We start from the raw sequence: 227461 nt of genomic DNA, 5'->3' as shown, positions 1-227461 counted from the left end.
TGAATGATAGCTTTTGATGAGATAATGTATTAGAACTTGGTATTATACTGGGATATTATTGAGGCGGAGAGATGAGATCGAAGAGAAAGAGAGTAAATGAAAAAATACTTCTGTACAAGAATAATGACATGACTGACTGACGTAGATATTATAACATTTATAACGCTACGCACACATATAAGAGTGTCGACGTGCCAAACACCGTATAGTATACATATATTCATTCGCTATATTCGCGATACGTCGAGGACATTATAACCTTAACATCGACCATATTCAAGGCCGAGGGTCAACGTTTTTTTTTGTACGCCGCGTACCACATCCACATAGCATCTTTATATATCTACATCTACATGCAGTATAAGTATAGGTACTTACTTATAGAGGTAGAGGTATATTCGCACAAAGCGAAACCAGTTCTTTCGTAGAAATAGTACCTCTCTTCATCTTCCTTCTTGGTGTTTTTTTTGCGCCTATCTCGAACGTAGTTGTACGAGAATAGCCGAAATACAACATTGTATGTTGCAAGTATGTAGGATAGACCGACAACATCAACTACTACTAAATACATAGTAGAATCATGCAAAAAGTGGTGGCTGGAGGCCTCCCATTTTGCGATAGGGTACATGCTTCGATCATTACGAAAACCTGTAATTTGTATACCGGGTGTCCTGGCACGATTCGCGTCCAGCAGGAGGTGTGCAGTTGCGGTGTCTCAATTAATATCCAACACATTTGAATTTTCTCGAAGCTCTGTCTTGTGCTGAAATCGTCGAGGTGATTAGTAGTTGTCGATGGAAGATAGGATGGAGGAGTGATAGACGATAGCGCCTTTCTGCCAAAAATAGCCAAAAAAACTCACTATTTAAAAAATCCAAAAAGCATTCAATTTTTTCCTGAAAATTACCCCATAAGTTTCGATTTTTTACCGAAAAAAATTTCAAAAAGTGTCACTTTATTTTCAACCAAAAAATTGTCCATGCCTCCCATTTTCAACAAAGTTTGCAAAAAAATACTTATCATTTTTCTGCCAATAAAATTGACAAAAATTTGTGCTTTTTATTGCCAGTCCTGCTTTTTACCAAAAATTGTCGAAAATTCTCAATTTTTTGCAAAAAGTTCAAAACAGGTTTACTTGTTTTTTTTTTCAAAAAATGGCAAAAATTCCAGAATTTTAGAAATTGAAAAGTTTTGCTTTTGAATTTTGAAATTGTCAAAAATTTCAAAAAATGAAACGAAAAATTTTTCTAAAATTATCAAAGTTTTATTTTTTGTCAAGAAGTTACATTTTTTACTAAATAAGTAATTACAAAACTCGTTTCATTATAAAATTTGCTAAAAATTGTGATTTTCTTGGCAAAAAAAAAAGAATTCCAAACATTTTTTTTGTAAAAATTGCCCCATAAGTCTAGCTTTTGCATTTTTTGAAAAAAGTTGCAAAAAGACGTATAATTTTCAAACTTTTTTTTTCTAAAAAAATTTTTGCAAAAAAACTCTCGCTTTTTAAGCCAAAAATTTCAAAAAAAAAATGAAAAATTTTTCCCAAAATTATCAAAGTTTCATTTTTTGTCAAAAATTGACTTAAAGTTTCATTTCTCACTAAATAATTATAAAACTCGTTTCATTATAAAAATTGCTAAAAATTGTTTTTCTTTTGGCAAAAAAAAAGAATTTTGAACATTTTTTGTAAAAATTGCCCATAAGTCTAGTTTTGCTGCATTTTTTGAAAAAAGTTGCCAAAAAAATGTAGATATAAAAACTTTTTTTTTCTAAAAATTGCAAAAAATTCTCGCTTTTTAGCCAGAAATTGCCAAATATTCATTCCTTTTGTCAAAATTGATAGCTCGTTTTATTTTGATTTTTTTTGTCACAAATTGCCAAATTCTTGCTATGTTACCAAGAATTATTCAAAAGCCTCAATTTTTCATCCAAAATGTTTCAAGATGGTTCAACGTTTTAAAATTTAAAACCACAACATTTCAAATGCTTAATGTACGTTTTTTTATTGTGATTTTTTGTACATTAGAATGTATTGCTCGCGTTTTGCTATTTTTTTGGTTATTTTTTGGTTACTTTTTCAAGCTTTTTTGGCTACTGAAGTTATTTTTTTTTTTTAAGAAAAAATTGAATAGGAGCCCTGAAAAAAGTAAGCATCACTTCTTGCCAAAAATTAACAAAAATTCTCGCTTCTGATCAAATTGCCGAAAAATCTCGCTTTTTGCCGGAAAATTGCCTAAAAAACTCATATTTTGTGGAACATTGCTGAAAAGTTCCACTTTTTGGCAAATTTCCAAAAAAGCTCAGCCTTTTGCTAAAATTATCAAAATCTCGTTTTTTGCCAAAAATTGTCAAAAACTGTTGGCAAAATTGGAATCGTAACCGTAACGAACTATGTTCGGTAACTTTTAAGTTTTTATTTTTTATTAAAAATGAATTTCGGTTTCGCGATATATATATTGTTGGTTACGTATAAAATGGTTTTTTGTTCTTTTCGTAAAATCGCGTAAACTGTTGGCTGTTAAATTATCGTTGTTTTTTCGTTGTTTTCGTTAGTTAATAAGTTCGTTCGCGTTAATATTATTCTTGTCCTCGTAAAGTAAAGTCGTCGAGCATTTTGCTCAATTTCTTTTGTCTGGTTTATTGATCGTTAGGTCAATGACCGTTTAAAATAAATATTTATTTATTTTGTTGAAGTTTGTTTTCGATTTGTCGAATGTTTGGCAAGTTTAATATTATTGTCAGTCAGGAGTTATCGTTATTCTTCGATTCTCCGTACATGGTAGCGTGAGCGTAGTTGGTGAAACGCTCTGTAGTTCGACGACGTTTTGGTATCCTGTGTGGATTTGCTCGTTCAAGTATCCGGCTTGTGTAGCTGTTGAATTTTTGGTTCGTGGTGTTCGACGAAGTAAATGTCGACAGTCCTGTCCTACTTGCGGTCAGGAAAATCGGTCAACGTAGACGACGACGATAGTAGTTCAGATAAGCGTAAATCGAGCGCTGAGTTTCATGGTTTTTCTGAAAAGGAAAAACCAGAACAAAGTATACCGAAGTCGAAAGGTAAAAGTAAAGTAACGTTACTGCACGTATCTGAGTCATCCGGCAATTCGGAAGCTGGTCCAAGTTCAGCAGGTTTTGGTGATCCGATTTCCAACGATCCGTCGATCCCTGTTGATCCCGTTCCTCCTCCGTTTAATCCGTCATCCGGTCCTCCACCTCCTCCACCTCCTGGTCCATCCGACGACGAGTCCGAAGGAAGTGAAAGTAGCGACGACGAGTCCGACGACGTAGCTGTAGAATCCGATTCGAGTAGTTCGTCTGGTAGTATGTTCGGTGCCGGTGATAATCGTGCAATGGAGTCGATGGTCTTTCACGGTACGGGCTTCGTGTCCTGGAAAAGAAAAATCAAGGTTATTCTTGCGGCCAAAGGACTTCAAACCGCGATTCTCGAAGTAAATATGTTATCGCCGCGTAAAAAAGCGAAAGCTCTTGAAATTTTAATTAGGCACGTAGCTGAGAACGTTTTCCGGTTGGTCAAGGAGACAGAGGATCCGTACGTATTCTGGACGGAGCTCAACTCCTTGTACCAGGCGGAAAACCAAGCAGCAATTATCGACTGTCGAACTCGTATTTCGAAGATTGTCATCGATATGTACAAAGGTCCGAAAGAGTTCTTGGAGGCATTTTATACGTTAATCAACGATATGGAGAGTTTGGACGTGAAGTTGACTCCATCGGAGATCTATACGTATCTGATCAATGCGTTAGGCAATTCGCCGAAGTATGAATCAGTGCGTATGACTGCTCGAGGACTGGTTCACGTCACAGCTGGAGACCCAAATCCAAAGTTAATTTCATCGTTGCTTTTGAGTTTGGAAGATGCCTCGAAGAACTCCTCGACTTCAAAGAGTTCGACAAGTACCGGTTCAGCGATGGCCGCATCTGATCAATCCGGTAATAAAAATAATTGTAATAAAAATCGTAATAAGTCGCGTAATCGTAGTTCGAACTTGTCCGGTAATTTGTCAAACGGTAACGGTGATCGTAGTAGTAATAATGGCTTCGTACAAGCCAAAGATCGTACCTGCTATAAGTGTCATAAACGGGGCCACATGGCCAAGTCTTGTCGATCCGCCGGAGGGAATTATAGAAACGATACCAACCCTCGGGGAAGTATCGTTTGCTATCGTTGCAATCTGACTGGGCATATCGGTCGAAACTGCCCTCAGAACGGTGATTCGTCGCGTAATAATGGTGGTAACAGTTCGTCGAGTGGTACATCGGGTACGTCTGGTCCGTCAGGTTCGTCCGGTTCGTCAGGTCCTCGTCCGTCTATCGCGTTAGGTCTTTTTCCGTCGACATCTGGAAAAAAAGAAAATTTCTCGTTAGATGAAGGTCGTAGTCGTAATATCGTAGATGAATTCGTTAAAAATAGTGTCGGTCGTAGTAGTTTCGGTGACAGTGTTGCGATTTCTAATTTCGGAAATTCGCGTAACGTAAATATCGGGTCGAACTATTTTTTAGGTGACTCGACTGCTTTGAATCTCGGTGAAGAAAATGCATACGTCGAGACAAACGACGACGACGGCGTCGATTTTATCACGTTTGTCGTCGACAGTGGTGCGACTTCGCATTTTCTGAAACATCGTGGAGTCTTGCACGATGAGAGGAAAATAAACGAAAGTTTACAATCCGCTCATTGTGAAGTCTCTTTGATCAAAGAAGGAGTAGGTCGATTGAGAGTTCTAGCCGATGACGGAAACGTCTATTGGTTGAACGAGGTATATTATGTACCTAGTCTTTCGTTTAGTCTTCTGTCCGTGTCGAAAATTGTAGCGAATGGTTATCGTTTCTTCTTCGATGAAGATCCTCGTTTGGTCGATCCTGCGGGAAATTTAGTGTCAAAATTAGTACTTAATGATAATGGATTGTATACGATTCAATTTATGATAAATATACCTCCTATGTTGTACTCATGTTCCAATTATTCATCTGCGTTGGTTTCTAGTGATGTTAGCGACTCGAAAAATGTAGGTAATGGTTCGACGACGATAGGTAATACTTCTAGTAGTGTAAACTCGAACGTTTCAAGTGTAGGTATAGGAAATACCAGTACGTGCAGTGACAGTGATGTAAATCTGAAAAATAAAAAGAAAGTAAATAGGTTAAAAGGTGAAGGTGACATCTGGCATCGTAGGTTGGCTCATACGAGCAAAACGGTACTAGATAAGATTCCTGAGTTACGTGGATGTGATTGCCCACCTTTCAATCAGTGTCAAATTTGCTGTAAAGCAAAACAAAAGAAACATACCTACGATTCAAGTAGGTATAGGTATCCAAATCCGCTCGATCTCGTTCATATTGACGTAATGGGTCCTATTACAGAAGGACTAGAAGGCGAGCGATATTTGATTGGCTTCGTAGATGACTGTACGAGATGGGGAGTAACGTTCGGAATGAGAAGTAAAGCCGAAGTAGGTACCTACCTAAAAAAATTTGTAAATATTAGTGAAACGTTATGGAGTACGAAAGTGAAGCGTATCAGGTGCGATAACGCTAGTGAATTTATCGGAGGTACCTTTAAAGAGTTTGTCGACGAAAAAGGCATATCTATGCAGAACAGTGAGCCGTATGAGAAGCAGCATAATGGCACCGTCGAGCGTTTTTTCCGAACCATCCAAGAAAAAATGCGAGCTCTGTTATACAAAGGCGGTTTAACGAATAAATTCTGGCTTTACACTGCATACACGGCGAACTACGTGTACAATCGTTTACCGCATTCTGCCTTGAACGATCTGTCACCGTACGAGCTGTGGAATCGCCGAAAGCCGGATTTATCGAGAGTGAGATTGTTTGGAAGCGTTGCACGAGTTCTAGTACCGCCTGAAAAGAGAAAGAAAACTGATGAGAAGTCGATCGATATGGTTTTACTCGGTTTTACAGAGACAGGTTATGTATTGTACGATGTTTTACGAAATAAATTTACGAATTCGAGTTGCGTAGAAGTAGACGAAACGCGTAAGATACACGATGTTATTAACGATCATTTGTTAAAAACATCGGTATCAGTGAGTGTAAGCGATGTGAATATCGTACCTACGGTTACACCAGTAAGTAACGTTGATTCAGCTCCTGGTTGCTCCAATTGGATAAACCCAGATGAGCTGACTGAAGCCGAACGTAGCGGTGATAATTTAGTAGATCGTAGTTTAATCGATACATCATCTTCGGATGAACGTAGCGACGATTTTGCTTGCTTTGCACTCGCTGGGGTCGATGACCTTACGTATGAAGAAGCGTTAAACGGTCCTGAGTCGAAATTTTGGCGTGTAGCGATAGATGAAGAGTTAAAGGCGATGGAGATCAAAGACGTTTGGTATTCAGCATCTGAAAAAAGCGTAAATAAAGAGAATTATTCGAAAGTAGATAGTAAGTGGGTTCTAAAGAAAAAAATCAACTCGAATGGTGGGGTGAAATTTAAGGCTAGATTGGTGTTGCGTGGTTTCAAAGACAACCATTTTTATGAGTTGGATGAAATATACGCTCCAACACCTAATCAACCGATAATACGCTCGATGCTCAATCTAGCTATGGTCAACAAGTGGCAACTGCATTTCTCAATGGAGATATAAACCGAGGTATTATGTTCAACCCACCGAAAGGGACTAACGAAGAAAAAGGTGTCGTATATATTCTCAAACGTTCGTTATATGGGTTAAAAACGAGTCCCAAGTCGTGGAACGCAAAATTGAATGAGTATTTACTTTCGCTCGGTTTCGTAAGGAGCAAAGTTGATCCGTGTGTCTACTTCGATGCCGAAAATCCTCTACGTTGCGTGTTTGTCGTTTACGTAGACGATTTTCTAATTACAGGTTGCGATGATCGTCTAATTGAGTGGTTGGTCAAGCAATTGAATGAGCATTTTGGAATCAGAGACCTGGAACAATGCAAGAAGTTCATTGGAATGGAAATTAATCGTAGTAAAGAAAAGTTAGAAATACATCAAAATTCATATATCGAGCAGTTAGTTAATGATTACGGTTTATCTAATTCGAATAGTATCTCAACTCCAATCGAACCGGGCTTGAAGATTACCAATCTCAAGCTCGATAAAAGTTATGAAACCAAAGTGCGTGGTCTCTTAGGAAGTTTAAGTTACATAGCAAGGGGAACACGTCCCGATATCGCTTTTGCTGTAAACTTTCTAAGCAGATACCAGCACTTGGCAAACAAGGAGCTATTCGAATATAGTAAGCGTATTCTCAGGTATTTACGTAGTACGTTGAACGTGAAACTTACCTACGTAATACCTGAAGTCGTTGATAAATACTCTGTTAGAGTATACGTAGATTCGGACTTCGCTGGTGATTGTTTAGACAGAAAATCAACGTCTGGAATTTTCGTGTTACATTATGGCAACGTTATTGACTGGGTAGTCAAGAAACAAAATTGTGTAAGTCTTTCGTCGTGTGAAGCTGAATACGTTGCGTTAAGTACGTCTGGAAAGGAAGTCTTGGCTTGGCGAAATCTGTTTGTCGAATTAGAAGTTCGTATTGACACCGTACCGGTGTATTGCGATTCTAATGCAGCGATTGCCGTTGCGAATACGGTCGAATCGAAACGTACCAGACATATAGATGTCTGTTATCATCATATACGCGATTTAGTCACAAAACAGATCATTTACTTGCAAAAGATATCTTCGGCGGATCAACTTGCCGATATTTTAACCAAAGCCACGACACGTACCGTATTCGATAGACTCTGTGAGTCATTGTTTAATGCTTAAATTAAGTTTTCGAGTTGTTTTTTATGTAATTTAAGTATAATTTAACTGAAATTTTGCTGTAAAAATATTTTGTTTCAAAGTGTTTACTAACACCGGTATTGATAAGAAGCAACAAGTTTTACGTTTATTTAAGTGGTACGCGTGTTAGGGAAAATATTTTTATGGTGGGGTGTTGGCAAAATTGGAATCGTAACCGTAACGAACTATGTTCGGTAACTTTTAAGTTTTTATTTTTTATTAAAAATGAATTTCGGTTTCGCGATATATATATTGTTGGTTACGTATAAAATGGTTTTTTGTTCTTTTCGTAAAATCGCGTAAACTGTTGGCTGTTAAATTATCGTTGTTTTTTCGTTGTTTTCGTTAGTTAATAAGTTCGTTCGCGTTAATATTATTCTTGTCCTCGTAAAGTAAAGTCGTCGAGCATTTTGCTCAATTTCTTTTGTCTGGTTTATTGATCGTTAGGTCAATGACCGTTTAAAATAAATATTTATTTATTTTGTTGAAGTTTGTTTTCGATTTGTCGAATGTTTGGCAAGTTTAATATTATTGTCAGTCAGGAGTTATCGTTATTCTTCGATTCTCCGTACAAAAACTAGGTAGTTATGTCAAAAATTGTCCAGAAATTTCGTTTTAATGCAAAAAAGTTACGAAACAGCCTCACTTTTTCGATAAAAATTTAGAAAGAATAAATTTTTTTCCAGTAAACCTTTTTCATGAAATCTAAAATTTTTTGGCAAGATGAACCAATGTGAAAGATTTTTCAACGAAAGAGTTCTTAGGTACCAAAGTTTATTTTTGGTCTCTCCAGGGTAATTTGAAATTTGTGCAGAAAATTGCAAAAATTTGCTGGAGGCTCCAGAACCAGAATTACTTGAAACTTTGCAGTTGTTGGTGTGTGGAATTCAAAAAAATTTAAAAATTGTTCTTAAAATAATTTTTTTGAATTTTTAAAATTTTCAAAAATTCCAAAAATGAACTTAAGGATTTGAAATTTTGGAGTTTAGGGCATGCTCTTTCAATCTAGTTTGGGTTCATTCAAATCGTGCTGTGTCCTTTCACTTACCAACGTTTTTCAATTCGACCCTCATCGTGCCCCTAACGTTTTCATTTTACATCCTTCAATGAAACTAGGGGGTTGGAAGGAGTCGAATTGAAAAACTGAGGGCCATACTTGTTTTTAGTTTTCTAGAGCATTACTCCGCAATTGTAGGATGCACTGGAAGACGTGAAGGTGACCAAATCGAGAAAATGTAATCAAATTTCAAACCTTAATAAAATGAAGATAGCTCGAATCAGAAATCAACATTTTTTTCTCGGGGTCGTCGGGGACACTTTATGGGGGGAAAAATCGAAAATCACCTACCCAAACCATCGTTTTTGAAAGTTGCTCAACTAGAACTACATTGTTCAAGCTTGAAGATCAAGATCAAGGTTGCCAACATTGAGAGGGCAATGACTGCGACATGACATCTCGATTACGAAACTATTTTCAACAATCGCAACAATAATAGAAAAAATCCCTTTTCTACTCGTAGTCTTTGTCACATCTGTCTCTATAGGTATAGCTAATGTGCTGCGTAAATTCAAGTGCCTCTGTTTTCAAAAAAAGCTTCATCTTAATGTGCCCTTGAACCCTACTTTACGGTCGTCTACTCGGCCTTTTACGATTTTTTTTTTTTTTAGCATTCTTATTCAGTACGGTGGGTACTATTTAGGGTTAAACCTTCGCCTTCGGTGTCATTACCCTTTCGATAATGGTGTTTTCTCATTTTCCTGGCGTAAAGAAATCCAATAATAACAACAACAATGTATGTGTAATATAGTTTCTTTGAAATGATCCGACCACTACGCGATGGTTCAAGATGTTGAGGTGCTGTTGGGGTTGTCGAAAAAAATACCGATAGAAAAACCGAAATTTGATGGACAGATTTGAGATTAGAAACACAATAAGTTGTTGCAAACAATTGTGATGAAATAGAGCTGTAATATTTTATAGCGAATGAAAGGGGTTGATTGCAAAAAAATATTGTTACGCGGTTCGGATTATTTTTGTAAAAAAATTACGTAACGTGGAGGATTGAAATTTTGAAAAATGATACCCAATTTTCAAAAAATCGTGTAACAAAGTAAAATTAGAGATCTGCAAATTTGAGCTGAGTGTTTTGGGGACCCCTTCCAATAAATTATCTCTTCTCAAGTTATCTCTTGAAAGTTCAAAAATTTATGTATTATGTGAGAGTTCCTTTGGCTCATAATTAGCCCTTGTACTGACACATCTCCGCAGACGGTGCCTCAAATGCTGCGTTCGATGATTTGATGCAACTTTATGCAGTCTTATCGTGCAGATCAACGTCAATTTTTACAATTCCACAGTTCGCCAGTTTGTAAGTGTTCCTTAGGTATACCTTATGCCATCTCGAACACGCTTCAACGATTTTTGATTCAGGTAAAGCATCGGCGAGGGAGAGGAGAAACGAGAACCGAATTTAAGGCAATAAATCTTACAGAATTTAAATTCTATTGAACAAATATCACCTTTAAATCTTATAGTACACGTATCCCTCATATACCTGAGTTCACCTTCTTCGGACTCCGATGCAAGTTACGCACCAATTGTTCCCTTCTGAGACCCTTTTCACATACCTTCTTCACTCATAAAAAGGAAGCAAAAAATATGTACATGCATAAATATACGTCAGGGGTGGCGTGGCAGTCGTGTAATGGCGGTACCTCTTTCTACCTCAAGGTATCCGAGAATAGTTACGTTACGTGTATAATCTTACGGTCTGCGTGCGAAACTGCGAAAGCGAATTGACCAATTCTCGTGACAATTGTTGGCAGTCTGCTGATTTATGGTGTGTAGGTTACTGGTATCCAGACCTAGACCTAGCTTGTCTACATAATACAGTCACATAACGTGTGCGTCTACAAATACGAATTTGTATAGTACAATATCGGTGATTTAAGTTTTTGTACATTTAAGCTATAAATCTCGTATCTTTTGACACCGGTCGCGTCGTCTTTTTTCAATCACAAACATCGGTGACGAATGTTTTGTCAAAGGCTGGCCAATGTGACTGTGACTACCTCAACCCAGACAGAGAAGCTGTGAAAAATGAGCGTACATTTTTTGAGTAGGCAGTGAGTTTGGAGTCGTTGCTCGCGAATCTATGTAAACGAAAGCGAGAAGAATCGTAGTTCAGTCACCTAGGAGTTAATCGAGTCCGGCGGTGGTGTATTACTCGCATATATATTGTTGTAGTAGGTACAAATTCGCATCGTACACACACACTTACACAGCTCGAAAAATGTACGTAATTACTGGTCCGTCCACGTCTTCTCCGCGCGCTCACGCTCCATCCGGTCATCACCACCGTAAGCTTGATACAAAGATGCGACTATGGCGCGCGAACGAACTGGTTTAACAGAGTTATTTTTACTGTAACGGGGCTGGGGTCGGGAGGACACATTGAGGTAGGTATAATAGTGATGCATACAAGTCGTGTATTCTTTTTTTGCCCACGCGGATTCGTTGGTCAAGAATCCTTACATGTAGAAAGAGACTTGTTTATATCGGGTGTCCGAGCCGAGCTGAAGTTAATATGACCAAAGATGTCTGTTTGTACTGTTTTGGAACGATTTTGAGTATCATGAAGTTGTTGTGTTTATTCGTTCAAAATTGAAAAGGTTTTGAAACTTTTCGAGATTAAATATTGCAGCTATTTCAAATTTCGAAATTTGGACACTCGAATTATCCCAATGAGAACTTTGAAGATGGAAGAAGTCGGATCAGAAACGTAAGAAAAAAATTGACCCTAGCGAAGCACAAGCAAAAGTTTTTGAAAATTTGATTTCGAGATGCAGATGTACCTATTGACATCAATTTTCATCTTTCTCGATATTCTTCAATTTTGGGGGTCTCATAAAAGAGCACCACCATCATTTGGAGGACAACAGGGTGCTTTTCTTGAAAAAGTGGTTATCTAAAAGTACTCTGCTGAAACATTATCAAAAAATTTGTATAGATATGGATTTTTCATTTTTTTGTTGATTTTTGTCAACTTTGAGGTGCTTTATAGGTAACCAACATGATTTGGGAGACCGGGGGAAGGTTTTTCTTGAAAAAGTGCGTATTCAGAAAGATTCTGCACATAAGTAAATAAAAAATTACAAACGATTTCTACAGACATCAATTTTTAATATTTTTTCATTTTTCCCAAATTTGAGGGGCTCCATGCTAGTGAGCCAAAATCATTTGGGGGTCCAACAATGGGTTTTTCTTGAAAAGGGGATTATGTAGAACAATTCTAATGTGGAAATGAAATATTTTCAGCAAATTTTCCATAACTTTGATTTATTATCATTTTTTGTGATTTTTCCAACTTTGAGGGACTCCTTACTAAGAGACCAATATGGTTTGAAGGACCGGGGAAATTTTTTTCTTAAAAAGGGGATTATTTACATAGAAACATTCTGGGGAAAATAGAAAATAGGGAATTATTTTCTCATCTGAGGTCATGTTTTTGGGGGGGGGGGAGCTGCAAAATTCGAACTTTTCAAAATAAGGTACACCCTAGTATACATCAACACTTTGCTACGCTCATGCAGGGGGGGGGGAGGGTACTAAAAAAATTCTCTGACGATTGCTACATAGTATATACTTTGCTCACATTTCTCAAATATTAGGTCACTTTTTTCAAATTTTTGGTCACTTTTTTGCTATTTTTCAGTCACTAAAGTCACTAAAAAAAAAATAATAATGAGTTTCATGCCTGCAGACCCAAGCGAAGTGAGGGCGAAAACTTTTGAGAATTTGTATTTTGAGAGAACCAAAAACAATGATTTGTATGCGAGGAGTTTATTTTTTGGGTTTTAAAATTTTAGAATTTGAAAGAGTTTTTTTTTGGATGTTAATTTTGAAAAAGAGAAGAGAACAGACTCAAGTGAGTGCAAAAGCTTTTGAAAATGCGAAAAATTTATTTTTTCACTTTGAAACCTTAAAAAAAGTTGAATGATATATTTTTTAGAAATTTCAATTTTTAATAAGAAATAAAAAACAACTCAGACAAAGCGAGGTCAAAAGCTCTCAAAAACTTGCTTCTTGAAAAGTAAAAAAACGGGATTTTCTTTCATCGCAGACGCTTTTCTATTCTTTTGTCAGGCCCGAGGCAAACTGCCCCATTTCCCCCCCCCCCAAGAACCTCGCCTTCAAAAACATCCAAAATTTTGACTTCGAAATAGGTCTGAAGGTGTAGAAAGGGTTGAATCGAAAAATTGAGGTCATATTCGTCTTCAGAGTTTTCGAAAACATGTGTATTTATTTTTATGTTATCACACAATCTCAACATTATTTTTTTGCAATTTTGTTCTAAAACGAGGGGAAAGACTGCCCCTTCCATTGAGAATGTCAATTTTGAAAATAGTAGGTAGGTATACATATTTTAATCAGCATGAAAAGTTGAAAAAAATTGCACTAAATTCCTGACAATCATTATGCTGGACTTTTGAAAACTTGAAAAAAATAACCAATCTACGTATACGACTTTTTCTTGTATTAAAGTGGACTTTTAGCCTTTAGGTATCAAGTCCGACTTATGGGAACTCGTAACAAAATAACTAAATTGTTGAGAAGCCCGACCAGTAGACAGACGACCTTCGAGAGACCAGACAGACAGATGAATAACCTTGGAAGGACGGACAGGTCGACAGACGACCTTAGGAAGCCAGACAAGCACGGTCAGACATGGCAGACAGACAGCCATGAAAAGCTGGACAAGTTGTTGAGTGACCCCGAGAATCAAGACACATCGGTCAATGACCTTGAGAAGCCAGACAAGAAGACAGACGACCTTTAGAGCTCAGACAGACATGCGACAACCTCGAGATACCATGTAGAAGAACAAACAACTAGATCAGTGACCTTAAGAGGCGCAAAGACAGACAAACAGACGACCTTGGGAAACCATATTGACGGGTCAATGACCTTGAAAGGCCAGCCAGACAGACATACGACCTTGAGAAGCCCGGCAAACGGGTTAGTGACCTCATGAAGTCACAAGACAAGCAGACATACAACCTTGAACTGCCAGACAGGCATTCAAACGACCTCAAGTGGCCAGGTACACGGGTCAGTGACCTTGAGAGGCCAGACAGGCAGCCATACGACCTTGGAAAGACAGACAGACAGACGGGTCAATGACCTTGAGAAGCCAATGAAGTAGGCCAGTGATCTCAACAGGCTGAACAGACCGACGACCCTGTGAAGCCACGTTGACGAGTCAATGACCCTAAGAGGTCAGACAGACATTGGGAAGCCAAACAGGCGCGTAGACAACCTTGCGTTCGTGTAGACACATCTGCCCGAAGCCCGGTGTCAGGCTGCTAAAGATCTCAGCATAAAGCTCAGGCGTACTCAGGATCAGTCTGAAGACCTGGTCCGGATGATCATGTCATTCATGTCTGATCGAGCATGTAGTTGATCAAAAAACCTACCGGTCAGTCCATGATTTGTTTCCTTGAAAAGAGAAAACTTTACATGCATGTTTGGAAATTTTTGCCCCAATGGCCAATCGACCCAAGAATTCACAAAATGAAGAATTTTATGTATTGTGAATTTTTCATGTCAATTTTTCTCCGAGGTAAATGATGTAAAATCACTGAAAAAGTGAGGCAATTGCGAAAACGATTATTTTCAATGCGATTTGAAGTGTCTGAAAAAAATTGTAAATTTGATGGAGGCTCCAGAATAACCTAAAAGTTGGTAGTTTTCAAAATAATAGGATGGGGGGAGGGGGTGAAATGAAGCTTGTACCTAAGGAAAATTTCACTAGTATCCTAAATCATTTCTGAACCAACACACCATGAAAAAATTCCGTAAGTTGATAAAAAAAAAACTAAAAACAAAAAACAAAAAACAAAAAAACCGCAATAAAAGAAATTACCTCATGTATCACTTTTTACGGAAAAATTCGCGCGCACGTGATAATATACATATTGAGAATTCTAGCGTTATTTAGTGAGGGAGAAACTCCTATTTGTCAACTTCAAAATGATTTATTCGTTTTCCCTCTTTCCTCTATAGCCATAATTCGCCATAATTTTCCTTCGGTTCGTCACTGACATTGAGGCACACTTGATCCAGATAACGTCCATTCTTAATCCTCGATTCGTAGGTTAGGTACACTCTTCTTTTGTTTACATTCACACTCACATACCTTTCTTTTATAATGCGTAGAATTGAAGTCTCGAGAATCTGAAATGAAAGAGAGTGTGGAATGTGCGTTAAGAATGCGCGAGTCAGGTTTTATCGCATATAGGATATGTTTTGATATTATGGTCAATGACTCTACGTGCGTTTATTCTGGTGTAAGTATGTATAGGAATAGGAAAGAGAGAGAGAGAAAAGCAAAAACAGTATGTATTGGTACATAATGTGGCCGGCATTCTTCGCATAATTTCTTCTTTCTAACTGGTTCTCTTCTCGTGGTCGTAAGTGCTGCGTATGCAATGTACCGCTTTTAAATGCAGCGGCTGGACTGTGGTTATTGAAGATACGATGACGATGCTAGTACAGGAGGAGGTAGATGCGGTACTTGAGGATGAAGAGTATTGATTTGCGAGCTTAGATTCTATTTCCATGTACCCATATTGCATGTTTAGCTGGTATAAGATAGATATAGAGACGGATAAATAGATATTTCAAAGATGCTAGCGGCTGTAAAGTCGTCGTCGTTGTGAAAAAAGGATGCGAATTCTTGTTCTGTTCGTGTAACCAGAAGAAGTGAACAAGAGGAACTTGTAAAATAGCTCCTGTTATGCGAATAATATCTAATAATGAATTCAATACCTGCGAGTATTTATATGTATGTATTATTGATGGGTTGTGGGAACTGAGAACCGTGTGCATCATGTGTACTAACAATTACCTTGCTGGTAATTTTATTTATACGAGTACCTACTTAACCCTAAAGAGTTGCTATAATGGTACTTGTTTTGTGGTATGCTGTTTTTAGAAATAGGTTATCTATTTTGGACGATGGCACACGTCGCTAAGAATTTATTGCGGACAATTATCGTTTATACTACGAGTACTTAGGAGTATCTACGATAGTAAAAATAATTGCAGTTTGCATATTACATGAAGATACCTAATAATAGTAGCCAAAGAGGTGGTCAGCTGGTCACCGCGACCGCAGGTACCGTTGTCGTTGTACAGTAATTACTTACACATTAGCGACGAGAGGATGAACAAAGCACAAGAAAGGGTAATGTTACATACGGCACGATACAATGTACCTACTAATAAATGGGTACACTGGCTCGGCCATAATCGAGTAGTTGGAATAAGACGCCGGACAATGATGTCATTAGCGATAATTATTTACCTTAAAAATACACGTGATGATGTATTACTGTATTTAGTAGAATAGGTAGGTAGATAAGGTACCTACTGTAAATTCGTAAGTCATCATCGTATCGACGTAGTTGGTCTGTCGTCCCCCATCTCTACTTGTTTGTATCGACATCGGCGTCGTTTATTGTAATGAGTAAACCGATTCTGAGAATTGACAATTTTTCTGTACTTATTCCCATTCTTTATTTTGGGGAACTCGTGTACGTACTGCGCGCAAAGAGGTTGGTGCTTGGTGTATAGGGTATTTATAAACGTGGTCGATTAAATGAACAATCGAGCCGGTAAACTGAAAAAATACTCTTTATTTACATAAAATAGATGGCGAGGTATCGTCGTCGTCGCTCGGCTAATCTATCACGTCATAAATTATACCGCGTGGGTGTATATATTGAACAAACGAACACGTCATGCGTTGTTTTTAAACGTGCGGAGTCGTTAGGTATGTGTAGAGTGATTCAAATTGAGAAGTTGAAGTATGGGGGTGATGATAATCGATTCGAGGAAGGATCCGACTTCCGAGTGATTCAGTTGCGTGAAAAATAAGAAAAAATAACGTACCTAATTAACAATAAGTTTGTTTTTAATAATGAGTAATTGAGGAGGTGGATAGCAAAACGCAATAACTCCAAAATTACGAAAATTGAGTTTGATATCTATCCTTATGTAAAATTCAACGGTGAATCCATTCCCGGTGTCAGATTTTGTCCATCAGTTGAATATCATAGCGCAATCGAGGAAAACAAGACTGATTTTAGAGCTAAATGCACTGAAAAATGAGATTTTGTTTGCAAAACGCAATAACTCCACTACTTTTTATACATTTCAGTTGCGCAGATGTGGTAACACTGTTTTTTTTCATCGGGTGGGTACTGAAAATCGTTGGGTAAGAGTTACTTAAAAAAATGGTGCTTTCGTTGCCACTCTCTGAATGCCATATCACACACAGGAATTGTTTGAATTTCACATTCCAGTTTTTTAATTGTTTTTTATCGAAAATTCTCGATTAAACATCAATTTTTTCCAAATAAAAAATACGTTTTTTTGCAGAAAAACACCAAAAAAAAAATTTTGCGTTCAAAACGCAATAACTTTTTTTTCTTTTCTTCACTGTGCTTACCCAGGTGACCGAAATTTTGAAATTGAGTGGAAATTTTATTTGTGGCACCTTCCCCTTTCATTTGACACCAATTTCGGAACTCGACCCCCCACCCTTCCCCTCCTGACAATTTTTCCTAATTTCCCAAAAAAACCAAAAATGGAGTTATTGCGTTTTGCTATCCACCTCCTCAATTTTGGAACGGATTGTTTGAAATTTGGTATTTTGCTTAAGAACGACGATTTAGGTGCGATTTAGTTTACTGAATGAACAAATCGTTCGTGAATCGTGAACGAAATATTGAACTGAACAAATCGTTCGCGAACGAAATATCGAATGAATCGTTCGCGAGGAACGAAATATTGAATCGAACGAATCATTGGACTAAAAAACGAATCATGTTTTTTGAGCTGTTATCTGTAAAAAAAAAATTATTTGAACTCCGTAATGAATCCAGTTGAATCGTTCGCGAACGACTCAGAGTATAACAAGTCGTAAGTTTAGTGATTCATTTGATTTTGTCGTTCGCGAACGATTCTTTTAACGAGAATTGTTTGTTCGTTCTTTTGATTGTTCGCTCTCAAAATATCGCAAACAGACTGTTCAAAACTTCAAATTGGCCACAATGTTGCGAAGTCGTTCGCGAACGATTCGATATCAATTGAATTGCTTGAATGAGCTGCGAAGTTACAGAATTATTTGGCTAAAATTTGTTCGAAGAGAATCACTCGTTCTGTCGTTCGTTTGTGAATCATTTGTTTGTATTGATTATTTTGCTGCAAAAGTCATTCGTGAAAGACTCTGTATTCTGTTGAAAATAATGACTCGTTCATTTTTTATGATTTGACTCCTGCAAACAATTTGCTCACTTTTGTTTTGCTTTCAATCATCTGTCGAGTTGAAATTTTTGTTTGCAAACAATTCCAATTCGTTTAAAAATTGAAATAATTATTCGTTCGTTCGCGAATGATTTGTTTAAATTAACCCTATGCGGTTACAAAATCGTTCGTGAACAATTTTGTCAAAAGCAATGACTTGCTCGGTTTACGAAAGACTTGTTCTTTGATACATAATTCCTAGGATTCGACTCCAACACTATTCGAGTCGTTCGCGAACGATTCTATCTATTGGAATCACTCGTTCATTTACAGGTGCCTTTTCGTGATTGATAACTTACGTACAATTTTGTCTCCGCTGCAGACTTTTGAAATGGTTTTCGACGAGCGACTCGTTCATGATGAATCACTCGTTCGCTTTGTGAATGATTTTCAATCTTTGAATTGTTCACTCATCACAGTCATCACTCTTGGTTACAAAATCGTTCGTGAACGATTTCATTTCATCCCAAATTATAACTTTAGACTTTCTTGTAATGAAATTTTTATCATGTATGTATTTGACTCCAACATTGCCTAAGTCGTTCGCGAATGATTCTCTTGATCAAAATAATTCGTTCATTTGAATATAATTTGTTCGTGAATACATTTCTCTCCAGAACGACGAGCTCATAAACGAATGATCGTTCATTTGTGAATCAGTCGTTTAAATTAAATCTTAAAAATTGAGCACGTACCGTTGTAAAATCGTTCGCGAACGATTTCATCGAATGTTATGACTCGTCTCAGCATTATGAAATCATTCGATAAGAAAGATTTGTTCGTTCACAAATGATTTGCTTGAATCGACATTGAAATTGCAAAGTAGTTCGAGAACGATTTTTTCCATTAAAACTATTCGTTCCTTCGAGAGTATGTAACTGAGGGACTTCATTGAAAAGGGGCCTTAGTCTATTTTTTTTTTACTAATTTTTACAAGTTCAAATGGACTTAAAAAATTTTCTATGAGCAAATATTTTTCAATTTGTTTTTTAGTTGGGGAGCCCGCTTAAGGATCTATTGCATCCCCTCCGTTCCCCCCGTTGATCCTCCGGGACAACTTTTTTCTTAAAGGGGGAGTCCTAAGAAACATTTCTAGCCCTTGTACTCAAAAAAAAGTGGCCCTACTTACAAAATGGCGGCCATTATGATTGACAGGTCAGCTGAAATCGCAGATTTTGCGTTCCAACATAGGACTTGCACAACATTTTTCAAACCCTACAAAGGTAAATCGAAAGATCAGGCAAAAATTTATCACCTGTCAAAATTTCAAGTGCTAAAGTGAGTTTTTCGACTTTTGGTGAATTTTTGAAAATTAAATTTAGGCCAGAAATGAGGGAAAAAATCAAAATTTTACCAAATTGACGAATAAAGCTGAAATTTGGGATATACCCTATTTTCGACTTGCCAAATCAATTAGAAACGGTTTCAATCCGTTTTGAGCAGTTCTGGAGCCTCCAGAAGATTTTTAAAACTCGAAATTTCCACAAAATTTCATCAAATGGAGTTGGATGGTCGAAGTTTACTCTGAAAACTAATTTCAATACGCCACGAAGTCAACTGCAGGGGGATATTTCAAGTTGTTTTGGAGACTCCAGCGATTTTTTGAAAATTACTGGAGCCTCCAGTAGTTTAAGTTTTTTGAAACTCGAAATTTCCCCAGAATTTCATCAAACGAAGATGAAAAGTCGAAATTCATTCTGCAAACTAATTTTATTACGCTACGAAGTCGACTGCTGGTGAATTTCAAGTCGTTTTGGAGCCTCCAGCGACTTTTTGAAAGGTCGTATGGCGTTTTTTGGAAAATTGAAATTTCCAAAAAGTAGCTGGAAGCCTCAAAACCATTTGAAACCACGACGTAGTCGACTTCACATCGTATTGAAATTAGTTTGCAAAGTAAATTTCAACTTGCCAACTCTATTTGGTAAAATGTTCCGGGAATTTCAAGTTTCAAAAATCTACTGGAGGCTCCAGTAATTTTCAAAAAGTCCCTGGAGGTTCCAAAATGACTTGAACTCACCTGAAGTCGTCTTCAGAGGGTGTTAAAATTGGAGTGTAGAGTAAATTTCAACTTTCCATCTCCATTTGATGAAATTTTGTGAAAATTTAAAGTTTCCAAAATCTGCTGGTGGATTTAGGAATTTTCAAACAGTCGCTAGAGGCTCCAAAACGACTTGAAAACTCCCTGCAGTTGACTTCGTAGCGTATTGAAATTAGTTTTCAGAGTAAATTTCGACTATCCAACTCGATTTGATGAAATTTTGTGGAAATTTCAAGTTTCAAAAATCTTCTGGAGGCTCCAGAACTGCTCAAAACGGTTTGAAACCGTTTCCAATCGATTTGGCAGGTCGAAAATAACGTATATCGCAAATTTCAGTTTTCTTGGTCAATTTGGTAAAATTTTGATTTTTTTCCCTCATTTTTGTGCTAAATTTGATTTTCAAAAATTCACCAAAAATCGAAAAACTCACTTTAGCACTTGAAATTCTGACAGGTGATAAATTTTTGCCTGATCTTTCGATCTACCTTTGTAGGGTTTGAAAAATTTTGTGCAAGTCCTATGTTGGAACGCAAAATCTGCGATTTCAGCTGACCTGTCGATCATAATGGCCGCCATTTTGTAAGTAGGGCCACTTTTTTTTTAGTACAAGGGCTAGAAATGTTCCTTAGGATTCCCCCTTTAAGATAAAAGTTGTCCCGGATGATCGACGGGGAGGGGTGCAATAGACTCTTAAGCGGGCTCCCCGACTATTTTTTTTCATGGAAGAACGCCTCAATATCAGTGAATATGGGGGAATTGATAAAAAAAATTGACTAAGGCCCCTTTTCCACGGAACCCCTCAATTCGTTTGTGAATGTTTGATAGTGTTGGAAGAGACATGGCCATTCGTTGGTCAACGGATTAGTTGATAGAGGTCGATTCTGCATGGAATCAGGGAAGCTTGCAACACATATTATGACATTTTATTTATTGGAGGCAGGGAACTTTTTCCCTTTACTTTCCAAGCTGGAAGAGTGAAACAAAACCATCCTTTAAAATGATAGAATACCTATTTCTTCTTTTTGAAAGAGTTTTTCCTTTTTTTTCTAAATCGAGGGCTTCGAATAAAGTTATCCAAAGCACAAAAAAGAGTAGCAATTTCTTAGTTCTCCGAAATACTAATATCAAGGTGAAGTACCTAGAACTTTTTTTTTCATTTTTTCACCAAATCATTCCAGTTTTCTAAGTCTCCCCCCCCCCCACAAAAAAAAAGAAAGTCACGGCATCGGCCGTCAATTTGAAATTTTGTAATATTATCAAGTTGATTGTAGAATATTTTTTTCAACGTTCAGAATCCATTTTCGAATGTAATGGGGACTACTTCGCATTTTTAAACAAATGTTTCTAAATTGATCGCTCTTGTAGTATTCATCAACAAAGCTTTATTAACTAGTATGTATAGTTATAACGAGAACAATACTAATCAGTAATCACTAGTAAAATGAAAATAAAAAAATTGAAACAAAAAAAACACACTAAAATAAAAATACATCTAACATTTGAATTTACTTAGTACGCTAATCGGTAGGTAGGTAGGTACCACGTCATCTTCAGTACATGTAACAAAATTATTACTTTTGAGATCAAAATCGAATTAGGTATATTCGTAAGACAGTACTCTCTGTAATAATATGAAGTACGCAACGCAGAACGCTCTTAATATAAAACTAAATGCAATAAGGTATTAAAAAGTAAGATTTGTCTGCTTGCAATTTGTCTCGAACTCAATCGAGTAATAGTCTGATCATTTAGAGGTGATTTTTTTCTGCAGAAGTTGTTGAACTTCGGTGCGAAATTCGAGATTTGCGCGAGTATTCATTTGTTTCATAAACGGCAACAAACTCAGTAGAAATAATCTATCGTTGTCTTCGTTACAGGTGGCGCAAGAATCGGAAGTACTTCTAACCTGTGGCTGTGGAAACTGATAGCAAAAAATAGAATTACTAAATATCTCAATACGGAGCTTCAGAGCAGGAGCAAGGACGACGAAAAAAATGGTGAGTGATTTGTATGTACTTTGAAGTTGAAACTTACCCGTTGAGTTACTTTTTCGACTGTATCATTATCTGCTGATACGGAATTCTGCGTTGTACTTGTATCCACCTGACGCCATGATCTCTTCTTACGTTTAACGTTGCATTCACCATTATCACCGGTGTTCTCTTCACAATAACTGCTGACAGTGATCGTAGGAGCATCTTCGACGATATCGTCACTTCCCTGATGAGAATTTGAGTTCGATTCCGATCTCAAATCGATCACCAATCTTTGCTCGTCGTGAGGCTCTGCTGCCAAAGCCATATCAATTGAGATCTTCCTGTAATAAGAAAATAGCTTCAGACATAATGCACTTTTACATTATAATGAATGTGAGATATTTGGTTTACATTCTCGTAAAAGTATCTAATTGTTTGGTTTGCGGTTGCATCGTCGTCGTTAGTAAAAGTGCAGTAATTTGTAAGATCGAGTTACGAGATGGTGGTTAGGTAGGTAAATAGGTAGATGTTGTCATGTGGTGCACATTGATGAGTCATTCGAGTGTTGAAAATATCGATCTCTGATGTAGTTTCTCGATTGATCTTGATCAAATTGATTAGGTAATCAAAGTCAACTCCCGGAAGAAGTTAGATGGATGAATTTCAAAAATTTTTATGCGAGAAATTGGACTGAAAAATTACTTGAAGATTGTGATGCCCACTTGAAAAAAAAAAACGAATTGAATTTTAGTCATTATTCATTTTGAAAATTGAGGATTCCTTAGTAAGAGTTTGATGTGGATTTCGAAAGCCAAATTCAAAAATACAGATGTCAAATGATTCGTTTTGGTTGGATGTGAATCGTTCACGACCAATTGAATCAATTTCAGACAAATCTCATTAGAAAAATTGAGCAAATGGAAATGTACTTTCACTATGCTCCCCTAACAAACTGTGAGAAAAGTAAGAATGGAACATCGACGAAGTATTACAGAACAACGAATCACCATTCATCTTGTAATTTTACTTACTCAGCTTCTTCATCGACGATTGCCTTCTTCTTGGGTGACGGTGGCTTCATTTGTGTATTCTGCGGGTCGCCGTTCGTTAACCAATTAGGAACTATATCGCTGGCTCTGAAATTCTCGACCGTAGGACCAACCAAACTGATGAACATGGTGTCGGCTATCCCAGGCGTAGTAAACATGAGTGCGCATTTTATTGTTTTTCTAATGTTGTCGAAAGATTTACGGATGGATTCTTTGAAAGCATGATCGAAACCGTAGTTTATCTTCACTCTGGGAAACAAGAGAACTTGCCGACCCAACGTTTTCGCTATACTCGAATTGAGTCCAAACAACGTAGAATACTCGTCCAGTATGAAAGAGAGCACATTAGTCCGGAGGAATTCTTTGGTAACGTTGTATTTCAGCAAACTGTGAATCAACGCAACAATCGCCTCTTCGGAATTACGCGATGAAGCAGACAGCAGATCGAAAAACACGTAAGCGTCGTTAGGTCGCTGTTTATCGAATATTTGAACGTCGTGGAACTTGAGGTGCACACCTATCAACATTTTACCTCCATTCGTGAAACGGGTCTCGTGCATCACGATGGAAATTTTCTGATCGGTTCGAGAGAGCATTCGCTTAACCAAAGATTTACGCAATTCGGTAGCGATATGGTTCAAAATGGAACAAAAGAGCTTTTCTCGAGTCAACGACGTCGCGTTGAAGAAATTCTCCGATCCATCGAACGAGCACATCGACGAGAACCGATCGAAAGGCTGCTGGCATTTGACGACGTTGTAAGCCAGAGTGAATACGGTGAGCAAGCTTTTCGGGTCAAGTTGATTCTTGAATTTGATGAGTCGTTCTTGTACGGCGAATCGTTCCAATTGCTCTTCGGCGGCTATCGCTGTCATGTGGTAGGTGGAACGCTCGTGAACGGAGATTCGCCCACGGAGAGCTGCCTGATGAGTTGTATTCCTTTGAGCGTTTGACACTATTTGGCAAGTTCGCCAACCAATTGCAGATTTCCCTAGACCTGTGTAGAAAAAGAAGATAACGGCGTGTGAAAAATCTCTGAAAATAGGTCCCTTATCGACTATTTTATCCGGTTTTTTCTCCCATGGGGGTTTTGTAGGTCGATGAAATCGATTTTGGCGTTAATTTTACCCCTAACCTCAAAATGAGCCCTCGAAGGGGGAGGGGGTGGTTCAAAGTCAAATTTCAAAGAAAAATCCGTAAAATTTTGGATATGAGGATTTTTTAGGTCGCTGAAGTCGATTTTGGCATTTATTTTACCCCTAACCTCAAAATGAGCCCTCAAAGGGAGGAATGAGTGGTGAAAAACTTGAAATTTCGATAAATTCGTGATGGGTATTGAAATATGTTTTTTTTTGTCGCCAAAGTCAATTTTAGCATTCATATTCCCATAGTAATTTTCACTTGAAAATATTTTTTAAAAATACGAAAAACAGCACTTATGCAACTATGCTCTAAAATGTCCATATTTTGATATAAACCCATAAAGTTTTGAAACAATTAAAATTGACATGTTTTACAGCATTTTGAAATTACTTATTTGTTTTTTTTGATCATTTTGAGGTACCTTAATTTAATCATTTAGTAGACAAGCAAAATGATGGAAAAGTGTTTGAAATCACAAAAAGGAAAGTGAAATATAATGTAGAAAACCTCTACATATTCGTATTCAACTTTTAAGACTTTTCCAATCTGAGGATTTTTTGAATTTTGGCCGTTACTTCTCGATTATGGGCCACTGTGAAGCCCCTCACGTTCTCAGGGATCAAATTTAAGGAGAATTACTGCCAATTTTTTGTTGCTACATATTCAAAAGTATCACAAGTATTGTAAAAACGCATCGAATCAGATTATAATCTTGTAACCCGGTTCCCATTCCCTCCCCTCCCCTCATCCTCAGGCTTCAAATTATAGGAAAATAATTATCAATATTCTGCTGATACATACTCAAAAATATCACATTTCCAGATACCCACATTAAATATGATGAACAATTCGAATCAGATTCAACACTTTCAATTTGAAGTCTAGAAATCATTTTTTTTTTTTTTTTTTGAAATGCCATATATGAAATTCCTTACAGTGTTACGTTACCATTTCTCGATTTCTTTTTGCACCCCTCCCCCTTCACCGCTCCCTAGACAAACATTTTTGTATTTTAAGACAAAAGAGAAGAATGTGATTTGAATTTCCAACGAAAATCTGTTCTCAGGGAGCAGTCGCCCAGAAGTCCCATTTTCATCGATTTTCTGTACGTCTAATTTTGAGGGCTAAAATTCGATGTTAAGGCTTGTTTTGGCATTGTAGTGAAAAAGTTTGAGTGGGGATAACCTTGACTCAGGAATTCGCGGATGTCCAAATTTTTAGGAGAGGGTACAGTGGGTGAAAAAGCCCAGAAAAGTCAAACAAAAGGAATCAATCGATGAGAAATCAAAAGTTGCTCAACATATCCAAAAATTAGCTTTCCAGAACATTTGGAGGAGAAAAGACCCTCCCCCCATTTTTTCATGTATTTTTGATCTTGGAACTCTTTGCATACGCCTCCCACTCCTTTAAAGTAACCTTGGAGGCTTTTGGGGCTTTCGATTTTTGCTAACCCCTCCTCAACTACTTTCAGTTTTGGCTGCAAAAAACCGTTGATTTTTACCCATTTTTTGAGTAGTTTTTTGATTTTGTCCCATCACAATAAAAGCCACTCCAAATTGACCTGGCGGACTGTGATTTGCTGTGTGCGTTCAGAGGATGCCCTGCGATTTGTCAACCCCTCCACAACCATTTTCAGCTGAAAAATGTTGAACAGCTTTTGATTTTGCCTCATGGCTGAAGCCTTTTCAAATTGATCTTGGAAGCTGAGATTTGCTGTGTGCACCCAGAGGGTGTCCTAGATATCCCTTTTGGAGGTTGCGATTCCTCAACCCCTCCACAACCATTTTCAGCTGCAAAATTTTGAGCATTTTTGATTTTTTTCATGGCTGAAGGAACAAGGAAGCCTGAAGCCTCTCCTAACTGACCTAATGGGCTGTTTGGCGTGTACATCTGGAAAGTTCTCCTGATCTGCCTTTTGAGGGTTTTGACTTTTCAACCCATCTTCACCCTTCTCTAGCAATAAAAAAGTTTTGTAGTTTTGTACTGTTTTTTGGGGCACCCCAATCAAAAGTACTCAAGTTGTTTGATTCAATCTGCCATCTGCCCCTTTATTTGTATAGGGTGCTCATTCGAATCTAGATACATTTTAAGTAACTAATGATTTCAGCTGCTTATTTTGTTGATATGAACATCTGATTGGTTAAGTACACAATAACGTTTTCATTACTTAACTCCATAATTATGACGTGTTCAGATTCGAATGAGCATCCCGTATTTAGTACATACTCGTATTTACTCAATCAGTAAGTGGCAAACTTTCTCACGACGCTCTAAAGTAATCGCTCGAGGTATCAGAAAAATATGAAGACGTATTGTGAGTAAACAATCTTCAATCTTGCCTCAAGAAATTCGAAAGGCACGAAATAGCTCTTTCTCGCTTACCTTTCGTTAGATCTGCGTTATCATCCGCCTTTGCAAGCTCGATTTGGAACATCCTCATGCAAGGTCTACATCCCAGCTTACGATTCTTGATCACGAGCCATTTGTGGTGCATTCTGAAGTTTTCGCATTGGGTTTTGGTCCAGCAATGTGGTACATCGTCGTCGCTAAGTGTGCTGCCATCTGTGACGTTGACCACTAAAGGAGACTGTGCTGAGGCTTGAGCTACTGAATCGTCCTCAGATTCGTCTATAATTTCCACATCCGATTCATGTTCCGATAGCAGCACCTCTCGCTTGATATCGAAAAATTCGTCTATCTCGACGATATCCTCACCCCTGTCTTGGCCGGATTCGTTCATCGTTGTTGTGGGAATCTATATGGTAAAGCACATAAAATATGAGGAAACGCGACGCACTCCTTCGATATTTCTCTTTTAATTTTAACGTGCTGGTGATAAGAAGAAGAAACCAAAAACGTGGCAATTGGTAACGAAAACCGAACTGAACCAACGCACGAAGCGACTTTTTTGTGAAATGAAATGTTCGAAGGTCACGCTCTGCTCCGACTGCTCCGAGCTCTGGTGGCGGTTTGTGTTTTGTGTGTTTCTCTTTGTTCGAGTACACGCGGTACTTCAAAAATCGAGTGGTGGGGATGGTTTAGTTTGGTTTGGGTTTAGTCCACTCGTGGCTCGATACGCATGCGCATTGTTGGTGGTTGGACTGATGATGTGTTGTGCTCCTTTGCACGTGTGGTGGTGTGTCTTGCGTTGCGTACATCATACGAGCTGCACTTACCCTTATTTTTGCCTTTCCAAATCAGTGTTGCCGAATTCCGGAACTTGTTCCGGAATCCGGAACTTTTCAGAGCTGTCGGAACATTGACCGGAACTTTTCCTTTTGAGGAAGTTCTTGGGAACTTTTTCATTCACCGGAACTTTTTTTCGGAACTTAATTGACATAAAACATGCAAAAATGGACGTTTTTTTGTTGTTTGGACCCATTTTTTCTAAAAATTTTCGCTCTCGCTTCGCTCGAGCGATAATTTTGCCTTCATTTTCATATAATCACCACATATCACGACAACTTTCCAGAAAATTACTCTTAATTTCGATTTTTCATGCCTAAAAATTGCCCCCCTTGAGATAATCCTGGCTACGCTACTGATAGGTCACCCCTCTCATAGCAAAAAACATTGAAATTTTGCATAAAATCATGTTTTAAAAAACCGGAACTTTTTGTTGAATTTCGGAACATTTTTCGGAACTTCAGAAAAATTTTCTGTGGCAACACTGTCCAAATCCACAATTCCACATGCACCCTGTGAGAGTCCGCCAACTAAATTGTCCAGAATTCCAGATAGATCCGATCATACTTTAGGGCTACTGGCTAGAGGTACAGGAACTAAGTGTCTATTCAGGTATTATAATTGTCGTGTTCTGACATCTTGGTATTGTAAAAATAACAAAACATCGCTGAAAACCTGTAGCTCTTTATTGTGCTTGCATGCATTCGTCTCCCAAAATAAATACATTTTATCCTTAATTTCCGAACATAGTGTCGTGTCCTGGATTAAGATTGAGAATCGCTGGATCAGAAACTGGAAATTAAAATAAGAAGTAGGTTCGACTATATTATGGTGTTGTTTTTCATTCCTCTGTATACTGAAAGTGATACTAAAATGGTGGCGAATGATTTCATTTCACTAAAAGTGATGCTGGGAAACTAAAAAAATGATCGATGAGATCACGTTAATTGTGTCAGTGGTCAGTGCAGTGTGGTTGCATACATGTATACCTAAATAATTGAAGGATCTCATGTTTGGCATGATGTTACACTATCGTATCTAGGCGAATTACAGAACAGATCAAAATGTAGTGTGTGGTTGTCATGATCTAACTTATTGTGAATAAATATGGTACCTAAGAAACATTTTGGAAGTAAATACATGGAAATAGAACTACATATGTAGATGTAGATTGCGAGCATCATTTAAAAATGAACCCAACCATTTGGAAATGATTGTGGTATCTCTTGTAGAAATGTAGACTGGCAAACCACTTTACGATACTGCCATGATGATTAATTGATTACCATTAATCCATTATCTTTAAATGCTTATCGCAGGCATTTCCGTGTTGAAAAATGGTGGGATATATGATTTCATTTTTCACCTAGCTTCACTGGATATTGCGCAATTACTTTTTGTTTTATTTTAAATGATTTTCGCGTTTTAACAAATTTGTGAATTTTTAATTTTTTTAAAAACTCACGCCTTTTGGTGATATTTTGCCAATTTGTAACACAGCTTATGCCGTTTCCACTGATTCGGTAATCGTTTCAAACAACTTAGCTCGTGTTTGTGTAAATTTTCAAAATTTTGCGAGACTTTAAGTATTTGTTTTCCAATTTTTTTCATCCTTTTTACGATTTCGATTCGGTTTTTGCAATACTTTCTGGGTTTTAACTCGATTTTTAATAATTTTTTCTTAAAATTTACGATTTTTAAGGGCTTGTACTCGGTTTACTCAGGTTGCTAAAAATAACTTTTGGTCACTTTTTCAAAATTTTTGGTCACTTAAATTAAAAAATTTCAAAAATTAAATTTTCGCATATCTTAGTCTTACTTTTGAAAAACAATAAAAAAACAAAAAAAATTGTTGAGAAGTAATATCAACAATTCTCAACAAGTATCTGAATAATTTAAGAAAGTATTCACTTTTGTCTTCTTTTTCAATTCCTAACTCTTCCTTTTCAAAAGTCTCGTTTTCTGCCAAAAATAGCATGAAGTATCGCCTTTTGTCCGTATTGTCAAAAAATTGCTGAAAATTGTCGCTTATTTTGCAAAAGAAGTCGGACGTTTGTCTTTTTATTCCAAGAATTCCGCAAAAGTTTCGCTTTGTTGCCAAAAATTGCCAAAAGAAGTCTGGATTTCTGTCAACATTTTTAAAATTGTTACCAAAAATTTACAATTGTATCACTTTTTGCCAATTAACGTGTAATTTTTAAACAGTATTGTTTTTTGCTAAAGGTTGACAGAAAGTCTCGATTTGTTCAAATTACTTTTAAAAAATCTTGCTTTTTTACCAAAAATGCCGAACATTGCCGAAAAGCATCAGTTTTTTTTATCCATAAAAATTGTTGAAAAATTTCATTTTTTTGCCAATAATTCCGAAAAAGTCTCGCTTTTTTGTCAAAAATTGGTTTTAAAAAAAGTGTATTTTTGCTAAAATTGGAAAATTTTGCTTTTTTGCCTGAAATTATCAAAAATTTTCACTTTCATTTCAAAAAGTGGAAAAAAATCTTGCTTCAATAGATAAGTATGCCCAAGCCCAATAAGTGGCGAAACAGTCTCACTTTTCTGACAAAACTTGGCAAAAGTAGATCATTTTTTTTGCCAAAAATTGCCATAAAATCATTTTTTAATAAAATATGTTTTTTGCGATTTTTTTTTCTTCATTCAAAATTTGTGTTGCCTTCTTTTGAAAAAATTAAGTAAGGTACCTAGTACCTACGAGCCCTGATTTTTATTAAATTTTGGAAATTTTTTCGATATCTCACGCTATTTTCACGAGGTTTTTGATTATCAACCATTTTTAGATAGGTACCTTAATTCTACCTACTTTCTGATGCTTTTCTCGGAAAATTTCATTTTTATTTGTGTTAAAATCTCATTTTCCATCTCTTTCTCATTTAGAAGAATCACTGGTAACCATTTTCGAACCGTGGAACCAGTTTCTAAAATTTATCATCATTTAGTAAAGCCTCTAACGATAATAATACGTAGCCCTAGTATTGTTTTTTATTTGTTTTTTAAAGATAATTTCAGTATTTTTCTTCGCTCGGTTGTTTTCCATGGAGAGGAAAAACTTTGCTCAATTTTCAACTTTTCTTTTATTTGCTCGGCCGTACACTGAAAAAATAAATATTTGAATATTTTTTTCTATTGTGTAACGTTGTATGTAAAAGAGAGTGTAAGAAAAGGCTCTTTTGTTTTTCATTCGTTTAATTTTCCTTATTTTTCTTCTACATTTTTTTTTCTTCCAGGAAAATGTAATATGGGTAAGCTTTGGGGTTGATTTTTTTTTGCGAATCTCGTAATTCTTCGTTCCATGTTTGAAATTCTGATTGTATTCCGTCGTCGTCGTACAACATTTTGGATGAATTTTGTAAAAAATATTCTCAAATTCCAATTTTTTAATACATTTTTCGTTGAAGAACTGACTTGTGTAAACATCCCCCTCGTAAGTCCTTCTCCAGCATTACCTTCGAAATTATTTCATATCTTAATGAAGCGACATGGAAATCGATGTTCGATGAGAAGTGGGCGACAAAAAGAAAATAAGGTCGTTAATTTACGTAGGTATTAGGTTTTCCCTCTCTTTGGCTTATGATGAGTGGAATCTCTTAGATGGTTGTTTTTTCTTTGTCATTGTTTGTTTGTTTTTAACTTGTTTATTAGTATGTCTTATTTCTCGGTACCTATATTTCCGCGTAGAAAATAATTAATTAATTGAAAACTGAGCTCGATATTGTTTTCGTTTTTTTTTTTTTTTTCTAATTTACTCGAGCTTCTTGGGTACATATTTATGTAGAACTTTGTTTATTTATTCGTTTTCTTTTCAGTTGCTTATTTACTCGAGTTGTCTTGGTTCGGAATTAGATGTACTACGTAAATCAAGTCTTCTGGATAAATGTTGTCCTGATCCTGAAAGTAGTTATTAGCTTGATTGTGGTTTAAAGTCCAGCTTTGCGCCATTTTCGTCTTCGTTAACTAAACTTTCCCCTCCTTAGGTCAATTTAGCAGGTTATTTGAATGTCTCAAAGTTTGGTTGTCAAAGGACCAGCTGATTTTATTTAAAAAACTGCTTTCAAATTGAAATTATCAAAACTTAAGGTGATTTTTTTGATCATGAAATACATATTTTCTCCCTTGCTCCGATCCTGTCAAAAAAAGTGCATTCACAATGAACCGGTTCAGTCAACTATGATCATGCTCAATGCTCATTACGTGTTATGTATTAATGTATTATGCTTATGCATAAGGCAGACAACGAACCAGAGAAAGGAATAAAAATAGCCACCAGATTTCATCGCGATTTTTTTTCTTTCCCTTTTTTTTGGCAGTAATTAACGTACATATTGTTTTCGTGTATGCTGAACGAGGCCAGATGTAGTTTCGTTATTCGTTAATACCGTCATCGTCAGTGGTTTAATTGTTGCTGAGCTATGCGAACATCGGTTCATCGTGGTTTACAGGGAAAATATAAGTAAGGTTGACGTGGTCAGGAAGTAAACAAGTGTAATAGAGGGAATAATATTCGTGTAATGTTTGTGTGGTGTACGGTCGATGTACGTTCTATACACTGTACATATGTACTTTATTTAGGATGTGATGTACCTTACCTACCTACTTACTTGTGAAAGCTTGGATTTAGGAATTCTAATAGACTGAAATATGGCCACGTGATTCTCAACGGTTTGCCTTCGATTCGACGTATGGTCAGTTTGCGTGTTTCTCTCATGTAGTTGCTTCGTAAATTGGCCCATTTTTCGCGGCATAATGTGTCTGTAATGAGACAAGAAAAGGCGTGAGCATTATGAGCGATGCGTTTCAAGTTATTAATTAGAATAGGTAGTAATTATGGGTGAGACGAAGTGTGAGTCGTGGGTGTAAACAATCTGATGTTGATCTTTTAATTTTGACGAGGTGAGACTGTGAGAACTGGTAACATGATTTGACACCCCTTCACTTTCTTACTCTCTCTGAAAAATAAATTATTCTTACACTGATTCAAATCATAAATCTATGTTGATTGAATCAATTTAAACATGAACGTTCATGTGTTGAAAAAAAAATTAAATGATTTGTTCATTGATTTTTTGAAAATCTTGAAAATTTTGAGGTAAGGTAGGTACCTATAAATCATAAAAATTGTTGAAAAAATGAAAATTGAGGCGAACACTATTGAAATGAGGTGCTTCAGGGTATCTAACAGGTAGTGCAAGTAGTGAAAGTAGTGAAAAAGTAGTGATTTTTAAAATGGGTAGTGAAAGTAGTGAAAAAGTAGTGAATTTTGTTAAAAAGGTAGTGAAAAAATGAAAAAGTTCAAATTCGTTCTTTTTTCGCGATCTTTTTTCCGTAGAAAAGTGCTCATTTGTCGACTTTTTTAGAGTTTGAATTACACATTTTTGAGAGCTTTTGCCCTTGCTTCGCTCGGGCTATTTTCTCTTTTTCTACCTGAGACAGTTGATCCTCTCTGTATGACGAAAAGTTTTTTTCACTTCTCGAGAGATGAATTTTTGAAAACTTTTGCCCTCGCTTCGCTCGGGCTTGTTCGCTTTTTTTTCAATTTTAAATTTTTTATAAAAAAATCATTTGAATTTCAAAATTTTGAAGCAAAGTACCCTAGTAAACTTTTTATAATTAACTAACTCAGAATTTTCCAAAAATTCATATCAAAAATCTCTGAATAATTGAAGCTATCCCACTTTAAAAAATGCGGAGATTAGAAAAGTCGAATCCTTTCATTAATATTGACCTTGTTCCGTTTCATTTGAAATATTGGTATCTAAGTATATTTTCCCCCCAAATGTCGTTCAAATTTTCCTTTAAATTTTTGCACATTTTTAAAAAATTTGTTACGTTAAAAAAGTTTTTTATTCGCCCAATTTCATTACATTAGCTTGAACCTTTAAGATGAAAATAAAATCAAAAATTGAAATAATGAAATTATTTTTGACATCCACTTTTCTGAAAAAAAATCTTGGGGTGTTTGAAGACATTGGTGAAGCGAAAAATTCTAATGTGAAATCTTGCCTCCCCCGGCTCCCTTTTCTTATAAAATCTCTAGTGTTAAAAAAAATGTCCTGCTGAAGTCCTAATTTTTGAATCTGAAATTTTGTCAAGGCACCTTGTCTTATAACGTATGTAATGAGCTCATTTGTATTGTTTTTTTTTTTGAAAATAATTTTGATTGAAATAAAAAAAATGCTTTGTCTACAAATTTTCTTCCAATTTCAATTTTTTTGTATATGTGGGGGGGGGGAGGTCGAGTGGATAGCATTCTGAAAATTTGGTTGAAAAAAGATAGTGAAAAAAGTAGTGAAAAAGTAGTGATTTTTTCAAAAAAAAATCCGTTAGATACCATGTGCTTTGAAAATTCAAAATTTTATAGAATTTGTCTAATCCCCCCCCCCCAAATTATCTATGCGAATAGAAAAAAGAATTATTATTGAAAATTCTGTAAAAGTAGTTTGAAATATTATTTTTCAATCCTTTAAAAAACTTTTTCAAAAAAATTGAAAATTTCAACCAGAAAAAAATTTGAACTTGTTGCCTTCAAATCTGGTTGTAAAATTAGATCCAAAATTAGGTACTTATTCCTCCCCTCGCCTGTCCTCTCGGGTTTCTACCGGTCAACGAAGTCAAAAAAATTGAGAAAAACGTGGAAATTAAATTCTAGATGAAAATGCGAATCTGCTACGATTTCCTTTATTTGATGTTTTGATGATGCGCTCAAAAAATTACACAATAAGGATAAATGAAAAATTATACCTCGAAATGCCACATTCATTTTCGAACCGAACTAAAGGGAATCGAAGGAAGACCTCAAAATACACTACCAGCAAAAATTTCAGCTGCTGAAATTCATTTTTTGATTTTTGGTGGATTTTTAAAATTTCAAATTTAGCCAATTATTTCTTTGAAAGAAAAATTTTAATCATTATTTTCGACCTCACAAGACGATTGGTGGTGGTTTTAAAACGTTCTGGAGCCTCCAGCGAATTTTTTAATTCTCAAAAACACCTGATTTTTGCTGAAACTGTCAAAGTCTTGTTTTTTAACAAAAATTATCAAAATTTCTCTAAAATGGACAAAAATTTTAGTTTTTTTTTCAAAAAAATGGCCAATACTTTATTGCCCCTTTTTTTTGTTGAAAAATTCCAAAAGGTGTCATTTTTTCTCTGAAATTGTCCAAAAATCTCGATTTTTTAACAAAGATTTTATGAAAGTGTCATTTTTTGCCATAAAATTACCTATCAAAGGGTTCATGCTTATTTCTGAAAATTTAAGTCTTGCTTTTTGCAAAATAAGTATTGACAAAAAATCTTGCTTTTTAACAACATTGCTGAAAAATTCCACTTTTTCCCAAAAATTTCAAAGTCTTTCAAAACTTGTCCAGAAGTCTAGCTTTTTTGGCAGCAATTGGCAAATGGCACTGATCTCTGTGACGCTGAATTTTAAAAACTTGGAAGAATTCTTGAGTTATTATGCCAGACATTTAAGAATTTGTAAACAATTTTTGATTAATTTCACTTTGTCTCACTTTCAAGTTTTAAGAACGAAAAAAGTGATGATGAATTCTTGAGACTTTCGAAAAACTATGAAAAAGTTATCAAACAGCAACAAAATAATAATTGAAAAAAATTGTTCGACTTTTGGATATTATGTCAGAGCAAATTTCTTAAGGCTTTCCAAATTTTGTTCAACTTTTGAAAACAAAAAATTACAATTTCACAATATATCCTCAAAATTATGCCAGGCTTTCAAATTTGAAAAAAATTACCAATTTTTCCTTGCAGAGGAGATTTTACCCTCCTTTTTTTCTCAGATATTGCAAAAATTTTCTCTTTATTGCCAAGAATTGCCAAAAAGTCACGCGTTTTTGCCATATAAAGTTGTCAAATAATCCAACTTTTTAAAACTAAAAATGATCAGATTCAGTAAGAAATCGTGTTGTGTTTATTTTGGTTCTTTTTCTCTATTATTTTAAAATCTTTTACCAATGTTTTGTCATTCTAATGGTACTTTTTTCTTACTTTTTCGAGCTCTGTTGGTTAATCGAGTCACTTTTTTTTTTTTTTTTTTTTTTTTGAAAGAATCGAGTAATTCTCAATTTTTTGAAAAATGCATGAAAAAAATGTCGTATATATGAGGGGTGAAAATGAAATTCAGCCTTCATAAACTCGGATTTTCCATCTTCATGATCCTTTCAAAAAGATTTAATTTAGGCACATAATTATTTTAAAAATCTTTTTGTGTCTGCTCAGCTGTTCTTATCCAAAATTTTCTTCAGCAATTATTTCATATTTTAGTCGTACGTAAAATAAATTACGATAAAAATCGTTCAAAATTCATTGTCGTTTTTACTAATTCTCATTGTGTATTTTTTTTTGTTTCAGGTGAGTACGAATTTTCACTTGAAATTCAATATAATGTTAATCTCATCCAGTAAGTAGCTGTTTTCTGATTTATATCAAAACAATTTTGTCGTGATGATTGATGTATAAAAATGTACGAAATTGCTCGTATAAAAGATTTGTGTTCCGAGCAAATTTTTGGAATGAAAATTCCTAAAACAAATTCTGCGATGAACCCCCTTGAAAATTTAAAATAATCCTGTACCCACCCAGTACTTAATACGATTAGTATACAAAAGTCACAGTCTTCCAAAATGAAAAATTGTTCTGTTTTAGAAATTGCAATATTGCAATTTTCTATATTTGAGGGAGGGGGGGTGGCCAAATAGTAGGTTCAAATTTTCATAATCACCTATCTCAAATTTCAAAAAAAAAAAAATTAATGAAAATATTTGAAAATTCTGGACTTTATTTTTCCAAAAATTTTGAGCTGGAAGTCTTATGTAATTTTATTAGGTCCGTGGTGGGGGATTCTCTTCTACAAATATTGAACTGGAGCTTGAAAATGCCCTCGTCATGATTTCAGTCACCTCAGTTGACGCTTCGGAATCTACAGCTAGACGAAATTCGAGCTTAGTCGTAAAAACTCGATCACGATATTTTTCTTGGACATTTTTGTGTTCCAAATTATTGATTCTCGACTTACACGATGCTATCTCTTATATGTAGTTTAGATTCGGATTAAAGTTGTGGTCAATTTTGGCTTTTGGCTCCAGAGTTCTCGACTGGGGCTCATCTGTAAGATCAATTTTGGAATCTATGACTGGCATACTGGTTCTCGATGATAATCGAGCTGTGTGCGGTTTGAGGTGTGAATTCATTCCATAATAGTGTTTTCAAATAGTAGATTTATGAGTGCCTACGAGTACCTTTCCTTCTTGGCTTGATTTTAGATGAGCCTTTTTCGAAAACAAAAACAGCTTTAGGCTGATTTCTGTCTCCATATTAACCACATTTGCGATACGATTCCTTCGATTCGCGGAACCGTTATGGTAACGTTACCTGATACTTTGTATTTCGACGACTACAACGAACTACGACGATGGTTAGATACAATAGCGTATTGATTAACATTCGCTTAGCGACAATAATAAATAGAGTTGTTTTTCGAGCTGAATTTACGATATTTTTAAATTCGTAAACAATCGCGTATTCGGAATACGAAGCGATGTAAACAAAAAGCGATTTGTGTATAAATGCGCGAGTATGTGTGTTACAGATATTATGTAGGTATGATTTATTTGTGTTGTTGTTATTTTGGTGTAATATCCAGTACAAAGTATATAGTTCTACGTTGCTGAGTTTAAACGTCGACTGCGACGACGACGAAGACGAGGTAATGTTATTGTTTTTCATCACATTGCACGAGCGGCAATTAGACTGAAAAAATGAAAAAATAAAAACACCTGTAGTGTTGAAAGGTAGCATATTTTGTAAGATGTAGAGGAAGGCCGAATAACAACGAGAAGACGAGCAGGAAAGAGGAATCGTTTGAGAATTGAGTGATATGAACGTTGGACGTTTAAGGGTTAGATAGGTATACCAGTACTTAAATAGGAAAGAAAATACCTACCTATTTAAACGAGTAGGTATTATTGTAGCAGACTCGATGGAAATTTCATTTTGCAAAAGATTTCATTTATTTTGTCTCGTTCTCTCGAATCTCGATAACGAAACAAATATTTATCTGGACAGATCGTTCTCCAATTCTTCATATGCTACGTAAGCTTTCGTTATTTCTGTCACATACACCAACGACGACGACGACTACGTCGCCGAAAGGGACTGAATGAAATTCGCATTTATTCATTCGTATCAGATTGTATGGGTTTGAAAAGCTACCCGAGTTGTATAAGAGATCTGAATGGACGAATATACGATACGATATGTGTATTAAATTTTTAATCTGTTCGAAAATAGCTCGACTAGATACAGACAGATAGTAAGGTATGGTACAGCGAAAGTTACATATGGAAAAGAGAAAGAAAATCTGATGCGATTTAAATAAGTTCGTCGAGTACGACTCTCGCTCTCTCTCTCTCTGTCGGGTCTCTGGTTCGACTTCGATTTATCGTGTACGAGAATCGATGTAATTAAATGATAAATTGTTATTGCAGCGTGTATGCCTGTTTATGGTGTTATGAGAGATGGGTTAATTCGTGGCATACATTTTTATACGTACATAGTATTATTTTTTGACCGTGATAACGAAGCTATAATATTTTCTTGTTGCGATCACGTGGAGTTTCATAAGAGATGTCGATTAAGATCGTGTCCGAGAGAGTGAGTTTTCATTGTAGCGTAAGATTTCTTCCTTGGTTGGTGTGGAAGTGACGTTTTTCGATTGGATTCGACGAGTTTGTATATGACGATAGGAATTTACCATCCGCCAAAATTTCAAGTGCTTAAGTGCATTTTTCGATTTTTGGTGAATTTTTGAAAATTATAAATTTTGGCCAAAAATAATGGGGGGGGGGGGTAAATCAAAATTTCACCAAATTGACCTAGAAAGCTGGGAATACACCCTATTTTTGACCTGGAAAATCGATTGAAAGTTTTAGGCAGTTCTGGAGCCTCCAGCAGATTTTCGAAAGTCGAAATTTCCACAAAATTTTATCAAATAAAGTTGAACACACTCTAAAATTAATTTGAACAGATTCTGTGTCATCTTTTGAAAAACAGAAATTTCCAAAAAGACGCCGGAGGCTCCAAAATGGATTAAAACTGCCTGGAATCCAGCTTGGAATTAAGTTCAAAAATAGGGTGCAAACTAAAGTTCATGTTTCTACTTCAAACGGAGGCGAAAGGGTTATTTTTCAAATTTTCAAAAAATAAGCATGAAATCGATAGACAAAAATATGTTTCATATTGTAATACGCCGATTTTGAAAAAAATAACCGGTACCTTATCGACCATGATGATTTAAAAAGTAGCTGAAAGCTTCAAAACAACTTGAACCCACCTTCTTCAAGTTTCAAAAAATTGCTGAAGGCTCTAGGAAATTTCAAAAAGTTGCTGGGGGCTCCAAAATGACTCGAAGCTACCTGCTGACTCGATAGCGTGTTGAAATTGGAGTGCAGAGTAAATTTTGGATTTCGAGCTCTGTTTGGTAAAATTTTATGGAAATTTCGAGCATTGAAAAATCTATACCTACTGGAGGCTCCAAAAATTTCCAAAAAGTCACCGGAGGCTTCAAAGCTTCAAAACGACTTGAAATCTACCTGCATTCGACTTTATATCATTTTGAAATCAGTTTACAGAATGGATTTCGGCTTCCCATGCTGCATTTGATGAAATTTTGTTATTTTCAAAAATCTGCTGGTGGCTGCAGAACTGCTCAAAACGGTTTGAAACCGTTTCCAGCAATCGATTTGTTAGGTTGAAAATAATAGGGCATATCCCAAATTTCAACTTTCTAGATCAATTTGGTAAAATTTTGATTTTTTTTCTCATTTTTGGTTTATAATTTTAATTTTCAAAAGTTCACCAAAAATCGAAAAATGCACTTGAGAATTTCTACGAGAAAAAAAATCAAACAAAACTTGACTTATACATACGATATTTTGGCATCGTACATACCTAGGTCGTGTAGTATAATTTTATAATATTTATAATTGCCACTATCGTCGATATTTTTATTTCAAATCCAAGGCCGATGTTCGAAGATTAAATTAACAAAATAATTAACGCGATAATATTTTCCTTTTGTTTTTCATTAAACCTATATTACGTGAAGTTTTATTTTAATATATTTTTTCGTAATCATCAAAATTACGAATCCAAACAGGAAGAAGTGTGACCTCCGTAAGGCGTTGTTTGGAAATTTATGGTAGGGTGACGAAGTTTAATTTTTGTTGTTTTTTTTTTTTCATTAGGTAGGTAGTTATCTTCTTCATTTACGAAGCGTGATTATCGCGTGCACTATGTAAGGAAATGACTGGTCGTTTAACAGTTGTCTATTTTTCTTCAATTTTTCCCCTTCTTCTCCTTTTTCTTCTATGTGGTGAAAAAATCAACGAACGTAGAAAAAGTAACAAAAATATACCGGACACTTTAACGAAATTGAATATGAATGTGAAAATCTTTAGTTTTGATTTTTAATTAAAACTTGAAAGTGTTTTTTTGGCATGGAGGGGCAGGGGGGATTAATTTTGAATTGAGTGGTATCAAAAATGAGCGAAATTCATCTTTTCGAAAGTTGATGAATTTTTGATAAGTAGTTCTACCTAATTTATATTTCAAACAATCCAAAAGATTATAACCTATTCTGAGATGTTGTGATGTTCTAGTTTATACCTATTCCAAGAAGTCCAAAAACTTACTTCTGCTTCAATCTTAGAGAGAGAAGAGGGAATGAACAAAATCCACTTTGGTAAATTTCGATTTTCATATCGACTAGATCTGATTCTTTTAAATACGTTTTTTTGGAGGAGGAGAAGGTGGATGGGGTTTTTCATTTAGATATTGCAATGATGATTTGAATGGACCGAAGCAATTTCTGTTTATTTATTTTTTTGTGTCCTTTGATTTAAGAAATTAATATTTAATTTTGACCTTTTTGGTGACAATTATTTCCGAACTGAGAATCCAAAAATTTGCTGAAGTCTCCTGAATAGTTTTTCGTCAGCATTAGCTGGGTTCATGGTCATTTTCCATATTCGAGTTTTTAAAAACAAAATTTAATTTAGTTTCCAATTTTTTTTTAAATTTAAAACTGATGGTCAAATGACCTCAGAACCTCATCAAAACGTATAGAAAAAAAAAACGTAAAAATTTTTTATCGATTTCTAACCATTTCCTCTCTCCTTCCTGGTGCTGTGAGGGTCTAAAGTTTGTGAAATTTGAACATTTTTCATGTTTTGAAAGACGAAAAGCAGTTTTCAATTTTTTTTGCTTGAAAGAAAATTTTGAACTTTAGTTAATTGACTGAATTGCATTTTGAAATTTTTTTTCTGAATTCAAATTAGGAATCAAAAAATGGATTTAAACCAAATTTCAGTTATTTACCTCAATTTCATCAAATTCTGACTTTTTCGTGAAAGATAGTCCAAATTTGATTTCTTGCAAATTAGCCAAAAAGAAAACTTGAAAATAAAATTTGGCCTGTTGGTGTCTTTTTAGACACTCTTTCCACTTTTGTACGTCCGATCTCAAAAATTTCCTAGAAATTGAGATACCTCCCCTTGTTAAATTTGTTTTCTCAAATCAATTTTGAGAAATTCGAATTTTTGAAATTTTTCATTGAAGAGGCATGGGTGCATCCATAAAACTAGTATGTTCCTCTTTTTAATTTTTATGGATTGCCACCCCCCTTCCGTGATGGGTCAAATTTTTATCATGCAGTAAGGAGTATTTACACTTGAGGTTTTGTATTTTTCATTTATGTATAAGACCAATCCTCGAGTTTGGACTGCTAATTTGGTTTCCTCGCACAAAAAAAAAATTGTGAGAAAAAATTTGAAACAGATTTCTAAAATACCTATGTACATTTGAAAAATTTTGAATGTTATCCTTATGACTACGACCTATCACAAAAAGAACTTTGTCGGAAATGAAGGATTTTAGCTTTTTCAAAACTTTTATGTTCAGGAAGAAAAAATGTCAACTTCATGTAGAAAATGGCACGTTTTTTCTCTTCTCTTGACGCAAAAGGATCTATAAATCCGAGACAATGCACTTTTGAGGTGAAAAACAAAGTGTTGGAAAGAGACTGAGCCGAGTTGGCAAAAATGGAAGTTTTTAGGTTGAAAAAAAAATGAGAAAAAAAACTCGTTTCAATCTCAAAAATTTGATCTATCGTTTCCAGAATTTGGTAAAATTTCAATCAAAACCTACTTCTGAAAACGAACCATTAAATACTTTTTATTTGAATTTTAAAAAAATACAGTGTAATTTATCAATTGAAATAAGTAGGGTCACGGGTGGTTAGTTGTCAATAATTGTTAGTTGTCAAATTGCGTTTTTAAAAGGATACATGAACGCTATCTCCACGAAACCTTCATAATACCTTCATGCTATACCTACTAATGTTCCAACATGCAAAATTGGCTACATAGCTTTTTATTTGGGGATACAGTTTTGAAAAAAGTGATTTTACAGGTGTGAAGTTACACATGTTAAATTGGAACTTTTCGTTTTTAAACATCAAAAATATGTCAAAAGTAAATAAATTATACATCAATTTAAAGGAAATTTAATCACGGATTCAGTAATCACATGTTCAATTACAAAAAAATTCGAAATGAATAAAATTTTTTGGTACAAAGATGAAAAACGAGAAGTTGTTAGTTGTCAAAAAAGGGAATATTGTTAGTTGTCAATGAGATAGTTTACCAAAATATGCATCAAAGTGGGAAAATATTTTTAGAAAATTATCTATTGCATTATTGAATCACTTTTTTTCTGCCTTTCATTCTATAAAACGAATAAAAAGTTGCATTGATCGATTTACCTACGCAAAAAAAAATTCAAAGAAGGACCAGTCAATTTTTAAGTCGTTTATGGATATTTTTTCAAGTTTTTGGGTTTATCTAAAAGTTTAGTCCTTCTCACATGTTATCTTTTTGAAAATTTTCGAAAATTGAATTGTAAGTTTTTTTTAAATCAATAGTGAATGCGTGTTTGACAACTTACAACAGGGGTGGTTGTTAGTTGTCACAAAAAAGTATCTCACTAAATCCACCATTAACTATTCATCACATGAACCAAAATTCAATTTTAAAAAAAGAAAACATGCGCAAAGAATCAAGCTTTCAAATGAGCCCAAAACCGCAAAAAAATATTCATAAATGGTTTCAGAAACTTCAAAAAACTTTTTTTTTGACAATTAACCACCCGTGACCCTACATATTTGATCATTTTTGTAGAAATAAATGAGGCCCCAGTTTCACTTTGTTCATCATCCAGGAGGTGAAAGAACAGAACCATTAAATCGTGCTTTTCTCGTGAAAATAAACCAAATCCAAATACTAAAACGTGAAAACTGAGCAATTAGATTTTTTACAATTTTTTTGAGAGGGTCAATTCATTTTTTCTCAAGGTGGGGCAAGGGGTTCTGAATAATGGTTTTTGGTGGAAATTTGAAAATGTTGTTGAATTTTTTTTTCAGGAAGGGAGCAGATTTTACTTTTTTACTATCAATGATGGCATTGAGGGAGGGGGGGGGGGTAAAAACTATTAAACAGAGTTTTTAATCCAAAAACCTGAATGCAAATAAAAATGTAAAAATGTATTTTTTCAAATTTTTTACATTTATTGCAGGGGGAGGAGGAGAAGAAGTAAATCTCTTTTTTTTAGCTCGGGGGGGGGGGGAGTCAAAAACAATTAAACCGAGCCCATTAATCTAAAAACTTGAATGTGGATAAAAACGTAAAAAATATTTTTTTTTTTCAAATTTTTCATATATCTTGCAGGACGACGATGGATCAAATTTATTTTTTTTAGCATTAAGGTTGAGGGGAAGGGGTAAATAAAAATTATTGAATAGAGATTTTGGAGGGGGGGGGCACGAAAAAAGCACAAATTTAGCTTTCTGGATTTTAGTAGAGAATTATTTTAGCTAGTCTTCTTTTTTTTCAATGTATCATTTCAACTCTTGAAAATAGATAGATATACAAGCTTCGCATTTTTACGAACATCCTGTAGGTATATTTCGTATAATTAGACCGACAAGCCTGCGCGTACATTCAAAATAGTGTATTATATGCCGACACAAGGCGAGACGAGACGAGGCGAGATCGTTGCAGTATACATACAGTACTGAGTACACACACGCGCGTATAATTAAATACGGCATTTTAATTAATTTCGTCGCGTAATAAAATTAGATGGCAATTTTTAAACGTGGTCGTGGGTACTACATCTACTCATAAACTCGCCCAGCATATACGGTACATTTTCATTGTTGCTAAACTTTTTTTTAATCGTCGCAGCCGCCGCTGCCGCCACCGCAGTCGCTTTATATTATAGGAAAATAATCAACAAAACGCGTTACTCGGCGAATTAATAAGGAAATGTAGTACATAACGACGAAACGCTTTGCCGGCAGATTTACAATAGCGTAAAAAAAAAATTAAATCAAGGTAAAAAACAAAAAAAAATGATAATTATGGGGAAACCGAAGCAACGAGTACGGTACGATCAAAGTTTTATGCTTTTCGACTGTGTTTCTGATGTGCTCTTTGATTATCTATAAAAGCTCGGATGGGGGAAATTATACGATGGTGAAGATTAGCTTTGGCGTTGATATGAGGTAAGTATATACGTGGGTGTAATACGAAGAGTATACGTATTCGTCTAATCTGCGTGGTACGTTGTAGTGCTGATGGTGTAACGTCGGGGGGGGGGGGGTAGAAATGAAAATGGGGTAAAAAAATCTGGCTGAAAACTTACTGTATTTATTATGCATATAGTGCGAATTTTTCCTCCCACGTGTAGAAAAGATTTTAAGCTGATGGCATCAGCAATGCGGTTGGTTGCAAAAAAAAAAAAAGAGGCCTCTAAAAGATTATTATATACAGGAGTATGAATCTATAAAAAGGTACGTTACAGATAGCTATAGATAAATATAGGTATACGTATTGGTGAAAATGAACGCTTTTTCAATACCTGTGCTATGTAAGCCTTCGGCGATCTGTCGCCAAAGCTCGTTAACGTAGGCTCGATTCTTGTGCATTTCGTGTTTGGAATCGAACACAGCCGGATACTGTTTCACATGACGAATTAACGCTTCGTAATTGAATTTACGTATTGTCGGATCCATGAGCAGTGAGACCCGAAGAACAACGGATAGCACACGAACGGTGGTCCACGCGGAGCGCGACGGTGAGGGGGATGGTTGTCCTCGGGGGTGGCGATGGCGTTGAGACGACCGGCCGGGCTGGTGGAAATGCGAGAGGAAAAAAGCTCGTTCGCGAGACACGACCGACGCACAAATTTCAAGCCGATTGCTTTCAATCTTGTTTCGTGACTGGAGAAAGGTTAGAAAATCCGGGGACTTGACTGGGTTTTCTCTCTATGTATGGGGTACTTTCTCTGTCTCTGTCTCTCTGTCTCTCTCGCATCGAATTTGGCGTTGGCGCGAGCTCGCATTCGGAAACCGTTAACGGGCTCCGGATGGGGTTTTATACGGGAACGCGTCCGTCCCCCCGACCGAATCGACCTAAAATGCTATGTGCGTTTATATTGCTATAATATCGTATATTTGAACGATGCAATAAGCGATACCGATGCTGATTCGTGTATACTCGTAGCAGATTTGTTATTGCATGGTGGTGTTCGATAGAATATTGAAGTACGTAATACTTAGGTAGTGATTTGTGTTTGCTGTAAGGGATGAGTATAATGTAAAACAAGCGTCGCTGAGAAGGATGGGAAAAGGATTAGAATAATGCACTTGTTGCAAAATTATCCATTTTAGGGTATTTTCTGAACGAATTATCATCATGTAGGCTTATTCATACCCAATCATCGTTCAGTTGTTAATATCGACTGTTACCTATCATTATCAACATTTTTATGGGTTGTTTACAGGTTGTGGAATTTTTAGCCATCTGCCGATTTCCTGACACAGGTTAAAGCAGAATTGATTGCATTTTTTCATATTTTTTTTCCAAAAATTAATTCAAAAATTAGATAAAAGTTGAGAAAATTAATTCAAAATCTATGTTAGTGGTTAGAAACTTACATGGATAAAAAATTTGAAAAAATTTTGTTGAACAGAGTGACTTACTGTGGGCGTTTATTAATACATAGGGTATCGAATTTTATACCATTTGATTCAAAAATACTCAAAATTGAGCCGAAATTGTGAAAATTCGTGGAATTTTCAAATTGGTCAAAAAAACATTTTTTTTTCATTTCTTGAAAGTTTTTATTCCCCATATCCTTTTTTTTTTTTTTTTTTTTGAATTCGTGTTTGTACTTAGGAATGATTGAGTAATGGCTCAATTATTTGCCATTTCAGAATAATATCATTTTTCGAAATGACGTCGCGTCTGTCTCCCCCTCCCTCAGTTTTTCAGAAAACGTGTTTACTTTGAAATAGACAGAAATGTTTCAAAATTCGATTTAAACGTTCGAACAGATTCCGAAATCAGCCGAAGGTTGTTGAAAACGTGAAAGAAATAATTGTTGATCGTAAAAATGGTGTCCTAAAAATCTTGAAAATAGCTCCGAAAATGTTATTTTCAAAAATGACCAAAATTATTATTAAAGAAGATATAAAATTGGTTAAAATTTTACAAGAATGTTGAATATTTCCAAATTTATGTATTTCTGATTAAAGTTTATTTAAACAAAAAATTGTAGCAGGGCAAGACAGCGTTGTTGTAGGGGGGAGGGGGTGGGAAGGAGGGAAGGAGGGAGAGATAGAGAAAAGGTTGGCCTCGAAATGAAGGATTTTTACACTTTTATGTACTTACCTCGATCTTAGATATTTTCAATCAAAATGGTATAAATTTAAATTAATTTTCAGATCTTTTTTAGTTTCATTTTTGAGGCTCAACATCAATTTTGAAATTTTTATAATGAACCCCAAGTCGATGATAATTGGTTAAAGAGAATTGCAATATTTTTGCAAATATTTCTCATCATGATTAAAAGTTTTTTCTAATTGCCATATGTTAATTCAGCTAATCAAATTTCCCCAATTCACTTCTTTTTTTAAAAAATATGTATTAATTATTCCTTTTCCCACCCTAAAATCTGCTATTTTTAAAATAAAAAACCAAGTCCAAAAATCACTTTTTATGGAAAATTTAGCGAAATATGTAATCTTGAAAAGAGTGCATTTCAGAGCTATTCAATTCGTTCAATACAAATTCAAATTTTAAAAAAAGTTTCTGCGATTTCTTTCAAAAATTAAAAAAATTTAAATTTTTCGAGATTATTTATTCTGAAAATTTTTACGGTCTGCGAATACTTTACTTATACTTACATTTGTATCATTAAAAAAAAAAAAATTCGTCGTATTTTATTGTGTTTTGAAGACTTTGCAACTTTTTGAGTGATTTTTCCCCCAAAATTTTCAATACTTTTGTACATTTTATAGTCAAGTCGTGTTATTTTTATGCGGTTTTTTGTAATTTTTCAAAATAATGCGTACAATAATTCGATTAGGTACTAAATGAATAAATTTTATAATCAAATCAATCTGTATCATTATAAAAATATTTGAACCGAATCAGTGAAATAATTAATTATATTTTTATAATCAAGTAAATGTATGTAGTTATAGTTTTGAGGAAGTGAATAATTATATTCATCTGAATAATCTAAATGAAAACTCAATTATATATTCCAATTTCCTATTTAATTGTCGATTAATTTTTAATTCGTTCTATTTTTTTTATTTTTTCTAAATGAGATAAACATGATAATAATCAAAAGATATGTATGATCGATTAGAAAATGATGTAAGTTTTGAAACCCTTTCTAATAATTTGAACGTTTACCTATAATTTTTGCAGAGGCATGCCAATCGTGAGGTGTACCAACCCCCCCTCCCCTTCCTCAGGCAAAAAGTTGTTAATTTTTGAGGAAAATTGGGTGAGCTGGAAGAAGTTGGACTTTGGAAAACTTGAGAAGAAATAGTGTACTCGTAAGCAGGGAAAATCAAAAAATTACCGAAATCCATGGGTTTTTACTCCTCGAATGTTGTTTTACGTGGAATTTCTCCAAAATAAAAAATGTTTCTTCAATGCATTCCAGTCACAACTCAAACTGTCAGAGAAAGTCCCAACTTCTGGTGAAATAGGGTATCAAAAAATGCCCTATTCCCCCCCCCCCCCAAAAAAAAATTCGGAAACAATAATTTTTAATTTTTGACTAAATTGGTTGTTTTTGAAAAGAGATAAAAATTATGTCCTGGAAAAAAATGAAGAATTGTGAATTTTCGAGAACTTTTGCCCTCTCCTCGCTCGAGTCTCATTGATATTTTTGAAAATAATAATATAATTTCATGAGAACTGAAAATGCCAACGTTTCGAATTATCAATTTTTCACAGCTTTCGCGATCGTTTCGCTCGGTCCAGATCACTTTCCTTTTCTCTTCCTCAGACCAAAGTTGGAGGGTTGAAAAATTGACTACTCACTTCAAAAATGATGTTGTTTTACTTTTGAAAAATTATGAATAAGCTTGCTTCGTTCGGACCTTTGTTTTTTATTTTTTAAAATACTAATATGATTTCCTAAAAACTATTGTTGAAATTTACATATAAATGGGTCATTCCACGTCAATTGGACCAAGAAGTGGTAGGGGGGGGGGTGGGCGGTTTTTTTGACTTTTTCCCTGTGGAAAGAAATTTTGAAAGGATCACCAATGGCGTAAATCGTAGCCCTCTAGCCCATTTTTAAAGGCAGCCAGGGGGTGTCAAAGTTTTCAGTGAACCTAAAATATCATCCATTTCAGGAGTGGAATACTCGATAACCGCGATACCTACCAAAATGGAACATTTTACCATAGTTAGGGGTTTTGAAAAGCTTTTTGGTGATATCATAAAAATCAGTGTTGGCACTTTTTTTCGTTCAAAAAAATGCCGCAAAAAGTTTCGAAACGTAGCTTTCATATCGTTCCAACTCTCAAAAATTCTGAAAAAAAAATATTATGGACAACTTTTTATGCTGAACAACATATGTATTAAAAAATTGGGATGGTATCATGTTGCAAAGTTGATTTAAAAAAATTCAAAGTTTGCGAAAAAATGCGATTTTGTGATTTAAAACATGAAAAAAAAATTTCGATAGGTGAAGTTGACTCATTTGACACCTATTTTTACGTATCTGTTGTAAAAGTTGAAAAAACCCTTTCACTCGATGAAATGAACTCCTCGCAAGAAAATCAAAATTCGAAAAAATTCAATTTTCTATTTCAAACATCAAAAAAAGTTTAAATTTATTCAGTTGTCTTCTTTTAACCTCTTTCTGACGTATTTCATGAAAAAGTTGATGAAAATTATACTCACAACAAGAAAATAAAAATTTGTTCATTTTTTGAATATTTTCGAATTTTGATTTTTTTGTGAGGAGTTCATTTCATCGAGTGAAAGGGGGTTTTCAGCTTTTTCAACAGATACGTAAAAATAGGGGTCAAATGGGTCACCTTCACTTATCAAAACTTTTTTTCATGTTTTAAATCCAAAAATTGCATTTTTTCGCAAACATTAAATTTTTTAAAATCAACTTTACGACATGGTACCATCCCAGTTTTTTAATATGTTGTTGAGCATAAAATGTTGTCCATAATATATTTTTTCCAGAATTTTTGAGAGTTGGAACAATATGAAAACTACGTTTCGAAACTTTTCGAGCTAATTTTTTGTACGAAAAAAAAATGGCAACTTTGATTCATATGATATCACCTAAAAGCCTTTCAAAACCCCTAACTATGGGAAAATGTTCCATTTTGGTAGTTACCGCGGTTATCGAGTGATCCACTGCTGAACTGGATGATATTTCAAGTTCACTGAAAACTTTGACAACCCCTGGCTACCTTTAAAAATGGGCTAGAGGGCTGCGATTTACGCCATTGGTCATCCCTTCGGAAGGTCTTTCCACAGGAAAAGTTTCAAAAAAATCGCCGAACCACCCCCTCCCCCTACCACTTCTTGGTCCAATTGACGTGGAATGACCCAAATATTAAAGCCATGAAAATCAACTTTTTGCATCAGTTATTCTACTTTTCGAATTATCAAGGCCAAAGGGCTAAAAAAAACACGAAAAAATTGTGAATTCGTGATTTTGGATTAATTATGTATTTAACATTTTTGTTTCCAGCTTCCCCTTCCAAAATTTGTTCGAACTAAATCTGGCTAATTAGCATGAAAAACACTGTTGGAGGGGGGGCGTAAAAAGTTGAATAAATCTGGCGAAAAAAGTTGGAAAAATTTCAGTATCGATTGTCCCCCCCCCCACGACACTTCTTATTTTCTTTTAACATATTCTACGAGTATACCTGGTATATTTTGTTCTCGTTTTTTTTGTTTTTGTTTTTTTTTTTTTTGTTGACGGTGGGGACCCGTTATACTTCATACTCATTGACAATTTTTGAAAAAAAATTTCAGCGTGTTCGAAGACTTCTTACTGTGTAATTAGCTCTTATTTTCCACTCCTAAATCCGTTTAATTTTTTTTTTTTTTCAACGAAAGTGTTAACATTCTGTTCTATTTTTTTTTTTAGTACGCAATCAAACTTCTCAACTTTTTTGCCCTTCTGTGACTCTATGTAAAGAGTGGGTAACTTTCACACCACTGAATTACATGAATACTGATATGATAACCTATTCCGTTGTCGTAGGTGTCAAAAACGATACGACGACACGAGGAGTAGGTAGCAGGGAAGAGTTACTATGCAGTCATTCGGGCACCTATGCATATAATTTAGTATACATATGCATTTTATGCTGGTGCACATATTTCACTTACCCTAATATGTACAATTGATTATACTACTTTATCGATAATACATATGAGTATACAGAATAGCTGCAATGTATGGTGTACTGTATATGTGTATAGCATGTACCTAATTTATTACGAACGCCCTTGACTGAAATTCCGCACGTTTGCAACGACCATTTATCATCTCGCATAAAATGATTAATTAACCGAAAGAATCGAGTACCCGACTAAGTACCTATTTACTTATACATTATGTATGTACCTGTACTTTCTGCATGTGCAGTACATACATAGGTACATACTTAACTTACATATTATACTCGTATATATCGCACGAGATTGTAATAATCGGATAAAATTAACGGTTTATTTTATCGCATCTGGTCGTACGACAGTTCATGTACCTATGTACGTATGTTAGTCTATGTGTATGCCCTCACTTGTGCTCCCTTCTGATTCTCGTTTTCTCCAGTCCCATGTTTCTGTCAACTTACTAGTACTACCTTCATATCTTTCTAATGTACATACTTATGCATAGTACTACATATTTGAAATTTTACACCTGCGACAATAATGTATCAATGCCTATTGCCTACGTATGGTGTAAATATAGGTCGTTCTGTTTTTTGCAATTTTTCTCTCCGTTTTTCATTTTTTTCCAACACATATTTACGAGAATCAGGCGAATATACATGCGTATACATCACGTACAATGGATAACAGATGAGGTGAAAAACAAATGAAAATATGTGTGGAATAATACCATACCACCCAGTCGAGCCTACAAACACACACCTACGTATAATATAGACGAGTACCTACTTATGGAATGGGGATATGTACGAGTGTTAACGCTGTGTAAATAGTATGTTTACGACTAAAAAATATTCGTGTCGATATTTTTCTATACACAATGTGGTTTTAGGCCAACCGCCAGCCAACGTATAAGTAAAATTAACGAAATATAGGTCAGTACTTTTAAAATTAATTTTCGCAGCAACGAATGAATACTACATACGAAAATTCAAAACGAAAAAAAAAATCATTCAGATTTGATAACGTGTTGATAGTAATTAGGCATAGGGTACAATGTACATACAATTGTACATGTACACTGTACAGTACACTACGTTTGTACGTTAGGTTCGGGTTGGGTGGTTGGGCGGAGGTGACGAGGTGTACGCGTAGCATGCTATGCTTATCGATATTTACGGCACTAGGTTATGCAACAAGCGAACCCACGTTGGAAACTTGTACTTGCCAACGAAGCTGTGGCGAGAAGTTGAACTGACGTGATAGCGAATTACGACCGAATTCTATCAGGTCCTTGTGGCGCAGAGGATAGCGCGTTGGACTTCTAATCCAAAGGTCGTGGGTTCGATCCCCACCAAGGATGCAATTTTGTTTGATCGAATTTTTTTTTTGGTAATTTTTTCGACACGGAATGGTATTTTAAACGGGGTTTCGAGCGAAATTTACGCGTATATCGAGTTTTTTAGATACGGCTGGACGGTAATTTGATGTTTCGAAGTGAAATACGTAAGAAATTGTGTATTTTTAGTGGATTAAAAATTTTCTAGGTTGGTTTTGTATTTTTTTTTCGTGGTTTAGGTATTTTTTGAGGGAAGTGAGGACGAGAACTATTTTTTATAATGAATAATGATGGAAAGATTAATGAAAATTCGGTTGTGATGAGATATAAGTAATTTTTAAAAATTCACAAATTGTGTGAATTTTAATTTTTTTTTTTTTAAATATGAAAATTGAATAGAAAAATCATTATGAAATTTAAAGAGTGAAAAATGAAAATATTTTTTTCAAAATACTGTATTAATTTAATAAGAACGTGTATTGCGGAAATAATATCTATTTGAAAAATTCAAAAAAAAAATTCTGCGGTGAAAAAAATTGAAAATAGCGTATCTATTAGATTAAGTACGAGCAATTTTTAATGTCCAAATTGTTAGTTTGAGCAAAATTACCCCTTGGTAAAACCTAAAGATGCTATAAATCTGAAAAATGAAGAAACCTAAAATTACATCCAGGTTTTCGTTGTTCTGTTATATAAAAAAATTATATCAAATATTATAGAAGCGTTTTTAAAATTTATGAAAAAAACATATTTTATAAGAACAAAAATTTTTTATAGGTACCTACCAAGTAATTAATTACCTATGTAAATTTTGAAAATTGTCAAAAAAAATTTTGGGAAAAATTGTTGAGGTATGCCAGCGTTAAATGTATTGAAATACATATATGTAGTTCTCTAGTCTGTACCTATGTGTTAATGCTGTGACAAAATATCGAATACTTATATAAATTGAGAAATTCCTTAACAATGTTTATAATCGAATTAGTGTTACCCTCAAAAGCACTGATTATCCTAATTGATGGTCCAAATATTGAAAAATACAATTATTATCTCAATTTTTATGAAAACTAGTGAAAAAATAAAATAATAATATGTAATAAAGAGCACTTTTTTATTAAAAAAAAAAAAAAAAAAAAAGGAAACAAATTTGAGTCGGTTATTATTGAGTGAAGGATGTCCTTAAACTAATGTGAAAAGTACATACAAAAAATTAAAGGAAAAAAATGTACGAAAAAATAGTCCAATGCACTGAAAAAAATGACGATTTCCAAATTTTTAATTTTTTTTAGGGTGTTTATAATTGCAAGAGTATAGGAATGATCAGTTTTTCCTTTCGCAGTCAAACAAATTTTTTCTAGGACTTTGAGTTTTGTTTATTTTCAGTTTTTCAGTTTTTCAATTTTTATAAAATTCATTTTTTTCAGTATACGAAAAATTTTGAACCGAATTAATTTTATTATCAAATAGTAAATTTTAATTTCAATTTTGTTCTTTTAAATTTTCCCAAATATCAAAATTGGTCAAAGGAGTGCCAAAATATTTTCAAATATTCGACTCAGAAGTACTTTGTCATTTTCAAATGCGTTTTTTCTTCTGCAAAAATAGTATTGTAAAAATGTTTACATAAACGAAAAAAAATTTTAAAATATTTTTGAAAAAACTGAAAAAAAAACGACAACGAAAAATGTTTATTTTCAAATTAAGTAACCTTATTACTTTTTTTCCGACAACAACGTCTTTTTCTAAATTTTTGGTCATGTTTTACTCCAAAAATGGTTATTTTAATTTTTAAAATGCAAAGTGTGTTCTTAAAAATTATTTTAAAAAATGAATTTTTTGAAAATCTATTAAAAATTACTCAAAATTAAATTTTGATCGACTGATGTATGGTTATTGGAAAATTTTACAAAATACTCGACGAAAAAAATTGTTATACTTATTACTTTTCAGCGGAATTTTTTTCCATGTCCTGAAACAAAAACTATAACAAAACTCCCCCACTCTCAAATGTATTTGCAATACCTACTGTAATTTTTGGTGAGTGGGGAAAGGGGGTTATGGGTGAAAAATATCTTATTGAAAGTCCCAAGAATTCTGCAGAAATCCGAAATCGTGCAAGTTTTAATGTAGAAACTTTTTCAAAATCCTGAAAATTATGTTTTTTTTTTTTCTAATTTTGATCTCTTTATAATTTCTTGGGTTACATTTCTAGAGTGAAATACATAATTCTAAGGAGTAAGGATGAAAAATTGCCCATTGCAGGCATTGAAGTTACTGTTTCTATTGTGTCTGAATTTGAGTTGAAAAGTCCTATTATTCTGCAATTCGTGCTTTTGTCCTGATTTTTTTTTCCAATATCAGACTTCGAATTTTCAAGTTTATATCCGCCCCTTGCAGAATGTTTGAAATGATTTTATAGCGAAATCTTCAATTTGGCAACTTTTTAGAAATTTAAATTTTAGCACAAATTTTTCAAATTGATTTGCACAAATTTTTGAAAAACAAATACGCTGGAAAAGTATGATTTAAAACGTTTTAAAAATTGAAAAACGACAAATGGATACGGTAGGTAAATTGATTTTCAAAACCTTACTCCCCCTCTATCCCCCCTCAAAAACCCCCTTGAAATATTCTATAGCATTGAAAAAACGAGAAATAGACGTATAAAATGTTGTTTCCTCTCCCTCAAAAAAATAGTGACGTGTTTGAAAAATTTTTTCAATTTTTTTGATAATTCAAAAGTTTTTTTTTGGAAAAGACTGTTTGAATTTCAAATAAGGAGGCTTTCAATTTCATATTTTGTTCATTAATAAAAATGTAATATTGAGGCTTGTACATAATTTTTTCAAATCATAGTAATCAATTTAAGAGTGATAAAAACGTCTCAAATTACGTCATCGGAGGTGAAAAAATTCATAAATTCAACACGAGCGTAAAATTTTATGCATTAAATTTAAATTCCATAATTTTTATTTTTTCAAAATGCAAATCCAATTTATTTTACATTTTCCTGTACGTATTTTTTTCTGAATAATTCAAGGACAATATTAGGCTATACTTACTCGAACATAGCTACTTACCTACTTGCTTTTTTGTGATTTTCTCAATTTGTGAATGTATAAAATGAGGAATTGAGGATATTACTTGACTGCGATTGATGGTATTTTTTTCATCTCTCACCTGTATTCGTCTCTCGTTTCATCAGAAATTCGGCCTTTTCTATTTCACCCTGCTAGAGCTTTTTTTCACGTAGACGAAATGAATTTAGCTTAAGCTCAATATCGTAATTGACCTTAGATCACAATCACAACTCACAAGTGCACTATATCATTTGAAAATGGCTTCAAGCTAGAAGCCCGAGTAACAAAAAAACCTACATCTCGTATGATTTTTCGCAGGAATTTTCGCAATAATGTCAAAACCTCAACCAGATCCGGTCGTGCATTGGATCTGCGGATCGCCATTTTTGGCCATCGACGAGAAAATGAAATTAAACCTAAACGAATTCTACAAATCGGGCCTGAACGCTTCAGAAGGGGGCAACGCGAGCGAATGCGAATCATGCCTAGAAGATGGTCGAAGAACTTTGGAATTCGAGAAAAAAGGCCCTTACCCTTTCCGCTTGTACACACCGCCTGAAAACGAGCCCAAATGTCTAGCCATAGATGTACTCTTCAAAGACAGCGTTGTTTCTGTGGCTGAAATAAAATTCCAAAATTACTACACCGCTTATGTGACGGTTCTGATGAAGCTGGAAAATTCGCGAGGATGGAGGACGATGATCGATCATCATCAATTGATGCCTTATCCTCATTTCGAAACCGGATCCAGATCGTATTTTAAATTCTGTCCCACGTCACCGGATCAAGAGCCGTGGAGTAACGTAACCGAGATCAGATTCGTGCTCAGGCAACCGTCTCCGAATTGGAAACGTTTTTGTATTGAAAATTTGAGAATTTATAAAGATACCGGACGCAGAGGCGATCTAGCCGGCGAGGAAGCTGCGACCACTTCGCTGGACAAAAATTACCTAACCGGTTTGATTAGGAAAACAACGGAGGCGCTGAAAATGGAGCATAAAAACGATAAAAACAGTTCGACGATTCCGTTCCATATTGGAACGTACGGATATGAAATTGATAAATTAATTAGATTCTGAGAGCGTATAAAGTGTGTGTGTGTGTGTGTAGACTGTAATGTGTATTATGAGATCGCGTGTATGGTGTTGGTTTTTCTTTCCTATGTAGGTATTATTATTACTGCTGTCGATGCTAATGCTGCTGAGACGTTTGTTTGAATTGAAATGGCGAACGTTGGTTTGATATGCCTATCGTACCAAGTTTTTTTTTTTATGTGCGAAATCGAACGACGAATACGTAATATGAATACCGTATAGTGTACCTATAATAAAACTTTACGAGTTATGGTAGCTTTAAAGCTTCCTGCGTCTTGTGTATTTTATTGTGATTTTTTCCCTATTTTTATTTTTTATTTTACAGCTGTAGCCTGTGTATCGTGTACAATATACGAGATTGATGTTGGCCTAATTTGGAAAGTCGGTTAATAGAGTGGGATTTCGATGACTTCGACGTTGCTAGTGGTGAGTTCTTATTTCAAAAACTTCAATGGTGGTGGTGGTATCGATTCGTTGATGATGCGATTGATTTTTGTGACCAATTTCAATAATGAATGTGTATGTTAATGTACTATTTTGCAATTTTGAGCGACCCTGGTAACAAATGGTAACTTTTTATGATATATGGCATCGAGAAAGTAGAAGTCCTGGATCAATTTGTCCGAAATATGTGGCATTCTATCGCAATTTATTGAATTTCGACGGTTTTCTGGGCCTGTAAATTTTTTTTTCAAATGTTGTACCTACATCTTCCACGCTTCTTAAAGCAATATTTATGTTGGAGCTTAACGCAGAATTGGAATGAAAAAATTTCGAACTTTAAAAATGTTTGGAAGCTCGATACAAAGTTGTCCTAAAATGACCTAAAAAAATATGTCAAAAGTTGAAATTTTTCAGTCAATTCCTCCCTCCCATATTTCAAAACCTAAAATAATGTTTTTCAAAATTTTTTACTGGTCATATTTTAATATTTTGCAACCACCCCATGAATTTGGTAAAAAATTTTCCTTTTTGAATAGGGAAGGGTGGGGAGGGGGGTTGGTGGAATTTGAAATTTCATTCTTGTATCATTTTTTTTTTTCTAATTCTAAAAATACCTACTTAATTGAGAAAAATAATTTTTCAAGTAAAATATAAAAGGAGGTCCTTGGATGACATTTTTGCTCGATAAGTAATCTCATTTTTAGCAGATTTTCCATTCACTTTTTTTTTGAGCCATACGAAAATGAAAATAAAAAAAGTTACAGTAAGTTATGGAAGAGAGAAAATCGCCGGAACAAAGTCGATTCGATGAAAACCATCGTACTGTTGTCATAAAATATCGATTGAAATCTTGCGTAAAAAAAATTCTCTCTCATAATTTGAAGAAAAATTCTCAAAATATGGTAAAAATGAACGCGAATGGTCAGGTTGGAGGACGTGAGTCGTACTGATCTGTGTTCTTTGAGCTTTTTCAAGAGCTAAATAATTATGGTGAAGAAGTCATTGACCCAGAAAAAGAAAAAAATCTTTCTTAAAAAAATGTCACTTTTCACACAATTTTCGAAAGATGGTTAAAATGAACACGAATGACCATATTTTTTGGAGTGGGAGGGAGGGGGTGGAGATAGAAATTTTTGTACCGTTTCATTTTATAGAAGATATTTTTTCAAAATTTATAACCTCAGATGTTTCGAATTTTTGACTTTTTTCTGGAGTTTGAGCAAACAAAGTTGGACAAATATTGGGAGAAAATTTTTAAATTTTCAACACGTTTTTCAGGGTGGTTTTTTGCATTACTTTTTTGCTACGTTTAGTCAAATTTCACGCGAAAGAAGTCGTAAATCGATCCATTTTACTTTTAGTGGATGTTTTTTGTTCTAAAAAATGGCAGATGAGAAAATCATGTTTTTAATTCTTGAAAAGATTGAGCTGCAGGCAATATTCTAACGGACAGTTCAGCATTGTTTGGGCATTTCTGAAACCAAAAGTGGACAGCTATACATTATAATCATTTGAACAAAATACACGTTTCTCTTTTTTTAAAAAACCACTTTTAGTAAACACTCGTATGTATGTTCAAAAAATACACTGTTAAAAAGGTTGCTATGATACTCGCCACAAACTGAAAATGTTTCCAACTCAAAACCACAGATTTTTTTAAAATATTTTCTACAATTTAAATTTTTTTGACATTTTTTTTTTCAAAAAATTGAAAAAATGAGAAGATGGGGAGAGATGTGTGACAGAAATGGGGCGAAAGAAAGGGTCGTATGATTGAAGCTCACTCCGCCTCTTTTGAATTCTTGGAGCATTTTCCTTCGCCTTTCCCCTCCTTCTCATTCAAAAAAGCTTTAAAATTTTGATGCAGAGAAATTTGGGTAGTTCTGAAATGAGCTTAGAATATGTATACTTACTCTGAATACCCAAATCTATGTTTTTTTTTTGATAATCTTATCCTTATTGTGCTGGAGTTTATTTTAATGTTCGTTCTGATATTTCGTGTTCATTTCAGTGAAATGTTCTGAGAGAAGAATTTTTGAAATCAGGTGACTGAATCCCCCCTTCCCCTCCTCTCCGCTACAATTTTCTAAATCTTTGATATACTTTACTCGTCATTGAATCGATAACTTTTTGACAAACTAAAAATCGATAAATTGTTTGAATAATGTACGAGTAGGTACTTACTTGTGTTTTAATTTACTTTTTTTTTCGTTCTCGAAAATTGATCTTTGATTCATCTTTTTAGTGGTTCCCAGAAATATTCACTCAAAAAGTGTTGCCCAAAAAAACGTTTTATTGAATGCTTTATACTTACTACGAGTAGATATTCTCTCAAAATTTGGAGTGCTTATATTGCTCGCGAAAATTACGAAACAATTTTTCCATTCAAGTCCCGCATATTCAAGCTTCAGACCTAACTGATAGGTAGGTACACTTTTTGAATGATTTGCCATTTGAAAGACATAACAATTTTCATTCGTTAGTTGTTGCTCATTGATATAATACTAGGTTTAATAAAAATCTATCGATTAGGAATTTTGGGCTCCAATCTTCCCGTTTCAATTTCAATAAACTTGATGTTACTTTAAGCTCGAGTGTATGTCGAAAAAGTGATTTTCATATTTAGTTCTTTTCTTCGAAAACTTTCGCAATGAAAAATAAGTAGGTACTCGACTTGAAATTGTTAATTTCGAAAAAAAGAAAAAATAAGAAAAAACAATCCAGAATTGAGTGAGTTGGCGAGTATCAAAATTCATGATTCATGAATGATTTGAATTGTGTAAGAAGGTTTTGTTCAGTTTTATGAATGGATCGTTATAATGAATAAAAGTCTGAAAAGCAATGTTTGTTTGTACGTGGCTATGTACCTAGCCTAGCTACCTAGACCTACATACATACATCGTGCTACGTAATTGCCCTCGCGATTCAGATGCTTCATAATAATGTAGTAATCGCATAAGTATGGATGTAGATTAAGAAAATGAGGTTAAGAGGGCCAAGTGACTTTTCGAGAAAATCCAGCTTAAAGTTTGAATGTTTTTTGCGAGAATTTTTCTCATTTTTCGGGATAGCATTGTATATGTATGTATTGTATATGTACCTCGTACCTTCATGAAACTTGGAGGGAAAAATTCTGCATCCTTGCTGGTTTGAATGACGTATCTTGGAAGTCATTTCGACCATGTTATCTTAACCTCAGTCCTTCATTCAAAAATTGGTTGACTAGCGACGTGTATTATACTACGTATTTTCTTCAAATTAATTTTTAAGGGCAATGCAAGTCTCCTAAGAGTCTGAAATCACTCTCAATCGTTTTTTTTTTTCACTCTCGAAAATACCCAGAACCATCAATAACTCAAAATCAATTTAAGCCCAACCTCATTTTTTCTTATTCCACGTCACATATTGTTGTACGAGTAGGTAACTAGGTATGCATCGTCATCTCGTTAAAAAGGAAGTATTTAATTGGGTAGCAAAAATGAGAGTACGAGATGGTTTATAGGCCAAGTATTTTTTATTGATTAAAATTCTACTACCAAAAAATAAAAAAAAACAAAAAAAAATCTAAAAAAGAAAATGAGACTATACTACATACATACAGCAGACCTTTAGACAGGATCGCCTTGAACTACTCAGTTGAAAAAATTTTCTTTCTACGTGGTCGTAGTTGTAGATTAGATACATTTGTATTTTGAAAAGAATATCTCCTAAAAAAAAAAAAAAAAAAGGGAGAAAAAAGTCGTATCACGAAGCGTTGATAATTTATTAAGGCATTCATTCGAATCTAAAACGCTGGAAAAATCGAATTAAAACGGAACTTTACGTTGGTGTCGAGCCTATTCGTAAGTCTTGTATTGAATGAGTCGAATTTTAACGCGCTCACCTCTTGCGGGGCCCGTTTAACGCGATCATTTTAATTAGTCTGGACGGATTGGAATTTAATGGCGAAGAAGAAGTTGCCAGAAAATTTAAACGACGCGACGACGACGGTCGACGGTGTCGTTATTAAATTCGCACGTGAAATTAACCCAGAAATTAAACAAGCCAGGGGTGGGTAAAGTTTTACGTTGGGAGATCGTTTTGTTTTGGTTAGGTTTTATTTTCGTTGTAGCTTATGAATAATTATTGCTTTGAAAGTTAGTGGTAGAGTGAGCTTTAAATAAAGGGTTGGAATTGAGAAAATGATCTAACGATAAATCGATCAGATTCATTTTTGAACGATCAGAATAACTCAATTTTAATGCACCGAGAGAATGAGAAAATTGGTTCAATTGTGTATGTACTATGTAGTGAAATTGTGCAGTTGTCTTGCCAAATTACTCGGTTACCTCCTAATTAACTTGGTGAAGAATAGGGCGAGTAATTTTGATTCAAATGGAAAAATTTGCATAATTTCCAAATTATCACATCAAGCGCATATTATTCTATCATTTTTGTGCAACCAGTACAAAGAGCATAGCGAGTAAAAACGTGTTTCTTTTAGTGAATTTTAAAGATTGTTGTTTGCGGGAGATTATTAATTTAACTGAACTTTTGGAATCGATGATTGGTAACCGGATTTTAGCCACTGGAAAAAAAATTATTTTGATAGAAATTTTTGTTCCGCTTTACTTATCAAGCATAAATATAGGTTTTTGGATGCCGCTTATATCAGGCGATTTTCAAAACTGGTTCAGAGATTTCAAGCCAGTTTCTATCTATAAATAATAATCAAACATACTGCAAAAAAAAAAAGTTTTCAGCAATTATGTCAGGGTCAAAAGCTATAAAATCGAGCTTTTTCAGTTTGTAGGTATGTTTACATTTCCTTTTCCTTGATTAATGAAGTAATCTCATTCGCTATACAGGGTGTTCAGAGAGATCTGACGTGGTCAAGGCTTGAGAATTTCGACATCCTGTTACAGGGATTGGAGTGTCTGGTAAAGGTGAAATCCTTAGTGACTGCTTTGCTGCTGAGTCTGCCGTTTGTTTCCCAGAATTACATGTAAAGAATAAAAATCCATGGCATGAAAAGTTCCTAACCTCTTGAGGTATCACACTCCGATTTGAACGGGACTGCGATTTTTGGAAACAGCATGGTCTAAAACCCCTAAAACCAAATTTTCAGCTGCCCAAGTTCATTTTTCGATTTTTGGCGAATTTTTGAAAATTCAAAATTGACTGTTTTTGGCGATTTATGCTTATTTTTTAAAGGTACGTACTTGATCAGTAAAGATGGTCAAAATAAGTCCCAAAACTAATGTTAATTACCCAAATCCAAATTTTACCATTTCCAGCCATTTTGAAGCCTCCAGCGCGATTTTTCTATTTCTCCAGAATTTTGAATTTGCTCCAGAAGGCGTGAATATGAAGTTGGGCAGCTAAAAATGGAGTTGTGTATTATACGCGACCTGTTTAACGAGTTTATCTACATTTGAGCCGATTTTGGGAGTGACACCTCAAGAGTAGTTTTTTGACCACCTTTTTTCAAAATTAAAAAATCAAAAGATAACCGTTTTTGAGGAAATTTTTGAAATCAGTGCGAATAGCTGTATCTCTTCAAGAACTGACCCCCGGAGCGCAAATTCTACCATTTCCAGCCGTTTTGGAGCGAGAGTGACACCTCAAAAAACCACTCTTGAGAAGTCACTCTCAAAATCGGCTCAAATGTGGGTAAACTCGTCAAATAGGTTGAGTGTAATATACAACTCGATTTTTAGCTGCCCAACTTCATATTCACGCCTTCTGGAGCAAATTCAAAATTCTGGAGAAATTCAAAAATCGCGCCGGAGGCTCCAGAATGGCTGGAAATGGTAAAATTTGGGTTTGGGTAATTAATATTAGTTTTGGGACTTATTTTGACCATTTTTACTGATCAAGTACGTACTTTAAAAAAAACAGAAATCGCCAAAAACAGTCAATTTTGAATTTTTAAAAATTCGCCAAAAATTGAAAAATGAACTCGGGCAGCTGAAAATTTGGTTTTTGGGGTTTTAGACTATGCTATTTCCAAAAATCGCGGTCCCTTTCAAATCGGAGTGTGACATCTCAAGTGGTTCCCTTGTAAGATGCGTAAAAAATGCGGTAAAATGATGTAAAAGCACCCAAATAAGAATTAAAATCGCTGAAAATTACTAAATAAATGATTATTGATTAAATTTTAGTGAAATTGGCCAGAAATATCGAGTAAAATCGTTGAAAATTTCCAAAAAGTGAAACATTTTGGTAAAATTGAAGAAAAATGCATTTAAAAAATGTTAAGTAATGGAAAAATAATCAAAGAAACATTAAAATCGCTGAAAACGACTAAAACCCAATAATGATAATGTACTAAAATTACTCGAAAATGTGTAAAAAAAAATTTTAAAGATGTGTAGTTGTGCTTCCTTTCGATCAACCACATATCTGGATTGAAAATCCATCAGGACCCTGCTCTTCTTACAATTGTCTCGATGAAACTTGTACCCATTTATACTTTAGTATCCTGTTCAGTGTTCCTGTGTCATGTCATCCCAAAATAGGACATCTAAAAATTTGAGAGACGTACGTAATTTTATTAGTCCATAATATAACGATAATTTTCATTGGAAGTTTTTTTCACGATGTTTCGCTTGGAATTTGCGACCAATTGGGAACCACTGAATCGGTTTCGAAAATTAATGATGCGTCGAAATTGTTTTCAATGTAACCGACTAACCGTTCCGTTATTTTAAAAAAAAAGTATGACTTCTACATTTTAATTTTTTGAATATACATTGTACCTACACATCGTCGAGCTTGGCATTTTACCAAAGTTGAATTCATTTCGATGTCGTTATCAAGTCTGGATTTTTTAAAGTACCCACACGATGCGAAAAATTTGTAAGCAAATTTTTTTTTTGAGAATTTCGTGACCTCGAAGGTAGGTTAAAAATCACGTTGAAGGAGTGAAATTTTCATCACGTCTTTTCGAGTTCATTGACTGCTGGTAATTTTTCCCTCTCTGCTTTGACTCGCCTTATCCTCTTGTATCTTATTTTTCCTCATCGTCACTCATGCTGCATGTATGCTCATGGCTCATTTACGTGCTCATTAAGCTCCCCTCCTCTCCCCTCATTTACATCTATCTCTACGTACGCAGTTTCCTTTTGTGGTTCGGTATTCGGTATGTGTAGAATTTAGCTCATCTTGCTGTCGTCATCGTTACCTAATCTATGTACCCGTGGGGGAGGGGGGGGGTGTCAGTAATACATTGTAATGCATATGTCATTGTATTGCCTAGTCTTATCGTATAGGTATTATGTACCTTTTTCTTTAGCCGCGCATGTGTATAAAATACCGCCTAAAAAGTGCCATAATTTAGCTTCCAAGTGACACGAGGCGATAACACAGGTATAACTTATGATCTCCTGGAATCCTATAAAGTTAGACAAGAGACAACTGCATACGAATACGAGGTATGTAGAATGCATGTACCAAATGAACATTGGCACATAATGCATCGAGCAGGAGGAAGAAGAGGAGGAGGAGGAGGAAGCAAAGCGGGACTGCGAAGGTGGCTACATTAAAACATTAAAATGTCTACTCGTAATAATTATCGCACACTCACGAGAACTGAGAAGTCTGCCGCGAACACACGCGAACTGAACCCCGAACCCGTATCAAACTTTGACCTTTTTTGAACTTTTAAAATCTCTCAGACATAACGAAAACCGCCAATAATGTACTGCGAGACCGGTTCCTCAACCAGTGGCAGACATTTCAGGGTGTACTGTACTTGGCATTCGTATAATTATATGTATTTAAACTCTTAATCAAGCGTCGAGCAGCTGTTTTAAATTCGAATTAGCTAAACGTAGATAACCCTTCGTCCACGTGGTGTCGAAAATATTTTTCAAAAAAAACAATATCTGATATAAATACATATGTACTTGAAATAGTGTAAGTACCTACTCGAGTATACCTTGTGTTCCTTATACCTGTACCTATACGTCGTCGTACGCGTGATTTATTCATTGTCTTTCTTTCTCTCTCTGTCTACTTGCCTGCTTGCCTGCCTGCCTGCCTGTGTCATATTGTATGTTGTGTATGGTAGTCAAACACTTGACGTAATTATGGCGTGAAATGAAGAAAAAAAATATCGCGAAATGGAAAACAATTATGTGTACATACTCTATTATAAGGGGAAAAAATCTAAATAAAGTGAAAAACAATAAATTAATAAATCGGTTCGCAACATTTTACCTTGAAAATACGCGTGCTATAGTCGTAAACAGCCGTGTAAGGAATTAAAACGAAAGAAAAAACTGCGTAATAAGCGTTCTTCTTCCGGAGTTTGTAATAATACGAGAACGCGTAGAAAGGGCAGAAAATCTATAAAAGTGGGGACGAAGAGGGGAAGGCAGTAGAAAATATTGAATTTTAAAAATAGCGAAAAAAGACCCAAAATGTGCGAATTGAATAGGAAGTAAAAGGTGTAAAAAAATGCAAATTGATGGAGGTGAAGTTTCATACTTTTTTACAAGAGTGCAAACCTCAAACCAAAACTTGAATTTTATAGAAAAAATTTTATGGGCCAAAAATGAGATCTTTTTTGAGCAGACTGTTGAAAAGGCAGTAGCGAGAGGTGGTTGAAGGTAGGTGTATTGATCATTCACCCACTAGATTGAATTGTGATATGTGAAGAACTTGCTGGTATAGCTTTTTTAGCCTTCCATTCTCGCCTCTACCTTCTTCAAAGCTGTCAAAAAAAAAGTTTCTTGAAAATTTTTATTTTTGAAATTTTTGATATTGGAGTCTTGATATCATCAGTCTTTTCTTGAAGAAAACCTCTGATCTGAAAATGTTGCTTTTTCGCAGATTCACCAAAAAATAGGAATTTCTTCGATTTTACTCAGATTTTGATAAATTGAGCGGAGGTCCAAAATCCCCACAGCCCCCACAGGTAATCAAAATCTCGGATTCCCAATTTTTCAGTAATTCTGGAGCCTCCAGCGCAAAATACCTACCCGAGCAATATTTTTTTTTAAAAAGCATAAATCTCCGAAAATGGAAAATTGAATTCGCCAAACAGGCGAGGAAAAATAAATTTGGGCTGCTGAAATTTTGGTTGTGAGGGTTTCAGACCATGTCTTTCCCAAAAATCGCGGTCGGATTGAAATTGGAAGTGGAAATCTCGAGAAGTTCCCTTGCGAGCTTTCAAATTTTCGTTCGACTCAAAAACAAAATCACATTTCGCGAGTAGGAAATCTCATGTCTCACAATTTGTTTCATTTTCATTTTGTTTTTTTTTTCAAAAATACTTACTTATTGTCATTTTATGATTAAAACATTGAAAAAATTCAAATGTAGAAAATTTGAAAAAAATAATCGCTCAGCAAGGGGGTGAGTTTTATTTTATTTTGTTTCTCTGTCTTTTTTTTGTAGGCCCTCAATTTTTTTCAAAAATTGACTATTCGTAATTAAAAATTTTAAATGAATAAGAAAGTCAGTATCATTCATGAACGAATTGATCAATTTTTTGAAAGAACCATTCGCCAACAAATCCATCAATTCTTTAATTTATGAACCAATTCGTTCACGAAGAAGTCACTTATACAAATCAATTCGTTCGCGAATGAATCACAAAAAATGATTCAATTTGTTCGTGAATGATTCACCAAAAGTTGAGTAAATGAATCGATTCGTTCATGAACGAGTCACTCATACGAATCAATTGGTTCGCGAATGATTCACCAAAAATTGAGTAAATGAATCGATTCATTCGCGAACGAGTCACTTATACAAATCAATTTGTTCGCGAATGATTCGCCAAAAATTGAATAAATGAATCGATTCGTTTGCGAATGATTCACCGAAAATTATTCAATTCGTTCGTGAATGATTCACTATAAATTGAGTAAATGAATCGATTCGTTCGCGAATGAGTCACTTATACGAATCAATTCGTTCGCGAACGATTTACTTATACGAATCGATTCGTTCGCGGATGATTCATCAAAAATCGAGTAAATGAATCGATTCGTTCATGAACGAGTCACTCATACGAATCAATTCGTTCGCGAATGATTCACCAAAAATTGAGTAAATGAATCGATTCATTCGCGTACGAGTCACTTATACGAATCAATTTGTTCGCGAATGATTCACTAAAAAATTCAATTCATTTGCGAATGATTCATCTAGAAATCAATCAATTTGTTCAATCGCCAATCCGTTGTGAATGATTTGATTCGATTCGATTCGATTCGATTCACTTCGCTTGAAAAGAGATCAATTCCTATACAATAATTTCACAAAAACCGAATCAATCAAAAATTAATTGATTCGTTTTAGAATGATTCGATTCGATTGTAAACAGATCAATTATTGCTATACAAATGTTTCAAAAAAAGTGAATCAATTTATTCATAAAAGATCTTATTTGAAGAAAAGTCGGTCTTCTCAAGTTCTCACGCGAAACGCGTGAGTGTTTTTTGAAATTGAAGTTCAGCCCGAAAAACATGTGAAATTTTTAGTAAAAAATAAGTAATATGAAATTTTTAGTGAAAAATAAGTAATATGAAATTTTTAGTGAAAAATAAGTAATATGAAATTTTTAAAAAATAAAATGTTACGATTTTTAAATGAAAAATTTTTTACACTTTCTATTGAGAAGTTGTAAGAATTTTCAGCAAAAATGATGTTTTAGGATGGGAGGAGAGGGAGGGGAATGACCATTATTTTAAAAGTGTGGTAACTTTTAATGGAGACAAAATACAGCTGGTAAAAAAAAAATCTCAGTGAAAAAATGTGAAAACTTTTCATGAAAAAATATTACAATTTTTGGTGAAAAAATGCAAAATTTTGAGTGAAAAAATGTAACAATTTTTAATGAAAAAAATGGTTACAGTTTTTGGGGAAAAAATGCAGCAATCTTTGGCGAAAAAAATGTGATAATTTTTAGTGAGAAAAATGTGACAATATTTAGTGAAAAAAATGTGACAATTTTTAGTGAAAAAATGTGACAATATTTAGTGAAAAAAATGTGACAATTTTTAGTGAAAAAAGTGACAATTTTTAATGAAAAAATGTGACAATTTTTAATGAAAAAAGTGACAATTTTTGGTGGAAAAAAATGTGATAATTTTTAGTGAAAAAAAATGTGACAATTTTTAGTGAATAAAATGTGACAATTTTTAGTGAAGAAAATGTGACAATTTTTAGTGAAGAAAATGTGACAATTTTTAGTGAAAAAATGTGATAATTTTTAGTGAAAAAAACGTGACAATTTTCAGTGCAAAAAATGTGACAATTTTTTGTGAAAAAATGTGACAATTTTTAGTGAAGAAAATGTTAAAATCTTTACTGAAGAAATGTGTTATTTTTAGTGAAACAAATGTGACAATTTTTAGTGAAGAAAATGTGACAATTTTTAGTGAAAAAAAGTGGCAATTTTTGGTGAAAAAATGTGAAAATTTTTAGTGAAGAAAATGTGACAATTTTTAGTGAAGAAAATGTGACAATTTTTAGTGAAAAAAATGTGACAATTTTTAGTGACAAAAATGTGACACTTTTTAGTGAAAAAAATGTGACACTTTTTAGTGAAAAAGGTGGCAATTCGTAGTGGAAAAATGTGACTATTTTTAGCCTTGGATGGAATTATTTCACAAAAATTGAAGATGCAGGGAGAGGGGTCGAGAATTCTACGCCTAGATAGTCAATTAAATTAAATATTTGATGATCATCGTTAATATTGAGTTAGATGTTGTAATGAAGTTCAAAAAAGAGTTGAAAAAATAGAAAATATATGTATAATTTATTCAATCATGGAACTTGCTGTAAATGCTGTACCTCTACCTACCTCATGATACCAGGGAGGGACATAACAAAAACTCTGTGGAACCTGCAGTCCTTTTCTTATTTTTCGACAACCGTGTTCAAATCGCTTGCATTGATCATTTGAAAATGGATTTTAGGATTGTCTATGTCAAATGTGTTCAAAGTTACAATTTTACAATATTTAAGCGGGGAAGAAATCAGTTTCGGTATCAGATGGGCGTAATCTTTTACTGCTTGCTGTAAGCTATATTCTTCCACATCTTCCACCAAGTCCTGTTCGACATGCTTATGTTTTACGATAAGTACACGTCCTTCTTCGTCGTACCCCAACATGAAAATTTTGAAATCAAATTCTCGGGTCCCTGTCTCATCAGCGGCGAACTGCTGTTCCATGGGTACATTCAAAACATTGTCGTACTGTAATTTTACCAATACTTGAGCTATTATTCCTCGAGCTGCTGCTTCTTTGACATCATTGAACAGGTGATTAACATATTGGCCGTCTGGTTTTTGATTTTTATAGCTTTCGATCGCTGTTTTGAGTCTTCTCAATGAGCCAGTTTCGTTGAACATATCAGTGATCATCGTACTGAGCTGTTCGTCTGAACTGTCGTTGTCACTTTTGAAGTAATTGGTGAAAGCCAGCGTTGCATCGTTTATCACATTTTGAAGGCCACGAAAACAACTTGCGGAGGGTTCGTATTCTACGAATGATTTTACAAAAACGTCCTTGATTTCTTTACCAGGGAGTTTAATACTGAGAGAGCTCGCATTTGCTAGTTGTTTAGTGGCTGGAGTTAGATATCCGAATGATAGTAGGAAGCTAATGATGTGATTAATGCTTGGGTCGTCGAGTACGATAGCGAAATCTTTTGGCACTTCTTTGGCGAAATCTCCACATAATGCAGCAGCTGTGTTGTTCATTTCGCTGATGGGTATTCCTCGAGTCGATGAGACTGAAATCTCAACCGATTTACCGATTAATAATGACCCGAATAAATACATCATCTCTAAGTTCTTTGACAACTGAAGTAATATTTTTTTGAGAGTACCACGTTCGTCGCTCACCAACTTGTCCAAGTTCTTTGCCCACTCTATCTTTACTTTTCTGTACGCATTACCATCGTGTTCTGACCAAAAGCTTACCGGACCCTTGTGGTTTAAAAATTTGATCACAGATACAGGATTGAAAATATGCTCAGTTGGGAAACCGACATCTCTATAGCCATCGCATGTATTCATGAGTATGGATTTCATGCTAAGGTCTAGTTCTCGTAGAGTTGCCAATTGTTCGACTTCATTCGATGTAAATCCGTAGTAAGGGTAAATTCCCGAACTGCTCATACTCCATTCGATCGAATCATTCACGTTTGGAATGAAACCAAATCCAGATATGCGAGTAACTCCTGTCATTATGATTTTCAACTGGTTATCCATCTCGTATCCTGGGATCGATTCTGGTTTTCGACAAGTTTCCTTCAAGAAATTGAGTACGAAGGACGTGATCTTGGAGACGTCTTCGGAATCATAATGGAATCCCGGGGTGAAATAAATGTTCTCGAATAAAGAATCATAGTGATCGACGAGTACGAGGATTTTTCGATCGGGGAAACACAGTCGAATACATTGGTATAAAATTTGCATACTTCGTACAGCCAACGACTCGGTGATTTTTTCCTTTACAGTTATTTGAGACATTATATCAAACTCGTTTAAAATAGTTGCAATGTTGGCATCTTGGGCAACTCTGGGCTCCAATACGTACTTGACGTACCGATGATTTAAAAATAAAAGCGTTAAATTTTTCGCCATCGTTTGGAAAAATTTCTCGAAACTGGCGTCTGTATTATTTTCCGATATGTCTGAAATGCTGATACGAAAGTCCAACTGTATAACGCAGTATCGCCCTAAATGCTCATTGATTACGTTGCTTTTTTTCGATATCAGTAGTTTGCTAGAATACTTCTCGTAAGTGTCATTATTCCTGTAAGCTGCATCAGGGTATTCCCCGTTGTTGAAGATGTGATAAGAGCGGATAGTTTTGAAATCACGCATGGTGCCATTTGGATGAATACCCATGTTGGCGAACATTGATATCATGTTGAGATTTTTTGACTTACCCCAATTACGTGGGGCTGTGAGGAATATGTAATTGGGTGTCGAAGGATCGAAAATTTTTTCCAGGAGTAAACTTTTGTCGACGAATGGGCCCCTTTTTGTCATTTCGTAATAGGATCTACTAAGTGGCATGAACGTGCTATTGGTTATCATAGTATCGGTAGATTGTATTGCTAAGTGAACGATCTGAATATTTTGATCTTGTGAAATGATGCTGCTGTCTGGAGAGGGTGGAAGTGATGCTGTGATTGTTGATAGAATGTGAAAATAGATTAAATTGGTGCTATAGGAAGCCTGCAAACAGAAAGCAAACGAGAATAGTATTTTAATTTTAAGCTATGTAGCTCTGCCTACTCATATTGCCATAAACTTGCTGTACCTATTGATTTAAAATGCCGTAATGATTACTGAATTATAGTTCCTCAAGGACGGAGAACTTCACTGAGTCAGCAGATTTCAGATCAAATGATTTATTCCAAAAATACTGTACTTGGAACTAAATTTTCACTTTTCTGGTGACGATTTTGGGACCTAGGACAACCGAGAACATGTTAAAATGTCGCCAGTGGTCCAGGCATCAAGAAGAAGTGTCCCTCAGTAAGGTCAGATTTCACTGAGTCAGCAGTTTTTAGTTCAAATTCGATTCATTTCAAAAACAGTGTACTTTACATGGCACTAAATTTTCACTTCTCTGCTGACCATTTTGGGACCTGGGTCAACCGAGGACATGTTAACATGTTGCCAGAGGTTCAGACATTGAAAATAAGTGTCCCTCAAGGAGGTCACATTTCATTGAGTCAACAGTTTTCAGCTAAAATTCAATTTATTTCAAAAATACTGCCTTTTGCACTAAATTTTCACTTATCTGCTGGCCAATTTAGGACTTGGGTGAACTAGGGACATGATATCATGTCGCCTGTAGTTGAGTTATCAAAAAATAATGTCACTCAATGAGATGGGATTTCACTGAGTCAGCAGTTTTTAGTTGAAATTTGATTTCTTCAAAAATTCATTATTTGGAACTAAATTTTCACTTTTCTGCTGACCATTTTGGATCCTCAGTCAACTTGGTACATGTTAACAAGTTGCCTGTGGTTCAGTCATTGAAAAAAAGTGTCCCTCAAGGAGGTCACATTTTGCTGAGTCAGCAATTTTCAGCTAAAATTCAATTTCTTTCAAAAACGCTGTCTTTTGCACTAAATTTTCACTTATCTACTGACCAATTTAGGACTTGGGTCAACCAGGGACATGTTATAATGTCTCCAGTAGTCAACTAATCAAAAAGTAATGTCCCTCAACGAGATGAGTTTCACTGAGTCAGCAGTTTTCAGCTCAAAATCGATTTATTTCAAAAATACTGAATTTTGTACTAGATTTTCACTTATCTGCTGACCATTTTAGGTCAAGGGTAAACCGGGGACATGTTATCATGTTGCCTGTGGTTCAGTCATCAAAAATAAATGTCCCTCAACAAGAATGGCATTTCACTGAGTCAGCAGTTTTCAGCTCAAAATAGATTTATTTCAAAAATACTGAATTTTGCACTAAATTTTCACTTTTTTGCTGACCATTTTGGGACCTGGGTCAACCAGGGACATGTTTACATGTTGCCTGTGGTTCAGTTATTAAAAAGATATGTCCTCCAACGAGGTCACATTTCACTGAGTCAGCAGTTTTTAATTAAAATTTTTTTTCTTCAAAAATTCTTTATTTTACACTAAATTTTTGCGTATCTACTGTCCATTTTGGGACCTGAGTCAACTGGGTACATGTCAGCATGTTGCCTGTGGTTCAGTCATTGAAAAGAAGTGTCCCTAAAGGAGGTCACATTTTGCTGAGTCAGCAGTTTTCTGCTATAATAAAATTTATTTAAAAAATACTGTCTTTTGCACTAAATTTTCAATTATCTGCTGACCATTTCAGGACTTGGGTCCACCGGTGACATGTTATCATGTTTCCTGTGGTTCAGTCATCAAAAATATAGGTCCCTCAACGAGGTCGCATTTAACTGAGTCAGCAGTTTTTAGCTCAAGTCCTATTTATTTCAAAAATTCTGTAGTACTTATGTTGCACTGTTCTGCTGACCATTTTGGGACCTGAGTCAACCAGGGACATGTTAACATGTTTCCAGTGGTTCAGGCATCAAAGAGAAGTGTCCCTCAACCGGGTGGTATTTCACTGACTCAGCAGTATTTAGCTCAAACTGGATTTATTTCAAAAATACTGTATTTTGCACCGAATTTCTGCTTTTCTGATTATTTTAAGATCTGGGTCGACCGGGGATATGTTAACATGTTTCCAGCCAGGTGGTTCAGTCATAAAAAAGAAATGTTCCTTCGCCAGCTGGTATTTCTCTGAGTCTGCAGTCTTTAGCTCAAATTTTAATGCTATATCGGAGACTTATTGGAATGTTTTTTGTGTTGCAAATGCCATGATTGATTCCCCCTCATTTTTAATTTGCTAAAATATTATTCTGTTTATGGTACTTATTACTTACCAATGTTTTCTTCAAATTATGTACTGATATCATGTTGTGGCCGACTTTTTTGCACGTTTTGCTGCTAACGAAACTGCTCGTACATGTGAAGATCAAGATGTGGTGTCTGTTTTAAACCGCAGTACGGGAAATTAAATAACCCACAGTTTTTATTTATCGATGCGTTTAATATGTTAATGAACTAGAAAGATGATACCATGTATGATTTTATATATCATGGTTAATCAAATACATACCTAATATTTCAATTAGTCCCACAGGTATGCAAAGTTTCGCGTTTTGAAAAACTTACTTCACTTCTTTGCTGGTGTTTCATTTATGTAGGAAAGTAGTTCAAAAAACGATGCGAACATCATTCATTTTGTATATAACATTTTGTTTCTCCGCATTTTTTCATGAGATGCACTTACAATTTTTTTTTCTTCAAAAATCGATTACCTAGTTGTGATTGAAGAAAAACCAATGAGTCTTACAGAAAAATGCAATGACCAATATTGCACAGAGCAAAATTTCTCATTTTTAGAATAGTAACAATTTTTGAGGAATTTTTTTGACGACGTTTTGAGCAATCATTTTAGCGATTTTTTTTTTGGTTTTTGAACTTAAAAATTTTTAAACCCGCTAGAAAGGCACTACAATTCGGGAAAAAATACATTTCAATCAAAGGGTATGAAGAGGGGGATGTTCTCATTTTGTGACTTGTTTTTGCCTCGCTTGAAAAAACATCTGTCTATCTGAAAAATTTTAAAAAAATTCAAAACTTTCTGGAGGTTCCAAAAACTTTGAATTGTGAATTGGCTGATTTCCTCTTCACAGACCGATGAACAAAATCTCTGTGGAACCTGTCGCTCTTATGTCCTTTTTCGACCAATGTGTTCTAATCAAATTGCATTTATTACTTGAAAATTCATCTTTAGATCATTGCTGTTAAACGTGTTCAACGTTACAATTTTACAATATTTGAGTGGAGAAGAAATAATTTTTTGTATCAGATGGGCGTTATCTTTGACTGCTTGCTGTAAATCATATTCTTCGACCGAATCCTCTTCGACATGCTCATGTTTTATGATAATTACTCGCCCCTCTTCGTCATATCCCAGCATGCAAATTTTGAAATTGAACTCGTTGCTCTCCCTCTCCACAACCTGTTCTTCATCCATGGATACATTCAAAATACCATTGTACTGTAGTTTTACCAATACGTGAGCTAAGATTCCTCTAGCTGCTGATTCTTCGACATCATTAAACACCACATTCACAAATTCACCCTTTGGTTTTTCATTTTTATAACGTTCAATCGCTGTTTTGAAGTTTTTCAATGGGCCAGTTTTGTCGAACAAACGACTGATCGTAACTTTGAGCTGTTCGTTTGATTTGTCACTGCTGTCTTCGATATAATTGCCAAAAGCCAGAATTGTATCGTTGATCAGGTATTGATGATGATGGAGAAGACGTGCGGTAAGATGATTTTGTAAAAATGCTTTCATAGAAACGTCCTTAATTTCTTTACGAGAAAGTTTAGCATTGAAGAAGCTCGCGTTCGGTGGTTGTTTAGTGGCTAGGGTAAGATATTCGTATGATAATAGGAAACTAAAAATTTGATGAATGCTTCTATCGTCAAGCACTCTGACGAATTCCCCTCGTATTGCAGCAGCAATATTGTCTATTTTATCGATGGGTATTCCTTGATTAGCTGAGGCTGAAATCTTAATTGGTTTGCCGATCAGTAATAATCCGAATAAATACACCATCTCTAAATTTTTTGACAACTGGAATAATATTTCTCTGAGAGTATTGCCTTCATCCTTTGACCAAAAGCTAACTGGACCCCGATGGTTTAAAAATTCGATCACCGATACAGGATTGAAAAGGGGCTGATCTGGGCAACTGATATCTCGGTAGCCATCGTAAGTATTCTGAAGTAGTGACTTCATGTAATAGTAATCTACTGATCGTAAATTCGCTAGTTGCTCCACTTCATCCGATGTAAATCCATAATAAGGGTAAATTCCTGAATTCGTCATACTCCATTCGGTCGAATCATCCAAATCTGGAAAGAAATCAGATCCGGGTACGTGAGTGACCCCAGTAATTATCACTTTCAATTGTTTAACCATCCTGTAACCTGGGAATGATGCTGGTTTTTGACACGTTTTCTTCAAGAAATCACGAATGAACAATTTAATCTTTCGGGCATCTTCTGAATCATAATTGAACCCCGGAGAAAGGTAAATTTTTTCGAAAATCGAATCGTAGTTGTCAATGAGTACGAGTATTTTTCCATCGGGAAAACATAATCGAATACATCGGTACAGAATTTGCATACTTCGCAGAGCCATCGACTCGCTGACATCGTTGTTTGTGGATATTGATTCAAACTTCTCTAAAATTGTTCCTATGCTGGGATCTTGGACAGCCATTGACTCTAATTTGTACTTGATGTATCGATGACTCGTTCATAAGAATCTTAAATTTTTCGTCATCGTTTTGAAAAATTTCTGGAAACTGGCCTCCGTATTATTTTCCGATATGTCTGAAATGCTGAAATGAAGGTCCAACTTTAGAACGGAGTATTGTCCCAAATGCTGATTGATGATGTTGCCTTTTTTCGATATTAAAAGTTTATTAGAATACTTCTCGTAAGTGTTATTTTTTTTGTAAACTGATGTGGGGTATTTCCCATTGCTAAAGATGTGATACGATGGGATTTTTTTTAAATTTAGCATCGAACCGTTTGGATGAACAGCCATGTTGGCGAAAAATGATATCATATCGAGATTTATCGACTTACCCCAATTGTGTGGGGCGGTCACCAGTATGTAATTTGGTGCCAGAGGGTTGAAAATTTTTTCCAGCAGTAAACTTTTGTCGACAAATGGACCCGTTTTCGTCATCTCTGAATAGAATTCACAGCGTAGTATGAACGTGTGACGCATTCTCATTGTGGCCCTTGTTTCCACAGCTGCGGGGTAAACGATCTGTGTTTGTGGTTCTTGTGAAATTGCGATGGTGTCTGGAGGAAGTGGAAATGATGCTGTGATTGATGTTAGAATGTGGAAGTGGATTAAATTGATGTAATAGGAAGGCTGCGAACAGAAATCAAATAGAAAGAGTGTCAAATTTTCGTCATAATCGCTGCAGTGAGGTCAGGTTAGCGGGTCATTCAACGTCAATTCAACCAAGAAATAGTGGGGTGGCGATTTTTTGAAATTTTTCCTGTGGAAAGATCTTCCGAAGGGATGACCAATGGCGCAAATCGCAGCCCTCTAGCCTTTTTTAAAGGCTGCTAGGGGGTGTCAAAGTTTTCAGTGAACTTCAAATATCATTCAGTTCAGCAGTGGATTACCTACTCGACAACCGCGATACCTATCAAAAAATGGAAGTTTTTCTAATAGTTAAAGGTTTTGAGAGGCTTTTTGGCGATATCATAAAAATCAGTGTTGCCACTTTTTTTCGTACGAAAAATTAGCTAGAAAAGTTTCAAAACGTAGTTATCATATCGTTCCGACTCTCAAAAATTCTGAAAAAAATATATTATGGACAACTTTTTATGCTGAACAACGTTATTAAAAAATTGGGATGGCGTTATTTTGTAAAGTCGATTAAAAAAATTTAAGTTTGCGAAAAAAATGCAATTTTTCAATTTAAAACTTGAAAAAAAGTTTCAAGTGATGAAATTGACCCATTTTACCCCTATTTTTACGTATGTATTGAGAAAGCTGAAAAAACCCTTTTCACTCAATGAATAAACTCGTCTTAAAAAAATCAAAATTCGAAAAAATTCAATTTTCAATCACAAACATCAAAAAAAGTTTGAATCCAACTCGGCAATAAAATGTTCTCTTCTCGTTTTGAATTTACTTTTCAAAGATCAGAAACTGTAAAAGAGCTCTAAAAAACACGAAAAACAAAAAAAATGTGTAAATTTTTGATTTTGGAGCAACAATTATTCTGAGTTTAGAATGTTATTCATTTTATTTTTTTCATATTTCTTGAGAGTAAAAACCTAAGCTTCAGTTCATACATTTTTTTATGTGAGGTGGGAACTGTTAAATGTTGGTACATAGTTTCGAAACTTGCAAAAAAAATTGCAAAAAAAAGTAAACTAAACTTCATCGAATAAAGATAAGATGATTTTTTCATTTAAAAAATTGTGGAGGGGGGAAGGGGGTGGTAAAAAAAGTTGCAATAAAAGTTCGCTTGTGTACTCTACTCGTATTACTTACTAATGTTTTCTTCAAATTGTGAAGTGATATCATGTTGTGGTCGATTTTTCTGTATGTTGGACTCGAAACGAAACTACTGGCACGTAAGAAGTTTATTTCAAATGAACCTATGTTTTTATTGATCAATGTGTTTGATAAGCTTACGAATTAGAAAAATGATACTGATCGTGAGTTTAATTCTCGCGTATCGCTCTTATCGAATATGTAACTACCTAAAATTTCAATTTAGTCCTAAGAGATAGACGTTACTAAGCGTTTCAAAATATGTATAGGGTGCTTACAAAATAACCTTTTGAACTCGCACTTTCCGTTTTGAACGAAGTCAAGCTAGATCAAAAAAAAGTATGGTATGTCTTAAAAGCCTCATAACCAAAATTTCAGATACCAAAGTTCATTGTTGAATTTTTGGTAAATTTTTTAAAATGTATAAAATTTAAAAAAAAATTGTTTTGAGGGCATTTTTAAACTTTGATTCAACTCGGAGCCTCCAGCGATTACTTTGGAAAGCACAAAAATGAACTTTAGCACCTGTAACTTTGATGGGTGCTTAGTATGGACCCTTGACCATTTTAGATGGTTCTGGATACTGCTAAAGTCCGCAAGTGCCGGTTCAAAAATGGATTTTTGACCAGGTTGTACGTTCCAGAAAATGTCAACAAAATCATTAATTCACTTTTGAACTCAAACTTCTGAAATTTCGGGGTGACCTCCTGAAAGGGTCGAGAGGGTGCTAAATATGCAGCCACCAAAGTTACAGGTGCTAAAGTTTATTTTTGGACTTTTCAAAGTGATATGAACTTCCTGTAGAAAATTGAAAAAATCACTGGAACTCTCAAATGGTTCAAAAACTACGATTAGCAGTTTTTGATGCATTGAAGTTGAATTGATGAAATTATTCTCACTGATTCGCTATGTTCAAAAAAGTTCCATTTCATGAAAAAATTTAAAAACCATTCTACCTTATTTTTCAAAAATCCAAAAATAAACTTTTGCACTTGAAATTTTGGTCACGAGTGTTTTAGGACACAGAGATGAGTGCATAGTTCAGAAGGTTCCCTTGATAGATTGTTTTTAGGAGCTTCGATTACATATTTAGGGGAATTATGGAAAGAAAATTTCAATGTTCGACAAAAACAAAGGTACCTAGCTACATGAGATGGATCACAAAAAAAAAATTTTCTTGATCAAATTCAGCAAAAGCTTTAATTTTAAGTTAAAAATCTCTCGAAATAAATTTTAGCTCCAGAGGTGCTGGAAGGGAGATATGGGTCCTCAAAAAAGAAGCATTTTCGAAAAAAAAAAATGTGTTTTTTGCTCCAGTCTTTACCCAACCTTTTTTTTTTTTTTTGGGAAACATGGCCCAATTCCAAAGCATATAGAATTTTCGATTCTGGATCGATGACCTAGGCCATTGCCATCAAAATCCTAGACCACTTTTGGAGTTCTACTAAATGGTTGAAAATTTATATTGTTTTTTTTTTTTTTTTTGGATAAATTCGTATTTTGAAATAAAAATGTCTGAAATATGTACATAAAATTCTTCTAATTAATTAAGCCAAAACATTGAAAAGTATCATTTCTGAAACCGGGTAAATTTTTTTGGAATGGGGTAGTGCCAGTATTTTGGTAATTATTGCAAATTTTATAAAAGCAAAAAATAATTATTTAAGTACGAGTATAAACACCAAAAAAAAATATTAGGGTATTTTTCTCGATTTTTTGAAAAAAAATTGGCAGGCATTTTCTTTCTTGTGATCAATCCCTCTCCCCCTTTCTCGATTACGAAAAGACTTCTCAACTATAAACCACTTATTCGTTCAAAATGACAGCGTCTCGAGTTTACAATCTGGCATAATCTAGATAGTGTGTTGTGAGGAATTGTTTGTAGGGATAAATTAAAAACGCTTTTATGATTTTTTTCAGCTAAAAAATGTTGTGAATTTTTTGTAGGTGGATTATAGAGGTTCGTTCTTCGAATTCTTGCTCGCTTATTTATCCGTAGTAAACCTCTGAGAAATGTGTAAATCGCTATTAATCTCAGGAATGCGTATAAGTGCGCCAAAAATTCAGGAAGAATATTGGCGGTCACGTTTTTTCTACTATTTGACCTAGTTTAGACTTTGGAAATCCGCTGCTTCCCTACAAGTCGTAAATAGTCACCTATGTAGAATTTTTCGAAATGCTTTTTTGAAAAATCTCGGTCATCAAGGTCACGGTGGGTACCTATCGTATCGTATCGTATCGTATCGTATCCGGTAAGCATCCTATGTATTTTGATTATAAAAAAGCCGCAGAACCGCACCTCGATCTTTAAAGTACATCGATTGTCTGCCAGGAGCTTTCCTCTATTTTTGGATGAGCAGCTCTCTCAAGAGTGTTGGGAGACTAATGAATGAAATCACGCGCTCGCTATTCAGAAACGACCGCATATTTCGTAGGTGTGAAGTGTGTTTGACTATATAGTGCGTAATCTCTTCACTTCACAGTCTTTAACGACACATTATTACACGTTATTTTCTTGTTTTTTTTTTTGTTTTTTAAATACTTTCTGCCTCCGCGAAACAAAACCCGCGTCGAGATGTCCTCATCGGCGTCGTTGTGAACTTTCCACACAGATGAGTTATTATGTCTGGGTTTTAGAGAAACAGTGAAAAAGGGCAAGGGATAGGCAGGGTAAGGGAGAAAGCACCGCGACGCGGCGGTGATGTCAATTAACGCGTTATTTTATACGTACGAACGGTGCTTTGAACGAATAAAAAACAGTAAAGTGGTGAAAAATACCTACCGTCTACAGCTGTTGCGAAAATACATATTAGGGCAGAGAGAGCGAGGAAGGAAGAAATTGAAAAATATCTTTCGTACTCGGAGTTATTAATAAATCAGTGAAATACAAATATCTTTAAATAATACATACGTTTGACGTATAGGTGAGCAAGGTATATCTGCGTAAGTATATAATTCTGGGTACTATGACTCGTAAGTATATGTACGTTGTTTTTCTCTCGTCATTTATGAATTTTTTTATTTATAAATTGGTTTCATTTCTCAGTGTTTATTCGTCTGTCGTCGTCATATTAGTCATATTGTATCCGTATGTTTATTGAATTGGTGCTCAACGAAGTGCATATAATTTGTTTGTTTGTTTGGTTTTTTTTTTCGTTGAAAAATTTGATGAAGGAAGTTGCACAATGTTTGTAATTATTTCAGATTTTCACCAAAAAATAAAACGGTTGTGTGACTTCCTAAAGTTTTTTTTTTGGATAAATGCAACTGGCAAGTCATACCTAGGTCATATTTACTGGCTTCGAAATCATATTATCAATCGGAAGTGGAGAAAATTTCACATCTTTTGAACTCTTTATTTTCGAAAAATTAGTCAAAGCAAGCGAAATAAAGGTTTAGTGGTCATTTGAAAAATAGAAAAATAAAAAACATAATTTCACCAAATTGACCTGGAAAGCTGAAAGGTGTTGTAAAGTAAGTACATCATCAGTCCAAAATTTCAGGGGTCAAAGTGTATTTTTCGGTTTTTGGTGAATTTTTAAATATCAAATCTGGGGGCAAAAAGGAAAAAAAATCAAAATTTCACCGAATTGATCTAGAAAGTTGAAAATCGGTATATTTCTCATTTTCAACCCGCCGAACCGATTCCGGATCGTTTTGAGCAGTTCTGGAACCTCCAGCAAATGTTTGAGTATTGAAATTGAACGTGTCACTTCAAGAGGGACATAAGTTCACTTATGTCCTTTTTGGTGCGACAACGGATTCGTGTTCCCTGAAGCCTTGGCAACATAATGAGACCCCTCCCACTTTCCAAAATGATTTTCTCGCAGAGTAATGACGTTTTAAAACCACGAAGTCCCTAAAAATCACGATGTTTGACCATTTTGACATCACCGCATCGGCACCGTAGATATTTTTTTTAATTTTTGAGAAAAAATTTTGTCATTTTTTGGCGTACGATTTTTTCGTTCCAGGAGAAGGTAAATTTGAAAATTTTTATATGAAAATGTTCGTTGTTTCATCCTCTACAATTTTCGTCATGGAAATTTTTTTCGATACCCGCATACACAGAAGTACTGACGTCATTAATGCGAACCTGACAAAAATACAGTAAGTCACTTCAAAAAGGACATATAATAAGTAGAGGAGTTTTTCACTTTCAGTGCTTGACATAGTAAATGAATAAAGAATAACTTTTACGAAAAACACTGGGTATATTGTTAAGATTGTGACGGCCGTTTCGGTACAACGTACCATCATCAGACAAAGAATAATACACGAATGATTTGCGAAGTGCATACATGAAACAGAATAGGTAAAATTACGTCGAAAGTTAAATTATACAAAGTATTTAGAGTTTAGGGAAGGGGTAGGTGCGTTGTAGGTTGCGTAGGTGGTAAGATGCGTAGTACATTACGTTGTATGTTTGTTGGAGCTTTAATGACCTCGTTGAGAACATTGCACTTGTTTTCTATGTGTCTGCATATTTCAAAATCCTCAAGGGCATCTAGACGTTTTCCTTTTTTCTCCACGTGGAGGATTTTGAACTCAAAGTTGGAGGAATGGTTATTGGCGAGTAGGTGGTCTGCAAACGTAGATACTCCGAGTTTTTTATTCTTCCAAGCGCTGAGGTGTTCATTAATTCGAGCTTTGAAAGCTCTGCCCGTTTGCCCAATGTAGAACTTTGTCTGATGATGGTACGTTGTACCGAAACGGCCGTCACAATCTTAACAATATACCCAGTGTTTTTCGTAAAAGTTATTCTTTATTCATTTACTAAGGACATATAACTTGAAGTTTTAAAATTGCTCTGGAGAAAAGAGAAATTTATTTTGTGTGATGGGCGAGGTGTTTTCTTGTAGCGAAGACATGAAATTTTTAGAATACAAAACGTTTCCGGCTGAATTCTCAACGTAAATATGAAAAAAATTGCACTTAAAACCTCAAACTCGATTTCTCAAAATCGCCATTTTTCTTATATGTCCTTTTTGAAGTGACACGTTCAATTTCCTCAAAGTTTTACCTAAGGAAGTTGCAAAACTAAAATTCATATTTTTATACCATTAATTTTAACATGCTGAGTCGACTAGAGGTGGTTTCAAGCCGTTCTGGAGCTTCCAGCGATATTTTGGAAATTGCAGATTTTCATAGTTTTAGTGACTTACTCGTACTTTACAGATTGTCTACAGCATTTATCCAGAATCGGTTTCTGCCCCAGTTTGGAAACGCATATCTTTCTAGCGATTTAATTATTGAAAATCGAATAATAATACAGTAGTTCGTTATGAACTGACGAAAACCAATTTTGTATAAGAATGATGTGTATTGACAGGTATTGAACACATTCATAGGTGTTGAAGTTCATTTTTCGACAGATTTTATGACATTTTTTGGGGAACTGAAATTTCCAAAAAAATGGTGAAGGCTTTAAAATAGCCAAAAATGATCTTCAGTTGACTCGGTATGTCGAAATTATGGTACCTATAATGTAAACTTTAGCTTCGCAACTTCTTGTGATAAAATTTTGCGGAAAGTTGAACATTCAAAAATTCGCTGGAGACCCTCGAACTGCTGAAAACGGTTCGAAAATATTTCCACCCAATTCAGAGTGTCAAAAATAGGGTACATAGCATATTCCAACTTTCTACATCAATTTGGTGAAATTTTGATTTTTTTCTTTTTTTGAACACGATTTAATTTTGATTTTTAGAAATTCACCAAAAATCTGAGTCCCTAAAATGTTGGCTGATAATGTATGTTTGCATGCTCTTTCAATTTAACTTTGCTCGGTCCAAAACTTTTTCTGCTGGTTGGAATACCTCCACTTTTAGTTCTTTTTTTTCTTTATTCTTTTTTTTAAAATTTCCAAAATCCAATTTTTTCTTATATTGGCGTTACTTTATGAAGAAAATAAGAAAAAATGCCTCGCTTTTTGCCAAAGCAACGAATCTCTTTATTTTCAATATTGCCAAAAAACCTCGTATTTTGCTATCAAATTTCTAAAAATTGTATTTCCCGCACAATTTCAAAAAGTCTAAATTTTTTCCAACAAAATTCCGAAAGTTATACTTTTTTTTGGCAGGAATTGACAAAATTGCCAAAAATGGAAAACGTTTTTTTTTAAAACAGAAATATCACTTTTTTGCCAATAATTCCCAACAAATTTTGCCGTTTGTAAAAAATTGATAAAACATTTCGCTTTTTGGCAAAATTGCCGAAAAATCACAATTTTCTCCCAAAGTTGAGAATCCCTAAAATTGAGCTTTAATTGACAAAAATTGCAAAAAAAATACCACTTTTTTTAATTGTCAAAAAGTCTTGTTTTTTGCTAAAATTGTCAAAGTTTTTCTTTGGCAGAATTGCTATCCTAGTCTCGCTTTTTTGCCAAAAATTTTCAAGAAGTACCGTCTTTTGCAAATTTATTGTCAAAAATTCCCATTTTTTAGCAAAATTACCAAAAATTGCTAAAAAGTCTTCCTCCTGCCGAAATTTTTGCCCTGTCAAAAATAGTAAAAAGTATGGCTTTTTGTCAAAATTGCCAATATGAGTCAAATTTTTTACCCAAAATTGCTAAAAGTTGTGTTTTTTTTGCAAGAAATTCCAAAAAGTCTTACTCTTTTCCAGAAATTTGTTCTAAATTCCTAATGTATCGCTTCTTTAGTAGAAATTGTTGAAAAGTCCTTTCTTCTGCTGAAATTGAATTTACAGTCCAAAATTCTTCTTTTTGAACAAAACTGCCAAAAATTGCTAAAATGTCTTCCTCGTGCTAAAATTACTCGTTTTCTGTCAAAAGTAGCAAAAAGTATCGCCCTTTGCCAAAATTGCAAAAAAATCTCATTTTTCACCAAAAATTGCTGAAAGTTGTGTTTTCTTGCAAGAAATTCCAAAAAGTCTTGAAATTTCTAATGAACTGTTTTTTTTCTTTTTTAACCAGAATTTACTGAAAATTCCTTTCACCTGCTGATATTGTCAAAATTATGGGCCACCCTGTATTTGTAGTCATTTTTAGCTGAAAATTGTCGTTTTTTTCAAAAATTTTCGAAAAGGCTCATTTTTTTAAACTGAAAATTATCCAAGTTTCGTTTTTTATGAAAAATGTCATTAAAAAACCTGTCTTTATTAGGTACCTATTCTTTTTATTTCAAAAAAAAAGTTGAAACCCAATTTCAAATTTGTGTTTTTTTGTTCTGGATTAAAGAACATTTCAGTCAAATGAGCTGCCCCCCTGCCATCTTTCTTGATCAAAGAAATGTGTTTTTTTTTTGTTTTTTTTGGGGTGTTTATAATTGCAGGATTGTTACACCCGTGGATAGAAGGGTTTAGATTTGGTTTATTAGGTTGGTGTTTTTTAGTAGGGTTATAAATTTTTGGATTTCAGAAGTGTTATCTGGGATGGTCATTGAATTTGGGTCTATTTAGAGAGATAGTCTTGTTTGCTGTAATTTAGGACAGGTGAATAGTAAATGTTGGATGGATGTAGGTTCATTTTCACAGGATTGACGGGGGGGGGGGGTTTGGAATTTTTTGATAGAGATGGTTGTGTGTGATTTTAAAGTGACCTATTCTTAGACGGGTTATAATTATTTCTTTTGTTTAGGTGATCAAGGTTCTTCCAGGGGTAGATTGTTTTTTTGTGTTGAAAGAGTTTGTTTGATGTCTGTGATGACCAGAAATTTTGCCATTTAGAGTGAGTATTTTGTTTAAAGAAGGATTTTATATCGTCAGGGGTGAAAATGGTGAAAGTTGGGGGGTTAGTGGCTGATTTTGCATAGGTGTCAACAATTTCATTTCCTTCAATGCCGACATGACTAGGAGTATACATAAGGTGGATGGTGTGGGGTGTGGTTTGAATTTTGGAGATCTAGCAGAATTTTGTGAATATTTTGGACAATAGGGTGATCTGAAAAAATGTTTTGTATGGATATCAAGAAGCTACGAGTAAGAGAGTCACTTTGTATTAAAAAGTTTTTGTTTTCAAGCTGTGTGGTGGAAATGTTCAGAAGACAATGGTGAATTGCAAGAAGTTCGTCAGTTTATATTGAAGAGACCTCATGAATTTTAAAATTGAAAATTTTTTCATTTATGGAGAAAGCATATCCTGTATGTAGGTTAGAGATTTTGGAACCATCAGTAAAGCATAAATTGAATTCTGTATAGTTTGATATGAGTTCAAGATAGTGGCTTTTGATTTCTAATAGGGAACGGATGTCTTTTTGGATAATTTCTCAGTTGAAAATCAATTTGTAGAGGTTTTAATAGCCAAGGAGGGTGGGTTATGGGTTTTTGAATGAGATTTTTGAGATCAATTTCAAGGTTTTTTATTTCAGAGATGAAGTTTACAAGTGGGTTGTCATTTTGTTGGAAATGATGTAAGCTGAAGATTGAGATAAGATTTTGGAGGGGATGTGATGGATTAGCTGAGGCTGATGTAATGAATTTATTTGTTACTAGTGGTTTTCTGAAATTTGAGGGTAGTTCTGCAGCTTCACAGTAGATACTATCAATGGGTGAGGAGTAAAGAGCTCCAATACTTACGAGCATAGTAATTTGTTACAAATCTGGCCCCAATGGGGTGAAATTACCCCCCTCCCCCATCCTCTCCCCTCTCTCTCTCTCCCATACCTTGAAATTCTAATCGAATTACGCGTTCGTTTTTGAAATCTATCTCAAAATTTTCCTATATACTTACTTCCTCTCTCTCTCCTCTTCTGCTGTCGTCGTACATGTGTACGTACGTTTCATTCATTCATATTCATTTATCGATACTTTCTCGGTGGTTGTTTTAATTACGTTTGAAAATGGTACGTGACGATTTCACGCTCTTAGAATTTTTGAATAAAACTCGAGTTGACACCGTTGTTGTTGATGAAAATTTATCATCGTGACGATAATTTGGATGACGACTAACACGTTGTCAGAAGAACATCGACTGCAATTATCACGCTGTGTTTTAACACTACGGTGACGTCATTGCGCCATAATTTTACGATTTGTTATTATCCTACCTGTATAGACAAATATATTACAAATGTATGAATGTAGAATAAGTAGATATATGTTCCATACAGTAAGACGTATGCATAAAGTAGGTACTACGTAGACGCGAACGTATACGTATAAAGAGAAAAAAATTATTATTCCTGGAAAGAAAAAAGAAAAAAAATACAGGTAGTGTACGAGACTAATTAGAACCTGTCATTTTACCTAGATATGTCTTTGATTTTACTGTTTGTTTTTCCACCAGCACCAGGCAGCGACGACGACGACGTCGAAGGTGTGTGGGGACAAAAAGAAGTGTAATTAATCGTTGTTTGCGTATTTTTTCTTTTTTTTTTCGCCATCGTATATTTTATTATTTTTTAGTAGGTACATACGCGCGGTGTTCGCGTCCACGAGGCGCTTTCGTGCCACTTTACGACCCTTTTGAAAATAAAACAACCGCCTACGAGTTTATTCGCGCGTGCACTTATTGCTTCGCGGGAAAATTTTACTATTTTTCGCCGCATACGTGGCCCATGGCCGCGCGAATCGGCGACAATGCTCTATGACTAAGCGTAAACGGCAAATAAACCCATCGAGATAGTCGGATTTTCTACGAAATTCTCGCCACGCCGATATTTTTTGCAATTTTTTCTTCACTTGTTTTCGACAATAAAAATATGTCGGTGGCGATTTGTCCTTAATGTATTCGAACATTCCGCTTAATAGCGATTAGACATATACTCGTGTACGAGAAATTAGTGGTAAACAGGCATCGTATTAGCACGTTTTAATCATGGTAAAAGCTCGTGTACTCGTACTTGATGCATATACCCTCTTAATGTTATGGACCATGGCTATTGTTACGTGGAAATCTGACAATATTAGAGTCGAATCCGATTCCGAGTATTAGCCGAAAAACACGACTCGCGGTGTCATTCACCCGGGTGTGATTTCAAATACAGTATCGAGGGTTTTTGAAACAACGTGCTTTATTCTGTTCAAAAGCTCGTAAAGTACCTGCAACCGCCATATATCGATACGGTAATTCGATAACAGCGAGAGATATACGCGAAAGGATTTGAGAAAAAGGACCAGCACCGCGGTATACGACTAATCGCATTTAAAAAATGCTATTAGGATTTCATGCGAACCCTGGTTTGGTATACGTTGACAAGTGGTATGGTGTGTTTGGTCAACTTTTACGGAATCTTTTGGCTCTAATTTGCTATTTCCTATACGATGATATGGGTTCGAATAATCGCGACTTCGCGAGGGAGCTGGTGACATGGGAATCTCCGATTAATGTAGCGAAACTAGGATACTCAGGTCGAAAGATGACCTAAAAAAAGCGTTTGGCGATTTTCAGGTGATCTAACAGGTAGTGAAAGTAGTGAAAAAGTAGTGAATTTAGTCAAAAATGTAGTATAAAAGGAAAAAATTCACAATTTTCTTCCTATTTTAATTTTTTCGAAACATTTTCTGTGAAAAATGTGACTTTTTTAATTGTTTTGAGTGTGTGTGTGAGGGGGGGGGGTCGTTGAAAGGACAGTTTTCTGAAAATTTGATTGAAAAAAGGTGGTGAAAAAAGCAGTGATTTAAAAAAAAAAAAATCGTTACTAGATACCACGATCAACTTCTGGTAATTTCAATTATGTATTGAGGTGGGGGGGGGGTCAATTTGACAAATTTTATGACACTTTCTGCAGTTTTGACAAATTCATCATTCAATTTTGAGAATTTCCGATTAATTCTTGGTATTTTTCAATAATCTAAGCAGTCTGTGCAAAATTTTACCCAAATGAGACATTTTCTCAAATTTTTGTCGTTTTCTGATGGTTCATCAATTTTTGATATTTTTGAGTGATTTTTCACAATCAATTTTACAATTTTTATGATACTTACTTTATATTTTGTGAATATTCAATATTCATTTCTTGCTCTTCATTGAACACGGAGGTGGTGAGAAATTTTACTTCGGCCTTCGACCATTATTATTTCATATTGGTAATGTTGGTTGATCAATAATTTTATAACCAACTAATCCACCTTAATTTTTCTTTGTTTCAGGTGAGTACAAACTTCCTTCCAAGAATGATAGAATATGAAGTCGTTTATGAGCATAGGTAAGTAACACCTGGTGACCTTTTATTTTCAATGGCAAATGAAAAAAAAAATTCTAAAATCGCGGAATTTGAAAATTAGCTGAAATAATTGCCCATCGGGGTCGAATCGAGGTGATCTGATCTTCCAAATACGAATTTGTAAACAGTTGATCAAATTTTTGAGTTAACGAACGATTTTGATTTTTATTGAATTTTTGAAAAACCAAACTTGGGTCAAAAATGGAAAAAAATCATAATTTTACAAAATAGACCAAGAGAGTTGAAATTTGGTGTGTGCCCGGGTTTTGACCCTCCAAATCGATTGGAAATGGTTTCGAAGCATTTTAAGTGGTAGTTCTGGAGCACCCTATATCAGATTTTTGACGATTTAAATTTCCACGTCTTACCCAATTGAGTTGTTGAAATTAAATTTACATAGAATCTCATTTTTAATACCAGCTGAGTCGATTAGAGGTGGTTTCAGGCTATGCTGGAGTCTTCAGGTAAATTTTGGAAATCTCAGATTTTCTAAAAAGTGGTCTAAAACCCGCCTAAATGAACTTAGACGTGATTTTTTCAACAGACAGTGAAAGTAGTGAAAAAGTCGTCCTAGTCGTCGTAGTTGTAGTCGCGCTCCTTTACAGGAGATAGCGTATACTTCCATCTATATCAGCTGGTTTCTAGCGTATCTGATAGTTTCTTTCAGGGTCTTACAGGGAGAGTTGGCCGGTGATTTTGTTGTTAACATCTCTGATCGTTTCCTCCCTCTTGTAGTTCTTCCTTGAATTTTCCCCTGTACCACATAGCATGAAAATACCGTTTTCTCGTATTTTATGTGCTAAATACTTTAGCTTTCTATTCTTTATATCTTCTACTAGGACTTTCCGCTCCTCTCCTAATCTTGCTAATACTTCCTGGTTGGTGATGAAGTCCTTCCATGAGATCCGTAGTAGCCTCCAATAGCACCACATCTCAAAAGCAGATATTTTCTTCTCACATTCTGTACGCATGGTCCATGTTTCACAGGAATACTTCAGAACAGTCCATAAGTAGCATCGCATAATTCTCTTTCTCAGAGCTAGACTCATTGTGCGATTTCCCAGCACATTGGCTAGGTTGTTAAAGGCGCTTTTTGCCATTCCAATCCGTGATTTAATTTCTTTATGATCTCTACCATCATTATTTATCAGTGCTCCAAGGTATCTGAATTGATTTACATTTTCAATTTCTTGAGTTCCAATGTTGATTTTGACCTCCTTGAAGTCTCCTTTTGTAAATCTCATCACCTTGGTCTCGCTTGCATTTATTTTCATTCCATATTTTAATCCAGCACTGTTGATTTGGTTGATCATTTTCTGCATCTGCGCTTCTGTTTCAGCAAGGATCACTTTGTCGTCTGCGTAACTTATTTCATTTATTCTCTTGCCATTGATCTTGAATCCCATTTGTTTGATTCGCGCTTCTCTCATTATTTCTTCTGCGTACATGTTGAACAGTCTAGGTGAGAGGTGGCATCCTTGTCTCACACCTCTCTTTATACCACCCAAGCTGACATTTTGCCTCACTGAGGCACTTTTTTTGCCTATATTCGTGATTTGAGATGATTTTCTCACATATATGAGACTAATGACAAAAATATGCAAATTAGGTCGTAGGTACATATTTGATTTTTTCAAGTACCTTACGCAAGTGTTAAATGGCGCCCTATTGAAAATGAAAGACACAATTCATCTTTACAGTGTAAAAAGGAACCTAAATTAAATAATTTCTAAAATTGATTTTGAGGATCGGAAAAAGATGAATTGAAGAGCTCTATTCCAAAGTGGGTTAAGTCAAATTTTTTCATTTTTCATAAAACGCATTTGAAATTTTTGATGTAGAATTTGTTCTGTTCCTGAAGTGGCACCAATTGTAGAAGGTTGATACATCCTTCCTCTCTTTGGACAAAAAAAATCGATCGTAGAAAAAGTTATTTTTTCGGCCATTTTGCACCACTGAAGTTGAAAAATCAATGACTTAACCCACTTTGGAAATAAGAATCGCCGTAAGAATGAAATCCGCCGTTTTGAACCCTACAAACTGCACATTTCGTGTTTTTTTCTTCTGAAATTGGTCAAGTCTTCCTTTCACAACTTTGGACTGTCAAATATGAAGTTGAAACATCAATGACTTAACCCACTTTGGAAATAAGAATCGCCGCACAGTGGGCCACAGACCCCCAAAAACGGCGATAATTCGGTTTCAACCCTCATTGATGTGATAGGTCGAATAATACATTTTCGAGGTCGTAGAATTCGAATCTGCACTTATTTTTTTTGTAGGGGTGGGGGGTGAGGCGTGGGGAGCGGGAAAATTTGAAATGTTGCTTATATTATCGTGTAATATATCGATTAATATGTTTTCGAGGTCGTAGAGTTCGAATATGGAGTTATTTTTTTGGTAGGAGTGGGGGGTGAGGCGCGGGGAGGAAGGAATTTCAAATTTTGCTTATATTATTGTGTAATATGTCGATTGATATGTTTTCGAAGTCGTAGAACTTGAATCTGCACTTATTTTGTTTGAAGGGGTGAGGGGTGAGGCGTGGGGGAGTGAAAAATTCCAAATTTACTTTTTGATGTTTTCTTATACCACTGATTTTTAAAGTTTGCAGTTTTTTACACAAAATCACAACACATTTTGGAACAAAACTCATATAATCGCGCAATATCGTGTGTTCTCTTCTGCATAGTGATGTGTATTTAGGAGTAGTGTATATTATGTTTTAGCGATTTTTTGCCCGAAATTGCCCCATTGCTTTGCAGGTTCCTTTTTCTAATAAAAACACATCAATTTTCTTCAGAATTGCGGATATACCTATCGCAATTTTAAGATCGAAACATGATATACTCGATTCAATTTTGATTGAAATACATTATTTGAGTTAAAAAAAACCTCAAAAACATGACAAACGGCATATTAAACGACACAATGAGCAAAATTCACCTCTCCACGCCTCACTTTTAATCCCTACCAAAAAAATAACTCCATATTCGAACGCTACGACCTCGAAAACATATTAATCGATATATTACACAATAATATAAGCAAAATTTGAAATTTTCTTGCTCCCCACGCCTCACCCCCTACCCCTACAAAAAAAGTAAGTGCAGATTCGAATTCTACGACCTCGAAAACATATCAATCGACATATTACACAATAATATAAGCGAAATTTGAAATTCCTTCCTCCCCGCGCCTCACCCCCCACCCCTACCAAAAAAATAACTCCATATTCGAACTCTACGACCTCGAAAACATATTAATCGATATATTACACGATAATATAAGCAACATTTCAAATTTTCCCGCTCCCCACGCCTCACCCCCCACCCCTACAAAAAAAATAAGTGCAGATTCGAATTCTACGACCTCGAAAATGTATTATTCGACGTATTGCACATCAATGAGAGTTGAATCCGAATTAGCTGAATCTCACGCAGTGTTGACTTAACCCATTTTGGAAACCAAAAGTAATTTGACTTAACCCACTTTGGAAAAATGTGAATTTTTAAAGGGCTGGCAACACTGATATGAGGTAGGTATGAAAGTTCTGATACCTATGTTTTGTAAGTACCTCTCTGAACTATTAGATGGCGGTGCTAACTCAATTTTTTTAAAATTTGACTTAACCCACTTTGGAATAGAGCTCTTCAATTGGGTTCGTTGGATATTAGGAGGTCAAAAAAATATTATTTTGAGTCAAAAAACGTCAAGTTTGATGCTTCATTCGCCAAATTAAAAAAATTTTAATTTCTTCTCATTTTCATCCCTAAAAATCAAGTGTTTAGTTTGAGATAAAATTAAAAATAACCCTAGAAATGGAAACAGCAGATTTTTTATTGCTTTTTTAAATTTCATCAGGCTTATTCCCCTAATGAATAGGAAAATTTAAAATTACAATTTTCTGACATTCTGACTTAAAAAAACTCGAAGGAATTAGATAGGTAACACAAATTTCAAAGCTCCATCATTTTTTTGAAGATTTGTGTGCAATTTTAATTTTCAAGTGGAACTGTTGCCCATTTTTTTCACTTTTTTGGGACTAAATTTTGAAAAAACTTTGTTTTTGACTCAAAAAACAGTCGTTTTTCACAAATAGGTAACTAATTCCTAATAAACATATCACATGCTGCTAAAACACATCTCAAAAAAATTGAAAAATTATTCCCTCCAAACACATATGTTTGGAAGGATAAATTACTCAAAATTGATGGAAAAAAATTACTTCCCTGAAGGAGGCTCGATTGCCATTTATGCATAATTTAAGACCTATTTTTAAACCTGCAGTGGGCTGCTGCAGTGGTGGTGTACTCCTTTAAAAGTAGTTGACAAACATCCCTTACCTATTAATACCAGTTATGTGGGGTAGGAGGAGATAACGTTGCTATGCAAATACAACATACCATACCACCTAGACAGATACCCCAGACATTCATCTTCCTGTTTAAATCATTATTTTGTAGTTCTGTCTTTTCTGTCACAAAGGAATCTTTTCTTTTGTTAGGCTAGATGGTCCAGCTATCAGCATTCACTGCATTTCACCTCCGTTCTGTATAAGGCAAAGGCATAATTTTTAGTTTTGCTAATAGATGGCGCTTGATTTTCAGGCTAATTCACCACAATTCTTGCCTCATATAGGTGACTTTTTTGTCTCAAAATAAACATATAGGGACCCTATATGAGGCAAAACAATGTTAGCTCGGGCACATCCATTCTCCGAGTACTCAGTTCCAAATTTAATGTTTGCGCTCTGCTCCCAGTACAAGTTCTTGATTATCCGCAGGTCTTTGTCATCAATATTGTATTTCTTCAGGATCTCCAGCATCCTCTCATGGTTGACATGATCAAATGCTTTCTCATAATCGACGAAGCAAGCAATAATTTCCCTGTTTGCATTCAGTGCTCTTTGGATGATCACTTTCAGCAGGCCAATTGCGTCTCTCGTTCCTTTTTTTGCTACCAAGCCATATTGTGTTTCGCATAGATTTTCATCTATCTTCTTTTCAATTCTGGCATTTATGATGGATAGTAGTAGCTTTAGAGCATGGCTCATTAATGCGATGGTTCTATATTCAGAGCATTTTTGCGAGTTGTTCTTCTTTGGTATTGGTACAAAATTTACTGCTTTGAAGTCCTTAGGCAGCATGCCTTCATCATATATTTCATTTATAATCTTCAGCAGCTCCTCTTTGTACTCAGGTGTTAGATGTTTAATCAAGTCTACTGGTATGAGATCTTCTCCCACTGCTTTGTGGTTTCCGGCTCTCTTCAACGCGTTTCTCAGCTCCCACATTTCGATTCGTGGTGCCTCCTCTGTGGATGAAACTTCCATTTGAGCTGGACGTATGTCATCTCCATACAGTTCTTGTATGTAGCTGATCCAGACCTCTTCTGTTTCTTGATTGTTAACACAATACTTTCCGTCTTTTCTTCGCATGTATGCTATTCCACTTCTCCTTTTCTTATGGGCAGCCATCATCTGCTTCACTTTGGTATGCATTTCTCTAGAGTTGTGTCTTTTCTCCAGTTCTTCTATTTCTCGACACTTCTCCTCATACCATTCATTTTTGGCCATTCTGCACATTCCCATGATCTTGTGATTTAGTAGTGATTTTAAAAATGTGTAGTGAGATGCCTCGCCTAACCCTCCCCTCATCCTTCCCACCCGCCAGTCTTGAAAAATTCTAAATGTTTAAAAGATGTTTTGCTATAAAAGTTCTGCAGAAGTCTTGCTTTTTTATTTTGAAATTTTGTTAGACACCCTGTTTTTTTTTCAAAAAAAACCGCAATTTCTAAAAATACTTGAAAAAAGTTTCGATAGAATTTTACGATTTTCTCCTGAAACATTGTACCCACCTGCATGGAAGCACTTTCTTCAAAAATCCCAAAAATTGTGACCCAAGTTTGTACTCAAAATTCTTCAAAAAAGTTTTGATAATATTTCTTGATTTCCTGGAGAATTTTGAACATATTTTGAGAAATCACAATGACACCTTCATCATAAATCTCGATAATCATGACCATATTTTGAGCTCAAAATTCTTTAAAAATGCTCGAAAAAAAATTTTCGGTAAAATATTGAATTTTTCGCGCAATTTTGATCCATTTTGATAGATCGAGTCGCGTGACACTTTTTCAAAAATCGTAAAAATCACGACCCAAATTTTGAGTTTGAAATTTTTTGATGAATGTACAAAAACTTTTTCGTCGAAATATTTGAATTTTTCATGAAATTTCGATTCATTTTGTCAGGACGTATTACAGCTTTTTTTCCTCTCAAAAATCCCCAATTTTGGAGATATGTAATTTTTCAAAAATATTCTAGAATAATTTTGATGGAAATTTTAACCTAATTTGATAGGTTGGCATTGCAAAAATCACGACCCAATTGTCGACTTGGGCTCAAAATCCATCAAAAACGTTCGAATAACATTTTTTAACTCATTGAAACATTTTGGATTTTTTCAAAAGTTTCAACAGTTTTTATTGGGTCAATTGAAATATTATTTTTTTTCTAAAATCCTAGAAATTGACCCAGGTTTGGGCTTAAAATTTGCAAAAGTGCTCAAAAAAGTTTCGATAGTCATTTTTGATCATCTGTCGATATTTCAATCCATTTTGATTAATCGTGGGACACTTTTTTCTGAAATCTCGGAAATCATGATCTAATTTTGGACTCCAAAAACTTCCGAAATCTAAATATTAAGATTTCTCGCGAAATGTCGACCAATTTATCACGTTTCAAAGTTATACTTTTGAATAATTCTACAGCAATTTATTTGTACTCGAAATTGAAAAGGGGTACGACTTCTGAAATACTTGAAAAATTTAATATCTAGAGAACTTTTTGTCATCCGCTTTTGTCATCCGCATTCTGAACCAGAAAGGGAAGCAATTGAAAAAAATAATTAACCGTGTTGAAATCGAGAATTTTAAACATTCAGTAGTTCGGTCAGTTCTCGTCCACGTGTAGAGGATAAATCTGACTTCACTGATGAAAATTATTTACGACACGAAGGATTGCCCGTTCTTTTCCCAACGGCGAGTGTATTATTTGCGTACGTTCTAGGGCAGTTTCTTTTGTTGGTATCGAGAATGATTATTCATTCAATGACCCCGTGCCTGCTGTCGGCTGCGTCCACCGAATAAGTATACAATTAAAAATAGCCCGAATGTTGAAAAGAAGCACGAAACTGAGGAAAACGAATACGTAGAAGGGAAAAAGATAGGGTATCGTCCCACGATGGATCGCGACGCGTGCGGACGCATTTCTGCGTATATTCTCGCAACATATGGCGAATAGCCAAACTGTCTGGTGTGGAAAACGTCTGCGACTTGTACGTAACGTACGTCCTGAAAATCCGCTGCTGTTTGCTCCCTGTCTTCCTCAGCGTATTCTACGCAGACGTATGTTGTATTTGCATCGTAGTACTATCGGGATCAAAAAACGTACAGTACGTAATTTTTGTTTTACGAGAGATGAAAATGGCAATGGCGATGGCGACTCGTGTACACATCGCAAAATGAACTAGCAGAGATGACGAGAGTGAGTTAGCGACAACGGACTGTAATAATATCAAACGTAGGTACCGCGTAGACTCCCAAGAGAAAGTTCATGCGACCGGTAAAAGCTTTCTCGATGGGATGAAAGGCCACCATAGAGCGAAAGAGTGCAAAACCCACTTTACTTTAACGTACCTATAAATGGTACAAAGGTGAACACCTCTCATTGTATCGTAGTTACTCCTTCTACACCTTCGCCTCCTCGTCGTCGCGATAATCTTTTTAAAAAGCTAATGCCACGTGTACATACACGTGTCTACGAGTAAATCGTGAAAAGCTGCTCGTGTGGCTTTGTGGCTTGATGTTGGCTTTTTGATGTGCACTATGCGGAGTAATTTCAAAGCAGATCACACAACAACAGTCTGTTATTTGTTATTACTTGCGCTGTAGTACGCTCCACACTAAAAATATGGAAACTTCAGCTATACGTAAGTACGTATACACGAGAGAGAGCTTTTTTTGTCACGTGTTTGTACAAAGCTGTCTGTAATAAAAGTCTCAGTGTTGACGATTAGAGCGGTAAAAGCTCCTCGTGTCGACGCGATACAATCGAATTAAAAGGTGAAAAGTTCTCGATATACGCGAGGGTACCTTTGAAAGGTGTACGACTACTCGTAAATGGCACACAAGCGAGATGAAACAGTATGGAAGAGCGAGACGGACGCGGACGATGGATGGGTTCATGAAAGATGTAAATAGCGAACTCGTGTTGTGAACTTATTTGGAGAACGTTTTCTCGATTTTCCAAGCCATGTGTTTCGCAAAAGAATCAAAATACGGGTAATTGGATTCCAAAAGGGAATGGAGGTTTTGAATGTGGCGTTTTATATCGACGAGGTGTTTTTCGCTTTGCAGATTTTCTTTGAAGCTAATTTTAAATACCATATTTATTGCATATTTACTTGAGTGTGATATTGTTGCCGGCCTTCATTTGGTATGGCAGTGCAGGAGGGGGGGAGGGTTGTCAATCGAAATACTGCGTTATAAGTAGAAATCCGATTTTATATTTTGATGAACCCCTCATCTTGAAAGTGACTGTTTTTCCATATCCAGGGGCACGCTCGTGCCCCACCCCGCCCTCCCGAAACACGAATACCAACGAGAACGAACGAACGAAAACAACGTATAAAAACAAGATGAGCGTGACACTGATATTCTGAACCCAACTCGCCTTTGATAGCGCGCATGCCGCCAACTCATTTTGCTATGAAAGTATGCATTAAATTAAAAAATTTCCAAGAAGCAAATTTTCTAATTTTTCACGCGCTTTCATTTGAGACTAAAACGAAGTTTGTACGATGAAAATTCACAAAACTACAATTTGGCTCTATTTCGTCATTTTTGTAAAATTCCTCGCCATCTTCAAACACTATACAGAGAAAACGGCTGAATGGATTTTTGCGAAATTTTGGAATTGGGTTCTTTTTATCAACCATTACGGACTAGTGAAGTCAAATTTCGAAAATTTTGAAATTTGACCTTTTGCCCCCCCATTTGGGGCCCCAAAATTTTGAAAAAATTGAATTTTATTTCAAAAATATATTTTTTGAGTTCGAAAAAACCTGTATGCCAATTCTGTGCGAAATCGAACATCAACTGAAAGCTCCATGAGCTTTCAAAGTTGCAATAATTTTGAGATTTCGCCTATTTTTAAATGGATAATACAAAAAAAAGAGAACTCATTTCAAAATGCAAATAGGAAAGGAAATCCTTCTCATGTTTGAAGAACCCATGTACAAAATTTCAACGTACTTCGTTTCCAAAAAAGCTCTGTAGCTTTGATTAAAGTTTTACAAAAAGAAAGGACCGTTACATTTGAATCCATGCGTATTCCCGTGCACGTTTTGCTATCTAGCGCAGCAATAATGTGCTGTAGTGACCCAATTTCACAGCAGCTGCGTGGCTGCATGCATTATGTGTCGGATCGCCACGCGTAGGGTCTATGGATCGAATCCCACTCGATTCTACTTTTTTTTTCATTTTTTTTAAAGCCAATTTTCTTGGCGTAATTTTTTTATTGTCATCTGATCTCTGGAAAGTGAGTACCTGGTGTTTGAAACATATTTTTAGAGAAAAACATGTTTCATTAATGTTTACTAAGTTTTTGAAAATTAAAAAAAAAAAATCATCTTTTCGCCATTATGCTACGAATAATGTTTTTAATGTATTTTTTTCACATAGAACACGAATTTGCAATGCTCTGAACTTGTGAAGTCATGCCCTCTTTGATATCGCGAAAAAATGTTTTGAAATTTCATTGTTTTTTTTTTAAACCAGTAAAATAAAATTTACTTATCAACTATTTGTGAGGTCTTGCGTTATATTGACACACATGTGCGATCATTTTGCTCTAGATGCGAGCCATATGTCTATGTACCTATTAATGCATTGAAAAATGAATTTTTGCCATTCATTTTCATTATATTTTCTTTTTTCAATATACTTACCCTTGAAAGCTTTGAAAATTTTTTCTGTTTTTTTTTTTTTTTTTTTTTTTTTTGAATTGAAAATAAAAACGAATGCTTTTTAAACTTTTTCCGTTTTTGATTGTTTTTTTAAATACCTACCTACATCATGGAACACATTGAAAGTACAATGATGACATTTTTTCAGCAAAATGAAACTATGAAAAATCGTGTCATGTCAGTAAAAATGAAAAAAAAACAACACCAACAACGAGTAGGTACTCAAAAGCAAAAAATTATTTTATTGTGTATCTAAAAAAACGATCAAAAATAGAAAAGGTTGAAAGGGTAACCAATTTCATTTTAAATGGGGGAAAAAAATTGAAAATTTCCAAAGCATTAAGAATACTTCAAGTTGAAACTCTTATTGAGAAAAGAAAATGCATTGAAACGACAAAAGTTAATTTTTCAATATATGTACTTCGAAACTGAAAATAAGGAACCCTGTAATATGAACTTTCAGTTCTCAATTCCTTTTTTTACACCATTCTGAATTCAATTAGCTGAAGACAAGGTGAAGTGATAGTAACCAAAAGAACCGAACTATGGACCCAACGTTCTGACAAGATGTGTCTGTATAACACACCTCAATTTTTGTTACCCCATGCAGTCTTCAACTTGAAAATGTCATACAAAAATTTCATGTCGAAAAAATTGTAGAGAATTTCATTCTCTTTCAGTTTACTGCCATCCGATTTTTGCTAGAACGTACAGTTTATCTGGGAAATGCTGAAAATTAAAAAAATAAAAATTTTCTCATGTTTAGTCCAGTGAGCTTTTGGAAAACTGAAGCAAGAAACCAAAACATAATACAGAGAAATAATAAAAAAAAATTTAAAAATTAAAATGTAAAAGTTTCATTATTTTTGATTTTTTTGAAATGTTTTGTGAAAAGACTACGTAATAAAAACCATCTGATATCCCCTAAAAAATTCTCCAAAAAAGAATTCAGACCCCCGCCCTCGACGGATACAATACAAACGTAAATTCTCTTGTTCAAACAAAAAATAGAAATTCTGCAGGTACCTACTTTTGAACGTGATCATTGTACACAACATAATTGACAGAAATTTTGTTTAAAAATTTCACTGATAAAAGTAATGATATCAGGTGGAAAGCCGCCCTTTTTCAATCAAATTCTCTGAGTTCTCCTTAAAAGTCAATATCATAAATGGATTTTGAGACACCTTTCTCATAAATTTTCAATACTTACACTGAAAAAAATTGTAAAAAAAATTGGGGCGGACACAGGGCTTTTGAAGAAACATGGTCGGCTAATTTAGCATGAACCTTAAACCTATGTCCGCTCCAATTTTTTTTACAATTTTTTTCAGTGTAAGTATTGAAAATTTATGAGAAAGGTGTCTCAAAATCCATTTATGATATTGACTTTTAAGGAGAACTCAGAGAATTTGATTGAAAAAGGGCGGCTTTCCACCTGATATCATTACTTTTATCAGTGAAATTTTTAAACAAAATTTCTGTCAATTATGTTGTGTACAATGATCACGTTCAAAAGTAGGTACCTGCAGAATTTCTATTTTTTGTTTGAACAAGAGAATTTACGTTTGTATTGTATCCGTCGAGGGCGGGGGTCTGAATTCTTTTTTGGAGAATTTTTTAGGGGATTTTTAGGTTCTAAACTTGGAGAACGAATCTTAATACCTCTTTTGTGTCTGTGTTGAAGAAAATTTGTTACTTACTTCACTTGAAAAATCGCTGAGAATGGAATAAAAATCAGTTTGTTACGAGCGATGCCTTTTTAAAAATTGAGTATTTTTTCACGTTTATGGCACAAAATGTGAGAAAATTATGGAAAAATTTGCGATTCTAAATAAATTGTACATCTTTTTCACTATTTTATCAACCAACTTTTGGAATTTAATATTTTTTTCGAATTCAACAGTTGGTTTCTATTCGTCCAAAATTGCGAATTTTTCCTGGTTTTCTCAAATTTTTGGTAATGGTTCAAGAAAATACAGACATTTTTTTTTTGAAATCTCAAGTTTTCTTTTGGCCTCGGCTTCGCTGGGGCCACTTGGTTTTTTTTCAAATTTTCTGAAAAAAATGATTGTTCAAAAAAAAAAATGAGTTGCTTTACAAAATCTTGAGTAAGGAAAGAAACAAAAATTTTGCTAGTCATTGCATCGAATTTTTTTTGATTCAAAAAAACACTCCAAAAATCACAAAAATCAAAAATGACTCGACTCCGGATTTTAATGAATTGTGCGAACAATTGTTAGAAGTTGCGTTAACTTTTTTTGAAAATTTTCTCTTTTTGAATAAAACGCTGAAATAGGCGGGGAAGGGCGGGGAGAAGAGGGGTAATCTTGAAATTTTACGTGCCTTCGTGGAAAAAAAATACGTACCAAAAAAAGGCTCCTATAGAATGATGATTCGTATTTAAAAAATCTGGGGACACCTGGAAGACTTCATTTTTAGGTGGGGGGGGGGGGGGTAATGATGGGTAGATCTGACGACATTGATACGGACGAAATTTCATTTTTGGAGTATGAAAAAGGCACGAAAAAAGCACGAATTTAGCTTTCTAGATTTTAGTAGACACCCTGGTTTTTCGAATGAATGTGGAGGGGGGAGTGGGCAACTCGCCCTATCAGTTTGAAAAAATGAAAAAATTGACCTTCCAGGAAACTACGTCAGACCTTAATCGGAAAATCTTTCAGGAATTATGATTTTGGCTTTTCTTTTGAAAAAGAAGGTAGGTACATGAAAAAAAAATTGAGAAAAATCTGAGTCGTTGTTTTTGAATTTTTGGAAATGCTGAAATTTTTAAAATACGTAATTCGAAAAATTGGGAAATGGATTTTTTGAAAAAATGAACTGAATCAATTAATATAAAACCAACCCTCCGAATCGAAATTTCATAATTTTGAGTCATTCTGGAGCCTCCAGCAAAATTTCCGATTTCTCCAGAATTTAAAAAAATTTTTCATAAGGCGTAAAAATTAATTTGAACAGCTAAAAATTGAGTTTCTACTCGTCACTTTTTCTTATTTTTTCAAAACCTTTTGAAAGAAGTCAGAAATCTATATCAAAACTTTTTTTGAGCATTTTTGAAGGAGGGATTTTTTTGATTGCGAATTACCTATTTTAAAGATGATCTCCATTTTTGGAAATGTTTTGGTGCTCCCATTATTTTTTCTTCCTTCCGCCGCGTCGGTAGTTTCCAAAAATCAACGTGCAAATTCAAAGCTGTACCTTTTTAAATTTTTTAAATTGTCCTCGAAGTTTTATCCTTCAAATATCTCCAAAATCATGACCATTTTTAGGCTCAAAATTCTTCGAAAAATATCAAACAACATTTTTGTCGAAACTGCAAACATTCGAATCAGATTTCTAGGTCATCCCCACTTCTCTTAAGGAGGAAAAAATCGAAAATAGGGGTAAAATGAGGGGGTTTCCACCTTAATTCCGCCTTAAATGGGGTGGGGATGACCTATAGGAAGCTGAAATTTGGATATGTTGATCACAATGAGAGTGCTGACCAATGATATGATTTTGGACCATTTTCATCCATTTGGGACCATATTATTTATGCCCCTTCAAAACAAAATGACCTTTCCATAATTTTCAAATTTGACCCTCCCCACTCTAGGGGTTGGCTTTAGGTCCCGAAATAATCTCATTACCCAAGTTTAACTCTATTTGATCGATTAGAACTGGTTCCAAGTCCCAAAGTCATTAAATGTAAACTTATTAAAATCAGATCACTTTGAGGGGTCGTAGCGCCACCCCCTTTGGGGCTAGGGAGTTGGTTGATAGCTCATTTGATGTGTATTTGAGAGGAGATTAAATGACCCATTTTACTCAAAAGTAGAATTTGTTGATAAAAAACTGATGGGGGGGGGCTTTATCCACTGTGGGAGGATTAGCTCTAGGGGCGGGGGCGGGGGCTATTAGTATGTTGTTTACCACACCATCTTAGACAATATTCGCAACAAAAAAACCTTTGGTCGCAATTATGTCTGGGTTCACCCATTTTTCCGCTATTTGACTGGGCTATACTAAGTCATGACCCGATCATATGACACTTTTTTTCAAAAATCCCAAAAATCATCTCCCAATTTTGAGATGAAAATTTTTCATAGATGTTCTAAAAACATGTTCGTCGAAATATTTGAATTTTTCGCGAAATTCCATCAGTAGGTACAACTCATTTTGACAGGTTGCAAGATATTTTTTCAAAAATTTCAAAAATCATGACCCAATTTAAAAAAATTTTAAAATCATTTTGATAAAAATTTTTGGTTTTTTGGGCAAACTTTAAAATTTTGAGCCCAAAATTGCGTCATGATTTTTGTAGTTTTCGTAAAAAAAAAAACAAACAATGTTTTGTCGGCCTATCAAAAGGATGTGAAATTTTGCAATATAGAATTTAATTTCGGCAAAAATATTTTTTCATATTTTTGAAAAATTTTGATCTCAAAATTGGGCGATGATTTTTGAGATTTTTGCCTAAAAATAAGGCCTACTTCCAGTCGCGTAGCCAAGGTGGGCCACTGCCTACTTCCTCACTTGATAATTTCATAGCTTGAGTTCCAATGAGTTTAATTTCGAGAATTTTGCCAACATTAAGAACCCTTGGATCGTATGTACTTACTTATAAAGTTATAAACTGTCTGTGCTTTTATAATTGAATTATACATACCTACCTACTCATGTATTTACCTGCTAAATTATGTGCGCGCTGTAAAAGTCATTGTCAAGGCACTAATCAATATTTCATATTTATTTTCTGTTTCAGGTGAGTTCAAATTCTATTTGTCATCCCATAAAAGTCAGTGAAAGAGATAGTAAGTTAATTTGTTTAATGATTTATGCGAAAATCTAATATGTAGTACATAAACATTTATACCTAATTCATAAATTGAAACACGACAATTGGATTTCCCCCTCCCCCTCCCCTTGGAAATGACAGATTTTCATGTCATTTCACCTCTTCAAATTCATGCTCCAATCCAATGTCTTAATAGCTCGTTATTTAGCCGAATAAAAAACACGATAATTGTTTCCAAATTTTTTCAAATGTGCTTCCTCATCTCATAAACATTTTATAGTCCATGTCTTCGAATATTTTCAGTAAATTTGATTTATTTTGAGGTAGCTAGCCCCTTCGCCCTTGCCCATTCAAAATCTTTATTGCTCCAGTACTAGTCCAGTCATTTTAGCAATATTTTTAGTCGAACCTCGAAAAATTGGAGGAAAGCTGAATTTCACAATATTTGTTCAGATTGGTCTCTAAAACAACCCATCAAAAGTTGCACCCCGCAACTTGATCACTACCCCCGCAAGAGGTCATTAACCTTTGCCGATAGACGTTTTTCGGCTGTATCACCGAAATGAAGGGTCCGAGAGGGAAAATGTTGAAACAAAAATAATTGTTCTACACAAAATTTCCTATCAGCATGATTAATTCAGCTGAAATATATTTTTCAATTTTTGGTAAATTTTTGAAAATCAAAAGGTCAAAAATGAGGAAAAAAATCAAAATTTTACCAAATTGAGCTACACAGCTAAAATTTGGATATACTGAATATTTCCGACCTGCCAAATCGATTGGAAACGATTTCAACCAGTTTTGAGCAGTTCTGGAGCCTCCAGCACATTTTTGAAACTTGAAATTCTCACCAAATATCATCAAATGAAGTTGGAAAACGGAAGTTCGCGCTGCAATCCAATTTAAACACGCCATTAAGTCGACTGCTGGTAGGTTGAGTCATTTTGTTGCCACCAGCAACTTTTTGAAAATTCTTGGAGCCTCCAGTAGATTATTAAAACCTGAAATTCCTACAAAATTTCATCAAATGGAGTTGAAAAGTCGAAATTCATTCTGTAAACTAATTTTAATATCCTATGATCGACTGTAAGTAGATTTCAAGTCGTTTTGTGGTCTTCAGCGAGTTTTTGGAAATTACTGGAGCCTCCAATAAATTTTTGAAACTTGCAATTTCTACAAAATTCCATCAAATGGAGTTGGGAAGTCGAAAGTTGATTCGGATATTTTGTGAAATTTTTTGAAAAACAGAAGTTTCTAAAAATCTACTGGAGGCTCCAAAACGGATTGAAACTGCCTGCGATCCACCTCATGAGTAATGTCAAAAATGGGGTGTCTCTGTTTGGTAAATTTTTATGGAAATTTCGAGCATCGAAATATCTGCTGGAGGCTCTGGTGATTACCAAAAAGTCGCTGGAGGCTCCAAAACCACTTGAAATCTATGAATAGTCAACTTCATAGCGCATAGAAATTAGTTTACAGAGTAAATTTTAGCTTTGTAACTGTTTTTTTTATGAAACTTTAAAATTCTAAAATCTGTTGGAGGCTCTACAGGAATTTTTGAAAAGTCTCTGGAGGCTCCAAAATGACTTGAACCAACCTGCAGTCGACTTGATAGCGCATTGAAATTGGAGTACGGGGTAAATTTTGGATTTTCAACTCTGTTTGGTAAATTTTTATGGAAATTTCGAGCATTTTGCTTTGGATAAAATGTTGTGGGAATTTCAAGTTTCAAAAATCTGCTGGAGGCTCCAAATCTGCTCAAGATGGTTGTAAATAGTTTCTAATCGATTTGGCAGGTCGAAAATAGGATATATCCCAAATTTCAACCTTCTTAATCAATTTGGTAAAATTTTGATTTTTTTCCTCATTTTTGGCCTAAATTTGATTTTTAAAAATTTACCAAAAAAAGAAAAATACAGTTTTGCACTTGAAATTTTGGTTGCTGATGAATTTTCTGACAATTTCGTTCGAGTCTTATGTTGGAAAGCAAAATCTGTGCTGGATTTTTTTTGTAGATATGTAAGTAAGAATCTTGGAATGAATGAGAAAAGGTGTAGTGACCCCTTTCATGGGGATGGAGTGAAGCTAGGAGGAAAACGATGTGTGAAATTAGCTTCCATAAATCAGTAATTACGTACATACGTGCTGATGTAGTTCATTTTCCCTTCCTTCCACGTCCACCTAATACGTCCCTATGTAGATTCAGCGGTATCTCTACTGGTAAAATGCATTTCTCAGTGGAGCGAATCAACTTAGGCGATCAGCGAAGTGTGAAAATATATTGCAACTTTGCAAAGTGTACGGAAGAGGAGATTTTGTGTGACCCAGTGAGGCGGTTGACTGATTGTGGCGATGCAATGCAATGCAATGCAGTGCAACATTGTTGCAATAGCTGAGGACAAGCCCCTTCTGTAGTTGGCTGGAGTGCTGATCGTGTAGGTACGATTGATGAATCGAGACGTCCGTCCGTCGGTTGGTTGGTCGACTCGACGCAGCGGTGTTAGCCAATAATGCAACGCAACTTGCAAAACATCAACAACAACAACAACAACGTTACCATTCCATTCCTTTCCAATTCGGAATCTCTCATACTTTGTCGATCCCAAGGTAAACCTGGCATAGGTATGTGGTATGCGGATATTAATGCACGACGACGACGACGTCGGCTCAAAGAGTAGAGGTTGACTAAGTATAGAAAGAGAATGGACGATTGACGATGACGGAGGATGTATGGAAGGAAAAAGGGCAGGTAGGCAGGTAGCCAGCAGCAGCGAGCGGAGGCGAATTCCATTCAAGAACGACCTTTCGCGTATCGTCTGCCCCATTCGAGCGGCCAAAGAAGTGCCTCACTACCACCACTCTCCAGTCTTCTCTACATAGTACATACGACAGGCGATTGAGCTTAGCAGCCAAGACGGCGGCTTGTTTGGCAAGGCAACTGGCAAGTTGCGCATAGTTACGCTGCCATGCCATGGTACCCCGATCGCCTCCGTGCTATTTAGCACTGGTTTGTGCCCCGCCGGTCGACAGAGAAACCAGTTATAACGGAACTTTCGCCGAGAAAGAAGATACGATTAGATAACTGTTTCGATCTATTTTTATTCACATTGCCATGCGCCATCCAGCCAGATCCACTGCTGCCTTGAATAGCCAAACTGACCGCGTGCGCAGACTGTTTTTTTTTGGGAGGGAAGGACGATTCGTTGATGGTTTTTTAAAATACTTGTAAATTCGTGGATTTGAAGTTGAGATATACAGATGTAGGTAGGTACGACTACGTAGTAAGAGGAGATGGGTTTTCTTGGCTTTTTGTACAGATATCGGATTACCCTTTCGGTGTCCTGCCCTGCCTTGGTACTTTAACTCCCTTCTAGCCCATGCAATGCAGGAGATACCAGCACACTTATCCGAATGAAGAGATGTTTACGCTTTCGCGCGAGCCACCGATTATATAATCTGACCTCGTAAGCTACGCTGAGAATGCGCATGTATATGTGAGGAGGATGCGGTGTGGTGAGGTGTGGTGTTTAACAAACAGATATTATATTATTATCGCGGTTAAATTTAGCAGTTCATGTCGAAAACAGCTGGTACTCGTATAGTTGCGGAGGGATTACGTTTACCTGAATAAACGCCGATCTTGTTTACTAAAAGCATAACCTGGTCGGGATTGGGATTACACCGCTATAGCCTGATTCGATGATCGATTCAAAAATCTTCACGGTATGAAGGTTGTTTCGACCTTTAGAGAGGTTTGTTCATTCATGTTTTTCCCCCTCAAGTTTTAAGAAGATTTTACATGGATTTTACTACAGTATTTCGTTGTTTATATTTTTTAAAGAGAGAATACTTTTCTGTTTTTAGCCCAAAGGATTTTTCGAAGGGGGGAGGTGAAGATTTTGCTACGTGGTCTCAGAAGTACATTTTAGCAATTTTTAGACTCTATTGATTTTTCAATTTTTTCCCCCTTATAATAATTATAAACACAAATTTCGATCAGATGAACAATATTCACCCAAATTCGGTGTTTTGATTTAGTTTGATGGCAATTGTGACGGATCGAAGGGGTTCGAGTGTGGATGACATAGCATCTAAAATTCATTCATGTTCGGATTTTTAGAGGGTGTTGGGGAAAGGAACCTTCGGAACTAGCACTTTTCAATGTAATAAAACTAACTTAGATCTAGCTGTTTTAGGGCAATTTTTGAGATTTTTCTTGAAAATATAAATAGCAAAGTAAACGATGTGAATAATTCCTTCAATATTTAATCGTCACACATCAACAACTATCAGTTTCAGAACGTTCTGGAGTCTCCAGCAATTTTTCAATATTTTCCAGAAAGAATCTTCAAATCACACTGGAAAGGCTGAACATGAACGTCGTCCCGATTTTCGGTCCAAAACTGCAGAACGTCTCGCCTTCATAGTCAAAGTTGTCAGGCAGTCTCGTTTTATGCCAAAAACTGTTTAAAATTTCCGCATTTTATTAAAAATTCCGAAAAATCAATCCAAAATTCGCCTGGAAGGCTCGGTTTTTACCTCAGAAATTACCAATGAGACCTGACTTTTGTGAAAATTGTTAAAGTTTGCTTTTTACCAAAAAGTCTCGTTTTTTGTCTAAAAATTTCAAAAAGATCTCTCTGGCAAAAAATTTTTAAAGTCTCACTTTTTTCCAATAATTTCCTTAATAATGACAAGTTTTTGCTAAAATTTTCAAAGTGTTGCTGTTTGCATAAAAATGTAGAAATCTTTCTTACCAAAATCTGCAAGAAAATTTCGATTTTTTGCAGAAAATGTTTTCAAAAAGTGGATTTTTATTCCAAAATTGCTCAAAAGTCTTGTTTGTGTACCAGAAGTCGCCAAACAGTCTAGATTTTTACAAAAAGTGTCGAACTCTTGCTTTTGTCAAAAAGTAACGTGTTTTTTTTCAAAACTAGGTAATTGTCAAAATTTTTTATTTTAACGCCAAAAGTTTCTGAAAAGTGTCGTTTCTTACCTAAAAATAAGATTTATAAAGCTTTGCTATTTTGCCTGAAAATGAGGAAATTTGCTGTTTACCAATAATTTCCAATAGCTGAGCCTTAAGTATTTGTTAGCTAAGAATTGTTAAAAGATTTTGTTTTTGCCAAAAATTGCAAGTTTTTTTATACTTTAGCGTAAAATTTTCAAAATTTTCGAAAAAAAACTTGCTTTTATTTCTGAATTAATCAAAAGTTTCGTTTGTTTGCCAAAAGTCGCTAAAAGCCTGACGTTTTGTTAAAATTGACAAAATCTTACTTTTGATAAAAATTGCTTTTAAAAATTTCTCAAAATGTTTTGTTTTTTGCCGAAATTCCCAAAAAGTCTCATTTTTTCCAAATTTTATGAAAATTTCCGATTTTAGCGTCAAAAATTGCCAAAAAAATTCGTTTCTTACTAAAAAAGTTTCATAAAGATCTCTTTTGGACAAAAATGTCGAAAGTACCATTTTTTTCAAATAATTTCCTTAAATATTTTCCAGCTTTTTTCTAACATTTTTGAAATCTTGCCTTCTGCCTAAAATTGTAAAAAAATTTCATTTATTAAGAAAAATTTCCAAAAAGCCTCACCTCTTTGCTAAACATTGCTAAAAGACCTTTGTTTTTGTCGAAAAATTGCATAAAATTTTGCTTTTTTGCAAAAAATTTCAATGTTTTGAACAGTTGCACTTTTCCTCCAGAATCAGTCAAAAGGCTCGTTTGTTTACCAAAAATCGCCAAAAAAATCATGTTTTTTTGGTAGAATTTTAAATAACTTGCTTTTGTCGAAAATTGCCACAAAAAATTTCCAGAAAAGTTTCGGTTTTTGGTAAATCTTTTTCTTGAAGCCAAAAATCACTAAAAGTTTTCCCCTTTTCACGAAAAAACTGCTAATAAACCTCACTTTTTTGCTAAAAATTGCCATAAGTTTCACTTTTGCAACAAAAAATTGCTGAAATTCGTACTTTTTGCTGATTGTACAATCAGTCGAAAATCTCTTCTGATTGCCAAAACAAAAGTTGCCAAAAGTCCCATTTTACCGACTTTGCCGTGAAACGGAAAAGTAAGGTATTGTATTTGTCATGATGGTTGAGGATTTGGGTGGGGGTGGGTTTTCTTGACGTTTTGGAGTGTGCTGATCACGATAAGACATATGGCTCAAAACGAGATAAGTTTACATATATATTTATTTATTTATTTATATATTTATTTATATATAGCCGCATACAGGTAAACTCATAACGTTTTGTATAAAATACAAACTCACGTCCCATCTGTAACTTCGTTGCTGTGCATGCGCTCGACGCGTAACCCCATAGGCCTGATAGTACTCGATGTTAGGCCGCGTTATATTCGTTAACTTGATTTTTGGGGGCCCTGTGGAAAAGTTGCTCATTGCCGAAACATCAATTTTTCAGGAAAGCTTTTTTTTTCAAGTCCTATGCATCCATGTTTTTCGCAAATACTTTTTGAACAAAGCGTCGTACAAAAAAATAACCAGCTCTGAGCAGAAAGGAAATTTTATGCTCTACAATTTCCTTCATTGCATTTTTTTCATAGGATGCATACTTTCCTCGCAAAATCAATGTTAACGTTGAAAAACACGAAAATTCGGACCTGTATAATCAACTTTAAATTGAAATTGAGCAGTCAAAAATTCATTTTAGACGATTTTTGACCACGCCATGTGAAAGAGGAGACCTTCAACCACCAGAATCACCAAACAGAACGTAAAAAATGAATAAAATGATTCTTGGCAATAAGCTCCTTTTTCTCATGTCCTCGTAGATAATAATTAGGCTATGCACTCATTTGAAAATTGAGTCAAATGAGAAAGTGTATAAACAGCAATCTCACGTCCCTGCTCAAACTTTGCCAGTAGACTCCCCACACCTTGTAGATTCATATGGCACCTCATCGAAAAGTCACGTCCTAAAAAGGTTACGAGTTTGTCAAAACGTTATGAGTTTGCTGGTTAATCTATAAAAAAGTTACGAGTTTACCCCCTAGAATATTTATATATTTATTTATATATCAATTTATGTATAAATTTGTGTCACGCTGAACTCAAAAGCTCCGAACTTTAAGTCGAAACTGATGATGGCAAAATATTGCTTTGATACTGAACTAGAGAAATTTTTAATTTGGTCGAAATCGATTCAGCCGTTTACGAGATATGAACGTTTAAGTGTGTTTCAACGTTATGGATAAGCAGAAATTTGTGTAAACCCTTATATCTCGCAAACGGCTCACCCCCAATAAACAGATGGGGTGGTAGGGTGTGTAGGTTGCAGATTGGTGCGCCGGAGGTCGGGTGTTCGAATCCCACGCGAGTCAAGAGGAGAAAATTTTTTGTCGATTTTTTTGTTAATTTTTTTGTTAATTTTATCCGTCCAAAATTTTTTTGCCATAAAAAATCAAAATTTTTCAAAAATTTCTAGTGTAATTTTTGTTTTAACAAAAAACATTACGTTTTTGGTAAATAGCCAGTAAATTTTGATAATTTTTTTTTTGTTAATTAATAATAATTTTTAGTAAATAAAATGATTAGTTATTTTTGGTGAATTACTCGTAATTAAAGTTGGTCGAAAATTTTGGTAAATTGCTTGGGTAATTTTTGTTTCGGAAAATTAATGGCGTAATTTTTATTGGTAAATTGGTATTCCAATTGGTAAATTTTCATAAATTGCTGGGGTTATTTTTGGTAAATTGGTAAAGTTTGGTAAATTGGTAAAAACCTTTGGCAGTTGGCGTAATTTTCATTGGTAAATTGGTATTCCAATTTTTAAATTTTCGTAAATTGACGGGGTTATTTTTGGTAAATTGGTAAAGTTTGATAAATTGGTAAAAACCTTTGGCAGTAATACTGGGGTAATTAAAAAAAAGTCGGTAAAAAATTGGTAAATTAGTGAGGAAATGTCTGGTAAATTACTGAGGTAAATGTTGGTTAATTGCTGGGGTAATTTTTGGTAAATTGGAAAATTGGTAAATTAGTGGGTAATGTCTGGTAAATTACTGAGGTAAATGTTAGTAAATTGCTAGGGTAATTTTTGGTAAATTCGTAAATGTTGGTAAATTGGTAAATTTTGGTAAATTGAATAAATTTTGGTAAATTGGTAAATTTCGATAAATCGGTAAATGTTGGTAAATTGGTAAATTTTGGTAAATTGGTAAATTTTGGTAAATTGGTAAATTTTGGTAAATTGGTAAATTTTGGTAAATCGGTAAATTTTGGTAAATTGGTAAATTTCGGTAAATTTGTAAATAGCTAAATTTCGGTAAATGGATAAATTTTGGTAAATCGGTAAATTTTGGTAAATTGGTAAATTTTGGTAAATTTGTAAATTTTGGTAAATTTGTAAATTTTGGTAAATTTGTAAATTTTGGTAAATTTGTAAATTTTGGTAAATTTGTAAATTTTGGTAAATTTGTAAATTTTGGTAAATAGCTAAATTTTGGTAAATAGCTAAATTTTGGTAAATTGGTAAATTTTTGTAAATCCGTAAATTTTGGTAAATTGGTAAATTTCAGTATTTGTTTTGTAAATTAGACGCCTCAAATTGTTTAATTGTTTGTTTATTTTCCTGTATAACAGAGCAAAGTCGGTTAATCTTGCCTACTGCGCAAGATGTTTTTTTTTGCTAAAATGTTCAATATCCTGCTTTTGTTGAAATTTGGTAGTACTTTGTTGCCCTTCCCCTTAGAGTTCTAAAAATCTCTACTCTCTAAATTTTATTTGAAACAGTGAAATTTGACTGCTAAGCAGTGAAATTTCACTGTTTCAAATTTAGAGAGTATGCAATGAGACAGACATGGTTGTTTATTTCATTTAAAACTTTTTTTGTTTTTTTATTTTTATCGAGATCGGAAGAAGAACATGTGTAGATACAAATGTTCCGTCATATTTCGTAATTATACTTATCATGAATTAAAGTCGGTAAAAAATTTTTTAAAAGACATAATTACAAATAATAGGGTATAGCTTATCACAAAATTTGTAAATTACCTCCTATTCATCAGCTCTTACGAATATCCATCAGATGTCAGTCACTTTGCAGCTCGTCGAGAATAGAAGATGCACTATATGGATTAAACTAGCTAGTTGGTTTGTATGGTAAAAATATACATAACCGAAGACGATTCAATCATTGTTGAGAAGTCAGCTAGTTCACTTGTAGTCCGGCATATGACAATAGGAGTAATTGCACCCCCCCCCCCGCCACCAATCCCCCAGGACAACTTTTTTCTTGAAGGGGACATCCTAAGGAACATTTTAAAGTAAATTAATATAAAATACTTGCAGATATTTTATAATTTAGAAGGAGACACCTCCAACTAGACGACACACGTTAATGAATCAAGCATTAATTAAAATGATATTTAAGGGCCTGTTATATTTAAATCGATGTAATTAAATTCCCTAGTTTAGACACATATCTTCAACATGGGCTATTAGGGCTCACGTGTCAGGTAGGTGTTCTCAATTAACTACGATGAAATTGCAATTAATTATCCATTGAGCCTTTCGACTCAGGTATGTGCCATTTCATCACTTACCCACACTGTTCACATTTTCTGCCTCTCCTGTGATCTACTCATGCTAAGATCGGCGACAGACTTGGGTTATAATATTTACATATTATTCAATGGCCGGCAGGATCGAATAATATCTTGAATGTAGCGCGATTGATTAAATTTGTCAATAACACATTATTTTAATACAAATTATCCACATAGTAGTGGGCAAAAACTAGGAATTCGGGGAAGAGGTTAGAACTCTTCTGCTTATTTAATTGAGAAAATACACGTAAAGGTGACATTAGCTCCGACGAGCTCAAGATATCGATGCTAAGTGAAGTTGGGAGCTCGCAGCGAGTACCACAATGGTACCTAGCTCGCTGTTATAAGGGAGGGTATTTATAGTTCCCACGTTCCCAGTACTTCCAGTACACATAAATCACCCACGCCTAGATGTACATAAATCTTGTACATCTTTAAAGAGGGATTACATTACGAATCGCTTATACGATTAAGGCATATAGGTATCACTCTCTCAATTAAGTACATACATGTGTCCAGTCTTGCTTTTTACCAAAAATTGCCAAAATTTTTCACTCTTTTTCGAAAAATTGCCTTTAAAAAATTTATTGCCAAAAATTGCTAAAAGTCATAGCTTTTGGCAAAATTATCAACGTCTAGGTAGTTTTCTGTCAAAAATCAAATTTTTACCTAAATTCGGCTAAAAAATACTGATTTTTGCTCAAATTACTGGAGGGTTCAAAAATTGCCCATAATTCTTACTTTTCTGCTAAAAATAGTCAAAAAGCCACACTTTTTTTTACCAAAAAGTTGCAGAATAACCCAACTTTTTTTGACAAGAATTGAGCAAAAGAGTCACTTCATTGTCAATTATTTCCTTAGATTGCTGCTTTTTTATTAAAATTGTTGATGCTTCGAACTTTCGATCAAATTTTTTCGGTGGATTTTTTTCTGCGTTAAAATATTTTGCTCGCGTTTTGTAACTTTTTTGATTACTTTTTAGCTCCTGTCATGGCTCAAAATATTTACCAGTAATCGAAGAAAATCTTGCCCATTTTTCCAATGATCTACCAGTCTTTTTCTAAAACAATGCATTCATCTCGTTGATAAATGACTGCTCATGTACATATATGCAGCGTTCCACTACTCGATTTCATACTATTTTCTAGTCAATTACTTACTTATCATTCCAGCAGCTAATTTCACATGACCGCAACGGGCAACGGGCAACGCTATGATTTATAGCTAATTTACAGCATTCGCTGCTACTACTCTACGTATGTACCATTACAGATGTTCGAATTCTCATACTCATCTCATCATATCAACTCGTATGATTAACGTAGAAATGTACATCGCGGAATCTGAGCGATGAAAAATTTCACATCGTAAAGTTGCCCGAAACGACAACCGAGCTAACAAAGCAATAGAGCAAAGAGGTCGATCGGTCGACGAAGTCGAAACGAACCGTTTAAAAATTCCAGCACATTATACCTATAGCTACTCGTCGTCATCGCTCGTAAGCGATTAATTAATTACCATCGAGGAGTAAGAAGCATATTTTATCCGCTTATCTCTGGTTACATTTTCACTTTTGTAGCGTTTCTCTACACATGTACAAAACGTACGTAGTACGTACGTCTGCTATAATCTGCACATTAAAATATGCTTATCTATGCGTTTTCTCACCATTTTTCTTCGGTGTTCCCAGCATTGCTCGTTCCAGCAGCGAAAAAAAGTTAACTAAGCGGCTAGACTAAAACTACTATCGTTGGTATTACTTCTATATTACTGACTCTTGTTTAATTCATCGTAATAAGTTGTGGTGGCAAAATTAAATAATTAGAAGCGCCCGACAATGAATCATTCCAACATTTCCAACGCTCTCTAAGGACGAGCATAAAATTTGGCACGGGTGCGGGTGGGCTGGGTATTGACGCAAATATGTGTATTAAGCTGCAGTGGTTTGTTCGTTTGTTGGTTAAGTTATTATGTCATCGTTTTAAACGAGCAATTAGTACATGGAAATAATTTGGCCAAACGTACGTCATTCATACGTATCCAACTATACATATCAACTAAGTAAATTATACAATTATCCATGAGTAAGTTTGGGTTATATGTATCTAGCCGCGTGTAATTGAGGTTGATTAAAGCTTCCGTGGGTCTGTGATTGTTTGGTTGAAAATGAGTACTAATTTTGTTACGTATTGATTAATTTCAAAATTCATCGATCGAAGTTCCATTTTTTTTTTTTTTTTTGCAAAAACACTCTTCAAGTTCTTTAATTATTCTATCTTTCCATACTGCATATTTTCTGATTACGTAAGTTCGTTATTTATTCAAGTGAGGAGTTGATGTGGTTATTAAAATTACGATTTTTATTGCAACATTTGTGTTATTCTCGTCTTTCAGAGTTTCCTATTCGTTTTAATGAGAATTGAAAAGGAATCCCTCGAAATTTCAACTCTTCTCTCATCCACTCGGCCACTGATCCTCTCAAAACGAAATCATAACTTCTCCTTCTTCTTCTGATCAAGAATTTAAAAATTAAGAATTTTTCAATATTTCAACTCATCATTTTAGTCTCACTTTTTTCCCCAAAAATTGTGTACTCAAAATTTTAGATTTTTGGCCGAAAATCACCTAAACGTCCCAGTTTTTCTTGAAAAGTTGCAAAATACATAATAGGTAATTACCAAACAGTTTTGCTTTTTGCTAAAATTTTCAAAGTTTTTCTTTTTATCAAAAATTCTCGCTTCTTGGTAAAATTGTTTCTGAGTCACAATTTTTTTCAAAAATTACCCAAAAAGTCTCACTTTTTTGCCAAAAATTACCAATTCTTATTTTTTTGACAAAAATTCCTGAAAAGTCCTGCTTTTTGCAAAAATCGTAAAAATCTTACCTACATTTTGCCAATTTCTTGTCAAAAATTTTCGTTTTTTAGCAAAATCGCTTAAAAATATTGCTTTTTTGCCCCAATCGCTGTTTTTTTCTCAACTCATTTTCAATCAAAAACAGCAAAAAGTCTCACATTTTTGTCTAAATTGCCGAAAAGTCTCATCAATATTTTCCAAAAATTAAATTAATAAATAAGTCTTTTTTTTACCAGAAATTTTTGAAAAAAAAAATTGTGCTGAAACCGTCAAAAGTCTTGTTTTTTGCCAGAAATGCGAAAATTCTCACTTCAGTTGCCAAAAATGCGTTTTTAAATTTTACTTGATCAAAAACGAAAGTGCTGTTTTTTTGTCCAAATTTTGTCGTTTTTTAAATAGTTTTTTTTTTGTAAAATTGTAAAAAATGAATACGAGTCCTGAAACTTTTTAAATTTTAGACATGGTAATTTTATGAAAGAAATGGTAAGTACTAAACGCCTTCTAAAACAATATTTTTTTACTTTCAAAAACGTTACCTCCCTCTTAATAATTTTTATAGGGATTTGACAAGACAACTGTCGCGCTCTAGGAAATTGTAGTAAAAAACACCGGAACTAACGAAAGGTCCCGTTCTTATCAGCAATTTTCAACAATTTTCCTTCAATTTTCACAACAATACATTCCAATGTTTATTCGGGGACTTTTCATCAGCCAATCAGAAACAAGGCGACACTAGCGCGGCGCACCTCTGTCAAGTTCCTATACTTATTGAAAAAAAAAGGTCCTATTAACTATTTTTATAATTTTTGACGAATTTAAACAGAATAAAATTGGTATTTTCTTGTTCAAAAATATCATATTCCCAAAAGTAAAAATTGATATTCTCAAAATGAAACGTCAATCCGATCAGAAGAATTTACGTATGTAGATTGTAGATGCTACTATAAAAAATGCAGTCTCTTAATTTAATTAATATCAATTCTCGATCCTTAAAAACCGAATTTCGCCATTCTCAGCTACTCCGAACCCTGCATTGAGATTTTAAATGATTTTCAGTTTGGCTGTTTGTCTAAAAAGCAGATTTTCAGGTTAAACCATTCGAAAATCTGCAATGACTAAATTTTCAGTTACTCCTCGATTTTGAAAAAAAAATTGAAAATACTCAAGTACCGGTTGAAAAACCTAAATGTTTTGTCAACGATTTATGAGTGATGGAACATGATCTTATTGGTCAAGTATATTTTCTTTGGTGGTGAGAGGGAAGGAATGGTATACTTATCATCGAGATGAGAAAAGCAATCTTGCAAAATTGCAAAAATATCAGTTACAAATAAGTACCTACCTACTTGGAAAGTACTGGTTTTTGAAAACAACTGTGCTTTTACATTTAAAAAAATGACCATTTCTCATGAAAAGAATTACTAGATTACTAGATTATGATTTTTCAACGTACAAAAAATTTACCAAAAACCGAAGAATTGGTTTAGCAATAAATTTCAAACCTGTAATGGCAATTTACGGTGAATTATCGCAGTATTTTTGTCATTTATGGTAAAGTGCCATGAATTACGGTTGCATCTAAATAATTTATAGCAAATTATCGTCACAAATATGATTTTTGACATTTCTAACAACTTATCACAAACCAAACAATTTGTGAAGCAGTAAATTACAAACTGGAACTGGAAATTGACGCTAAATTTCCGTCATATTGTTGTAATACCTATAGCCTATACCTACTTGAAGTGGTAATTTACGATGAATTATCGTAAAATTTATGTAATGTATGGTAAATTACCGTCATATTTATGTAATTTACGGTAAATTACCGTCATATTTCCGTAATTCACAGTAAATTACCGTCACATTTCCGTAATTCACAATAAATTACCGTCATATTACTGTAATTTATGGTAAATTACTGTCATATTTCTGTGATTTACATTGAATTACTGTCACTTTTTCGTAATCTTCGGTAAATTACCATCATATTTTTGTGATTTGCGGTAAAATTGCCGTCATATTTCTGTAATTTACGTTAAAATACCGTTATATTTTTGTAATTTATAGTAAATTACCGTCATTTTTCCGTAATTTACAGTAAATTACCATCATATTTTTGTGATTTGCGGTAAATTGCCGTCATATTTCTGTAATTTACGTTAAATTACCGTCATATTTCTGTAATTTACGGTAAATTACCGTCATAGTTCTGTAATTTTCGGTAAATTACCGTCATATTTCTGTAATTTTTGGTAAATTACCGTCATATTTCTGTGATTAATGGTAAATTATTGTCATATTTCTGTGATTTACGTTGAATTACCGTCTTTTTTTGTAATTTTTGGTAAATTACCGTCATATTTTTGTGATTCACGGTAAATTACCGTCATATTTCTGTAATTTACGTTAAATTACCGTCATATTTCTGTAATTTACGGTAAATTACCGTCATAGTTCTGTAATTTTCGGTAAATTACCGTCATATTTCTGTAATTTTTGGTAAATTACCGTCATATTTCTGTGATTAATGGTAAATTACCGTCATATTTCCGTAATTCACAGTAAATTACCGTCACATTTCCGTAATTCACAATAAATTACCGTCATATTACTGTAATTTATGGTAAATTACTGTCATATTTCTGTGATTTACATTGAATTACTGTCACTTTTTCGTAATCTTCGGTAAATTACCATCATATTTTTGTGATTTGCGGTAAAATTGCCGTCATATTTCTGTAATTTACGTTAAAATACCGTTATATTTTTGTAATTTATAGTAAATTACCGTCATTTTTCCGTAATTTACAGTAAATTACCATCATATTTTTGTGATTTGCGGTAAATTGCCGTCATATTTCTGTAATTTACGTTAAATTACCGTCATATTTCTGTAATTTACGGTAAATTACCGTCATAGTTCTGTAATTTTCGGTAAATTACCGTCATATTTCTGTAATTTTTGGTAAATTACCGTCATATTTCTGTGATTAATGGTAAATTATTGTCATATTTCTGTGATTTACGTTGAATTACCGTCTTTTTTTGTAATTTTTGGTAAATTACCGTCATATTTTTGTGATTCACGGTAAATTACCGTCATATTTCTGTAATTTACGTTAAATTACCGTCATATTTCTGTAATTTACGGTAAATTACCGTCATAGTTCTGTAATTTTCGGTAAATTACCGTCATATTTCTGTAATTTTTGGTAAATTACCGTCATATTTCTGTGATTAATGGTAAATTATTGTCATATTTCTGTGATTTACGTTGAATTACCGTCTTTTTTTGTAATTTTTGGTAAATTACCGTCATATTTTTGTGATTCACGGTAAATTACCGTCATATTTCTGTAATTTACGTTAAATTACCGTCATATTTCTGTAATTTTCTCGTAAATTACCGTCATATTTCTGTAATTTACGTTAAATTACCGTCATATTTCTGTAATTTACGGTAAATTACCGCCATAGTTCTGTAATTTTCGGTAAATTACCGTCAAATTTCTGTAATTTACGGTAAATTACCGTCATATTTCTGTAATTTACGGTGAATTACCGTCATATTTCTGTAATTTACGGTAAATTACCGTCATATTTCTGTAATTTACGGTAAATTACCATCATATTTCCGTAATTTACACCAAGTTACCACAATGTTTTCGTAATTTACCGTATGTTATCAATACTTTTTGTAATGTACTGTAAATTATTGTCATATTTCTGTAATTTACATTGATTTACGGTAACTTTGAGTAATTTAGGGTGAATCACTGACTTTCTGCATTTTATGCTCAAATTACCTACCTAATTGATTACACAATTAATGATAAATTACCATCTAATAGTAAGGTTACCTGTGTAATTACAACCAAAATCACGTAATTTACGGTAAATTACAGGTAAAATCTCGTAATTTACGGTAATTTACGAGTAAAATTGTTTAATTTACGTGAATTACAAGGGGACGTGAAATTACGAGGTAAATCTAGGGCAGAATTGTGTAATTTGCCGATTTGGTTTCTTCTGAGTGACTTCTGATGCATATGGAAAGCGTATACTCGAGTGGGTTATTTTGTTTGTTTATCTTTTTAGTGCTACTGTAACTGTACATTCTCGACGACGACGACGCAAACAGTTTTCCCCATTTCCTTTTTTCGAAGTACTCGCCATCGTCATCGTTACGTGCGGAATAAAGTATGTAGGAAAAAACAAATACGATACGTAATTAGCTTTAATAATAATAACAACAACAAAATGCATAAACAGAAAGTGCATTCGCCGTATAAGATGTCACACGTTTCTTTTTTATATCGCGAACGCGAAACGAAAATAAAAACCAACGCAGGAGGAACGTGTGTAAGTAAGTGAGTGAAATAAGTACGAGTTTAATGATAATGGGTATTTTCGAGATTACAGTTGGGAGATTTGTTTACACGGTCGACCTTCGTAGATACGTTATCCTCGGCTCAATTTTCGCGGAATTTCTGGCCGGCGATTTAAAAATAATTCTGTACTAAGTATCGAATCATTACGTATGTATTACTCGTATACTTACATATGCATACTACATGATTGTGATACGCGGAAAAGACCGCGAGCATTGAGCAGCGTAGCCCGTAGCGCCCATTTCCCCGCCGTCTATGCACGCGCCCGCGTGTGGGTATTAATAAAGATTAAAAATACCAACAATAACAAATTAGCGTCGTCGGAAATAATCGTAATTATCGTAGGCGAATAGTAAATTACTCTCGGTCGATGGATGGCATTGTCATGTTACAGAGAGTAGTGCATATTTTGAGAATGCATCGTAGCGTCGCGTCGTCGTTAAAGGTATTTTCAGATTCATCGGTGTGTTTTTCCGCCAAAAATAACAAATTTTCCCAGGGTACCAATACTGAGGTGTAGCTGGCAGAAAATTATGAACGTATATCGCCTCAAGTAGGTACCTACCTACCTAGCTAGCTGTCGTAATCGTGGGATAATTTGAGAACAATATTGTCGCTGTATTTGCAAAATGAAAATGGAATTCGTCTACGAGCACCGAGCAGCCAGCAACGACGACGACGTTCATACGATGGTAATTTTCAGTCGAGATGTAAATTGCATACGTGTAAAATTCCTGAAGAGCTATGTGTACGTATATGAGACAGATTGGGAACAGCTAGAGGACTTATACGAGGGATGGTCGTACAACGATGATTTTCTTTTCCTGATGTCGAAGCAAAGATAACACTGGATGGGGTAAAGGTGATGAAGGTAGATTCGACGAATGGCAAAATTGCAATACATTCTGCTTTATTCGAGGTACTGTTCGTGTACAATTTCTCTGTCGAATAAGCTGAACGCTGAACAAACATCGAGTACTCGAGCTCGACAACGACGATGGAAACTTTTATATTAAAGACTACTACTGCGAAGACAGCGAGATATATGCAGCGTAAAAGATGCTGATATGTGTAAGTTATTTGAAAATTGCACTGTCTGTGTTTTACATACTCGTACGTATAGAAGAATTTCAAAATGCTTCGAGCTCTCGAGACAACGTCGACCACGACTAATACGATGTAAGCGAGCAAATTGAACAAATTTTCCATTCGAGAAAATGTGCATTTCGTGTCTGGCTGTCTTTTCTGTTTTCCTTGTTCCGCGTCGCGTATACTAATGAGCGAGTTGTTGAAATCAAACTAGGATGTAAATATTTTTCTTCGTATCGAATAAGTTGAAAATGGTTGATAAGAAAGAGCTCACGTGTGTTGTTGACCGTTTGGCTGGCTCTGACTGATGGGGAAAAAAAGGTGGTAAATACCTACCAAATACAGCAGACGATATGGTAATGGTTGGGTGCGAGTGCGAGAAGTATAGACAGACGCGAGACGAGTTTTAATTATGCTGTTTATGAGAAAAGTTCACGTTAAATTTACGTATTTTACTCCGAATAAACGTAGGTACCTCTATCGGTATTCGTGTGTATATTAATCGATTCTTCGTCTGATAATTGCCACTTCTACTCGTAGATAGAGATTCGATGGAGTGAGATGAAGCAATAGCAGTGAGTTATTGACCTCACGCGAGAGATGGTTTGTTTATGGCATCGAGGACGACGGATGTTTTGAAAGAAATTCGTCGTTTTTCAAGTGCCATTCCAGTCGTCACACTATAGGTATTTTCGAACGCCTTTTATTTTATGTACCTATTTTGTTTTTTTAATACAATTTCCATTATATTAATTAAAGAACCTACTCGTCGGCTGAAATCTAAAGTGGTTGATTGTTGGAAATTTTACGTCCCAGGTGTGATACCTACCGTCTCTCCTCTCTTCCCTCGTTTACCGTTTCGACGTCATTGGGATCATTATTTTTGTAGAACGTACCTACGAGGAGTACGTTGGCACTGTTGTCGACGAAATTCGCCATTTCCATTTTGTTTTTCCTTCGTGTTTAGAAATTCTCTCTCTAATTGTTTTCATTATTTTTGTTTTTCCAATTTATGTTAATTTTTTTGCTTCTTCGTTTTCCTTGTTTTTCGTGAAGTATGAAAAGCGAAATAAGATTACGTAATTTTCCCTAACTCTTTTTGCGAGGTGAAAGTATCTCTGAATTAATTAATCGGCTCTTGAATGAAATTTAATATGTTATGGGTATCTGAATGACTTGATTTAAAAGCATTGATATTGGGTATCTGTAATTGTTTTTTTAAAATCTATTTCCTTTCAGATCTTTGCGACAGAACTCTTTTTTTACTGTCGTATGATTTAAACGCGAAGCTAAATGGAAACAACATTATTCAAAATCGTCCCCATCTAAATTTTAAATGTTAAAGCTTATTTTTGGATTTTTGACCAATTTTTAATATTATCCCTGCTTTTTAGCCAAATTTTTGTAAAAAATGATGGCTATTGCGGTAGGCCCAAATTTGGATAAAAAGGTCGGGGGTCAAAAATTTTGATAGTTCTCGACGTTTTGAGCTCAAACTAGACGATTCCCGGTATGTCAGTTTTTATATATATATTTATAGATTGCCCCCATACATTACGCAGCCCATGATATTTCACTGACTATTTGCGGACAGACTTAGGTTTGCACTAGCAGAGGCGCGCTCCATTTCTTCCACCTGTTCTCATTAGCAGCTTACTGCTGGGCCATGAGAAGAAGGTATATACTCCACCAGGTTGGAAAAAGACTTATATTTAGGCTTGTAATTCGATTTTCGATTTTTGAGGAAAGCTCCCCACTCAAGTGTATGTTTTTTAGATATTCCCCAGACTTTTTCCGCCATCAAAAAAATGTTTTCATCGACTTCGTGAGAGGTGAGGAGCTCGATTCGCTCGTGCATGTATTGCCAAATTGATGAAATTGGATAATGCAGGTCTTTAGTGGTGTTTTGCCTTATGTACACACTGCGTTGGCTTGTTTTTGAATGTCTGTAGTAGGAGAAAACAGAACAGACTTTTTGCAGCCCAGTTGATGGGCTGCAAAAAGTCTGAGGTTTATCTAGTATGGGCTGCGTAATACCACTTTTCATGTGTAGATATAATATACTTATTTTATTTATTTATTTATTTATTTATTTATAAGTTTCAGCACGATTGGGATTTTTACATTTTATGACCTGGAACCTGCTCTAATTATTGTTCAAATCAACCCAAACTTAGGGAATAAGGTTCTTTTAGGACCTAAAATTGAGCCCCGCAGTTTGAAGGGTCAAAGTTGTAAATTACAGAAAGGTCATTTTTTTGAAGGGGCATACTATGACCCCAAATAGATGAAAAAGGTCCAAAATCATACCATTGGTCAGTACTCCCATTGTGATCAACATATCCAAATTTCAGCTTCCTAGGTCATCCCCACCCCGTTTAAGGTGGGAAAAACCACATTTGACCCCAATTTTTGACCCCCCCCCCCCCTCACCCCTAAAATTGATCAAGAACGTCCAAATTTTCAGAATACAATGGGAAGGTGCCCCATGAGTGATTATTGCCGGTTTCAACCTTCCAACTCTGTTTGACCTCTCTCCAGGGTCAAAAGGTGGATTTTTGGTCTATTTTATTTGTGTCTTTCAATTTTTCAGACAGCCTACAGCCTCTTCAAATTGACCTAGATGGTCCAAATTCTCACAGTACAATGGGAGGATATACCTGAAGTGCCTTTTGCATGTTTCAACCTTCCAACCCCATTTTTACAGAAAGGTCATTTTTTCAAAGGGCATAATATGACCCCAAATGAATGAATGAAAAGGGTCCAAAATCATACCACTGATCAGCACCCTCATTGTGATCAACATATCCAAATTTCAGCTACCTAGGTCATGGTGAAGTCCGAGGGGTGCAGGGGGACGGAGTCCTCTTGCGAATACAAGAAGGAAACCGCGGAAAGAGAAAGTTGGACAAAGCCCGAGGGGGGATTCAAGGGGGACAAAGTCCACCCCAAATGCAGGCGATGCACAGGAGCGAAGCGAGGGTGAGAGTAGTTCAAGAGCCCTCAATGTTTCTGGCACAAAAATTTGGCTCTTACGTAGCGGCAGACTGCTACGACTTTTTTTCTGTTTTGACTATTCATTTAAAAAATTGATCGTTCGCTAACGACGGTGGTAATTTTTTTCGAATTGTTCATAGCTTTTTTCGTTTTTAATTTTAACGAGTAATTGATAATTATCTCATCGTATCGCGAAGTGTGCTTTGGAATTTACTCCTGTGATTCTGTGAATTGCTACAATCTCCCCTTCACACCATGCTGTTTAGGCGCGTCTCCTCGACATCCGATGATCTGTTTTCCAAAAATAGTGACCATCCGATATCTCCTGCGATGTTCCTGGAAAATCCGTCTCAACTGGGTAGATGACGATTTTTCGAACGAACGAAGCTGCTAATCCTATTTTTTGATACTTTTTAGACTCATGTACGTACCTCTATACCTATGTACATTTTGTACAGGTACGCTTACCTCGCCTGCCTATGGATTGTTGTTTATTTTTCATGGCATGGCGGGAACTAGCGCTCGCACACGATTAACCCCATTATTATCTCATTAGCTCGTTAATTTATTGTTATTCGACGATGTCGGCACCTCGTTCACGTTGCATTGTTTACCAAAACATTGCAGACTGAAGGGGAGAAGTAGTGGGACGAAGACAGGTAGCGGCGCAATGATGATTCATGATCGAGTTTTTTTTTCGTCAGTTTTTCCTCTCGCTCTTCTACAGCTGACACATTACCTTATTGGTGTTGGTTGTTGGTATTTGGAGGAAAATACAACAACAACGAATAATTATTCGGGAAGCGAATCCAAATCGAGTAGACGCGATGGACCAAGCAGCGTCGCGGAAAAATCATCGAGCGTGAAATGACTCGACGCGATGCCATAATATAATGTACAAATAGGTAGAGACAGAGAGGTACCTTGATGTGGATGCCTAATACGACTACTACGAGTACGACCAGAATAACCATAGCGAAATTGTAGTAAAAATACAGCCAACACCACCGCCGCGCCGCGCCTATGCTAGATTTGCATTTTCATTTTTCCTCGTATCATTATAGTGCATTTTATATAATATGTATAGTAGGTTAATTAAAATGGGAATTGAGTTGTGTACGATGGTAAAGGAACACTGAGGCGAGAGGCAGGGGTTACGGATGAGACCCTGGCGGCCGTTAGTGTGCTGTCGACTGTGTAAAATGCTAATAAATTGAAAAAAATGTAGAGATAGCTGGTTTTTTTTTTGAACTTTACGATTTAATGCATGTACGTGTAATTATGTAGTGTGTGCGTCAGTTGCGGCGTCGTCGTCGTCGTGCAATATGTCGGACTACATAGGTGTATCTGTATTATATAATAGGGTTCAATTATAGGAAAAATTTTCACGCTACAGTGGTTTAGAGTCGACCCTGGCGACCACCCCCTCCCCCTCACCCGGTAGCAATTCGCAAAACATCGTGTCAGCCTACCACGGAAAGGCTGAAGAAGCGAAATGCGAAATATAATAATTTATACGATGGCAACATGCATGCCATGCGTTACTTTCATGGTTTCTTTTCACGAAGTGTGTTTGACCAATTCCTCCCCCTCCCCCCTCCCCCTCCTTCCCCTCGCCATCCCTTGGAACGTTTCTTTTTTGTGTGAAATTGAGAAATTATCATCAGGCACTGTTTCTCGAACAATCTTCCTCAATACCACAGTTTGTGATCAGTTAGCTTGGTTCTATTCTCATTGTCGTACTCTTTTCATGGAGGTCTATCAGTAATTTCATTTTGAACTGAACAAGTTAATTTTTCAGTTTTTTTTTTGTGGATTTTTGAATGCGAAGAAAGGTGCAAGAGGAGAGTTGTTGACTTGTAATTTGTTGACCGAAAACCATACCTTTTCGCTACTTTTTCACCACCTTTCAAAATACATATTATTAACGCCCCCCCCCCGATCGATTTTTTTCTTTTTTTTTTTTTGGTTTGGTGACGGGTTTTGGGGCTCATGTTTGGGGCTTAGTTTTCAGAGAAAAAGCTCCCGGGCTTTGGGCCAGGTCTTTGCAGGTTACAGTTTTTAAGGTTTTGTGGCTTGGACATTCGGGCTTCAAGGAAAGTATTGGGACTTTTTCAGGTTTCGGGTCCCGGTTCTAGGCTCTGCCTCATCCCTGCTCTACCATCATTACTTATCAGCCCTCCAACTTCCAAGGTATCTAAACTGATTTACGCTTTCAATTTCTTGTGTTCCAAATGTTGATTTTCACCTCTTTATCTTCTCTGTTGGTGAATTTCATAATGTTGGTCTTGCCTGCATTCATCTTCATTCATCATTCCATATTTTAATCCAGCAGTCCAGTACTGTTTATTCAGTTGATCATTACCTGTATTTGCGCTTCAGTTCCAGCAAGAATCACTTTGACATCTGCATAACTTATTTCATTGATTCTTTTGCCATTGATCTCAAGTCCCATTCTCTCAATTCTTGTGTCTCTCAGAATTTCCTCTGCATACGAGGTCTGGCAACTAAGTTTAGGGAAGCCATTCTGAGAGGTAGAAGATGCAACACTGGAGTGTTCGCGAACACGTTGTCCAGTAGATTGGACTTTCCTTTAGTAATGTTCAGAGTTTCAAAGCCGTAGGTTGTTCCGTTTTTTTTTGCGTATTTTTTGAACTTAAGTTTTGGTAACAACTTCGTGAAAAGGAGGGTTGCAAATTACTTCTTGTAGGAATGGTCACCTCCTCAAGACATCTTAGTGTCTCCTCACTGTTTCTACACCCCAGCCAGATTTGATTCCTAGGGACCTCTACTTCATTCTCAGTTGGTTTTTACCTGAGAATCAACACCCATTGCATTTTTGAGGAGGACTCAAAAACCTCCTCTCAAATTTTGAAGAATAATTCACCTCTGAGGGACGCAAAACAGTTTTCTAAATGGAAGCATTGAGTAAAAATATGATGCTTTGAGTTGAAGGAAGACTACAATAACGACTTATGAGGTCAATCTCCTTTGAAAATTATTTTTTACTCACCTCAGAGGACATTTCCTCACAGCCACTTTGCAACAAGAATATCATGGCCTACTTTTTGTGAGGTTTTGATCACCTGATCTTCCTCAAACATTTTCCTTAATTTTTTTTAACATTGCGTTTGACCTTTCAAGACATTCACCTCTCCCCCAACTCAAAGTCTGATCTCCCTGACTCAAGGATCCTCCTCAAGTCACTCCTTGAAGTTTTAAGACGCGACCTTAAAAGTTGTTCACTTTAAACAGCTATAAATCCCGCAAAATTTACCCGATCAACTTGAAACTTATAACAGTATTAAAGGAAGGTCTAATCTACACAACAACGTGTTTGCGAGCACACCAGTGTTGTATCTTCTACCTCTCAGAAACACTTCCCAGAACTTAGTTGCCAGACCTCGTACAAGATGAACAGCCTAGGTGATAGGAGGCATCCCTGCCTCACACCCCTTTTTGTAGCACATCCATTCTCCAAGTACGAGTAAGTACACATTTCCAATTTTGATGTTTGCACTCTGTTCCCAGTACAGATTCCCTATTCCAGTTATTCCCATTCAACAATGACCATGCTAATTTCGATGTAAATGTCGATCCATCCACATCCGTCACTTTTGGATGCCCCATGTGGATGTGAATTTCGTTCGACCCTATTTTGATCCAGTTGTCGATGTAATTGTTGACCAATGTTGATCAACATTCATGTTGACAATTGGTCCGACATAGGTTCGAAATTTGCATTGACATGTGAGATCCAAATGTGACGGATGTGGATGGATCGACATTTGCATCGACTTGTTCGTCAATACCCTGCTATGAAAAAGTTCAAAAACTAATTTCAAAAATGGAAATTTTTTCCAAAAATGATTTTCTCAAAGGTGGCCATTGCTCCTGATGAAAGCAGCATCAATGCAGAGGCCACCTCCGAGAGGTACAGATGGAAAGTCTGTACAAAATAAGAAGTTGAACATGAACTCCTTATATTGAAGAGGTGCAATACTTTATCTAAGAGTACTGAACTAATAAATATTTTCATGTCGACAACATGTCCATGTTAATGTTGATGTGAAATTTGACACCAACAAATACATACATCCACAATATCAACGTCATTTTCAAAGTTTGAAAAATCTTTGAAAATTTGGTCGAAGTTGGTGTTGATGTATTTGTGGACCATCAACTTTTGCATCAACATTATCAACAACAATTCCAAACTATGAAAAAATGAATAATTTTGTAAATGCCATCAAAAATTTATTCTTCTCTTCAAACAAGATGATATTTTAAAATGTTTACTGAACTTTTAAACGCTTAAACAAAATTTTAATTCTGAAAAATTGGTCGACATAGTGTTGTGGATGTATATTTTGAGCATCGAATCTTACATCAACATGTCGACATCACATATCAAGGTATCAGAAATAATAAGAAAATTTCAAAAATGTGTACTAACCTGGCTTATTTACAGGCAGAAAATTCCTAATAAATAACTAATTGATCACTTGTCTTTTCTATCATTATACTGAAAAAAAAAAAATGGTTCGATTCAAATGTCAACTTCCACAATTATTGTTGTGAGGGTTATTTGCAGGTCTTTGTCATCAACGTTGTACTTCTTTAGGATCTTCAACATCCTCTCATGGTTAAGACGATCAAATGCGTTTTCATAAATGATACAACATGCAATTATCTCCCTGTTAGCATTCATTGATCTCTGAATGATCACTTTCAGTAGGGCTAGTGCATTTCTTGTCCCTTTCTTTGCATTTATGATGGTAAGTAACAGCTTTAATGTGCTGCTCATTAATGCGATGGTTCTGTACTCTGAGCATTTTTGCAAGTTACTCTTTTTTGGTATTGGTACGAAGTTCACTGCTTTGACGTCCTTTGCGGTAGCACACCTTCATCATATATTTCATTTATTATCTTCAAAAGCTCCTTTTCATACTGTGGTGTTATGTGTTTGATCAGGTCTGCTGGTATGAGGTCTTGTCTCTCTCTTGACTGCATTCCTCAGCTCCCATATTTCTAATCGTGGTGCCTCCTCAGTGGATGTAACTTCAATTTGAGCTGGTTGTGTATCATCTCCATATAGTTCTTGTATGTAATCTATCCAGACCTCTTCCATTTTTCTTGATTATTGACGCAGTATTTTTCATCTTTTCCCCGCATAGTTGAATTTTGATTTTTGTGGTAGCAACCTAATTTGATATGGTTTAAAAAATTGTCAATACCTAATTGAAAAATCAAGTTTAATGTCCAAAATATTTGTTTATGGGTTTTCGAACTATGGTTGACAAAAGTCCCGAATTAACTGATGACTTTCTTAAATTTTTTGTCTGCGAGGTTGAAAAACTTCTGAAAAGATAAATTTTGAAAACAAATTCAAGATCTTTCACTGAAAAATGCTGCAGATGGGTGCAGCATCAATCAACTAACTATTCAAGGTACACTGATAGAAAAAATTCGTAATGATTACTGGATTTTTACGTAAAAGTTGGACAAGGGTCAGATTTTGTACCTATTATAGTTTTGTTCTGAAATGATTCCTTTGAATGGCAAGTATGCTTCACGAAAAACAACAATACCATTTGCCATTCATATAGTAACAGTTACTTACCTTTACCTACACCACTTTTCAGTAAAAAAAACCGGTTTTTAGGACGTTTGTTGCAGGATACATCTAGGAGCCAGCACTTTTATTTTTCATCTTACATTAGCAATCGCGAAGGAAATAACATTTGCAATATTTAAAAATCTGAATTTTAAAAATTAAAAATGAAGGGAAGATATGCACATTTTCAATTTATTTCTTCAGATACATTGACACCTCTTTATGTTGAATTTTTCCTACCTATAATATGCTACTAAAATTCCTACACCTATCTGGGGTTTGAACCTGGGACCTCTTGTTCCTAACACCCTACACCTAACCCTACGACTATCAGTACCTCATGGAGTTTAGGGAATAAAATAAATACTTTTGATTTGCTTGTAAGCGAATGTTGCTGAATGCTTATCTATTTGAAAAATTTTATTCTATTCGAATTGAAATTATTTTTTTAGATTTATTGAATAAATTTGCAAATTGAGTTTTGTATTCCTATCAATTTGGAAACAAATTTATTTTGTAAAATGAAATTTACAAAATTTCTGAACTTACAAGGGAACCTCTTGAGGTGTCCACCTCCGATTTGAACGGGACCGAGATTTTTGGACAGAGCATGTTCTAAAAGCCCAAATCCAAATTTTCAGCTGTCCAAGATCATTTTTCGATTTTTGGTGAATTTTTGAAAATCCAAAATTGACTATTTTGGTGATTTTATGCGTTTTTTTTAAAAGTACGTACTTGATCAGTAAAAATGTTCAAAATAAGTCCTAAAACTGATATTAACCCCCCCTAATCCAAATTTCGCCATTTCCAGCCATTCTGGAGCCTCCAGTGCGATTTGTCAATTTCTCCAGAATTTTGAATTTGCTTCAGAAGGCGTGAATATGAAGCTGTGCAGCAAAAAATCGAGTTGTGTGTTATACTCGACCTGTTTAACGAGTTTATCCACATTGAGTCGATTTTGGGAGGGACACCTCAAGAGTGGTTTTTTGACCAGCTTTTTTTCAAAATAAAAACATTCAAAAATCAAAAATTTCCCCTTTTGCGGGAAAATTTTCAAAATTTGCGCGAATCGCAGTATTTCGTCATGAACGAACCCTACGAGGGCGAATTTCGCCATTTCCAGCTATTCTGGAGGCTCCAGCGCGATTTTTCAATTTCTCCAGAATTTTTAATTTGCTTCAGAAGGTGTGAATATGAAGCTGTGCAGCGAAAAATCGAGTTGTATATTATACTCGAACTGTCGAAAATGTCCTCGCAAACGGTAAAATTTTGTTTTTTTTTTGGATTTCTTATTATGAAAAAAGCTGGTCAAAAAACCACTCTTAAGGTGTCCGCTCCAGAATCGGCTCAGATGTGGATAAATTCGTTAAACAGGTCGAGTATAACACGCAACTCGATTTTTAGCTGCCCAACTTCATATTCACGCCTTCTGAAGCAAATTGAAAATTCTGGAGAAATTGACAAATCGCACTGGAGGCTCCAGAATGGCTGGAAATGGTGAAACTTGGCCTCAGGGGGTTTGTTGTGTTCGAAATACAGCGATTCGCGCAAATTTCAAAAATTTCCTCGCAAACGGTAAAATTTTGATTTTTTTGGATTTGTTATTATGAAAAAAACTGGTCAAAAAAACACTCTTGAGGTGTCCCTCCCAAAATCGACTCAAATGTGGATAAACACGTTGAACAGATCGAGTATAACACACAACTCGATTTTTAGCTGCCCAACTTGATACTCACGCCTTCTGCAGCAAATTCAAAATTCTGGAGAAATTGAAGTGAACACACGGGCATTTCAAAAAACCAAAATATTCAGAATTTTTTTCTCTACAACATTCATGGGTTTTAATTGAAATTCACTGCTAAAAAATGGGAATTTGGTACCTCGTAAGTAAATGATGTAAAAAAAAAAAAAATACGGAAAAACAAGTAAACCTAGAAAAAAATGTTGCATAAATTTATTACTTTGTGTTGAAAGTTGAACAGATACTAATTTTCCAAGTGATCATCATTCTAGAGAGAGGATTTAATACTGTGATTGAAGTAAGGAAAACTTGGGGAAAACGTAATGTTTCAGTAAAAGTATACTGAATTGATTGCTGTGTGAACACTGAAACAGTTACGCGATGTTTTACTTAATTCTTACGGTACTCAACGGCTTTTATACGTTTTGTAGGATAAGTGTTCCTTATTTGCAACAATAAAAGTTACAATTCTCATTTCTGTAGTTGTTACTGTGATTGATAAGGTGATGCTGGACAATTTTCACAGTAACTATACCTAAAATACTGAGTTACTGTTTCTTTAAATTATGGTGCAACTATTGTTTTTCCCTACCTTACAACTGTTACTTTAGAATTCAGTTCTACTTGCTCTGAAATTCAGTATAAATTACTTGAAATTTTACGTAATTATTCCGTCAAGTAATCATTCCCCAGTTTATCTCAATGGTTACACAAAACTTCTTCTTGAATACGGAAAATTATGAAATAAATACCAAACAAAAGGTGTTTTACCATTTTTTCCGTGATTTTTCGTAATATTTACTGTAAAAAGGCAACACTTGCCAAAAATATTGTAAGTGGTGCCAAATTTACAGTAACTCTTATGAAAAATTTCTATCAGTGTAGAGGAGAGAAGGCACATTTTCCTACATCACTTTCCATATGAGTGGACATGTTACCACGGACTTGGAAAAAAATACTGGTACACAGATGCTCACCACTTATATGACCATACTTAAATGAATTTTAATTTGTCTCAATCGAGTGAAAATATTTGTTTACTTTTGTAATTTGACTAATGACTATATACCCGCCTACTCGAGTGTATTTTACATACTCGTAGGTGGAAAGGTGGTCTAAATAGTCGCAAGGTGAAGGTGTTCGCATAGATCGATAACGTTCAGATTAGGCATCATGACTCCACATTAAGTAGATATACGTCTTACAGTCGTATGTAATGTATATATTCCACCATATCTACACGCACATAAATAATGTAACGAGAAATTAGCAGATGGTCGAGAGTCTCGGAGCAAAAAGAGAACGCATGCACCATCGAGGACGACGACTGTATACGGTAAATTTTTAATTCGTAATTTCTTGTGTCAGTGCACAACTTACCGGTCGTAAAGTCATTTCCGTCTTGACGAGTCGAGTTTTTTTTTTTTTTTTTTTTTTTAACGGGGCGTTATACCTTCAGTACCAACTATATAGGTACTATACATACATGTGGGCTTTACAATGATCTTCCATAAAGAAGTTACATTTTATATCTGCGTATATATCGCGAAACCAACCGACGACTAGCGACGTTAATGAGAACGAGAAATGAGTCGATGGTACTGAATTGAATGATGGCGAGCGATGCGATGGCCATGCAGGACTCGCTCGCGAATAACGTTGGAAACCACGTGAGAAAAACCTAGGACGATGACCCGAATGGTTTATTCTTCGTGGTGGATTTTGATTGGTTGAAAATTCAAGTAACGTGTAAGATGGGATATTGGTACTTTTTTTGGAAGGAATTTCTCAAGATTAGGGGTGGGGTGATAAGGCAATTTTTTATTAAATCAATCATTGAACATGAACACCCCACTGGTGATCTTTTTTAGTCCCTGTTGTTTAGAATTTTGAATGAAATTACGATTCGTTCTTCTCAAAAGCCATTCTACTACTTAGATATCTACATCAACAGAAACAGCTTCCAGGGATGGAACTGCGCAATATGCAAACACCCTCCAGCCCTCTAACCGAGCGAACAGTTCAACAATACTATTCATTACTGGTACACGAGTAGATACAATTCGAACGACAAACTATGTATAGTTTAAATACTGTATAAATGTACGTGTCAGAGATCATATTATTCATACGTACAACGACGTCGTCGTGATGTCGTCGTTACTCGTCATGTAAGACAAACGTCATACGTACATATATTTACAGCGAAAAGAACACACAATTGAACCAACAACGGAGCTGTTTTCATTATGAAAAAATTCATCGTGTTTTTCATCTCATTGAAGAGCGAGAATTTTCCACGAAAAACATCACATTACGAGTACTTTTCGTGAAAAAAGTATCAACAGGAAACGTACTCGACTCAAGCTATGGCAACGTACACGATGATGTAGCTTTTTTCATAAAGTGTACGTTTTTATGACGATAATGACGACGACGACGAGCGACGTACAAAAAGTACAAACACGTTTCCTCGTAGTCTTTTACCTACCCTCTCTGACGAAGTAATATTTTTCACATTCGACTTTGTTGAGGAAAAGTATACAGGGTGGTGGTGGTGGTGGCTACGATGTGTGCAATTTCCTTTACACAAACGACCATCAACGTGGTTCGTTTGAATTAGGCGAAAAAAGAGAGTGGCTTCTTCGATGATGGGGTATCGGTGGTAGCTTTGGCTAGGCCTACTATAAAATGTACGTATACCAAAGGTACCACGAGTAGCCTGCTATGGCTACCGAGTAATTCAATTAACCAGCGTGATGCGGGCTAAGGCAACGGCGGTGATTTCTTTTGATAAAGCTTTTCTGCGTGTGAGGCCTATGAACGTGCACGTTTGTAATTCCATCGACGAGCCACGACGCCCTACTACGAGTATATGTATCTCACATGTACGAGTAGGTACAATACTTTGTCATATTATAGCCTTTGGTTTCTTTTCACCGCGTTTCTCTATATGTATACGGTGCTCATTCGCTGCTTGGTTGATACGATACTTTACTTAGTACATCATATCTGTAGTACGTGTGTGCAAAGAACACACCATAAATAAGATTAATTCGACGCACGAAGGAGTAATTTTTTGTGAAAATTCGACGACTAGGCGACAGTGAGAAGAGGAGGGTAGGACGTGGTGTCACCGACAGATGCATCACGTCAGCTTTTAGGTCTTTGAAAATGATGATTACTACGAGAATATAACGAGGTGGAGGCGATGGCGGTGAAGATTTTCCCCATCAACACGTTTCCCTTTCGGGTGTGATGTGCTTTTGATGTAATTTTCAAAGACAGAAACATACTGCGTTGAGATGAAAATGATAAAGAGTGTTGTGTCGACGAGAAGGATGTTTTTTGAATTGTGTGTGGTGTTTTTATATTAATAATATGGCAGATGGGTGGGTTATCTTTGTTTATGGAATTGGTTTTATGCGTTTGTTTGTGGTTTAGACTCAACGTTCTAGGTTAAAGATTGCCTTCTTTTTTGGCAGAAAATTCCAAGAAATCCCATTTTCCCCAAAAATTGTCCAAACGTAGACGTTTTTTCGACAAAGATTAATTTTGAGAAAGTGTCATTTTTCGCCAGTATATTATTACCTTGACAAATATTCTCGTTTTCTTGCAGCATTGCTAAAAAATTTCAGCTTTTTCTTAAAATTCCAAAAAGTCATACCCTTTTTGCGAAAATTGCTCAAAAGTCTAGCTTTTTTGCCAAAAATTGGCTAAAATTGTCCCTTCTGTTAAAATTGTAAAAGACTTGTATTTTGGCAAAAATTGTCAAAAACTCTCATTTTTCCAAAATTTGACATAATTTTTTTTTTCAAAATTGCTAAAAATTACTCTCTTTGGGGAAAAAATTGAGTATGAGCCCTGAAATTTATCAGGGTGTCTAACAGGTACTGCAGGTACTGCAAGTACTGTAAAAGTACTGCATTGAAATCCTCGGTACTGCAAGTACTGCAAAGTACTGCATTTTGCCTGAAAAGTACTGTATTTTTTCTCAGAATCATTCATTTAAAATTTTTCAAAAACCTCAAAATGAATTAATTGGTGAAAATTTAAAAAAAAAAATGTTCATTTTGTACCTTAAAAGATGGCAACACTTGTTAAATTAATACTTGAAAAAATTTTATCGACAAATTCCAACCGGTTCAAAAATATTTTTTTTTCTTGGGGGGGGGGGGGGTAGAGGTCTCAATTTTTCGACAAAAATTATTTTATTACAAATGATCGCCAAAAAGCAAAAAGTTCTCTTTTTTATTACAAAAAAAAATTTGTTTACTAGAGTCCTGATTATTGGTAACATTTTGAAAGTTTTGTTTTTCAGCCTTTGCAAAAGAGTTACGAGTCTCACTTTTTATCCAAAAATTATCCAAAAGTTTTGCTTTTTTGCCAGAAATTAGTTCAAAAAATAGTTTAAAAGATGAAAAGACCAAAAGACGAACAAAGACAAAAAGACGAACAAAGTCAAAATGACGCACAAAGACAAAAAGACGAACAAAGACAGAAAGTCAAACAAAGATGAACAAAAGATGAGACGACGAACAAAAGATGAAAAGATGAACAAAAGACAAAAAGACGAACAAAGACAAGAAGACAAACAAAAGATGAAAAGATGAACAAAAGATGAAAAGATGAACAAAAGACGAGAAGACGAACAAAAGATGAAAAGATGAACAAAAAATGAAAATATGAACAAGAGGCAAAAAGAAGAACAAATGACCAAAAGACGAACAAAGACAAGAAGACAAACAAAAGATGAAAAGATGAACAAAAGATGAAGAGATGAACAAAAGATGAAAAGATGAACAAAAGACGAGAAGAAGAACAAATGACAAAAAGACGAACAAAAGATGAAAAGATGAACAAAAGATGAAAAGATGAACAAAAGACGAGAAGACGAACAAAATATGAAAAGATGAACAAAAGACAAAAAGAAGAACAAAGACAAGAGGACAAACAAAATATGAAAAGATGAACAAAAGATGAAAAGATGGAGAAAAGATGAAAAGACTAACAAAGACAAAAAGACGAACTAAGACCAAAAGACAAACAAAGACGAAAAGACGAACAAAGACAAAATGTAAAACAAAAGATGAGAAGATGAACAGAAGACGAAAAGACAAACAAAAGACAAAAAGAAGAACAAAGATGAAAAGACTAACAAAGACATGAAGACGAACAAAAGACGAAAAGGCGAACAAAAGATGAAAAGACAAAAAGACAAACAGATGGAAAGGTGGAAATTCGAGTACATAAAAGTACTGATAGTTTCAAAGAACCAATAGATATTTTAGTCATACTTAAGACTGGATAAAATAAAATAAAATAAAATAAAATAAAATAAAATTTCAGTATTCAGTTCAGTATTCTGTCCAGTTCATCATTTTGTTTCAATTTCCATTAAAAGATGTTTGAGGGTTCAAATGAATATTTTAAAAAGTTTTTGAAAAATGATGTAGGTACTAGGTACCTATGCGAAGAGTTAATACAATTTTTGTTCTTTTAACAGAACGACTCTCTTTTTAAAAATTTTAGTACCATCGATTGAGCTCAACACGTTAAAATCTTGATTTTTCCCACTAAAAAACCAAAAAAAATTTTCCCACCAAGTTCAAATAAGGGTACTCTATTGAGCACACAGTCATGCTTGGAAAAAAAGAGCACAACTGTAGATGTATTAACGATATTTGGAGCTCATGATGTTTGAAAAAATTTGAACCCCCCCCCCCCCACCCATCTGATCGCATGTGTAGTTCATTTTTCAAGAATCTGGAAAATTGGAGACATTTTTCTGGAAAACCTGGAAAAGTCGAGGAAAATTATTTCCAAAAATGAGTGGAAACCATGTAAAAAAGTTCGGCCTTTTTCTAAAAAATTACAGAAAATCTCATGTTTCAGAAAAATTGAAGTGTTGATGTTTTTCCAAAAATAACCAAAAAGAAGTAGTCACTCGTTTTTTTATCAAAAATTTTGCCAAATATCTTCCTTCTTGACAAAACTTCCGAAAAAATACTTTGTTTGTCAACACTCAATTGCTATATAAAACTCTTGCTTATCAGCAAAATTGCTCAAGAATTTCCCTTTGCACTTTTTTTTTGCCAAAATTGTAAAAAATTCTTGTTTTTCAAAAATTGACCAAAAATTTCGTTTTTTGGCAAAAGTATACTAGATTTTGTCGTTTTTTTGCAAAAAATATAATCTCACTTCATTTTTAACAAAAATTGTCCAGAAGTCACGCTTATCCCCTCTTGTTGCTTTGGTTCAAGTCTTGCTCTTTTATCAAAACATCTGTAATACATCCTTCCTTGTCTGTTTTTTTGTAATTTTTTCATTAAAATGCTCTGCTCATGTTTTGGTTATTTTATTCAAATTTTTTGCTTGGTTACCAAAGTTACTTTTTTTGGAAAAAATTGACCCTGTAAAAGAAACTCTGATTTCGAATTTATTTACCTCAAAAACCATAGGTTTATTGGGTACCTACTTGAGGCACCCACGATCTAAAAATACATTATGTATGAAGGTACATACTTTACTTACTAATGAGTACAGAGATCGAGTATACGCGTAATAAATCATTTACACACTTACTTGAAGAAATATTGCTGCTCGATTATTAATTGATTTACAAAATACATTATAAATGTACAATAATGTAATGTCGTACTAGTTGCTCATAATGTGTATAATGATAAAACTCAATCGGCACATTGATGTATGAAATTATACATATTATACGGGTATGCAAGTAATTTGCATGTGTAAATTACGAGCTGTTTGTGTACTTTATGAACTAGGTCGCTACAAGTAAACATACAGGTTCACTAAACCTTTCGCTCACTGGGGTCGAATAAAGCGCAAAACCATAATAAGTATTAGAGGTATACTTAACCTATCGCAAACTTTATAAACATACCATACAATCATTTAAGTAAATACAACGAGTGCCTTATTGCTACCCAATGGTACCCATAACCCATACTGACAGTGATATTGCCTTAAAAAATGTCTCTGGTTAGTGGTTTGTTTATTTATTCATTTTTCATTTTTTTTGGTGCCTTATTTGCCTTGTTTGCCCCTCCCCCCCTCCATCCTGGAACTTGAAGATGTTTACATACTGTATATTACAATAAGTGGATGGATTGACCAGGCTATATACATACGTGTTACTAGGTATTATTGTTATTGTTTTTCTTTCCAAATTCTGGTTCTTTCTTTATTTATGTAGGTACTTTCTTTTTTATTCCTATGACGATATTTATGTTTGTGACCTCGAGTATCTATACGTGCACTTGCGTGTGACTGGTGTTTTGATGTCAGTTTTCTAGCTCATCATCGTCGTATTTCTTACGCTTATATGAAGATGTGCCCAAGTACATATTATAGGTACCTACTACCTACATATGTGATGACAAAATACTCACGTATAGGAAGTATCTGTGTAGTTGTAGTAGACTCGAAAGTATGAGTATAAATTACAAAAATAAACATGAAACGCCGTCATATGAGTTATTACACGTGTGTCTGTGGCCCAGAAGGTATTATGAGTATGGTATACTTACTTTACCTTTTTTATACTGTTATGTAATATTTGCTTATACACTTTTCTCTGAATGTCATTTACTTTTTTAAACTGGAAAGTGAGGTCATTCTGACAAAAATCCATCTATACTTTGTATATCTAGGAAAAGTTTCTTGTGAAGAATCTGACCGATGGTCTAGACTGGAAAGTTCAATTGTAAGGTTCTTTTTGTAATACTCCCAACCTATATACTAGTTACTTGATAATAAAATTCCATATCGACAGGTCAATGACCTTTAAAAAGGAGCCAGACAGACAATACTGACGGATCAATGACACCTTAAGAGGCCGGACTGCCAAACACACGATCGTGGGAAGATAGACAGGGAGGTCAGTGACCTTGAAAGGTCGGATACATGGGTCAGTGACCAGAAGCCAGATAGAAATTAATACGACCTTGAGAGAACAAACAGGCAGACAGGTCAATGACCTTAAGAGTCCAGACAACCTTAAGAGGCCAGACAGACGAACTTAAACAAACAAACAGACAATCTTAGGAAGCCATAAACAGACGGATCCAGGATTGCAGAGCGGAATTAAACCAGTGAAATACTTCATTTTTGGAAAATTTTTGTAAAATGAAATGGAACCAGAAGCAATTTTACAAAAAATTTACAGGAGCGAAACCAGAACTGAACTAAATTAAAAATGTGGGTTTTTAACGCTCCAACCTCACAAAATTGTTTAACCTGAGCAATCCTGGCTAGAACAGGACTATTTGACAATTTCGGCAAATTTTTTGGAAAATGTTGACAAAATTGGACAATTTTTAGCAATTGTGCCAAAAATGGGCACTTCTTGACTACTTTACCAAAAAATGACCCTTTTTGACATTTTGTCTCCAAAGTTGACTTTTTTTGACAACTTTTCCAAAAATTAACCTTTTTGGACTTGGGCAGATTTGACAAAAAAAAAAAAAACCAAAATCTTGTAAGTAAATTTGGCAAAAAAAAACAGGACTTTTGTTTGACAAGTTTGGAACAAAAAGAACTTTTTGAACGTGATAATAAATTACAAAACGGGTCAATGACCTTCTGAAATCCAGACATAGGAGTCAATGACCTTATGAAGTCAGCCAAGCAGACAGACAACCTTGGACCGTCAGACAGGCACTCAAACAACCTTGAGTAGACAGGCTGACTGGTCAACGACCTTGAAAACTCATAAAGGTAGACAGATAGGTCAATGACCTTAAGAAGTCGACTAGTCAGCCAGACGACCTTTAGAGGCTAGACAGACGAGTCAATGACCTTAAGAAGTCGACTAGTCAGCCAGACGACCTTTAGAGGCTAGACAGACGAGTCAATGACCTCATAAAGTTAGACAGACTGACCGACGACAATGAGAGGTTAGACAGGTAGGTCAGTGACCTTGAGAGACCTTCAACTGACTGAATGAAACAAAAATCAATTAACTAGAGCGAAGCGAGGGCAAATGTGTTGCAAATTTCTTAACCCAAGGGCTAAAAAACTTAATTTTTGATGTGAACGTTTTTTTTCCGGATTGAATATTTTTCGGATTTGAATAAAACGAATTCTGACAAAGAAAATATACCAAGTGAAGCGAGGGCAAAATCTTTTAAATTTTTTTAATCAAAGGTTATAAAAAAAATCATTTTTCATGTTGAATACATATTATGTAGCATTGCAGGCAAGTTTTTTTTTTTTCTGAAATCGCTCAATGCATAAGTTCGATATCACCCAAGACCAAGTAAAAGTTCCGGAAACCCTCCTGCTCCTCGAATCTCCAAAAGTGGTTTCAATCGATTCTGAAGGGGAGCCTAAGAATCTCGACTTATGATTTTGAAAAATTTAACATTTTTGCAAAGTGTTTCTTGAATTTCTATTTCTTGGATGCTTCTCGTGCATAAAATTCAACCCGATAATTTTTGGTCATGAACATCTCTAATCTTAAAAATCCATCCATTGAGATATTCGGGATTCCCAATTCCAAGGTGTGAATGAGTGATCGGATTATGAGGGAAATATAATACCTGTTTACATAAATACAGAATTTCTTCGAAGTGGAGACGAAATTCCACGATGCTTTACTGAGGTATCTACATCTATACCCAGTAATTTCACCTTGCATCTTCTCTAAAAAGTAAAATCTTCTTTTAATTCGCGAACTGTCGACTGTGGTATTTCCGGAGCTAGTTTTCTGTTGCATTCGTGTTCGCAGTTCGCGATACTTTGAAATACTTATCCTCACTTTTTATCTAATCGTGACATCATTCTTGCGTAATCGCCGTGATAATTTGATTTATACACAGATAAACTCGACTCGACGAAGAGAAATGGAAATTGCACAGACTCATTCATGCTGCGACAGTATTTATCGCGTTTGAAAAAATATATTAATTTTATAATCATTTAAGTTTAACAATATACTCGTATTTCTACGAAATAGATACCCATACGAAGGGAAAGTCGGAAACGGGATCTAAAATGGTATACAAATAATCATACATTGACACATTGTAGATAACTTGCAAGTGTAAATTTTGAGTAATATGATTTTAAAAACGGTGGAAAATCCAAATTGCTCGAAAAATTATTCATTTTTTAAAAGCGAGGGAGAAAGTTCTGCTGAATATTATTCATTTCTATGAATTTTCCCGATTATCATTTCCTCTCTATGATAACGTACCTATACTTTAAGTACGATCATTTCAACAGATGGTATTGCCGATGGGTGATTTTTCACTTAAAGGTGACATTTGAAAACCAATAAAACACGGTTATTTCCATTCTATATTTACAATGCAAATTGCCAATGGCGAGATAAACAATTCGAACGGTTATTTTGTCTCAACTTCGCAGCAGACGTTTTCAAAATACAAAAAAAAAAAAAAAAAAAAAAAAAAAAACGCAGCTTGAAAAAGGAAAACCGACCATCGGCGTCGTCTCAGCATCATAAGACGACGGGTCATTAATTTTACTCGTAGAAACACAGTCGAATTTCCTAGAAAACGAAAAAGTTTTCGTAAACAAGTTTTCACATAGTGCTTATAATACACTTACTTTGAGTCCATCAAAACAAAACAAAAAGTGAAAAAAAAAATGTCTCCCATGGTATTGGTATTGGTATCGGTATTTTTACTTTAACAAAGCTAATAATGCGCGTTACGGTTAAAATATTCATTTTCTAATAAATGATCTCATTTAAAAACACTACCTAAGTAGTAAGTATAGATTTTCCCAAGAAACAATAAAATTCAAAAATAGTGTCTCACAAGCCAAGGTAAGCAACGACCAAGGGGCAGTATAGAGTCAGACGAGGTGTAAACTTTTCAAAGAATTACTCATGTCTCGAGTAAATCACCCGAGTCTATAGGTCGGAGACGTTTCCCTCTGCGACTACCATTTATACATTGTTTCTATTCTGGGTGTATAATTTTTAAAATAGGTATTCAAATAACTGGTTTAAAATTAAAACGAATGGTTAATTTTTAAAAATAATTCTACCTGCATTCGTGCGCGAGCTTATTCCCACGAATTCGACTTTTAATGGTACATAGTAATTTTAGAATAGACTGCACCTTATATCCATTACCCACAGCTAAGTAGCTATACCTACCTAATTGTTTTCTATCTGAATTGTTCGCTAGATATCACAGAATAAATAAAATGTAAATTTTAAACGTGACAACGCCAACGGTAGCGTTATCGGAAAAAATTGACGTTAAAATTAGATGACCCGACCTATGAGATTTTTAAGTGTATGGTCGAAAAAGCGAAATTTCAATGGGGTTAAAATTACCCCTGATTTATAAATAGGTAGGTGGAACAATACAAATCAAGGCGGATGAGTTAATTTATCCGCTAAGTTGGTTATTGTGCAGGTACATACATACGAGTAGTTATTTTTGGTAAAGAACATACCTACCTTGACAATGGCATGATTTCGACGAATGTTTCTTTTGTTCGAGATTGCATCTTTGACCGTGGACAATTTTCACATCAAATTATCAATCGTTAACATTTTTGTACATAGTATCGCTTTTTTGGTAAAATCTGGTCGATTGTTAGTCCACACTGATTACTTGCCTTAGACCTTCTAAGTAATCATTATAAACGGGATCGAAAAAAAAATCATAGTGTTCGATTTCGCTGAAATTTAATTGAGGTACATTACATTACCTATGTTGGAGATTTTGGTTGAAATGACCCAAAATAAAATTCAGCTCCCCCAAGTAGGGTAGGGTCATTTTGGAAAAAAACGCTTTTTTTTCAAATTTAAAAGCGCCAGTTCCCATATATCCCGAAAACTGGTACCAGTCAAAAAAAACTGTTTGGAAATTGTTTGCAAAAAAATCTGCATTTTTAACAGAAATTAAAATTTTTAGCAACTTTGTTGAAAGAACAAAAATTTATAGCCAATTTTTAAATAAATTGGAATTTTTGACACTTTTTGCCAAAATGCAAGGACTGATGATTTTAGCGAAAATCCGCAATTTTTAGGAATCTTTGGCAAAGAAGTAGTAATTTACCAAAAATTACAGATAATACCCAAAAATGCCCAACTAGGTATATTGGTATGGCTATAGGTGGATAAGTATGGCGAATTTGCCCCCGAGAGTTTAACCCCCCGTTTTTGATAAACCCCCCTGTTCTGAAATTACAATAGAAACTTTGTTCTCAGCCCCATGTGAATCGATTTCTTAAATTTTTTGGTATGATTTAAACATCCATCAGAGGTTTCCCCACAAAAATTGTCACCCCCCTCCCCCCATATTTTCCCTCCAAAATCACGTTTTTTAGCTTTGTTTGCCCGTTTTAGCCATGATCATGATTCTGCACAAAAATGGGAATAGCATTTTTAAATGTGTTTTCGACCCCCAAAAAACATATATTTTTTTTCGAAAAAAAAATTGTGGTGGGCCGTGGTCAAAAATTGAAAAAACTTACAGAGGGGGTAAAAATGGATTCTGGTGTAAATTATTGTTTTTGGTAAACGAGGTGTCGTTTCCACATGACTCGAACCCCCCGAACACGAATATGAAGTCAACTTTTATGCTACCCTCTACCACACCTCTCCAGTGCCTCTGTCCCCCCTCAATTTTTACTGTATTAAAAAATGAACCATTTTCATAATATTAGTGTCGTTTCCACATGAATCGAACCCCCCGAACACGAATATGCCGTCCAATTTTATGCTACCCTCATCCACACCCCTCCGGTGCCTCTACCCCCCTCAATTTTTACTGTATTAAAAAATGAGCTATTTGCTATTTTTATAATATTGGTGTCGTTTTCATATGAATCAGACACCCCTAACACGAATATGAAGTCCAATTTACGTCTACCCTCATCTATCACCTTCCAGGCTACAGCCAGCTCCTCAATTTTTACTATTTAAAACGCGTAAAACTATGTTCATAATGTTGGTGTCATTTGATACGAATGGAAACCTCGATACTTGAATGTTAAAGTTTGAACCTTACGATGGTCATTTTTTCACTTCTTTTCAGTAATTTTTGCACGGCGTAAAATTGGACGTCATATTCGTGTTCGGAGGGTTCGATTCATATGGAAACGACACTAATATTATGAAAATAGCTCATTTTTTAATACAGTAAAAATTGAGGGTGGTAGAGGCACCGGAGGGATGTGAATGAGGGTAGCATAAAAGTTGACTTCATATTCGTGTTCGGGGTGTTCGATTCATATCAGAACGACACCAATATTATTATATGTATAGCTCAACTTTTGATATAATAGTAAAAATTGAGGTGGGGCAGAGGCACTGGAGGGGTGTGAATGAGGATAGCATAAAATTGGACGTCATATTCGTGGTCGGGGGGTTCGATTCATGTGGAAACGACACCTCGTTTACCAAAAACAATAATTTACACCAGAATCCATTTTTACCCCCTCTGTAAGTTTTTTCAATTTTTGACCACGGCCCACCACAAATTTTTTTTCGAAAAAATATATGTTTTTTAGGAGTCAAAAAAACACTTGAAAATGCTATTCGCATGTTTGTGCCGAATCATGGTCATCGCTAAAGCAGGCAAACAAAGCTAAAAAAACGCCATTTTGAGGGGAAAATATGGTGGAGAGGGTTGAAATTTTTTGTGGGGATACCTCTGATGGATGTTTACTAAAAAAATCGGTTCACATGGGGCTGAGAAACAAATTTCTATTGTAATTTCAGAAAAGGGGGGTTTCTCAAAAACGAGGGGGTTTGGCGGTCTGCAACTTTCGTGACGGAAGGTGCTCAAGGGTACCCACCTTCCATGCAAATATCAACCTTGAAGCTCTCGGGGGCAAACTCGCCAGATTCTTAAAAATCTCCCAGAATCGCACCTTTTGACTGGTATCATCCGTTTTCGAAAAAAAAGGGGGGGCTGGTGCTTTTAAATTCAAAAAACAGCGTTTTCTCCTCAATATGACCCTAGTCGGAGGAGGGCACCGTTCCACCACAGGGGCACGTCGCGTGGGGTGCTGAAAATTTTTTGGGTCATTCCAACTAAAGTACCTATCTAACGTTACACGTTGCTTCAATTTTAGCAAAATCGAAGAATAATATGAATTTTTTCCAATCCACTCTACTCATCATCTTCTTTCAGCAAACAGATTGTCAAAAAAATATAAAAGATAATTCAGACCTCTTTTAAAAGATTATAGTGACCTTTTAAGGCTGATAAAAACGTATGGTTTTCGAAATATTATACGTAAATCCATCGTTAACACGCAGCTCGTAAGCTGTATTTGTTACAAAAGTGGTATCTATACTCAAGTTAGGTACGTGTATAAATGGCAAAAGCTTTGGCAATTTGTTCGAACATACAGACAGATACCTCTTCTGGCTCTTCTGGCTCTTCTGGCTCTTCTACGTAAAATAAACAACTCGCGAACTTTTCAATTGCATCGAATCGATGTTACTGCATCTGAACGTCGTACAATGTACGTTTACGTTGTTTACAGTCTCGTTCTCGAGAACGAAGGTATGTACTTCATCATTCGATGTCATATTTGTCGACTATTACAACGTAATTATCCACTCGACAGATAGAGAATCGTAAAAAAAAGTGAAGTGTTAGGGGAGCGTTGTCGTATTTTAACGATATTACCATCATTGATGTTGCGAATTGCATTTTGTATATTCGAAATTGGTTAACGTGCTCGTAGTAGTACGTCGAAGACGAGTCCTTTGCTCCTTTCTACCACCTCTCTGCCTCTTTCTCTCTCTCTCTTTCGTCTGTATGTATTTACACGCTTTCTGCTTTTCATCAACGACCATTTTTCCAGCCATGCAGCCATCCCAAACACGGGGGCACTTTATCGTATCACTATGCATACAGTGGAGATGATGCTGCGACGAGGTCGAGGGAGACGTCTAGACACGCTATAAAATCTCTCAAAGAGGTTCTCCCTCGGCCTCGTCCTCTCTAGCAACGTGCGGTGGCATGGCAGTCTTTCCCAGTTTCCCTTCACGAATCGCGCCATCCCATCGCCGCCGTCTTCGCAATAACAATCGTACTACCTACTACAAAGATCCCTCATCCCGTAGAAGAAAATACCTACCCTACAGAAGGAGTGAAGCAGAATGAAAAATAGCAGCGTGTTCGACGAGACACGTGGAATAACGCGATTTCGTCGAACTCGACGCGAAAACGATTTCCCAACGTGAGGTATATCATACGACAATGATGGGGAAAAGTACATACTAGGGGAGGGTCTCTTTTACCAACAGTAACCTAAGACGTACCATTGTCTGGGTTTCCTCAGTCCTCACCCTATCTATAGTTTCTACTTTGAATACGTTTACGTTTGCACAGATGTGGATTGAGAAGTAAAACAGTAAAACTGCTCGCAAGTCGAAATACACGAATACCAATTGATTTTCAATCTTCGATTTCACGAATAAGATCTCTGAAAAGTACCCTGTGAACACGTGTACTGTACTCGTACGTGGTCATCGGTTCGAAAAATACACTCTTCCCGTCCTCAAACATTATCCCTTCTCATCATCATGGAAGGATGTTATTGCAAAACTTCTCGAGTTTGTGTTTGATTGATTTTGAAGTTGGATTCTAAAATTTTTTTGCTTCAGAAGTGAAGCGGATCTGTTCATTTTTGGCATCACTCATTCGGTGTTTTTTTTGCATAATTTTTAATGTTTTTTTTTTAAAAATTTCCTGACATGACGCTACTCATGATTAGGTATTATAAGTAATTATATGTTCATAACTTTTATGTAATTTTAATACATTTTTAAGTAATTTTATCAATTTAATCATTAATGTCATTTTAAAATGGCTTTAATTCAACAAATTCCAAAAAATCCCTTTTCTGTTGGAAATCGCTACAAATTGTAATTTTTTTTTTCAAAAAATTCTCAAAGCCACTTTTTTTCAAAAATTACAAAAAGTTAGATAGGTATTGCATGTTTTCAAAAAATTTAAAATTTTTATATTTTATTCAATTTTTCCAAAATACGAGTACCTAATTTACCAACAATTACCAGGAATTTCCACAAATTTTCAATCATTAGTAATTTAACATTCACGTTAGCATAATTTCAAAATAAAAAAATCAGCACTTTGGCAAGACTTTTCACAGGACATCTTACAAACACTTTACGATTTCTTCATTGGTGGTGGAGAAGAGGGGGGGGGGGGTCAATGTTTGTTTTCATTCTACGTATTATTTTTTCTGAGGGAGGAAATGTCAAAAATACATTTAATAGCATTTCAATTTTTCACAGATTGAGGCATTCTGCAAACACTTCACAACTTTTTTTCGAGAAGGGTGAGAGGGATTAAAATTTTACACACAAATTTTTCACTCATTTATAGTGTTATGGGGTGTTCCAATTTTTTTCCCGGAGAGGGGAGGGGAAGGGGTGAAGGTAGATAAAGGAACGAAAGTAAAGGAATGCGTTTCCGCCCGAGAGCAGCGAAGCTGATATATTTTTTGAATTTTTTTTCTCAAGTAATTAGATAAAAAAGCCAACGAATCAAACAGGTGGTATGTCAACTTGATTTTGATTGAAAATTCGATCAAATTGTTTTTGTGTGTGATTAGTGAACCTTCAATGTGAAAGTTGAAGTTTTCAGGATGAATATCAAATTTGAAAAAATTCGCAATGAAGACCTTTCCTTACCTACTTTTGTAATGGGGGGAGGGGGGAGGACGAGATGCCATAAGAAGCTCGAGTTTGAACAAAACTTTAAAAATGATACGTTGCATCGATATGGTTGGTGATTTGAAGAGACCGAGTTCTAATATCTTAACCCTTAAAGGCCTAGACCAAACTGGAAGTGATTCAAAAAAATGCTTTCACTTTTTTGAATGGGACTTACATGAATATCACTTTAATATGTTGTAAGCCCCCCTGTCCCCCAAAACTATTTCGTAAATGAGGGGTCAACTTTTTCATTTTTTTGTAAATTATAAAAATGCAAAATACTCAATTGGCCCAAATTTGAGGTAATCTTATATACCTAATCTCATTCCACACACCTGATTATTGAAAGCAAATCCTTGATGAGTCTCATCCCATTTTTAGTGGGGCATAAATAGGAAAAAGTTGAGGTAAAATACGCCCCAGTATGCTCCATTTTTAATTTTATGAATTTGTTAATATGCTTTCATAAAATATAATCACAAAGGTTATACGCAGGGGGGGGGGGTACAGGGCGATTTTGTAATTTTTTTTATTAACTGGTTTCGTAAAAGTGGCTAAAATATGAGACACAAGTACATCAATTACAGCATAAATGAGAACACACTTTACTTGAAGTAAAAAGTACGAAAATTATAAAGTGTGCCCTATTGACAAAATTATGCTGAAAAGCATGCATAACAGTGCGTGATTTTGGACTGGTGTAAAAACGTGCATTGTCGCGTTAAAAATGTACATTTTCGCATGCTAAACAGAAGCAATCTAGCAACCAAGTATTTTCTAAAATGCATCAGTGAGTAAAAATTTTTCTAAGTCCAAAAATTGATAACATTTATGCAAATAACCTCTAATCTACTAAGTACTAAGCTGCGAGGTGGCCGAGTGAGTTAAGCAGGCGCACATCGCAGGAACCTGGGATTGAACCCCGCACATGCCGGAAATTTTTTATTTTTTTTTCAATTTTTAAAAAAAAATTATTTATTAGAATGTCTTAAAATTCACAATTAATCGGTAGATAGTATTACCTGTGAGTTTGAGCAATTTTTCTGTCGTAATTTCCGCACTTTTTGTACATACATTTGGTTTACTTTTAAGCATGCTATTCACTGGCTGAATAGCATGCGATTTTTTGAAGAAGTCCAAATTCACGCATGCGTGTGATATGCAAAAAAGCATGCATTTCAGCATGTTGTACGCACAATTTTGTCAATAGGGTGTATACAAGCATGCCTCAGCTTTTTCAGGACTTTTCACTTTCAGTTGCACAAATATCTAAAGCTCATCAGAATAAATTTCACACATCATTCGTAATTTGGGTGAAGTGAAATTTTTGTACGATGATGCAGGTTACTCGATTGGAATCATGATGAGTTACGAAAAATAATAACTACATATACAAGAATGCCTGAGCTTTTTCAGAACTTTCAGCTGTCAGCTTCTCATACCTCTAAAGCACAAATGAATAAATTTCACACTTCATTTGCAATCAATTTGGATAGCGTGTAATTGTGGTATAATGATGCCATTTACTTGATGAAGACATTGGGCCAGTCGAAAGGGAATCATGATTAGTTACGAAAAATAATAACTATATACAAGAATGCCTGAGTTTTTTCAGAACTTCAAGCTGTCAGCTACTCATACCTCTAAAGCACATCTGTATAAATTTTACATATCATTCATAACTAATTTGGATAGTAAAATCTCTGTATGATGATGCAGCTTCCTCCACTACAAGATTGGGCACAACATAAAGGAATCATGATTAGTTACGATAATTATAAACTATAAATACAAGAATGCCTGAGCTTTTTCAGAACTTTTAGCTGCCAGCTACTCTCACCTCTAAAGCACATCTGTATAAATTTTACATATCATTCGTAACTAATTTGGATAGTGAAATTTCTGTACGAGAATGTTGTGCCCAATCTTGTAGAAGAAAAAGCTGCATTCTCATACAGAACTATTAGAATATCAATTTATTTTTTGAGTGTCCATCGCCTCACCCCCTCCCCCCCTCAGTGCCTCTTCAACCCAACAAATTATTTTATTTTCCGTCTAACAACTTTTTGAAAATTACTCGAATTCCTGTCAGAGTCAAAATAAGATAGACTACATGTATGGATGTATGGACTGTTGAATGGTGAAAATTCAACACGTAAGTAGTTTAACGAGATTATACGAGAGCGAAGATTTGTTGATTTCGAAGCAAATCAACAGCGCTCAAGCCAGCAAAAACCCACCGATTCGAGTAATTTCGCGAATCGCTGCTTAATTAAACCAGGTCTACTATTGCGAATTGCGTATACGAAGGTGGTACGTTACGTAGTAGGTATTATCCATTCTGCGGATTAATTTAATGCCAACACAACGTACGTTTATGGCGCTATTGTTGGAAGTCACTGCGCTTATATTTTTGTTGATCGTTTATTGTTTCGTTTTTTCTGTGTTTTTTTTTTATTGTTTGGCGACCGACTACAGCGAGAATGAGATTAAAAGACTCGATTCGTGGTGCGATAAAATCCTCAGCAATGTAGTCTGAGGCGAAGGCGCAATATACGAATACGTGCGAGGGGGCGAAGGAAGTTGGGAAAAGGGCGTAAGGGAGAGGGGGGCCAGAATTTAGCATGGGGTCTATGTACTATTTTGAATGGAATAGTACGCACGTCGCCGCCGGCCACCGTCGTCATTTTGCGGTACCATTCGTCGTCGTTGGCCCGTCAAAACGTCTGTCTGGTGCTGGTCTTATATTATAGGGTGGCGTACAAAAATCAGTCCCAGTCGTATACGAAGTTTGCAAAGAGGGTGCCCAGTCCACCTTTCATCCCCTTGCGATCTGCGAGTCGAGACCGATTAATACGTACAGTACGTCGAACCCTATAGCACGAGGAAGAGGAGATTTCCACCCCAGCCAGACTATAAGAATTGCGATGCGTAATTCCACTCCACACTTCTGCTCGCCTTTTGCAGAATATTTCACATGTGCTCGAGTCGAGCTCCGTCTGCGTGGCTGTTGCAGACCTTCTACCCTTCCTCTTAGTCCTTCAAGGCACATGGCACGCGTGTCATCTAAGTCGATCGAGATACGTATGGAGAATTTCTGTGAAAATCGTCTGGTTATTTGCTGAATTCGCCATTTCCATGGGTAATTAATTAGCAGCTATAGCAGCTACCATAACGAGCATCGAATAGATCTATGCAGATTGTACATACGTACATATGTATGATTTTTGCTAAATGAGTGATTCGTATCGCACATAGAAAAGCAGATGAAGCAGACGAAAGGGCAACACATTTCAATTCAACCATTCGAATATCTCACGCTGATCAGATGATGACGTAATAATGGCTATCGTTCCAATTCTATCACATCTGGGAACCGGTTGAACGCGTTGACTAGTGCAAAAATACGCTTAATAAGAGCATCAAAATATGACGCTCTCAGTTCACCCTCGCTTGCCAATTACCCACCATTCATATACCCACGATTACTATTCGTAATATTCGTAAACGAGTATAAATGATTTTTTTCCACCTATTTATACAACTTTGAAGTGAAAGTGAACCACATTTAACTATAAGATATGATAATATACGAAGACGACACCACCTTCATCGTCACTTCTACAAGCATATTACATACGTATACTTTTGGAATATTCGTAAAATTCGTCTTATGTGTGGTACTTACTACTTACACTCACACACTCGCACACTTTTTTAGACGGTTTGGCCTCTATTTTATACACGTGTACTAAACCGGTTACGATTCTTTGAAATTGTCAAGCCGAAAAATTAAGCCGGTTGGTGGTTTTACCTTGGCGAGCTATTGGTTTTCGAATGCTTTATTTTTTCATCTTTCTTTCTCTCTTCGTTCGGTTCGTTTTTAAGGGTCAAGGTAGCGGCGCGAAACTACCACGGTCACCGTTGCTTACGAGAGAGATATCAAGATCAACGTAGGTATCCGACCTTCTTTCTCACTCATTCCCTTGTCGTTTTTCATTAATAATTCTTCCTCACAATGCGAGATCTCGTTTTCTTCGTTGTAAAAAGGCGAATCGAAATTAAATTCGCAAAATATGATAAATTAACCCCCTCCCCCCCGGCCATTTCTCTCATTCATTTGACAATGTTCTGTTTGTTGAAAGAAGAAGATGAGTAGAATGGATTGGAAAATATTCATAGTCTTCGATTTTGCTGGAATTGAAGTAACGTTATTAGATACATTCAGTTGGAATGATCCAAAAAATTTCAGCACCCCACGTGCCCCTGTGGTGGAACACGGTGCCCGCCTCCGAGCAGGGTCATTTTGAGGAGAAAACGCTGTTTTTTGAATTTAAAAGCACCAGTCCCCATTTGCGATTCTGGGAGAATTTCAAGAATAGAGTTGACTTATTCAGTAAATTACCAATAGTTGGGCATTTTTGGGTATTATCTATTAATTTTTGGTAAATTACTCATATTTTGGTAATTTTTGGTAAATTACTAGGTAGTAATCTTTGGTAAGTTTTTAGTGACTTTTATTGAATCTGGTACTGGAAATTTTTAGTAAATTGTAAATTAGCAATTATGTCGGACTTGAGATTTCATTAAAAAAAATTATCAAACATTAAAATTGATCATTTTTTTGGAAATTCGAACGGTCACTTTATTGGCTTATATGAAAAATTACTCCTAACATGCCAAAAACTGTACATGAAAGAAGCCTTCCAGAAATTTGATGAAGTTATTGATCCCCTTGATACGAGTAGGGGAGAGGGAGGATGTTTTGGACAGTTGCTGGTTTGAGGCGTTGGTTTGCTTTTTTTTGACGGGGTTTTCGCTATTATGTGGCAATGTTGTACCACCACTGATATTTGACAACATTTACCGGAAACCAACTCGTGTGATAAAAATATTTCAGCTTTTGTTTTGAAGTGCTGTTTTTGGAAAAAATTTTCGTCTCACATTTTGAGCTCCTGAAAAATAACCACGAGGAATGTCGTCAAGAGCCCAAGTGAAATGAAATCTCTGATTCCTTCTCGTGAATAATCACTAATCACATTTTCATGAAAAGCTGATAACTTTTTCCCCACACCCAGTTGAAGTAGAAATGGCGTAGGTAGTGGGGATGTTTTGGACAATGCGATAAATTCGTGTCAATTTGTTATGTTTGGGTGTAAGAATGCCTCAGTTTTATCCGACAAATCCAGAAAAGACTTTTAATGAGTCTGGAATGATAAAATGCTAATCAAGAACGTTTGAAGTTGCCTCCTGAAAATATGTCAATTTGAGCAGGCCAGCACTGGCTGAAAAATGTGGCATAAAAAAGTCGACTCTTAATATTGCATCACTAATGTTAAAAACAATCTGAGTCAACTGAAATTGTGGACAGATACTGACAATTGATTCCTAATGGATTGAAATTTGAGTTTTCCAAAAATAAGCATTCAAAAAAACACCATTTCTCAGCATGTTCAAAACATCCACCTATCATGTCCAAAACATCCCACTACTGTCCAACACATCCACCCAAAGTGGTGTTTTTTCAAAGTCCAATGGTTTATTCAATTTGCAACTTAAAAATTTTTTAGAGTAGGTCAAAATGTGCACATTGAGATCCTCTTTCAAATGAGACCAACCCCACCTTTCTAGGCGTTTCATATCGCTCACAATTTCAAATCAAAGAAAAGTGTCCAAAACATCCTCCCTCTTCCCAACAATTTTTGTTAAACTATTAGACGGATTTCCAGAATGCCTGGAAGAAAATTTAAAAGAAGAATCTTTGGTTGCTCAGCAACATACTATTTATTCTTACATGCAATCGATAAAAATTTCAATGTTGAAAAATTGGTAGATAATTGACAAAGAAATGACTTTTTCATTTTCATCAGCAAGTCGCTGATGAGTAGAAATTCTTAAACTGAAAACTGATGCTAAAAGCCCTGAAGAATTGAGTAAAAAGTGAATGCTTGAAAAAATTTGTGTAATAGTGAAAAGACAAAAAGACAGAAAGACAGAAAGACTGGATGAAAGAATGAATTAATAAGAACATAAAATAAAATAAAATTTCAGTATTGAAATGAAATAAAATTTTGGTATTCACTTCAGTTCAGTAAGTATTTAGTTCAGCATTCAGTTCAGTAGGTATTCTGTCCAGTTCAGCATTCATTTCAAGTTTCAATGAAAGATGTTTGAGGGTCCCCTGTGAAGGGACGGGTCGAGAATATTCCTATGGCCCTATTGACAAAAATTATGCGCTAGCATGCTAAAATGCATGCTTTTATGCATAGCACAAGCAATGCGTGAACTTGGACTTCTTTCAAAAAAAGCATGCAATTCAGCCTTCGAATAGCATGAGTAAAAGTAAGTAATGTTAAAGAATATAAAATGAAAAAACAATTTGAAAAATGTTGCCCTAGCTAGGTGGGAATCAAACCTGGGACACATGGTTTCTACTTTTCTGCTTCACCTAAACCACTCAGCCACTTCGTTGCTTGCAAAGAGTGGAGTTATTTCCACATAAATGTTTGCACTTTTTGGACTTTGGAGAACAATTTAAAAATTTAATAAGTTCACAAAGCACAAACATTTATGCAGAAATAACTCCACTCATGGCAAGCAGCGAAGTGGCCAAGTGGGTTAGGCAACGAGGAAAAATAGAAACTGAGTGTCTCGGGTTCGATCCCCACCTAGGGCAAAACTTTTCAATTTTTCTGTTATTTTACATTCTGTAACATTACTTTTACGCATGCTATTCGCAGGCTGAATCACATCTTTTTTCTTGAAAAAAAGTCCAAAATTCACATATATGCATCTACACGCCTGTTTTTATGCATAATTTTGTCAATAGGGGGTACACCCGGGGCTGCCGTAAGAGGTGACTAAAAGAGGACCAGGCAAGCACCGGATGCCTAGATAGCAGCCATATCACCGTGATATATCTGGTATGTCTGGTAACCAAGTCAGATGAAAATCAACCTTACTCAAAATACGCAAACAACAGGAAACAGATGGAACAATGGGATCCCAGGCAATGGACCCCTGGTTAAAATAAAAACGCACGCAAATGAAAGAAAATACAAATTTGGAAACTGGAATGTAAGAGGATATGCAGCAAAGGAAGCAGAAATAAACGAAATCCTAAGAAGCAGAAATATAGACTTTATCGTGTTGAAAGGATGGAGGAAACAAGATTACCGAAACAGGCCAACAGACCTACCGCCTATAAGAAAACAACGATGATGTTTGAGGGTTCAAATAAAAATTTTAAAAAGTTATTGAAAAATGCAGTTCTTCCATTGTGTCTATGCTTGAATGCAAAATTGTCAACACAATTTTTATTCTTTTAACAGAACACCTCCCTTTTTAAAAATTTTGATACCATCGATTGAGTTCAGAACGTTAAATCGTGATTTTTCCCACCGAAAAACCAAAAAAAAATTTCCCACCAGGTTTAAATAAGGGCCACCCTATTGAGCACATAGTCATGCTTGGAAAAAAAGGGCACAACTGTAGATCTATGTATGTATTAACAATATTTGGAGTTGAAGCTCATGATGTTTGAAAAAATTTGGCACCCACCCCCCACCTGATCGCATGTGTAATTCATTTTTCAAGAATCTGGGAAATTTGAGAAATTGTTCTTGAAAACCGGGAAAAGTCAGGGAAAATCATTTCCAGAAATGAGTACCTAGGTAGTATTTGAAAAAGAAAATGGAAGATTGATTTATTACTAATTTTATACTTTTTGAATTGTTCTATTTCTAATAGCCTGATAATTTATTTTTCTATGTATTTTGTAAGCTCGTTGACTTTATGTTTGGTTAATACTTAATATTATGTATTTGCAAAAAAAAAAAAATGCAACATAATGTACAAAAAATGAACAAAATTAAAAAATCGATGGGTGGGGGGGGGGGTTAAAAATACTTTGAAAGGTAGTGATTTTTTTTTTCGAAAAGTAGTGAAATCAAAATCAAACAATTTTTTCTGTACTAATTTATCAATTTTTTTGATATTTCTGATGATTTTTGTGTCAATTTTATGACATTTTTGGGTTTATTTCGTGTACATAAATTTGCAATATTTTACAAAATCGTATCATTTTGAAATCATTTTTGTACCTACTTTTTGAGTGTTCTTTTGACATTTTACCCGACAGCTTCTACTAGCTGTTTGAAATAATTTATATTGTGTGTTTGATAACTTTTCTCTCTATTTTGAGTTTTTTTAATTTTTTTTACCTAATTTTGAGTGGTTCTCTTAAAATTTCAGTCAGGTTTTGATTTCATTTTGAATAATTTTTTTCTGCTACGTTTATATTTTTACTTTTGAGCCATTTTTTTGCCAAGTTCAAGCGATTTTGACGATTTTTCTAAAAACCTACGCAATTTCATGTGCCCAATCGGGATCAATTTGGGAGCCAAACGAGCTGGAAAGAGAATACTGGAGGTTCGAAACAAATTGCCTCTCGATTTGCCCCTGGTTCTCTACATCTTCGATGCTGGATATAGCCTTACAATGGAGTTTTTGTCAAGCTGAGTGATGTTTTTGCGATGTACGCTTCAACTCTTCTCATCGTCAGTAAAGTTTCTCGAAGACCCCAATCGGTACCTCTGGTAAATGACACCAATGCCAAGGCTCACCATAAACAATATAATACTAGATAACCCGTTTTTCGCGCATACTGCGCTCCTCTTCTAGATGTGAATTGTTCATTTTGAAAATTTTGAAAGTATCTTTTTTCGCCTATAATTCCCAAAAAGTCTTGCTTTTTGCTAGCATTGTTATTGTTGATTTTTGCCGGAAATTGTGAAAGTTTATGGCTGTTTTAATAATTGACAGGAAAAAAGTTTTTTCAAAGCAAAAATTCCAATAATTGTTACTTTTTCATCAAAAATAACTGAAAGCGTAAATTGTTCTCTAAAATATCCTGAAAAGCATCACTCTGTCATCGCTTTATCGTTCATTAAAATAATGTCCTACTTTTCTACAAAAATTGAAAAAAAGTATCAGCTTTCTTATAACAATTGCAATTGCCTGAAAAGTCATGGTTTCATTTAAAGTTGGCAAAAATAAGTTTTAGGCAAAATTGCGAATTAGGATACCTACTTATCACTTTTTTTTTAGTAGAAGTTGCTGAAAAATTCCAAAAATACTTGTTTTTTTTCCTACAGTTGAAATGAAACTAACACATCGGATTGGATCTAATACCACATAACTGAAAATTTCAAAGTTTCACTTAACTTTGACCTGGAACTTTTTTAAGCTTTCTTCAAAACTGCGAATGTGTCAAAATGTATTTTATGGTAAGCTTTTTCTAAGCAGACTATGAGTACTCTAAATATTGGTTCGGTACTGGAGAATACTTCAATAAAATACTTACTTGACACAATTTTAGAAATATTCCAAGATTTCAGAGTCAAAAATGCAATTAGGAATTTCCTTAAAACGTGATTCTAATTTTGTCAAGGACTCACAAAAAAAATTCAACCCCTCAGTTGAAAAATCTAAACTCCTACATATAACAGTAGAGATTTTCCCAAATAGTCCGAAACTTGCATAAGTTGATGAAAAAGTGAGATGCTAGATATAACCACTCCAGAACTCAAAAAAATGAAACCATGGTTCCAGGATTAATTTTGATTCCCAATGTGATAAAAATAGCACTTTTTCATGTGTACATCAACACCGTTGTTTTCCTGTTTTGAGCTATTTAAAAACTTTTTAAAGCTCCCTTCAGAAACTTTTCAACTTTTGATAAAAACCATCACAACTAAAGTTTAAAAGCTATTTTCAAATTAAAATATTATTGAGTAGTAGAGAATACTGATTGTATGAAGCTTTTTCATGTTTTTTAAGCTTTAGGATTTCATTTAAGCTTTCTTCAAAACTGCGAATGTGTCAAAATGTATTTTATGGCAAGCCTTTTCTAAGTAGACTATGAGTACTCTAAATTGGTTTGGTACTGGAGAATACTAATTTTTTATGTCATATCTGAAGCTTTCTAAAAAATTTTCAGCTTTAAGCTTTCTTCAAAATTTCACGAATATGGTCAAAAAGTATTTTTTGCCAAGCTCGATATAGGTAGACTATACATCCTTTAAAATATTCATTGGGCACTGGAGTATTCTAATTTTTACATCATATCTGAAGCTTTTTGAACTTTTTTCAGCTTTAAGCTTCCTTCAGAATTTTGCGAATATGGTCAAAAAGTATTTTTTGGGGAGCTCTTTTTAGGGAGACTATTATACATACTTAAAATATTCATTGGACACTGGAGAATTTTAATTGTTCTTATGAAGTATGACGCTTTTTGAACTTTATAAAGCTTTAAGCTCCTCCATGACTCACCCCACAACCTCACCAAAAAAATAACTCCAGATTCGAACTCTACGACCTCGAAAACATATCAATCGACATATCACACAATAATATAAGAAACATTTGACATTTGAGCTTTTTTGAGCTTTAAGCTTTTTTCAAAACTTTACGAATATGGTCAAAAAGTATTTTTGGCAAGCACATTCTAGGTAGGCCATACATACATTAAAATAGTTATTGGGTACTGAAAAATTCTAATTGTTTATGTCATGTATAACGTTTTTTGAACTTTTTCGAGCTTTGAACTTTTTCCAAAATTCTACAAATATGGTCAAAAAACATTTTTTGGCAAGCTCTTTCTAGGTACAGTATACGTACTGGCGCGTATACATCGACACAGTCATTTATACTGCCTTGAACTTTTTGAGCTTTTTGAAGCTTTTCAAAGCTTTAATCAGAACTTTCCAAAGTTTTGATACCACAACCCCACCAAAAAACTGACTCCAGATTCGAACTCTACGACCTCGAAAACATATCAATCGACATATTACACAATATAATATAAGGAAAATATTACATTTGAGCTTTTTGGAGCTTTAAGCTTTTTTCAAAACTTTACGAATATGGCCACAAAGTAGTTTTTGGCAAGCACTTTCTGGGTAGACCTCTTACGTAATTTAAAATGTTTATGGGGTATTGAAGAATTCTAATTGTTTTCGTCATGTACAAAGCTTTTTAAACTTTTTCGAGCTTTAAGCTTTTTATAAAACTTAACAAATATGGTCAAAAAGTATTTTTTGGCAAGCTCTTTCTAGGTGGACCATACGTACTTTCGCGTATACATCGTCACGCTTGTTTATACTGTATCAATTTTTGAGCTTTTTGAATCTTTTGAAAGCTTTTTTCAAAACTTTTTGAACTTTTGACCAAAACCTGCACATCTACGGGTCAAAAGCTTTTTTTTTGAGACATCGTCTAACAAAATCGGTTTGGCAGTTCTTCCAAACGAACGATCACAAAAAAAAATGTACGTATACTGTGAATACGTGACATATGCTACATATAGGCTAAAATCAATTATTGAGCTTTTTTGAGCTTTATGGCACAACTTTTTTGTAAACTTTTTTTTTGACATTGGACTTCTTTCGATGCTCTTTCAAGGTATAATATACATATTTCTCTATATATGTCGAATGCACTACGTATAGGCTAAAATCAATTATTGAGCTTTTTTGAGCTTTATGGCACAACTTTTTTGTAAACTTTTTTTTTGACATTGGACTTCTTTCGATGCTCTTTCAAGGTATAATATACATATTTCTCTATATATGTCGAATGCACTACGTATAGGCTAAAATCAATTATTGAGCTTTTTTGAGCTTTAAGGCACAACTTTTTTGTGAACTTTTTTCTTCAACATTTGACTTTTTTAGATGCTCTTTCAAGGTATAATATACGTACTACTGTGTATACGTCGAATGCGCTACGTATGGACAAAAATCAATTATTGAGCTTTTTTGAGCTTTACGGCGCAACTTTTTGAACTTTTGATTAAAACCTGCATATCTACGGGTTAAAAGCTTTTTTTTGAGACTTCGTCGATCAAAATCGGTTCAGCCGTTCCTGAGATCTTGCTGTCACACGAATCCGGTCATAATCTTAATATATAGAAGATATAGAATCAATTGTTGAGCTTTTCTGAGCTTATGACAAAAAATTTTTGTAAGCTTTTTCTTTGACATTCAACTTTTTTTTATGCTCTTTCAAGGATAATATATGTACTACTGTGTATACATCGAATGCGCTACGTATAGGCAAAAATCAATTATTGAGCTTTTTTGAGCTTTATGGCGCAACTTTTTTATGAACTTTTTTCTTCGACATTTGACTTCTTTTGATGCTCTTTCAAGGTATAATATACGTATTTCTCTGTATACCTCAAGTTGGCTACGTATAGACAAAAATCAATTATTGAGCTTTTTTGAGCTTTAAGGCACAACTTTTTTGTGAACTTTTTTCTTCAACATTTGACTTTTTTAGATGCTCTTTCAAGGTATAATATACGTACTACTGTGTATACGTCGAATGCGCTACGTATGGACAAAAATCAATTATTGAGCTTTTTTGAGCTTTACGGCGCAACTTTTTGAACTTTTGATTAAAACCTGCATATCTACGGGTTAAAAGCTTTTTTTTGAGACTTCGTCGATCAAAATCGGTTCAGCCGTTCCTGAGATCTTGCTGTCACACGAATCCGGTCATAATCTTAATATATAGAAGATATAGAATCAATTGTTGAGCTTTTCTGAGCTTATGACAAAAAATTTTTGTAAGCTTTTTCTTTGACATTCAACTTTTTTTTATGCTCTTTCAAGGATAATATATGTACTACTGTGTATACATCGAATGCGCTACGTATAGGCAAAAATCAATTATTGAGCTTTTTTGAGCTTTATGGCGCAACTTTTTTATGAACTTTTTTCTTCGACATTTGACTTCTTTTGATGCTCTTTCAAGGTATAATATACGTACTTCTCTGTATACCTCAAGTTGGCTACGTATAGACAAAAATCAATTATTGAGCTTTTTTGAGCTTTAAGGCACAACTTTTTTGTGAACTTTTTTCTTCAACATTTGACTTTTTTAGATGCTCTTTCAAGGTATAATATACGTACTACTGTGTATACGTCGAATGCGCTACGTATGGACAAAAATCAATTATTGAGCTTTTTTGAGCTTTACGGCGCAACTTTTTGAACTTTTGATTAAAACCTGCACATCTACGGGTCAAAAGCTTTTTTTTGAGACTTCGTCGATCAAAATCGGTTCAGCCGTTCCTGAGATCTCGCTGTCACAAGAATCCGGTCATAATTTTAATATATAGATTTTTTTCGAACCGATAACCATAAATTCCATCATCGTTTATTGCCCTTACGAAGGCGCCTTGCAAATGAACTAGTCAATTACCATCAACGTATATTAAATGAAACATCAACGACGAATAAATACTGAATACGCAATTGTAAGTTGTGCTCGCGTCTTTGAAAAAAATTAACAATAATGTTACACGCTGAAGATGGAAATCGACGAAGAGAAAACACATCGAATTTCATCAACCATAATTATTGAAAAATTTCATCAACAGCGTTGATCAATGAACTCGACTCGAGCCTGGTGAAAATAGAAGAATAGGGGAAGGGGAGGGTCTAACGACGCGCAAAAAAGAACCTTGAACAAATACACGTAAATTTTCGCGCAAATTAAGGTTACACGGTTACACAGTCGTCGTTAAACTAAACAGAAACACTATTAACAGGCAACCGGATTATGCATTCAAATGGTTTCCTATTCTTATAGGTATACCTTTAACTCGAAGGAGGTGTTTTTTTTTCGCAGAACAAATCAAAATTTATATAGTGTGAAAAAATAAAAGAATATGATTTACTATACCGCCAGTATCGCCGTCGTCGCCTGATCAATTTGCAATCCCAGTTTAGGGTCATAACCGTGAACTATCCCAATATTTTAATCGTCGTCGCTAGTAGGTACTTATGTACGTAGTAAACGTTCTACGCGCTACCAAAAAATACAATTACGCGTTATGAATCGCCATTTGCCTTGTCATCTCACAGTGACGCAATAAGGTTCCAAAATGAACTCATTTTTCGGATGCTGTTGCGACAAAGGAGGCAGACAATGCGACGCAGATCGCGATGGCGATGGGATTACGTTAATGCACGTAATCGCAAGTGTTTCTTGCGTGGATTTAATCCGCTGCTTTCTTTTTTCGTGGTGGTGTTTGTTGTTGTTGTTGGTTTTTTTTTTGGCAAATTTGCCTCTCAAACAGGAAGATTTGTTCGCCATCCGGTGGACTTGTTTGGTTAAACGCGTGGTACGAGTATATAGGAGATGAATCTATGCGTGTGTCTGTGTCTGTAACTGTAGTTCTGTACTACTACATTTGTACGAGAGACACGTGAGAAGTCGATTTGTTTGCAATTTCTTTCTTTGTGCAGCTCGAAACAGACGAAATATGTATTTCGCAGACTAATTTATTACACGGCTTTTTGCGCCGTGGCCAAAAGTCTAATAGACTAGTTTGCCAATTAGTGTAATCTGCGATCGAGCGAGGATGCTGGTTCGCTCTGACGACAGAGACAGGGAGAAAGTTGGAGAGCAGATTACCGAATCAGACAGTACGGAGGTACGAGTAAATTATGGCTTTGTTTTGGCCTTCCTTTCTGCGCGATATTGCGTGAAAATTTTCCATTGATTTCAAAGATGTTGAAGAAACCAAAAAAGGAATCCATGTAAGGGATACCTACTCACCTGCTAGGTTCAATTTTGTGGAGAATTTTTTGAAAAGTCAAAAATTGTCGTTTTTGTTTTGAAAATGTTTTTTCAACGAAAGTGTCACATACCTACTTACATATTTGGAAATGAGTAATTTTGCTAATTTTTAAATTTACGCATATCTATGTTAATTTATTTTGGAGAAATTTTCCAAAAATGAACTGTAAGTTTAATAGTTTTTAGGAAGAAATAACTCTTGCTTCTCAGTTTTTACTATTTATTAGTGCAAAGCTTTTCAAACACCAAGTGTTCATCATCAGGCTTAAATCACTATTGAACAAAATAACCAAGTCTACAAGCTTATATACTAGTGTACAAGGGTGTGGTAGTTTAACAGTACAAGGGTGTGGCAGTACAAGGGTGTGGTCATGTGGAAGAGGGTGTGGTTGTAGGTGAGGATGTGGTAGGAGTCATGTCTTCAAGTTTGGTTTTAATAACAGAAAGTAGGATATTTTCTAAGGGTTTTAAGTCATTATTTAGTAAATTTGTTTTGTTTTTCTTCATGGCTATTGCTTCCCTAATGTTTAATTGAGATGGTTTATCTATTTTTTGTATGAGGTTCAGGTTTTCAAAGGAAGTAGTGTGGTTGGTGGCAATGAGATGATCTGAGAGAGCAGACTTATTTTCATATTTGTATTTAGCATAATAAAGATGTTCCTTGAACCTCTTTTTGATGTTTCTTTTGGTTTGACCTATATAAATTCCTTGGCAATCTTTACATTTGATTTTGTAGATGCCACTACAGTCTTCAGGTTTGTCTTTGTCTTTAGTGTTACCAAGAAGGTTTTTAATTTTGTTATCATTGGTGAAAATGGGTTGTATGTTGTGTTTTCTGAAGACTGTTTTCATTTTATTTGTGAGAGGGGGATAGTAACTGATCCTAACTCTTTTGACATCATCTTTTTCAGCAATAAAAGTTGTGGCATCTCTGATTAGTTTTTTGTTTTCATGTTTTCTTATAAGTTTTTGGATAGATGTTTTTGTGTAGCCAAGGTTGGAAGCAATAGACATGATGTTTTTTATTTCTTTATTTTGGTTATTTTTATTTAGGGGGAGATTTAAACACCTGTGTATCATGCTGTTGAAAGCAGCAAATTTTTGGTTCCAAGGCTGGAAAGAGTCTGAAGGAATGTAGTTATTGGTGTGGGTGGGTTTTCTATAGATATCAAATTCAAGATGGTCAGAATGTCTAATGATTAACATGTCCAGAAAAGGGAGTTTGTTTTGTTGTTCAAGCTCATAAGTGAATTTGATGGTAGGATAGAGACTATTTAAAGCATTGAGGAATTCCTCAATGTTGAAGTCTTCAGGAATGATACACAGGATGTCATCAACATATCTAAACCATGCTTTGGGAAAGTTTTTATTGTTCTTTTTGAATTTTGTCTCAAGGTGGCTCATGAAAAAATTTGCCAAAAAGGGAGATAAGGGGTTGCCCATAGCTGTGCCTCCTGTTTGTTTGTAGTAAGTTCCATTTATTTGGAAAATGTTTTGGGAAGTGCATAATTTTATAGTATTCATATAATGGGTTATTTCTTTTTTGTTGATATTTTGTTCTTTTAGCCAGTTTTCTATCATTTCTAAAGTCTCAGGAATAGGCACACTGGGGAAAAGATTTTGTACATCAAAAGATATGAGCCTGTCTGTGTCATTAATAGTAATCCCTTGCAGTTTTTCTGCAAGTTCATAATTATTTTTAACTTGAAGAGTTTCAGGAAAAGGAAGGTTTTGGAGGTTACAAAGGAGTTTTTTGGCAATGTTATAGGAAGGAGAGTTGATATTGGCCACAATTGGTCTCATAGGATAGTTAGGTTTATGGATCTTGGGAAGACAGTACATTTTAGGAACTTTAGGATTGGAAGGAAAAGGAGTGTTATTAAGGAAGGGAGTAGTTTTCACCAAACTTTTCACTTCTTTCACCATTTTATCCACAGGATCACTTTTTAACTTCTCATAAGGTCCTTCATTAAGAAGGGTTTCACACTTTTCCAAGTATTCATCTTTCTTCATTATCACTACGGTGTTTCCCTTGTCTGCTTTCATATAGTAGACACCTTTCTGTCTCAAGCTTTTGATGGTGTTGTTGTGGGGATGAAATGGAATTCTTGTTGGTTTATGGGTTTTGATGATGTCTACCACTTCTTTCTTTATGCTGATTTTTGTTTCTGAGGTCTCTCTCCACAATGAAGCATCCACATCAGAAATAATATCTTCAATAGGAGGCCTCATGGGTGGTAAAGAGAATTTTAGACCCTTGTTTAGAAGATCCAATTCTTCTTTGGAGAACACCACATCAGTTAGGTTTTTCATATACACAGTAGTCTCATTAACACCATTACTGTCACTGCCACTGACACTAACAACATTGCTAACACCACTATGGTTACTTTTTTCTTTTAACAGATTTTTCAACTTTTTGTTTTGTGAATTTCTTTTCTTTCTCTTTTTCTCCTCAATTGATCTGAACATCTTTCTTTCCATTTCATCCCACTGCAGTTTTGGTATGGTCTGGCTTAGTTTTTTGTGAAGTGCATATAGTTCCACTTCTATGCTGGATCTTTTTGCATACAGGCTGTGAAGCTCAGAGCTTAACCAATAGGTTTTGGCTTTCTCTAGAGCCCTTTTTGTGGAAGGAGTTTTCACTTTACTGTTAAACACCACACACTTAGGGAAAACATTGTGTACCCTACACTGTTTAAGAAAACTAATATCAAGAGGTATCAACTTCACCTTAGTTTTAAGACTTTGGTATCTGTTGAATAATGAATTAGGTTCATTAGGCTCGAATGCCATAATGTCAAAGGTAAAAAGAACCTTTTAGCGAGAAGTTTGTTAGATTAGGAAGAAATAACTCTTGCTTCTCAGTTTTTACTATTTATTAGTGCAAAGCTTTTCAAACACCAAGTGTTCATCATCAGGCTTAAATCACTATTGAACAAAATAACCAAGTCTACAAGCTTATATACTAGTGTACAAGGGTGTGGTAGTTTAACAGTACAAGGGTGTGGCAGTACAAGGGTGTGGTCATGTGGAAGAGGGTGTGGTTGTAGGTGAGGATGTGGTAGGAGTCATGTCTTCAAGTTTGGTTTTAATAACAGAAAGTAGGATATTTTCTAAGGGTTTTAAGTCATTATTTAGTAAATTTGTTTTGTTTTTCTTCATGGCTATTGCTTCCCTAATGTTTAATTGAGATGGTTTATCTATTTTTTGTATGAGGTTCAGGTTTTCAAAGGAAGTAGTGTGGTTGGTGGCAATGAGATTTTGCACTAATAAATAGTAAAAACTGAGAAGCAAGAGTTATTTCTTCCTAATCTAACAAACTTCTCGCTAAAAGGTTCTTTTTACCTTTGACATTATGGCATTCGAGCCTAATGAACCTAATTCATTATTCAACAGATACCAAAGTCTTAAAACTAAGGTGAAGTTGATACCTCTTGATATTAGTTTTCTTAAACAGTGTAGGGTACACAATGTTTTCCCTAAGTGTGTGGTGTTTAACAGTAAAGTGAAAACTCCTTCCACAAAAAGGGCTCTAGAGAAAGCCAAAACCTATTGGTTAAGCTCTGAGCTTCACAGCCTGTATGCAAAAAGATCCAGCATAGAAGTGGAACTATATGCACTTCACAAAAAACTAAGCCAGACCATACCAAAACTGCAGTGGGATGAAATGGAAAGAAAGATGTTCAGATCAATTGAGGAGAAAAAGAGAAAGAAAAGAAATTCACAAAACAAAAAGTTGAAAAATCTGTTAAAAGAAAAAAGTAACCATAGTGGTGTTAGCAATGTTGTTAGTGTCAGTGGCAGTGACAGTAATGGTGTTAATGAGACTACTGTGTATATGAAAAACCTAACTGATGTGGTGTTCTCCAAAGAAGAATTGGATCTTCTAAACAAGGGTCTAAAATTCTCTTTACCACCCATGAGGCCTCCTATTGAAGATATTATTTCTGATGTGGATGCTTCATTGTGGAGAGAGACCTCAGAAACAAAAATCAGCATAAAGAAAGAAGTGGTAGACATCATCAAAACCCATAAACCAACAAGAATTCCATTTCATCCCCACAACAACACCATCAAAAGCTTGAGACAGAAAGGTGTCTACTATATGAAAGCAGACAAGGGAAACACCGTAGTGATAATGAAGAAAGATGAATACTTGGAAAAGTGTGAAACCCTTCTTAATGAAGGACCTTATGAGAAGTTAAAAAGTGATCCTGTGGATAAAATGGTGAAAGAAGTGAAAAGTTTGGTGAAAACTACTCCCTTCCTTAATAACACTCCTTTTCCTTCCAATCCTAAAGTTCCTAAAATGTACTGTCTTCCCAAGATCCATAAACCTAACTATCCTATGAGACCAATTGTGGCCAATATCAACTCTCCTTCCTATAACATTGCCAAAAAACTCCTTTGTAACCTCCAAAACCTTCCTTTTCCTGAAACTCTTCAAGTTAAAAATAATTATGAACTTGCAGAAAAACTGCAAGGGATTACTATTAATGACACAGACAGGCTCATATCTTTTGATGTACAAAATCTTTTCCCCAGTGTGCCTATTCCTGAGACTTTAGAAATGATAGAAAACTGGCTAAAAGAACAAAATATCAACAAAAAAGAAATAACCCATTATATGAATACTATAAAATTATGCACTTCCTAAAACATTTTCCAAATAAATGGAACTTACTACAAACAAACAGGAGGCACAGCTATGGGCAACCCCTTATCTCCCTTTTTGGCAAATTTTTTCATGAGCCACCTTGAGACAAAATTCAAAAAGAACAATAAAAACTTTCCCAAAGCATGGTTTAGATATGTTGATGACATCCTGTGTATCATTCCTGAAGACTTCAACATTGAGGAATTCCTCAATGCTTTAAATAGTCTCTATCCTACCATCAAATTCACTTATGAGCTTGAACAACAAAACAAACTCCCTTTTCTGGACATGTTAATCATTAGACATTCTGACCATCTTGAATTTGATATCTATAGAAAACCCACCCACACCAATAACTACATTCCTTCAGACTCTTTCCAGCCTTGGAACCAAAAATTTGCTGCTTTCAACAGCATGATACACAGGTGTTTAAATCTCCCCCTAAATAAAAATAACCAAAATAAAGAAATAAAAAACATCATGTCTATTGCTTCCAACCTTGGCTACACAAAAACATCTATCCAAAAACTTATAAGAAAACATGAAAACAAAAAACTAATCAGAGATGCCACAACTTTTATTGCTGAAAAAGATGATGTCAAAAGAGTTAGGATCAGTTACTATCCCCCTCTCACAAATAAAATGAAAACAGTCTTCAGAAAACACAACATACAACCCATTTTCACCAATGATAACAAAATTAAAAACCTTCTTGGTAACACTAAAGACAAAGACAAACCTGAAGACTGTAGTGGCATCTACAAAATCAAATGTAAAGATTGCCAAGGAATTTATATAGGTCAAACCAAAAGAAACATCAAAAAGAGGTTCAAGGAACATCTTTATTATGCTAAATACAAATATGAAAATAAGTCTGCTCTCTCAGATCATCTCATTGCCACCAACCACACTACTTCCTTTGAAAACCTGAACCTCATACAAAAAATAGATAAACCATCTCAATTAAACATTAGGGAAGCAATAGCCATGAAGAAAAACAAAACAAATTTACTAAATAATGACTTAAAACCCTTAGAAAATATCCTACTTTCTGTTATTAAAACCAAACTTGAAGACATGACTCCTACCACATCCTCACCTACAACCACACCCTCTTCCACATGACCACACCCTTGTACTGCCACACCCTTGTACTGTTAAACTACCACACCCTTGTACACTAGTATATAAGCTTGTAGACTTGGTTATTTTGTTCAATAGTGATTTAAGCCTGATGATGAACACTTGGTGTTTGAAAAGCTTTGCACTAATAAATAGTAAAAACTGAGAAGCAAGAGTTATTTCTTCCTAATCTAACAAACTTCTCGCTAAAAGGTTCTTTTTACCTTTAATAGTTTTTGTTTTTCTGTTTCAGGTTATTCGTTGTCTTCTTCAGCCACTGATTGGTAAGTTGAGAGCTTTTTTGCCTAAAAGGATAATCATAAGAAAGAGAGTAAAGAAATTTTGAATTTTATTAAGCTGAGACATGGCTACAATTGGATAAATATTTCATTTCTGCCCTCCCGAATTGGTTGAGGGTGGTTTAAAGCTATTCTAGAGCCTCCAGTAGATTTTTGGCTTTTTTAGTTTTGGAAAAATTCTATAAGGAGGTTCCAAATAAGATTCTGAATCAACGAACTTGGATTTCATGCCCATTTTCAACTTCCGAATCAATATGATCGATGATTTCGACTCGTTTTGAAGTCTCCAGTAAATTTCCAGATTTTTCTGATTTCTAAAAGAAAATCTTGTGAGAAGGGTCGATTCAGACTTGAATTCTCTAAATAATTGTTCTCTGAGGATTCAAATCCAAAGTTTTCTAATCGATTTGAAAAGTTGAAAATGAAGCGAATTATTTCTTAAATTTTGAATTCTCTGTAAAAATGTGCTTTGATCTGAAAAAAAATTTGAAAAAAGTGATAAGAGGTTGGAATGTTTATAATTACAGAATCGAATTTGAATTCCGGCCCAGCGCCTTTAAAAATTTGATAAATTATGTGTCAGATGTCACACGGCAATATCATTTTTTCCATCTTCAGACCGAATCAGGATGTTTGCAGTGATGGTGGGGGAACTCCCAACAAACTATATGTTTTAACACCTGATTGGGGTGCAGGGTCAAAACCAAGTCGAAATTCAGATTTAGCATCCCCACAAACCTCACAAATGATTTCAGCTTCAATCAAAATTCTCTCCTCTGTCCATTCTTAGAATTAGGGGGCAAAATTTCATGTATTTTTCTCAACGCTGTTTCAATTTTAATGCAGATTAAAGTTGGTACAACTGTCGAATAATGATGATTCTGCATCACTTTTTTTGACAATTTGAGAAATTTTCTAATGGCAATATTTTTTTAAATAAGTGATTTCTTCACTTCCTTCTTCATTCCCCTCCCCCTCGTCCTATGACAACTTGAAGAAAAATTTAGCGATAAAAAATGCCACGTTTTTCTTTTGGAAGCATTTTTTTTTTTTGTTGCTCTAATTCAATCATGAAACTTCAAGTAATTTTTCAATTTTCTCCAGGTGTGCTTCAAACCACCCTAGAAAAGTCAAAAATGAAATTCAGTATCTATAATTTTGGCTGATACTTATTGAGCACCCTTTCGACCGTTGATTCTGTTTTATTTTTTCACATTCTCTGAAATTTACAAATTAGTTAAAAATTGACTTTTGAACTGGCATTCTCGGAATTTCGCAGAAAAAGGTATTTATAAGCCCTCCTTTCCGTCGAAAAAATCTTAAAATGTCCAAAGACATTGGAAAAGCTTAAAATGTTGAACCCCCCTCCCCCCTCTGCCTCATACACAAGTGTCCTGCAAAAAGTCCTGCTGAAACTCTGCTTTTTCATTTTGAAATTTTGTTAGATACCTTGTTTTTGGCCCTTCCAGAACGATTTGAAATTTCTGGTCAAATTCGCAAACTCGCCGGAGGCTCCAAAGAGGTCGAATTGCAATTTTTTCGAGACGAGTACCTAATCGTGTAGACAAACACTGGAAGCTATCTTACCAAAAATACCATTCTTTATAATGCTTTCAATAATTTTTTTTTTCAACTTTTTTGAAATTGAGAAATTGATCAAAATTTCTTTTTTGAACTGTGCTGGGAGCGCAATGTTGCTGAAAAAATTCACAAAATATGATGGTAGCCAACACGAATCTGTCGATAGTTTTTGTAGTTTTTGCCAGATTTCTTCGCTCCTTTCTTTACCCTTCACCCAGTCACGAACTGGGTTGGTGGGGAGGGGATGGGGCCCTAAATTTTACCCCCTTTCCTTATAATATTTCTTCTCCTGTTTTTCTCTCAGGTTCAGATACTTGAATGCGATTTGTCCAATTGATTTTTTTGATTTTTCATACAATGTTATTTCGCGAAAATACGAGTAAGTCATCCCAACAAGAGAAAAACCGTAGGTTTTTTGAGGGGGGAGGGGTGGTGACTGAAAATTTACTGACTGGTATGAAAAAATAATATCAATTTTTCCGAATAAGAAGACGAGTTTTTAAAATAAAATACAAATGAAAGATGAAATGACAATTTTGTTTTTAAAAATTTGGGTTTCGAGAGGTAAAAATAATTTTTAAAAATTTGTTTATTTTTTGTATCCAATTTTTTTTTATTTGAATGATGAGTTTTTTAAAATTTTATTTTGAAAATGAAAAGCAAACAGGCCAGAGTTAAACGAGAGCAACAGCTTGATTCGAGAAGTAGAAAAGAACATTTTCTTCAGGTAAAAAGTGCATTTTTTGGCTTGAACAAAAGTTCAATTTGAAAAAAAATAGGTGCCCAAGCTAAGCGAGAGCAAAACCTTGATTCGAGAAGTAGAAAAAAAAATTTTAGATGAAAAGTGAATTTTTTATTTTTTGGCTTGAACATTTCTTAAAATTTGAATGATATTATAGTTTTTTAAAGTTCAAATTTGAAAATGATGAAAAATAATGTTTTTTCATGAATCATAATTATATTTTTGACACCATTATTTTAGAATTTGAATATTGAATGATTCGAAATTTCAAGTTTGAAAACAAATGAAAGAAACGCAAATAGACCCGAGCGAAGCCAGGGCAAAAGCTTGCAAAATTTCATGTGTAAAGACGAGAGTGAAAATACAAGTACATATATTTTTATTCCAGTAAACATCATAAGCCGACCGCCTCTAGCTGCTTCTCCCGTTGTACAAGAAGGTGAAATTTTTTTAATTTCGCAGCGTTTTTTTTATTATGATTACCAAAAAAGAACAGCAAATGAAGACTACTTTCATGTTTCTCACAATCAGTAACGTAGCCAGGATTTTCTCAGAAGGGGGGGGGGGGGGGAAGGGCAAAACCAGATTTTTGGACATGAAAAATCGAAATTAGGGGTAATTTTCTGAAAACTTTTCGCGATATGTGATGATTTTATTTATAAAAACGAAGGTTAAACTACTGCTCGAGCCAGCGAAGCGAGTGCGAAAATTTTTGAAAAAATGGATCCCAAAAAACGAAAAAATATCCATTTTTGCATGTTTTTAATTTTAAATTTCCGCTCTCAAAGGGGGCAATGTGACCCCCTTCGTCCCCCCGTGGTTATGCTACTGACGTTTCTGGATTGTGGACTGCTTTAATACGATAAATCAACGTAAAAATTCATTGATTCGAAGATAACACATTAACCAAACTTGCATTTTTTTACAAATTCGAATTCCATTTTTTGCTAATGAATATCTCTTATCCTGTCCTCTGCCTTGTGACATTCATAAATTTATATTTTTCCAACGCCCATTTTGGTTCCGCCTTCGTATCGAATCTCGACCATAAAATATCGAAAAGTTTTACAAATGGCTCGTCGCTTTTAAAATCGAACTGTAAATATTGGAAATCCAGGAGCTATAAAATACTCTCGTCGAGATAGACGTCGGTATGGAAAAAGAAAATCTCGCCGTCGTCTCGCTCCTTCTGCCTTTATTTTTTTTTTATTTTTAAACTTTTATAAAAAAACTTAACACACGCGAAATAACGCCTCGTGATGGCTCACGTTGTATTATCAAGGTCACTGTGGCATTTAGTGACATAGTAACGCGTGTTGCGTCGTCGTCGCAACTCGCCAGCCAGCCAGCCAGGTAGGCTCGCCTGCAAAAGCTCGAAGGGCAATTCGAGGTTGTTAGGGTATCCTCGAATCAAATCCCAGTCGGGCCTTTCGTTTCTAAATACCTATTACCCTGACCGAAGTAGAGACCCACTTTTAAGCCATGCTCCAATGTACCACAGGTAGATATGAGCTCTTTAGAAATACCAAGTTCTCGTTGATCGATGTGTTCGTCGTTATTGAAGGAGAGAAAATCGTCTTTGTCGCAGGGTGACTGAAGAATAGGTGAACACCGAACTCGAACCGCGAAATCCTTCAGAAAGTCTGGGTACACGTGTAGTTGATTGGTGTTCATGTGTGCGCGTGTCTTTGTAACGTGTATAGTATAAAAGTCTGCAACCTCTACCTACACTACATGTACATGTGTATAGGTATACGTTCGAAGTTGTTGTAAGTAGATGGTTAATGAACTTGAACCTTGGAATTGGAATCGGAATGGTAGCTCGGACCGAAGGCGAAGGGAAGTCGAGAAGGAAAAAAGAGAAACCATCGTCGAGGACGAAATGGTGCAAAAACATCTGCCTATAGAACATCGGCAGCATCAACAACAACAACGACGACGACAATAATAGTAATATGGTGGATTAACTAAATTTCGACATGGTCTATCCGCGGATAAATGAACTTTGGTGGTGCGGTGTCCTACAGTGAGACTTCCTCGCCTGCCTTGCTCCTGCTCGTGTTAGCAAGAGAAGAAGGTGACAGCGACCCCGGCTAAGACGATATGGATAATGTGCTCGCTGCTGTCTTCTCCTCAACAACAGTGAGAGGGGGAAAGGGGGGCAATATACGCGAGACCATACAAACATTGTACTGTACGGAAACAAGGACAAAATTAGGTACCCTCGTGGTATATGAGTTTACTATACTGTACTCTGTACCTACGTAATGCTAGGTAATTCCCCCTCCCCCTGGCCACCTCTTGGTCTTCGTACTCTTGGTGTTCGCGGCGCTGCAGGGTATCCAAAAAACTGCGACGACGACGGAGGATGAAAGGGCAAGTTGAAGTCGCAAGTGCGAGAAAGAAAGAAGAAAACACGTAAGTAAGGATAAAATGCTTCGGATTCGGGCACGTGGAGCCATCTAGCACTAGCAGGCGACGAAGCCCCCCTCCCCTGCACCCTGTCGCGATCCCAGCGGTACGGTATATAGCCGCGTCGGGTGTTAAGGACGAACGGAACGGAACGATTGGTGAAGCGAGAGGGGTCCGGGGGGTCTGGAGGCGAAAAAACCACCTCATCGTCGCGTATACTGTACTACTACTACAACCACTACCACTACCAAATACCAAGCATCATGGTATATGTAGAGGTGAAGATAGTATACGATATTGTATCGTAGAAATATCCTACTATAATATCGTACCCGAAGGCTGAAGCTGAACCACCGAGTCGAGCCCCCTGCGTGTCGCCTCATCGCGAGTTGAAAAAGCGCGCGAAGGAGCAAGTAGCAGAAGATGAAACCGAAGGAGTAGGAGAAGGAGAAGGACGAATGGTAGAGTAACGGTGAAAGCGGCGTGAAACGCGCGGGGAAAGATGTTGAATTAACTGCGCGATGGATGGCGGAGGGTGCGCGGAGGGACGCTTGTGCGTTTTGGCGCGAAACTCGACGACGAGCGTTCTTTTATAAAAAGGGGAGACGGTCATCGAACTTGGACCGTGATATAATGGGTGCGTGTCCTTGGGACGTGCGAGTGCGTGCGCGTCGCGTCGCAGCAGCGGCCGCCGCGTCAGTGCGTGAGGAAGAGCAGAAGGGCAGAGGGGGGAAGAGCATGCCTTTCTCACCGCGGCGGCTTACTTACTCGTATATGCGTATGGATGGGTAGGCTCCTTGAGTGTGTATAGTATGTTCATGTAAGTGAAGAGTAAATTGGTGTCGAAAAAGAAGCTCGATAATGTAATTTTTCTCTATTATTTTTCATAATATCGAATTGTGGTCGAAAGCTTGACGGTACAGGAGAGGAAAGAGGGCAGGGGGCAGGGGAATTGGAAAGGGTTTAGTACGTCGTTTCGCCGATATTTTTCTCTATTCTTAGATGTGGCCAAAATAGCGACGAAGGCGAATTTTCCGTCGACCTCTTGGGAATTAAGATTGACGTGTGGTGGCGGACACGTGTAGTATGTCTGCTGATTTTTTTTTTTTAGCTCAAGCTCAGCTCGGATGACCTCCTTTGTTTGGGTGACGATCGTTTCTTAAAATTGGTAGTAAAATTTTCTTAATTGGCTGAGGATGTTTGTCCTGTATTTTTTCAAAGGACCGCTTGACCTGACGTAAGATAAGATCAATAAATCTGACTATGGTAGGATGAAACTGTATTATTATGTCTGGAAACCTACACATTCCAAATTATCAAACAAGTGTTCTAAAATAGGAATTAGGAATTTTCAAAAATTCATTGAAGCCAACCTTCAAACCCAAAGTGAATGAATTTAATATCTGTCTGACGAATTTCAGAATTCTGGTTAAAAGTAGAGATGTAGAAATAGGTACCTACTGAAGCGTTTCGGGATTAAAATTGAGATTAATTGAGGAATAAGGAAGCTGAACTGAGAGAGTTGCAAAAGTTCTCGAGATTAACGTTTGATTCGACTTTCATCATATTATAATGCTTAATATGTTGTTAATGTACTCATTTTATCAAATCATTATTTTTAATTGGTGTTTTAACGTATTTTCGAGTGCGGATATTTTTTATATCCAAGATCAAAGGTGCCTAATACAATATTGTAGGTTCTAGATATCAATGTGTGGGTTTAATTTACGAAATAAATATTTAAATATTTATTAGTTAGGTACCAGGAAACTTATCCAGTCTAATAACAAAGGTCCGTCGTATTTTTCTGAAAATTAATGAGCCATATTTCTAGGTTGTGAGATAATAACTTAATAAGATCATGTTTTAAGAAGATGATGTCCAGTTATGAAATGTTTATTTTTGGTAACATCGCACTAAATTATCGGGAACGAGAATTTTTTTTGAATATTTGTGATGCCTTCGTTTGGTTCTATTCCCAGAAGCAATTTTGAGATCATTTTTCAGTGTTTGATAAAGTTGGCTTTTCAGATAAGCTTATGTCCATTTTTTTTTGCATGGTTGATCAGATTTTTACCGGAATTTTGGATGCTCCTATTGCTCCTGTTGTATTTTGGAAGTGATTATTCAATTTTCGAGTTATTTTTCTATGTTGAGCAGATGAGATATCAGTTAATTTTTTGAGCATTTCGAATCAATCTAGATGATGTTCTTTAAATTTCATCCAATTTGAAAACAGGTTTCTGAATTTTATTATTTGAATGTGGTAAAATTATTTGATTTTGAATAAATTTTCAGCTAATAATAGGAGCAAGAGAATAACTACCTCCTGACATTTTTGGAGTTGACAAAAGCTGGCAGTTTTGAGAGCTCGTTCAATGAATTTGCACTTTTGAGACTTCGAGCTGAAAACTTGATTGAAAGTGAAACGACTTGACTGCTCTTCTGTCATGTTTCAATTTGGGTGAGGGGGGGGGGTCTGTTGTAGAAGCAATCTTGCTCTTGGTCCATTGGAGTGAATTTTGCTAGAGCTAGATACGTAAAAAACATTTCCATTGTTTTACGAACAAAATAATTATTGAAGGTTTTTTAGCGTTGTATTTCTTGTATGATTTAGTGTGTTATTTTCAAATAAGTAGGTATCTAAGAATTCCAAAATATCAACGTTGGATTGATTTGAGACATTTTTGAAAATTCACTCGTAAATTTTTGTTGATGAAATTCAAGTTGGCCCAAACGAAACGAAGATGAAAAAGCGTTGGAAAATTCATAATTGTTCAAAAGTATTATTTTTGATGGGTGATTTTTTTTTTTATGAAATGTTTTTTAAAGAAAAAAAATTTTTCAGACATTTTTTATTTGGAAAAGGAAAAGAAAAAGAAAATTATTGCCTGGTGAAGTGGTGAAGTGGGGGCAAAAGCTTTTGAAAATTCACCATAATCATTCGAAAAGTAAACAAAATTATTTTTGATGCGAGTGAATTTTTTCATCCTTGAAATATTTGAAAATTCGATTAAGTATATTTGCCCAGCAGAAAAAAAACAACAAAAAACAAAAAATGTTGGAATGAAACAACGGCAAAAACTATTGATACTTTTGAACTTGTGATTAAAAAAGTGACAATAAATTGTTTTTAATTTGACGAGAAATGGAGAAATTTACAAAAACTTCAAAAAAAAAAAAATGTTGTTTACTTTTTGATCTAATTTACCATTTCTATAGTTGAAGAGTGATATTCCAAAACTCGCTTTGTCCATTTTTATCAAAGTTGGGTTTTCAATGGTACCTGGTAGATGAAGTATTAACTCACATTCCTACATCATCAACTTACCAAAATGAGGTGTTAAACTCACCTAAATAGCCAATTCACTAAAAATTAAAAAAAAAATAATGTTCCAAAACGCGCTTTGTCCATTTTTATTGAAATTTTTTTCAGCAGTATTTAGTGGATGAAATGTATACCTACACTCCTACCTCATAAATCCACCCAAATAAAGTGCTAAACTCGCCTAAAAAGCCAATTTACCCGTTTAAAGGGAAACAGTTTTTCCTCTCTCCTGAAAAGTTATGAAAATGGACAAAGCGAGTTTTGGAATATCACTCTTCAGTTGCATTTTTAATGCTAAATTTGGAAATTTAATGAAATTTTCACGATTAAAACTGGAAAAAAATCAGGAATACAGCGTTTAATTAGAAAAATTCTTTCGTTTGCAATAATTTGGAAGTTCCCATTCGTCCGAATTTCTTTTTAAATTATTCATTTTCCCAAATTCTCTTGTGTTTTCTAAAAATTTCTCCAACTTTGGCTCAGTGCGGAGGAGGGGGTCTGCCCCCTGCACCCCTCCTTAGCTTCGTACCTGCCCCCAAAACAATTTTTATACAGAAAATACAAGTTAATTACGAAGAATTGAGAGAATAGCAGTCATAGTGATTTGTGATTGGTTCGAATACGATAAGATGTCGAATATTATCGCACCAATCGCAAGTTTTTATTTTACGTTCGCAGCGTTTATTTTTAGCAAAAAAATTGCAGATAATTGAAAAAATAAAGCTGCCATCTTATAGGAAATTCAATTTCCTACAAAAAAGGACCTTATCATTTTTTGGCCATCTTCAATAGGTTTGACGATATCGAAGAAAATTCAAAAAATTTCGAACTAAAAAACGGCGTAAATTTCTTCGTTTTATTTGTTTCAATTTTGTGTATCTCTTTTAGTTTTGAAGATAGCTTAAATGGGCAGAGGACCTTTTTTGTAGAGAATTGAATTTCCTATAAGGTAAGTGTTTTGCACGGTTGAGGTATTTTCAAAATTGAAAAAGCCGAACTGATTTTTTAAAAAAAACCTATTCAAAAAGTGCCCATTTATTATAGCAGGGTGTTTACAGGTAGTGAAAGTAGTGAAAGTTGTGAAAAAGTAGTGATTTTGAAAGTCGGTATAGTGAAAGTAGTGAAAAAGTTGTGATTTTCAGCAACTATTTCGCTTGAAAGGTAGTGAAAAATGAAAAAAAGTGGAAAATCCAGTTGATTGATAGTCTGAAAAATGTGCCAAAATTTATTTGAACACTTCTTAGTAAAATTTTTTGGAAAACTGGAATTTCCAAAAAAAAATTCTGGGGGCTTCTAATTGGCTTAAAACCATTCCTAGTCGACTCGTGTTCCTGAAAATGTCCCCGAATGTACTTTCACAGATGATAAATTCTTGAATTGCCATTTTTCCGAATAATAAATTTCACGAATAAAAAACTTCTCAAAAAATCGACGACTCTTCCCCCTCTTCCTTCCTCTGAGAAGCCTATTTGCCAAAATTGACGAGAAAATCTTAGTTTTTTTTTGGTAAAAATTGCCAAAAATGTCTATTTTTTTCAAAATTTTCAAAAATTTCTGTTATGCAGGTCGAAATTTATAAAAGTTTTGAATTTTTACCAAAATTAAGTCCAAAGAAAAATGCTGGTTTTTTTGGCCAAAATTACCCTCAAGCCTCACTTTTTTTGTCAAAATCGTCAAAAAGATCCTCCCTTTTTTTGCCGATTTGTCATTGTATTTTTTAATGGTTCTACGGATTTTTGTTTTTTTTATTTTTCGAGTTCGATTCAACTTCATTTTGTATTTTTAATACGTATAGGTAGAGGTACATCACAATATGTTTATGAGAAATTATAACTTCTCGAATAAATTTAGAGATCGTTTTATAATCATTAAATTCATTTCAAATTGATGAAAACGTTCTACTCTAATGTGAAAAATTACGAAATCCAAATTTAAAAAAATCGATCTGAAAGGAGGGGGGGGGGGGGTTAAAAATATTTTGGAAGGTTGTGTTTTTTTTTGAAACTGTAGACACCTTGATTAGGCATCATGACCAATTGAAAAAAATTTTAAAAAATTGACAAGTTTTTGGCTACTTTTCTGTTTTTTTTTTCGAAGTTGGCGATCGTTAGCAAAAAATTGGCACCACTGTAATCTAAAATGTTCCTCTTTTTTTCAAAAACAATAAGGGATGTTTCGATGTCTTGGCAAAATTAACGCGAAATAATTATTTAAAAAGAAAAAATTCTCAAAACACAAATTGGCTCAAAAATACGCGATTTTCAAATTTTCAATCGCTCAGAAAAACTCCTAAGTGGTCTGTGATTTTTTCGAAAATTCCCCTCCTTGTTGAGGACCTTCCTCTCTCCTCCAGGTATACATCTCTGGAGCTAAAAAAATTCTAGGTTATCCACTTTCAACTCGAAATGAAGGTCTACACAGTTTTTTGTCATAAAATCTCTGATCAGGCCCTTTTTCAAGCAATTTTGTGTCGATTGACGAACCTATTCATTTTGAAATAATATTTCAATTCATTGTAGATTTTTAAACAGTTTTGGAGAAATTTTTTTCTCAATTTTTAATCAAGTTTCAGATTATTTTGAAGCATTTTTTCGATTTTTTTTGAGTATTAGATGAGTTTGATCGTTATTTTCGAGCACCTTTGTGATCATTTTTTGGTGTTTTATTTATGTTTTTGTAATTTTGATAATTTTTTTCCATTTCAACGATATTTTGTAATTTACTTGATTAATTTTTCAACGACTTTGAAGTAATTTTTTGATTTTTAAAATTCAATTCTCAAATAACCTCAGATGGGTGATTATCAATTAGATACTTTTGAGAGGATTCTTTGATTTTGGACTTTGAAACGATTTTACTGCAAATTCGGAAAAAAATTGCCGACTATTTTGAAATCATTCCCACTTGATTTTCTGAATGAATTGTTGAACCTCATTCTCAAAATTTTGGGATCACTGAGTAAATAATTATCGTTTTTATTGCACCTATAAGTAACTAAAGTGTATCAATCACATCGCACTATTATACTCGTACTTAGGTAACTTAACTTGATTTCCGTACTTCCCTGCTCCCATTTCCTGGCAGACTCGAATCAACTCTCGATAACCCAAACAATATTTGGTTTGATAACCTTGTTATGGCATTGCCCCCAAACGTTGCTGAGTTGACGTGAGACGATTAGTCGATAAGCTTTTTACGTCGTCGTCACCTGCTTATACCTACCTACCTACCTACGCTGCTCCACAGTTGACATTTTGATGAAAAATTTGCCCTCAGTCATTGCCGTACGTATTCGTATATGTATCGTTTATAGCTTACGTATTTAGTTTACAACTTCCACATATGTATGCACGTACCTTATAAAATGTACTTAACCGGTTGATGACGTTGGTTTGATCGAAGATCGCCGGTGATCATTTTGACAGAACGTACAGACGTGAAAAATTACTCGTATAAAATGCTTTCCCAAGGTACGTAGAAAGAGTGAAACAGGGGCAGGTAGATCGAGGAGATATGAAAAATACACCCGTTCGAGCGAACCGTTTGTTTGGTTACTCGTACATTATCGTATAGGTAGTGTATTTTTGTACCAACGAAATTGGGCTTCTTATTGTCGTCAGTGCATAATTCGCAAATGGCCACGATGATTTACGACTCATCGCCATCGTCGTCGAGAAACGTAAAAACTTCAAGCTGGTTGACTCTGCAGTCTCCGCCATCGTTTCGTGTGCCCCCTCGCTCCCCTTTGATTCCTTTCCTCAATGGGATGAAAATGTTATATAGGAACACGAATCGAAATATGGAAAATAATCGCGCCTCGCGAAAGGGGATCGACGACGACGATGACGACGTTTGCGGTACGCGAAGCGCACAGAGAGAAAACTTGGAGTGGCGACGGTCGCGGAGGGCGTGCCGGCTGAAAAGTATTTAAGGTCAATGCACTTCTTATAGTATATGTACGTTTATATGTACATAAAGCGTATAGTTGAATATACTACGAGGCGACGACCAGCGCAACCAGAGAGTGTCATACCGAAAAAATAGGGGGAAAGCAGGATGAGTCGCGGCAGCTGCAGGGATAGGATGCGGTCTGGCTCTGGGGACGCTCACGCTCATCCTTACTACGAGTACGTACGTGTGCCTGTATTATTCGTATAGTACGCCAATTTTCATCGTATTCGTTAATTTGGTCCAAATTCAAAGTATCCATGATACGATGTATTTGTACTAAAATTCGTGGCAGCCTCTGCCAATGGCCCCTGCCATGCCCCTGTCTCAGCATCCGCGGATGCAGAGGCTACAGTAGTATAATACGTTTCGTATACATAATAATATCTTCTATGTATAGTACTCTTTCAGAGGCGTTAAATTTTGCACTAGCTTGGCAGGCAGGCTCGAGAGGTATGCGAGAACCATGCGCCCCCCGCCTGCATCGCGCCACCATCGCCATCGCCACCGCCACCTTTGCTGCATCCTCGACGTCGTCGGCGGTCTCACAGTACACTCAACTCAAAGCGTATAGCGTTGCCCGGGCCTACGTTATCGATTAGGAAAATTGTCGTAGTTGGAAAAATTGCTAGTACCACTAAAAGGCCTATGCCTATATACACACATTTGAACGTTAACGTGCCCCACAAACGCTCAGCGGTGGAAGTAATATTCTTCGTTGTACGCGAAGTGAAGAGAGGAGTGCTGGTTGCATTGACCTGTGTTAGATTCTCCATTGGGATGGACTTTTCCGGATACGTACCACGCCTTCTTCTTACATCGATTTAGGCTTTTTGCTGTGTTTGTAGAAAGGATGAGAAATGTTAGATGTGGATTTTGTTGGTGAAATTTTTTCAGAAAATGAGTAATATCTGCTTGATTTTTTGGTTCATTGAGTTGATAAATCTTTAGCTTTTCCTCCATCAAAACTAAAGAATACTCGGGAAAAAAATTTATAGAATGGTGGATCACATATCACATCCGTATTTTTATGATTTCTCTGAAAAACATTTTTTGTGAGAAGTCGTGGGAGGACTCCCCTCCAAAGGAAAGTTCGAAAGTATCAAAAAATTCTCATAAAAGTTGCCTCATTGAAATTTTTGAATTATGGAACATTACTACTTGAAGAGCAAAAAAAAAAGGCGATCAAAATTTTTTATTTCAAAAAGGTTCAAAATGACGAAATTTTGATGAAAGTTTGAAAATTGATCTAAATCTAAAATTTAGCATTTCACTTTGTACCTTACCTAGTATGTACTTATTTTGTGCTTAAATTGAAACGAAAGTTATTTTTTTAAACAATAAAAAATGGGTACCTACTTAAGTACTTTGATTCTTTTCTTAAAACACGTGGCAAGGGGTGATAATTTGAGGACTTGCAACTTCAATGTAGCCTCCCCCGAGGAAGGAAATACAAGAAAAGGTCTGCTTATGCCTGTATGTAAAAAAATAGAGAAAACTGTGGAAAAGTTGGAAAATTAAGGCAATGTTTTTCATTTTTAATGGAGCTTCTTGGAATTGATTGTCTTATTTTGCAATGTTGGAATTTTCCAACTTCCACTTCCAAAGTTGTAACTTAATTTCCTCCTATCTGTAAAAAAGTTCCTTGTAAGTAGTTGGTAAAAAATGAAAAAAAAATGAAAATTCTTTGTTTTTGCGTCAGAATTTAAAAAAAATGATCCCCTTTCCAAGAAAAAACGTTCCCTGGTCTTTTAAACCATATTGGCCCCCTAGTAAGGAGTCCCTCAAAGTTGAAAAAATCATAAAAAATGAGAATAAATCAAAATCAGGGAAATTTTTTTGAAAATATCTCATTCCCACATTAGAATTATTTTACATATAAATAAATAAATTTTTTAATTGACTTGTTGACAAAGTAATATCAAAAGCAAAGGAAACAATACAAAGTTATACAAAATACTAAAGCAATATCTGATTTTTTAAAAGGATTTTCTAGTAAGTTAGGGCCAAATCCTGAGCAAAGGACTCTTTCAACCGGGCCATTCGGTCTGGTTTTCAATTTCAAAACTTTTCAATGAAAAAAAAAAATTTGACAAAAAAGTGTAAATTTTAGCGACTTTGACAATTTTAACAGAAGAAAAGGCTTTTGATGAATTTTTGGCCTGAGAAGACAGACTTTTGGTTTTTTCTTTTTGGTTCCCCGGAGACACAAGGTGCCCGGGGGTTTCTCAAATGAACATATTTATTTACATCTTAAATCTAAGACTAAATCTAAACAAAATGTAATATCTTAATTTATCCCTAATCCTAGATCTAAGATGCGGTGGGGAGGGGGAAAGACAGGTTATCCACGACAACCCATACCTCCTAGGCAGTTGCCAAGGGCCCCATCACCCTACCAGGCTTCGTTATTCATGCATGCCCATCAGGTAATCCCCCAAGGCCCCAACCCATCTTGGGAAAAGGATTTTAGGGAGGAGAATTTGGTGCCTAGGGGGGGGGGGCAGCAAGTGTTGGTCTCCCCTTTGCATTATACGAGTTTTGGATATGGAGGGGACTTTTGCAAGGAGACCAGTGCACTTGCTAAAAGCTTCACACCAGCCTCTCACATTGGACTTAGGAGTACAATACTAGATATGACTAATTAATTTAAGCTGAAAAATTTAAGAAAATCAGAGTTGGCGCGATTCCTCAGTTTGTCAGAATCGGATTCCTGAATTACGATTCTTGTACATAGGAGAATCACGATTCTCCCGTCTCGATTCTTTCACAAAGTGAATACAGTTCTGAATCCGATTCTTTAGCGGTTCTCGATTCCCTCCGATTCCGATTCCCAAATACTAATTTTTTTCAACTTCAGGACTGAACAAATGAATTTGAAATGAAATGAGTAATTTCCCCAACTAGGTACAATGTGATCATTTTGAATATTCTTATTCTTTCGTTTGTTGCTGTGAGCAGGGAATCGCAGGGAATCGCGAAGGCGCGATTCTCCATAAATGAGGATCTGATTCTTACATTGCGCGATTCTTTCACTGCATAGAATCACTGATTCCTGATATTTTCACACAACAGCCAACCTTTAAAAAAATGTCATCAGTCCCTAACTTCAAAATGCAAATACATCACTAAAAGCCATTAAAAACAGTGCATTTTACTGTTATAACATGTGAATAACATCTGCAAGGAATCACAGGGAATTGAGAAGATGCGATTCTCTATAAAAGGGAATCAGATTTCTGCATTTCCTGATTCTTTTGACTTGGGGAACTGCGATTCGAATCCGATTCAAATCGTGAGAATCGGATTCTTTCTCGATTCTCTCACGTGATTCGACTTGCACCAACTCTGAGGGAAATAGGTATGACTACAATTAGTTAACTTGGTCTATTTTGCAAATATGTACAGCATTATGATACAAGAAAGAAGCCCACACTAAATTTATTTAAGCTTCGGGTTTTGAGAAAAATATATTTTTAAGTAGGGCATGCATAGCTAGGTATTGAAAAATCTAACTGTAGTTATTTACAGCTTGAGGTAATGCATCTTGAAGGGTTATTTACAGGACTTCTTCAGGTCGATGTTTGGTTGGTAGATCAGGATTGAAGCTGTTCCCCCATCGGGGTGCATACTCTGACAGTAACTGAGTGGTCCTTGAAGCATTTGATGATGGATTGTTTCACTGTTGGCCACTCCAGTTTATCCAGACCATGCCCTAGTCTTGGTACCACTATCTTTTTGCTCTTGAGTTGGTCGCATTTGGCAGCAAGTGCTTTCATCGTTGTTGTTACACAGTCCTTGATTGACGGCTTATCATTGTACTGTTCTTTGGTGATGACGTAAAGGATGTAATTTCCATATTTTTTGAGTTCAACTACTTCACCAACCTTAGCACCCCTTAACCGACGAGTGTCCTGGTTGCCTAAGGCTCGTTTGAACAGGAGCACAATGCCCTTGGACAGACTTTTTGTTAATCTTTTAAATAAGGTGAGACTTTCAGAACTTTTTTTTTTGAAAAAAAAAACAATTTTTGACAATTTGCTAATATTTTTTTGCAATTTTCGCAGAAAGCAAGACTTTGACAATAACAGCAAGAAGGAGGATTTTTTGGTTAGATATTATTGGCAAAAAGCGAGGCTTTTAGAAGTTTTGGATCATTTTAGAAAAAAAAGGTGAAAATCATTAGTAATTTTGCTAAAGTTTGAGAATTTTTCCAAAAAGCATGAAAATTTGACAATTTTAGCAAAAATTGAAAAATTACTGTGCAAAGAAATGACATTTTTCTCACAATTTTTTTTGAAAAGTGAGACCTTTCTTGTTGCATTTTTAGGGGGAAAAACTGTATCTCTTTGTAATTTTTAGCAACTTTAGGGAGAAAATGGAACTTTTTGATTTAATTGCTAAACAGCCAGATTTTTCATTCATTTTTAGCGAAAAATATTATTGTACAATTTTTGGAAAAAAGCAAAGACTTTTTGAAGCTTTTTCGCAAAGAACCGAAAAGTTTCGTCAGTTTTTGGCAAAAAGCAGGACTGACAATTTCAGCAAAGAGTGGAAGTTTTTAGCGAATTTTCGACAAAAAATTATGTGTACTTATCAATTTTACTAAAATTTCGTCGATTATTAGCAATTTTCATTCATTTTCATGCCTTTTCAACGAGTTTTTCTGATATTTCATCAAATTTTTGCCAATTTTTTTTTCCACGTTGTTATTTGGTCAATTTTATTAGCTTGGTTACGTTTTATACTCGTAATCTACACTTTCACGAAATTTTGCTCACATTTTAAGATACCTATTTGAATTTCTGGTCATTTTTAATTTTTTTTTCATGTAAATCAAACAAATTTTGATGTTTTTTTGAGCATTTTTATTTGCTAAACTTGTAAAAATTTCATTAATTTTTCGAATATTTTCACACCTTTTTAGCTAATTTTAACAGTTTTTTTGTGGTACTAAAATTTTTGCAAAATCATCAAAATTGTCAGTGTTCTAACTTGAAAAATCGTTTTTCAAAGTCCAAAATCTGAGAATCCAGTCAGAAATATCTAATTAGTAATCAACTATCTGAAGTTGTTCAAAAATCCAATCTTGGTTCGAAAATTAATCAAATTTTGAAAAATGGAAAATAAAAACTCATCTTGGTTAAAAATCAAAAAATGCATACAAAGCTGTTTAAAAATCCATATGAATTTAAAATCATTTTGAAAATCAATACAAGTATTCGGATTACAAAAAAAAAAAAAAAAAAAAAAAAAAAAATGTCGAAGGATTTTGAGTTTGACCAAATTCAGAGGAGAACATCATTTTGGAAAATTTTTTACATCTGGAAGTGCCCCTGGATGGGAAGATATGGGTCCTCGAGGATGAGGCACCTTTCGAAAAAATATCGGGGTTTTCGCTCTAGATCCTACTCAACCTGTTTTGAGAAAAATGCCCCAGTTCCAAAACATATCTATAGTATGTATTTGAGATTCTGTGTGTCGGATCAGGTTATCGCCGTTAATGTCCAAGACAGCTTTTAGGATTCTTCGTCTTGGTCTGATTGGTCAGCAACACAATCAGCTTAATTCATACGAATAATTTGACAGTATGTACAAATATAAATAAAAGATTAATTGTGGGGGGGGGGTTGAACGAAGAGAACACGTAAGTGCGTCAAAAAAGTAAGCTGCATCCGCGATCCGCCTCTCACACGTCAGAGGGCAACGCACCCAAAACCAGGAACATTTAACGGCGAGCTCGCAAATGAAAATGAAAATTCTATAGAATATAATTTATCAAGTCGACGTTTCTGCTTCATCCCATGGGTTTGAACACTATAATATAAAGTAATTTCCACCGACAACACTCGACGGTACGTAATCTCGGATCGACTCTTATTAAAAAATATCCGACATCTTTCTCGCCCAAATTCTCATCTCGCGTTTAGGAAATCGAATTATGTTTCGTTCGCGTTCGATTTCGGCGAATAAACCGACTTGGAGCAGAATAAATTGTCGACGATGTTGTGCGACAAAAGGTACCAAACATCGATATCCTATACACGTAAGGTAAGATTGCTGCTGAACAATGAGTAAATTTCTCATTAGTGAGATGAGTTTCTCTTCCTCGTCTTTGTGGCGTTTTTGTTGTTGCGTTGAGAGAGCATCTCGGACTCGATCTCGATGAAAGATGACATTTTATAATCGTGTAGTGAAAAGTGTCATTTATTAAAACGGCTATGATGATGACGATTGCGTTAATTTCATTCGAATAAATCGTCTTCATGTGTTTGTCACGTGGTGATGTGAACGACTTGTTCATCTTGTGTGTGGTTTTTGATTTAGGTGTGATGAGAGAACCTTGTGATTGATTTAATCTCTAGCTTACGGAGGGCAAAGGCAAGAGATAAAAGCTACATCGATATTGACTTTTTTAAAATGGTTTTTTACGTTTATTTATTGGACCCAGTCGATCCAGATGAGCTGCTGCGAGTTTGCCTTTGATCTGTCTGTTTTTTGATTCCAAAAATTAATAGGTACTTTGCTATTCATTGTGATCTTGATCCTTATTTTCAATCAATTTCGAAAATTGTATCCAAATCCAGAGCCATTACGCAGGGGAAAGGATATTTTGTCTGAAACACCAAAGACTTGATTTCAAATCGTTTTACGACCACTCGATCTCTCGTAAAACTGCAGATGCACCGATATGGCGATAACCGCAACATACCAAGACCAACTGCCTGCCATAAGCATACCTCGTACACCAGCACCACCAGGTCTGTTTGCCTTCGCCTTCGCCTTCGCGCCTTCACGCGTCTCTTAACTAACCAATAAAACCATATACAATTCGAAACTCAGCTCTAAAGGGAAGTTTATTTTGACTGCGTACTAAGCACACCCTGGCTCTGGTAACCCTACACACTCGCCCCATATTACACATTCGCAACCCTTATAGTACACCACTTCGCTTCGTACACTTCTTATTAGTCATCGTGTGCTCGTTATTACGATAAAAAGCAGGCAAGACAGGGCAGAGCGACGACGACTACGACGACGCTAAGGTCAATGCACTTCCGTCTCAGTGTATATACGCGTCTGCTGCAGCCGTTTCCGCTGTCGCTGCTCTCTATCCTCAATGCAAAAGGGGAGACGCTCGTTACTTGCACCGAGCCCAGCCCGAGCCTATATACGAGTACGCCGCGGAGACTGAGGTGTAATATTTCTCAATTTTTATATGTTCGCTATAGGCATCAGCTTCGGCACCTTCTTCTATGTATATAACGACAAATAACGTATCCGACAGCCAAGACGAGGACGAAGAATCGCTAAATCGAATCTATGGGTAGCATCGGGTCGCTTTTAGCAGTTCGGTTTCATTTCGTTTTGTTTTCAAAGGCAGCATAGGGAGGCTCGAAGATTCGGATCTCGTTTTCTTATGGGTTTTCCAACCCTCATCATCGTTCGTTGCCGAATACAAAATACACACACAATGCACGTACGCTGAATAATGAAGGTGATAGGAGGGGGTGGGGGGAGGGTGCGACCTAGTATTTGGAGCGAATAGAACGCGTATATTGTAACCGATATGGTAATAAATAATGATTAATTTCGTTTATTCGAGGTCCACGAACCCTGCGATACGATGCAAAAGAAGGTATACGAGTATATAAAGCTGCACCGGCTGTGAAAGTACACACGTGAAAAAAATAGCATGAATGAGAAGACGAGGAACGAGTGCGAGGAGGGGTAAGGCAACGTGAGTTGTGTTTTTTCTGTTTCCAATCATTGTGATTGTCCCTGCCTTGTGAGCCTTTGTTATGAGGTGACTTTTGAATATATTGAAAGCCGACGTCATGATTTTGATGTTGATAAATTTACTGCCAACTTGAAAAAAATCGCTCGAAAAAATTTTCCAAGTTTTTTAAGCTACATTTTTCTTGATTTTTTGAAATTGGAAAAAAATTGGCACCGCGTATTCCAAAAATATTACTGCAGTTTCAGAAATGATATCTTTCAATATTTTTGCTAAAGTAATGTAAAATATTTGCGGGAAAAAAATCCAAAACACGGATTCATCCAATAAATTGATTTACAAATTTTCAACCACCCATGCCATAGAATCGTAAAAGTGGACTTGAATTTTGATGAAAATGGTTCGCATGAATGAATTTATAAAAAAAAAAGGACTTTAGGGACCATTATTCACCAAAAAAATGAACCAAAAAGGGCCTTAAAATGACTTGATTTCTATTACATGAAGAATAGGGTACAATCTGATTAATTAAGGGGACTGAGAAAAATTGGGCATTCATTTGGGTTAAGCTGACTTTTGAAAAATATTGTTGACTTTCTGACATTACGCCGGATTTTGAAAAACTTGGTAGAAAACCGATCAATCCTGGGAAAAAACCTGTTGACTTTTTGACATTAATTCAGGCTTTAAAAAATGGGAGAAAACTCGTCGTGTTTTTGATATTGATTCAGACTTTTTGTTGCTTGAAATTCTAAGGAAAATCGAAGTGAACAAACAAATAGTACGCTTAATTGAAGAAATATAGGTACACTGATAATGTAATAATAAGAGTAAGATCTGGAAACATGTCAGAAGCAAAGAAGATAGGAAGAGGAGTAAGACAGAGATGCCCAATGTCATGTAGCTTGTTCAACATTTACTTTGACCACATGATTAAAGAATAGCTGAAAACCAAGCCAAAAGGACTAGGTAGACATCAATGACACCGATGTCAATACCCTGCTATTCACTGTTGGTCAGGTGGTCTTTGCTGACAACAAAAGTGACTTGCAGAGAGCGATGTACAACCTTCAGAAAGTAGCAGATAAATACAGAATGAGAGTCTCATTGTCAAAAACAAAAGTGATGGCCTTTTAGTGGATAGAGCCAATACACAGTAAAATTGTTGTAAATGGACTGCAGGGCTTGAAAACCGGATAGATATCACTCTCGGTTTTGGTTTTGGTTTTATGTTTTTTGAAAAAATAAAGGTTTTGGTTTCAGTTTTGGTTTAGGTTTTTAAAAATAATATCTCTCTCGTTCCAGTTTTGATGTCAAAGGAATCGGTTTCAGTTTCGGTTTTGGTTTCAGTTTTTTCCTTTTTTCTCAATTTTTTAGAGGGAAGAAGGCCAAGAAAGTGATCACTTTTTCAAATACTTTGTGTATGTGACTAGAAAGAGGCACTTTGGCAGTGCCAAATTTGTCAACTTTTTTAGTTTTCAGGCCTTTTTGCCTTTAGCCTCAGTTTTTACTTCATTTTTACCAAAAATGCAGTATTAATTAACTTAATTACCTGAAAAATTCCAAAACCAAAACCAATTTGGTTTTGAATTGGTTACGCTCTCGGTTTCAGTTTTGAATTTGAGAAAATAACGCTCCCAGTTTTGGTTTTAGTTGTGGGAAAATAACGCTCCTGGATTCAGTTTTGGTTTCAGTTTGCAAGCACTGATTAAGTGATTATTGGACTGCCAGTAGAACAAGTCAGAAGCTTTAAATACCTCAGGTGTGAGCTATCTTATGAAGGAGAGGTTGACTCACAACTTAAAATCAACCAATTCCTGAGAGTAAGTGGGGCAATAAACCGAGCCATCCCTCCTAGAAAAGTCAGAGCTGAGACTCGAATAAGAATCTACAAGGGGTGTTTCATAAGTCATCGCCACGCTCTGTGGCTCAGCTCCTATGAAAGCTACAGAAACGACTGACCGCTCGTTGGATTCAGCAGGATTTTCTAAGTTGTAATACATAATTTCCCATGCAGAAAAATAGTACTACTAAAGTAATACTAAAAGCAGTACTACTTTCAGTAGTACTAAATTGAGCAATTCAGTTTTACTGGCAGTACTACTAAGAAGTATTATTGTAGTACTACTGAGAAAGTATTACTGCAGTACTACTAGGACATATTACTGTAGTACTACTCAAAAGAACTGTACCTAGTACTACATTTTAACATTTTTAAATTAATTTTTAAAAATATTGAGTACATTTGGCACAATTTCTGTTATCAGTAATCGTTTTACTTTTTATCTATCGAATCATTAATCCATATACCATCCAATTCCATTAACGAAAATTTCCTACCTAACCTGAGATTCGAACCTGCAACCCTACGTTCCTAACTACCTAACCTTAACCACTAGACTATGGGGACTTCAATGGATATAGCACATTTTGAACAATATAAGCATATTATCCTTGTTATTCTGAAATATTTCCTTTTTTTTTTTAAATTGCAGTACATTATTAGTATTTTTTTTAAAATTGCAGTACATTATTAGTAAGGCAATTGTTTTAATGATATTGTATATTTTTTTGCTGCACCAAATACCGCAGATAGTAATTTTCTTTACGTTTTGTCAGTTTCATGCAATTTTGAGACAAATTATGACACTTTATAGCGCATTTTTTCGCATATTTTTGGAATAAATAAATGCAAATGCTTATTTTAGTTTTAAAAAAACGTTGATTTTGAAGTTTTTTCAGGTCGTTACAGCTTTTTTGTGGGAGAAAAACAGCAAAAATCAGTTTGAAAAATGGGAAAAAACAAAAATTTTGAAATTGTCAATTCAAAAAACTGAATGTTTATTTTTTTTTAATAGCCTATATGAAAATTAAAAACGATGATCGATGCATTTGTGTTTTAAAATAAATTAATGTTTGACGTTTTTTAGGTTTTCTGATAGCTCATTGAAAATACATACCTACATTTTGATACCTACCCATGATGGAGCAGTTTTATAGCACTTATTTCTGCAGTCTTTGGTTTCTTAGCACAATAATATTAATGTAATGCGTTTTTTTTTTTTTTTTTTTTTTTTTTTTAGATTGTATAATCACTTACTAGGGGGCTTCGCCCCCTAGGTCGCTCCGCGACCTCGACCCCCAGCTCGCGCACTCGCTTCGCTCGTGCTGCTCGCCCTGGACCTCGCTTCGCTCAGGCCTCTCGCCCCTTCGGGGCTCGCTTTTTTGACAACTCAACTCATGCCCCTGCTCCTAAATGCAAATCAGTTGAAATGTGTCAATAGCAAATTCTACTCTGGTTCTAAAGTACAATGTTTAAAAAATTCAAGTTTGAACAATATTTTTATCAATTTCTATACAATGAATTAAGGACATTTTTTTTTCTCAAAAAACTTACATCTATTCACTTCAGATTTATACCTTGAGGTGTTGAATTACTCCGGTATACTTACTGACTTGATAATTATCATCATTTTTTAGGAGTAAATTTTCTGAAATTCTACATATGTAAAATTGGGTAAAAAAAATGTTTGAAATTCTTGTAAAATGATGGCATAAAATGAGTAGGTAGTGAGTATGCTGGAGTAATTCAATTCTATTAAATGAAAATCTGAAGTAGGATAGTCAAATTTGTATCCCAAGTATAGAAAGCTTACCAGTGGTAGCTTAGCTAAGGAAGGGACGTGACTTGAGCCACCCCCCCCCGAGAGTGAAAATTAGAAAAAAAAATGCACGCAATAATGAACCGTTTTTTCGTTTTTCGACCCATTTTTTTCAACAAATTTTCGCTCTCAATTCACTTGAGCAGTAATTGCACCTTCATGTCCATACAAATTATCATACATTACGAAGGGTTTCCATTACATTACCTCTAATTTCGATTTTTCATACCCAAAAATCTGGTTTTGCCCTCTCTTTGAGAAAATTCTGGCTACACTGTACTGAACCCTTCTCCATCTTCACATTAACTTTTTTACAAACAATGTTCCACTAAACATTTAAATTTGTGTGTTGAAATAGAATCCTAACCCAAAAATGATCTCAAGTGTAGAACCTCCTCTCCTTATTATTTTAACAGACACCACAATATTCCAGTTTTAAAAAAATAAAATACTATAGCAATGAATGTAACTCGCAACACAACAACATCATTCCCTCCTCAACACCCCTACGCTGTAAACACGCCCACATAGCAACGTTCTGAGTGTATTGTTGTCAGAGTGTATTGTTGTCGGTGTGCATTGTAATACGTGCATTTCTACACAATAGAGAAAGTGTTTTTTCAATTTTTTCGACCCTTAATTTGAAAAATTCCGATTTTTTTTTCTTGATGACATATCTACACGTCGAAAGGAACGTTTGAAAAAAAAAATTGTCGAAATCGGTTCGATAGAAAAGGCTGGCGAACTCTATCAAGGTTTCTACTCGAAATTCTATTGTTTAAACACAATAGAAAACGTGTTTTTTCAATTTTTTCGGCCCTTAATTTCAAAATTTTCGATTTTTTTTTCTTGATGACATATCTACACGTCAAAAGGAACGTTTTAAAAAAAAATTTGTTGAAATCGGTTCAGTAGAAAAGGCTGGCGGACTCTATCAAGGTTTTCCTTCAAACATCTTTTAATATCACTTATTATGAGCGTTTTTTTTTTTGCTGTTTTTCGAGCATATAGAAATAATTGCCGTATTTATTAGCTAGGTACTTAATTTTTTAAATTTCAGAAAAAACATGTGCTGGGCAGGTATAATTGAAATTCAAACTCACATACCTATTTTTAACAAATAAGTTTAAGCTTGAACATAGACCATAAAATGAGAAATTTTTCTAAAGTAGTATTCAGAATGGTACTATAGTACTACTTGATACCACAATACCGAAGTAGTACTGAATAGTCTTACCTAAAGTAGTACTGGAATAGTACTATCGCATTACTTGGTATCCCAATACTGAAGTACTACTGAATAGTTATACAGAAGTAGTACTAAAGTAATACTAAGTACTACTTAGTTCTACAGTACTGAATTAGTACTCAATAGTTTTACAGAAATAGTACTGAAATAGTACTATAGTACTACTCATCTATGATTTTCTTGCATGGGTTTGTGTCACTAGGTACATTTTTATGTGTTTTGCATTCATTTGAAATGGAAAGTCCGTTGTTTTGCCTTTTGGCTCGGTTTATGTCAAGTATTTGCTCTCTTCCCACTTTAAATCATTGAATAAAAATAAAAAATCACATTTACAAAAAACACTGGATATATTGTTATAATTGCAACGGCCGTTTCGGTAAGACGTACCATATCATCAGACAAAGAGTAAAACACAAGTGATTTGCAGTGCATATACATGAAACGGAATAGGTAAAATTACGTCGAATATTAAATTGTACAAGAATTTAGGGAAGGGGTAGGTGCGTTGTTGGTTGCATAGATGGAAAGCTGCGTAGTATGTTACATTGTATGTTTGATGGAGCTTTCATGACCTCATTGAGAACATTGTATTTGTTTTCTACGTGTCTGAATATTTCAAAATAGTGATCACGACGAATGTTCCAATATCAGATTTCTTCCATCAAACATTTCTGTTTAGCAAATTTCATAGCTTTTTACCCAACTATATAACCATACGAACGCGTGTCAATACTATAGTAGCCCAAAAAGCTATGCAATTTGCTAAACAGAAATGGTTGATGGAAGAAATCCGATATTGGAACATTCGTCGTGATCACTATCTTGAAATATTCAGACATGTAGAAAACAAATAACAAATACAATGTTCTCAATGAGGTCATAAAAGCTCCATCAAACATACAATGTAACATACTACACAGCTTTCCATCTATGCAACCAACAACGCACCTACCCCTTCCCTAAATTCTTGTACAATTTAATATTCGACGTAATTTTACCTATTCCGTTTCATGTATGCACTCTCTGCAAATCACTTGTGTTTTACTCTTTGTCTGATGATGGTACGTCGTACCGAAACGGCCGTTGCAATTATAACAATATATCCAGTGTTTTTTGTAAATGTGATTTTTTATTTTTATTTTTATTCAATTATGTCAAGCACTGAAAGTGAAAAACTCCTTTCCTTATCACTTTAAATCATTCTTCACTGGCTCTTAACTCTTCAAAATGGCATGGCACGCTCTAATCAAATAGTGCTTTGCAATTACCCCACTCTACCTTATATAAGACGTTCAAAAATTACTTTTCAATTTATTGTAAGATTTTTATTTGTATTTGAAATTAAGTCAACTTCAGCAAAAAACATATCCATGATTTGAAACTTCCCCTAGAGACGAGACCTTTGACTTTTGAGAAAATTCAGATGAATTCTTAACTTTGCGTCAGACTTTTAAAACACTTGGGAAAAAGTCACAAATTTTTGAAATTTCTACTTCAAAGGTTTCTAAGTGTCAAGTTTGACTTTTAAGGATTTGGAAAAAAGTCATTGAATTGTAGAAATCATCTTTTAATTTCGGATATTTTGTCAGACTTTTCGTTTCATTTGGTTTTGATTTATTCGTCACTTGAAGATCGGATCTGATCAGATTACATGTACCTGCTACCTGAACAGGTCTGATCAAATTGGTTTGGATCGGCTTCATTGATAATTTATTCAGATTTGTGTGATCTGATCGGATTAGATTAGATTAGATCAGAGTAGGTCAGTAGATATTAACATTCTCCATATATTTGATTAGATTTGTTTAATCGGATCAGATCTATTTTTTTTTTCAAATTCTTCAGCAAAGTCGAACGAAATGTTGTAAAATCAAATATGTAAGTACCTACCTATATTCTAGAAAATATTGAAAAATGACCAAATTTTTTACCAACTTAATGAAGAATTCAACAGTTTTTTTTCTTCAAGTTTTCAAAATTCGGCGTCTGACAGATCCGAGTATTCAAAAATCACCCTTCAGCACAAAATACATATGTAGATATCAATGCCAAAAATATGCCAAATTTGGTACTTTCTGCCAATAAGAACATTATCTCCACACAGCATGCCATAAGTCGTATTATCACGTACATTCTTTTGTATACTTACCATACCACAGAAAACAATATCGTGAAAAGTTTTTTGAAATTTTGCCAAATTTCCAAACCTCGAATCACGACTCGATAGGTTTTAAATTTTTCGTTAAATTACTCACGAATGTGTTCGAGCACATTGGCTAGCTTAGTTCCAAAGCATTTTCTAGTCTCAGCCTCGTATGCGTAGTTTCGTTGTTCGTTCTCAATAATTCGATTCCTCTCTGCTCATTTCCCGAAGTACTTTACACACACATATGTAAAAAAAAAAGTACATCTGAAGTGCAGCAAAAATTACAACTTTTACCATTTATATATACCTTCCAGTACGAACATCAACACGGAAGTTGCCTTCGACTTACATCCGTTATTGTAGGTATGGGTATCGATCGCGTGAAACTTTACCCTCATCTTACGATGTACTATGTATACGGTATAGTATACGGTATAGTATACAGCATACGACAATACAACCTCATACATACATATATCTACCTCTACTCTATTCGTACACCATACACGACTATACGGAGCTTTTACTCGAACCGCAGCATTAGATATGTGTATAAGAGTATTCGTATCTACCTACTACGTCCATATAGTCGTAACTCATATAGGTACACCATCCACCACATACGATATAAACAACTCTCCGGTAGTACGAGTACATCAGCCTCCTTTTTACCCCTTTCTGTTGCCCCCTTCGTTGGTTGCACGCCATTCCATCTCGTACGTAGTAATACGTCAACGGCCATAACGTCTTTTGAAAAAGCTGCATTATACGTGCGGCGAGCTTTTAAGTAATTGCTCGATAGGATCCCCCGCATGATGGACGGGTTGCAGTGGCTGTGTGGCCCCGGCTGGCTGGTTGGCTTTTCCTCCTTGCTTGGAATTCTCCATCTACAACCACGTCGATAATATCTTCTCATATAATATACTCTGCGCCACACATATAATGGGAGAGTAAATCGAGTCGACGTACAAGGGCTGGAGCAGTATACGTATTACTCGTATGTAATATAATTCAACTCCATCCTCGTTCGTCATCTATAATATCTCGCTAGCCAGTAGGTGCATTAATGCTGGTAATTTTCCTTCGTAGTTTTCGTGCGGGGTCGTGGCCCTGGGCCTAAAGCGACTGACTGCAGCAGCATAAAATCCCATTAACGCCCTACTATGTATGTACTTTGTAGTTGGAGTATTTTTAGGTTATAAGTTGAGTTTGCAACTGGTATTTTATGAGAGAGATGCGTACTATAGGACGCTTTATAATTGCAGTTCTACGATTCCGTTAAGTTGAGAGTTCCAATTCCCCATAATACTATCTATGGATTATAATGCTCATAAAATATATAGTTTCTCTGGTACATGTACTGGTAGTAACGAGCTGGAGATCGTTGTAATTTGCATAATTTACTTTTTTTTCATTTCTCAGCTCCCCCAATTGTTCCACGAGAGTATGGGTTTAATATACCAACGACTTGAATTAGGCAGTAGAGCTTGCACTTCTTGGTTTGTGTGAGCTTAGACTTATTGTATTTGATTTGGTTGCCTAACTTGTGAGCCTTTGAAACAATAAAGAGGGGAGGGGTGTGTAAAAAGGCCATAAAAATAGTAGTAAATAGTACAACAAAAACTAAATTTATCGATGTAATCAAATACATGATTCAAATTTCAAACGATCATCCTACCATTGATATCCTCACCTGCCAAAATATCTTCATCAAAATGTACAATTTTTCTAAGATCCTTTCAGAAACTCCTGCAGGATCTTCTTCAGTACAATGTTTTTCAGATTCAAAATTCCCCTCAAAAATGCATTCCCAATGTGGAGTATTTTCAAAATTTCCCTCCTCTTTTCTAAAAAATACCTACGTTCTGAATAATTGAAAATTTTTTCAAATTTTTCACTCCATTGCTGCCAACCGAAGTTATGCTTAGATACGTAATAAAGTTTTTCCCCGTTTTTGATGAACGCTTCATTAATTAGTTGAATATTAAACCAATTGACGTACATATAGATAGGTAGGTAATCTATAGTCTGAGTGAGAGCGAAGGCCTTTTATAATAAGCAGATAGTTTTATGGACTTTTTTGTTACATGTAGCCTAATTATGGATTCCTTGACGAAATGATTTCCAATCAACTAATCCACTTTATTGTTTTGGTTTTTTTTTTTGTTCCAGGTGAGTGAACATTTTCATCATTAATAGGGTTAACTAAAGAATACAATAATAAGTAAGTGGAATATTGATGATTTATTTGTATTTAAGAATTTAATTAGTTAGGTATTTATTGTTGAAATATGATTATCCAAATATTTATCTTACCTCGTAAAATAGGACGCCATGTCATACCTTTGTACCTTTTAAATTATTTCTCATTTCTGAGTTGATTTTAACTACATATAATAGAAGCGGACTCGTATAGATAAATGCCAGAAAGGTATTCCAAGTTTCTAAAAAACATTTTTTTTTCTAATGTTCCCACTCTTTTGGTCTCTCACTTGAAAATTTTAAAATATTTTTATTCCTACTGCTTGTAACCGAAACCTGTCACGTTTTTCGAGATTCCCTTTAATTACGAGAATCGTAATTGCAGATTAAAACCTTCATTAGAAACGACTGTAAATTAAAATACGTAATTCGAAACGAAACGAATCCATCGCATCGTAGAGTCGTATATCGAAGTGAAAATTACAGCACGTATAAATAGTTGGAAAATAGTTAGTATATAGTTTTAAAACATAGTCGAAATACTTTTCATAAATAAATAAGAAAAGTGTAAAAGTTTTATACACGAATGACAAGAATTAGATGTCTTTTCGCCGTCTTTCTTTCAACTACCGGTATTGTTCTCGCATTCTCATTTCTCGTTGATAAAGTTTTTCCAAAAGTTTATACGAGGTCGTCGCTGGTGTAGACGAGTCGTCGAGTCGAGTATACCTCTATATCTAGGTATAAGCTTTTATTTAGTAAATTGTACGGTGTAGGTGTTCGTATTGTGTGGCATTTGACGTCGTCGATAAATGATTTAATATTCCGTATAAATAATTCGCTGGCGATGATAAACAGTACCTACGTTAAAGTTTGCAAGTTTGATTAGTTGTTACGTCTTGAAGGAGTTTAATTTTTAATACAGAAAATAACGAAGAGGAAAATGAATGAATGATACGCTCTTTATTTTGACGATGCAGACGATGATGACGGTTTTCTCTTTGGTAAAAGCAAGAGAACTTTAAGGTTGTTTAATGGTTTCCATTGTTTTCAGTTTATTTCTGGTATCGTAGATTTATTCTCGTGTACCTAAATTAGAGTTTGGAATGTTTTGCTCAATTTTATACGTATACTGGAAAAACAGGTACTTACTCTGTTTTCGAAGAGATGTACATATATGAAAAATCTGAGTAAATTTTTTTAAAAAGGGAGTGTTATTCACATCATGAAACGGGATAAAGGATTTGGGCAGTTTTTTCTACGAACTATGCATGTGCTCTATTCATTCTCATGCATCACAATTTTTCTTCATTTTCTTTTACAGGGTGCTTAACGGTCCTATAAGTCCTGCAAGTCCTGTTTTTTTTTTTTTTTTAACCAGACTTCAAATTTTCAACTTACGAGTAGTTCTCCCTTTTTTTGGAATTTCGAAAAAATTTTGTTGAAAAGTGCTCATTTGTCGGTCTTTTGTACAACTTGAATTACACATTTTTGAGAACCGTTACCTTTGCTTTGTTCGGACTATTTTTTGTTCTTCTTTTCCATAATGAAGACCTTAATATTGTTCCTATTCAATTTAGTTTTGCATAGTACTTTTGATATTGCACAGTGCTTTCGATTTCACGCTGAGCTTTCAAGCTTTAGGTTTCAGGTTTCACATAGTGCTTTCAATACTGCATTGTGCTTTTGAGCTTTCAGTTTTGCGTTGAGAGTACATTTAAGCTTTCGATTTAGCATTAGTGCTTTGATATTGCGTAGTACATACTTTTGATATACGAAGCTTTCAATTTCATGTGGTGCTTTTGATATCACATTGTGCTTTGGAACTTTCAGTTTTGCATTGTGCTTTCAATTGTAGGTAAGAATAGGCTTTTCAAAGTAAGCTACACACAGTGTTACAATATACAGCTGTGCGTAAGTTTTTCGTTGAGTTCTAAAAGTTTTCAAAAAATTTGGAGTGGGTTGTTCAAGTCATTTATTTAGAAGGAAAAAGATCCCCCCCAGTCATTATTTTGGACTAATTTTACTCATAATTGAAGTAACTTTTGCAAAACTCTTGAGATGGAAATTTAAAAAAATTGATCATTTATGAAAGCTGATCACCTCCAGCAACTGACTCTGAAGGCTGCTGTAATCAACTTTGAAAGCTGAAAATTTAATCCTATTATATGTCTGTAAATTCTACATTCTGAATCAATTAACGTTTAAAAGAATCACCAACAAGAGATGACAGGTTGAATAAATTACCCCAGATCGAGAGAGTTACAAGAGGTAAATACTTAGCGCTATACTGAACCATTTTTCGCAAAAAAACTCAATTTTAGGACAGCCCTCTCCCCAAATGTGGACTTGGAGGAGTCCAATAGTGAGTCTAACTTCATATTTGTGTTCAGGAGGTTCAATTCATACCTATGAAAATGATATGGTACCTGTACCGTAATGGTACATATGAAATTGGAAATGAGAAGAGCTGATAACAACCAAAAATAATAAACAATTCTGGTAACTAGAATGAGCAGCCGTGTATTTCTTACAGAGAGCCGCTACATAACTCCCCTTCCAGTGGAGGAGCTGCGATTTCAAAAAACAGTGAGACAGAATGAGTTGATTTTGAATTGGTTAGTCGATGACTGATGTTGAAATTTGTTGATTCTGAAGAAAAAATGCTGATTCAGGATAATTGAGGTTGCATCTATGAGAATGTCTGAATTGTCTGACCAGATTGCGAATTGTGAACTACTGGAGACTAACAGTTGAATCGTTGACATTTGCATTGAGATTGTATGTTGAATCGTCTGATTGAGGCGAGTGAATTCTGACAAAGCATATGGGGCTCACTGCTCACTACCGCCACATTTGGCAAAGTCTCCAGCGCCCATCATTAATGAGGGCAATTTTGCATGAGACGGTATCTTCCTTATATACTAATTGTCAACATACTGTATCTGCGAGAAGTAAAAATGGTATACTTAGTTTGAGGCAGAAATGTCACTGTAATATCTTTTAGTGATGTCTATGTGATATCATCAAAGTTATATTTTTGAGACATTGCGGCCAAATATTTCTTTTTCCATTCCAAAGCAATGTCGCAAAAATGTCACAGGAATATTACTTTGTAATGTCCTATACACATCACAAAATTACATCACTGTGATATTAATGTCACAGCATGCTTACTGGGAAATCTCAACTGCAACTCCAAACTTCAGGACTTGAGAGAAGAGAATATTTTTGAAGAAATCTATACTATAAAGCTGCAAGAAAAATAAATACCCAAAAAATACCCAAAAAATTCCCAGCCCGATCTATGGCACCTAGAGAGCTAATTTTATTTTAAACCGACAGCTTAACTTCTCCAGAATATAGGAAAAATACGCGAGGGCAAAATTTTTGGAATTAAAGGGCCCAAATTTTGAGTTTAAATGGGCTGTTTTTGCCTTTTTTCGATTATTCTCAAATTTATCAAGAACGAAAAAAGGTAGAAAGGCGGTCAATATCTCATTTTGAAGAGGATTAAATACTGAACATTTCCCTCGATTACATTACCACTCTAGGGTTTTTAGTTTTTGAGCTATTTTGAATCCAAATTTGAATTAAATTATCTCGAAAACTAAAAACGCTAGATGGGTACTGTCAACGAGGGAAATGTTTGAAATTTCATGCTCTGTAAGCTGGTGAAAACAGATTAGAAAAAAGTTGCTCAGATCGTGCGATTTTGATCGTTTTTTATGGAATCTTGAAACAAAAAACCGTTAAGATGATGCGTGTACTTATACACCCACACAAGTATACACACAACCACCAACGTACAACGCGATGCCATGTCGTTGTTATTCCAGACAGGATCACGCGACATGCGCGCGCATACAAACCTCCCACTCCTCCAACAACGGATTTCTTACAGCAATGCGAGGATTATGATTTATGGCTTATGCAATGCAAATCGATGAAGCGTGAAATTGCCATTGTCAACAGAAACAGATATTATTGCTAAGATGTTATAATGTTAAACCATTTATCTTTGGTGCTTTGCTTTCGCGTCTATCATCCATCATTTTGATCAAAGGGAGCAAACCTCTTCTGAGAGTGAGCGAAGGGGGGTTTGGGGGCGCAGCCCCCAAGAGCGAGTTCCGAGGGCGAAGCCCGAGGAACGAGTATGGGGGTTGGGCCGCGAAGCGGCCAGGGGGCGTAGCCCCCTAGTACATTATACATATTATTATTTGAGGAGGTGGATAGCAGAACGCAATAACTCCATTTTTGTTTTTTTTGGGAAATTAGGAAAAATGGTCAGGAGGGGAAGGGTGGGGGGTTGAGTTCCAAAGTTGGTGTCAAATGAAAGGGGGGGGTGCCATAAATAAAATTTCCACTCAATTTCAAAATTTTGGTCACCTGGGTAAGCACAGAGAGGAAAAGAAAAAAAAGTTATTGCGTTTTGAAAGCAAATTTTTTTTTTTGGTGTTTTTCTGCAAAAAATACGTATTTTTTATTTGAAAAAATTGAAAAATTATAGAAAAAAAGTATGTTTAATCGAAAATTTTCAATAAAAAACTGGAATGCGAAATTCAAACAATTCCTGTGTGTGATATAGCGTTCAGAGAGTGGGAACGAAAGCACAATTTTTTTCAGTAACTCCTACCCAATGAGTTTCAGTATCTACCCGATGAAAAAAAAACAGTGTTACCACATCTGCACAACTGAAATGTATAAAAAGTAGTGGACTTATTGCGTTTTGCAAACAAAATCTCATTTTTTAATGCATTTAGCTCTAAAATCAGACTTTTTTCCCTCGATTGCGCTATGATATTCAACTGATGGACAAAATCTGACACTGGGAATGGATTCCCCGTTGAATTTTACATAAGGATAGATATCTAACTCAATTTTCGTAATTTTGGAGTTATTGCGTTCTGCTATCCACCTCCTCATTTATTACATCACTCTCAATTTGCTGAACTAAAAGGTATCCTATCACTTTATGATTTTAATTTTTTTTTCAAATATTTCAGTGTAATATTTATGTGACATTGCCAAAATGTCCCTACATTGGTGTGAGTGATGTCTTGGTGACCATTTTGCTGGGTACATTTTACATATATCACCAGTAAGTCACAAAGACATCACAATGCAATATTACATATCTCCTCTGTGATATTGCATGATGTTATAGTGACATTGCAATGCTTACTGGGCATGACCCAAAAAAATCACATTTTTGAGTTTTTTGAGTTTTTGAAAATAGCTCAACCCTACCAGCAACACTGTGAAAAGACCAAAATGAAAGTGTCAGCAAGAACAAGAACAAACCTGATCTGAAAGTTGATAGGTGGCAGATGGGGAGCTAAACCACAGGTCCTGCATAAGTCAACACTAGCACTGTGTTATTCATTCGCAGAATATGCATGCCCAGTATGGGTAGGGAAGTATGGGGACAATCAGCCCATACTAAAAAAAGTAAATGTGACTCTAAATGAAGCCTGTTGATTGGTGTTAGAGCGCCTCAAACCTACTCCACTCACTGCTCTGCATCGTCTCACAGGGATTGCACTGCCAGAGGTATGTACTGGAGGTGGCTGCCAGAGCAGAAAAAACTAAAACAACACACAACCCCTTACACCCCATGTATAGCTACAACGAATTACCAGAGAGCAGACTAAAATCCAGACACCATTTCCTGAGAACAGTAAATGAATTAGGTGCTCATGCCGCGAAGTTGAGCGCTGTTAAATCTGGAATACAGCATCAAGAAGCAATAATACTATGAGCGAATTGTTGCCTCGAGGCAGCCAACTGAAATAGGTACCTCCTGGAAAACGCTGAGTAGACTGAGAAGTGGAACAACATGCTCAAAATCCAACCTATATGTACAGATGGCACTTGGCACTTGGCTGATGATGATCTATGGGTATTTGATGAGATACCAAAACGATAGACACCTTTTCAAGTGTCGATTAGACAGTGACTTTGACGTGGATAAACTGGACCAGACAATTGACGACAAGGGGATGAAGTTCCTCGAATGCTGGGACAAGAAGGGAATTTAGACAGAGACAAAAGAATAAAAGATGGAAAAATTTTCAAAAATGTTCAAAAATTGTGCCTACTCATCTAAAAACATATTTTCAGAAGAAAAAAAAATTTTGCATGACCAGAATCAAGTTTGAAGATATATCGGTTTCAAATTTTCTTTGATCAATATCTCCTCCCTAGGGAGCCAAAAAATTTGAAAAAATTTACTTGGTAAGACTCTCGTCACTTTCTATACCTAGATTTTGGGTGATATAAAAATTTTTCATTCATAACTCGTTGAAGTACCGAATTTTTTCCTTGAAAAAAAAGTTTCTTCGTTGTTGTGGGCAAGGGGGCGGAGTGGTGGAAATTCCACCATAGGTTCTCAATGGATCCTCCGTAGTCTGCACCTTCGAAGCTTCAATACCCGATTTTTCGATTGTGTGTGTGAGGGGGGGGGGTTGCCTTAACACTGATCTTGAGTCCACTTCCAAGTACTCGTAAGTAACGTTGTGGGTGATAAAAAACGACTGGTTTTCAACATTTGTACTCGTATTTATTTTACGATTCGTAATATTCTGGAAGTATTGTTCAATTGGCGTGACCACAAGTAGATTGCATTGAGATCTTACTTGTCATTTGCGCATTATCGCGAAAACAATCGCTAGTTGTACCTTTACAGGTACCTATGTACAATACGATACAGGCGCATGCAACATTCAGAATACACATTTACGATCCAATACGATCGCAATCAAGCCGACGACGATTAATCAGTCGATCGAACGCCTTGAAAACAACAATGAAAATTGCCGCAAAAAACATTGACACGCCGACCAACTTCGCAGATGCGATGACGTGCTTTCGTATGCGCCAATCTGAAAACAGGGCGAAGAGATACGTACGAGTAAATCGTAAGTTCAACTTGAAACTTGCATCACCTGTTAAGGACAACTTTTTCAGAGATGCATATCGTCCTCGAGAGCCGATGCAGGGGGACTGAAGTGTGAAGTGCAAAGGTGTGAGAGATCAAAGAGGGAAAAATTCACGTAATTATTACGTAGCTAGGTCGTACATGTTGCTCAGAGGCAAGTGTAAGTGTACGTAGTTGTCGTCAAGGTGAAATTATCGCGTACCCGTGAATTACGTAACATATAGCGGTGTCATGTCATGGTCGTGGGCTGGCGGAAATGCACAACGGAGAGGTCTCCCAAGCCTACTATGAATTCTGAGAAGAACTACAAATGATGTAAGTGAGGCTGGTTCCGTACTTTTTTTGAGTTTTTCGCTGCCTTTTGTAAATTCGATCCGACGAATACGAGTATCCGTAAGTAAAAAGATATATGTGGACTTCAAAGATGGACAGCAACGCCTAGACCTCGTCTTCACGAACGATACCGATACCTCGCGATTTGATTCCTCACTTCCTAGTTTTTTACACGATGTTAAGTCGACGATGACGGTATACTTAGTATCAAAATGAATGTTCAAAGCTCGGCATTCGATTGCCAAAGCAGCGCCAGCACTCATGCAGTAGCAGTATGGAGTACGATACGATACGATGGCGTTGTTTTCTCTCTTCTCAATCATTATGTAATTTGACCCATATTCGCTCGAGTCGACGATATAGTATAGTAGATGCAACCTCGTCCTTTACGTTTTGCTTTTTACTACCGCGAGTTGAGCTCTCGTACGTACACCTCGTCATGTCAGCTCCATTCATTGAAAAGAGACGCGAACGGTGAACGATACGATACGATGAGATGCTGCAAGTACGACTACGCACGCTTCCCCATTGTGAACTCGACGCTCAGTGTATAGATTTTTCCGTTCTATTACCGTTTTTGCTGCTGGTGAGTGGCGATGGTCGAGCTCGAGGTGGTGGTACTTTCAAGTGTTTCTGTCCTACTGTACGAGTACGTAGTATATCCGAAGGGAGGTTCATAAAAGCCCCAAGTCATAGAGAAAGAGAGAAGACGAGACGAGAAAAGGATAGAAAGAAAAACCCATTTCCGCATTTCGTCGTATTTTTTTTCCTTCTTCTCCTCAATTGTACGAGTAGTCCAGAGTACCTGCTACGTAGGTACTCCATAACCACACCCTATAAACGCTGTAGTCAAGGTTTAAGGTGTGTCTTTTTCACTCTACACGATTCAGGATCAGGACTGACTGACTATAAGTTTTCAGCCAAGTTTATGCAGCGTTAATTTGGGTTTTGAAGTTGGAGAATTGGAGAGGTGTAATGGGTGTTGATTATTCAGCCCCCTTTTATACATACGAGCGGTTTTATGCCACACGAAACGAATTCACCCAGTGAGGTATATCTAGTTAGGCTATATTGATGACCTGGTTTGTTACTGAGGTCAGAATCAGGTCAAATTTAATAACCGAGGTCGGGCATTTCGAGGTACGAGCAGAATCTCGATGCGTATTATGAATTTTCTTCTTTAATATACGTAAGATTTTTCCTAAGGACAATAGTCGTCAAATTTTCCAATTGTTTGTTTGAAAATGAGCAATATAACTTCATCAAGAAAATTTTAATTTTTTTCACAATTTAAAATATTTGTTTCGAGTTTTTATAATTTTTTCGTTTTTTTTTTTTGCCAAAATTGTTGTAACATTTTTTTTGCAACCATTTTAATTTTCCAATTTTTTGTAAAAAAATTGATATTAGAACGTGATTGTAATTTTAGCAATCGCAAATTTTTTAGTTTTTCCACAAAATTTCACTTTTTTTGGATTTTAAAATTATTTTTAAATTTCTAAAATTTTTGGGGTTATTTTTCTAAGTCTTTCATTGAAATTTCAACAAAATACCTGGCTTTTGCAACTGATCTTGTTTCTTCTTTCGTCGAGTAAATAGTAATTCGCTCGTATCACGCTGTTTTTTTTTTCAGCGAGATCATTATTATGTACTAGCGATAAATTCATCTGGTATTGTTTACCTACTTCTGGTATGAACACTTTCAGGCAGCCATATAGTGTAGTCAATTCAGTCATTATCCATTTACCCATTAAGTACACGTATGAACTTGGGTAATGGGTTGGGTATTCTTGGAATTGGTGGCTGTAAATATACTCGCACAGCATCTCACGACCACAGTTAGTTCTTAGGTGCGAAGAAAGTCGAGGGGAACCAGTGTGAATATAACTAATGGTCGTCCTCCAGCGTAAAAGTATATAAATGTACTTAACGACAAGTCGCCTTCATCGTATATACCATAGTACAGCCTAAGTATTGTTTCACACTACGCACTTTAACGCCAGAGCGCCATAGCATTCTGAGAATATACATAAGAACTTGGTTAATCGCGGTTCATTCAATTAACCGCGAGTAATTAAAAGGAGGCGAACTTTATGCGCCGAGGGGAGAAAGCCATTATTATGAAAAATTAACCTAGCTTATATTTCCATGTACTCAACGATACCGTATACGTAGAAAAATTATCAACGTAAACAGTTACCCCTGCTGAGATACACGCCATTGGTCTTGGGCTGGTGGTGTTGTCGTCGTCGTCATGAACATGTTGTTGTATCGCTGTTGTAAAAATAAACAGATCTTTGAACCGGTATCTAAAGTAAAATTACGTACATCGTGCTGCTGCTGATGTTGCTGTACAAGTACATCTATATACATGGTACATATACAGTAAAGATATCGTAGGTACTATTATTAGAGCAGCTTGCAGAGAAGTGTGTTCCACAATGTCATGCCAGTGCCACAGTTGCACACACTACAAGTATAATTACGATGGACTATGTACGAGCTTCCTGCCAGAGCTGGCTGCCTGGCTGGTGTCTTTGTTACTAGTATACCATGTAGTACGTGTTATCTTAATTGTAAAGAAATTCATAGTCTGTATCGATCGACGGTTGTGCACCCAGTACCAGTATTTTTTGACGATGAAAGGTGCTACGCGCAAGATGCACATCAGTGACGTTCAGAAAAGGTAAATACACTCGAATGGATGACAACTGCCATACCCGTACACCTTCTTTTATTTAGGTAGATAATATCATAAAATTAGAGATAGGGAATTCAGGAAATTTGAAGAAAACAAGTTACATAAATAATGAAGTTTGGCCCTTGATCAGTCACTCAGTCAGCTTAGTGCGGAGTGGTTGCTGTGACTAGGCATTTTTTGGATCAAAAGGGGACCCAAGTTTGAACCCTGAGGGACACCAGATGGATAGGGGTATATCATGGATATTTTGTTTTTATAAGACACATATTGCACCCTTCCATTCAGATAAGACTAGAACAAACTACACAAGTTGTGAGAGAAACCAAGTTTGCCGAGTTCAAGTATTAGAAATCTATGGCTGACACTATCAAATGCTTTTTTAAAATCGGTATATATTGCATCCACTTGACCACCACCATTAAGGGAGCTCAGACAGAACTCAACAAAGTTGATACGATTTTTGTTGACTGACCTGCCTTCAACAAAACCATGCTGGTTTGATGAAATGAGATTTTCAATTTTAGGATACAGTTTGCCATATATGTATGATCATTTCAAATAGTTTTGCAGGGATTGGAATTAATGATATTGGTCTATAGTTAGTAACTTTTTCTAGTGTGGTTTTTTTGGAACAGGGATGACTTTTGAGCATTTCCATCCAGTTGGAAATTTATTCTTGTAAATTATCAGATTAAATACAGGGGTCGGCGTAAGTTAGTATTCGCATTCGAAAACTGATGAGTTTTCTTCAACACCCTGTTGTGTGTAATTAGTAGATAGAGGGTCATGTAAGTAGTGTGTTGTGTTCGTAGAAGTCCCACCAACACCATGGTAGTAATAGTTTCGTTCCCCATTATGTCACTACAGAAAAAAAATTACTTTTTGTTTTAAAAAATTTTTGTTTGTGCAAATCGGAATACTAACTTACGCCGACCCCTGTATAAAGATAAGGGGTTTAAACAAGAATTCTCCCACACCCTTGCATACCCTACATAGGAGGTAGGGTGGTTCATGTAACATTTTTTTTTTTTGAAATCTGAAGGTCTTACCCCATAATTTTGTTCCTTTTGATGAAAAAATAATTACACCATAAAAATTTTGTTGAAAAATAATAATATTTAGAGGTCGTGCACAAGCGTTAAATGTTGAGAGCTATGAGTGCGCGAAAGCACAATACTTCCCACAATGGTGCCAAGGGAAATGCAAGGAAGCTTAACGGGTTGATTCTACGCAACTGTACTGAGAGTGGCATCCCCACTACAACTTATTAAGTGATACCAATTTTTTTGAGGTTTTTAAAACAACTATTCCAAAGTATTGATTATGATGTTTCGGCAGTAGAATTCATTTGAACCTGAATTATAGAATTTTGAAATCAAAAAATTCCATTTTTATTAAGTAATACCTCTTAAATTCATAATAATTGATAAAACATCAACTATTGAACTACAAGTGCTGAATCTTATAAAATATTCATATTTCAACGTAAATTTATCCCATAAATTGTTTCGCTTTGGTTTCAAATTAGAATAGAATAATACAACCTCAAATACATACTCCTACTTTTTTCTTTACTTTTCAAATCTTTTGTATGTTATATTTTCACCTTCAGTGATCTTTGGAATTGAAAAATTGTTGTTGACTCATCATTAATAACATCTTAAAAGCTCACTAAGGACTAGATTTACTTATCATGCATTGTACAGGGGATAACATGTTGTAATCTGCTTCGATGCAACGAGGGGATGCAACGCTGCGTTCCCCAGCACCCATCTGTGGGAAGTTTTCGCTCGACCAGCTCATAGGTACCTTCTCAACACTTAACTCTCATGCGCGCCCTCTAAATATTATTTTTTTGACCTGAAATTTTTTGTCAAGTGTTTTTTGACCAAATGGAACACTTCTAGGGGATAAGCTCAAAAAATTGAAACATAAAATTTTTTCTATTGTTCTTTGAACAGTTTGAACCACCCTAATAGGAGGGTACATTATCTGGCCCTAGTGTGCTGTGTGCGCTTGACTTTCAGCTTTGAGATAGCAAATTTGACCTCTTTTTACCTAACCTGTGCAATGGGCATTATGGAACATACACCTGAGAGGGATGAAACACACACTGAGTTGTCGCTATTAGTTTAATCATCTTTTACATAAACCAATTGGAAGAACTCTGCAAATGAGTCAGCAGTACCATCCGCATGTCTTTCTGTTCCATGCATATCATACATTTTGTCACAAGGGTTGTGTTTAGCTGATCTTTTTCAATTCATTTCTCTCCAAAAATTCTGTGGAGTAGTGGTATAATTTTGCTCCAGTCCAGCATTGTAGTTCTCAAGGGCAATTTTAGTCATTTTGTTTGCCTCTTTTCTGAGGTCTTTAAATTTTTCTCTGTGCTCCTGCTAACCAGTTTTAATAAACAGTTGCATTGACTCCTCTTTCTCCTTCAATTTTTTAATTATATCACAGCTGAACCATGGAGGATATTTTGTTCCCTTCCCTGACTTGATTTCCTTAACATAAGGTACATGGTTGGAAATTATTTCATTTACTACACTTCAATAGAATTTCTCTGCCTGATCTACCTCAGTTAAGTATTGCATATAAGTGATTCCATTTGAAATCTCTAAATGCATAGTACATACTATACATACTTACCTAGAAAGTCAGCTTTTGCAAAATTTAGTTTAGGCGAATAGTGATGACTATGTCTCTTAGCTTTTGGGCTTTTATGTGCATTTATGAAATATTTCACCAATATGTAGACGGACATGTGAAAAATCCCCCCCCCCTAACTTGTCAGTGAAATTTCGAGAAAAACCATTTTTCTGGCTACGATTTTGCAAGTAATAAGAAGTACACATTGGAAAAATCTTGCCACCATCTTAAACGAATTAAAAGAACACCATTTTCATAAAACTTTTTACTAGGGGTGAAACCGGGCCAAGTGGGACGATTTTTATTTGACCAAAAATTGTGACTGCCTGTTTCAACATTGAGACCCCATAAATATTTTGTTGAGTAGCCCCAAACTTTGGCTACAAAATGATTTCAAATTTTCAAATTTGGTCCAAGAACTTGGGCTCCAGAATTTTTTTTGTGGACCAACTTTTTTCATTTCACTTGACCCGATGATATGCTCAAGTGAAACAGACGGGTGGGTCAAGTGGAACGAAGAGTTTCCCATAAGAAAATAATAGAAAATTAACGTATCATTCTGAACTTTTAACATAGAGAGAGAAAATACCAATTTTGCTGATTGATATCATACTCACAATGGATTGTAGAAATTTCAATTTTCGGTTTTAGATTTTTGGGGGCTCAAATGTGTATTTTTAAATTCTAAGATAAAATCAGGCAAAATTTCCCAAAAATTTGTGTTATGAGAAGTAAAAAAAGGGGGGGATTTCTTTTATCATAGATGCTTTTTTTGCCGGGCCTTCCAAAAAAAGCGGTCTTGGTGCAAAATTACTCCCCCTTTGCCCCCTTCCCTCTCGACAACTTTTTGCTTCAATTGAAGCTTCGCTTAAAATCGGTAAACATGTTTGAAAACACTATTTATTACACATGAAGCAGCGTACGGATCATCATATGACACAAACCACTCCCCCCCCACTATTATTCGAAAAAAAATCACTCACTTGCCGATTATCGCTTGTGAGAGTGTTTTTCTAAAAAATAGAACTATCATGTTGTTTTTTTTGAAATTTCAAGAATTCACGATAGCAAACGTTATCAATATCGACTCTTTAGAGATTCGACATAAACATCAATGCAGATAGTGCAGAAGATGCGCACAAAATTACGACGATTCGGATTATCTCCGAGAATTTTGGATCTGTTGATGATGTGAGTCCCGTAGGTCTGTTTCCAATTACCAAGGAACGTAATCTCGTTCTGGATATGAAGGGAGAACCTGATAACTGATTCGATAAAGATGGTAAATTTAGACTTTCGAACGGCTAAACCGTTTAAAGGTCCGGCTCGTATCTAGAATACATCAAACGTTTTATCTCGTTTCCGTTGAGATAATTTTTTATCTTTTCGAGGAATTTTAATAGGTATACAAATACATGGTGAAATGGAATGGAACTAAAAATGATCTTCGTTGTCCTTTTGTTTGTTTGTTTTGACCATTGGTTCATTTCATTTGTGTATTATACCTACTCTTATCTTAAGGTTACATAGAAGAAAAAAAAACAATAGCAAACTGGGTCCAATTTGATAGGTATTGACGATGTCCATCGAATAAAATGAAGGGTCAATTTTATTTTTTTTAAATGTTTTATATTGAAAATATGACCAAAAGAATAATCGCATTTACTGGTGGAGCTTGTACGAAACGAATGTAATAATGAGAATCCTTTTTAGACGAATTTGCTAGGCATGAGACTATTGGGGGCAAGATCCAGTCAAATTTCAAGATAGGAAAATGAATGTAATAATCCAAAGAAGAGCTGCACTCTCTTGAAGTGGACATTATCAGGGTTTGTTTTCTTCTCTTCCTTTCAAATCCCGCAATCATTTGTTGAATTGTAAGTACATATATCTGTATGCAAAATGCTTTGCTTGTAGCTCTTCTGTTCTATTATATTGTCGTTGTCTTCAAATCATATACCCGAAGAACAATCAATCAGTGAATAGGCAGGTACTAGAAAATGGACTTGGTAAATGTCTTTTCTAATGGCATATACAGCCTTCCAGCTGATTATTCATTTTGTTTGAGAATCCCATAGTGCAAATTCGACCATGATACCGATAACCTGCTGCGTTCAATGGCTCTGTCCTTTTCCTCGTACATATGCTGCCGCCGATGGTGGTCGTTGGTCGGTGCATCGGAAACGTTATTAACCTTTCCTTCGAACTATACCAATTAAAAGAATTAAATACTAGCCGGCGAGTATATAAATGGATAAAATATACGCGGCTATTATACATAAAAGCGAGCACATCATATGCGACGAAGGACTAACCAAAGTCAAGTTCCCAATTGCATAAGTTATAATAAGTGTGTAGTTTATACCTAAGCAGAGCCGGCGCTCCGGTAAATAGTCTGGAAAAAGTATACCTTTTTATGGCCGGGACAGCCTTTGTGATTATTTTTATTTTGCTTTCAAATTAACAAACACACATTAAGACGTGTAAGTGTATAACGTTAATAACGCGTGCCCGAAAAAAGATGCCAGAGATAGAGGAAGGCTGGAGGAAGTAGCAGGGTGCCAAAGACCCGAATTTGCCTGCGCTCTGGGTATATTTTAGTTATTGGTGTATGGAAAAAAAAAATACTTACGAGTAAAAATCGTAAACGCGTCAACCGAGCCGGATATTTAAAATTGACGGTTTCCTGTTTTCTATACTATAAGCAGTCCACTTAACGAATACCAAATCACAATTGTGGTGTCTGGAATAATCAATTGATATTCATCAAACGTCGGGTAATTTAAACCTGTGCGTCGTCGCCTCTGCTTCGGCTCTCCCTCTGGTGCCTATGCTGTTTCTCTATCTATCTCTCTGTGTAGTCACCCTGTTTATACATAAATACCTAATTAATGTATTAGTGTAATCGTTCGGATAATGGGTTTTCTGCGACCGGAACACATACTCATATACAGTGTATATATTATGTATAAGTTGGTATTAGATAACGATGGTAACGTGTGTAGCTTGTTGTTGGGTATTTTATTTATACGTTTATTATGATGCCTGTGGAACATGTGTGGTTCGAAAAAAAAAATGAGAATAGCATTTTCCATGCAAAATTTGGGTGATTTTGTAAATTTTTGACCCTATGAGGAAATACTTTTTCAAAATCGGAATTTAATTGTTTTTGCTTGAATGGATCTTCAAGGAGTTGCCTATAATTTTAGAAAGAAAATGAAAACAGTCGAGTTCTGATCACATGAAGTTGCGAATGTGAAATCAATAAAATGAAGACATTTTTTCGAAATTTTATTTTCTACAAATCGAGTCTTAAAACGAGATTTCAACTTCCACAGAAGGTGTAAAAATACCCGTCGTTGGCAAAATTTAAAAAACAATTTGAAGTGACATGAAAATATATCGATTGTTATGATGAATTTGAAGGCGTTGAGTGTCCATATTGGCTTACCCCTCCCAACTGGAAACCCAGGTCAAAATATCCCTAATTAAAACTGGAAATGCTTTGTGATGGGTCGTTTTTTGGGTTTTCGAAGAATCGAATAATCAGTAATCACCTATTTTTTGAATATAATTCCTAAATGCCTCTCTAGCCAACCAGTTTCGAAAATATGGTGTAACAAGTTAATTTTCACGTTACTCGAAGGAACTGAGATCAAAAATATTCATCCTTTTTTTCGAGTCAAAATCAAAAATTCCCTGCGAAAAACTCTCGCTTTTACTTATGTCAAGATGGCAAAAAAATCCTGTTTTTTGGAAACATTTCTGTAAGATCGCAAAAAATAAGATATTCTGTTTTTTTTGGAAACATTTTTTTTTAATTGCGAAAAATAGGGTGTTTTTTTTACCAAAATCGTGTATCTACTTCTTCGTGAAAAATGCAAACCTTTTTTGCCAAAATTTCAAAAAAAAGAGTGTCGCATTTTTTCGCCGAAGTTGTAAAAAAGTTAGTTTTTTGCCAAAATGGCGAACAAGTTATTTTTTTGATTGCAAAAAAATTTTCTTCTTACCAAATATTGTGAAAGAATAAAAAGAGACCACATTTCCTGCCAAAATTGCAAAGAATTTTTTTCGAACAAAATCACAAAAAAAAATTTTTACCAAAATTTTATATTTATTGTCTGAATTTTGTGATGAAGTTTTGGTTCGTAACAAAACTGCAAGAAGATAATTTTTTGAAAATTGCAAAAAAAAAGGCCCATTTTTACCAAAGTTGTAATAAGGAGACACTGTTTTTTGGAATTAAAATTAACCCTTAAAGACCCAGGCTAATCCTGAGATGTTGGGTGAAAATGCTTTCAATTTCCTGAATTAGATCATCACAAGCATCACTTTAACCCACAGTTTGCCCCCCAGCCCCTTAAAGCCGTCTCGTAAAAGCCGTACCGATTTATTTAATTTTCCTTGAAAACCGAGAAAGCAAAAACCCCAATGAGGTCAATCAACGAACTGAATGATATAGTATCATTAGGTGTACTGAATGAGTGAAAGCATATCCCCAAAGAACACCCCACCCCTTTTTGGGGGTCAAATTTTCAAAAAAGTTGGGATAAAAAAATTGGACCCATGCTCCATTTTTGGATAAACATATTGATGGTAGACCCTTCACAAAATGAAATCATGAAAGGTGTGAAAATGGTGGACCAGAGCGATTTTTTGAAAATTTGATTCGCTTGTCTCGATAAAAACCCGAAAAAACAGAGCATGAATACGCAAAGTACATAATATGGGAAATATTATCAAGTAGGCTTGAAATGACAGAAACAAGAATTGAAAGGAACACAGATGCTTTTAACAGCACATAAGTTCAGATAATCTACAATCCACCCATCAAATCTGTTCATCACTCCGTGGATATTCTTTCTCGATATTTGTCAACAAATAATTACATCCCGCAAAAGGTTAGTGGTACGATTGTTTTTCTGCAGAAGTATCGAAATAGGCTTATCTACCACTTTGAAAAGCTTTACACTGTCAAATTGCAGCTGTTTCTGGCATTTCATAATGTTGAAGCATTCATGAAGAAGTCACTATCCCTCCCCGATCATTGATAGTGTAGTTCAACATCATGAAATATTATGATTGGAAACAACAAATTCTGCTCAAGCAATTTTCAATATGTACAACTTCACTATCAATGATCGGGGGGGGGGGGATAGTGACTTCTTCATGAATGCTTCAACATTATGAAATGCCAGAAACAGCTGCAATTTGACAGTGTAAAGCTTTTCAAAGTGGTAGATAAGCCTATTTCGATACTTCTGCAGAAAAACAATCGTACCACTAACCTTTTGCGGGATGTAATTATTTGTTGACAAATATCGAGAAAGAATATCAACTTCAGCAGGAATTTCTCAAAACATTCAAAAGTTCAGAGTTGTGGTTGAACAACAGTTGAAAGCTTTTTACTGAATCTCAAATCCCCTGAATCCTGTAGTCATAAGCTAGACACAATCTCATGATTATAAACGACGACTTCTGCTCGTGCAATTTTCATGATGTAGAACTACATTATCTATGATCGAGGAGGGATAGTGACTTCTTCATGAATGCTTGAACATTATGAAATGCCAGGGAGTGCTGCAATTTGACTGTGTAAAGCTTTTCAAAGTGGTAGATAAACCTATTTCGATATTTCTGCAGAAAAACAATCGTACTGCCTACCTTTGTAGGATGTAACTATTTGGTGACAAATATCGAGAAAGAATATCCACGGAGTGATGAACAGATTTGATGGGTGGATTGTAGATTATCTGAACTTATGTGCTGTTAAAAGCATCTGTGTTCCTTTCAATTCTTGTTTCTGTCATTTCAAGCCTACTTGATAATACATTTCCCATATTATGTACTTTGCGTATTCATGCTCTGTTTTTTCGGGTTTTTATCGAGACAAGCGAATCAAATTTTCAAAAAATCGCTCTGGTCCACCATTTTCACACCTTTCATGATTTCATTTTGTGAAGGGTCTACCATCAATATGTTTATCCAAAAATGGAGCATGGGTCCAATTTTTTTATCCCAACTTTTTTGAAAATTTGACCCCCAAAAAGGGGTGGGGTGTTCTTTGGGGATATGCTTTCACTCATTCAGTACACCTAATGATACTATATCATTCAGTTCCATGATTGACCTCATTGGGGTTTTTGCTTTCTCGGTTTTCAAGGAAAATTAAATAAATCGGTACGGCTTTTACGAGACGGCTTTAAGGGGCTGGGGGGCAAACTGTGGGTTAAAGTGATGCTTGTGATGATCTAATTCAGGAAATTGAAAGCATTTTCACCCAACATCTCAGGACTAGCCTGGGTCTTTAAGGGTTAACAAAAGCTTTATATTTTCTGCCAAAATTGCAAATTTTTTCAAAATTACAAAATACTTAGTTTTGTTTTTATTTTATACCAAAACTGTGGAATGTTTTGTTTTTTCCAAACATGCAAAAAAGTTTGCTTTATTTGCCAAAATTGATTAAAAATATGGTTTCTTGTTAAATAAAAATGCAAACATGTCTTTTTTTGGTCAAAGTTTCATTTTTTGCTTAAATCGTAAAATAAATTTATGTTTTTACAAAATTGCAAAAATACGTAAGTCATTTTTTTAAAAATCGAAATGAAACCTGATTTTTTGACAAAATTAAAAAATTTTGTAATTTGCCAAAATTATTTTTTAAAAGTCCAATTTTTATGGCAAAGTTGTAAAAAAGTCTTTTTTTTTGCTAACATTCGCAAAAAAGCTTGCTTCTAATTGTTAGTCAAAATTGTTTGAATACCTACTTTTCTGCAAAAGAATGCAAAAACTTATGTTTTTTTTTGCTAAAATTGCCAAAAAAAAGTGTAATTTTTTAAGGACATTGCAAAAAAATCTTTTTTTGTTAAAATTGAAAAAAATGCCCTGTTTTTATTAAAATGTTGAAAAAAGGTCCTGTGTTTTGCTAAAATAGATTTCAAAAAATTTTCAAGAACTTTTTTACAAAATTGCAAATTTTTTTTTTTTGCAAGAAATGAAAACTTTACTTTTTTTGCCAAACTTGTAGCAAAAAAGTTCTGTTGTTGTAAAAATCGTGAAAAGTTTTGGTTTTTTCCCAAAATTTTTAAAAAGCATAATATGCTTTTTCTATTTTTTTAAAACAAAATTTTAAATTTTCCATTTATTCTCATTTTTTCTCTTTTTCTTCTTTTTCTTCTTCTTCTTCTTCTGGTAGTTTGAATTATTTCCATGCTGACCGGTATTTGTTGAGAATAAAATAAAGTGAAATTGACTCCAGTAGATCTTGATCCCACTCTCCTTTTTTCAAATTATTGATTCAAAAAAATTTCTAAAGGACCTACCGTACGTTTTGCAGAAATTGTAAAAAAATATTTTGGAAAAAATTGCCAGAAAGTCCTGCTAGATTTCATTTTCATGTTGGTCAAAATTTTCAATTTTCATTTCATTTTTCGTTTCAAACTTTTTTTTAAAAAAATTTTCTAGTTCTGTTTAAAAATTGAAAACGAATCATGTTTTTTGTGAGGATTTTCATGAATACCTATTTAATTTTAATTTTAATTTTTTTGTAATGAAAATTGACGTTTTTTTTGCCAATTTTTGATAATTTTTCCTTACTTTTTTTGTTGTTTTCAATCATTTCATGTTTATTTCGATATTTTTCAGTGGTTAGGTAATTCGTTTGGTATTGCAGGCATACATATTTTCAATAGTCTTAAATCTTTTTCAACAATTATTATTGAGCAAATTGAGCAACCGAAAGTGTTTCCTTGAAATTCTCTTAAAATCATCCCAAAAATGAACTTGAAATTTTGAAAGTCGTTTAAAAATTAGGTACCTACCTATCTGTAGTAGAATTATCCAAAAAAAATGTCTTCGTCATACTAAATGAAAATTATTCGATTTAAGTCGTACCTATATTTTATAAACCTTGTAAAATCTGGTACATTTTTTTTTTTTTTTTTTTTAACGGTTGGTTATAATAATTTTGGTTCTTTTTTTCCATGTTGGCATCACCCCACCATATACCACGCCACGTGGCGCACATTTTTTTTTACTCAAACTCAAACCTACTTACCTATAGACATTATAGGTGCTGAACTACCTATACTACCTGAAGTGAAATTAATGGCCACATTAACGTTTATTCATTAACTCTGAACCGACGAACGTTAATCCTTCGTAATAAGTTCTACGAAAACAAACAAAAGAGAATACGAGGAATGAACGAAAGCGACGTGATATTTGAACAAAAAAATGAAGGAAAAAAATTACACATAATGACGCGTGTGTCATTTACCTACCACAATAAGCCAGGTGTCTGCGTCTACGTAGAAAGGTGTTGTACTGAAATGTATTAGGAATTCTGCGAATAACTTTCAGCTTTCGTACGCGGTACCTAACCTACCTACATACGAGTACAATAAGCATAGCTACAGGGTACATTTTGAATTATGCTACTTATTGGTAGTCGAAGTTAAAAGTTCTACGTGTTGTGCGTATGAAAGCTTCCAATCAAGGTGATTCATACCTATACGTCTTGTGTCGTTGAATTTCGCGCAAATACGTAAAAGACAAAATGTGAAAAAATTGTGACAGTTGAGATGACATGACGATGACAAGAAAATTTTTCCGAGTGAAAAAACACTCGCTGTGAAAACTGAATAATCTTCCAGCAAGTTTGAAAAATTATTCACGAAGGTAGATATCCCTGGATTCACCTTTTTGGTTGAAGTGAAGGAGTAACGATATATTTGCATGTTTACCAAAATGCGAACGAGGAAAAATCACTTCATTTATGAAATTAATGTATGTACTTACGTATTATGATTTCAGGAGCTAATATGGAGAATATTCGACGACGATTGTATCGTACACCTTAAAGGAACGTACACACGATCCAATATATTTGACAAACTCGATTTGTCAAATCAAATTGAATTTAATCAAACATATTTGGTTGTGTGGACGCTCTGATGATGTCTTTCTCGAATTTTCAACGTTTTGTTGATCGGAGACACCATAGACACCAACTCTGAAAATAATTCTGAAAATATAAATAATTTCTATTTTCAGAATGAAAATTTGAAAAAAAAAAAAACTTAGATTATCAGAGCGTTTACATGATCTAATATATTTGACTTTCCATGCAACCAAATATATTTTGATTTTTATGAATTTGACCAATCTGGTTTGTCAAATATATTGGAACGTGTGTAACTGTGTACCAGGCTTTACGAGTTCGAGCAGAAGAAATGATTTTCAAATGGGTAAGTTATCAATTTCTTTCAAAGTATTGTTAATCTGAGGTTTCAAAATGGAAATTTCGTGAATTTTTCCGACGATGGAAGACTCCTTTCGAGGCAAGATGCAAAATCATGTTCTTATTAGGAGCTTATCGAAGTTGATTTTGCTCAGTATGTGAATGGAGTATTTTTCCTATGCCTCCCCCTTCCTTTCAGGCTTCCTGGATAGTATATCTAGTTGATCAGTGAATCTGGTGATCTCGTCTTTGGGTCGTTATACGTCAATTAAATCAAGAAGTGGTAGGGGGCGGCGATTTTTTTGAAATTTTTCCTGTAGAAAGACCTTCCGAAGGGACGACCAATGGCGCAAATCGCAGCTCTCTAGCACTTTTTTAAAGACTGCCAGGGGGTGTCAAAGTTTTCAGTGAACTTGAAATACTTATCATCCATTTCAGCAGTAGATTACTCGATAACCGCGATACCCACCAAAATGGAACTTTTTCTAATAGTTAGGGGTTTTGAAAGGCTTTTTGATGATATCATAAAAATCAGTGTTGACACTTTTTTTCGTACAAAAAATTAGCTCAAAAAGTTACAAAACGTAGTTTTTATATCGTTCCGACTCTCAAAAATTCTGAAAAAAATATATGGACAACTTTTTATGCTAAACAACATATTAAAAAATTGGGATGACATTATTTCGTAAAATCGATTTAAAAAATTGAAAGTTTGCGAAAAAAATGCGATTTTTTGATTTAAAACATGAAAAAAAGTTTTGATTGGTGAAGTATGACACATTTGACTCAGGTCATTCCACCTCAACTCAACCAACGTTTTTGAGTCATGTCCTTCGATTTCGCTCAATCTAGGTATCTACGCACCCATTAATTAAGAAACCTGCAATCAGTTTGGTCCCAGCCCTTTCAGGGGGGCGAGTAGGGGGGGGCTTCCATTATTTTCACATTGTCTCGAGGTACTCAACTTCAGCAACGCATTTCTCCAAAACTATGATACTTTGACCAGAACTGATTTCACAGTTTGAAAGGGCATTGCATTTTGAACTTTTTAAAAGCATTTTGAAATTTTCAAAAGTTGAAAGTTGAACTTTCAAATTACAAAATGGCACTGGAAGTGGGAGCTACCATTTAAAATTTTGAAAAAATTTCCGTAGATGTACCTTTTGATGCTTTGTCGAAATATGTATTTAAGTTTCGAGATGGGATCTCTTAATGGAGGGAGAGCCCCCCACCCCCAATTTTGGGTGAAATTTTTGAAAGAAAATCTGGGGCATGTGATAATATATCGAATTGTATGTTTTTGGTGACGCTGAACACGAATATGACGTCTGATTTTTGATTGGGTCTCATCCACGCCCCCCAGCACCTCCCCAAGGGGGGGGTAAAAGTTGAAAAAAGTGTTTTATTGTTCGCGCGACGCATGGAATATCATGTTTTTGGTGACGCTGAACACGAATATGACGTCAGATTTTTGATTGAACCCCACCCACGGCTCCCGGAACCTCCCCAAAGGGGGTAAAAGTTGAAAAAATTCTTTCACTCGATGATATAAAATAAACTCATCACAAAAAATCAAAATTCGAAAAAATTCAATTTTCAATTCCAACCATCAAAAAAAGTTTGAATTTATTCAGTTGTCTTATTTTGACCTCTTTCTGACGTATTTCGTAAAAAAGTTGATAAAAATTACACTCATAGCAAAAAAATTAATACCTATTCGTTTATTTTTTGAATATTTTCGAATTTTGATTTTTTTGTGATGAGTTTATTTCATCGAGTGAAAGGGTTTTTTTAATCTTTTTCAACAGATACGTAAAAATAGGGATCAAATGAGTCAACTTCACCTATCAACACTTTTTTCCATGTTTGAAATCAAAAAATCGCATTTTTTCGCAAAATTCAAATTTTTTTAAATCAACTTTGCAACATGTTACCGTCTTAATTTTTTAATATGTTGTTCAGCATGAAAATGTGTCCATATTATATTTTTTTCAGAATTTTTGAGATTCAGAACGATGCGAAAACTACGTTTTGAAACTTTTTGAACTAATTTTTTGTACGAAAAAAAGTGGCAACACTGATTTTTATGATATCACCAAAAGGTCTTTCAAAACCCCTAACTATGAGAAAAAGTTCCATTTTGATGGGTATCGCGGTTACTGAGTAATTCACTGCTGAAATGGATGATATTTTAGGATCACTGAAAACTTTGACACCCCCTGGCTGTCTTTAAAAATGAGTTAGAGGGCTACGATTTGCGCCATTGGTAATCCCTTCAAAAGGTCTTTCCACAGGAAAAATTTCAAAAAATTGCCATTCCCCCCCCCCCTCTATCACTCTTTGGTCGAATTGACGTGGAATGACTCCTTTGAAATGTAACGAAGCATGATCCATATCGAGTTTGCTCGCTGGGATTTCTCAGTTGGAAGAGGAGGAGGGAGAGGGTGATTTTCAAAAAATCGAATAATTTATTCAAAATTTATCGAAGTATCGTTGGAGGACAATATTTTGTAATCTAAGTAAAAAAAAAATCAAAACGAATAAAATGTAAGCATTTCCCTCTGAAAAACGTCAAATTATGGTTGATTGAACATAAAAGGAAATGATCTAAAGGAAAGTTCGGTTTTACCCATGATTTATTATCGCGAATGAGTAACAACAACCATCCTGGTCCATCGTATCATAACTTCCTCGTAGAAGGATACAGGATAAGAGTACATTAGATTGCATTCGTGTATGGAAATTTTACGCCGCGGGAATTGATTTTCAAAAGTAGGTATATAGGAGTAGGCAGATATACTGTTATCAGAGTGTTCGAATTTGATAACTTAATCGACTTTCTAAAAATATGTTCATCGGATTACGAAATTAATCACATCAAACGACGCATTGCGAATTGATAACGATTCCGATTCGTAACAGTGTTCTCTTTCCCTCTCTCACACATTACAATTTTCTGGAAATGATCGAATCAAGCGAAGTGTACATACCTAGAAGTGTACATCGAGTACCCATATACACTGGTACAAAAGAGACGATTATACTCGTATATGTAGGAGGGCATGGGCAAAGCTATGGTTGAGTAGTGAGTACCATAATTTTGCATACACGTTGAAATTACGAGTAAATGATGCCTACCGAGTATCCATCCATGTACCTATATTATAGCGTCAAAATAATATACTACGAGTATACGAACGTGAACTTTGAACGTATTGGAGCAGAACACGAAGCATATAATATCTTCATCATTTTTGAAAGATAATACTCGTACCTACTACAGATACAGAAGTATACCTACAAAACACGATTAACATAAATTTAGGTACGTGCATCGCCCAGTAGCCAAATACCTACTCGTAATTTAAATAATTAAAAAAAAAGAGAGAGAAGGAAAGAAAGAAAGAGCATCGTTAAGACGTATTACGAATGTAATACGTATTTTCACGCGATTGTTATCTGGTCGTCTTGATAGTGCAACAACACGAGTATTTTTTGTAAAATCATCATTTTGGAAAATTATCTACCTACCTATATGCGTTGGTACGGAGTTAATACAGAAGCTCTCGCTCTTTGGGTACGTGTATAAATTTGACTAATTACGTCGTTCGACGAAGATACGGTGGGCTGAACTAAACTATGTATAAGTAGCGAGTTGTACTATGAAGAGATGTGAATAAAGATTTTTCAATTTGCCACTATGTATAATAATGACGTGAGATCTGTTCAAGAGATTGTATGTAGTACTTAATACAGATGACTTGATTTGTCGCTGAATGCTAATAATTACCTACCCAGAAAACAGAAGAAGGGACGAGAGCGTGTAATTGATCATTTATTGAGCAGCGGAGAGTCATATGAAAGTTTTCTAATCGAACGGGACCGATTTTGATGTTAAAAAAGGAATCACATAGACTCTAGAAATTGATTTTTAAAAAAAATGGAAATTATATAAAATGAAATGAAAATTGTTAAAAATGTTGAAACAATTATTATAATGAGTTGAAACTGTGAAAGTAACATAAAAATTGATAAAAACTATCGAAATGATGTAAAATATTACAAAAATTACTGTAGAAACATCATAAATTTGTTGAGTAGGTATAAAGTTTTTGTAAAAATTGTTTAAAATAACGTCAAAATAAACCTGTTTTTGGTGCTTTTATCCTGCTCTTTTGCCAAAATTGTTTTGTCAAAAAGTTGTACTTTTTAATTTTAACCATAAGTAATTGTCAAAAAAATCCTGCTTTTTTCAAAATTGTGAGAAAAGTACTACCTTTTTTAGAAGTTGCAAAGTAGTAAGTCCTTTTCCAAAACTGAAAAAAAGTTTCATTTTTTTGGCAAAAGTTTCAAGATAAAGTCTCGTGTTTTTCTCTAAAAATTATAAAAAATATTACTTTTTTCCAATCTTGCAAAAGTCCTCGCTTTTGAAAAAAATTTTTTTTCGAAATTCTGATAGAAGTTTTAAGTTTTTTGGTACCTATTGCAGAAACAAAAAACCTTGCTGTTTTTCAAATCTGCTAAAAATTCTGTTTTTTTCCAAAATTTGCAGGTGCCTTTTTCTCAAAATTACTAAAAAAAAACCTGTTATTCTTATAAAATAAATTTCAAAAAATTCAATTTTTTTTCATTTGAAAAAAAATTGCAAAGATCAAATTTTGGACAGAGTAAATTGTGAATAATGCTCCATTGCTTTTTCTTTCCCAAAATTACAAAACAACCGTCTTATTGCCAAAAATTACAAAAAATCTCAAAAATGTCAATTTTTTTCCGTATTGCGGGTTTTAAATATTTTTTTTTTAAAAAAAGTCCAAATTTTGGAAAAATTATAAAAAAGGCTGAATTTTTTGCAAAAATTATCAAAAAATCGTGATTTTTTTAGCAGAAATTTCCCAAAAATCCTTTCCAATATTGGAGAAAAATCCTGCCTTTTTATACGAAATTGCTCAAAATCTTGGCTTTCTCTCTCAAAAGTGCAAAAGTTCCTGCTTTTTTTTCAAAATTGCAAAAAATGTTCCTTTTTTATTTTTTTCAAAACAGCGAAGAGTCTTGGCTTTTCTCCAAAAGTTGAAAAAAAAATTCAGTTTCTTCACAAAAATTTCAAAAACGTTATTTTTCATTCCAACATCTCTAAAAAGTCACGTTTTTTCTAAAAATTGAGAAAAAAAGTCTCGTATCTTTTTTTTGACCAAATTTCGAAGTTGTCCATTTATTTTTTATTTCTTTCAAAATTTTGATTTTTTTTGCTTTCCTTGAAAATGAGAACATTTTTGTCTCGAATAAATTTTCGACCCAGACCCCGCCCCCCCCAAATGTAACATTGAAAAAAGTCCAATCTCTGTCCTGCTTTTGCATGTTATTGTGCTGTTTGTGAGACACCTCTTGATTAAATAATACTGCAAAAATTGATCAGAATGAAACAGTGGAAAAGTTGCTTAAAAAAACAGAAAAATCATGTACCGAAAATTATTATGTAAATTTGTGTAATTTCGGTCATTTTTGAAGAGTTTAAAATCCTATAGGAATTTACTCTATTTTTCAATTTTTTTTTTTTTAGCCTATCGTGATGAATGCCCTTTCTGCTGCTGCAGCAGCAGCAAAAAATGAACGAAATCGATAGCCAAGTAATCAATAAGTAGAAATTCTAGAACATTGACCTTTTATCGTCATCAAACATGACTGAAATCTGCGATTTCCGAATTTTAGGAGGACATCAGTCAAATGAAAATTTCCTCCCCTTTTGAAAAAAATAATTACGTAACATTACCAAAAATACACATGACTATGTCGTGCATTAGATTGCGCCAGTATTGCATCATTCATGGCTTGGGAAGGTCAAAGGGAAAGACCAGAGTAGGAGAACTGTCGACAGTGTCGAGTCGAATCGAAAATGTAAACAAATATTGCGTCATCGTTACACTTTTGGACTGGTCCAAAAGAGTAGCCCAGAGCACTTCCCTTTTTACTAGAAAAGCTTCACAATTGGTTTCTGATTGGATCTATTGTGAGTATTTGTATTTTCAAAATTGAACCCAAATCTCGAGTCCTGGCTGCTGAGTCCATCTCACCCAAAGATCTATTTTAATCTTGGTCTGTCTCACTCACTGTTAGCTTCAAATATGTAGTACGTATTACATCATGATTTTCTATTCAAACTGTACGTCATTTACTTAATATACGAACCAATGAAAGAACAGTAACTTGAGTGTCTCTCTCTCTCTTTCTAGCCTCCTTATGGTTGATAAGGCACGACGACGTCGCCATCGAGCGACGGTAGCGGTGGCAGCGGCGCCGACGATGGCGATAGCGGCAACGCATATAAGATTCTTTCATCGTAAGGTGCAATACTCATAGTAACTTACATATTTTGGTGTATAGTAAAAAATTTACGCTCTATTGCGTTCGTTTGATAACACCAGCAATAACAACAAAAACAACAACAACAGCCCAACACAGTAGTACAGCAAATCAAATGACTAAACGTGTTACAACCGAATTATTTTCGAACAATATTTATGCAATATGCACCTATCTAGGTACCTAACCTACCTACATACAAGTACGAGAAAGTGTTTGTTATGCTTACATAGTTTCACCTTTGCTATCACCACCGCTACATTGTTGGTAGCTAATTCTCTCTGATTGTATCTCGTACCATATAATAATGAGTAATTTGTTCGAGAGGAGAGGTAATTAGGAATTTAACCAGGCTTATCATTTTTAAAACATATAGGTACCCTATCACCTGTCGAAGTAACATCATTTTTTGTTCTGTTCGAAGGAGGGAGGTGTAGTTGAAGTTTTACTACCCAAAATACATTAAATTTTGCTTGTTGAGCTCGACTACAGGTACCAAGTAACATTTTGACACACTTTTTCAACAAATTTTTTGTGAAAAAATGCACTTGGTTTTTCTAATAAAAATTTACTTATAACGTGTTGAAATTGTACTGCAGAATGAATTTTGGATTTCCAGATCTGTTTGGTGAAATTTTATGGAAATTTTGAGCATTGAAAAATCTCCTGATGGAGGTTCCAGTAATTTCCAAGAAGTAGCTGGAGGCTCCAAAATGGCTTGAAATCTATCTGCAGTCGACTTCATAGCTTATTTAAATTAGTTTATAGAATTTCAAACAAAACACCCAGTATCGTGTTTAAATTAGAAGAGTTGCAAAATGGTGCCTCGTGTGGCGGTCCATGCCTCACTTTTAGTACTCTTGATGAGTAATTTTATTAGACTACAAAGATCAACTTTTGAATTGTTGATTGAACTGAACTGTCTCCCTGTATGCTTTATTGATACTTACTCATCGATAAAGTATTCACGTAGGTATCAATTAAAATAAGAAAATATGCTCTAGACTAACTATAGGAAGAGAACAGAAAATCAAAACAAAGATCACACACATACGCGTGAGAGTGATTACAATAGTTTTTATTTATTTACTTACTATAACGAATTCTTCAAAAATATTTATTTTCTATAATCAAACACGATAAAAACCGAGCAAACACGTGTGTTAGATGATGACGAGTACCTAATGGTTTAATGAACTACGACTTGGTACGAGCAATAATACGTATAGGTAAATCGAAGAGAATGATAAAACACGCAAGTCTATGGAGTCTTAGCTCTGGATATGGGACGTAGAATGAGAATCATTGAGAAAAATAAAACCGAAAGAAGATGAGAAAACTATCTCACGGTTTGATATCGCTATTTGACAATGGACAAAGTGTAGGTTCTTCTAGGTATGTACAAATATCCTATACGAGGATACGAGGAATACTACACACTTGATTTTGGCGGCAAGTCTCATCGCGTGAGATAGAGTAGTAGAAGATTAGTTTACGAGTTCTTTGAAAGAAATTACCGCTGAGGATGCTGCGAGGTGGAGCAGAACCGTGGCATGGTATGTAGTGAATTGCACAGTGTTGCCGGTCTGTAGTAACGCTGAAAATGTGATG

At 35.2% G+C, this 227461-nt stretch overlaps 4 protein-coding genes, 1 long non-coding RNA gene and 1 other non-coding gene across 6 annotated transcripts; 2 read left to right on the top strand and 4 right to left on the bottom strand.

Annotated features, from left to right (window-relative positions):
• Positions 1-5906: 5906 nt before the first annotated feature.
• Positions 5907-6917, bottom strand: LOC135848042 (uncharacterized). Its single transcript, XR_010559299.1, has 2 exons — positions 6762-6917; positions 5907-6384 (listed from the first exon to the last, which is right to left on the bottom strand). It is a non-coding gene; the product is annotated as an uncharacterized LOC135848042 (long non-coding RNA).
• Positions 6918-21573: 14656 nt separating this feature from the next.
• LOC135848743 (uncharacterized) lies at positions 21574-32306 on the bottom strand. The gene is made up of 5 exons (XM_065368722.1): positions 32179-32306; positions 26765-27137; positions 23222-24236; positions 22249-22531; positions 21574-22135 (listed from the first exon to the last, which is right to left on the bottom strand). The coding sequence occupies exons 2-5, from the start codon at positions 27120-27122 to the stop codon at positions 21959-21961; spliced, it is 1833 nt and encodes a 610-aa protein (XP_065224794.1). The 5' UTR covers positions 27123-27137; positions 32179-32306; the 3' UTR covers positions 21574-21958.
• A 4655-nt stretch (positions 32307-36961) lies between these two features.
• On the top strand, positions 36962-219222 carry LOC135848744 (uncharacterized). Its single transcript, XM_065368723.1, has 4 exons — positions 36962-37300; positions 55131-56332; positions 168573-168603; positions 219067-219222. The coding sequence occupies exon 2, from the start codon at positions 55145-55147 to the stop codon at positions 55889-55891; it is 747 nt and encodes a 248-aa protein (XP_065224795.1). The 5' UTR covers positions 36962-37300; positions 55131-55144; the 3' UTR covers positions 55892-56332; positions 168573-168603; positions 219067-219222.
• TRNAR-UCU (transfer RNA arginine (anticodon UCU)) lies at positions 51684-51756 on the top strand. The gene has a single exon. It is a non-coding gene; the product is annotated as a tRNA-Arg (tRNA).
• On the bottom strand, positions 68078-72874 carry LOC135847052 (uncharacterized). Its single transcript, XM_065366437.1, has 2 exons — positions 72744-72874; positions 68078-70540 (listed from the first exon to the last, which is right to left on the bottom strand). Exons 1-2 carry the CDS (start codon positions 72774-72776, stop codon positions 68207-68209), a joined length of 2367 nt encoding a protein of 788 aa, XP_065222509.1. The 5' UTR covers positions 72777-72874; the 3' UTR covers positions 68078-68206.
• LOC135847053 (uncharacterized) lies at positions 72936-77112 on the bottom strand. Its single transcript, XM_065366438.1, has 3 exons — positions 76970-77112; positions 75535-75829; positions 72936-75284 (listed from the first exon to the last, which is right to left on the bottom strand). Exon 3 carries the CDS (start codon positions 75161-75163, stop codon positions 73625-73627), a length of 1539 nt encoding a protein of 512 aa, XP_065222510.1. The 5' UTR covers positions 75164-75284; positions 75535-75829; positions 76970-77112; the 3' UTR covers positions 72936-73624.
• Positions 219223-227461: the final 8239 nt, after the last annotated feature.

The sequence above is a fragment of the Planococcus citri genome, chromosome 5 (assembly GCF_950023065.1).
Source record: "Planococcus citri chromosome 5, ihPlaCitr1.1, whole genome shotgun sequence".
NCBI lineage: Eukaryota > Metazoa > Arthropoda > Insecta > Hemiptera > Pseudococcidae > Planococcus > Planococcus citri.
The sequence above is the reverse complement of the archived record's forward strand: the minus strand, read 5'-3'. Positions and strand labels throughout refer to the sequence as shown.

What these genes read in the sequence shown, in the direction of transcription:
- LOC135847053 (XM_065366438.1), bottom strand. Translation starts at nt 75,163, where the DNA reads ATGGCTGTCCAAGATCCCAGCATAGGAACAATTTTAGAGAAGTTTGAA.
- LOC135848744 (XM_065368723.1), top strand. Translation starts at nt 55,145, where the DNA reads ATGTCAAAACCTCAACCAGATCCGGTCGTGCATTGGATCTGCGGATCG.
- LOC135847052 (XM_065366437.1), bottom strand. Translation starts at nt 72,776, where the DNA reads ATGATATCAGTACATAATTTGAAGAAAACATTG. An exon ending in ATAATTTGAAGAAAACATTG is followed by an intron (nt 70,541 to 72,743) that starts GTAAGTAATAAG and finishes TTCTGTTTGCAG; the next exon opens with GCTTCCTATAGCACCAATTT.
- LOC135848743 (XM_065368722.1), bottom strand. Translation starts at nt 27,122, where the DNA reads ATGAACGAATCCGGCCAAGACAGGGGTGAGGATATCGTCGAGATAGAC. An exon ending in TAACGCAGATCTAACGAAAG is followed by an intron (nt 24,237 to 26,764) that starts GTAAGCGAGAAA and finishes TTTTCTACACAG; the next exon opens with GTCTAGGGAAATCTGCAATT. An exon ending in TCGAAAAAGTAACTCAACGG is followed by an intron (nt 22,136 to 22,248) that starts GTAAGTTTCAAC and finishes TTTTGCTATCAG; the next exon opens with TTTCCACAGCCACAGGTTAG.